The sequence below is a fragment of the Podarcis gaigeae genome (assembly GCF_964106915.1).
Source record: "Podarcis gaigeae genome assembly, chromosome: 1".
Classification (NCBI taxonomy): Eukaryota; Metazoa; Chordata; class Lepidosauria; order Squamata; family Lacertidae; genus Podarcis; species Podarcis gaigeae.
The window spans coordinates 36,822,405-37,110,762 of NC_139678.1; the positions used below are offsets into that span (position 1 = coordinate 36,822,405).

At 43.6% G+C, this 288,358-nt stretch overlaps 1 protein-coding gene and 2 long non-coding RNA genes across 7 annotated transcripts; 1 reads left to right on the top strand and 2 right to left on the bottom strand.

The window, feature by feature from the left end:
• Positions 1-19,669: 19,669 nt before the first annotated feature.
• On the bottom strand, positions 19,670-71,514 carry FOXG1 (forkhead box G1). 4 transcript variants are annotated; one of them, XR_014565408.1, is made up of 3 exons: positions 69,226-71,514; positions 62,612-62,851; positions 19,670-20,158 (listed from the first exon to the last, which is right to left on the bottom strand). XR_014565408.1 is itself a non-coding variant. In XM_083743583.1 (2 exons), the coding sequence occupies exon 1, from the start codon at positions 70,684-70,686 to the stop codon at positions 69,250-69,252; it is 1,437 nt and encodes a 478-aa protein (XP_083599709.1). In that variant the 5' UTR covers positions 70,687-71,514; the 3' UTR covers positions 19,670-20,158; positions 69,226-69,249. The 4 variants fall into 4 exon arrangements, 1 of the variants encoding a protein (XP_083599709.1); XR_014565409.1 differs by lacking the exon at positions 69,226-71,514 and adding an exon at positions 63,189-63,530; XR_014565410.1 differs by lacking the exons at positions 62,612-62,851; positions 69,226-71,514 and adding exons at positions 34,954-35,046; positions 37,676-39,897.
• Positions 71,515-77,090: 5,576 nt separating this feature from the next.
• On the top strand, positions 77,091-193,016 carry LOC310846729. Of its 2 annotated transcripts, XR_014565526.1 has the most exons (4): positions 77,091-77,971; positions 91,430-91,548; positions 127,632-127,740; positions 129,120-129,232. It is a non-coding gene; the product is annotated as an uncharacterized lncRNA (long non-coding RNA). The 2 variants fall into 2 exon arrangements; XR_014565525.1 differs by lacking the exons at positions 127,632-127,740; positions 129,120-129,232 and adding an exon at positions 192,910-193,016 and having other exon boundaries at positions 91,430-91,544.
• Positions 122,000-143,786, bottom strand: LOC310846743. Its single transcript, XR_014565531.1, has 8 exons — positions 143,563-143,786; positions 139,949-140,049; positions 135,420-135,564; positions 127,548-127,699; positions 126,134-127,438; positions 124,485-125,302; positions 123,002-124,148; positions 122,000-122,918 (listed from the first exon to the last, which is right to left on the bottom strand). It is a non-coding gene; the product is annotated as an uncharacterized lncRNA (long non-coding RNA).
• Positions 193,017-288,358: the final 95,342 nt, after the last annotated feature.

Here is a 288,358-nt window from a genome sequence, read left to right on the forward strand (position 1 = left end):
AAGCCTTCTTAGTAGTGGCACCCTCCCAATGGAATGCCCTCCCTTCAGATGTCAAGGAGATAAAGAACTACATAACCTTTAGAAGACATCTGAAGGCAGCCCTATATCGTGAAGTTTTTAATGTTTGATATTTTACTATGTTTTATATATGCTGTAAACCACATGAAGTGGCTGGGAAAATGCAGCCAGATGGGTGGGGAATAAATAATAAAAGTGTTGTTGTTGTTGTTGTCAGGACCAATAGTCAGGGATGATAGGAACTGTAGTTCATAAACAGCTGGAGACCCAAGCTTGGGAAACACTGCTGTAAAAAGACTTGTTAAATTGAGGATGAGCACCCTACTGGACTCAAGGACTTATTTCTCCTACTCACATCTACCATCAGGCAATCAATACTATATTAGCTTTAGCTGTTCTAGTAAAAAATTTGAAGGAAGGAAGGTTTCTGTGATCACAGCAGCACATATGAAACCCTCTTCTGCATAGCTTGTGGTTCTCTGAATCTGGACTTCTGACTGTTAGGGTATGTTTTCTTGCATGTCAAAAGAAAACTTTTGCTGAGCACAATAATTTTGAAAAGAAGGTGATAAGGGGGGGGGGAGACCCCCAGAGTATTCATCTTTTATGGTTTTCAAGGACAGCAGCTCCAAAATATTGCAGAATAATTGCACCGTGCCTGACACTTAGTTGCGCATCTGCCATGTTCATGGAAATGATATGCAAATTATGTTAATTAAAGGCAACTAAAATGCACACATTAGCTGTGGCATTCTGGCATAATATATTTTCATTGCAGCCCTTGCTTGGTGCTGAATGAGGTTTGTGCAAGGCTGATCTACAGCATATAGCTTAGCAGAACATTGTTTGCAGCTGGGAATATGTTGTCTCCCTCTTGCACCTCACCTCCCCCCCCCCCAAACGCAGCCAAACAGAAAGCTGCCAGTCAAAACAGACTTGCTCCTTTATTCACACTGTTGCTTTCTATCTCCACGCTCCATTTTTCCTCTAACAACAAATTTCACTTTTGAATGAGAAAGGTTAAAGGGGACAAAAATTGAGTTGCCAAAAATGGCAGATATTATAGGAAAGATCTGTTGCGGTTAATCACGGTATGTCTGTAGAAGACCCCAAAAAAATGTTAGAAAGCATGAGAGTTAAGAATTTGATGTCACAGGCAGCATGTGTGCTTTGCAATACATATGTTGTAATCATAGCAATGAATTTCACGTGAACAACAGCAAAATGTTTTTTTTTAAAGACGTATTCCAAAGAAGGCTTCCATGATGTCTTTTTTAAAATAAGCATTCAGATATTAAATATTCAAAATATACTATGCATATTTATCTTCTTCTGTTGCTTTTATTTTCCCTTTCTCCAATATATTTTTTCCTGGTTCTGAAAGTTTATAATCATAATGGTTTTCTGGAGTATAATCAGGCAGAAATGTTTCTTCTGTGGCAAGGTGTATGGAGCTGCACCTGGTATTAATTGGTTGCTTATCCATAATAAACAATTATAGAATAAACAAATGGAAGACCATTTTTAGGCCATCCATTCTATATGCTAGAATGGAACCTAGGAAGCTGCCTTGTACTGAGTCAGACCATCAATCCACCCAGCTCAGTATTGTCTGCCATAACTGGCCGTGGCTCTCCAGGATTTCAGCAGTGCCAAGTCTAGGGTGGTGTGGGCAGTGTCCCTGCACAGGGTGCTGAGCCAAGGGGGAGCAAAATTAAGATCCATTTGTGGGAGCCAAATTTTGGGCTTGCCCAGGGCACCATATTATGAAAGATAACCAAAGCCCATCCCTGGTTTTAGGCAGGGAGTCTCTCCCAGCCCTACCAGGAAAAGTCATGGATTGAACATGGGAGCTTCTGCATGTAAAGCAGATGCTCTACCACTGACCTATGGCTCTTCCAGCTACACATGGGTGGAGATAATACTCTAAATACTCTTTAGAGAATGCTCCTAATCTGTTTCAAATGAGAAATTTGGATAGTGGGGTTATGTTTGGTTGATAGTGTTAGAACTAGAGGAAAGGCAAACAGGAAGAACCGTGGTAGGTAGGCTGAACAGGGACCGTGCTGAGAATGTCAGGGACCGTACTGAGGAGGGCTGCACTGAGGAGGAATGGTGGGAGCCTCCCCGTCCCCGTCCCCCTGCTCCGGATCCAGATCCTGAATATTCCCAGGAGTAGGAGAACAGTATAGATTTTGAACAGTGGTTTGCAGAGGGACATAGTTCAGAAGGCAGAAGCTGGGAAATACTGGATGGGAAACAACTAGGAGAAGATACACTGGGAGAGAGAGGATTAACAGATTCACTGTCTCTGGAAAGCATTCATCCGCTCTCTGCAAGGTCAAGAAAAGCTGAGAAAGGGGCAGAACAGAAAACACACAAAGCACAAAGGGGACAAGACGGAGCAGTGACGTCGATTAATAGGATCATAAGGGGGTGGGATTCTTAATTAGGAACACCGACATTTCTAGGAGATGGGTTCTTTGTTCTCTCGCTGTGGTTATTAAAGTTTCTAACTGGTAAGAAGACTCCTTTTCCTTTATGCTGCTTATCTACTGCCACAGGTGGAGGAAGCCGATTCCCTAAAGCCTGACCATTGTTATGTTTTATAATTGTCTACTAAACTATGGTGGCCTTCAATCCACCAACTCATAGAGGATTCCAGTTGTAAGGAGCAACCCCTCCTCTTCAACAATTGATAAGGTGGGCAGAGCCAATTGTTTCAAGTACCCATATCTTAAATTGACTTTTTTAAGGGGTGAAGCACACCATGACTGCTCTCACAGTAGTCAGGAATCAGAAGGGGCAGAGCTAGCTCACTTTCCCTCAGTCATGTATGTGTCTACTTTTTTACAACACTGCATGGCCAAGAGGATCTGAATTCCTTTCCAAACTCCATTGCTACAAGTGCTTTCCTCCCCTCTGATAGCCTTTATAAAGGATTTTTTCCCCCTAAGCGTATAAATGGACCCTCTTACCAGCAAATAAATTATTTACAGTACATTTTTAAGGGTGCTTCTCTCTCATATTCAGGTGTACCTTTGTGGACTGTTAGCAACCCCAGTAACCTACTGTGACAAGAACTAATTGAATATTATGATAAAATGGAGGTGGTTGTCATTGGACACAGATTAGTGGTACCTACTTCTTGTGACCTCTTGTTGTCTAGGTTTGCCATTGCCTTGGGAGAAAGGCAATGGCAAACCTAGACAATATCTTAAAAAGCAGAGACATCACCTTGCCAACAAAGGTCCGTATAGTAAAAGCCATGGTTTTCCCCGTAGTGATGTATGGAAGTGAGAGCTGGACCATAAAGAAGGCTGATCACCGAAGAATTGATGCTTTTTGTTAAGTTGTGGGTTGACATAGCAGACGACACAGCGATTTCTCCAAGTAGCTCTTTATTTTGTAAGCTGGAATAGAACTGACTGCAAACAGCTCAGCCGGCCTGCTTTTATAGGCAGCCGGCTGTCAACATTGTAGCAACAACAGCCCAGAGTTTCCCGCCTAAAATAACTGACGTGGACCTGAGTGAAAACTTATCTACAGACCTGAGTGAAAACTATATACAGTATCCCCCTGCTGGCCCAGGGTGAAACTTCACTACATAACACCCCTCCCCACCGAGATAAGGCGTTAGTTACAATCGTAATGGTTTCCTTATATACAGCACTACGCGTAATGGTTCAATTAGGCACAAAAGCATATCGGTTACATTTCCCATACTTAGACCAACAGCGATACATGTCCAACAACATAGTCCTTAAAATAAGTTGGGCGCTTGGAAACTCTGCCATAGAGGTATTCATGGAACCTCTTCACTCCAGCCACAAGTGCCAGTGCCTCCTTGTCGAGCTGGCTGTAATTCCGTTCCGTCGGAGATAGCGTCCTGGAAAAGTAGGCGAGCGGTGCTTCTCTTCCGTCTGGAAAACGGTGACTAAGGACAGCACCGATGCCAAAAGGTGAGGCGTTGCAGGCAAGGATCAGCGGCCTGGATTCACTGTACTGTACCAGCACACTGTCTGATGAAAGGACAGCCTTGACCGCGTTGAAGGCCGCCGTCTCCCGATGACCCCAGGCCCAAGGCGTCTTTGTGCTAAGGAGTCGGTGAAGAGGCTCAGCCACTGTGGCTTTGTGGGGCAGGAACATGTTATAAAAGTTCAGCAGCCCCAGGAATGCCTGCAACTCCGTCTTGTTCTTTGGGGTGGGGGCCTGCTGGATAGCGCGGATCTTGGATGTGGTCGGGTGAAGGCCGGAGGCATCGATAAGATAGCCCAGGAACTCTACCTGTGGAACGGCGATCTGGCACTTTTCCCTCTTTACCTTGAGCCCAGCCTCTTGGAACCTGGTCAGCACGGCACGGAGGCGCTCGAACAGCTGCTGGTGTGAGTCTGCAGACACCAAGACGTCATCAAAATATGGTACCACGCCCGGAAGCCCTTGCAGGAGACGCTCCATAAGGCTTTGGAAGATGCCAGGAGCCACACTCACCCCGAACTGCAACCGGTGGCAACGGAATGCCCCCCGGTGGGTGACGATCGTCTGGGCTTCAGCAGTGGCATCATCGACGGGCAGTTGTTGATAGGCTTGGGCAAGGTCCAGCTTAGCGAAGACCTTACCCTCACCCAGGGAATGCAGCAGGTGTTGGACAACAGGAACCGGATAAGCGTGCTGCTGAAGTGCCTTGTTGATCGTGCACTTGTAGTCAGCGCAGATTCTCACTGACCCATCTGGCTTGACAGGCGTGACGATGGGGGTTTCCCACTTGGCGTGGTCAACTGGCTCCAAAACTCCTTGGGCGATCAGTTTGTCCAGTTGTTCGTCCACCTTAGCCTTGAGAGCAAAGGGAACCCGGCGTGGCTTTAGCTTGATGGGGGCGACTTGTGGATCAAGGCTAAAGGAGATGGGCGTACCTGTATATTGCCCCAAGGTGCCGTCGAAAACCTCGGCAAAGTCTTTGACCAGACCCTCAGTCTCTGCGTTAGAGATGCAGTTGATGCCGGTGACTTCCAGGCCGAGGGCATCAAACCAGTCTAGCACTAGGAGGCTTGGCCGCTGACCTTTGACCACCACCAACCGGAGCAGGCCCGAAAAATCCTTGAAGGCAATCCAGAACCGGCCAACGCCTACCACGGGAATGTCGTTTCCCTGGTAGTCTCTGAGGTGTACGCGGTGAGAGTCGAGTTGCCTTTTGGACACTCTGGGTACCAGTCTTTTGATGGTGCTCCATGACACGATGGACAGGGCAGACCCGGTGTCAATCTCCATGTCACATGGAGCTCCTTCAATGAGCACCGTGACGTTCAGCTTGTGTCGCGTAGGCGAGTCGGTTTGGCCAATCGTGGTTCCAGACAGGCAGCGGCAGTTGGTGAGAGCGAAACAACTTTCCTTGGCACACTGGAGTGAAGACTTGGACTTGCGAGTCGATGAAGGGGGGGTGTCAGACGGAGCCGATCGGCAGACCTTAGCGATGTGGCCCCTTCTGGAACACTTCCTACAGATGGCATCTCTGAATCGACACTTGGCACGGGAATGGTTGCCTCCGCAGCCGGCACATTCCGGTTGGCCCTTGGACTTCTGTTGGAACTTCCTGCGCTCCCGCTTTGTCTGGTGCACGATATCGTCTTCACTGGAGGATGCCTCATCACTGCTGGCCTCTTCATGATGCACCGGAACTGGCTTCCTAGCAAGACGCAGGCTGCTGGACTTGCGGATCTCCTGGGCGGAGCGTTCAGCAGCTTCTGAGGCCACAGCCTCCTCAATGGCTTTCTGTAGCGTGAGGTCTGGCTTGGCGAGGAGACGCCGTTGCAGATGGATGTCCCGGACCCCACAGACAATTCGATCCATCAGGGCATCGTCTAAGTCTCGGAACTCACAGTGCATTGCAGCCTGTCGCAGGGCGGTGGTGTAGTTGTTGATTGACTCCCCCTCTGCCTGGTTCCGGTGGTAGAACGCATGGCGGGCAGCAATCTTGGACGGCTTTGGTGCGTAGTGGTTGCGGAGCTTCTCTTGGATCGTGTCCCATGGTGTTGCCTGGACTGCTTCAGGCGCAACCAATGCTTGGGCCGTCTCAAACACCTCAGGCCCACAGAGGCTGAGGAATAGGCCCCACTTCCGATCCTTTGATACTGCTGTCAGCTCATTGGCTTGGAGGTAGCAGTCGAACCAAGCGAGGTAGGAGTCCCATGATTCAGAGGCTGGCGCAAACGGCGGTAGAGGCACAAGTGAAGCCATGATTCCGATGCCGGCGTGAAGGGCGATGGATGGAACACCGTGCTCTAGCCAGAACAGTCAGCTCTGAATTGGTTCTGTCCAGTGATTTCGCTCAGTGATTTTGCTCCGTGATTCAGCTCAGTGATTCAGCTCAGTTCAGAGGCTGGCCGCATCTGGCTGTGCTCTGATGTCCATCGATCCCACCTTCGTCGCCAGAGTTAAGTTGTGGGTTGACATAGCAGACGACACAGCGATTTCTCCAAGTAGCTCTTTATTTTGTAAGCTGGAATAGAACTGACTGCAAACAGCTCAGCCGGCCTGCTTTTATAGGCAGCCGGCTGTCAACATTGTAGCAACAACAGCCCAGAGTTTCCCGCCTAAAATAACTGACGTGGACCTGAGTGAAAACTTATCTACAGACCTGAGTGAAAACTATATACAGTATCCCCCTGCTGGCCCAGGGTGAAACTTCACTACATAACACCTTTGAACTGTGGTGCTGGAGGAGACTCTTGAGAGTCCTATGGACTGCAAGAAGATCAAACGTATCCATTCTTAAGGAAATTAGCCCTGAGTGCTCACTGGAAGGACAGATCGTGAAGCTGAGGCTCCAATACTTTGGCCACCTCATGAGAAGAGAAGACTCTCTGGAAAAGACCCTGATGTTGGGAAAGATTGAGGGCACAAGAAGAAGGGGACGACAGAGGACAAGATGGTTAGACAGTGTTCTCGAAGCTAAAAACATGAGTCTGACCAAACTGTGGGAGGCAGTGGAAGATAGGAGTGCCTGGCGCACTCTGGTCCATGGGGTCACGAAGAGTCGGACACGACTAAACGACTAAACAACAACAACAACACTTCTTGTGACACAAAATTAAACAAAACAAACCATATAGCATCTAGATCAAGGGAAGTAATAGTGCCACTGTATTCTGCTCTGGTCAGACCTCATCTGGAGTACTGTGTCCAGTTCTGGGCACCACAGTTCAAGAAGGACACTGACAAACTGGAACGTGTCCAGAGGAGGGCAACCAAAATGGTCAAAGGCCTGGAAACGATGCCTTATGAGGAACGGCTAAGGGAGCTGGGCATGTTTAGCCTGGAGAAGAGGAGGTTAAGGGGTTATATGATAGCCATGTTCAAATATATAAAAGGATGTCACATAGAGGAGGGAGAAAGGTTGTTTTCTGCTGCTCCAGAGAAGCGGACACGGAGCAATGGATCCAAACTACAAGAAAGAAGATTCCACCTAAACATTAGGAAGAACTTCCTGACAGTAAGAGCTGTTCGACAGTGGAATTTGCTGCCAAGGAGTGTGGTGGAGTCTCCTTCTTTGGAGGTCTTTAAGCAGAGGCTTGACAACCATATGTCAGGAGTGCTCTGATGGTGTTTCCTGCTTGGCAGGGGGTTGGACTCGATGGCCCTTGTGGTCTCTTCCAACTCTATGATTCTATGATTCTATGATTCATTTTTCAAGGAATGCTAATAACTGGTGAGTGTGTGGGGACTTCTTAATGATGCAACACCAGGGATCAAGCAATCAGATCTTAGGTTTTACTGGACCTGATGGGTAAACAGATGTTGTTGCCCCCCACCAACAGTTCTAAAAATCCTTGCATTCAAACTGTATTGTCAAATTCGCTGTGGACAGAGATGGGGGGCTACAATGGATCTACTCACTTTGATTTTTTTTCTTTCAGAATATAATATTGGAGACTATAGTAGGCATTCCAGAGCTACATCTGCTTTATTTTTCCCTTTGTTCCTCTCCAATTATCAAGCTAAATTATGATGTATTTCAGAGGAAAACTTAATGAAACTTGATCAAATTACCGTAAATTTCGCTCTATAACACGCAGATTTTTTCTCCTAAAAAGGAAGGGGAAATGTCTGTGCGTGTTATAGAGCGAATGTGTGGTCCCTGGAGCCGAAAAATCAAGCAAAAATCAAATCGCGGGGCTGCACGCTGCACGGAGAAGCGAAACTTGAAAAGAGGAAGCGGCTGCTTTCCTGCATTCTGCCTCAGGGTCTTACTGCCCACTCTCCTCTGTTTCCTTGCTGTGTTTGCTGAAACGGAACAAAGAGCAGGGAAAGCCCCTCCCCTCCAGGCAAGCTCCGGTGCTGCTGGGGGAGAGGGAGAGAGAGGGGGGAAGGGAGAGAGAGAGGGGGGGAGGGAGCGAGGGAGGGAGGGAGGGAGAGAGAGAGAGAGAGAGAGAGAGAGAGAGAAAGAGAGAGAGATGGCTGGCTGGCTGGCTGGCTTGGGTGGGGGAAAACTTTTGCCTTCCTTTCCTCACTACTCCTCTCCTGCATTCTTAGCCAGCTGCTTCTCTGCACACCCCTCTCCTGCTCCTTGTCCCTTCTGTGTTTTTCCTTCCCTCCCCACTTAAAATGTGGTTACAAAGCATAGATCCTCAGGATCTTTGCATTGGGTCACCCCAAATTCACCATCAGATCACATAGCATGTCCATGGCTACAGCCTGCCCCCCCAAAATCACGCACCCACTGTTGCCTGGGGCTGCAATGGTGCAAAAATGTGGTTAAAAAGCATGGATCCACATGGATCCTCAGGATCTTTGCATTGGGTCACCCCAAATTCACCATCAGATCACATAGCATGTCCATGGCTACAGCCTGCACCAAAAAAATCATGCACCCACTGTTGCCTGGGGCTGCAATGGTGCAAAAATGTGGTTAAAAAGCATGGATCCACAGGGATTCTCAGGATCCTTGCATTGGGTCACCCCAAATTCACCATCAGATCACATAGCATGTCCATGGCTACAGCCTGCCCCCCCAAAATCACGCACCCACTGTTGCATGGGGCTGCAATGGTGCAAAAACGTGGTTAAAAAGCATAGATCCACAGGGATTCTCAGGATCTTTGCATTGGGTCACCCCAAATTCAACATCAGATCACATGTCTGTGGCCACAGCATGAAGCCCAAAAATGATACATCCACTGTTTCATTCAGAATGTTTTTTCCCTTGTTTTCCTCCTCTAAAAACAATGTGCGTGTTATGGTCAGGTGCGTGTTATAGAGCGAAAAATACGGTAACTGGTTTCAGAAATTTGTGCAAACATTTTTCTGTATATTTGTGTTTGTGGATTATTTTTCCAGACCCAGAATGGTTCTTGTAAAGTTGAAATTCGAAAACAGATTGCAAAAAGTATACATGTGGCAAGATTTCTCTGCTTTGGCAAATGCTAGGGTGGTCCCTTGTTCTGCATTGGTACAACAGCATGGCCTTCAAAACCACATTATTAGTGGTTGTCTGCAATCAGAAGGTTCATTTTCCTGAGGAATATGTCTCCATACTTTTCTAAGAAACTCACAGGTTCCCTGTGGAAGATCACCATCCCATTGTATTTCATTCTGAGATCTCTGTTTGTGCTTAAGCTCCTGCTTTGTTGATTTTTCCTTACAAATACCACTCAGGAACAATAAAGCTTCTGTTAAATGGTTTCACAGTTGGTGAATTAAGGTAATCTGTAGATGCTGGTGATGATGTATTTTTCTCCAAAAAAAAGAGCTGCATTTCCTTGTATAGATTTTAGGGTGGACAAGTACTTTGGAAAGTGGGGGCCTGTATCTGTACCCATATACATTCTATTCAAAGCAGCTGTAGGCTATATAACTCTATCAGAAGACTAATATATCCCAATCAGATGGGATTTATTTATAGGCAACGCTCTTTTTTGCAGTGTTAGATGCCTCATTAACTTGATTCAGCTCACATACAGCAAAAAATATCCCCTCCCTGTTCAGATTTTTTGATAGAGGGAATTATAATTTCTTGTTTCGTTTTTTTAAACCCTTTAGCAGTGGGGACATGCTTCTGAAATACGTTAAACATGTGACTTCCTTGAATGGCAAAAGTCTCTCCAGTTCTTAATTTCTCTTTAAAAGAGGTGCTAAAGAGGGTTAGCATATTCTTCTCACATCTCTTGCCTCCTCCAGTAAGTCATTAGTACCACCATTTGTTCCTAGACAAAAGCTTCTGATATCAAGTTTGGAGCAGAGGAACATAAACTAAGTTGTGTGGTGCTGATGCTTGTCAATGAAATTGCACTGGGTATCCATCAGTTACTAATTTAAGTTTTTGTAAATATATTGTTTCTCCATTTGACTATGATAAACTGTATCAATCATTGGAATCTCTAGCAAATGATAAATAGAGGCCACCTGAGATGTGGGTAATCACCTGTATGCAGTCCGTTATATATTTTTGATAGGAGATACCCATAGAACCGAAAGCAGAGCCAGTGTGGTGTAGTGGTTAAGAGCGGTAGGAACTGGGTTCACGTCTCCGCTCCTTCACATGCAGCTGCTGGGTGACCTTGGATTAGTCACACTTCTCTGAAGTCTCTCAGCCCCACTCACCTCACAGAGTGTTTGTTGTGGGGGAGGAAGGGAAAGGAGAATGTTAGCCGCTTTGAGACTCCTTAAAGGGAGTGAAAGGCGGGATATCAAATCCAAACTCTTCTTCTTCTTCAGCAGAACCTCTGCACTCACCCAGGCACAAGCCATGTTACATCATGAAATGTACAAATTCTCACCTAGTAAATGTTATGATTGCACCATGTACAAATGATGCATAGATAACAAAATAAATGATGCAAGGAAGAAGCTGCTGCCCAAGATAGGAAAATAGGTGGTAAGGGAAGGCCTAGCTACTTTAAATGAATTCAAATCTCCAGGGCCCAATGAACTGCACCCAAGGGCACTAAAGGGTTTTGTGGATGTAGTCTCAGAGCCTCTGTCTATAATCTTTAAGAATTATTGGAGAACAAGCGAAGTCCCTGTGGACTGGCGGCAGGCAAATGTTCCCTTCATCTTCAAAAGAGTGAAAAAACAAAACCCATGCTGTGGGCATAGTGTATCTTGATTTCAATAATTCTTTCATCAAAGTCCCCCATGATATTCTTATGGAGAGGCTGGCAAAATGTGGGCTGGATGAGGTAACTGTTAGGTGGATTTGTAGCTGGTTGACTTACCAAACCCAAAGAGTGCTCATGAATGGTTGCTAATCTTCCTAGAAAATACAAACAAGTAGGTGCCACAGTGTTCTGTCCTGGGCCTGTTGCTGTTCAGTGTCTTTATAAATGACTTGGATGAAGGAATTGACAGGATGCTCATCAAATTTGCAGATGAAAGAAAACTGGGAGGGGTAGCTAATGCTGCAGAAGACAAAATGGGCTTCAATATGACGTTAACAGATTGGAGAACTGGGCCAAAGCTAACAAAATGAATTTCAATAGGGAGAAATGTAAGGTTCTATACTCACGCAGGAATAACCATCTGCACAAATAGAAGATGGAAGACACCTGGCTTCCTAGTAATACATGTGAAAAGCATCTAGGGATCTTAGTAGACCATAACATGAGTCAACAGTGTGATGCAGCAGCAGCAAAAAAGCTAGTGCTATCCTAGGCTCCATCAACAGAAATATAGTGTCCAGGTCAAGGGAAGTAATAGTACTGCTCTATTCTGCCTTGGTCAAACCACAGCTGGAGTATTATGACCAGTACTGGGTGCCACAATTTAAGAAGAATATTGACAAGTTGGAAAATGTACAGAGGAGGGCGACCAAGATTATCAAGGGTCTTGAAACTAAGCCTTATAATTCTATGATGTGGAAATGTGGCACTCAAACCATCAATGTGGCACTTGAGCCAGCAATAATGAACTTGTAAAGTACACTGGAAGACTTCAATGATTTAAAGTGCTTACTGTTGACAAAATGCAAAGTTGACAAAGTGTCACAATTCATCATCAAAAACAACAAAATCAATATCCTCTGAGTCATTTTTTATGCTGTCTGTCTTTGCATCATCAGTGTTCTTTATTTTTTAAAAAAGTACACGGAATAAGTCCAAATTTGAGTTTGTAGAATATTTTCTTTTTTTCCAGTTGTAAAAGTTATTCATCAGAAATTGTGTTAGCAGTTTCCACAACTAATTTCTGTTTCCCTTCTGGGACAGTTTTGTTGTCTTCAACTTCATTAAAAAAAACAACTTCCTTTTCCTTAAACATTTCTCATCCCAATCTTCACTGGGGTTGATTACATATTCCAATTCAGATATTCCTTCCATTTCATTATAAACTTCTCTCAAAGCCAGAATGGCATTGGCTCTTGCAGACCATCTTGTTTTCAATGCGAGTACTACCCATCAAGATTAATGAATATGAGTAACTTGAGTCAATTACTTTCAAGGAGCCTACTTTGAGTAGGACTAGCATTGGATATAACTCTTCATTGACAGTCAGCCACATGATACATGGAATCTCTGCTATTCTTTATCAAAATGCCAAGGGGAGAAGCAAATGGCTCTAGCACCAAGTGATAGTAATCACTGTGATGTTAAGGAAATCCAGTCAGTGGAGAGAAGGCCCTTATGAGGAGCAGTATCAGACCACATGGGATGTGCCGCCACCCTTACGGAACTATCTCTATGTTACTGAGCCTTCCAAAAAACAGGTTTAGCCTGGACCAAGATCTGCAAACTGTATCAATCATGTGTTTCAGTCCTAACCTGAAGGAATGCATCTCAGCAAACGACAGTAATTCAATCTCCATACATATTCAGTCTTTGGCCTCTTTGTTGAGACTACTTACAAGGATTGCAATTAGTGCCATAAAAAGCATATATTTCATTGTGATAGCTATGCTCAGAATTACAGATGTACAATACAAAATCATAATTAAATGGAAACGAGACAAAACAGACTCTGAAATAAGATCTGGCTACAAGGAAGTGTTGTTCTATTTACATGTCATTTTCTGTTAATGTTTCAATAAATTCTGTCGTCGCAATTGGGTTGAAGTTATAAAACATCCTGTCTGCATTCATATGGGTGAATCTCGCCTTCCCACATTAAATACATTGAATTTTTAGCCAAGTCCAAAAAGTAAGAAAAAGTACCATGCATTTCTGTTATCATTATGAAATGGTTTTTATAGTTTTATTGACAGGTTTTATTCTGTGTTTTTAGATTTTTATCTGAATTTGACCTGCCCTGAGATTGCTTGTGATGAAGGGAAGAATATCAATTTTATAAATTCTTTTTTAAAAATTCTTTCATTTTTCAAAATACCGTCATACCTTGGTTCTCGAACGCCTTGGTATTTAGACATTTTGGCTCCCGAACACTACAAACCCAGAAGCGAATGTTCCGGTTTGCAAACATTTTTTGGAAGCCAAACGTCCGATGTGGCTTCTGCGGCTTCCAATTCAGTACAGGAAGCTCCTGCGGCCAATCAGAAGCCGCACCTTGGTTTTTGAACAGTTCTGGGAGTCAAATGGACTCTCGGAATGGATTAAGTTCGACTACCAAGGTACGACTGTATAGAGATAAAACTCTACATTGTGTTTAGGAAATGTTTGTTCTTTGCATAATCCTCACTTCCTTGCAATTTACATATGACATGTTTTCAAACTCAGAGTTGCAAAGAAAAAAATGAGACCACCAATATATTAATAAGATTACAATCTATGTTTCAAAACAAACCAAATGTATATGTGCTACTGGTAATAGATTTAATTCAGCTAGCAGCCTGATACCTGACGTATGAACTCTAAGAAAACAAAAAAATCACTGTAGTTTTGAAAGCAGTGGTTAAAATCAGTGCAGTTCTGAAAGGTTCAGTCTGCCATCTTGATTCAAAATGGTGTCCAATTGTATCCAAACACAGATAAAAAGTGGCTTCTTCCACTGAGACTGCTATCTATAGAATTGGGAAAGAATTGATTTTTGCTGATCCCTCTGCAACTTCCTATGCTCCTCCGCAAATCTGCTTCAGCAAATGCTTTGGAGCAGCATGTCAGGTGGACATCGTCCTCTTTCTATGCTCCTGCTGATGGAAACATGCAGATGGGGACAGATATAACCCTGCTTTAAGTCATTTACATACTGCCCACACTTGTATATTATTTACTACAAAGCTCGATGACTAAGTTCTTTAGCGACGAAACATTGGATTACTGGAACAACATCCAAGCAATGAACCACTGGTATATCACAAGTAGACTCTTTATTACTGTATTTGCAATTGTTCAAGATATAATTGATTTTGGAAAGAGAAGAAATGAGCACTGAACCACTGATATATTACAAGTGATCTCTTTATTTACTGTGTTTGCTATTGTTTAAGAAAAAACCTATTTGGGAAAGAAATTACTTTTGCCTTTTTTATGGATGTTTATTTTATTTTTTTACAGATAGTTGCCTTGGTGATATTATCTTGTGTCGATTGCAGTAGCCATTGTTTCACCACCCTGTTCATTGTTTTATTGTTATACCAGGTGGGAAACTAGGCTGTTTCTGTATTAGCAATGCAGCATATTAATTTTAGGAGGCAAAAATGGGACATATTTATTAGACTCCTATCATGCGACATCCTGAAATTTCCTACTTCTCAAGTCTTCAAATATTCTGCATCACATAAGATACAGGCTGAATGAGGCTGCCTTCAAAGAGTGTCAGTATCAATTCTGCACTTTGGCCAAGATGCCTGCTAACGGTGCTGTGCCCTTTTGCCTTCTAGGCGACCTTTGTCCTTTCAGTTTTGATGAAACTGGCATCCAAATGTGCATCCTGTGGTGAAACAGGCTGTATGCTTTCTTTAGGCCACCAGTTCATTCATAAGATTTATTTTTTAAAAAACCCTTATTATGATGACCCGGTCCCAGACAGAATCAATGATGATTCCATGGAAACTGAACATGGCATTTCAAGTTGAATGTATGAAATGAAATGAAATGAAATGAAATGAAATGATGATACCTCCCAAACTCATCCACAAAATACTGGAGTTTTGAGACATTATAATAAATTGGTCTATTATTATTATTATTATTATTATTATTATTATTATTATATCGCCCTATACTTGGGGGTCTCAGGGCGGTTCACATAATAAAATCAAGACATAAAACAAAAAACACCCCCCAAAAATAAAACAACAACCCAATATGCCCCCCCCAAAAAAACCACGTTTAAAAACGGCATAGGAGGTCTAAATGAGGGGTGGGCAGAAGGTAGGCTGAGATATAGGTAAAGCTATTGATGATTTGCAGCCAATCAGCGAGGGTTTCTGATTCTCAGTTGTTTAACGATATATATTTAGTTAATGGCAATGGCAACAATTGAAAAGCTTTCCCTGTCTCAGTTAGGCTGCTCAGAAAGAATGCTCAGCCGGGTTAGCAAGAAGAGGATCCTTGTATGAAAGAACTTGCAAGCTTCACTTTGGTACTGAATACAAATTCGTGGGCTGTGAATATGCTCAGAGGCACCCTGTTCTTTACTTGTTAACATATGTCCACCCTTATTTTGCAGTTGGCGCTGGCTGGTACACCTCACTCAACATTCTAGCAAGAAAAGGAGGTAAATTCTGCAAAGGTAAAGTCTGCCCAAATCTCTAAATTTAAGGAAGTTTTTAATATTTAATGCTGTATTGTTTTTAACGCTTGATTGGAAGCCACCCAGAGTGGCTGGGGAAACTCAGCCAGATGGGTGGGGTATAAATAAATTATTATTATTATTATTATTATTATTATTATTATTATTAATGGCTTAACTTCAAGTTGATGGAGCTAAACATGGATGTAGCTCTTGCTCCCCCCCCCCCGTCTCTCTCTCTCTCTCTCTCTTTGCTTTTGCAAATCACACACTACCCTCCCTTCATATAACGTACATCACATATTGTCTGCACAGTTCTGGGAGCAGGGATAGAGAGCCCCAGTGTATTACTGCTTGCCTTTCCATATCTGAACATAGGAAAGAGCTTCATTCTGCATTCCAAGCATTCAGCCCAGAACAGTCCTGGGAGCAGCTCACAAACATTCCAGGCACAGACTCCAGGGTAGGGAGCTGGATTTGGACGGCATGCCACATCCAGAAATTCCCCCATCCCATGGGAAACTTTGACACTTTCAGGCCACACCCACAAAAGAAGAAAGGAAGAACCAGCAGTGCTTCTGAGCGTGCCCTCAATTCTTCCTTTCCAGGCAAGCAAAAAGCATGATCACAAGTCAAGCACACATGACAGCCAAGGAGGTTGCAGAGCAGGACCAGTGAGTGGCGTGGCCTGGGCACGGATATGGACAGGGAAGGTTGTAGGGGCAGGATAAAGATGCCTGGAGGTCTGCATTTGGCCTCCAGGCTGAGCTTCCCCATCGCTGTATTGATGTATTCAAAACCAGCAATATGAATAGCACCAACATCAAATGTTAAAGAAGGATTCTGCAGTCTAACAGGCTAAACCTGTTTCAGTGTATCTGAAGACGTGTGCATTGCACACGAAAGCTCATACCAATAACAAACTTAGTTGGTCTCTAAGGTGCTACTAAAAGGAATTTTTTAATTTTTTAATTTATTTTGTTTCAAGTACGGCAGATGAACACAGCTACCTACCTGTAACTACATCAGTTTTCAAGCCACCTCCTTCCATATTTATAAAATCCATATTTATATACTGTGTGTGTGTGTGTGTGTGTGTGTGTGTGTGTGTGTATAAAAGCAGAATCAAGTGGTAAATATTTTCCTGCTGTATGCTACACCAAAATGCAGGTGGAGTTTGCATGTTTGGAAAGGTTGCGTGTCGAGGTCCCCAAGCCACCTGCCAAATAACTCACAACCCACACTTTAGTCCCATTCCAGGGATTGGACGAAAAGATGGCAAGCCCCAGGATTCCTTTAACGGAATTCCCTTTCCGCAGCAACATGGAGGGGCAGGTCCAGCCTATCCTAACCCCTCCTCCACCAATTTATAACCAAAGCCTAACCGCAACTTTACAAGTTGTGACGATTTGCTACGCAGTAGGCAAAAACCAAATGGCCCAGCCAATCAGCCAGATGGACAAAATTCCTACCAGGCCCCTGCCCCAACGGCAGACAACCCCATGACAGGCATAGCAAGGTCAACGCAACAACCCCTTATTCTAGGGAGGGTGGGCGGGTGATCCGTTGCACGCAGCAAAAGAGAAAGTACAAGGCTGCGTGCAGAGTATTTAAACATTTTACCCCTCCCACCAAAATTGCAACATAACTTTTACCCCAGCAACCCAGTGAACCAATCACTGCCCAGGCCATCTTTAGAGACCTGCCTGGTAACAGAGGGGTGGCTCAGCAGACCCCACCGCAACACGTGCTCTCCATGAAGGAGAACACGCTTTCCTGCAAAAAGGAAATTCTCCTTGCACTCAAGGAGAAGACTATGTCAATTCTTACTCCTTGGCATGTTAGTGTTCTAAGTGCAGAAAGCTGTCAAACATCGAATCCCCACCTGCTGCCTAAAGACCAGGAAGTGATATACTAATTTATTCTGCTGATGGTACAAACCAACCTGATGTGGTATGTGGACGAGGTTCACTGGAAGTGCTCTGAAAATATGTTTGGCCTTTAAAGGAAAGAGAATGTGCATTGTGATTCTTCATTGACTCAGTTCTTTGAACTGAGATTTCCCAGTTGTGATGCTGATTCCTAGACTCATAATGAATGTGTGACAGATCATGGCGGCCTTGAAAAAAAATTGGAGTCAGAAAAAGAAATGCAATTTTAAAATACACCCTTTAAAATATTTAAATAAGCAATACAATTAGCCAAGCACTTAGGGTTTATTAGCTACAGCAAGTAAAATTAATAAGTAAATTCAGCTAAAAATGATTATGTGTCACAGTATATGGTTTTTACATTGACATTTCACATAATCTGACTTTGCTGGAGGAGAAATCACTCATCTGTTAAAATTACTTTTAAAAACCTGTCAAAATTGGAAAACCTGCTGTCAAAAATATGATGAGAAAAGTTAAAAATGGTAAAGTATGTTGTCTTAAAGGGGAAAAAACACATTACCTTTAGAATGGAAAACCTTGATATGGCCTCATTATACTCTAAAAAGTATATTTTTCTACACCTAGAAAATGGTGGGTGCATGCACCATTTAAAAAAAGGAACATAACAATGTAATACTCTCAGATCTAAGAGAGGTCAAACTAGATATCTCAGCTCTTGTTGAATGTCAGTATTTCATGGATGGAGACTTAATTCACTAGCAGTCTTTGGGCAGCTGCTTTAAAGACCTTGCAATGGGCTTTCTCGATATCTTCCAAATAAATGATTGTTACTGTTATTTATTCATCGCCTTCCAGATATATCCCCATGTGATGTACAAAATGTAACAAAAACTGCTCATAAAACAGTTATAAACAGCACACAAAAACAGAAAATGAATTTGTAAACAATACACACCCATGACAGACACCTATTAATCCAACTGAAGAAGCTTGACTGAACAAAAATATCTTCAATTGTTTCTAGAAATGAGAAATAGTCGTAGCCTGTTGTATCTCAACAGAAATACCATTCAACAGAACAGGAGCAGCCACACTGAAAGAAAGCACTGCTCTGAGTTACCATAGAGTGAGTTTCTGATATCTTTGGAACTTGAAGGAGAAGCTCTTATATACAAAGTATATAAGGCAAGGGTGGGGAATCTTTTTGATCCAGTGGACTAAATCTTTATTTCCTCCCTCCCCTCCCCACTTACACATACACCCTGTGGGCCAGCTTTGACAGTGGATTACTGCAATAAACTAACACAAGGGTAGCCCCACATAGAGTGCATAGCAGTAGTCCATCTTGGAGGTTACCCGTGCATGGACAACTGAGGTCAAGCTAACCCAGTCTAGGAACACCATAATTATCTTCACAATAGTGGTAGAACTGGATAGGAAGATAGGAAGCTGCCTTACACCAAGTCAGACTAATGGTCCATTTAGCTCAGTATTGTCTACATTGACTGGCTGGAGCTGTGCAGAATTTCTGACACAGGTCTCTCCCATTCCTACCTGGAATGGGACTGAACCTGGGACCTTCTGTATGCAATGCAACTGCGCTATGTCACTTCCCAATCCAGGTGCACCCCCAAACCATGCACCTGCATAACTAGGGAGAGTTATCTTTCTATAATTTTTATTTATTTCTAAGTCTTCTTTCAACCTACCATTCCTTCATGTAGTTCAGGAGGGTCTTTGTATCCCCTCCCATTTTATCTTGACAATAACCCCCTGGTGATTGTTAGGCTGTGCATCGTGGCTGAGCTCCAGATCAGCTCAAATCACTACAAATAGTTTTGACTCTGTGGTGATTTGTAACTACCTCAACCTGATCCAGATTCAGTACAAAATGAAGAAAAATGGGGACAATACAGCCTGATTCAGTTCAGGATTCAAACAAATCGGTTGTGAAGGCCCACTAACTCCATCTGTTTTCACAAGGCAATAGCAAACACTCTGGTAAATTGGAAAGAAACTCGTCTGATTTCATGAAGCTCCACTAAGTATCATAACTAAATCACTTAGCCTGGTTACTTTTTACAAACACCCCTTAATGATTTGCAGCAATCTGAAATGAAATGAAACAAATGAAGAGCACAGAAGAGCTGAGAATAGTTTTCATTTCCCAAGTCATCCCATTAGCCTCATTAAAGGCGATTTTATGTTTCTCTAGATGGTTCTCTTGATTTTGATAGCAACATATCCAGGATGTAAAGATTTGCTTGCATGCCTGTCAGGAGTGTAGGAAGTGTGAGGCAGAACCCCACCTCATAAGACTCCATTCACTAAATGATGCTTCCCATATGTGCAAACTATTAATAGTCCATAATCTTGGAGAGAAAAAACTGATCTGAAGTAAAGACTGGAACAGAATAGTATTCAGGGACCTCATTCAAGGGATCATCATACAACTCCCATTGTCAGTTATGGAAGACAAAGATCCACAAATAGACATGATCTCACAGTTCACAATAAAAAAAAGCTGAGCTGAAATCTTCTGTCCCTCCGCAGATTTAGTTTTTACTAGTGCTTCCAGGGCTCACAGATCATTGCTTCATTGCTTGCAGATGAGATTCAGCCTGTGTGTTCTGCAAAAGAGACAATTGACAACATTATTTACTGACAACAGGAAAGTGCTGCCTTTGAAAGACTCCTTTCTTAAACAAGCCTCTTTAACGGCTTTCAAAACAATACAATTGATTCAGAAATAAATACGTCTGGATCTTTATGTTGACCAGTTCTCTGAAGCCAGAGATGGATGACACAAAGCCAATCTCCTATGCTACAGAAAAGTGGGATCTATGCCCATGAGATCCTGAACACTAAGCAGCCACTGTGTTAGATCATCCTGTGATGAACATGTGTCCAGAAGATGAACTAGTCATCTGACTGGCAGCTATGTGTGCTGCATTCGGCTCAGATTGGCTTATTCTAAATCTGATTGCAGACTCCAGCTGCTCAAGAAATTGTGGTTGCCAAAGTCTATTCATACAGAGTTCAGCACATCTGGTTGGCAGTGAAGCATCTTTCTCAGCCTGTGGCATGGTAATATGGCAGAAAATCAACATGTGTTCACCAAAAAAAAACATAGCTCAGAGGACAAAGACTCTCCTCCTGGAAGAGAGGGGAGTGGTTGTGGGGGGGGGACCCCGAGCTCCACCTCTAGCAGGGGGCATTAGCCCCCTGCCTTCCACTCACCTGGCTGGCGCCCATCAGCAGGCACCCAACCAGGTGCCTCCAAGGGGGCGTGTACAGCAACCTAAACGCTGCGGCGCCAGCCCCTCCTCAGCCTCACTCTTTGTCGTCCCGTCGCGAGTCACCCACCCTCCACTCCCTTTGAGCTCAGGGTCTTAGTTTTCCTTGGCCTTGCTATGGACCTTAGGTTGGTCGCCCTGGTTGTCTGGGGGGCCTGGTAGGAATTTTTCCATTTGGCATTAGGCTTTTTGGTTTTTTTGCCTACCTCATAGCAATCGTCACAACTTTCGTGGTATTGGTGGGTAGGTTAGGTATTGGAATAATGTGTTGTGGTGTCAAAGAGCTAGGTGTGGCCATTGCCTATGCCTTCAATTTTGGGGTATTTCGTTAAAGGAATCTGGCGGTCGTGTATTCTGTCCGATGCCTACTTGGCGGGAGGCCATGGCACGACCCTCGGTGACATCATGGGAGAGCCTATAGTTGGATGAGCATCAACAGGCTCCACCTACTGGTGAATAAACCCCCCTTGTTTCAGACTCACCCCTCTCTGAGGGGGTGGAGTCAGCTGACGTAATCCAATGCCTAAGCCAATACCTTTTCACTTGCTGTAATCAATAAAGTTGTGGCCTTTTCTTGCCCATTAACCTTATATCACGTGTCCTTGTGTATTCATTCCACTTTGGGGGGATCGGGTCCTCGAACCACAAAGACTAGTATCTTCAATTGTGTGATTAGAGCTTTCCTACACCCTCCTCTGCGCTCCCTGAAAATGTAATGTTGCAGTTTGGGGAACCCTTCATAACAGCATAGGTTCAGATGTGAGGATCTGAAGCTAGAGGAGGAAAGTGTGGAACAGTTGCACATGCAGAATTGTGGTGTGTGCAGGATCATGCCTCAGTTCAAATTGATGTCAAAATTTTTGCTATGGAGCCCTTCAATCTTCATCTGCTTTCTGGGTAGTAGGCTTCTCTGATGCCTCCTAAATCCTGTATTTCAGTTTCCAGGTGATGGAAATGGCATGCCTAGGATGAGATTAGGTGTTACTTTTGGAACGGTGGTGATCTGGACTCAAACAATGTTCTCACATGACCAATTTGTTCACCGTGGACCAGATATGTGACAGAAATTTGTTTTCAGCATATTTAGGAGTTAGTTGGCCTGATCTGTACCTCCTGCACCACTGTGCAGATAAGAACATAGTTTCCCAGCTTACTCTGCATTTCTCTGAATTTTCGTATTGCAGTCCTTGGGTTTTACAAGGTTGTCCAAGGGCTGCCTTTGAAGTCTGAAGGCTTTCTTTCCACTGGTAAAAGCTGCTGCAAACCACTAGAAAGCCCAGCTGCTGCAGCAGCCAGCACACTGGCATTAAAAATGTGGCTGCAAGGGACTGGGATATGATTACATCAGGCATGTCCAAAGTCCGTTTTGGAGGCCTAATCCGGCCCACCAGTCGGTTTAATCTGGCCTCTGTGGCAGTTTATTTTCTGGGGTAAAATCCTATAAAAAACCTCAACAACTTCAATCCCAAAAACAGCTCAACGACTTTGGGGTAAAATCATTTTAAAAAAGCTCAACAACTTCAGTCCTAAAAAAAAAGGTTGGCCCTTTGGTCGGCCCTCACAGCCCTTCACTTCATCAAATCTGGCCCTCTTTGAAAAAAGTTTGGACACCACTGGATTACATAGTGTCTCCCAGAGACTTGGATATAAAAAGATGACTGAAAGATAGCTGTTATCTGTGTAAAGGAAGAGCAAATTTCAAAGGAATCCCTAGCACCACCTTATAAAATTGTGAATAATGGTGGGTGGGTGTCTGTGTAAAAAAAAGAGGAAGGTCTAAAAACGTAAGTGGCAAAGACAGGCAAAAAATGGAACAGCGTAGACTGAGGGGGAAATATAGTTGAAAGTGACACAGGTTGGAACCTGATTCATCCATCCATGCATCTCTACCATGAACAATCTATAGTCTGGGCTTGAACGGGTGTCAACTAGTGAATGAGATTTTCTCATGTCAATGCTCAGGATTAAAATTCATAGGGACCATTTGCTGTCCACTCGCTCAGACTGTTAGGGATTCTATTCACTGGAATAAGTGGTTTGTGAACTGCAGTCTTCCAAAGCTGCTTCAGATCTTTGTCTGTATGCAGCTCCCAAGTGAATGAATTTTTGAAACAGTGATCAATATTAGAGCTTTCTAATTACACTCTCCATTAACCTTCTATCAGTCATGCACTGGATCCATACACCACAATCCTAAAGAAGTATATGGACATTTCTTAAGGTCTTGATGGTTCAGATTCACTCTTCATGTCCAATGTGGTTATTTAATTATGCAAACAATAGAAAATGCATCCCCATTTTATTATAACATCTGATTAGATGGTTGTTTTAAATGTCCTCCATGACTTTAAGGTAAATTAGTTGCACTGTGTTCCAAATTAACTAGCTTAAATGAAGACTCACAGGATAATTTAGAGAATTCTGTACCCTTGTGCTTCCAAACTCCGCAGTTACATTTTCCTTGCAATGAATGTCACCTCTGTAACATTATGAAGAGTGGTGTAGTGAAAAAGACATTGAGGGGAGGGGGTGTAGCTTTTTTTTGAGCAGGAACAATGATGTCATCTGCCGGAGTTTCAGGGTAATGAATAAATCCTTCTTGCTGCGTCAAGTGAATGATCTGATCATGACACTTTCAAGTTTCACTATTATTTGCGACAGATTAGAACAGAGGAAGTCAGAGAATGAAGAAAATAATCAAGCAGAGGCTGGATACATCTTTCCATTTCTTTGATGGTGTTCCTTCTTCACACTAGCAGTCTAAATAGTAGCAGTTCTTTTCAGACTGTTTACATTTCCAGTTAAAAGCCAAATGTACTGCAGCTGGCTGAAGATCTTTTGTTCAAGCTTTTTAAATCTGAGCCTATGTAGTCAGAAGTAAGCACCAGTGAAACCAGTGGAGCTTCCTCAGAGGCAATTTATACACAGGACTGTAGCATTATGTCACAGGTCTTATAAACTATGTATTATGCTCTTTGACAAGGTAGCAGTGTGTGTGTGTGTGTGTGTGTGTGTGTGTGTGTGTGTGTGTGTGTTTTACACCCACCCCACATATAAAATAAATCAATATAGCTTCCTTGCTTTTTGGACTCTCCTTAGGGGTCAGTTGTGGCCCTGGGGACTACTCCATGAGTACCTGAATTCCAGATTTTACCACTAGACCTCTGATTACAAACGTGAATACTTCTTATTCATATGACAACATAAATGAAGAACCAGCCTCTTATATTTAACTGTATTTCAAATAACAGCCCAATTCAGGCCAATCCTTTGAGTCGCCAGAATATTTGCTTTCAGTCCTGCTTCATTCATCTCACAATTCATTACAGTCTCAGTGTTTTCCATTGATTTAAATTGATGAGCTTTGGCATGAAATAGAGACTGTTCCTTGTAACGCCAAAGTAAAACAGTTTAAAATCAAGTCATGTTAAATTACCCCTAAGAGTACAGATGATTTCGTTATTTGTTAACTTAATTGTTCTCCAGCCCAAGTGAAATGTGCTGTATGCAAATTAAATAATACCAAGTGTCAGCACTTTAGAGAAATGCTTGTTTAGTTTCCATTGAGGATGTGTATGTGTGTGTGTGTTTGCCTCCATTTTCTTCATTTGTTTTGCACGGATATTTGTCTCCACGCTTCCCAGCACAAATATAGTTACAAGGCACACACAACCCCCTCCGATTCCTGTTGGCAAAGCTGGACTAGCTATCAGCAAGCCAATAACGAACGGTGGTAAAATATTTATATTATACTTTACTGAGAAAGTGGACTGAGTTTTCTGTTTCATTCCTATGTGAAAGAGGCTGTACACAGCGACATACTTCTGTCTGGAAAATGAGTGGATAGAATTCTAAACGCTATAGTAACTTATCTCCTAGCTATCAGCCACTGGAAAATAATTAATAAAAATAGAAAGCCTTTTACTAGTTCCAGTGGAAGAAATTTTAACTGAGGGTACACAGTGCAGTAATTAGTAGAATCTCACATTCAATGTCATTGGACACTCGTCTGGTAGATCAAACACTGGCGTATGTGGCCTACTTATTTGGTCCTGGGCTCATAATTTTCAATAACAGTGCTGTTCTTGCTGAGGGGGTGGTGGTCTTAAGCCACCAGAGTACTCTGAAGTATGGTGATGTTCAAGTACAACACTGTGTTTATGTAGTCCCCAAAGTGTATCAAAGCTCAGATCCACAGAAATAAAAGAAAAGTCAAACAAAACAAGCATTAGACTGCGTAAAATAAGGTATGGACAAGGCAAACAGGTGAGGCATTGTTTAGGTGGCTAAGGTAGATCAGTATCTGTACTTGCAAGCCAGGAATTTTGCCCGCTTTCCTCTGGCACTATGCAGATCATCTTACAGCCTGCAGACAGACTGTCGCCTAAATCCAACTGACAGGCAACCTATTTCACCCCTGCAAAAGGGGGAAAATCATACCCATCTTCACTCCTGTTGTGCACAAGAAAATAAAGCATATGTGCCGATTTTAAATCGGTCCAAGGCAAATCTGTAAAATGACATCCTTGGAGAACCGCTTGGGTTTTATGAAGATAAATGCATGTTCAAATTAAACCAGGCTTTCTTTTCTCATTACTGCTGTGATGTATCTGTTTTGGAATAGACTGCTTTAGTGACAGACACACATTGTCAGGACTAGAAATTATTTCTAAGCCACGTGCTCTCCCCTCTACACACAATTCACTTGAATGTTGACAAATGAACTTATTGTGATAAGATTGCATTGAAGTCGTATGACCTCATTCGTCAGACAAAATATATCACTGAAATTCATTACAAACACACACACACTTTTTAAAGGTTCTTGGTCCACTTGGCTCTTCTTTCACTTTCAGATCATGGTAGAATTTCAACTAGTAAATCTACCTTTTTTCTCTATTTACAATAAAATTGTGAGAATGTCAGCATGCAGCCCCTATTGAAGGGCGTGTGGTACCCCATCCCAACCCTAAATTTACATGAAGTCAGGGTAGGGTAGGAGAGCAAAAGTGAAGGCAGCTTGCACAACAGCAGTGGACATGGCATGGGAGCAAGAAGAGAGGAACAGTGAAAGGAGGAAGTGGTGGTTTAAAACAATGACCATAGTACTTGAGTTAAGTACTATGGGATATTTTTATATCTCTCACATGAGGAATGGAAGAGGAAGAAGTTTGAGTACAACCGAATTGTACATGCATTCCAAGTGTGGTTGCATCACAGATTTGTATAAAGCCATTATGGCATTGGTAGGGTTACCAGACGTCCCCCTTTCCCTGGGGATAGTCCCCAGATTTGCGAATAAGTCACCGGTCAAATTCCGTCCCCGGAATGTCCCCGGATTTCATCTAATGTCCCCGGGAAATGCAGCCGCGGCAGTCTCAGCAGCCTGGAGCAGTTGGCTCTGGCTGGCTTCAGGAGCTGCTCGGAAGTCCCCATATGATGGTGGTGCAGGGGCTCTAAGATGCAGCTTTTGGGCTGCCTCCACCTTCCCTGACCCCAACAACTAAGCTATGAAGGGAGCTTCATGCTGCCTATCAGAGCAGCCTCCCAACTCCTACTTGCATAAAAACAGGATCGGGGTGGGGTTCTCTCAGCTGTGAAGGGAGGCTTCACGCTGCCTATCAGAGCTTGCGAGCAAGCAGGAGGGGGCAGGGATCTCTCAGTTAGGCAATGGGAAGCCTCCCTTCCCAGCTGAGGGATCCCCGCCCCCTCCTGCTTGCACTCAAGTAGGAATGGGATTGGGGCTGCTCCAATGGGAAGGGAGGCATTGCGCTGCCCGAGCCTCACCACCGCCTCTCTTGGCCCTCCTTCCCTGCCTTCCATGCCTGACCCACCATGCATCGCTTCCCCACCACCAGCACCGAAGAACCAACAACTCAGGGACTGAGCAGACTCATGGAGAAAGGAGATAGAAGCCTTGGAGGAAGGGGAAACGTGGCGATTGAGGTCAAGGCAGCGGCCGCTCCTCTGCCACCGCCATCGCTGCAGCATCAACGTCCTGAACGTATAGTATTTAATTAATTAATTAATTAATTAAAGTGTCCCTGGATTCATTGAAAAAAAATCTGGTAACCTTACATTAGTAGTTTTATTTTTGACTCTTTACCTATTAATTCCTAACTTGGAGGTTGCATTTCTTTTTCTCTCACTGGGTAAGTGATTTCATTGAACCATGTACCATGGCCTAAGAATTCTTATCTAGTCAGCCAACACCGGTTCAGGCTCCATCAGGATTTATGTGCCTGTACATGTGCAGTTGGGATGTTTTCCCCCAATGTGCATTACTTTACACTTATTTATAGTGAACCATATTTACCATTTTCGTGCCCATTCACTCAGTTTGGAGAGATTCTTTCTGAGCCCCTCACAATAACAACCCCCCTATCTTTTACCACCCATGATAATTTAATGTCCTCAGCAAACTTGGGCACCTTACTTGGTCACTCTTAACTCCAGGGGTGGTATTCAGTGCTGTAGCTGCATTGAATTCAACAAAACATCTGTGAAACTTCATCTCCTGTCTCCTTTACACAATGATAACTTAAAATATTTGCTAGCACAGTGTCACAAAACATGTTATTATGATGGCAATGGAAAAATAGGAGCTAGATCAATGGATTAGGATTGTGATCGAAAGTATTCTAATTTAGTTCCGTTATGAACAAATACAATATGTCAAATAAATGCTTGTCAAAAGGCAAAGCTCACTGCAGTAAACCAGTAAAATGTCTCCCACAGTTCTCAGTAATTCACAACGGGTGCATTGGATACCCATTTTATTTGAGTTGGAGTAAAGAGTCCTGCATACAGATACAGACATTCTAAGCAGCTCTAGTCCTAGTACAGTGGTACCTCGGGTTAAGAACTTAATTCGTTCTGGAGGTCTGTTCTTAACCTGAAACTGTTCTTAACCTGAAGCACCACTTTAGCTAATGGGGCCTCCTGCTGCCGCTGTGCCGCCGCTACACGATTTCTGTTCTCATCCTGAAGCAAAGTTCTTAACCTGAGATAATATTTCTGGGTTAGCGGAACCTGTAACCTGAAGCGTATGTAACCCGAGGTACCACTGTACTGTATATTTCAACCACAATTTCACATTTAGTGTGCTTTGTGTGAGGTTTTGGGGTTTTTTCCCCCTAAATGGGTATTTGAACCAGGGTCTCCTCAGTCTTGGGCCACATTTCCCCAAGGAATCCTAGGTTCTGGAGTTTGTTAAGGCTGCTGGGAATTGTGGCTCTGTTAGGTGTGAACTACTGTTCCCAGGATTCTTTGGGAGAAGCCAAATGCTTTAAACATGCTTTAAATATATGGTGTGGGTGTAACCCTAGTCCAATACTCTAACCAGTGTACCACACTGTCAGTGCTATACTGGTGATTTCTGTTTTAATAAATGTAAGTCCATTGACAAAAAATAAATCTTTTGGCATTTTTAATACAGTCATTTACTCATCTCTTTGTGTGTCTTCCCACCCCCTCCTCCTGAAATATTTCATTGGAAAGCAATGGTTATAAGTTGATGCAAAGAATTTGAAGATCAACCATGGAGCTCTATTTTAAAGGTGGAAAATCATGCTGCTTTAATCTCTAGAGTGTAAAGGTCACCTTTGTAGGCAAATGCATATCACATCTCTGAATAATGAGAACAAGTGCTCAGTTCCTCTGAGGAACAACGCAAGTTACAGATGTTGTAATCATTATTTTCTGCTTTACCTCTCGTTATGGCAGAGGAAATGTAATTTACTTGTCAGATTGAAATGTTTGATATAAATCTTTATCTTTCCTTTCAAACAAGTTTTTCTGAAACATTATATTATAAACAACTGGCATGTTTAATTAAACAACTATTTTATTCCCAGCAGAACAAAAGGCTATGATTATATTAATTTAGTACTAGGACCTGTGACCAAATCTGAAAGAAAACACGCTCAGCTCCACAAGGTATGATTAGCTTAATTCTGAAACAAGACATGTGACAGGAATTTTAACCAAATATTGCGAACCTGTTCCTTATTTTTATTATTATTTTAAAAATACAATTCAGGGTGCAGGGCAGTATTAAGATAGCTCAAACATAACTTTCTCTTTTAATTATCACTTCTAATATTTAATTGGTTGTCAATTAAAACAAAGGCTTATTGTGACAGGGAGAATGTATCTTAAGTAAGTTGATGCAACTTTAATAAATTATTGTAACCCATATGCACAATCCAGTCAGAATTTAGCACTTGGAATCACATTGAATTTTGTGAGAAAGTTCTGCCTTTTCTTAAATTGTTGCCTTTGGAATCAATGGGGGCTTCAGAGGGGCTTAACTTTGGCTAGACCAAGTGCACCACTACCATATTTTGCAGAAAGCATGGGATGACATACACGAGCCTCCCTCCAATCATCCTGCCTACTCTACCCTGGATCTTATTGTATTGAGCAGGAAGGTTTGAAGATGGAGTTTAAGTGCCTTCAACTTCCCAGCAATTAAGAACCCTGAATGATTGGGGTTTTCGAGCTATGGAGAGGCCCGTACATGCACTTAATCAAATGTATTTACAATCCCCCTTCAGACCTTTCTGCTCAGTGGGGGGGGGGGAGTTGATGGGCATTGCCATTCCAATGGTGTGTGTGTGTGTGTGTGCCATGTCATGTGATCGATTATGTGGGGTGGGGCTTGCTGCACCCCCCAAATATTTTATTCAAGTTGGCACACCTGTAGGCAGATATGTTGAAGGCTGGGCTTGGGGATGTGGCCCCACAGCCCTCTTCATGTGCTCACAGTAGATGCTTGATAAGACTAATGCTGGCTGACATGTTGCGTAAACAGCCATAAAATCAGCATAAAACCATTTCAATCAATAGTAAAAACAGGTCCAACAGACATTATTTTAAAAGTAGAGATTTCCAAATGTCTAGTGGTTGTTGTTGTTTTTGTAACTTTCACAGACCAATCTCAGAGCACACAGTCATCGCGATAGCCCACCATCTAAAAGTGATGAGAGGTTGGCCAATGAATCTCTTTGTGCAGGAAGCTCCACAAGGAGACGGTGGCTTCTTTGATTGGTATCACAGTCCTAGATAGATCCAGGGAACCCTGAGGAGCATCAGAGGCTACTCAACATGCTGCCATATGCAAGAACACATAGACCACAATTTTAGAAAGATGTCCATGAATCTGTGCACTGCTCTTTCACTGCTATGTACACATCCAGGCATCCAACTGATGACTGACACTTCTGCTCTGTATGAACTGATTGCCTTTTGGAAAGGATGGGTGACTAATTCCACTCTTTGGAACATGGTGCCCCGAGAGATACAAGTGTCACCCATCCCACTTACTTGAGACCCCACACAGTGCTGAGAAACACATAAATAATTCAATTCAAATCCCAAAATGATGGGAAAGAGCTGGAGTGAGTCCTTGCAGCTTGAAAGAAGACACTCCCTGGAGGCTGAAGTGGATGTCAGTGAGGGTGGAGGAAGCCCCGAAGAGACCAGAGGAACAGCAAGGCTTTATTTATGCTGCTTAGCTTCCCCACCTAACAGAAGCTGCTTTCCAGTTCATCCTCCAGCCTCCAACCAGCCTGAGAGCTTCGGTTCTAGTTGTGGATATCTTTGTGTACAGTATTTTTTTTGTAGGTATTAGAGAGAGATCGGCAGAGAGGGTGTTTAAAAGGTGTTTAGACGGTGTTCCCCACTTCACACAATATCACATATGTGTGTAGGGGCCAAGAACGTAACCCCCTGTAAATTAGGGGATGCTTTATAGTACACAACAGCAAAATAAATAGGAGTACCTTGATGGTTTATGTCACAATGTTGCTTGCATGAGGGTTTGGTTTCAGGTTTCTGTATTAGTTGAACTTGTAAATGGTTTTATTGAATTGCTGATTTATATTACGTGCTTCTTCTAGAGTCCCAGTGAGACTAGTTTACATAGGATATGGTGTGTGGTGTGTATGTGTTGTTGTTTTTTACAAAAAGTTAACAAAATTGAAAACCAGTATCAGGAGTAGCCAGTGGAACAGGGATGCACCACAGACTTGGCCTCCCAGTGTGAGTATTGCTGCAACTCCCACTCAACATTGCACATGATTAGCTTCTGTGGACCACCTTTATCAGTGGTCACCTTCCAAAGGCATACCAGTAACTCCTTTGCCAGAGAGAGTGTTTGGGAGGGAAAGGGAGGGAGACTGGCTTGCTCATGCGTCTAGAATGCTAAATCTGAGTCCCTTTATATCAGAGAACTTAATCATAAATTACCTGGTAAGAAAGCTACCAATCTGTCTTATCTGTTTTATGTTGCTCTTGTTTTTACACTATGCAAAGCAAACATTAAGAATTTAGGTCTTCATGTCCCATTCCAATAATTAATGAGAAACAAGAAGCTGTTAAAATAAACATTCATTGAGTTTTGATCCTAATTATCTCTGTTTATTTTTGTTTATTTAGGTGAGCAGATGAAATATTTTTGATCCAGATGTGACAATTTTAGAGCTGCCATTTACTTTGCAGAGATCATGGGATGCTGTTGTTGTTGCTGCTTTTATCACATTCCCCTGAGTATGTTCATGTTTGCAGTTTCATTATAAACCAGTAGTTGAGAAAACATGTCAGATGCTAAGCACTAAACCCACTATATAGCAGCATGGAGGAAAATTAGAATGATTTTTTTTTAAGGGAATGATCTTTAAACCAAGCTCCTGGAAATCTGAAATGATTCGCTAACAAAAGATGACATCATGACCAATGCAAGTGAAAAGAACTACCACAATTTAGCAGCAGAACAGGTGACAGAAGCAAAACAATTTCTACATCTCTTTCTTTCTCTCTCTCTCTCTCTCTCTCTCTCTGTGTGTGTGTGTGTGTGTGTTTGTGTAATACATATTTTATGGCTTTTATGCTCTGCTCCTAAATAAGTCCTACTGATCTCTATTAAGCCAACCTTAATGTAATGGCAGAGCTACATAATAATAATAATATATTATTTATACCCCGCCCATCTGGCTGGGCTTCCCCAGCCACTCTGGGCGGCTTCCAAAAAAATATTAAAATACTTTAATACATCAAACATTAAAAGCTTCCCTAAACAGGGCTGCCTTCAGATGTCTACTAAAAGTCTGGTACCGTAGTTGTTGTTCTCTTTGACATCTGGTGGAAGGGTGTTCCACTGGGAGGGCGCCACTACCGAGAAGGCCCTCTGCCTGGTTCCCTGTAACTACATGTTGCAAGGCAAACATAGAACTGCTTGACATGCAAAAGGTCCCACTTTCGATCCTGGCATCTCCAGGTAGGACTGGAAGATAACCCCATCTAAAATCCTAGGGAGCTGCTGCCAGTCAGTGTAGACAATACTGAGCTAGATGGTCTGATGGCAGAAGGCAATGGGGTCCTATGTTCCTGTGTTCCTATCTCTCTGTAGGAATGGGGTCCTTTGAAAGTAAGAGTTACCAGGCATGAAAGGGTTATTGCTAGTTTCCCATTTCTTTTTTCTCAGCATTCTGAACAGAGATCTAGGTAGTATTTCTTTATATATTGGTCTCCTCACAAATGTTATCCTCATAGCAACCTGGTGAGATAGGCTGAAAGTGGTCTGAGAGGAGATCAGCTTCCATCTGTTTCCTAGGTCCCCCCCCTCTAACTACTATACACCACTCCTTTTCCAACTGCATGTCAAGCCATCAAGCACAATTGTTTTTAAGATGTCTCAGACAGATTTATCATTGAATGGTCTATATTGTTAATCTCAAATATTGGAAGGCTTGTTACAGGGGGAAAATGCTTAAGGGGAGTGATTTGTTGAGATCAGGCATATATAAGGCATACAGAGGATGTGATACTGCCCAGAAGATCAAATTTGTGAAGATGGTTCCCACCACATAGAAAGCTGAATACCTATTCTGAGGGAAAATGGAGAGGTGGAGAGGAATATATGTCACTTTGAGCCCTTTGGAGAAAAGGTGGGATATAAATCTAATAATGAATAATGAATAAAATCTCTATATAAATGAGGCATATTTAGATTTCTAGCTCAAAACACATGATCAAAACACAAGCAGAGCGTGATGCAAATGATGTTATGTGCTGGATTGGATAAGTGTGAGACACACATGGCTCAACAGTGCCCAGATATGGATATCTGAAAAAGCAGACACTCTATATTGGCATTGCAGCATTCTATCCTTTCACGGGTTTTAATAGTCATTGGGTTGGGAACTGGAGGGTTCCAGTGCCAGCCTGTAATAGGTCTCTGTTAGCAGGAAGTGAGCTGTATCACAAATGCTCAAATAAATTGCATTGTTCCAGAGTGACAAATCAATAATCCCAACAAGTGGGATATGAACCCAAATGTTGGAGAGCATGCCAGATGAGAGGATGGAGAAATGTGGAAGAAAGTATGGCTGGCTGGAACATGACAGGACTATTCCTGTCATGTTCCAGCCAGCCATACTTTCTTCCACATTTCTCCATCCTCTCATCTGGCATACCATTCTCCCCTGCCCCAAACAAGGAGTCAGCATTCCATACCCACTGAGCACATGCCGTGCCCCACAAGTAATTTTTAGTCTCCCTCTGCTTTAGCATTGTTTTCATTCAGACTCCACAAAGATAGTTCCCTCCTGTGCTATGGTAGTGCTACTTTGACTACATAAGCAATGGCACACAAGCCTGAACATCAGAAATGGATGCTTTGTTTAATTAAATGTGTCCTCTCCAAATGCTTAGACAAGACTTCACGGCTCAGACATCTGTTTCAAGGTAGCCAAATATTTCTGAAGGAGTTTGTTGATGAATTATAGGGTTACGGCTCAGTGGCATCCATGTGGGTATGTGTGCTTAACTCTGTGTTGCCATAATACGTGTAAAGTAATGCATTTTTTGCATGCTTCATGATGGTGCCAAACCTCAAACTGATACAGTAGTACCTCGGGTTACAGACGCTTCAGATTACAGACTCCACGAACCCAGAAATAGTACCTCGGGTTAAGAACTTTGCTTCAGGAAGAGAAGAAAAATCATGCGACAGCAGCGGGAGGCCCCATTAGCTAAAGTGGTACCTCAGGTTACCACAGGCCTCCAGAACAAATTAAGTTCTTAACCCGAGGTACCACTGTACTTTATGCTCCAGCTTGATCACAGGATCCTCTGATGGGGTGCTTCTTGTGATTCCCCACACCTCTGAAGTTCAGTCGGTCTTTACTAGAGACTGAGCCTTTAGTGTGGCAGGCCCTGTAGGCAGGGGGAGGTCTAAGCCTGGCACTTCTCCACACAGCATATAGATCCCCACCAACTTGGATGGCTATAAAAGAGGATTCGACAAATTCATGGAGGAAAGAGCTGTTGAAAGCTTCTAGCCATGATGGCTATGCTCTGCCTCCACAAGCAATGCTTGTGAATACCAGTTGCTGAAAACCACAGAAGGAAAGAGTGTTCTTGTGCTTGAGTCCTGCTTGTGTGTTTCCCAACAGGCATCTGTGCAGCCACTTCGAGAACAGGATGCTGGACTAGATGGGCCATGGGCCTGATCCAACAGGCTCTTCTTATGATTTTATTTTCCCCATGCCCATTGGAGGGTTAAGGATGTGGAATGCAGGGGAGAGATAGGGCTCATCCTTGGGTATAGTCATGATGAACTTGGCATCCAGCCCTGATAAGACAGGCAACTCGTTCTTCATCTCTCACTGTGTACCTGACTCAGCTTCTATGCATATGTAAAACTAAGGAAAGGAAATATCTCTATATACCGGTAAGCCTGTGTCACCTTGATCGCTTCCCTAACAGCTGTTGCTCTTTGCCAAATAAACTTGCATCAACTCTCCTACATATGTTTCCTGGGGGGTGGGACCCTCTGCTAGTAGAGTTCAAGCAGGAATATTATTGCCTTTTGTTTTTGATATCTCTTAAAAACAGTGTTATTCAGGCAGGCCTTTGAAATCTGAATTTCTTTTTATTCAACTCATGTCTTCATTGATATTTTTAATTGCACTTATTGTAATGGTGTCTAATGCATACCACCTTGTTGTATTTTTATGCAAGCTTGGTTTATAAATATTCAACTGAATAAATAAAGTTTCCCATGATCTCTCTATTCAGAACTCAACATATTATTAACAAAAATAAGCTAAAATAACTGAACGTGCCCTTTCACGTTCCAGAATTGGTTGTTTGGTTTCTCTCTTTCTCCCTCTCCCTTCCTCTTGCTTTCCTTTCTCAGCAATGATTCCCACAGGATCCTTCAGGGGGCAGATACAAGCCACTATTAGCTGACCATTTGCCTAACTAGCTGGCTATGGGCACAGCTGAATCCATGGCATCCGAGGTTCATTTGGCTCTTTATAGGCAGTCAACGCTGCTGCCTAGTTCACCCGATGTACCTGGATACAAGCCAATGATGGCTTCAATCCAAATACTTCATCTTAAATGGGATGAGGATTGGGCTGTTGTGTTCTGTTGCTTTGCCATCTACAGGGACTTGACCACTTGCTGATTTCAACAAAAAGGAGTAAACTACTCTCAGAAGTACTATATTCTTAAATGTATCTAATCTATCTTCTTTTCAAAAGCCACTACAATACATTGTACAATGTTTCAAATAAAGCCAAGAGACTAAGTACAGTGACGTATGTCACAATGTTAGGTAAAGGGACCCCTGACCATTAGGTCCAGTCGTGTCCGACTCTGGGGTTGCGGTGCTCATCTCGCTTTATTGGCCGAGGGAGCCGGCGTACAGCTTCCGGGTCATGTGGCCAGCATGACTAAGCCGCTTCTGGCAAACCAGAGCAGCACACAGAAATGCCGTTTACCTTCCCGCCGGAGCGGTACCTATTTATCTACTTGCACTTTGATGTGCTTTCGAACTGCTAGGTTGGCAGGAGCAGGGACCGAGCAACGGGAGCTCACCCCATTACGGGGATTTGAACTGCTGACCAGCAAGTCCTAGGCTCTGTGGTTTAACCCACAGCACCACCCGTGTCCCAGTGTACCAAGGGATTAAAGAATAGAATACATCTACTATCATCATGTGGCAGAACTGATAATGACACTTATGGATCATCCCAAAGATCTTTGGGCTATGGTGTCCTCTAGATTTTTGAACTGCAACTCCCATCAGCCCCAGCCAGAATGAACAATGGTTAGGGATGTGGAGAGCTGCAGTCCAACACATGTGGAAGCCACCCAGCTGGGGAAGGCTGAGCATCATCTACACAACCGTCTATGCTTGATATATTGTGGTAAGCTGTTACATTGGAACTGCAATGGGAAAACAGCAGCACAACAGGGCTAAACTTAGCTTTCTAGGTGGTGTGGAAATACTTGCATAGCATTGTAAATAAACCCAAATCAGTTGCTTTCTGTGCTGCTGTAGCTTCATATATCAACAAGCTCAAGGTGCCAGAAACTCATCAGTGGGACTAAATTTGATTCCATTCAAGTCATTGACTTATTTGTGTTTTGAATCAGACTGTAGAGGAAGTCTTTGGGCTTCATTCCCAGGGAGACTGTTCCTACACTACCTTTAAGTGGCATATAGAGCATTCACAAGTCATATCTGTGTGAGAGAATTTTGCAAGAAGCAAGCAGAAACATTACTGCATGGTGTATGTAATTAGCCAGCACGGTGTATAACTGAAAGCATTGTAGAAGAACTTCACACACAGACACACACACAAACACACACACACTAGGGGCTGCACCCCTGCTCACATGGCTCACAAACCCCACCTACCTACTTGCTACCCCCCTTGCCAACCCTCTTTTATCTTGCAAACCTTTACACCTCACCAGCACTCCTCTCCACACTTCACCAAACTCTTTGCGCCTAGCCAGACCCACCCAAGCAACCATCTCTTCAACACCCTCTCTGACTTCACCTGGGCTTTCATCTCTCATTTCCAGCGGTGGTGTGGGGGAGAATCTTCACACTGACACACACAGCAGATATGGTAACTACAGGGAGAGCACAGTTGCTGCTGCAGAGAAAGAAACACCTTCATTTTAAAATAAGGAGTCCTGGCAGCAGCATTTGAGAGGGAAATGGGGAGACTCCACCAGTGGCAGTGGTTGCAGGCAGAATGTGACCGCATCAGCATTGGGCGTGGTGAAGGGGAGACTTTCTCCTTTCTGTTCCCCTCCTTCGCACCAGTGGAGGCATCAGAGGTCAAAGAGGTCAAAGTGGGGCCTGTCCTGCACTTTCCTCTGCAGTTTGCTTGCTCTGCCCACATGGGCATAGCTAGGGGGCAGGAAGGAGCAGTTATCCCCCTAAATCAAGTAAATCAATACAAAATCCTTAACTAACTGAGGTTCTCCCCACACACCCAACATAAAGCCTGCCCATGTCTGCCCGTCACTCCACCTGCTCTGCCTGCCTGCCTGCCTGGGCCACCCACCTGCATCATACTGCAGTTCACATGGCCACCTATTGGTGGCCACGCAAACTGCAGTATGACAGCAACCTTACTATACAAGCACACACATGCACAATATGTATATCTCTTGGTGCAAAAGCGATTCTGCAGTCTTTGAGAATGTATACACGGGCTTACAAGCAGCTCCTATCATGTTAAAAAGAGAAAGAAGAAAGAAAGAAAGAATGGTGATCAATTATTCAATCAGTTCTGGTTAACAAATGTTGGCGCTACAGTATTTTCCATGAATTTCTCAGCCCTATGAAGCATACACTTAGCGTGGGAATGAAAGAGGGCCATTTGCTAGCCAGTGCTCTGTGTCACCCCAACCCACCCCTCTTGCACACATGCAGAGAGCCAATGAATTACCCATGCTGTTTACTAGATGTCACATGAATTGCCAATCAAACATCTGTGAAGCACAATATCTGCTAAATGTTAGTCAAGGATCATTTACCTTCAAAGGAATTGTTGATCCACCATCGAAGCAGCTTATAAAATTAACTTCTTCTTGGGGGAAAGAACGCTACACAGTTCTCTTGTATTATCACTCACAGCATCTTGTTTAATAGATACAAAAAAAGGGAAAGCAGAAAAGAAGGAGGGAAAGGGGAAAGTGATCTTCAAACCAGAATCATCTCTTATTTCCTTTTTTAAGCATAAAATATTATTGGTACCAGTCGTGATTCTGAAATCAAGGATGATAATGTCCAGGACTGGCTTTTAAAACTGTTAATGAGCACTGGCAATGTGAAAAAAGATGGATTAGGTAGATGTAATGAGATATGATTAAAGGGTGTAAGCACTGAAGGGTGTTGGAGAATTCTTTTCAGAAAGAATATAATTAGTGTCTTGTAAAAGTACTTAGTAGATAAGATTTTTTAAAAAGAAAGGTTAAAATAAACACATACGATATGACAAACCTGCTTAATTATTTCTCCCCTCTGGTGCTTTTATGTAGTTAATAATCTGGATAATTTTTCGAGATAAATAATGTTTGTTGAATATTTGTTGAAACTTCAACATGCAATTCAAGTGATTTTAATTGCATAATGCAAAAAGGCCAAGGGTAGGAATGTCCTCTTCCCTTGCCAATATAGATTCCTTTGTTGATTTATGTAATGCAGCTAATAATATGCAACATACTCAGGATTTAAACAAACAAGTGAGCTTCTTGAAAGCAAACGTACTTTTAAGTTGCTTAGCAACTTTTAACACAATTCTTTATTAGGCTGAGGGGCCCTGCTTTTTGGAGGTAATGATTTCAAAATACAAATTAGCCAACCAACATTTGGGAGCGGAGGAATGTTAGTTTCAAACTCCAGAGCTCAGAAAAGCTCAATACAGAGTTTCCAAGAATTAGACTTGACACAAATCTTTTACAATATATTTGAAATTCAAATCACTGCTGCGCAAAACTCCACAAAACAATGGAGGTGTGTGTGTGTTACGGTATTTTGAGGCTTCAAGTTTTCAGACTTAGAATTCTGAGTTTCAGCATAAATTTTAACTTCCTGATATTGAAATTCATTTAAAGTAGTTTCAATAGCAAGCTTTCCCTTCCCCTCACATCCCAGAAAAATCTGGATTTCATTTGACATAACTGACACCTATGCTTCCTTTCATGGAAGAGAAGGCCTTCAATGGCTATTGGCTGTGATGGCTATGCTTTACCTATACAATCAGAAGCAGCAATGCTTCTTAGGTATCAGTTGCTGGAGACCACAGGGGCCAGGGAAGAGTTCTCTTGTGCTCAGACCATGCCTTTTGGTTTCCTACCAGGATCTGGTTGGCCACTGTGATAACAGGATGCTGAACTAGATGGGCCATTGGCCTGATCAAATAGGCACTTCCTATGTTCTTATATTTCTTCTGTTCTTATGCTTTGCATCTGCCTGTATCAAGATTTTAGCATTTAAAAATCCATACCTGTTTGAATAATCACAAGTACATGAACTTGAACAAACTGGGCAAAGATTAAATGTGCCTAAGAAATGGCTCTACCATAGCTCTCCTTTAGCTTATTCATTTAAAATATTCCTGCCTGTGTTTCCAAGGAAGGTATTTTCATTAATAAGAACCATTAACTCCATGAACGTATGTCCAGTCTCCTGGGAATAAGCCCCAGGAAACTAAAGGAGCTTTTCTTCTGAGTAAATATACACAGGGTTATGCTTTAAAAAGCTGAATAAGATGGGCTGGCTCCAGACTAACAGTTGAAGCCTATGCATGTGTCCTAAGAAGTAAGTCCCATTGATTTCAGTATGATGTGCAGTCAGGTATTCTGAATCCAACCCAGAACCATTAAAATTCAGCAAACAACAAATGTAAACAACCAGCAGTAAAGTGAAGGATTCAGCAGCATTCCTAGAAAAGCCAGGAAGAATAAAAAGTAGTGATGCCAATTGGACCTCTCTGGGAAAGGCAGTCATCTATAATCTTAAGGGTGGGGATAGCTGGAGCAGACATTGAGAATGGGCAGGTTTATATGGAAAAGACAGCCTATCAAATCCTACCATTTGAGACAAAGCTGATTTATTTTTTACTTTGATGTATCACCTTGCACACAGACCAATTCCTAGTTTAAAATCATTGCTTATAATATAAAAAGCAGTGAGATGTACTGAAAGGAGAAAGAAGGGGGAGGGGGAAAGACAGCCATGCAGGAGTTCTGGGAGAAGAAGAGACAAATTTCAGAAGAGACAAATATAAGAACTTGAGTCAGATCTTTGGTATGCTTAACTCAGTATTGTCTCCAATGTAGACTCCACAGTGTCTGGCAATAGCTCTGCAGGGTTTGGGGCAGGTGTCTTGTACCGCCAGGAATTAAGCCTAGGACCATGAGAGAAACTGTCACAGTCTCACCTCACCTTCTGAAAACAGCCACCTAGAACAGCTGAGGATGGAGACTATTCTGGAGGCAGGGGAACCAAGCTCTTCTTGGGAAAGAAGAGAAAGAATATATCTTTCTTTCTTTCTTTCCAACCAACCTTATCTCAGAAAAGGCATCTCTACTGAGGCTTGGATAATGTGCCCAAATTGATTAAATAGCAGATGATTAATCAATTATACTCTGTTTCTGGTCTGGGGAAATCTATTGACAGGTCAAGTGAGGAAGGACAAGCATTTGGTTGATGTTGCTTTTCTTTTTTTTTCTTTTTTTAGAACAACACAGCTGAACTGAAAGCAGGGACGTCAGTTGAGCTCTTTCCCAGCAATGACCCGCCATAGCCTGGATAAACGCAGAGGCCTTCGTGGTTTCTGGTGCCCCGGCTACAAATGCGCCGTTCCGCGGCCCCTTTCTCTCCAGCGCTTCGCTTAAGAAACCTTCTCCTCTCAGGACAAATGAAAATGGCGTGGGAGAATCAAAGTTCTGGCTCGGAATACATAGCGAATAAATCTTCACTGCCTATTTTTAAGGGCAGCTTCACCACCACCCCTCAAAAATAAAAACAATACACTGTTCTGAAATATTTGGAAAAGTGTCAGCAACTTCACACCTCATTCTTCTTTCAGAAAACCAACTTTTAATCAAAGCAACCCCCTTTCTCGATTTATTTTTGATTTCTTTGGCGTGGCCTTCCCTGTTCTTTCGGTTGGCAGTGACGGGGTGGGTAGATAAATGGAAGGTGAGGCGGTGGGAAAAGCTGTGGAAAAACAGAGCCCTGGTCGGAATGAAGCGACCTGTCCGGGTGACTTTAGCAGCTGTGACCTTCAAGCCAGTCAAGATGAAGCATGACTTGCTGCTGGAGTGAGGAGAGAGTTGGGGGTAACAGGCCCCTCTGAGAGCCTTTTTAGAGGACAACTACTAAACTAAGCAAGCTAGCAAGCGCGCTGGTCTAAACTAAATCGAATCAGCCCTGCGCTTCTACACTCGCAGTTGGAGGAAGTTAGGAAGGTTCAGTCTGGCGCCCCATCGGTTTAAATCAGAGCTCCTGCATTTAAACCTCGCTGATAATAAGCCCCATTAATTTCAGGGGACCATCCCTGTCAAGTCACAGCTCGATCCTCCGTAAAGTTAGGCGGTCCGGCCCTAAACCAATTGCTTTCTATTGGCTTCGTAGGATAGGACTGTAAGTATTGTTAGGGTTCGTGCAGGCGGAATTAATTCTACTGATTCTAAAGGAACGTACCGTGTTCCGCTGAAATTGCTGGTGTCACTCTGTTCAAAGAAATCTTGGTCGGTGATTGCATTTATCTGCATATGACACGTTCCTCAAGAAAACTAGACAGTTCTAGGCTTACTGGTTTGTGGTTTATGTTCCTTTCCGATTGTTCTTCAGGGCTTTGAAATCAGCTCAAAGCCTTATAGTACCTTTCAAAAGGTTTTAGAGCGAATTGCTCCTTTGGCCGAAGTGACTGTGGACAGTACCTGGAAATACCGGGGCCCTGATGAACCCCCGTGGGGGACTTGATCAAAACAATATTGAATCAACCCTTCCTGTTTTCCTTTGTTTTGTTTTTGATCTGCTATCCCTCCTTTCTAGGACGAATCAAATTGGACACACAGATCCAGTCCTCTTATTGCAAGCATTTTCTTTCTGAAGATATATTTCTTAACTCAACATGCTTCCGAGTAAACACTTGTTCTTATTCTTATTATCCCGCCTTTCACCCGAAGGTCCCAGGGCGGGTTACAACAATTAAAACACAACGTAGATAGGATCAGGATGGTGTATCTAGCCTTCGCTTTCTAGGGCAATAGCTCAGATTGTTCCGTCTCCAATCCTGAACAAACTTACTAGAGAAAGACAGTACAGTGGTACCTCGGGTTAAGAACTTAAGTCGTTCTGGAGGTCCATTCTTAACCTGAGGTACCACTTTAGCTAATGGGGCCTCCCGCTGCCTCCGCGCTGCCACTGCGTGATTTCTGTTCTCATCCTGAAGCAAAGTTCTTAACCTGAGGTACTATTTCTGGGTTAGCGGAGTCTATAACCTGAAGCGTCTGTAACCTGGAGCGTCTGTAACCAGAGGTACCACTGTACCATGTTCCCGTTCGTTTTAAGCGATCGTGAACACCACTATTTGGCAAGAAATCCCATCGAAATCCACACTCTTCTCCTAATAGCTGAGGGCAAGTCAAGGAGGTCCAGCCACGCCATTCCGACACATCTACCCAGACGTTTGGTGGCTGAAAAAAACCACTCAGAGCCAGTATGGTGTGATGTAGTGGTTAGAGTGACGGAATAGGACCGGGAAATCAAATCCCCACTGGGCCAGGAAGCGAATCACTGCCTTTCAGCCTAGCCTACCTCACATGGTTGTTGTGGGGATTAAATGAGGAGGGGGCGAACCAAGTACACTACCTTGAGCTCCTTGGAGAACATGATGAGATATAGATGCAATAAATAAATACATGCATGCATGCACACATACTGTTATTGGCAACCTCCAGATCACTGGGTGGAAGGATGTTTTTCATTGCAATTGCTGTTAGAACGCTTTTAACTGTAACTGCTTTTGGATGTTTCGAATCGTAATTGTTTCTGGAACGCTTTAATCCGTTTTAGAATGTTTTGTTTTGTTATCATTTTTTATTTTTTATTTTACATTGGCCGCCCTGGACTTTCTTGTGGAGGAAGGGCGAGGTATAAATCCAATAGACAGATAAATAAATAACTGCGGCTCGTGTAAAGACCTTTCCTTTCCTTTTGCCCCCAGAACCCTCGATACTGCTAGAGGAGCCGCCGGGGTCGTGCAAAGGAAGGTGACCGGGACCCCAGCGCGGATGAAATCAACAAAGCACAGCAGAGAACCAAAAAGAGCCGGCTGACCCTTCTCCGCACGCAACCCCGCTGCGCCGCCACCACCCTCAAACTAGGAAATCGATTTCATGTTGCTGTTTGCAGCCCGTATCTGTTTGTGAAGCCGGCCTCTCTATTGATGGCCAACGGGAAGGTGTGCGCCTCTTCTGTTGAAGTTCATTTATCTTTTCGTTTACACCGGCTGCTTCCACTAATTCCGGATTGCCGGGCAAACAGAGTAGCCTCTTCTGGCCTCACATCCCGACTCTCGCTCCTATTAGCAGGTTGATCCTTGTTTGTTTAGACGTCAGCCTGCAGAATGTGCGAACCGCGGGCAAAATAGCTCGGCGCGGTCAGTTTGCACCCACTGCCAGCAGGAAAGAAAAGGCCGAGGGAAAGATTTTCCTTTCCATGCCAAAATGAGGGCCCCGAAATCCTTTCCTTTCTCGACGCTTTCCCTTTGTTGCCAGGGACCGGAATAAATGACCAATTATAGCTCATTAATCGGATTTATTTATTTTTTAAATTTCTGTTTGGAGCAGAATTCTTCGCCGAGAGTTCTCCTCCTTAGCACCTGGTGCTCTAATAGTATATTTCCACATGGGTGCAGAGGTGGCACCCTCAAAATGAATCCTTTTGAAATCCAGGAGGGAGCTACTCCCATTCAGGTCTACTGAGGGTGGAGATGCAAGTGTTCACTGGTCCCATATCATAGGATGAAAGGGTTTTAGCATTGGAGAGGGGCGCAACCGCCCTGCTCCATGCAGGACATTCAGAGCTACAATATCCACAAACAGTCCAACTTCTGCTTTGAAGCCTTCCAGGAAGGGAGAGGTTCCCTCGCTCCACTGGGGATACAGGAGGAAATGCCCATTTTTACTGAGGAGGAAGTTCCACTGCTACCTGCATAGACTTCAAGCCGCCGCGCCTAATGATGTAAGTGTTCAGGTTTCCTTTGCACGCGCTGCGAGCTACAAGCACTGTAAAGCTGCGGTCCTGTGCGCACTTGTCTGAGAGGAAGCCGCAAGCACCATGGGACTGAGTTTACTTCTTAGTTTACTCAGAAGTAACATGCACCAGGGGCTGCCATGCTGGTGCCAGCATCTCTGTCTCAGTCAGCACCACACCAGCAATCCTGACGTGCTTGGCAGGTTGCTGTGGAGAAGGAATGAGATCGCGTCGGTGAATTCTTTTAGACGCTTTAAATAAACCTCTTTATTTTGCCAGCTATGACAAGTATTATTCTACTTTTGTGCTTTCGGGATTACATAATGTAGGCAGAAACCTGCTACTCTCATGAAAGAACACCTATATGTACAGAACCGTCAGAGAAGATGCCTCCAGTCCTCGCGTTGTCTGATCCGCTCCCCTTTCCTTGTGTTTACAACGCGGGATTTCTGACGCTTCTTTATTTCCTCGGCTCCTTTGGCTTTTGGAGCCCAGTAGATAAATACCTTAGAATAGAAATAGCCCCATCAATGAAAAAAAAATGTCAACAAAATATACAATGTAAGAGAAGTGAGCAGAACAACTCTACCTACTAATTCTCCAATTAGAAACCGTAATGGCCACCATCCAGTAAGTGCATCGTTCATGTTCCATACAGCACAAGCCTATTCGTGTCTACTGAGAAGTAAATTCCGTTGAGTTCAATGGTACTTGGTACCAAGTAAGTGTGTATCGAATTTCCAAATGCTTTGTTCGACTTTGGCCATTCCATTGAAATCATGCCACACTAAGCATAGTAACTCAGAAGCACTTCCCCCGACTTGAATGGGATTTGTTCTTTCGGAAGCTCTATTGGGGACCTGCAATCTCATATCCGTTGAAAATATGCTCAGATTACTTCAGAAGTGTAAGGAGGATACATTCGGGGGATCTTCAACACCAGGGCTGGGGGAGGGACTTTTTCAGCCCCAAGGGCAGCGTTTCCTCATGAGCAAACTGTCCCGGGGCAACGTGGCCCTTGTGGGCATTGTCAGAAGTACAGAGGAGCCACACGTGTGACTCTCACCTTTGTTTTCCACATACAGACACACATATCTCATCCAGGCAAGCTGCTTGGCTTCCTCGCACCTCAGGGTCACATTCCAGCCAGGCAAAAGCACCAGAAGGGATTGTGGATCGGAAAGAGGTGTGGCCTAGGAAAACTCGGAGGCCAAATAGGGAAGCCGGGAGGGCTCCATTTGGCCCTGACCCTGAGATTCCCCCACCACTGTTCCTCATACTCTCCCAGTTGTGTGTTAGGATGTAACTCAGGTTTCACTGTAGGCTTACATGGCTGCATGCGAAGGATAGGTAGAGAGGAACCTCCAATCTTTAGAGACTCTCCTCCTTGTGACGACCTATTGATCTTCCTTCCCAATACACTTGTGGTTGCTGGCCTCATGTCCTACTTTGTCTTCTTCTCTTCATCTCCACCTTGGGAGAGGAGACAGCTTTTTGTGTGTCTCCTGCTGAGAACAAAGGGCAAGCATGGCTCTTTGTCTCTCCACCTCAGTTAGATAAAACATAGCACCTTTCCTATAAAGCATGTGTTCCATTCAAACATTGGTGGTGGTGTGTTTTTTAACATGCTTGAGATACCAGACAAAAACAACCATCCTCGGCTACCAGTACTTCCAGTGCCATATCGAGAACTTGTTAATCTAGAGTTCTTTCGATGTGAGCAAAAATTACACTTCATCTCACAGTCTAATCTCTGGGTCTAGCTTTGGAACGATCTGCTTAGGAAATTGGGTTTCCTTTTTGTTGGTATCCATCTGTCTGCGGAAACAATGGAGGAGTGCGCCTTTGGGGGTGAGGTCAAACTGCTGGAAGGTTGCAGCGCCTGCTGTGGCTGTAGAGTCTGATAAGGGAGAGACATGTTTTGTTGCAGCTGGGGCAAATGAAGGCGTCCAGTTGTGCTGCTGCAGATGCAACATGGCGTTACTTATCTCTGTGCTTCTCCCAGCAGACATTTATCCTCTGGTCATTGCTATGGATACGCGACCTGTCTGTTTCCTTGCCTTTAACTAATTAGGTGGTGTGCCCTGCGCAAAATGTAAATAGTCCCTAGCCAAACGCTTAGCAAGTTTGGCTAAAAAGAAGTCCCCCTTGATTCAGTGGGGCCTACTCCCAGGACAGCGTGCACAGAATTGCAACCTCACAGTATAATCCTAGACATGTTAGAGTCCACGTAAGTCTTAGGAGTCGGTCCCATTTCCCCCCCCCCCTCAAGAGTAAAGCATGTATGCTGTATTGCAGCCTTAGAATGTGAAACGGACGCCCCTTGCCTAAATGAGACCCTCACTTGGCATTAAGATGCCAGAGAAAGGGGGGAGGGAATTGCGGGAATACAGTTTCACTTTAACATCACACACCTAGCGGGAGGTAAAGGAAATTTTAAAAGTGAGGTCAACAGAGAAAACAGAAGAGGACAAAACAGCTGCCTGCGACGATCTGCAGGAGCTGGCGGATTTGCTTTCCTCATCTCGTGTGTCCAGTTCCGAGAATCCACCACCAGGTTCCCAAATCATTAATTGCATTGAAAGAGGAATCATGGAATCATAGAATTGTAGAGTTGGAAGGGAATCCGAGGGTTATCTAGTCCAACTCCTTGCAATACAGCAATCTCAACTAAATCATGCATGGCAGATGGCCGTACAACCTCTCCCTAAACCACTCCTCTCTAACCTAAGAGTCCCGATGCCATTGGAGTCTAGAGCACATTTCACTAGTGGGTAAAGGATGACAGAGAGTTTTCTAAATGGGAGATCTGCTGAAGTTGAAAATACAGTTTTAAAGACTTCTTTTTATACTATTTATCAGCTTATAAATGGCCAGACATTTTTGGGGTGCTCCGAATATTCCTGAAACGTGCGGAGATGATGCCCGCATCTCTTAATAGCATCCTTGAGAAGCAAATGCAAAACCCACACCTCTCTTTTTCTGGCTGTCAATAGCTCGTAGCCACAGGGGCTATCTTTTACTTCTGCTGTCAGAGACAGTATGCCCCTAGAAGTAGTTGCTGGGATTCCCAAGTGGCCAGAGGGCTGCTGCGCTCAGGTCGGCTAGCTGGTTTCCCATAGGCACCAGGCTGGCAACTGTGAGAACGGGATGCTGGACAAAGTGGGCCATTGGCAACAGGGATTTTATTCTATTCTCTCTCGTTATCTGACACTGAAAGTTAATAGCAAGCGTCCTTACTCTTTCTTTGAGCGAAGCATTGGTCGTGGTCAATCCTACCCCGTTCTGGAAATAAGGAGAGGCTGCTGGGAGCTCGGTTGACTTGAGATTTTCCCCGCGGCAAAATGAAGGGGTAAAGTCTTGAGGTGTCTGAGAAATGTGTAGGTCACTTAAGGGGAAGGACAATGCCACATATCTATATATAAGCGAGCGAGTATCCAAACCTTACTTACAAACGGTGGAGAAAGGTTTTAGCCCATCCTTATTCTCAAGATTCACTTGCAGGGAGAGTATCACGTGGGAGAGCACTAACACTTGGTATCCCATCTGCAACCTGAAGTTAGACGCCCTCCGCCCTACTATCTCAGAAAGGCTCCACCTCCGACTTCCCCACCGCGTCCTCCTGCATTTATATGACCAGTATGGAGAGTCCTGAGGAAACACCACTCATCGCCATTTGAGAGCCTCCCCGCCAGAGCTGAGCCCCCCTAAAGTAACTTCCTGAAGTAAGTCCGAACTGATGGCGGAGGTGCAAGGGGCCCGGGCTCTGGAGCGTGAGTGCAGCACTCAGCCACTGGGTCTGAAATCAATGAGACCTACGGACTCTCCTGGAGCGTGTGTCTACCTAGTGTGGCCTGATCGTGGGCCCCTGACCGGTATAGACAGCCAGACCTTGCGGGAGAAGACCAGGTTTCAAATTCCTGGAGGGACTCGTGCACCAGGCACATCTGTGGTGCCGTCGGGACAGGGCTTTGGGGGCAGATGCCCAGGGCCTCGCTTCTCAGAAAGGGTGAATACAGCCTACTTCGAAGTAATACACCTTAACAATCTCAAGTGGGGGCCTCCCCAAGTACAGAGTCTAAAAGCCGCTTAATTGCAGCCCTCCTTGTCTAACCTTACAAAGCGGTTCCGAGATTAAAACGGGAGAGGTGTGGAGACCTTGCATGCTGGTCCTGAAAGACAAACGCAGATCAGGATAAAACAATAGGCCTGCCTCTGGGTCCTTCGCTTTGTTTTATGACTCTAGCTCGCTTTCCAGCCGTCCTTTTTTGCCTTTTACTCATTTGGCAATGGTGGGAGAGGACAAAGAGTCAGTGTACTGTGGTAGTTGCAGTGTTTCCCAAACTTGGGTCTCCAGCTGTTTTTTGAACTACAACTCCCATCATTCCTAGTTAGCAAGACCAGTGTCAGGGATGGTGGAAATTGTAGTCCGAGAACAGCTGGAGACCCAAGTTTGGGAAATATTGGAGAGCACTGTATTGGGTTAGGACCTGGGAGACCAGGGTTCCAATCCCTCACTTAGCCATGAAGCTCACTGGGAGACCTTGGGCCATGGGCAAAGCCAGGATTTATGGGGGAGCAGGCTTTATGTTGTGGGGAGCAGAACCGAGATATCTGCGACACAGTTGTTCAGTTAGTTAAGTATTTTCATTTATTTACTTGGTTTATTGGGGCAGCTGCCTCCCGTACCTCCCTGGCTACGCCTATGCCTTGGGCCAGTCACGTGCTCTCAGCCCGACCTACACCACAGGGGTGTTGTGAGGATTAAATGAAGAGGTGGAGAACCACGCAGGCCGCCTTGAGCTCCCGGGAGAAAAGGAGGGATAGAAATACAATAGACAAACAAACTAGGAATCAGTCCCCTTTAAGACTTTCATCTGAACACTTGACGGAGCTAAGAGAGAGAGAAACAAAAACTCCGCCCTAAAGAAGAGGGAAAACACTTGTCTGTTTGTATGTTTTCTTTTATATTCGCTCTCAAGATCCTTCTAACAGGAGAAATCTGTGTCCGTTGTGTTTGTTGCTTTTTGCCTTTCCCGCTCTTCGGAATAATTTTTTTCCCCTGCCTTCTCCTGCTAAATACATTTCTTTAGTCCCGTTTTTCCTGACGTCCCTCTGCTTTGGGCGTCATCATCAGTCTTTTTGCTCATCGACACCGTCGCTCCTTCCTCCGCGTACCTGAAAAGAGGAGAGAGGACATATCCCAATAACAGGCACCTCGCAATATTCCCTAGAGCAGGCGGGTGGAACTTTTGGTCTGCCAGATGTTACTGAACTACAACTCCCATCAGCCCTCAAAACTGGCTAATGCCCATGGATGATGGGAGTTGTAGTTCCGCAACTCCTGGAGGGGCCGAAAGTGCCGCACACGCCTACTCTGAGTCTAGTCTACTGAGCGCGCTGTTTCCTCTAAAGAAATGTGGATGCAGATCGTGGAATGAACCACAAAGTTTCAGTGTATCTGAAGAAGTGTGCATGCACACGAAAGCTCATACCAAGAACTAACTTAGTTGGTCTTTAAGGTGCTACTGGAAGGATTTTTTTTTTTGTTTTTGTTTTCACAAAGGAAAGGTACGAGCCGCTTCCCGGAAATCAGTCAATAAATTTCCAAGTAGAGACCGAGAAACAGAATATATGGAGATCCAAAGGGAAGGCGGCAGAAATGCACCCAGGCGCATGTGCGAACGTCCTCGCTAGGTTTTAGAAAGCCCCGGGCTTTTTAAGGGAGCTTTCACACCCGACACAAAAGTCCATTTGGTTGTTCTTCCACTCAAATCTATTTTTGCCTCACTAGTGTGAATTGTGTTAACGTAGGCTAAGGAAGCAATAGAGCCGTTTTAAAAACCGCTCTGAGTGGCTACGGTGGGGGCTTACGTTTGTTTTACAGACCAATTTAAGGTAAAAAGGATTTAAGACTCAGACATGGACGTGTCCATTGTGTCACAGGTGCGACTGATAAAGTCGGAAACAGATATTTGTCACCAGGTACACAAAAGGTGGGAACACTGGCCAATCCTGGCAGGCTCCCCTGGAATTGACATGCACATTGGCCAATGATGTAACTGGTGTGATTATTTATTACAAATACCTCAAAGCGGCTTACAAAAGATTCTCGCACTCAAACATCACATTCAAGTCTAGTATCGGGAACAAAAATAAACACGTTGCGAGGACACTTTACAAAAACAACAACTTGCGTACATACAGTGCACTGAGTGTACCGGTAAACTACAATCCGAGATAATGTTCCGAATGTTTTAATGAGAAATAAAGTTGTAAAAAAACAAAAAGCACAGGGGGTTTTTAGAATTGAAAATATATCCTGGCCATTTCAGAGTTTATACTGAAAACTGGGATTGGTGAATATTATTATTTAAAATATTTTCAGAAGGCTCAGCCATGATTCTTGCTACCTCTTCCGCTCATGAAAACAGTATAAAATTTCACCAAGTTCACTGAGATTGGCCCACCTTTACCTGGAAGACCTGACCAACGAATACTAGTACAAATATGTCTCTCAACGTTCCCCAAAGATGCTCAGGTTAGGACTTTGGCGAGCCTCCGAGTGGAAGTTTATAAGATGATGCCGCAGCCCTAAACACATTTACCTGTGGAATTCAGGCCTCCCCGTTGAATTCCACAGAATTTATTTCTGAGCGGACATACATAGCATTGTTCCGCAAGCAGCACTTTTCGGAAGCAGAATCAGACTAGCAAACTTTGGTTGATACCGGAACTCATTTTCCAAATGGTCCTCCTATTCTTTTCCAGTCCTATTTGAAGAATATTTCCCGGTGCGTATTAAAAAGCTTTCTGAAGCATCCCTTCTAAAAGCGCCCTCACCTAACCCATTGGACCCTTTTCATCCCATTCAAAGCAAAGGCTAAAAAAAAAAAGACCAATCTCCTCAAAAGAAAGTCCCACCGGAGTTCAATGGGGCTTGTTCCCAGGTAAATTCGAGGAGAATGGCAAACTTAAGCATTATTTGGAAAAATGGGAATGACGCTTTCGAAAGAGGCGCTCTTATTCTCACGTGTTGAACGACTCTCTCTCTCTCTCTCTCTCTCTCTCTCTCTCTCTCTCTCTCTCACACACACACACACACACACACACACACACACATATATGGCGAGAGAGCCAGTCAGATCGGCCGTCCCGTGCGGTGGAACATTTTAAGCTAATGATTATGGGAATCTATTACCCATCAACCACTTTAGACCGAATGAACTGATTTCAAGCCCAGCGAAGGCGCAGTTGACTTCAGTGCAACTCGAATCGCTCTAAAGGTCTCCTTCAGCCAAGTTTTGAATCCTGCTGCCCGTCCCACTTACGTCAAGAGGCTAAATACCGAAGAGCTAAGAAGGATCCGAGCCTCTGGGGTCTTTTTTGGTGTTTGCAGGAAAGAGGGGAGGGAGGGAGCGGGGTGCGGGAGACGTTGATGCTTTTGTTGTCAAGGGGCAAAGAGCTTATGTTCTTAACCTCTGAGGTTTTACACTCTTCTGCCGATTTGGACATTCCTTTAAGCACCGCCGTGCCTCAGATGTGTCTCAAAGGCCCCACGGGCTAATCTCCCACCTCCAACGCAGCTCCGTTTCCCGGCGTTTTCAGCGGACCTCGTTGAAGTTACACCTACAATTTTCACCCTCTTCGCTTTTTGCTTTTTTTTAGACGGGGGTTTCGCGGGGGGCTATCCATTGAAAACCCAAAAATAGCGGGGACACAACTTCTGCTCTTTTTTCTTTAAAACAAAAACAAAGATTTTTGCGGGAAGGGGAGGCTGTATCCAGTATCCTTGCCGAGACACCGGTCCAAGGGACCCTCACCCTCACAACCTCTTGCCTCAGAAGAAAGCACGGAGCCGGTACATCCGGCAGATGTTGCGAACTGAGATGCGGGTTTGCTGGCCAGTTACAGAACACGCATTTAGACGAGCTGAATTTAGACGGTTGCGATGACGGGATACAGGGGTGCCAACCTGAATAAAATATTGGGGGGGCAAGTAAGCCCCACCCCGCATAATCGATCACAAGACACGGCGGAAGCACACCATTTGAATGGCATTGACCATAAACTTTGGGGGGCATAGCCCCCTCAAACATTTTATTGGGGGAGGGGCGAAGGGACCTCGGCCTCTAGGAGTTGGCTCCTATGCTGGGATTTCAACTCTCACGTGCGAATCAGAGGACCGCCGAGTTCAGCCCAGGCGTACTTTCGTTTAAAGATGTGAAGCATTGACTTCTGGGGCAATTCTTGGAGGAACTCCTCGGGGCGTTAGAGGTGTTCGGGTTTTAAACATTTTTTAACATGGACTTAAGCTGGGACAAGATCGCCGCTTCCTGAAACATTTAAAAAAAACAACAACAACGGATCGCAGACAGACTCCTTTGTGATGAGGTAGAGTCATAATCGCGTATGGAAACAGGGAAGATGGTTACCCGCGTTGCCTTCCTTTCCTTAAATGGAAACAGGGAAGAGAGGGGGGGAGGGGGATCCAGATGCAATCTTGGAGTATTTACACTGTTCTATTAGGAAGCCGGGGCCCAGCCAGCACCCCTGTGGGGGGAAGTTCTCTTGAAATCCATAGGAGCTCAGTGGAAAGGCGCGCTATTGTTGCGAGAGGGAGGAAGGCAAAACAAAACAGAAATCTCGAGGGGGCTGCTGTTTGTTTGTTTAGGCGTTTCATGAGAGCAGCAGACAGAAATCAACTTTGGTTTTCCGGCGAACCAAACGACCTGCTTTCCCAATCGTAGACCCTAAGGCAAAATGCTGGCAGTGAAATAAAATTAATGCCCCTTTGAGAATTACGAACCTGGTGAATACTGAGGTTGAAATCCTATACCCCGTTACTTGGAAGTAAGCCCCACTGAATCATCATCATTATCATTATCCAGGGAGAGACTCGGATCCAAGGACTGCTCATCCTAGTGTGGATTTAGGGATCTATGCTGAATCCAGCACTGGCTTTCTCTCCTCCACGGCCCTCCTGCATACCTTTCAGCTTTACAGAGCAATCCCATGCACGTTTATTTAGAAGTAAGTCCCATTGAGGTCAATAGGGCTTATTCACAGGGAAGTGGATAGCTGCTTGCGACTTAGGCGGCTACCTAATAAACAGTCGCTCTTTGAGCGTTGCTTCTTTCCTTCCAAGATAATCTCCTTAGGCTGACACTTGGAAGTTCTGGAAGTTCTTGGGGGCGTGAAAATTGGAGGGATCCAGTTGTGCAGGATTTGTTCCCTCCTGCACCGTTCCGTAAGCAGCTCACGTATTGCCCACCCAGGTCTAAGTATATGGGCCCCGTTCCAGATAGTCTTGCGCGTCAGATTCACATCTGAAACCTATAAGACTTCCCATTGGTGCATCCATCCCGCCCCCCCCTCCATGCATGGGTCTTTAAAATTATTTTCTCTATAGCCAGTAAACACCCCCTCTGTCCCCCCAAAAGAAAAAAAAATCCACTTCAAACGGATTTATCTATTTTTTGTAATTTTAACTCGCCCTTTTCAAGGAAACTCGGGGGGGGGGGCGTGCATAGTCTTCCCCATTTTTTCCCGTTTAGACCGAAAGATGTTGATTGCTCTTCGATCGTGCAAAGATTCAGGGCTTAGGTCCGGTTCGAACTCAAGGCCGCCTAGTCTAGCAACCATAGGAGCCAACTCCTAGGGGCCGTGGAGGCTTCCGCTCCGCAATAAAATATTTGAGGGGACTGGACCCCCGCGAAGTTGAGGGGCATTGCCATGGGCGTAGCCAAGAGGGGACAAGGGGCAGCTGCCCCTCCATCAAGTAAAACAATAGAAATATTTAACTAACTGACCAATCTGCCACCCCCAACAAAAGTCCTCCCCCCCCCAACAAAAACTTATGGGCATTGGTCTTTAAGGTGCTACTGGAAGGAATTTTTTTTGTTTTGACTATGGCAGACCAACACGGCTACCTATCTGTACCTGGAACTATGGGCATTGCCATTCAAATGGTGTGTGTGCACCATGTCATGTGATCTATTATGCTGGGCGGGGCTTACCTGCCCTCCCCCACCCCCCATATTTCATTCAAGTTGGCACCCCTGCTAGCAACACTCTGGAAACTACCATGCTGGAATCATGCCCCAATTTGTTTCTATGAGACTTCAGCGCGCGCTCCTGAGCCGGATTCTTAACCTTATTGTGGATGCGGCTACTGCCGATTTCATTGGTATCTTGGCGTTTTGCAGAAGGCTTGGTGCGGAGGTGGGCTCACTACCTCGCCTCGCACACCCCGTACACGGAAGAAATGGAGTAACGGCAACTTTGGGATCAGAGGCCGTTTCTTTCCCACCCTGAATTGTATTCTTGGACGTAAGTGCCATTGAAATCAATGGTCCTTACTTCTGAGAAGACCTGCTTGGAACTGCATGCTAGGAAAACATTGTTACTCCCCTCCCCCATCATGTTTCAGCCCATTTCTAGACTTGCATCCGGCTGTTTTGATACGTGGCGGGGAGGGGGAGGGCCTCCATCTATTTTCTTTACCTACTACAAGCCTCACGTGATGCATTACAGGCCTCTTCCCAGCGAGTAAGAAGTGTCGTATCCGTCAGATGCTCGATGCCAACAGGAAATAGCTCTGGAATCAGAAGAAATCGAAGGACAACGCCTGATTCCCAAGCCATTTCCTTAAACACCTTTCAAGTTCTATTTTCTTTCAGTTGTGTTGTGGGCACACATTTTCTTCGTTGGGAAGAAAATGGTCTTTCTGACTGGCGCCTTCCATGCGCAGCGCACGAGAAATGGGACTCGATGCAACTTTGGATCGGGACGAAAACGAAGCACGCAGGCGCTACAGAGATCCATAGGAACTCGAGCTTTAAGGTGTCCCTCATTAACATTAAAAAAAAAAGATGGGAGGCGGATTACGCCATACTGTTTTGTGTGAAAATACACACAACTATTTCCAAAATGACTTTACTTACACAGGGCAACATCATTCCTATATATTCAAAAGGGAGTCCCCCTGTTCAGCTACAGTTCATTCCTATGTAAAGAAGCAGCCTGACAGAGGAATACTGGAAGTGTCTACTCAGAAGTAAGTCCCGTTGAGTCCAATGGGCCTTACTCCCAGGAAAGTGGCTAACGGATTGCAAACAAGCGCTTTGGGGAACACTGAGTCTGTGCTTTAAAATATAGCATGAACGTATTAAAAAAACAAGTCAACATATTTACGCATCCTAGCTCTAATTATTTCAGTGAAACTTACTTTCAATGATGTTTGTATTCCACGTAAATCTGTTTAAGATAAGGCTTCGGGTATTAAAAAAACAAAACCCTTCCACCTCGATTTCAAACACATTTACATTTGATGGGGAGTTAGTGTCCATAAAATTAATAGCACTTTCTTCCAACAAAATGTGTTCAGGGTCCACACCCTAAGAGAAGGAAACCCATTAAAAAATACTTAAGATACCTGTTTGGCTTGCAATTGATGCTTTCTTTTGGTCTTCAGTAACGTTCAAGAAGATCACACTTGCGCTCGGAAAATATTGTTATTTTTCTTTAATGGGGAAAATTTGGACTCCCGCGAGTTAGATCTGTGGTTTTTAGGGCTAGGATGAAAATTGGACTGACACCACTTTGCACTTTAACAATCGGATTTCGTCAGGGTACAAGTTGTTTGTTTAACCCGACAGCTCCGTGCACCCCGTCGCACGCTTTACACACTCATTAAAACGATTATTCACGACCTGTCGAGTGTTTTCTAGTTCATTCACAGGAAAGACTTAGCGCCGTAGGATCCAAGCATAGACCGTCCTCAAATCTGTGTCTGGTGCGCTGGTATCTAGCTTCTACAACTTGTAAAAGAACGGATGTTCTAATAACAACAATAACTATAATAATATTTCTGACACCTCAGTCCTAAACGCAGTTTATCTGGAAGTAAGATCCACAGGTTCCTTCCAAGAAACTGAAGTGCAGAGTTCACAGGCTTAACGTGAGACCAGGGGAAAATGATCCTTAACTCATTAGACTCTCAAAGTTGCATTCAAAAACAAGGGAATAACTTCCCAGGTAAATGTTTAAGGGTCGGGTGTCTAGCTCTCTGATGCCAAATAAATCCGCAGGCCAGTGCTGACGCGGTTTACTCAGAAGTAAGGCACATGGATGTCAGTGGGGTTTAACCTCAAGATGCCGTTGTTTGGGATTTCTTGGAAATCTGCCCCAGTGGCTCCAACAGAACTGACCTACGGACAAACAGTACCTTTTAAATATAGCTTTTGACAGCTCGGCAGGATCATAAACAAACGGCCCGGAATGACTCTATTTTCCAACAGTTGGGTTGGAGAGGCTGAAGTAGAAAAATGAGGAGGGGATTCCTTGGGTAAATAAATAAATGCACCGATCAACCGGCATTTCTATTCTACAGGAATTTTATCTGAAGCGGGAGCTGGACTCCGCTCCCCCCCCCAAAAAAATGGACGAATTTATGAAGAAAGCAATATTGATTTTAGAAAGTCAGAATTTCCTCTCGATTCTGGCACATGGGCAGAAAACTCAACAACCAGAAAAGTTGCCCCACTAATCAGTTGCAGCCAAAACTGCAAAGAATCTTGCCGGCAGCCTTCAAAACTTCACCAATTTATTGTGGCATAATAAATTTTAAGGTGCCTGCAAGACTCATCACACTTCTAGATCGATGAGAGTAGGATTGGGATGGCCGGCCTGCTAATGAAGGGTTCGGGGGTTTTAACGGACGAACTTCATACAAAAGCGCTTCCAACGATTCTCAAAAGCCCGGGGGAGTTTATAATTCTGGCCAAATGTGTCCTTTCACCTTCGTGGTTTAGCAGGGACAGGTCACATATCGCCCGTCACAGTGAGATAAAATATTGTGGTTTCAATTAAGAAAGGCAGATCGCCGTAAGGCCGCTATCCTGACGCCCATTTACTCAAACCAGCGGAAATGAAACGAATCCGCGGTGCGGTGCTACTATAGAGAATCATGCATTTCCGAAAGGTTCTTGCTGGCCAAAGCTTTTGGAAACCTTCGGGAGGGAGCGCTGAGAGGGATTTTATAAGGAACAAACGCGCAGTCAGATTCCGAGCCCAGTTAAAATTCGGGATGCAGGACGGAAATTTGAGCCACTGCTGTTCAGGAAGCGCTGGGCTCAAATCCCTTCCAATCAACCTCTGATATTATGTGTGTTTACTAAGGGTACTACTCGATTCTCCTATGTAATATCTCCCGCTCTCACTCTTTCTCTCGTGTGTGTGTGTGTGTGTGTGTGAGAGAGAGAGAGAGAGAGAGAGAGAGATAAAATGTGTATAATGTGTATGTATGTGTATAATTTCTCAAAGTTTTCAAACTTTTCGCAAAATAAAGTATATTATTATAACATAAAGAAAACGGAGAGCAAAAACGCGAAATCTAAACGATTTCTTAATTTATTGCAACGTGAAGAGAGCATGTATGAGTTGATTGTTAGATATATAATAATCCACAATCAGGTGCGCTGTTAAGAAGGACCTGCATCCCTTCCGCCTTTTGCTCAGCACCAAGCCGCTAAGATAAGATCAAGGCAAAAGAAAAAAGAAAAGAAGACCGAAAATCTGTACATAAATACTTAAAAACCGGGCGCAAATAAACACACCAATCGATAGCAGAGTAGCCAGCGCTTGTTCTATTCATGGGGACACAATCGATCCCACCCCCCTCTTCCTGCCAACCAAGACTCCGAACTACTCTGTAGGTAATTATTAGGATTTGAAAGCCACAGATTTTAATCGGCGAAAAATAAAATAATTTAAATGCTTCCATTTTAACCTGGATGGAATTTTCTTCTATTAGAAGAGGGAAAACGCCCGCCGTGGGAGTGTGGGTTTAGTTTTATTGCCACCACCCACCACTCCCAATTGCAAAACTTTTACAGTAGTAAAACAAATGGGGAGTATTTTTTTCCAACACGACGGCGAAAAAAATGCATCTTGGAAGAAGCATCAGCCTTAATAACACGGTTTCTTTCTCTCTGTCTCACTCTGTCTCACTCTCTCTCTCTCTCTCTTTAAAATGTAAACATTGGAATTGGGTGATAGCTTCTTGAAATGGACACCAACCTTGCAGTAAACTCGCTTCCTTATAATTATCATACAAATCCTCGCTGCCCCCACGTTTTTAGATATATTGAGCCTAAGGATGCCAAAAGGAGAAGAAATTCTCTTCTAGTATATATATACATTTTCCCTCTCTCCCAAAAGAACATTTAGGGGCCTTTATCGTGGTTCCCACCCTCACCCACTTTAAACAAGATTATCGCAGCCTCTTGTGGAATGCAAAACTCTTTCATTATATAGAGCTGCGATTTTTCAAAAGAAACAACACCCATATAAATAAGTACATTCCCCCCCTCGTTGCTTCTTATACTGCCTGTCTGAAAACCTTAGTGATTTCTGAAGGGTTCTCTCGGACTGTGACCCTCCTCCTCTCCGCTAGCCCTGCACGCCACTCTCCCATCCCATATGATCAATCCAACAATCTGAAATTATTTCTGCTCGATCAACCCTGAGAAGGGAAAGTGACTCCTCAAAGAAAGTCAGAAGTATAACCCTCCTTTCCCTCTGCCTACCTCTTGAGATTATAAGGGAAGCTAGAGAACCTCGAAAGTATCTGAACTAATCTATTTTTAAAACAACAACAACACTGAAATCCTAATTCGCAAAAAACTGAGAGAAATCGAGATTTCTGCCAAGAACAGATCCGAAACATTCAAGCGCTTCCCACGAGGTTGGAGAAGACGGGCCCTTCTCCCACACGTGTGCGCGCCCCACAGGCTCGCCTGCTTCCTTCTTCGCGCCGACCAAAATCGCCCTTGGCTTCAAGGAGTCAGCTTAGGTTGGCTAGAATCATATGGGTCAACCTGAGATGGTTCTGGCATAACAGAATAATATAGAAAATGCTTTTTGGCGTTTAACTCGTGGCTTTCTGTAGCCTACATAATATATATGAAGATAAAGCAAAGAACATAAAACTTTTAAATCCTCATACACCGCCATCTTTAAACGTCTGAATGAAAGCCAACTAAGGTCAGTTTGACTCGTGCCCAAGTCATCGGAAGGATCCGCAAAAAGTTAAGCAAGTTAAGGAAGCGATCCCTACCCTCTCTGAAATAAAGTGGACTTAAAAAAAGAAGAAGTTAACTTTGGCCTGGTGGTGCCCATGGCTTGCAACTGAAAGAAACTCGTTTATTGAGACTTCCTTCCAAGGAAATCTGTTCCAAACTGGGGTGGAATGCCAATTAAAAACCAGATTCGAGACAATCGAGAAACGCATCTAAGAGCTGTGGTAGAAATGTGCCTTATTTGAACACGTCCAGAAAACTACCGCTCTCTCTCTCTCGATATATATGTATAGGGAGGCAATCTTCTCCCATAATATTTGCAATAGGTTACTAGTGGTGATCGGTGCTTTGGAAAGCAGCTTAAACTAAAATTAGGGGATGTGAATTGATTTGCACCGTGCGATAAATTACAGTAACTTTTTTTTTTTAAAAAAATCATTATTGCTTTCCCTCCCCGCCTCTGGTTGGTTGCTCTTTGCTCCCCACCGGAAGGTGGTGGCGGCGGCGGCTGAGTTTGTGTAACCTGTTCTCACGTTGTTGTCATGGAAACGCCACACAAACCTCCCACAAAGCTTTAGATCGCCTTTGCTGTGGGAGGGCACAGAGGCCCAAACTGTCTTACAGGGTGATCCGCGGTGAAGCCGAAGTGGTTGGGGATAAACAAAAACAGCATCAACAAGCGGCGGCGGCGGCGGCGACAGTAGCAGGGTACCGGGCTTGCTTAGATGCCGGTGCTTCTCAGTGTAAGAGCCTCTGTCCGCTGCTGTCGACGTGCCCGATGGTGGTTTGCCACGAAGTGTCGCGCCTGAGCTCAGCGACACCCACACTGTACCTTTAAGGCACATCTGAAGCACGTCCTTGCCCTCGGAGAATCCTGGGAACTGTAGCTCCCCTCTCACAGACTTACAGTTCCCGACAACCTTCAAGAAACTACAGTGCCCAGAATTCTTTGAGGGGGAAAGGTGCTTCGAATGTGCTTTAAAAGTATAGCATGTAGGCAAGACTGTCAATTGAAGGTGAGAGGCGAATCTCCCCAGCTCTTGGCTTCAGTACATTCGGGTGGGGGAAGAGATTTCCATGGGCTTTAATGTTCTTTCCTTCCACACCATAAGCTATGGAGCCTGGGGCCGGGGCAGATGGCCTGAATTAGATTCCCCTTTGCAGTAATGACAAGGGAGGAAAGAATTTTTAAATTTACCACTAGAAGAGTAGCACTGAGAGATCCGAATCAGTGTCTACCTTTCTATCTATCTATCTATCCAGCCATCCACCCACCCATGCACTCACACACACAGAAGGTGAAGCTTATGTATCTATATGGCAGTCAAATTTTCTAGGCACCTGAAATTCGAACATGTGTGCCAGAGGAGGGAACACTGAGCTCTTGGTTTCTTGCGCTTGGCAAGAGCGCCCTCGCCCTGCAGTTTAAAGAACAGCAGAGGCATAAATCCTATTGCATAAACACACTTAATAAACCTTAACGTTGCCCATATGCCCACATTCCACGCGTTCCTCAAACCAGAGCAACCTCCAGTTCATCTCCCTAAACTTAGGGACTATTTCTGTCAATCAGCTGTAAGCAAGCATTGCACGACAGAGACGGAAGGTGAAACGGTGCCGTATCCATGGAGAAAAAATAAGTAACCAAAGCAGCATTTCAGACTCTCTTTCTTTCTTTCTTTCTTTCTTTCTTTCTTTCTTTCTTAGTCGCTTCAAAATCTAAATTGACCCATTTATCCCATAGGCAGGTTTCTTAAAAACTGTCACCGGTAGATCCATTCTCTCTCCTGACTACTAATTTCATTGTATATAAATTGCCTTTGGAGGGAGGGAGAATGAACTTCACCCCCTTTCCATTTCCTGCAAGGGGAGATAAACCTCTCAGTACTTCATTACCGTTGGCTCTGATTGCGTTCAGCAGGTGTTTTTATCTTCCCTGCGTTTGGGTAACTCAAATTGGTGTATTAACAATTAATTATTTTCTTGAGATTACAAATTACAGGAACAGGGGAATTAGGGGGGAAAGATAATTTACAGTGTGGCGCACGCTGCATTGTTCTTCTGTTCCCCCTTCCCAGCGGGTCAACTTTAACCATTAAGAAGATTTAAAAAGAAAAGAAAAACGCTTCCCCCCCCAAAAAAAGCCAGCACTGAACATAACAGTCCAGCATAGACGCATCACATCACTATTTTTAAAAAGATAAAACCTGGGAGGGGATCAAAAGTTAAGTGGATTTCACGATCCACACCCAGTTAAGGCTGAAATGTTGTACCAATTTATGTGGGAGTACGCCTCACTGAACGAAATGTAGGCAAATACAGATATCTCGCCCACTGCAATTCTTTAACATGGAAGCTTGAAATCTCCATCATGTCTAGCGGGACTTATGCCCAGGAAAGTGTGCGTAAGATTTCAGCCTTAGGCCCATTCCTAAATGGATCCTGTTCTTAAATAAGCATGCGTAGGAAAACTGCGTCTCAAGCGTTCCTTCGTTCCTTCCAGTACGAGAGACGCAGAAGTCTCATATCTGTTTCTAGGAGTTAAATACACAAGACTTGGAATGGCAGCCTTTACTGGACGTTCACTCCATCGACTTATGGGCGATCCAGCTAAAATTAAGCTTAAAGCTCAGTGATTTCGCTTGGGAAAGAATTGAAAACACGCGAACGAGTCTCCCGAACCGACAGCCAAACGATTTCGGGATGCTTCACTTTGGCTGGATTGGGCTCGTGTGGAAGACTGAAAAGTTTCTAGCACAAATAAGTCCTGAAACTGCATGGAAGCACTTAAAGAGGAGCACGCCGAAATCTGACACCAGAGCTGTTTCAAAAGTTTATCTTGTAGTACTCCAGTTAATTTCTCATCTCAGTACAATATCCAGGAATAATAATCCCCCTTTTTTTTTCAACCCTTACATAAATCGCTTTTCCTTTCTGTTGCTGGCGACACCTTTTTTTTTATCTTAAATATGAAATAGGGAGCCACTGGACAATTCTGAGCACGCTTCCTAAGGAGAGCGACTGTTGTAGTTCAATTTATTTATGAGTTAATCTGCATAGGATTGCACTGATAGTAAAGCGTTTTGCATAATGAAAGCGGTGCAGACAAGGAAGCCTCTTGAGAAAACCTCATTAAAATAATAATAATAAAATTATCTGCATAGATAGATACACACAGATATATATATATATATGTATACAGAGAGCGAGAAAGAGAGAGAGAGACCACAGGCGCTTTCAAACCAAATGTAGGAACTTAATATCTCATTGTTTTCAATGGGAGGCGGAAGCATTCATGCTGGAGCGATCAATGGGCCTTAAAGGGTTCTTAAGTTTGGCTGGGTCCTATCCATATGTATTTAGGAAACCCACAATTATTTAGGCACATGTGACACCTGAGCACGGTAGCGCATTAAAATTAAAGCAAAAAGGTGGGGGCGGGGAGATAGAAATTGCAAAAAACTCCTTTTAAAAAAACCCTATTCTTTCTAAATCGTGAATCTGTGTTTAGACAAATGAATGAAAGAAAGAGAAACTGGCAATTAAAACAACAAGCAACCCCAAAAGAAATATAAACAGCGCTCTGTGAAGTTTAGGAGAGAGCAAAGGTGCACTCACCAGTTCGAAAAGGGCCGAAGGAAGAAGGCGGCGGCGGCGGCGGCCAAGCAGGTCGAATTCCTTGGGCTCCTTCTTCCTTTCCGCCGCAGGTAATTCTTCCCACCCGCTTCAAAAGGCAAACAAAGGCTCTCTCAGCGGCGCAATCGTCTTGGCTTTTCGTCACCTTGGCTCTTTGTCGCTCGAGTCTCCCCCTTTGAAAAGCAGGCAAAGTCTTCCTTCTCATCGCCAGTTGTCAAAGGTCTACAGTGTTCAATGGAAGAAAGCAGGATACATTTTACCCAGGTCATGACTCTTAAAATAACAAATAAATAAAACCGAAGAAGAAAGAATAGAGAAGGGGGGTTGCTACTGTGGGGGATTGTGCGGTGTAGAAAAGACGATCCAATTCTTGGCCCGTCCAAATTTACAGATCGAAATGGAGGTAGATAGGGAGGGAGAATTCATAATATTTGATTTATTTATTTTTCCCGGGTGAAGGCCGAAGAATGGATATAGACAGAAGCTTTCCCATCTCTCTTTTCCTGAACCCCTCACCCCCCTTAGGGAGAAGGCGGAATGGGGGCTGGCTGGCTTGAACTTCACCTACCCTGCTGCTGCTGCTGCTGCTGCTGCCAGGATGGCTCGCTGAGATCCTTCGTCCAGCTGTTTTCCTTCCCAGAAGGTCCGGTCCTTCTGCCGTGGAGTCGAGAGGGCAGGTTCTCCGCTGAGAGGTAGGAAATCGCAGCAACTCCGCCCTCTGGGCACGATCACCCAAAGCCAGCCAAAAGAGCCACAGCCAGCCAACCCTAAAAAAACACCCTCTAATGATCTTCACCTTCACCTCTGGCTAACCCAAGAGCTCCGCCACTTTTTTTTTGACGCAGGGATCCCACCGCAGAGGCCTCCTGCACTAGACCCTCTCCCCCACCCCTATAACCACCACCACCTGAACCGAACGGGCCTCTGGCTGGAGAACATCTCGCTGGATCTTCCATGGCTTCCGCACCAAGTCGCCTTCACCATACGAGGACATCACAGCCTCCAATCTAGAGGAGCTGAGCTTAAGGCACGGGAACCTGCCCCAGGAACCACTGCAGAAATATACAGCGGGGGGGAATGCCTTCATTCACATGCAAATAGATCCACGAATATGAGAAGTTCATCATTTTAGAAAAAAATGAAGGGAACGAAAGGGGAATCCTAGTTATATTCCCGTCCTGGCGCAAACGACAGGGCTGGTGTGACATAGCGTGGAATTTCCTGTCCTAAGCTTCCTCCCTACTCAGATAGCTCCAGTGTAAACGCCAGGTGAGTTCTGTTTGACAAAGGAGTGGATTAAAGTTACCGAAGCTCAGTATTAACCAAAAAAAAAAAAAAAAGAGGGAGGAGGAAAGGGGGCACCTGAAGGTCAATTTCGGCAATTACAATCCCATAAAGGTTGAACAAGAGCACAGATTCTCAGACTAAAACAAAATGGGAGGGTTCCTCGAAAATCTATATCAATCTCTCATGGACAGCTTTGAGCTCCACCGTGTTTGATGCAGACGGTGCGATGCGATCAGCCCCAGGAAAAGCGTGCTTGCCTGAGTCCCAAGGCCTCGGAGCGCCGCTCTCCGGCACCCTTCTTTCTCTAGGGCCAAATCAGATCTCTTTCTGACAGGCCAAGCCTAATGTTTTATTCTGATTATTTTGATAGTGAGAAGAGAGCCTCTCTGTTTTCGGTGCCAACTTCTCGGCAAGTAAAAATGTCCGTAAAAGAACTTTCTAGGGAGAATTTTAGGTATGAACGGCATTTGACATATTATTATTTATTTATTTAATTAATTAATTATTATTATTATTATTTATATGCCGCCCATCTGACTGCGTTACCCCAGCCACTCTGGGCGGCTTCCAATAAATTAAGTATGTCCGTGGAATGCATTGTTACTGAGTTCTTTTACGATCCAATATTTCCTTTATAGGCCGGCATATTTGTTACCACCCCTAGTTCCCTTTCAGAGTTTAAACAGTCCCAAAATTTAAACCAAAGAACCACGGACGAATAAATGTTTTTTTTAATAAAAAAAACCCCCAAACATACAGCTGGGGTAAAAAAAGTGTATTTTCTACCAACATGCCTTGAAGGATATAGAAACGCTAAATTTAAAAGTTGCCTAGAGCGCCAGGATATTATCACTGGGTGATATCCAACGTTAGCTATACTCAATGTAACTTAAGTCGGTTGATTTCAGTGGGTCTACTCTAAGTATGACTTTGTTGGATATCTATTATTATTATTATTACTATTATTATTCGGACATGATGATGGAGTGATAGCAATCAATCCGTCAGGATTTCACAAGTGAAAACTTTAAGGAAGTAATGTCCAGACCTTGAAGTGGTGACCATCAAGCATTCAGTTCCTTGGCAAACCAGGAGAAGTGCATGAGAAAGCAAAATGGTGTGGCCCATCTGCTGAGAGACAGAAGTAAATGAAATGAAAAGTTGAGGGCCAGAGTATTGATGGCTTTGGGATACACACTAACATATGTACAGCAGGACCTCAATGGTCACTGTAGCGATTGATCCAGGGCGAAAAAACAAAACAAAAAGAAGCGCCGCCTTTCCAGGTAAATGTAAATAAATGCACGCCTGGATGATATAACTCCAAGAGAGCTATTTCTCTGCCTTGCTCTCTTTCCGATTTATATACAGCACGCACACATACACACACCCCAGGTCTCGCGATGGCACCCGAAGCGGTCTACAAGCCAGTAATCAAAACAAAAGGCAATCTCGGGAGTTGGCAGATCAGAGGAGACGCCTCTTCTCTTCTGCCGTGACCCTCCCTTCCTCCACCTGGAGTAAAAAAATTTAAAAAAAAGTGAGGAGGAATCACCTGAGCGCCTCAAGGTGCAGCCAGCCCGTGACAGAAACTCGGAGTTGCAAACGCCAAGTGCCTGTTTACACCTTCGAGGGGGAACTTACGCAGACACACACTTGCACACAGACACACACAACGTCTTTATCTTCAGGAATGACCATGCACCAAGTTTAGCTAGTTAAGGCTTATTGAGGGGGTGTGGGGAACCCCTATACCTTCTATTAGGCTTGCAAATCTCGAACCTACCATATGCCATCACCAAGCCCCCTGCTGTCCCCACTTCTACACACTTCCAATGCAGGATCAGGTCAGACTTTGGATTCCTCCCCCGCCCGTCTTTTTTGTTTTTTATTTTGTTTTGCCAGTGCCACTGCAAATAGCAGGTTTAATTCATGCTGCTGGATTCCCCACAATATGCAACCCATGGCAAGTGTTAAATAATACATCGGCCCCTTTGTCAGATGCACCACCAGACGCCTCTCCTCGTTTGCTCGGCTTTGGCAAAGGATACAGACTCCATGTTGGAATCGGCACAGATTATTATTATTATTATTATTATTATTATTATTATTATTATTATTACCGGAAGTCTACAGAATAACCTGTTCCTGCAACTCTCCCCCCCAAAAAACCCCCTCTTTTTTTGTTAACTTCAGGATATTTGTTTTTTTAATTGTCGCCCAATATTTCTGTGATTTCCGGCTTTGCAAACGATTCCCCATAACCCGAGGCTGGAGTTAGGCACGTCAATAGAACGTCCTTTGCGATTTCCACCCCAGCCAAGTCACTTTCTTTACAGAGTTGGGAGAACTTGGGGGTGGCTAGGTTTCCCCAGGTTTCCCCTACACTCACATACACCCCTAATTCTACTCCTTAATCATTCCATCCCTCTTTCCTTCGTGAAGAACATCAACTCTTCAGCAAACCCCTACCTCCCCCTTTTTCCCCAGCAATGTCAACATTTTCTCCTATCCGTCGCCTAAAGTATCCCCTGGTTCCTCTCTCTCTCTCCTTTTTCCTTCTGGGGGGGAGGAGAACTCCTTTTTTAAGAGAGAGAGAGAGAGAGAGAGAGAGAGAGAGAGAGAGAGAGAGAGAGAGAGATCCTCTTTAAAGCGTTTGGCGATAGCATCTCCAGCAAAGAGATTATTTTTCATCCCCCCATTGTGAGCAGGGAGCCGGCTTATTGCATTACTGCCGAACCCCTTGCCGACTACACAATTGTAACAAATGAACAACTTGTCCTCTAAGGACTCGCTGCGGGATCCAATTAGCCGAGAAACCCTCTGCACCGGGTTTTCTGAAGCGATTGGCAAGAATCGCTGCCCTCCTTCTCCCGAAATTCTTCCCCAAACCGGATGCCTTAAAAACACACACACAACCCCCCCCCCCCAACCTTCGCTGCCACGCCACCCCTTCAGCCCAAAGCGAAAAGCAAACGGAACGGCCAGGCAGGAAGAAAACTTATGCTCCTTACGTCAAGCAGACACTTGGGCTTCAGTGGAACTCTATATCTATCCTTCTATCATTCATATATATATATATATATATATATATATATATATATATCCCAGTGCAGTGCACTTCGTCAAAAGGCAAATTCTGCACATCACCTCAGAACCCATGACATCATTGCTGTATTCCTTCCCTACCCTTCATTTCCTCCAGCGATTCCTTCCATCAAAACTTGGGCGCACGCGAGTGCAGTTCATTTTTAAATGGAAGGGGGGGGACGACAAATATAATTTTTCCAGGACTTAGATATTATATATACCTATATAGAAGGCAAGCAGCCCCCCGCTTTTGAAAACACAAGAAAATGAAGCAGCGAGAGCTGTTTGTGGAGCTACGCACACGCAGAACACCCGTAACTTAGGCACACATTCGCAGGCACATAGAAAAGAAAGAGGGGAGGGAAGGCCGTCTTCCTACCCGCCATCCCACCCCTGAAACGCACAGCCCCATCCAAAACACGTTTACTCGGATGTAGGCCTGGCCGTTGCATTTACTTTCGGGCAAATACGTTGAGGAATGAGGCTCTTAAAAGTCAAGGGCTTCCAAGGCAGTGTGCTTTGGAGCGGCTTGTTGGACTCTTTGAAAGAGAAATGCAAACGGCCAGGAGTGGAATGCAAGCTTGCACGCATTCAAATGACCATGTAAAGGTTGTTGTTAAATAATAACCCAGCATTGCTACACCACTAGCCCTTCCAAGAATAAGTCAAACGCAAAAGAGCACAACACAAACTATCGAAAACCTTCCCTCGTAGAACAGTAATCAAGTATGTTTTCAAGGCAACATGTGCCAAATTTTCCATTTTTTAAAAAACACCACTCTCACACACCTACGAGTATTTTATTCTTATTGGGTCAGATTCTGAAAGCGGAACTAAAGGGGAAGTTCTTCAGTTCTCTTAAACATTAAACTCCAGATTTGCTCTCTGGTATTGTGGCAGATGGAGCAATTGAGAGGTGGGGCCTAACATTATGGGTCAGCTTCAGTTTCCTATTGTTTTAAAAGTCCTTTGGATGCTAAAACTTCTTGATTTAAAAAAGACAAAAAAACTATCGAGTATATATGAATTTAGCCTATTTTTTATTTCTGTGTGTTCATAGTAAACATTTTTTTTGTAAGTGACAAACACGGGCATATGACCACAGTATCACAATCAAGATTTTTTTTTAAGACGACATTAACAATCACTCAAATTTATGCGGCATTTGCGCAACACAGGTTACATATTTGCAAGGTTTACCTATAAGTACAATAGGTATTAACATTTCACTACATTTAAAAAAAAATAAAGGTGACCTGTTAGTGACCACATACATCAAAATATACACAACACAAACTGAAGGCAATTCATGAATTTTTGTCCCCTCGGATTCATTTGAACGGGCAGTGCTGCAAAACTGAAATGATATCCTTCTTGTTCTGATTTGCTGTATTTTATTTTATTTTTTTTTTAAAAAAAACATTTCGTACACTGAGTGCATTTTCTAAAAACCCAATCTTTGGTCTAAAAGTAAACAAAAGGAAAACAAAAAAGGGAGGGGGGAGAAAATTGGCTCTTTTTTTAAAAGGGGGAGGGAGTAGAGAACAAAAGAATCCAGGGCCAAAATGCAATTATTGAGTTTCTCTGCCTAATTGTTCTGCTTCCACCACGCAAATGACACTTTGCATCGTGGCGTTCATCAATTTATTATCATCATGATTAAATTTTAATTTTACTCTCATGGTCTGCACCCACCATCACATCCATGATAACTTATAATACTGCAAACATGGAAAATCTGGTGGGTCGGCGTGAGGAGGGAAAAAACAACAACCCCAACACACCGGTGTCAAAGCGGAGTCCAAACGGCCAAAAAAGCAGTCAATAGTTTAGATATACCTTCTACTATCTTATTATTAATATTATTTATTTATTTAAACCCTTCCCAAAACTGCATCGTCTACAATGTATCCTTCTGATTTTATTATCATTATTATTATTTTTGCACATTTGCTGACTCGCCTCGCTTGGTTGGAATAAGAAACGACCCTAAAGACTTGAACAAACGTACAGAAAATGGGGGTTAGAGGGTATGGGGGAAGAAACTTAATAAAAAATACCTGGACTTTTTTTTTTTCCTGGGTGAGTATTTTTTTTTCTCCTTTCTGTTTTGCTCATTTTTTAAGTCTCTCGCTCGCTCGCTCGTGCTCTCGCTCTCGCTCTCGCTCTCTCGCTCCATTAGCATTTACAAGGTAAAGGTGGTTAAAATGTTCACTTACAGTCTCTTGACTTCCCCTTGGAGGTTAATGTATTAACGGGTTGGAGGAAGAACCCTGATTTTGATGTGTGAAATAATCAGAAAGTCCACCCGACAGTCCCGTGGTAAAACTGGGCAAGGACGGTCTGAGGGACTCGCAGGGGAGAGTGGAGGGCGCCTGCGGCGAAGTGGACGACGAGGCGGCCCGCCCCGTCATCGAGGTGCTGCTCTGCGAAGTCATGGACGGGTGCGGGACGTGAGGGAAAAAGTAACTGGTCTGTCCCGCCGCCAGAAGGTTGACGGAGCAGGGGTTGAGGGAATAGGTGCCGGAGCAGGGCACCGACAAGCCGCAGGGCACCGAGGCGGCCAGCGCAGCGGCCGTGAGGTGGTGGGTGGCGTAGGGGATCTCGCCGTTGACGAGTCTATCCACGCTCAGGCCGTTGGACGTGGAAAAGGAGTGGTTGTTTCCCAAGGAGTTCTGAGTCAAGACGGAGCTGTAGGGCATGGGGTGGCTGGGGTAAGCCGACGTGGTCCCGTTGTAGCTCAAAGTGCTGCTGGCCCGCGGGTGGTGGAGGGACAGGAAAGGCGACATGGGCCAGTACAAGGAGCCCGCCCTGTCCATGAAGGTCAGGCCGGTGGAGGTGAGGCGGGCGCCCCGCTTGAAGGCCAGCTTGGCCCGCGAGGTGGTGGAGCGCCGCCGGAGCTTGCCCGTGGTGCCTCCGATGAAGACGTCGTCGCTGGAAGGATCCAACATCCAGTAGTTGCCTTTGCCAGGGTCGTCGTAGTGCCGGGGCACCTTGACGAAGCACTTATTGAGGGAGAGGTTGTGGCGGATGGAGTTCTGCCAGCCCTGTTTGTTCTCCCGGTAGTAAGGGAAGTTCTTCATGATGAACTCGTAGATGCCGTTGAGGGTCAGGCGCTTCTCGGGGCTCTGCCGGATGGCCATCATGATGAGCGCGTTATAGCTGAACGGCGGCTTCTCGTACTTGCCGTTCTTCTTCTCGCCTTCCTTGCCCCCGCCGTCGCTGCCGCCGTCCTTGGTCCCTTCCGACGGGCCCTTTTTCTCCTCGGACGCCGCTCCTTTCTCCTTGTTGTCGTCCAGCTCGCCTGCCGAGCCGGGCTCCCCTTTGCCGCCCAAGAGGTCCCCCTTGGACACCTCCATGGGGCCAGAGGTGGCGGCGGTGCCAGAGGCGGCGGCGGCGGCCGCCACGCCGACCCCCACCCCGGGGGGCTGCAGCAGGAGCTGGTTCTTCTCTTCCTCGTCGTCGTCCTCATCCGGGGTCGCCCTCTGGGGCGGCTGCTGCTGCTGCTGCTGGCCGTGATGGTGGTGGTGGTGGTGATGGTGGTGGTGCGGGTGGTGGTTGTTGTGGTGGTGGTGGCTGTGGTTGTTGTCGCTCTGGACGGCTTCGGGGACCAGGCTGTTGATGCTGAAGGACGACTTGGGCAGCATTTTCACTTCCTTCCTATCGCCCATGTCCAACATCACACTCTAGGCGGAGGGGGAAAGTTGCACAGCCGGCAGGAAGAGGTGGTGGTGGCCGCAGGCGCTGGTGATGATGATGGGGGGCGCTGCTCGGTCCGTCCAGGAAGGCTGGAGGCTGCTGAGGAGCAGCGATGGGCAGCAGCAGCAGCAGCAGGAGGAGCGAGGCAGCGGGAGTAGCAGCAGCAGCAGCAGCAGCCAGGCACTTGCACCACCAGCTCCCGAGCTTGGCAAGGCATGTAGCAAGGACGCAGGAGCAGCAAGGGAAAAGGAAGGGAAAAAAGAGATGAGGGACCCAGCAGCCAGGCAAGGAAAGCCAAGGCAACGGGCGGGTGGGGGAGGAAAGGGGGGCGCGGAAAGGTTTCCCCCCCCCCTCGAGGAAAAAGAAAGGGTAAAAGGGGGGCTTTCCAAAGGGGAGGAAAAGATGGTCGCCCCCCTTGAAAAAAGCGGAACCCCGAGTCCCCTCTGTCCAAAACTACTTCATGGTGCCTGGAGCCCCCCTAGTCCACCCGAGCAAGGGAGGGCGGGGGGGAAACCGGCAGCCGGGGCTGTGGATCAGAGCAGCCGAGACAGCTTTAGCTACAATTAATTTCAGAGCTACAGACACACACTAGGGCTGTAAAAAAATTTTTGGTTTAACCTTTCCCACCGGCCGCCCAATCAGAGCGCGCGGCGTACAGGAACGTCTCCCCTGCGGTCGGCCAATCGGCGGCGCGCTTTCTCCTCCTCTTCCCCTCGCGCTTTCTCTCCTTCGCCGCCTCCCTTTCACCCTTTCGCAGCCCTGACGGCAGCGCAGGGATACCAAAGGGGACAGGCGCATCACCGCGGCAGGTTACTTTTACCCCTCCTCTGAATCCCCCCTCTCCCTCCTTTTCCTTGGCAACACCCCACCCTCAAATCCACACACACCAGTTTCCTCATAAAAACCATTCTCTCCATATATGTGTGTATATGTATATATATATATGTCTGTCTATAGGTGTCCATGTATGGCTGGGTGTGATAGATATCTATTCTCACACGCTTTCTTTTTTAAAATATTTATTTATTTTTATTTCCTGTCAGGGGAGCAGAGAGGAGGGAAGAGGAAATGGTGGCTGAGGGGGAAAGAGGCACTACTTTGCGCAAACCCACCGCCGTGGTGCCTTGGCTGAGGCAGGATTTTGTAGGCCTCTCTCTCTGTTTCTCCGTCTCTGGCTTCTTCGTGGTATTTTCTTCCTCACGGGGGAGCCGATTTATGGGACGTTGGGATTGTGGAGGGAGGGGAGGGCGGCGGCAGAAGCGGGAAAGGCCTCCTGCTTCCAAGAGGGCTTCGTTCCGAGCTGGGTCTCCTTGGCTTGCTTTGCGCCTGAAATACCGGAAGAGGGAGGGCCGGCCAGGGCGGGCGAGGGCAAAGGCGGCTGTCCTGGAGGCGGTTCCGGAGGGAGAGTGGATTTGCGAGGGCGCGGGGAAGGCCCTGCGCTCCTCCTGGCGTCGGCCTGTCTCGGAAGCGGAACTGAGGACGGACGGACAGCCAGGGAAAGGGAGGATGAACGACGTCCAGAGAGAACGGCGGGCGCTTCGGGATTTCCTTGGGTTTTTGTGTGTCATTTCCGCAGTGATGGGGGTCAAAAGGCCATAAATAAAAATAATAATAGCAAATGCACCCAAGGTAATCGATCTTCGTTTCCCCCCCCCCCCATTCCTCCCGCAACCCTCTCTGCCCTCCTCCCCACCCGCGAATCTTGCCTCTGCTGCGCTGTGATTTCTCACCCGCGGATCCGCGCGCGCGCTCCCTCTCGCCCCCGGGTCCTGTGCATGTTTCCTCGCAGGGAAAGCGCCAGGTGGGGCGGGCGACCGGCTGGCTGACAAGGCTTTGCGGCCTCGGCTCTCGGGCCGCTTTCCAGGGACTCCCGGTCGCTTTCTGCTCACCGGGGGAATTGGACCGACTTAACCTTAGCCCCCGCCAGCGCGGACGGGTCCTGTGCAGGTTTACCCGGGACTGAGATCCGCTTTGGGCAACGGGGGCTTGCTTTTCGAGAAGTGAGCAGAACCTCAGGTGTTTCTTTTAAAATACAAGCTAGGAGCCAGTTTGGGACCCTCTCAGGAGGACAAAATGCGTTTTAATTTAAGCCAGAAAAAATAATTCTAACTATGTATGATCTGTCTTCCGCAGTGGAAACAGAAACGAATACATGCCAAATGCCGTGCATCGGTTTTTGTTTTTATTTTTCTGGGATCTTTCTGCTCTCTTTTTTATTTTGCATTTTATATGTGGGGTTTGCTGTTTTTATTCTTGGTGGGAATGGGTTTCTGGGGGGTGGGAGGGGAGGGAAAAAAAGAGACCAGTTAGGTGATGGGGGTGGGAGATAAACGGGCTACTTTTGTCCCGCGATTTGGTCCCATCCCCCCTTTTTTTTAGTTAATAGAAACGGAAAGAGGAGAGCTTTCGGCGAGGATTTCCTGGGGAGGATAATTCATTGTTACTCATCCATATTAAATCCTCTCCATTCTGCAGACGCGAGACATGCAGCCTTTTGCTGCATGAGTTGCGCGGGGGGACGACCAAAAATCAGAGAGCAAAATGTCACCAGGGGTGGGCGTTGCGGGGAATATCCGGATCAAATTTAAAGCAAAGTTGTGCCATTAGTTTGTATTTAATCCACATCACACCATCAGTACTTTCCACGTACATTGTTGCAAGTGCAGAGTGATTGCGATTTTTAAAAAGATATACATACCACGGAATATCTTAAAAGGGGTGGTTGTCGATCCCAACATTAAGAGGGAGGGGGAGGGGGAAACAACCCTATCAGTTGGGAGATGCCGTGACTTTTGTGGATTGGGGTAACCTCGAATGACCTTGCCTCACTGGCATTTATATACACTACCTCGCAAAAGGCAGTTGTTAGTGGGCTGGGGGAGGTGTGGGAAAGATGAAAGGGATTATAAGCAACCAAAACAACCCCCCAAAAGGAGTAAGGGATTGCATTTTCCAAAATATAATATATTATTTGCTCAATAACATACATCACTACAATGAAATCAACTATTTGTTGCAGGACTGTCTTAAAGTTAGATAATATATATTCTTATTCTTATTCTTATTATTACTACTACTACCAACTACTCTATGGTAGTTGGTGCACCATTTTTTATTTTTATTTTTTAAACCACGGTTTCCCCCTGAATCGCCTTTTCCCTTCTGAAATCGAATTCTGGAGAAAGGACAGCTTAGGTAAACATTTACTGATGTCGAGCAACTATACTATATGATATGCAGGAAGGAAAGTGTTGATTAACACAGAAGGGGGAAAAAAGCGAAATTAGCTGATTGCATGCTCATAAGTGCAAGCTGTCATTGAACTGCTTTTAAAATAGACACAGCTGGGTGTTTGTGTTGCAAAAATTCTTGTGTTTTTGCTAATACTGAAATAAGCATGATTTTGTATACCAAACATTTTCGGATCATTAAAATTTGTAATCTGCGCTGGTTGTGGAACACAAAGAGGAGCAACCGATTCCTTTGGCTGTCGAATTTGCTGATATGATATTAACTCAATCAGGTCTTGACAATCGGGGCCATTGTGCCTTATCAAAGCTCTTTGATCCATTTAATACACAAAGTGCCCGACGTGGGCATTGTTTGTTAACATGGAATGGTCCCCCCCTCCAACAAAGCCCCTGCTCTGCAACAGAACGGAAGGAGAAAGTTTGTTTATTGTAACACCAAATCGCCTGATGAAAATTTAATGCTCCGAGGTGTTCCTTAGGTCAGAGCTGCGTTTACACCGCCTTGGGATCCGGCGTGAAAATGAAGCAGGGAAAACACACAAAAGAAAAGCAAACAAAGACAGTAGCAGAACGCCCCCGCCGGCCCACAGTAGTTATGCCTTGGTCAATGTTTGACAAGTTAAATCCCTTTTCTTCCAAAATTATGGACATTAAATAGATGACCTATCAACTGTCCCCCACCTCTCCTGCACGAAAAAATGAAAGTCAAGAGGTCGGATTTCAATTCAGATCCAACGGCCCCCCCAAAAAAATTACACTATTTGTGCGCCATCCTTAACTGCCCTCTGGATCGGGCGCCGAATGGAGCAAAAGTCTATACAAGCAGGAATCTCGTCAGCTTAGCCTAGTGGCCAGCCTAGTGGATCTCTCTTTCCGGAAAGAGAGCAGGGGCCCTTTCCCAAAGGTCCCCTTCTCCAGCCACGACTCTGAGGTTGCGATGCTACAATGCCTGTTTTATTTCCCACTGATCACGCACGCCAGTCACAGGCGAATGGCTGTGACGCCAAGACTCACCCACCAACTAAATGGGAAAGCCTCGCGTCACAGGTGCAGGGGTTGATAAATCTGGGCGAAACCAAGGATCACTCCTCTGGCTGCTGCCCAGGCGCAAACACCAGGAAGGATCAGGACTCCTTTCCCCGCCCCAGTTTTGGTCTTGAATCGAAAAGGTACAAAGACACCCCTCCTCCTTTCATCACTCAGAGAGTTTGACATGCAGCAGGAATTATTAATTCGCATTATCTTGGGAGGCGATGGGAGCCAAAGTCAAGCACCCTGGCGCTACAATCCTGCAACTACTTAAGCATTGAACTCAAAGGGGCTCACTTCTTACATGACTGAGTCACATCGATTTCAATGAAGGACTCGAACCGGCCCTTTAAGTCTTTCTCATTTAAAAGCAATGGAGCCCTAAGATTGGTTGCTATGCTCCTTGCCTGTTATTTTGCGCGCCCTCTTTCATTGCAAAGACCTAAGAGGAACAACAACAAAATTCCCACCAAATACGGCATTTGTGTGTGTCCTCCTAACCCAACCAGAAGTGCATCTGTGTCCCACAGCCGATGGAAGGCTCTGGAGGTTTTGGTATCGGGTATTGGGGAAGCAACGGGCCTCCTGATGTTGCTGGACTCCATCTCCCATCAAGTCCTGGCCTCCGAGGCCAATGCTCAGGGATGGTGGGAGTTGTAGTCCAACAGCAACTGGAAGGCCACAGATTCATCCTTCCTGGTCTAAGACGTCTGGAGTTTGTATGGCTCTTCGCTCTAGACGAGAGATGCAGAGCGCAGCTCTTGAATCTGCAGACTCTTTGGGGTAGTCTAGAAAAGAGACTTTCCCGTCAAGTCTGAGAATGTGCCTGTGAAGAAGAACGACATAGCAGATGCTTGATCCGAAGCAAACGAACATGGCGGGTAGAAGAAAGCAACAGAAAAGGCAACAACTGCTCCCGCCCTTAACTCTTGGAGATGCGGATTCGCCCCTTCAGCTGCCCATATTGATTTTCTGGAACGGGAGACTACTCCGTGCGCCTGCTTATTATGGTCCAAAGGGAAGCAAAACCCACTTTGCAATTAGGAGGTTTTAGGTCACGGATTTTAATCCCCACACAGTTCTCCTAGCCTACTCTACTGACTTCCAGGGTTCTTCACACACGGTCTTGGTGAAATTAAAATGAATCTGGAAGGCCAGGTCTTCAGAAAACCCATCACCCTATCTACACTAAATTGATTCGAAAGTATGATGAGATAGCGCCATTGCTCTGCTTGACAGTGCGATCCTATACAGAACTCAGAAGCAAGTCCCATGGAATTCAGTGGGCCTCGTACGCCATGCTCCTAAAGTTCCTTGTTTCCCCTCAAGAATCCTGGGAACTGTAGCTTACCCATAACAGACTAACAAATGCCTAAACCAGTGTTATTTTTCTAGAAAAAAAGAGGTGCCGGAACTCACCATGAATGCCTCCCTTGTTCTCTTATAATGGCAATGGCGCCCAACTGAGAGGTGCCAAAAAGGAGTTCTGGCAAGTTCCCGCTGGAAAAAAGCCCTGCCCCAAACCCTTAACAAACTACAGTTCCCAAAATTCTTTGGGGACAACAGTGTTTTTAAAATGTACAATGTGTAAGCAGCCAACTTTGCAAACTGTTAGTGTGTGGAGGTCCCAAAGGGTGGCAGAGACTGCCCTGGGTCAAGATAGGCGTTAGACGATGGGATTCCATTGCACTTAACTTGGGAAGGCTTCTTAAATTCCTTGCTAAAGGCTTTGAGTAGCCTAAGCTGTGGTGTCACTGGGGTGATCCGAAGAACCAAGAAACTACAGTAAACATAGGAAACGTCCCTCTACAAAGTCTAGCTCAGTATCTCCAGTTTAGACACAGATCCTCTCCCAGTCCTACCTGGAGATGTCGGGGATTGAACCTGAGACCTTCTGGACGCAAAACAGATGCTTTCTAGTACTTAGACGTGGTCCTAGGTGGAGAGAAACCCTTGCTCTGCCCAGGCTAGCTCGCCTCCCAACTTACTCTTGACTACACCGAGAAACGTAGGAACTAGAGGGGATGAGGTGGACAAGGAAGGGTGGTTGCGCGCACGGAAATGAGAGAGGCAGATGCCAGCGAGGTAGAAAGAAAAAGGAAATTCAAAGGAGATAGTTGGATGATTGGAGCCACGAGTGTGGTGGGGGACGTTAGCTAGATATTAACCTAGACAGGGAAGAAAGAATGATTTCTCGACGGCAAGATGCACACATAGAGAAAGAGCTAGGACTGTGCAGCCACCCTCCAAAAAACGTCTCCCCCATCTCTGCTGTCAGAGAGGTCTCCTGCCTCCCTCGCCAACTCTGGTGTCACCCTTAGCAGCTGGGAACGGCGCGAACATCTAGTGATTAGAAGTTTCCCTCTTTAGCGTGTTGTAGGCTTCTTCTGCGGGTTTTGGTTACAGGTTCTACGATTAGGTTGGCGAGAACAGTAGTGAACTAAACTTCCCAGTAAGAGGTCTTCACACCAGGGAAGTGTTACTTTGCCGCCGCAGCCCTGCCTCGTCACTCATTAGGAAGCCGCAGGTTGTCAGCGGCTTCTCCTTTCGTGGCGCGCACACGGGTGCGCGCGTTCACACACACACACACACACACACACACACCCCAAAGCCCCGGCGCTGAAACTAAATTAAGAGAAGCACATGATTAAGAAGACAAGCGTCTACGGGGCCTGTCATTTCAGCATCCCTTCCATCATAACATTGTGGCACGAAGAAATTTGCTTGAAACCCTTAGCAAAAAAAAATTGTTTTAATGTATATATATATAATTTTAAAAAAAATCGGTGGAAGAGAGAGCCTAGGCTGAGATGGAAAGAAAGAAAGAAAGAAAGAAAGAAAGAAAGAAAGAAAGAAAGAGTGTGCTTGGAGCTTGAGAACTGTTTTCTCCGGATTGTCTTCTACAGAGGAGGGAGAGGAGACGCTGGCGAGATCCCAGGGGCCTCCAGAGACCGTGGAAACTCTTTGTACATCTCTCTCCAAGCAGGTACGTGGGCACTGGGAACCGGTGGCGGGTGGGGTGGGGGTTGAGAATGAATAGATTCTAAATCAATTCTAGGGTGTGTGGGTTTTTTTTTGGGGGGGGGGGTAGCCCACCAGACAGACTTTCCCTCCAGCAGGCTTCGGGGAAACTCCCCCTAATGCTAGCGCTGTATGGAACACCAAGTTCCCACCGGATGACTAATGCTCATTGGCATGGAGGAGGAGGTGGCGGCGGCGCACGCGGCGCCCAGGACCGCGCGAGCGGCCCTCTTGGGAGCGAAACTAGGGGAACGGATTCAGCGCCGCAGCCTTCCTTCTCCTGTCCCGACCACTTGACTTCACTGGCTACTAAGTACCCATCTCTGTCCCCCCCCCCCGCGCCCGCTTTTGGCTGTTAAACACTTAGTCCTGGCCGGGCGCAAATGCTAAGGTTTCTAGAGTCAGTTCTGGAGAAGCAATCCCGAACCAGGGGAATGGGGTCTGGGTCCTCCTGCGAGACCGGTCCTCTGCACGCTGCCTTGGAAGTAAGTCCCCCGCGACGCTACTCCTTGGCTTACTCCCAAGGAAGCGCGCAAATATTGCAGCCGTGGACTCCGGAAGGGCGGGGGCGGGCGGGTAGGATGCCTTTGGTTGGCGTCATCGCTTGGGTCTCTCGGATCCACTGGAACGTCGCAAGCTGCCGAGTCACGCAGAGCTCTCTCCCTCGCTCTCTCTTCCGAAAAGAGACGCGCGCCGGGATCGACCGTCCATCGGGTTGCTTCCATTCCAACCTCACAGGCGCAGAGTTCGAAGTGTCTGGATCGCTAGTAAAAGAGAACACCCCAACACTGGGGCAGTCAAAGTGCGTGTGTGTACGTTCAACACGCGTTTCTTGATGTTGTGAGGGTTAAGGGAAGGGGTGGGGGGAGAGGAGGCGGCGACAGAGACCGGGTGATCAAACTTTCCCACGGCGGGCGCGCTCCAGAACCTACGAGGGCATTCCGCAAACTCCCTTGCAATTCTAACGAGGCAGCGAGGGAATGTAAGGCTGTAGCTACTACCCACGAAGAACGGCGTCAACGCGCTAATTCTCTGCCTGGAGGGGCGCCACGGTGTCGCAACATTTACGTCGAAGGGTGTGAATATTAAAGCATTCGTTTTTCGGTCGAAGCTTCCTATTTGCTTATTTTTATTTTTTTTAGAAACCTAAAAAACAAGTAAATGGCGTGCCTGGTTGGGAAAGACCCTTCTAGATTTGTAGGAGAAACAGGAAATATTTACACACACACACACACACACACACACACACACACACACACACAAATGTACTGGTGTGTGTATTCCTGTGTGTGTATTTTACTTAATGCCAAGAGATCTAGCCAAATCTGCCCTCCAGGGTGAGCGTTCTTTTGGCAAATGTTTTGTGGGCATGGGAATCACGGATCTCTGGTGTACAGTTCTGCGTCTTCTTGAGGATTTCTAGGGAATGCGCGGCAAATCCTGTTTTGGAGCAGATGGCAGGATTAGGCGATCAACTGTATCCCTTTCATTTTAAGATTATTATTTTTTGTTCTGTGAACAGTAAAAGTAGATGGCAAACCCATGTGTGCGACTTATTGCTATGGGACTGGGCCCTCCATCTCCTAAGAGTCATATAGATCGTGTGAAATGTTTTCCATAAACGAATTCTATTGAGTATATTTCAGTCAAACTTTGGGTCGCTAGATATCACTATGAAAACCCTAAAAAAACCAAACCACAACGCCCCCCGCTCCAACTGATTCCGGAGGCAATATACATAACAAAGGAGAACTATTCCAAAGAAGAAGAAGAAGAAGTTGAAGTTCAGTCTGTACTTCAAACCGTGGCTAGTTAGCAAATGCACATCTACTCAGGGAAAAGTTTTTAAAGTTTCCTTTTAAATCTCTGGTATCCAAAATGACCAAAATATTAGATGACAGTGTCTCATGATAATAAACGATAACAATAATTTTAAGGCATCAAATCTGGAGGCATCTCTAACTGAGTTGCAGTCGCCCAATCTTTTTTAAAACCGTCTTTTCTGGAGCATGAGAAATACGAAGTTTTAATTTTCCATGTTGGCAAACACTAACGCCTCCCTTTAAACAACAACAACAACTCATAAGGTGTGGCTATTTTCTTCCCCCATCCAGAACCAAAACCGATTTAATTGTATGGAAATCATTGGGGCCCAGTTCTAAACATTTGTCTCTGGCGTCGGTTCTATTGCTCCGCAGAATTTCTGCTGTCAGGAGCTGAGGATGGTGACGACGCACTAGTACAGGAAAAGTTGTTGCGAAAATGGCGGGGCGGACGCACAGCTCCATTAGGGACCTCTCCTGTAGCGGGTTAAGCCTCTCCATGCCAAGTAGCGGAAGCTCGAGAGCGAAGCGTTCTTTCCCCACCTCTCCGGAGTGCAGCAACTCCGAATTAAAGAACCTGTTTTGATCTTGCTTTGAAAACTGGGCAGAGGAGATCCCATTTTCCTCGAGCTTGTGGCTGCTCGGGCTCCGAAGCAAGGGAGTGTCGCGATGCGTGCAGATAAACAAGACAACACAACACTCGTCCAGCTTTCCTTTCTTTCACTGAAGCCCTCTTTGGGCGCCCTAGGTTGGCGATGCCAAGAGAGGAAAGAGGCGATTTGCGCGCCTCGGGCGATGGACGGAGGGAGGCTGAAGCCGTCCAGGGGCGTCTGCTTGGGGGCCTGCCTCGGGGTGGCCTGGGCTGCCTTCGGGTGGGAACACCCTCGGGGAAGTGAGGATGCCAAAGAGTTAAACGAACTTGTCCAGGGCACTTTAGAACAAAGAGGGCGTTCAGGTAGTTTTTTGATGTGTGTGTGTTTTTTGTTGTCTTTCTTTTTTCCTTCCTTGGACGGTTCCAGCAAGACTTCCACACACAAAGCTTGATCTTTTCTGAATGTGACTTTAAAAATGGAATTTTTAAAAATCCCACTCTCGCGCCCTCTCAGTGGGAGAAATGCGATTTGTTTTGCTTTGGGATTTCCAAGGGAAAAAAAAATCTTAAAAAACAAGAACGGGAGGGAGGGAGGAAAGGAAAGGTCTGCCCTAGAAGTTCTTCTGCCCTCCTACGGATGAGAACGGAAAGTTTGCAGACTCCCCCGCCGCCTCCGCCACCCACGCTCCACTTTCTTTCCTCCCTCTTTTGCCACTCATTACGTCTAGTGGTGGATAAAGTCCCTGTAGTCTGCCCTTCCTTCTGGGCACTGACGCCTGGGAAGAGAGATCCAGAGTTCTCCAGAATCCTTTGTGTATTTGGATTTATTTAGCGTGCCAATTATACCAACAGTTTCTCTCACGCACATCAACACAAACACTGAGGGTGGGACATTATTGATTATTATTTTCGAGATCGTCCTACAAAGTGCAACTCCAGGACCACATTATCCTGTAACCCGGGAAACCCAAGTAAAACAAAGCGATCCTTGGGGGTATTGATATTTCTTCTCTCTCTCCCTCCCTTTTTCTCTTTCTGCGTTGTGTCTATAAATCATTTAAAACATCGTTTACATTTCGCTCATTTCTCACCCTTAAAACTTTTTTTTTTAAAGTAAGCCTCCCTGGTTCTAGCACAACTTTGGACTAAGAAAGGTTGGGCGGTGTATGACTGAAGACTTTAAAAAGGATTGCGCATTGCAATCCTGTGCATGTTTACTCGGAAGTAAGAACTGTTGTTTCCAGTGAGGCTGCTCGTACGTGCTTAGCTTTCCCTACTGAGATATATACTAATCTGTGTATGTGTGGCGGGCGGAGTACTCCTCGTTGACTCCCTTTGTTTTGAGAAATGGTGCGTTAGCTATAGATGTCAAAACTCTGAGACAGCCTGACTAGCTCTAAGTGTTGAAACCTCATCACGAGAATTTGCACCCGATCCTCAGCGTAACCAACTCCTAACTAACATGCTACCCTAAATTAAATTGGCTGAGGAGCAAAAGCATCGGGGATGGAATTGTGATCCAGACTGAAAGCGTCGCCGCTCCGCTTTGCAAAGCGCCGTGTTTTTATCCCCATTCGTTGGAACGCCGTTTAAGTCTGCATTTAGTCTTTATTAATTCAGAGGGACTGAATTCTGTATAGGAGCGTCTGGGACAGAGCAACAAGGGGGGAGATTATTCCAGCCACTTTCTGGCTCCACAGTTCATAAATGAGGACTTAGAACCTAATGGTTGGTAGGGAAGGAATTTATGGGTGGAAACCCGACGCGAAGGAGTCGTTCAGGGTTTTGACTCCACCTCACCCTTGCTCAGACGTTAACTTGGGGTTAAAGTAGTCCCTTCGTTTACATGCGTGTTTCTGTTTCCAATGCGGAAACCTCCGTCTCTTTCCCAGAAAGAGTTGCCAGAACACCGACGCAGGCAGAGTCGGTGCGCCGTCGAATTCGACGGCCGCCTCTCGGTTGGTACGAAATCGGTTTCGATCGCAGATCATCACTTCCCTGTTGGGTAAAGAAAGGCAAGAAACCTCACTCAGCATTAAGGCCCAGTGTGTCTAATGACGTCCACGTCAGTGTACATAGGGCTAGAGGCAGGGAAAAAAATTGTCTGTTATGCCTCTATCCTTCCGCAGTGGAAGAGGAGGAAGAAGAGAGGCTTTCCCACCTGCTGAGACTGATGGTTTAGTAGTAAAATACAAACTTTGCCAGGAAGACACCTCTCTCCCGCTGTCACCCCCTCCCCGCCTTAAAACGGTGGATGTTAGGGACCATCAGGGTAAAATGTCCACCCGCGTGTATAACAAAGATAAAGCGGCCAGAAGATTGGATGGCTTGAACAAAGGGTTGGAGAAATCTGTGGCGGAAGGGCCTAGCCATGGCTTATGGGTGCGGAATAGAACCTCTAGGTGCAGAGGAAGTCTACCTCTGAATCCCAGGTCCTGGGCACAAACAATAAAGAAATGCCCTCGGTGCCCTGGCCTTCTACTGGATGGTTTCTTCAAGAAGGCTGGAAGCTGTGAGTCTCAGAATCCAGGACCTAGAGAGTTCTCAGGGTAGTCCTACAAAGGCGGGTTTTGCATTCTCCTTTACCAGCCTTCGGGAAAACCCAGGAGCGCGTGTGTGTGTTGTTTGTAATACAAAGAGATCCAAACATGTGTCCTTTCAGAAGTAAGCCGTATAGCATCCAAAGGTGCTTACTCCCAGGTAAGTATGCATAGGATCGCAGCCTTAATGGTGCGTCTCGTCTTCCTAGGGCTGGGCAAAGCGGATGGACCCGGCACCAAATAAATCTGCTTTTTTTTTGCGCGCGCGCGGGGGGGTATAGTTAGCTCAATCCATGACATAAATAGTCCAAAGTTGCAAGCGGACCAAGCCAAAGGGGGCGGGCGCGCAAGTCCCATTGAAGCGCACAGAAGGCCACTTGGAACAATGCCCTAGTTGCCCATTGGATTGGTTTGCTGGCACGTCGGATGCCCACGACAAAGCCATAGGGCCGGGATCTCTGGATCGAGCCTTTGCGCCTCCAGAGAGTTAAGTCACTGTTGGTCGTTACCTGTGTAATCGACTCCAAAAAGAACATAGGAACAGTATGTAGATAATTAGCTTAATTGCTTCGAGGAACGTAATTGGCGTTATATTTTCCTGTAGCAGTGTGTGTGTATACCCCTTCTCCCTTGATAAATATATATTTAAAAAGAAGCCCTCAACTGCCTGTCTCGACATGTTCTTATGTTTTGAAGAATATGAGGAACAACAAACCCATTACAATAGTCACCCCATATGATTAGGCATGTAATATTTTCTGTTTGCGCCTTTTACTCGCTCTCCTTTTTTGAACCCAACAAAAACAAACCTGTTCGTGCGCTTCTCTTTCGGATTTCGAAATCTCAGTGTGTGAGGTGGAGAGGGGTTTTTTTTAAAGGGGGGACATTAACCCCCCATTCCCCCCCAAGGGCTGAATTCTATTTATAAATGTTAGGGACGTGTATGTTCCTTCCCCCCCCCCCCAAAGGAACGGAGCGGCAATTTCCCAGCGAATAGGATTAGAAAATATATATATTTTTAAAAAGCTACAAAGTATAATTCAAATCAAATTACAGAAAATTGCTTGAAAATCCAGAGCAGGAGCGATCCATTATGTCTGTTTTATTAGTGACAAGTACAATTACTCTAAACTAAGGAACACTGGTGAATATATAATTGGCCGTAATCATGTTAGTGTTTGAATAAAAATGACGGGAACATTTAACACTTTGACAACAAAATGTTCAGGATGAAGAAGGGGGTAAAAACCTTATTTATTCAAACAGTTTTTATTTGTAACCACGTGAGGGGGAAACATACTTTTGCTGGGGAGCGATCGATGACTTTCACCCACCCTTCCGCCCTTTCTGTAACAACTAAATCTCTGTCTCTCTCCCTCTCTCTGTCTCCCTCTCTCTCTGGTGTGTATTGGAAGGGAAATGATTTGACTACACCTCTGCGCCTTTCGTCTAGTCACTACCTAAAGGACGCCACCTACAGGGAAAGGTCCCTATCCTTTCCCCCTTACAGCCAATCACCGAGAAGGACCCCACATCCATGTTAATATTCCTCCTTAAATTGGGCTCCTAAATAACAATGATCACAATATTTGCTTTGGAGTTGCCTTGGTTTGTTAACACTTGACGTGATCTACAGATCTGATTGTACGAAGCCCCTCCCATTTCTGTGGCATGGATCTGCGAAGTTTAATAACAACAGCGACAGCAACAACACTTGCTTGGGTGGAAGGGGGAGAGAAAGATATTCTGGTCTTATTCAGGAGTTCTAACGACTCGTAGGACTGCTGGCTGGGAAGGGAGGTTAAACCCTGAGTGTCGATGCTTTAAATCACGCCATCACACTCTTTTGCGCGCATACAGGCACTTGACGTTCTTACCCATTTTTAAAAGGCGACCGAATACAGTACAGATTTCATAGGGCAGTTAAGCAAAGCCCTGTTACCCCTAGCATACAGGTGCACATGCACGTAAGCCGCATCCACGCTACCGCTTTGATGGGCACGATTCCGCTCAAGGAGCTCTGGGAATTATAGTTCGGTTGGTGAACTTGGGGAAAATTCTTAGGCAGGTCTGTCTTTTCTAGAGTCTTTGTAAAAACTACAATTCCCATAGTTCATTGTGTGAGATGTTTGACCGTAAAATTGCAACTCGGTTTAATTTCCCGCGATTCGGAAGCATAAGAACACAGAACTAAAACAGTATAGGAGTAGAATGTAACAAAAACAAAAACAAATGCAGCTTGAAAATTATTTTATTTCGCTTGGGGCCAGGTTGTTCTTATGAGGCTCCTTCAGTTCTATTTGCAATCTGGAAAGAAAAAGCACTAGGCAGTGTTTTAGCCACATTTTGCAAGATTTGGAAGTTGGTCTGAACTGAGGTTTTCTCAGCGAAAAGAAGAGGAGGGCTGGAACTCTGAAGGGTTTCCAAATAGTATTATTATTGTTGTTCTTTTTATTAAACGGTTTTATAGGTAAAGTACCTTCATGGGCTCTTTCAGCGTGATTCCCTCGAAGTTAACGAAATTCTGGGATGCAAACGTTTCTGGTGTTTTTAAAACACAAATTCCCATTTCTCTTCTGAAAAAAGAAGAAGATATTTAACATTTCCAAATAAAACACCTTAGGTTGGCCTAGCCCTAGAGGTTTCACTTCTTTTCATGTGGGTTGAGATCATGGGCTTATTGAAGTCACACGCGCAAAAGTCCCATTGATTTGCATGTCCTCTGAGGGTGCTAAGCTTCATTCGCGTGCGGGTGAATTTTTATTTGCGGGGGGGGGGGGAGTGGATTAACCTGTACAAAGAGGAACTGGGGCGGAGGAAGATAGAACATTTCTGTGCAAATCTGAAAGCGACCCCCAAAGTTTTAGACACTTTGTCCAAGACCTGTTTTAAAAGCCTCCCATGTCATCACAGTTTGCCTTTATCTGAAAACTTCGAGAGTTGAGTGTTCCAAATCGACCGAAATCAGGAAAAAGACCACGCGGTTGTTGCATTAAACTAACACATCTTCCTTTTATGTCTCTTCAAATCCTTGCATCCTTGTTAACAAGCATCCCCCCCCCAAACAACAACGACAACCTGCCTTTTTTTGTGTGCGTGTGCGTACTAGATGGCTCTGATCAGCCAAGCCCTTGTCTCTCGTTTACAACGAACAAGTCTATAATTTCTTGCCGGCATTTTATTAAACCGCAGATGTTAGCCCTTTTCTACGTGTTCGGGCTGCTAATGCCCGAGCACTTAACACCACAACAAAAAAATGTTCCTCGTCACTGGAGCCTTTCCCAGGACCGGCTCGCGGCTGTTTGCCTTTGGTCCCCAGGCACGCTAAACAACGTGGGGAGGTAAGGAGGGGCGGGGGAGCCAGAGCGGGCGTCGGTGGTGGTGGGAGCACACTTTGGGAGGGCGGGGGAGGGAGCCCTGGCTCTCCGAACCCCCCTCCTGCCCACGTGATTTCCCAGGCGCCCCCTCCCCACAACCCTCATTTCCTAGGACTAGAGGGAGCCCGAGTCCCCTACCCGCTGTCCCCACCCACCCACGAGCATCGGAAATTTGGGCAAAGAATCGAGCTTGCTGAGCTCTCGGTCTCCAGCTTCACTCCCCACGGTCCCAATTATTTATTCACATAGGGGAGAATTGCAGAAGGTCTTGTCTGTTTTGTTTCAATAGCTTTGGAGTCTTCGCCTTCTTCTTACGTTCACAGTAGCGCGCGTTTCTTTGGAAAGGACCTGGATGCACGGATCTTTCTTTTCTGCCTGCTAGGGGAGCGAATATTTCTAGAGACCACGAACGGTGGTTGGTGGTTTTTTAATTTTATTTTAAATTTACTCATTTGTGGCTGCAATCCTGTACCCACTTATCTGGCGGTAAGCGCCATTGAGGCTTATGCCGGACGTGTATTGGACGTGTATTAAGAGAGCGAAGCTGGAGATCAGACCCCGGATACCAACCAGAACCAAAGCTTCCATAGAAGCAGAGAGGAAACTATTTTAATTCTTTCAAAACACCCCAAAAGCATCCCTCCACACACACACAAACCTGAAATAAAAAAGTTTCTTTTCAGGAAATGATAATGCGATCTGTTACAAATCAAATGTTTATGTTCTGCAAAGCTTTGGAAAAACTCCCCCCCCCCCCAAGTGCTCGGCTAGCGCAGGTGAAGCACGGCTCATTTGAACTGCACCAGCGACATCTAGTGGCCGAAAAGCTTTCCGTCAGCTTGACGCTCTTCGGTATAACGAAGCCAAGAAAAACTGAGCAAGGGCTTCGATCCTATGCACGCTTACTTGAGAGTAGCACCATTGGACTTACTGTGTCTTTCTTCCGAGTAGAGCCTAAAGAGTTGCTCCCTCAGCGTATCTCTTTGTCTCGCAGTCCAAAATGATTTCATAAAACAGGCCAAAAAGTTTGGGAAAAGACACTGAGGCTATTCTAAAGTATTGCCTAATAGGCTTTTCTTGGATGTGTGTGTGTTTCTGTTGATGAGAAGACATCACATATCTGAAGGCAGCTCTGTATAGGGAAGGTTTTTTGTTTTCTTAATGTTTAATGTTCTTTTATGTTTTTATATTTGCTGGAAGCGCCCAGAGTGGCTGGGGCAACCCAGTCAGATGGACGGGGTACTATTATTATTATTATTATTATTATTATTATTATTATTGCCATTTTTAAAAAGAGGGAGGGTTATTTTTGCCCCTCACACAGCTCTCTAAAGGGGACACAGCCGCCCCCGTCCCAAGCTCAACACACAGGACCAACCAGAAGTTTTAAGGCAATTTTCAGGAGGAGGTACGAGGACGCAGCTGTCTGCAAACTTTGTTTTTGGGTTCCTCTGCGCTGCAACGGCGGCCTTTCACTTTGCCAGACATTTTTCTTTCTGGCTTGTCCGAAGTGGCGGCTTATCAATTGGGTGGGCTGAGAGGCGAGTGGGCCTCTGCCTTTCCATCGCCGAGCTCCTTGTTTTGCTTACGATGTCGGTTCCTAGATCGTTAGAAAATTGGCAGGGGGCTTCTGGCCCTGGCAACCTAGCGGCTCCCGGCTCTGGCCTTCCGTTCTTCCTTTTCCAGAAAGAAAAGAGGACCATCCAAGTTTTCTCCCTCGCAAGAGCAGAAAGGAAAGCTTCTCACTGTCCCAATGTGACTTGCTCTAGAGTAGGGCCACTGGCTCGACTAGGGATGGGAGAGACTGTGAACTGCAACCTGAATGGGATGTCAAGTCAAGATCGACCCACCAACCACGTGGGATCATCCCAAACACACCACATGAGATTGATCGAGGACAAAGTTCATATCCATTGAAGGCAATGCCCGCCCCCCGCCCGTTCGGATATTAGGTGCACATATTAGGGAAATCCGGCTTGTTTTGCCACAGGCTGCCCTCCAACACCCCGAGGTGGGCTCATTCACACATGCATATTCATCATGGGAGCAAGGACCCCGTCTCGAACTGCGTGTGTGGCCCAGGAACCTGCCACAAATCTAACTCCCGCAGAAAAGAACTTTTCTGTCACCTCAGAGACCCAAGGTTTTTCCCAAGTCATCAAGAACCGGCGCATTTTCATGCCAACCCGCATCGTCCTTTGATCACATTCGGCACGTGACGACTGGCGGGCTGAACGTGTGAATAGGCTTTCTTTGAAAAGGATTGTCTTTGTGGTGATGGCTGTGCGTGCCTGCCTGCGTCGGAAGGAAGGCATGAAAATCTGAACGCTGATGATGGGCAGACACTAGTTCCCTTGATGCTGTTGACCCCAAGGTTCTCTATGTGGAATTATGCTCACAAATAAGGAGAACTCGCCTGCAAGGCTGAGGCCAAGGGGAAATATTTACTTATTTATTCCATTTATCGCCCACCTTTTCTCCAAAGCGCGCGAGGTGGGTTACATAGCTCTCCTCTCTCCCGGTGAAACGGCCTCCCACCAGATGTCAAGGAGATAAACAATCACACAACTTTTAGAAGACATCTGAAGGCAGTCCTGTATCGGAAAGTTTTTTTAATGTTTGAAGGGTTTTTTTTTATATGTGTCGGAAGTCGCCCAAAGTGGCTGGGGAACCCAGCCAGATGGGTGGGGTATAAATAACAAAATTATATTATTATATCCTCACAACAACCCTGTGAGATAGGTTAGGCTGAGAGTAAGTGACGGGCCGAAGGTCACCCAATGACTTCAATGGCTGAGATGGGATCTGAACTCCAGTTCCTCAGGTGTCCAACACTCTGACCTCTAGACCACACTGCATATTCGCATATTCTTCTTAACTCAGGAGTAGGCAAGGTGATGTTCTCCAGACCTTGGACTATCCACAGTTCCCATCAGCCCCAACAAGCATGGCTGATGGTCAATGATAGTGGTACTTGAGGGCACTGCATTGGCATCCCTGCCTTAACATAACCATCTCTCTCTCTCTCTCTCTCTCTCTCTCTCTCTCTCTCTCTCTCTCTCTCTCTCTGTGTGTCAGCTTTGGGGCCAGGATTCATTCTCTCTCTCTCTCTCTCTCTCTCTCTCTCTCTCTCTCTCTGTGTGTGTGTGTGTGTGGCTCCAAAGCTGAGCAATCAAGGAGTGCGGTTACTTTAGTGCAAAATCCAGGGCCATACTGCTTAGCCTGCCAGAGAAATGTAAACCAAGCCTATCTTCTAAAGATGTTCAATTTCCCCCACAGAACTAGGTTTCCTGTCCTCTGTTGCATCAGCGCCCCCTAAAGAATGCATCGCTCCACGGCCCTCTCCCCACTAAAAAGTTACAGGGATAAAGGACTGCCGCGTAACCAAACGGAACTTCATTTGTCCGAAGGTCGACAAAGCCCGGACTTGCGCTTCGTGGTGAGAATAACAGCGACGGTCTTGGAATAATTCTCCTCTGGTCCTGGGTGGTTAACCCGATAGGGTGGAATGCGACTTTTAGTTTAGCTATAGGTTTTTTTTCTTCATATTTAGGCGTTTGACTTGCCCCGATTTCCCCCGTAGCGAAATACGACGTAAAGTGATAATATACCAATTGCAATAACTGAACAGCAGCAAAAGACGATGGTGTAATACACATCTGTTGGGGTCCAGAGCTAACACGCTAAACTTTGGTTTGTAAAGCGCTGTATGGAAGGCCCGGCAGGAACTTCCGGAGACCAGGGGATCGGAGCAGGAAGGTCAGATTGGCAGTGATGGCAGGGGCGTAGCCAAGGCGGGGAGGGGCAACTGCCCCTATCAATAAAAATCAATAAAAAATATGTAGCAAACTGAGGTTCTGCCCCCCTAACAAAAGGCCTGCCCCCCCAAAAATCCTGGCTACGCCCATGTGTGGTGGTAGTACAAATATTTGGCAAGACGCCCTCCTCCCAGTTTACTCTGATTGCTTATCTGCAAGGAGCAAGAGACAGTTGTTCTAATTCAAATTAGAATAAGAGGGCAAAGGAAGGAAAAGGATGGGCAAGGTTAAGGTACGCGGCTGCAACGTTTGGTCGATTTAGTTTAGTCCAGATTAATCGAAAGCTACTTTTGAAAATCTCAGGTACTTATAAAAATATGTAATTGGTAAGAGCACCTTCTATCTTAAACAGGGGGTATGTCTCTCCTAAGCCAATACCCGCTGCTCCACAAATCCACACCATCTAAAAACGAATAACAAGTTTGTCTTTAGAACGATTGTTCGTTCCCTTATATCCGATTTAAATTGATTAACGAACTCATCGTTCGATTCAAAGTCGCAGGATAATTCCAATAAGATTTCCTTGGTCGGGCGCCAGTACAACGAACGAGGAACCCGAGCAAAGGCAGCGAGTTAACTCCACTTCAGGGGCAATGCTAGGCGTGCCTAACCACAAGTGGCTTCAGTAAGACTTCATCCCAGTTAAATGTGGGCTGGATGGCAGCCTAAGGCTTTATTTACAATTGTGGCTGCCAAACCAGGTTCAATAATTGAGGTAATGGAAGAAAAAGGCCACCCTGGCAAGAGACATTTCCAAATCGAGGCACACAAAAGAGAGTAACAGCCTATGGCGGGGGGCTGAAGGAGGTTATTTCTTTCATCTTAATAAATAAATAAATAAATCGATTGTTGATATGCCGCCTTTCCTCCAGTCGAGTCGCAAGGCGGCTTACAACTGATTCCTTAAAAAAGAATGGAGAACAATAGCAAGCTAATTGAGAATCACAGGTAGAAACCAAGTAACAAGAAATAAAGCAGCAAAGTAAACCGCATAGGGCAAAACAAGGAAAAAACCCAGTAACTCTTCTGCAACAACTATCTCCCGTTTCGTTTTGTTTTTTGGTAAAGTTTTCAGCGAAAGTTTCAAGGCTGTGAAATGTGGGTGCACAGAGTTGTGGCGAGGATTGAATGATATGAGGAGGAGCACGAAACCCCTTGTAGATCTAAAAGACTGTCAGAAGGAGGGCTACCATCATTTCCCTGAGATCAAAAGACCTAAAGACGTGGTCTTTTGTCTTTTCTAAAATGAAAGCTGATGTGTTTGTCTCTCCAGCCCCCGAAGTCGAAATGTACCTCCAAAGGAGAACACCTCCTATCTTCTGTCCTGATCACCCACTCACTTCATGGGAACATGGTGTAAATGAAGCTACTGTGGTGAATCAGCCTAGGCGAGTCCATTTTCAACAACTTTCGTATGTGTCTCGTGTGTGCCTTGTTAGTGCTAGAATGCATTGGCTGGAAAAGTAAGAGGCTAGAATCAGTAGTCCGAGGCTTAATTTTAATTTTGAAACGGAAGAGGCTCGAGCCTGCCTAAATGTAGTGCATTTGCGTAAGGGCTCAGTGGAAGAAAAGCGTTTTACATTATATCATGAAGGCAGAAGTTTGTAGAAGAGCCCGGGTCCGCCCCCCCCTCAGGGAAAACTAGTGAAGAAATTGCATTCCATTCCTGTGCACATCCCAGTTCTCATCCGTGGAGCGGGGTTGGCTTCTAGTGGAGCCTAGAAACAGAACAACTTGTTCTCTTTTCGTTCCAAGATGCATTTAGAAAGTCTCGGAGCTCAGCCAATGCTCACATTCTCCTTTTAGTTAAGGCGGTGAGTTTACATTTGGCCAGCTCAAAGCAGCTGCAAGGTTAGGCCGGTCAACTTAAACACTTCCTAGAGAAAGACACTCCCACCCGCTTCGTTGGTCTCGCTTTAATGCAAAGCAAAATGCAGCTCTACCAGGCTGACGGACCGATCTACCAACTTTGCTTTGTAGGGAGGGGGAGTAAATTGCTCTCTCATGAGCCCAGTTCCCAACATGTGCTCTAAAACAGAAGGGCCTGTGGAAGTGTTGCCTTTCTGCCCTCGAAAGTTGGGCTTCACCCCAAAATGGAGACGGGGACTCTCCCCAAACCCAAGATGAAAATTCAGGGTGCGCGCGGGCGTCCCAACATCACTGACAGTGTAAACGCTTCCTCTGTAAGGGCAACCCGTTGACTCTGACAGTGTAAATGCCTCGGCCAGGATCCCCCACTCCGAATCCGGCTCCTGTTTGTTTGTGCCTTGCAGCAAACACAGCCATCACTTTCCCCTCCCCAATGCTGCCGGCCCCCACTCTGGAGGGAACCCTTAATTAAAGGGGTGGCGTATCTTCTCCCGCTCCCCTTTCCCTCCTGTCGCTCGTCGGTGTGTGTAGTCGGGGGGCGGCGGGAGAGCGAGCTGTAGAGAGAGAGAGAGAAGTTGGCGAGCTGCGACGGACGCGTCGACGGCAAACCAGAGCCGAGCGCGGAGCCCGAGAGCGAGAGCAGCGCCTCCTCCTTCTCCTCCCGCTTCCCGGCTGGGCAATTGACAGAGCTCATTATCATGCTGCGCTCACTCGTTGCCTGTCTAGGGCCGGAGGGAGGGAGAGCGAAACGCGCGCGCACACAAAAGCTGGTGTGTGTGTGTGTGTGTGTGTGTGTGTGTGTGTGGAGAGGAGGCAGCGAGCCCCAGACAAAGCCCGTGCAGCTGTATTTGAGCTGGGCCAGCGCTGGCAGACGTGCTGCCGTCTCGCAGGAGGCTCCTGATGGACGTTTGCCTAACGAGGCTTCGCTAAAACGCGGGCGAAGCGGGTGGGACAAGAGACGCAGAGCAAAAACATTCCCTCATATCCGAAGCCCAGAAGAGATGCGCCGCAGCAGCGCAAGGGAAGGGTTGGCTGGTGGCCCGGCAGCGCCGTCCAAGGGTCCCTCTAGAAGGGCGGAGGGGATCCACTGCTCTTGGGGGTCAGGATCCACCGGCTATTTCATCTTTTGCAAGCAGAGGTGGTGGTAGGACATAGGAACCAAGTCCAAGGTGCCGAGGAGTCTTCGCCCCCCCAATAAAATATTTGAAGGGGTGTCCCCTAAGTTGATGGGCATTACCATTCAAATGGTGTGTGTGCACCTCATGCGGTCGATTGTGCGGGGCGGGGTTTACCTGGCCCGTGCCTCCCCATCTTTTATTCAAGTTGGCACCCCTGGGTGGGATGTTCCTTGGTTCAGTCGCACGAGCGACTTGCTGGGGAACTTCCTCAGGATCAGAGAGCAAATTCAGGGAGTGGCACAGGCCAGGCCACGGTGGCCGGGCTCTGCCTCCACAGCTGGGGGTAGCAACGCTTCTGAAGCCGCGAGAGGGCGAGAGGTCCAGAATCCTGCTTGCGGGTTTCCTACAGGCAGCTGATTGGCCACGGCGAGGACACAGGGTGCTGGCCGGGTCGCTTGCCTGATCCAGCGGCCTGTTTTGACCTTCTTATGAGAAGTTCCAGACACACACGTGCTGGAAGCCCTTGATTTTCAATTGGTGCTGTCGGGGGAGGGCTTTCGGTCAGGCCCGATTCACTTGGCAGAATGAGCAGGAGAGTCCCCAAATCACACTTGGAAGTCAGTGAAGTAATACACATTACCGTGTAGAGAGCGGCCGCCTCCCCCCCCCCCACTTTAAGACCATTAAGTCTGGAGTCTAAGATTACCTAACTGTAATGACTGCACACAATTGCGCGCGTAGGGCAGCTCCCTCTCGCCGCTCTCATAGACACACCAGCCATTATCCCCGAGGGATGGCTGCCAAACGCAGAGACTGTCATCAGCTGGTATGCCAAGCATCTTTCAGCAGCCCACCTTGTGTGTGTGTGTGTGTGTGTGTGTGTGTGTTTGGCAAACTTCAGAATATTTCCCAAGCCCTGAAGGCTTGCGAGGGGTCCGGTTTGCCCCTTCTCCGCCTTTCCTCCCCCTTCATGGAGTGAAAGTGGACGGCAGTCAGTTCTGTTTCTGGCGACGGAACAAGCAATGCCCTGGGCTGGGTTTCACCGAAGACCGGCCTTTGTCCCAACAGAGCGCCATTTCCCTTGGATGCGAGAAGCGCCGGGAGGAGTGTATCAGGACCGTCCAGTTTCTAATCAGGAATCAGATGGGAGGCCAAAGCTTGTTCAATGGGGATTAGATCACAGTTTTCTCTGTTAAAAGAAAGAAAGAGAAAGAGAGCCCATTATGCTGATTGGAGCAATCCAAAGAGCCCAATTGCTTAGGGGTCTGCTGAATAAGGGTTTTGCCGACAGGAAGACTGCCCCATGGACTCATAAAACAAATACAGCACACTTAATCCTGACGCCCAATTCCACCATTTAAAATAACCAGGGTCGTGTGTGGGTAGACACCCGCAGGACCTTCACTAGCCGGAGCCCGCCTGTGTTAAAGACGAGGGTCCAAGGGAGTTTACTGCCAAGTAAGCGAGCGCTAGGACGCAGCCTTAGCTTTCCGATTTCTCTTTCCAACTGCTCTGAGCAGTTTATGTGCCCTGATCCATAGGTGTGCCTTCAGAAACCCGATCCTTATCTTCAGAAGAGCTGGTCAGACTATGCTAGGTAGCGCACTGAGAGCTGCCGACCCAAGCGCACATTCCGACGTGCATAGGAATGGGAGGACAAGCAATAGCTCTGATATTAGAAGCGACACGTGTGCGTTGCCGCGGAAGTAAGGGAGGCGCACCAGGGGCGGAATAATATATATGGACACAGAAATGGCGGGTGCAATTGTGTGACTCGCCCCGAGGAATTGTTTGTAGATGCGCTGCCTCTTTCTAGACGCGTCTTCCATTCTTTCCGACCTTCCGATTAAATTTCTGGATTTACTGGGGAAGGCCGGCAGCTTCGTGGTGGAGCACCAAGTGCCAGGTTCGACCCCCAGCATCCTGTCTGAAACTCTGGAGAGAAGACGCCGCAAGTCCGTGTAGACAATGGACGGAGCAAGGGGTCCTCCGAGTTGGTCGGATTAGCTTGGCCACGCACGAAGTAAGGCACAAGCATGTTTTTGCTGCAAAAGCCCATTCCGCGCTAAGAGAGAGGGAAGGTTTAAGTCACAACGAGACCATCCATGGGACGGTAACATTGTTTCTTCTCCCTTCACGACAAACCGGGTTGGGGAAAATTTAATTCCCAGTCCGTGAAATAGATTGCTAGAGGAACGCTACATATGTCTGTTTAAAATTCGACAAATCAATGGATAAAGGAAAGTACGTTTTCATTCAGCACATAGTTATCCTGTGGAACTGCCGTCCACAGGAGGCAGTGATGGCCACCAACTAAGATGGCTTTAAAAGAGGGCTATCGGTGGCTACCAGACATGATGGCTCTTGCTCTGCCTCCACAATCAGAGGCAGCAATGCTTCTGAATGCCAGTTGCTGGAAACCACCGGAGGGGAGAGAGTTCTTGTGCTCCGGTCCTGTTTGTGGATTTCCCACAGGCATCTGGTTGGCTACTGTGGGAACAGGGCGCTGGAGAAGATGGGCCTGACCCAACAAACTCTTCTTATGTTCTAGGTAGTAGTGGCAACTCACTCCCAGGTAAGTGGGTATAGGATTGCAAGCTGAATCTTCACCCAGTGAGCTTCTATCTCCCCACCATCTCCATCTTCCATTTGGCTGCTGCCAAGGAAAGTTCATCGCCGTCATCAGCCACTTGGCAGCGCTTGGTTTCTGACTCAGAGATGTCCTCGGGGCTCTCACCCCTAACTAGAATTCACCCCCCTTTCTGCTAATCTCAGACGCCTCGGGGCTGGTGGAGGTTACACAGTGGCGAGGCAAAGGTAATGTATCTGCTTGGATTCTCCCCTTTCGCATTTATGAGGGTTTCTGAGTCTCGCCTCTGTAAAAGTGTTCCCCCAAAGAATATAGCGCTCTCTCTCTGTATATAAATTGGGGAGAGCACAATGCATTTTGGGGTTAGCCCGAAGGTGTGAGAAATGCTCTTTCATCCAGTAAAGAGGCTTCCATCAATGGGGGCGAGTGAGCTGGTGGCTGTGGACAACATGGTTTTTTTTTTTTGGGGGGGGGGGGAGGCGTTGGTCCCTTTATCCCTCAACCCGCCCCACTACGCAAGTGAGCCCTGACTCAGATTTTACCTTCCTAGTCCGTCTCTTCATTTGATCTTCATTTAAAAAAATGTGTCCTGCGTTTGCAGAGGCGCTCGCCTCCCCGCCCCCCGTTCCAGGAAAACCTGCAAACAATGAGGTTTCCCCCCCTAATTAACCCCCCCCAAACCCGGAATCCCAAAGCAGGGGGCTTGAATAGCCATTCTCAGCGGTTCCTTTGGACTTAGGCAATATATTCTCCGGAGACTATCAATTTTCCAATCAGATTTGACGTCGGCCCATTTCCCCAGTCCAAATCCCTCGGGCAGAAGCACAAAGGAGCCATTATGGCGTGCCACTTACCAGTGCCTCTTTCCAAACCCACTCGCTTTCATTCTTTCGGTTTTAGGACTTTTGTCGCTGCTGCTCTTGGTTCCAATTCCAAAAGAGCCTGGATCGACTGGGAAACCGGCGTTGCCCTTAATGACAAGGAGGAACTCGATCAATGAGTGGATCAGGAACAATATTTGGAGGCCAGCGCCTTAATAATAGTGATTTGCTTAGTCAAAGCATGGTCCTCTCTTTTATTTTTACACATTGGGGTTGGGGGGGGGGGTTTGGATTGCTTCCTCGCTTCAACCCTTGCTACTATTTTTCCCTTAAAAAGAGAGAGACAGAAAGCCTGGGGAAGTAACTCAAGAGGGAAAGCAACCCCTCCCACAAGAATACATCCTTAAAATGGAAGCTGTCTTTGCCCAGCTCTTCTGTTTTATTTTTTAATTTTTTTTGGGGGGGGGAGAGTTGATCTGAAATCAAAGAAAAAAAGATTCATTGTCTTTTCCTTAGGAACATTTAGTCTGGGGAGAGAGGGGGTGTTATACAGATGATGGATCTGCTGCAGGGAGCCATTTGCAACTAAATGGACCCTCCATGTTCTGAAGCAGTCTACCTCTGTGCTGGAAATGAGCAACAGAGAAGGGCTGTTGCCTTATCTCCCCTTACAAGCTTCTCAAAAAGCACCTGATGGCCCACAGTCAGCAAAAGAATACTGGGCTAGATGGCTCCGTGGTCTGATCTCTTAAGTCCCCATGGTCTTAAATAACCTCCAAGTTCAGAATCTGTAGTTCTGTTGGAGGTAAATAATGGGGCAGAGCTGTGGTTTCCCCGATGTGCTGCTTGCCTTCTTCTGAAAGCATCTCGCTGGCCACTTGTGAACACAGAACCATGGCATAGTTCAGGGGTGCAGAACCTCCAACCCCGGGGTCCACAAAGATCCCAGTTTGGCCTGTGAGGTCAAACTATGGTTTTCCATAGGCTATGGCTATGCCTAAACCATAGTTACCTGCCCCACAACTGACATCATAAGGAGAGCCTGTGGGATCAGGAGAATGGCCCATCTAGTCCCAGATCCTGTTCTCAGTGGCAAGCCAGATGCCTGTGAACAATTGTGAGCATAACAGCATTCTCCAACCATGGAGGCAGAGCCTAGAAATCATGGCTAGAAGCCATTGAATGTCTTCTCCTCCACAATTTTGTCTAATCCTCTTTTAAAACCACCCAAGCTGGTGCCCATCACTGCCTTGTGTAATATGTGATGTCAGGAGTAAGGCAGGTACCAACTGGGGGGGGGGGTCGTCTATGTACATGTACACATAGCCATTTCCAGAAGGAGATAATGTCTTTATCAGAGGTGTGGTGGCAGACCTTGGCACCCTATGTGATGCCAAAATTAGGTGCCTCCACTTCTCGCCTTCCATTTTACCTCATAGTTGTGGCACCCCCTATAGTGCCCCTGAGGGTCCATGCTGTGCTGGGCCCGGGGGTTAACCCAAGCAACATGGTCCAGGTCCGGTCCTGAATCCAAGGATTCCGTGAGGAGTCAGTCCAACAGGGCCTAGGCAAGTCTTAAGGCAGGAAACCAGGCTAGGTTGGGCACAGGGTCTCAGGCAGGTTCCAGCAAGCAGCAATGTTGCTCCCACAACCTGGGGCGGGGCCCGATAGCCTTGTCTTGCCTGAAAGCGAGCACTCCTCCTGTGAGTACTTAGGTCTCTCCTTCTCTGAGACCTGAGTCTCTGCAGCTCGGGAGATGTTGGTGGGTTACTAGACCCAGAGGCTGCCTCAGCCTCTCCTGACCCAACTGGTAGTGGAGCAGCTGTAAGTGATTGCTCAGCTGAAGGCAATGAGGTAATCCCCACATCTGGAGCCAGGGCAGGCTCAGGCCCCTGACTCCGCCCAGCTGGTGCTTGTTGCAGGGGAACCTGTGCAGACTGGGACTCTTCAGAATCAGGCCCCAGACTCAGTTCAGATGCCCCCTGAGGCAGAGGATCCAGTGCGGACTGAGACTCCTCTGGTTCCAAGTCTGAGCCTGAGTCCCAGGCCATCACACGTGCCCACTGCAACTAAACAGGTCGTGCTCCCCTAAATCCATCTCTGAGAGGTGGGGAACCACAAGCTTGGATGCCAACTAAGGCCTTTGAGGTTTCTACATCCAGAGGAGAGGAATAGCATGGGGGAGGGCTAGGGAGACCATTGCCCTGGGCACAGTTTTAGGGGGAGGCATCCAGCTGGAGGGTGCTTGAGAAGGACACAGCAGCCCAGGCACCCTGAGAGCCCAGTGCTGCCACCACAAGCCAGGGATTGTTGCCGCAGAGAACGCTCCACTACTGTTATATCCAGCCTTTGGGACTCTGCTGAGGTCACACTGTCTCTCCAAGCCACACCTCTCAGTGGCTCCTGAAGTGCTGTTTCCTGGCTGGGTTGTGACCCTGACTTCTGATAATGTCTCTTTCTTATGTGGATGGAGAGATGCATAGGGTGTTGGGGTGTTTGTGTAGAAACCTCTGATTTCTGCACGGCTGGAATGTAGCCTACCTAAGAAAGGTAAGAGTAACATCCATTGCTCTACCCTTTTGCCTCTGGTCATCCCCACCATTGGCATGCAGCCTTCAGATGTTTGCCCACAAGGGGATGCAGCTTTTGGGCTAGAAAAGATTCCCCATCCCAGCATATATGATGGAAGCATGGCCAGAGGCACCCTTAATGTATGGCCAGGTAAGGTGGCTGCTGCTGCTCTAAATGGCACTCAAGGTCCACTACCTGAGCCCGAGGGAGCCATTAAGGGCAGCAAAGGGCCTGATAGATGATCTGAGCCATGCAGGCCACCTTGCCCCCTTGATTGAGGGGACTCGGGGCTGTGTGATGTCAGTGTGCCCCATGGTGTGTGCGCGCATGCATGACGTGTTGTGTGGGTAGCCTGTGGCGTGTGTGCATGGCTGCTGAATAAGTCAGGGGACGGCCTTCTGAGTTGGGATTTTTTTTTGGGAGGTGTTGGCCCCCAAGGCACCCATAATCTGAGCTGTGCATCACAATATTCTCCTGCAATAATAGTAGTAGCAGTAATACTATATTTCTTGTACTCCGCGTCTGACTGTTGCCTCAGCCACTCTGGGTGGCTTCCAGCAAAGAATAAAGGGACAAAACAAAACATTAAACATTAAAAGCCTCCTGAAACGGGGCTGCCTTCAGATGTCTATGAAAGGTCATATTATTAAATAATAATACAAACTCTGTTGGAATGAGGGGGAGCTGTGAAGAGAAATTCCCATTTATTTCAAAAGCTCCACAGTAGATTATGCCCTGTGTTAATTTAGTGTAAAGGTGAGGTGCTCTTCAGATTTTCTGCACTTTTAATTGTTTGTTTGTTTGTTTGTTTGTTTATTTATTTATTTATTTATTTATTATTCGTTTCATGTAATTTATGCACAGCTTGAATGTAAAAAACCTTAAAGAGGTTTGCAAAAAAAGGGATAAAGCTATAAAATTATCAGGAAGAAAAATTAACAATAATTTAAAACTTTCAAAATGTTAAAATAACAATAGACTAAAAACAGATCAAAACTCAAACCAACTTTCTAAAAAGCTGGGTAAAGGTAAAGGTAAAGGTAAAGGTACTCCTGATCATTAGGTCCAGTCGCAGACGACTTTGGGGTCGTGAGCACTCATCTCACTCTATAGGCCGAGGAAGCCGGAGTTTGTCCGCAGACAGCTTCCAGGTCATGTGGCCAGCATAACAAAGCCGCTTCTGGCGAACCAGAGCAGCGCACGGAAATGCTGTTTACCTTCCCACTGGAGCAGTACCTATCTATCTACTTGCACTTTGACGTGCTTTCGAACTGCTAGGTTGGCAAGAGCAGGGACTGAGCAACGGGAGCTCACCCCATTGCGGGGATTCGAACTGCTGACCTTCCGATCGGCAACCCGTGTCCCTTAAATACCTGGGTAGGTTTGCCTAAACCCAAAATGTTCTTAGTGGGTGCTGAAAAGAGTACAGTCAAGGCATTACCTGATATCAATAGGCAGGGAGTTTCAAAGTGTGGGTGCTGCCACACTAAAAGAGCGATTTCTTACAAATGTGGAACGGGTATTATGCGGCATTTGAAACAGTGCTAATTCTGTTGATGATGAATCACTTCTCCTAAAACACCTGAAGGCAATTGAGCAATGAAATAATCAATAATAAACCATATTTAAAGACAATTTCAATGCAGACTGGGAGAGAAACAACAACTCTACTTAAAAGGCTTGTTGGTGAAGGAAGGTCCTCAATAGGTGCTGAAAAGAAAATGGAGATGGTAGCTGCCACCACACTGGTCCATGTGACCAGCCACCAAAATGTCTTCGATCAGGGTGGTCCAACACAAGGCTTGAGAGCAGAATGTGGCCCTCAAGGACTTTTTTTGGTGGCCCTTGGCAACTTCTGGTGTCTTGAGTTACTGAGGTGCCGCCAGGTGCTTTCATTTGGAGTCCCTTTTACAGATTCCACTTCACCTTGGACAACCCCTGAATCCCTCAGAAGCAGCTTGTTTTTGGCTTGGGATTTGGGGTTCATCAGAATCCCTGAAACACTCCTAATGGAGAGTTCTGCACTCCCTTCTGCTTGCCTCTCTTTCCAATCCCTTATTGTCATTGGTAGGAATGTGCCCAAAAGAATCATAGAATTGTAGAGTTGGAAGGGACCCTGAGGATCATCAAAACCCTCTGTAATGCAGGAATATGTAGCGGCCCCATACAGGGATTGAACCTGTATAGCCTTGGCATCATTAGTACCATGCTCTAACAACTGAGCTATCTTCCTTGCACTCATGGAGCTGATTTCAGGAGAATGTGAAGGGACTGCTGCTTCCCTGAAAACGTTGCCTGGGCCACTCAGTATCATGGATGGTTTTGTCTCCACGACAGTGTTTTCCTCAAGTAAGGGGCATAATTTTACTTTCCCCCATTAGGAATCAATGGCGGCCGTTCACTTATAAGGGAGAAAATAAAACTGTGATCCACTTCACCACTAGGTGGGACTAAAGCCGCCCCTGATGTCCATGTTATCATTGCAAAAAGATTAAGTTTTGCTCCCTCTTAAGTTCAATTCCTATCACCAGCCTGTTTGCTTTGTCCTGCAGAACCTAACAGAAGCCTCTGAGAACCAAGCTGATCCCTATCTGTGTAGATCTACCCAGGACTCTGTTTCCTGGGACATTCTAGAGCAAGGGTGGTTAACCTGTGGCCATCCAAATGTTGCTGGACTATCATTCGCTTCAACCCTGACTATTGGTCATTGTGGCTGAGGCTGATGGGAGATAGAGTTCAAGAGTATCTTGAGGGCCACTTGTGTTCTAGAGTGTGATGATGGAATTAGAGTGTGTTGGAATGCTGGGGACTGACTTTTGCATGTAAATATTTTTATTTAACATCCCTAGGCTTTGCAACACAAACTGTTTGAAAAGCAGGCAGAGGTTTGGTCAATGTATGCTGGTACTGCTGGCCAGTTGTTTTTGAGATATTATGTTCAGTTATAAGAAACAACATGGTTTTCTCCATTTCCATTTTTAAAAATTCTATATGGCCTCACAACACTATTCATTAGCATCCTGATTTCCTATAGTGAGTACAGCATTAGCAAAATGCAGTATCTGGGACTCAGAATTCAGTTCCAATCCATGCTTGATTATTTACATTTCAAGATTTGTTTTTCCATCACAAACAAGGGTCAATCAACATTTCCAAATAACTCATAATGCTAACCATTTTCATTCAAACTTATCCGTCTAACATTTTTATGACTGTCCAAGAAAATATGCCCCAGATAATAGCAGGAATAAATTGTCCAAAGAATAGTAATTTCTTTAATCAAGGGAACATGATGATTAAATCAAAAGCTTTAGATAGGTCTTTGGATATCATCAATGCTCTTTTGTCTACTAATAATGACATATCGTTGGTGAATTTTAAAAAGGCATTTACTATGGTGCACAATGTCTAAATCTAGATTGGAGAAAGGTCAGAACTGTATTCGTTGTAATTAAATCCATTAACTGTAGCGCAGACAGATTTTTCAAGTGATTTGGATTAAAATATATTAGTGGAATGAGACAATACCTACACCAAAAGATACAATTTTCAGATAGAAAAATATAAAGATTGTACAATTTTTTTACATATGTCCCTCCCCACCCCGGATTCTGTTATCGTAAGTCTTTTAAATAACTGGAGATATCCATCCCGATCTGTACTGGATTTGAAATCACTTTTAGTTTTTTATATACATGGAATTGCTGTTAGTATTGATGTTTTATACCGTGAAATCACTCTGAGATATTTTAGGGGAAGTGATTCATAAATGGAATCAAATAAGTAAATGTGGTGAAATTATTTGATGGATGTACCTTCACAATACAACCTCACTATGGGAGAATGACGGAAAAGTCACTGCATGTTGACTTTTTCTTGTAAGAAATGATTTGGCAAATTCCTTGGTGTGCTTCACTACCTAGTCATGATGGCTGTATTCTACCTCCATTGTCAAAGTGGTATTACTCCTTACATACTTAATTCATTCCGGAGGTCCGTTCTTAACCTGAAACTGTTTTTAACCTGAAGCACCACTTTAGCTAATGGGGCCTCCCGCTGCTGCCACGCCGCCACCGCACGATTTCTGTTCTTATCCTGAAGCAAAGTTCTTAACCTGAGGTACTATTTCTGGGTTAGCGGAGTCTGTAACCTGAAGCATATGTAACCTGAAGTGTATGTAACCTGAGGTACCACTGTATCTCTTGCAGCGCCAGTAGCTGGGATTCCTAGTTGGGAAGTCGGGGAGAATGCTGCTGCCGCCATGCATGGATATTGGACTAGAGGGCTTTTGGCCTGATTTTGCAGGCTCATCTTAAATTCATGAGTTGAAACACAATGTGAAACATAGATTTATTATTTATTTGTATACTGTCCTTCATCTGAAGCTCTCAGGGCGGTTCATCGTATGGCTCTTTCCCCAGCAGTACAGTGATTCCTTGGCTGCTGTATGAAGAAGCCCTCACACAAGTCTTCCCTTTAAGGCACTTTCTTTCTATTATTATTTATTATTGATTAAATTTCTATACTGCCTTTCATTCAAAGATTCCTGGGTGGCTTACAATATAAAAAACACAAAAATACATACCGTAATAACAAAGTACTGTAAAACAATAACCTCCCTTTTCTAGTCAGTGAAATTTCTGTATTTTGCCAAGGCAGGCCCAAGAGCAGCAGTCAGGTCAGAAGAAAACTATGAACATTTGTAATTTATTTAGTACAGCCTTATACATCCTAAGTGGGACGCAGGTGGTGCTGTGGGTTAAAGCCTCAGCGCCTAGGACTTGCCGATCGAAAGGTCGGCGGTTCGAATCCCTGTGGCGGGGTGCGCTCCCGCTGCTCGGTCCCAGCGCCTGCCAACCTAGCAGTTCGAAAGCATCTCCGGGTGCAAGTAGATAAATAGGGACCGCTTACCAGCGGGAAGGTAAACGGCGTTTCCGTGTGCGGCTCTGGCTTGCCAGAGCAGCGATGTCACGCTGGCCACGTGACCCGGAAGTGTCTCCGGACAGCGCTGGCCCCTGGCCTCTTAAGTGAGATGGGCGCACAACCCCAGAGTCTGTCAAGACTGGCCCGTACGGGCAGGGGTACCTTTACCTTTACCTTTTATACATCCTAAGGTTAAAGAAGGTTTGTGCTTGGTTTCTGTGAAAAGTGACAATGGTGAAAAGTGTGTAGGGAAGTGATGGCTGATTATTAAAGACTTAAGGGTTTTTTTTTAAAATGATGATTTGCCTTATTAGTGATCTTCATGGTGAAGTGGCCACTTCCAAGGCCCCAGCACCATTTTTGGAGGTGACAGTGGCCTCAGTGCCATATTTTGTGGTGGCCGCTTCCCCCACCAGGCCACATCTTCGATAATGGACTAAGCAGGAAGCAGGCACAACAGCAGGACCTGCCACCTCTGGATCCTGATGGGATTCCACCTCCTGAGGAGCTTGCCTCAGTTTGCCTAAAGGTAAGGCCAGCCGTGCTGAGAGGCATAATACCTTTGACACTGGAGGTAGAACACAGCCATCATGGCTAGAGCTGCTAATAGCCTTGTCCTCCATGAATTGTCCTCTAATTCTCTTTTCAAGCCATCCCTGTTGGATCACTGCTTCCTGTGGCCCTTATGTCAACGCTGAGCTCACTAATAATACGCATACTTCAAGGTGGCACCAATGACTGTGAAAGTTCTCACTCTGATATCAGCTCTGGAGTGGCTCATTTGCATGTGCTATTCAGCACTTGAAGTTGCATTCATGAAGTGATGAACAAGAGACAGATAAGGTATCACTTCCCTCTTGAAATGGGAAGTCACACCCTGTATGTATTTTCTTTTTTCCTACCTGTGCTGCTTTCTCGAAGGCCCTGTGCTGGATTGAACCTCTGTGTTTCCAACAGCCATTATTACCAATACTCCAAGGGGAGCGGGGAATTATTTTAAAAGCCTTGTTCACTGTGTAGATATGGTTGTTAAGTTTCTATTGCAGGAATGAATAATTTCATGATCAGTGTATCAGGCCTCCCTAGTGATTTGCATGTATAATCAAATGAAAAGACCTCTGAAATATTGAAACTCTTTCGACAAGAAAAGTGAGTTTCAGATTAACAAGGTGGAAAATTCATTTATAGCCCACTCCAAGATCAGACTAAGATATATACATATTTGTTGGTATTATAGAAGTACAGGGTTGTTCATCTTACCTTAGATGTAATTATATAGAAACAGGGGCATTCAAAATATGTAAGTAGACAGCTGAAGGGTTTTTTTTTTTAACTCATGCAATGTATAATTAACAAACGTCTTTACATGTATTCACAAAAGAAAGCAATAAACCATTTGTAAATAATGGCAGACATGTATTCTTTACAACTAAATGCCAATAATCTGGAGGGCTTTTCTTCTCAAGTCAGTTACAAAAGTACTTTTTTTGACATGTTATGTAGAAACGGGTATCATTAGCGGCAGTACATTTCAATTTTCTAGCAACAGAATTATATTAATATACAGGCAGAACCAAAGACTTCTTCTATAGAAAGTTGGAGGACATGTAAATTAAAGTGCAGCATGATTTGCATAAAACATCAAGGCCCCAATTCAGAGATCCACTTTCAGAGCAGCGAATCAACCCATCTCTAGACCTCTGCCTCAAAAAACCAGGCAGTCACAATCTGCTAGTTTTAATCAGCTGTTCTATTTAGAAGGAGATAAATTAAACCTCTCCATCTCTTAAAAAGGTAATTCTTTCACCCTGGTTTCCAGATGTGGGGTCCAACCAGAAGATCCGTGACACATGTGAACAGAGAAAGCTGCTTTATGATGCAGGGGTTAAAACAATAGTGAAGTATTCTCAGCAGGTTTGGTTAACAAGAAGGTATTTTGGGTCAATTGGTATTCCTGAATGTTCTTCGAAGACAGAACATTGGAGTAATCTGACTTGGAAGCAACCAGGGCATGATTAGCTGTGGTAGTATGCATTAGCTGTGTTACGAGTTATGACGGCCATGCTTTTCCCAGGGCAAGTGACAGGCTATTTTGCTTCCCAGGCAAGGCTTGCACCCCCTTCCTTAAATTGCCAACTTCAATTTTCAAAAACAGAAGTCTTGTAGAAAAAAATAAAAAGCTAAATTTATCTTAAATTGCAAGAATAAGTAATACAACTATCTTTGATTCCTTTTCGAATACAAAAGAAAATGTTTCAGTACACAAATCATTTTAAATAATCTTGTGAATTGCAATGTTAAAATTTAAGACTCTTAAAAACGTTAGTTTTAAGCACATCAAAATCTCACTTTGCGTTCCTTTTGCTCAGCAAATTTTGTCACCAATTCCTTCAGGTCAGTTGCTGATCCTTAGGCTTGTTCAATGGATATAATTGCCAAGTCACTTTTGCAACATTGTTGAGTGTATGTATGCTTTTATAAGTTTGAGCTTTGAGAAACTGTTGTTTGCTACTTGCCACTGCCACTGGAAGTGTGCGGGGTACACACACACACACACACACACACACACACAACCTTCAATCAACTCTGCAGACTATTTCATATATACATAAAAACAATTCTAATGTATAAATTACTTCAAAAAGAATGAGTCTTCAAAATATAAATTAAAAGTAAAATATTTTCAGAAATGTATATGATTTAACAAAAACTGTGCTGTCAAAGGTCAGTAGTGCATCCCTCTGAGGTCTGTGCCCAGGGAGTCTGCCTAGCTGGCTTTTCCTCCATGGCTATAGACTGTAGGCTTCTGAATATGAGTTGCTGGAAACCACAGGTGGGGAGAGTGCTGTGGTGCTCCAGTCTGAGAGCCAGTGTGGTGTAGTGGTTAAGAGCGGTAAACTCGTAAGCTGGTGAACCAGGTTCGCTTCCCCACTCCTCCACATGCAGCTGCTGGGTGACCTTGGGCTAGTCACACTTCTCTGAAGTCTCTCAGCCCCACTCACCTCACATAGTGTTTGTTGTGGGGGAGGAAGGTAAAAGGAGATTGTTAGCTGCTTTGAGACTCCTTCGGGTAATGATAAAGCGGGATATCAAATCCAAACTCTTCTTCTTCTCTTGCTTGCAGACATGTGGTTGGCCATTGTGAGAACAGGGTGCTGAGAGAGATGGGCCATGGCCTGATGCAGAAAGCTATACTTATGTTCTCATGGAATAGCAATCTTAGGTAGCTCAGTTATGTGGCAAAGTACCGTACCAGATTCTGGCATCGGTATGAAGAGACAACTGCACCCTTGTGCCTTGTGCTGGTTCTAATGCTTTGTGCTGCTTTCATTAATATTATAGTTTAATTAATGTATGAGTCACCTTAACTTACAATAGCAATAGACTAAAAGCAAATGCAATTCATTCCTCAAGCGCAAGCCCAATTAGCATCAAATTAAACCAACTCTGCTAAATGATGTTGAAAGCAAGGAATGATGCAAGGGGTTAAAATTGTTCAAGGGCATAAGAGGAAAGAAAGGTCTTTGGCTGATGCAGGAAGATGTTGCAGTGGGCACGGGTGAACCTCTTTCAGGAGAGCATTCCGTAAGCAGCAACCACCACTGAAAAAGTCCTCTCTCCAAAGGCAGGAGACCACAACTGAAAAGGTCCTCTCTCATTGCCACCCATCATACCTCAGAAGCTCATGCCAGGTCCTACAAGTCATGGCATGTGAATACACTAGCTCTTTGAATCAGGCCACTAGGTGGGCATCGACCCACAACACAATGTATAATATGAGTGTTGGGCTGAGAAGACTTGCAACATATTTGATTTTGTTAAATGTTCCAAATCCACCTTTTAAATGTAGATCTCAACTGGCAGAGAGTAGTCAGAAATGAGCTCTGATTATTATTCATGCCAATACTGCAGTGACTGACATTACTGTAATGACTCAGACAAACCATAAGGTGTCTGACTGATGATGAGAGCTTCAAAATTATGTGGCGTGGCTGCATGAGGACTGTCGTTACTGTCCAATATTGTCTTTCTCTTAGATCTTCAGTTGCTTATAGAACTCATTCACACCAAGAATTGCCTGAGAAATGTCATTACCTGGTTGTTGGGGAAGCCTTTGCCCACTTTTGACAGGCCTTTTAGTGAAAGTTTCAATGCAGCAAAAGTCTTAAGAGAGTTCCTCTTGTCGGAGGGGGCGAATAGGTCTCTGAGGCACTTCTTGAAATACAATTTATCACTGTAGTTGAAGTGAACAGAATTCTTCCAAGCCAGTTGTAGAAAATGACCTTTCTTGTATGGCTGATAATAACTTTATGATAATGAGGCTAGAGAACCATTCCCTGTGCTGGTAATTTTATTCCTAATTGAATAGCTATATTTGATATAGGGCAGTTTAACATATTATGAAACAGCAGAAATATGATGTGCAAGGGAAACGATGGCATTATAGTATTTGGAATAAAACGAGGATGCACAGATGCACTTCCACTGTGATGCACAAAGGGAATTAAACCTGTTTCTTGCATATGAATTTATTTTTTCAAGTAGGGATAGGTTGAAGCTTCTGGCTGCTGTGGACAAGAGACCAGCAGTAGGCTACACACACATTCATGCGCGTGCGCACACACACTTTGAGCTGGGCTCTTAGATGTTAAATCCCTGCACGGGGTGCATCTTGGCTTTAGTGCACATGTGTCTAAATTCCTTCATTGCTGCCCTAGACTTAGACCTTTTAGGGTGTTAAAGGGCAAAAGCACTATGAACTACTACATCCAGAAACCAATTGATAGCCTCTGCTGCTGGAAGGGAACAATTAGGATGGTTTGACCTCAGAGACTTAGGGAATCCAATGATGTTCGTGACTACACTTAGGGAATTTCCAAGTGAAGGTGATAACTGGGAAAGACTTGGAAGAGACTGGGCATGTAGCAGGTCAAGGCCAGTGGGCAGTGTCAGCATCATAGTGTCAGCATGGTCGACAGGGATTAAGTCTCTTTTGCAAAGGACCTGGTGAGGCAATTATCTAGGTTGAATCCTGCCTGTTAGAGTTGCCTGAGGCAGTCTCAAAGACAGCACTGAGGTTTCTGAATCTGTTAGTATTGGTCGAATTCAGTATTCTGATGCTTCTTCTTGGTAGCCAGTGGGCTGTCTCGTATATGCCTGACACATGAAACACATGATGCACTTGGTGATTGTGAGGCTTTACCAACCCCCACAACCTACCCTAAGGGTCCAAGGTGCCTTGGTCAGTCCAGTGTCCTTTTCCTCCTTCAGAAACACTTGGTGAGCCTCCCACTCCATTTTGCTCAAGGCTCTTCTCATCTGTAGACACAGTCATCCTTATTAAAAGCTTGGGGTTTCAAAGCACATATGGAGCTCTGCACAATACAGGTCTTCCCTATTCACTTCATTGCTGGGGACAAACCTCAAAAACTGATTGCATGTATGGAGCTTTCTCTCCTAATGAAATGAATGGGGAAGGCTCTGCTAACTCAGAAAATCACTGTGTGCCTCAGAGCTCATGTCCATGGACAGCAGCTGTTGGATTGACTATTTTGCCTGGTAAAAAGACTCATTATAAATCTCCAGTATGTTTTCCCTTGATAAGAAAATTCCTTCAAACTCCAAAGTTTGACTATTTAATACTTGTATCTAGGCACATTCACTGTTAGATAATTCCCACCACATCTTTTTGTATTTTCTGAGTCGAACTGAATGTGCTTCTCTGAGGATAATAAATCTTTGGAAGCTTATTTTGAAGCTCCTTCCCCTTTGCTTCTTATGATTGCCTCATATTGCCTCATGATCTGATAAACTTTCTTAATCAGATTACACGACCCACTGATTCTGAATATTACCTGATTCACTTCTCTAAATAAGGGGACACAATGCTGTGCTTCACAATCTAATCTGGGAAAGAAGAGCTAGACTGACAGTAAATGAACCAATCTACACTTCTTGCTGAGGGAATTCCACTAATCTGCCAGTAATCTTATCCCCACTTGTCCCGCCACCCGGGCCTCACTATAAAAGTGTGAGAGAAAGCTGTCTTATTTAAGAAATTCTGAGCTACGGATAATTCTACCAAGCAGAATAACGTTCAGTAGTTTTACCCTAAAATGCTATACATTTTTTAAAAAGGGATGTTTTTAACTCTACACCAGCAGGACCTGCATAGAAACTCTTTAGAGAGCCTAACTGATGCCTGGGGGAAGTGTCAAGAAGGGAGACTCCCCATAGGCCAAACCTGGCCTACTTATTTATTTGTACCTTATTCTCCCTTCATCATAAGGTTCCAGAGACGATTATAGCTATATAATCACACAGTTAAAACAAGTAAAGGATAAAGAAAAGAAAAAAGCTTATGGTTGGCATTTGTCTGTCTTGACAGATAATGGAGTGCGTCTCTGGGGGGTGAAATCAAACTGTCGGAGAATCACAGCGCCTGCTGTGGCCGCAGAGACCGGCAACTTGTACCTGCTGCCTCCTGTATTGTTTTTGCTGTCTTAGCAGCACTGAAGTGACACCTATGGAGCACAAACCAGGGCTGCCCAGACGATAAGACCCCCCCTCTCAACCTCACTCATGTGGTCCAAAGGAAAGCAGAGCAATACATTTGGCACCAGCTTGGCTGCAGGAATTGCTGGAAGGAGGCATGCAAGACACCATCCAACCATCTTAGGGACTCCACTCTGGATTTGTGTAGGGTTTACCTGTTAGCCTTTTCTTCTCCCAAAAATGTCCCACAAGGCAGCTGGTACATAATTTTCCTTTACGGTATCTCAAATGAGTATAGCTGCAAGTAATCGCCTTCTTGACCTTTGGACTCACTATTGGTTTTGTCCTCTCAAACCACCAGATCCTGTCTTCACATGCAGGGGAAGTGCCCAACTCACCAAGAGTTTGATTCCCATCAGCTGCCCTTAACTGGTTTAGTCAGTCAGTTGAAGCCATTTCCTAGCGTCTGGCTACTGTTACCTGCTGGCAGCTTCTAGGAGCTACAGGTGAAATCTGAGTGCAGGGTGGGGACCAAAGGTGGGCAAACTACCCCAGGAAGAGCATGACCCCACTGGGGTACTACCCCTCCCCTAATACCCCACACACCTCCTGTAAGCTAATATACAGTTATAAAAACAAATTGCAACAAAAGCAGAACAATATAAATAAAAAATAAGTGGGTCCCGCAAAATTACCTTAACTGTCACAGCCAGGGTCTCCTGCATACATCAGGGAAGCAGTGTTGTGCAGTGGTTACGGTGGAACCCCTTCTGCTGATCTTAATACCTGAAAGGGTCTGTACAGATGGAGATTTTTTTCTTTTCAGATTTTGGGAGCTTAAGCGGTTTAGGGCTTCAAATACCAGTGGGAGCACATTGAATTGAGCCCAGAAACAAACTGGCAACCAGTATAGCTGTTTTAAAACAGAAGTGGGGAACCATGGGCCAGAGATTTCCCCCTGACTTCTATAATAGGTACCTGGAATGGTCTGTCTTTTCTAGGGGCAGTTTTCATATCATCAGCTTTGCACTTCTGAGCTAATCCAAGAATGAGGCAGCACCAATAAATCTCCCTTCCCCCCAGGATTGCAGTGCTGCTGCCATGCACAATTCTTCAAGACCAAGGTTCCAAATCCATTCCATAGTAGTTTATACAAGGTGTGCACTCTCTTCTCTTGCTGATTTCAGTTATTTCTAGTGTGGTTTATATACAGGAATCCAAATTTAAAATACAAAGCAGAATCTCAACGCCACACAGTTTCACCAGGTTTGGGGATGGTTGCCTGTAGGAAAATGTCTATATCTATCTATCATCTATCTATCTATCAATTATCTATCTATCTATCTATCTATCTATCTATCTATCTATCTATATCTATCTATCAATCTATCTATCTATCTATCTATCTATCTATCTATCTATCTATCTATCTATCATCTATCTATCTATCATCTATCTCTATCTATCTATCTATCTATATCTATCTATCTATCTATCTATCTATCTATCTATCTATCATCTCTCTCTCTCTCTCTCTCTCTCTCTCTCTATCATCTATCTATCTATCTATCTATCTATCTATCTATCTATCTATATCTATCATCTATCAATCAATCTATCTATCTATCATCTATATCTATCTATCTATATCTATCTATCTATCATCTATCTATCATCTATCTATCATCTATCTATCTATCTATCTATCTATCTATCTATCTATCTATCTATCATCTATCTATATCTATATCTATCTATCTATCTATCTATCTATCTATCTATCTATGTATCATCTATCATCTATCTATCTATCTATCTATCTATCTATCTATCTATCTATCTATCTATCATCTATATCTATCTATCTATCTATCTATCTATCTATCTATCTATCTATCTATATCTATCTATCTATCTATCTATCTATCTATCTATCTATCTATCTCTATCTATCTATCTATCTATCTATCTATCTATCTATCATCTATCTATCAATCTATCTATCTATCTATCTATCTATCTATCATCTATCATCTATCTATCTATCTATCTATCTATCTATCATCTATCTATCTCTCTCTATCTATCTATCTATCTATCTATCTATCTATCTATCTATCTATCATCTATCTATCTATCTATATCTATCTATCTATATCTATCTATCATCATCTATCTATCTATCATCTATCTATCTATCTATCTATCTATCTATCTATCATCTATCTATCTATCTATCTATCTATCTATCTATCTATCTATCTATCTATCTCTCATCTATCTATATCTATCTCTATCATCTTCTATCTATCTATCTATCTATCTATCTATCTATCTATCTATCTAATCTGTATCTATCTATCTAATCTATCTATATCTGTCTTTCTTTCTGTCCACCTTTCTGCTAGATACTTTTCATGAGCAAGTCTCATCGAGTTCAACCAATGAATAAACTGAACCTGATCATACTGGGTGCCCAATATATTATGGCTCAAGATGAAAAAAATAATAATTCTGCTATGCATTCCATTATATGGGCTCTGTGAACAATAGGCAATGCTTATTTTGCAAAACATAAAGTCATGTGCATCTCTATCCTAAGGTAAACAAGGCAATTGTCAGGGCCTGCCTTGAGTCTAGGAGCATCTAGAAAGACATATCTTACAGAGGGATAAGTGGGCATAGAATCGCAGCCACAAAAACTGTACTTGATGTGGCTCCCCCCCCTCCCAAAATGTATGCTCATGTCCTTATTTTGCTATGAAAAAACCCAGTATAGTTTACTGCTCTGGGCCTGGCAGGGAGAGGGGAAGTGATAGTTTCATAACATCACTGCTGTGAGCCAATTAGAGCTGTGCACAGCTAGCTTCTGCTGACAAAACTGTTTTCTACTGAGCTGGATCCTGGAAAGATAATTGTCTGATGAGAATGTTCTAACTGCATTTTCACCGCTGTCTCACCATTCAAATTATGTGCGTATACACACTCTAAGTTAAGTCTGAGGCTGACAACAAGTCTGCCTTAGGGGATGAGAAGGACAGGTTCCAACTCTCCTATTTTTATGAGAGCTCCTTGCATTGAGCCTATAACTGGGCAATGAAGGCATCCTCTCTCTCAATAACCACCTTTTTTAAAAAAAACACAAAACAAAACCCCAAACATTCTTAAGTAACGAACACTAGAGAAACATGATGGGAAACAAAAAGAAAAAGATACAAGTCATTGCTTATGAGGCTTACGTGGTGATATCTAAGAAGGAGGCAGTGATGGCCGCCAACTGGGATGGCTTTCAAAGAGGATGGGGAAACTGATGGAGGACGAGGCTATCAATGGTTGCAAGCCATGGTGGATACATATGTTCTGCCTCCACAGTCAGAGGCAGTTGCTGGAAACAGTTGCTGGGGGCGGGGGAGAGGGAGTGCTCTTGTGCCTGGGTCCTGTGTGTGGGTTTCTCAAAGGCATCTAGCTGGACACGGTGAGAACAAGATGCTGAACTAGATAGGCCATTCACCTGATCCAGACGCCTTTTCTCATCTCCAGTAATTTTGTGTCCCATTGTCAGGGGCTAGACTGAGCAAGAAGGCTAGGAAGTGTCCTCTCGGTCTCCTTGGCTCCTCTCGGAAGAGGAGTGGGAGTGGGAAGGTCCCTTGTCTCCAGCAGTTTCAAGGAGACAGGGCTAAATTACAACTGAATGAAGAGTTGCCAAGATACAAGATATTGGTGGTGGTGGAGGAGGAGGGAGTGAGAGAGCAGCCAGCAGAGACCTCCCTGGAGAACCTGGGAGAACCTCCTTACCCGAGGGCTTGTCGATCCCTTCGCATTTAAGAACAAAGACTGCAGAGGAATGTGAATCCTGGGACTTTCTGTAGGTACCTTTGATGTTGTTGGAGATGAAAGAGGATTGGCTCAGAGTAGGCAACATCTTCTTTGCATGGAGACATGGGTTCTTTGTCTTGCACCCAGATGACTGAATAAAACCCATAAATTCAAACTTGCTGGTCCTTCTTGCCTTTGATACTACTGGGGGAAAGGATCCTCCATGTCTGACACCCATTCTCCTTCCATCCACATGCAACTTGTACCATATTTTCCCCTCCAATTGTCAGTTTCTTTCATCCCTCTTTCACATTCACCTTTTTTTGCTGGAACAGCTTTATTCTCTTATCTCCCTTTCACCTTCTATTGCCTTTTCCTCTCAGAGGAGGGAGACCTTCTTTCTGTCCTCTCGGCTCCCTGAACCTCTCTGTCTCCTGACCACTTTTACTTGACATGCAAGGAGTTGTTTGTGCTGACATGGGTCCCGCCAAAAAGCTATAGCATGTCTGGGGAACTGGGCAGGCTGTGCCACTGAGGCCCACCTGAATGTGACCCAAGGCTCGCTGGTGAGAAACACTGGTTTAGAGTGCTGCTTTCAGACCAACCAGGAAGAATGACAGTGATGTGTGGTGATTTTTTTTGTAGGGAACAGACAGTGTCCCCCCCCCAACAAATAGGTGCCAGTACTCACCATGAAGTAGTTACAGTAAGTGCCACACGTTTTAACCAAAAAAAGAGGTGCTGGTACTGCATTCCCTTGAGTACCCCTTGAAAAAAGCACTGGGAACAGTTAGGGACAGAGTTACAGTAAGTGCCACACTTTTTAACCAAAAAAAGAGGTGCTGGTACTGCATTCCCTTGAGTACCCCTTGAAAAAAGCACTGGGAACAGTTAGGGACAGAGGCACCGGCTTGTGAGGGTGATGGGGGGGGGATGTCACACAAGAAGCATCTTGCCTACCTCCCTAAGCCTGGCAGAAGCTTCCCAGGCTTTGGGAAGAAGGTAGCAGGGCTCTGATAAGATGCTGGAGCCCTCTTGCCTCCTTCCCAAAGCTGGGTGGTCTTTGGGAAGAAGAAGAAGAAGAAGAAGAAGAAGAAGAAGAAGAAGAAGAAGAAGAAGAAGAAGAAGAAGAAGAGTTTGGATTTGATATCCCACTTTGTCACTCTCCGAAGGAGTCTCAAAGCAGCTAACAATCTCCTTTCCCTTCCTCCCCCACAACAAACACTCTGTGAGGTGAGTGGGGCTGAGAGACTTCAGAGAAGTGTGACTAGCCCAAGGTCACCCAGCAGCTGCATGTGGAGGAGTGGGGACGTGAACCCGGTTCACCAGATTACGAGTCTACCGCTCCTAACCACTACACCACACTGGGAAGGTGGCAGGAGGGCTCTTGGACCTGTTGGAGCCTCGAGCCACCCTCCCTAAGTTGTGCAGAAGTTTCCCGGGTTTGGGAATGGATGCACCAGGGGAACATCTAGGGGACTAGGCTAATCCCCCTAGACCACTGACTGCACACCACTGAAGAATGGGGTTCAAATTCTTATTCAGCAATGGAGCTCAATAGGTGATCCTGGACTAGTCATTTTTTCTCTGCCTCACAGGATTGTTGTGAAGGGAAAATGGAGAGGGGAAAATGTACACTATTGCCCTGAGTTCGTTGGAGAAGTTGCTGGCTACAAATGCAAGTGTATGTCTAAAGGCTTATTCCACTGTTTATATTAATTGCGCTCAGTAAAATGTGTTAACAAATAAATAAAAACAAAGCTATGTACCAAAAACAAAGAGAATCAGAAAGTCATTTTTATGTCAATCATGGGAATGTGTTTGCGCAAAAATGATACTGCAAAAGGTTTTAGGAGAACTGACAATCTTAAAAAAGAAAAAGAAAAAACCTTTGAGCTTGTGTGACTCAGAAGAGGAGCTGTCCTTGTGGAGTACTGTGTTCTTTCCAAATGCCGCACTTAAGTCTCTGTACCTACGATATGAGACAGAGATTTTGGCAGAACACAAATATTTGTGAAGTGTGCTCATTAACACCTCAAGGCCATCCGTCAAAGTGATTGACATCATGAAGACAAAGTACTGGTAATTCTTCCTAGGCCCCAGCATATGCTGGAGGTTTCTAGGGGCTTGTGTGGCACACCTGACAGATGTGTGAGTCATCTGACACAATGGGCAACATTCATGAGTATTCTATTGTCTCAATCATCACAATAGAGGTGTTAATCCTTTTCCCTCCAAACAATCTTCGTTTATGAAAATAGAAAGAACAGATTTTACAAGATGAGGAGATTCAAATTATAAAGCATGCCTATGGTCTATCAGTGAGCCACATTCTGCTAATAATGATGTTCGTGGCATTATGTGAAATGTTATTAAGCAAAATAATGGCTTTCTGAACTGTGCCTTGAGAGAGAAGCTTCACACACTCCCTGCCATGCACTTTGCAAAGCTCCATTAAATGTATCCAGCAAAAAACTAATTGGCACGGATGAGTAACATCAGTGCAAAAGAAGATAGCTTGTCACCTTTCTTTCATGCACCTTGAAGCACTAAGAGGCTTCATTAAACTATCCTGCATTACATTTGAGATTCAGATAAGCAACAAACCAAAAGAAACAATATTTTATTTCCCCATCATTAACTTGTGGGGCAAAAGGAACCTGATGGTCAGAAGACTATTTGAACTGCTCTTGCAGACTCAGAACAATGGCAGTCCATCTAACAGTCCATTCACCTGCATTTTTACTCAGGAGTAAACATGCACAAGATTGCCCTTGAACAGCCTATCCTACATATTCATTGGGTCTTACTCACAAGATAGTATGCATAGGATAAACAGCCTTAGTTTCATAAGCTGGCTGGTGACATCAATCCCTTGTCATTTGACCCAGCACCAGGTAGTAAAAAGTCTTCTTCTCTTCTTTGGCAATCGCTCATAGCCAAGTAAGATTGTCTTCCATAAACACGGTTTTAACAATGAGTCTGTAAGTGACTGTGGAGGCCAATTTTGGATCCACACGTCCTTCCACAGTAGGGACATTGGTTTCCGGGTGGCAGTTGGTGGATTTGCCAAGTGTGCCTTCCTCTTGGCATGTTTCTCCCTTGTGTCCTGAGTTCGAGTGTCTTCAAAGCCCATGATGTCTTTGGTAAAGGCTGTTCTCCAATTGGAGCGCTCTCAGGCAAGTGTTTGCCAGTTGCTGGTGTTTACACTATATTTTTTTATATTTGCCTTGAGACAGTCTTTAAACCTTTTTGGTTTCCCTGACAATAGAAGTGATGCTTTTGCCTATCATAGCTAGTGGCCACCGATAGGCCTTTCAATCCACATGCTCATCTAGTCTCCTTCAAAGGCATTTTTGCCAGTTGCCAAAGAGCACCCTGTGACAATGTGTTCTGCAGGTTGATTGTGGACTGTGTACAGCAGTGCTTGGTTTTATTTAAATTAAGCCTCTCCAGTGGATGAGCCTGAGTTTTTGCATTTTAAGAGAATTAATAGTTTTCACAATCTATTCTCTGCCCCATGATTCATGGGGCTCTATTTTAAGGCTCTATCACCAGCTCCACTGATCAGAGCTGTTTGGTGCATCACAGGAAGTGACAGAACAGGAAATGTCAGACATTTGTTCTTTTTTATGCTTCTACTGCAGTTCATGAAGGCAGAATGGCCACATCTGCTCTATAGGAAGAAGCGAGCAGTTTCCCTATTTGGAGCACATGTACTGAGATGCACCCTTGCTTCCTGTTTTGCCACTTCCTCCAACATGCAAAAGAGCTCCCACTCATGGGTTGGGTCACAGTAAACATCTAGACTAAAAATGCAATAGCACAACTAAAATGTTACTGAAAAACACAAAAAACCCAAGCCCAACCCAGAATGAAAAGAAAAGCACTTTTCAAACTTGCGACAACATCAGAACCAATTCATAGAATATAATGAATGAATATCTCAATTAGCCTGGTGCCTACAAAGCAACTAAGATGTAGTCATCCAGCTTGACAGTACATTTGTAAATACTGCCATTCTAAATAAATTGATTGTCTCCTATACCTTGTGATGATTCTAACAATTTGGGAGTGGGGTGGGGTAGGGGAACTAAACAAAAAGCAAATCATGACTTTATATATTTCACATATTCCCCTCCCCCCTAACATGTAATCTTAAAAACAGGCAAATGAAAATTAGATTTTGCTCAAGTTGTTACGGCTGCACAACCTAGAAGTGATTTGAAGGTGCATTTATGCTGTGGTGGACATTATTCATTTACCTATTGCAATAGTACATCTAACTTCATGAGGCAGGGCCAGTTATCCACAGGCCCCAACCAACCAACCAACCAACCAACCAACCAACCAACCAACCAACCCATGCAATCTCCATAAGAGTACACCACAAGAGGAGGACACATGGAAGGACCACATAAAATGTCTAGGATGAAAATAGACCCAGGAGTCTCCTGCCACATGCATGCCAGCAATATGTTCTTCTTAGTAAATAGTGTATAGGCAAGAAGGGGGTGGGTAATCCCATTCTTATAGTGGCCAACCCGTGGGAAATTGTGATGCACTGGCATGGACTGATTGGACTGGTGGGAGGACCCAGCTGAAGAACCACCAAGGGAAGAAGGCTCAGAACCAGGGAGTAGTGGTGGATAGAGGGAAAAGAGGAAGAAAACTGGGAAGAGAAGGTGTTGGAAGCTGAAGAGGTAACAGGGCTTAGTGAGCTGGGAGACTCTAAGGTAGAGAGAAGTCTAGAATCAGAGGCAGAAGCTGAAGCAGGAGAGGAAAGAGGCCAAGAAGCAGAGAGGATTCAGGCTGGTGAAGAGTTATGGGTGTGTCTCCCTCCTGCTGCAACAAACTCCCCTCCCCTCCCAGAAGCAGGAGAAGCATGAATCCCTGGTTTGCTGCATGCTGGGGAGTCTCCAATTGGCTGGAAAATATGTGGAGGGGATGTAGACGGCTGTGGGGAGGCATGGACTTTTGGTCTGCGTAACTGATACTCAGTCAAGTCTGTGGAGATTGTGTTTTTGCTAATAAAGAGTTAACTCCAACTTGCAACGGCATGATTTACTGTGGGCTCACTCTTTGGCAAACAATTCTTCAAACAAAACAGGAGCACAAAAAGCATATATTAGGGAAAGTGCTGTTCAAAACAAAATTGCATCAGGGAACATTGCTTGTAATAAATGAAATATTCTGAAAATAATAATACAAAATGGCCTTATTTATTTATGTAACACCCTTTACCCAAAGATCACATTTATTGGTATATTATGATAAATATGTTCACAAATGTATATGAATTTTTGCATGGAGCTTTTTTTTTAAAAAAAATAAAGCAAAATAGCTAATTGATATGAAAATAGGGTGAACTGAACTGAAAAATGGAAAAATGAGAAATTGAGAGAAACTGCACCATCTTGAAGGACTAAATGCTGTATTCTTTATTATTATTATTAACCTATGAACGTAATAAATTCCTAGCCAATAATTCATGCCCTGCCCCAGTGGTGTAGCGTGGGGGGTGCAGGGGGGCCCGGCCGCACCGGGCGCAACATCTGGGGGTTAGGGTTAGGGGGCGCAAATCCATGGGTTTGGGGGCACAAATTACTTGCCTTGCCCCGGGTGCTGACAACCCACGCTACACCACTGCCCTGCCCCAGCTTAACTGTGTAGAAAAGAAAAAAAGTTGAAAATATATGAGTTAAACTTTTCATATAAAAGCTCATCACTATTATGAAGGAGGGATTCGAGTGTATGCTGGAAATGTAGGCTTCACAGTTAAAGTAGGTCCAAATGCTCTGTTGTCCTAGTGCAACAAATCCACTTTCAAAAACCAACCACAGATGTTTTGCAGTTAGGAAAGTGACAGAATGCAATGAATGATTTAATGGGAAGATGTATAAACACCTCACAAGCAAATCAGGATGAATACTCAATAAAGAGCAGACTTTGGCCACATTCACAACATACATTTAAAGCACTATGATACCAGTACTAGCTTCCTGCAAAGAATTTTGGAAGCCGCAGTTTTTTAAAGGTGCTGAAAGTTGTTAGGGGACCCCTATTCTTCTCCCAGGGCTACACTTCCCAGAGTTCCCTGGGGAAAGGGATCAATTGTTAAGCCACTATGGGGATTGTAACCCTGTGAGGGGAATCTAACAACTCTCAGCACCCTTAACAAACAACAATTCCCACAATTTTGGGAGGAAGCCATGACTGCTTAAAGTAGTGTCATAGTGCTTTAAAGGAATAATGTGACTGTGGTCTAGGTCTAACTTCTGTGTAAGCAAATCAGAATAAACACTCAAAAAACCTATCACGTGGAGGAGCCCTAGGTGCCAGTGACCTGAGGTTTTCATGCAGCCCAATGAATTATAAACACTTTGCACCGGCTATGCGTTAAAGCCGTCAAACACATGTTTATTTCATGCTAAACTGTAACCTTGACTGCTCCGTCAAAGTCTCCAGCTCCTTATCTTTCACCACTTTCTCAAAGACAGCCAACATTTTTTCCCACTGACTGCCCTTGAATAGGCAGTTCTGTCGGATGGCGAGGGAGCTGTGGCGGCAATGCGCTAAGTGAGCTTTTTTGTACAGGTCATTAATAGGCCGAGTACCTTGCGCGGAAGCCGGAATCTATTGGTTGTGCTTTGTTGCTTCAGATAAGTGAGCATCATGATCTTGCTCCTTGTTCTCAGACTGTTTCGCATCATTTCCTGTGGAAAACAAGCCTGTTCCACTTCACAGCAACACAAAGTAAGATTACAGGATGCTTGAAAATACATTATGGGCTTGATTCATCCCTGCCGGCATGTTGCAGCTCCTGTGCCAGCTTGGGCAACTGTGCCTGAGGGAGGCTGCTCATTAAATGCACTGCTAGCTTCTCCAAGGAGTTTAGTGGAGGCAGATCAGCCTTGATTTGCAGACTGGTCTCGATAAGGACCTGTTCACCTGATCCTGTGCTCCTTAACCTGCATCCTGCATCTAAACCAGAAGTGCAGTAAGAGATCAAAGGGGACATCTTGCAAAATCAGAAACTCCATTGCAGGGCAATGGCATCCAGGAAGATGATGCAGCCAAAACAAGACCCATAACTTTAGGAAAGTTGTTCCCAAACTTTCCTCCCTGCAGATGACTTGAACATTGCTGAAGGTCTTGGCAGACCACTTAATGACTTTTCTGCCGGTGGTTGTGCTAGATGATTTTTAATTGTATTTTCACAGACACACCATGTTACAAGTGAATGAAACTTGACCCTCCGGTGGCACAATGGATCAGTGTGTCTGGTTGTTGACCAGAAGGTTGGTGGTTTGAGCCCACCCAGGCACAGCTGTGGACAGGATTCCTACATTGCGGGGGATTGGACAAGATGACACTTCTAGCTCTACAATTCTAAGTCATGACCACTGGTGGTTCTCCAACCATATCGTCTGGGAGCCCCAATTTTAGTTCATGAGAAGAGTCTGCTGGACTGGGCCAATGGCAATGTCCAGCATCCTGTTTTCACAGTGGCCAACCAGATGCCTATGGGAAGACTGCAAGCAGGACCTGAGCACAACACGAAGAGTTGCTAAGACCACTAGGCCTCAGCTGTGGTTTATTTTCTTGAATAAAGATTTAACTTCAGTAGCCTTGGGTGATTTATTTTTTGTTGTTGTTGCTGACCTACGCCTGACTCAAGCCCTGACAACATGCTACTAGGCTAGGTTCAAGATTTTGGTGTTAATTTGTAATACAGCTTTGGTCTACGATACCTGAATGGCAACCTGATACTTTATATTCCTGAGATGTGCAGGGGAGTCACTGTCCATGCCTTGCATGGTTCATAGTCACATGGAGCCACACATTCAGCACTGTGGGTCCATTTCTCAGATCAGACAGGCCTTCTTCCCTGTTGAACTTCCAGTGCTCGGTGAAGACATTAAAAAATTCCAGTAGGCATTTTAAGTAAGTTTTCTGATTTATTTGAACTGACCCCCTCCACTTTATTCCTGTTGTTTTTCTTTTTCTTGCAATTCTATTGTACACAGCTTAGATGCTACAGTGTTCAGCAGGATGCAAACTGTGGAAATAAATGACATGTGAAGGCACAATTCCAAGCAGAATTACTAGATGGTGTTAATGTAAATTAATGTGAGTCATATCCCCAGAGGCAGGGTGTATGTGTGCCTTTCTCATGATTCAGCAGCATTAGAGAGAATCAGGCTGAAACTGATGTGGCTTTGAGACTCCTTAAGGGGAGTGAAAGGTGGGATATCAAGTCCAAACTCTTCTTCTTCTTCTAATATCCTTATGTTGTCCACCTCCTCACTCCCTCTATGCAATTTCCCTGTATTAAGGCTTGGGCCAGATCAAGGGCAAATAGGACAGAAAGGGAAGGATGTTGTCTCAGTATAAGTCCATTTGGTCCACCTAAGCCAACAGTTGCTAACCTCTCTGGGTCTGTTTGCACAGGAGTGCCATGGGTGCACCACACATGGCCCGCAATCTCCCTGCCAGCAATTAAGCTTGGAAAAAGAGTTTTAGCTTTACAGTGGACGCTCGGGTTGTGAACGTTATCTGTGCGGGATGCATGTTCACAACCCGCAACGTTCGCAACCCACAGCGGTGCATCTGCGCAAGTGCGGGTTGCGATTCAGTGCTTCTGCGCATGCGCAAAGTGCAATTTAGTGCTTCTGCGCATGCATGACCCCCGAAACCCGGAAGTAACCTCTTCCAGTACTTCCGGGTTTTGGTGGGTCCGTAACCCGAAAAACGCAACCTGAAGCGTCCGTAACCTGAGGTATGACTGTATTTCAAGACTCTCCCCCTGCTCCCTGCTGCTTTTTGCTGGGTTATCTTCCCTCCTCAACTGTAAATATCAATAAAAAGGGGCTTGGAAAAAAGATAAGCTTGTGGCAAGTGGGAGGGTGGGGGATAACATACCACGAGTCACAGCTGGTGTTAGGGACTGGGCAGAGGAGGAATGCAGCTTGACCCTTCCAGGGAGGAGGAAGAAGAAGACAGTATAGATTTACAACAGGGCTTTGCGGGAGATCACAGCTCAGAGGCAGATGAGGGGAAAAGTTGGGAAATAATGGGAGGGGAGTAGGAGAAAGAGGAAGCGGAGCTACAGCTGATGGACACAATGTCATTGGAAAGACATTCTAGAACCAGGCGAGCCTTGAAAGTAGGAGAGCAAAGAGCTCAAAGACAGAGGGCACTCAGCAGCACCTGTAGAAGTGACGAATGAGGAAGTGGCAGAGATGGGCTCGGGACAGCGCCATTATCCAAGAGGCTGGGTCTATAGCCTCTCTCTGTAAATATTGAATAAAAAAGGACAGTAAGAAACCTTTCCTTGTCTTTATACTTTCCTGGGCAACCATCTAGGAGCCCCTGACAGCATCCTGACAGCTGGGGAGTGAAGGAGCATTACTTTCCAATTGCACCCACACAACACTTAGGTTAGGAAGAAAAACCCTTCTGTTAGCTGCAATAGGCTTCTTCCATTCCTAACTATCAACAGGGAACCTAAGAAGAGCCTACTGGATCAGGCCAATAGTCCATCTAGTGGAGCATTCTGCAATCACAGTGGCCACCACGAAACCCTCAAGTGGGACCTGAGCAGAAGATCACACTCCCCAGTGGTGTTTTTCAGCAACTGGTATTGAGAAGCATTACTGCCTCTGACTGTGAAGGCAGGGCATAGTCATCATGGCTACTAGCCTTCTCCTCCATGAATTTGTACAATCCTCTTTTCATTCATTCATTCATTCATTCATTCATTCATTCATTCATTTCAATTGTATGCTGTTTTTGGCACTGTGGGTTAAACCACAGAACCTAGGGCTTGCCGATCAGAAGGTCGGCAGTTCAAATCCCTGCGACGGGGTGAGCTCCCGTTGCTCGGTCTCTGCTCCTGCCAACCTAGCAGTTCGAAAGCATGAAGTGCAAGTAGATAAATAGGTACCGCTCTGGCGGGAAGGTAAACGGCGTTTCGTGCGCTGTTCTGGTTTGCCAGAAGCGGCTTAGTCATGCTGGTCACATGACCACCTGTACGGCGGCTCCCTCGGCCAATAAAGCGAGATGAGCACTGCAACCCCAGAGTCGGCCACAACTGGACCTAACATTCAGGGGTCCCTTTACCTTTTCCATACACAAAAGAAACATGCTCAAGACAGCTTGCAACAAAGAAAGAGGCATGCATTTCAAACAGACACGACTAAGGCATAATAATAATAATAATTTCATAATTTCATAATAACACAGCAAAACAACAGCAAATATAACATACCAACCCTCCCCCCCCCATTCCAATGCTATAAACATAACAAGATTTCTTAAACAACATGCAGCACCCAATAGAGAAAAAGAAGAAGGGAGCTTCACAGTTTCACCTTAGTCTTGGAAATATTCCTGCCATGATGTTCCTCGTAGCTCCTCGACTTCAGCAGCTTCTTTTCAGGCTTCCAAGGCCAAGGGGTAGAGCAACTGGCCCTCCCATCTGGTAGCCATCAGTGCCTCCTGTGGGGGTGAGTGCCATAGTTCAAGAATGTAAATGACAGGGAGGATGTGGCACTGTGGTTTCTAGGGAAAGCCTCTCCAAGTGCATGAGTGACCACGGGCACAGTGTGGGTTACCCATCATCTAGCCCTTATCATCTACTCTGAGTGGCAGCAGCCCTCCAAGGACTTTGGCAAAAGTTCTCTAGCATTGTTAGCTGAGTTCCTTTTAATTCAAACCCAGGGATTGAGCCAAGGAGCTGAAACGGCCATTACACATGCTATACAACTGAGCTTTGGTCCTGTCCTAAGATAAGGCCTTCTGGGTGGTGGCACCCCCTGTGAAACTCTCCCTTCAGATGTCAAGGAGATAAAGAGCTACATAACTTTTAGAAGACACCTGAAGGCAGCCCTGTATCAGGAAGTTTTTAATGTTTGATGTTTTACTATGTTTTATATATGCTGTAAGCAGCCCATAGTGGCTAGGGAAACCCAGCCAGATGGGCGGGGTATGAATAATAAGATTGTTGTTGTTATATGATGATGATGATGATGGTTAGCTTAACAAAGACAATGCAGCAACAGTAGCCTGATCTGAAGGGAAGGACACCAGCCAATTTTATTTAAGATTCATATTCCGCTTTTCCAAAACCATGTTGAGTTCGAAACAACTCCTATGAATAACAACGGCACTGACAATTCACAAATGTTGCAAGCACTATAATAATAAAGCAACACAATAGGATGTAAATAAGGCAAAAAGGTGCAAACAAATTAATCATTCCGGTAGCAGAAGCATTGGGGCAGGCAAGGTGCTGCCTCTTGCAGTTCTGCTGCCTGAGGTGGGTTGTTCCTCCCACCTCATTGGTGGGCCGGCTCTGCTGAGCTAGATGGGTGAATGGTTTGACTCGGTATACAGCAGCTGGTTTCCTATGAGTGGAATGGGTGATGCCTTCGGGCAGTTACCCACACCAAGATCCCCCTGGTGTCTAGGCTGAGTACACCAACACTATCCCCACCGCCCCAGCTTTCTAGCCTGCTAATACTCATGTTGTCCTCCATAAACTGGTGATGCTGGTGATTGACTGGTGTGGGAATCAAGTCATAGGAAGGCTGTTTCCATGCTGCTTAGGGAACCTATGAGCCAGCTGAATTTCAAAGGAGAGAGGCAAAATAGCCACATTGTCAGACGGTTCTATTGAGCACACCCGATGACACTGTATAGTTTCAGATGTTCAGCACACCTGCCTGTAAGCATGTGTGTAAATGGAGCCACCGTATCTTTCTGTTTACATGCTGTACATTTGAAGCCCAAAGCCTGGATGTGGAATTCTTTGAAAACAGCTGCCCCTTAAAATTAAGTGAAAACAAAATATACCTACTGGAAACAAACAAACACAGTTTGCCAAATACCCCCTCCCAAAAACAAAACAAAACAAAAGCTTTATAGTATGAACAAACAAACAAGGATGCCAGAAGAAATTCAGCTATAGACCTTTGTCTGGAAATGTGCAATAGAAAAAAGGCAAACAAAAGGATTTTTGCACCATATCAACCTCAATGCAACCTTTCAAATAACCACGAGATGGCGATATGTTTCTTTATTAACTCTCTATATGGGCTTATTTTCCACAACTGAAATCTTAAAACTTGGTACAGAAATAAACCACCAAGTCAATAAAACAATCCAATTGTAATACACTAATTCTATCAGTTAGTTTATTCTCGCCCATCTTTTCTGCTTCCCCAAAAGCCTTAAGCAAAGAAAGCTCTTGTGCCTTTGACATTCAGCATCTCAAATAAAAATGCAGATGTTTTCAACAGCCATCCAAAAGAAAAGAATAGGGGAGAAATGTGAATATGCTCTTTCTTTTTAATGCCACATGAGCAAACAATCCCTAACCCCTTTGAACGTTTACTCTATCACAAACATGTGTGACAAATGTAGGAACACAGAAAGCAAATCCCTGAGCCATATACAGTGGTACCTTCGTTTAGGAACAACTTGGATTAAGAATGCTGCAAACCCGGAAGTAGGTGTTTTGGTTTGTGAACTTTGCCTTGGAAGCAGAACATGTTCCCTTTCCTGTTGAGTGTGTTCCATTTGCAAACTGAGTCCCCCGCTGCTGTGGGAAAGCACGCCTTGGTTTAAGAACACTTTGGTTTAAGAACGGACTTCCGGGCGGGATTATGTTTGTAAACCAAGGTACCACTGTAGTGACATGCTGTCCCTTTTTACAGTCTATTATACTGTATGTAAGTCCCTGACTTTCTGCATAAACAGCACATGCCAACACAGGCATATGACCATTGGTCCTTTTAGACCAGTAGTATCTGAAGGATCATAATGCTATGCAGATCTGGGTCTGGTCAATGCCTGGATGGGTGACTGCCTAGGAACCACATGTGCATTCTATGATGGTAGAGATGTAAGAAGATTTTTTAAAAAGTCTCCTCTGATTGGCAGGAGGTTTTCTTGGGGTGGAGCCTGAGATAGTATGCAGGAAGAGCAGGAAAAGCCCTACCTCTGAGCTGCGACCTGCCCCTTCAATACTGGGTGCTCTCTTAGACATCCTCATAAACGAGGAAATGCATTACCTGAAAAGAGGAAGAAAGAGGGCTGAGATTTGCATAAAATGCATACATGCCGATGGCTATGTATACATTTAGAAATAATTAGTCTGATTTAAATCGAAATACACCTCACCAAAGTGACCAGTGTGCTTGCTTAATCTTCTGACAAGGGGTTGATGGACAGTTTTAAGGTCTCCTTTCTCTATCTTTTAGTCAGACTTGGACTGGAGTGAAGTTCATACAGAAGCCTTTCCCCTGACAACCCTTCAAACAGAAGACTGTTCTCTGCAAAGCAAAGTAGAAGCCTATTCGACAAACATGTAGAGGTAAAGATAAAACATTTACTAGAACTTCAGTACTGGCTGAGGAGAAGTGATGCTGTGGAAGGGTCCAGTCTAAGACAGGTGGTCTAGGATGACATTCAGTGGCTGCCGGAGAAGGCAGCAACGTGCAACAAATGAAATCCAAGCCCCATATCCAGAGATGAGCCAAGCCGGGACTGAAACTGTGGATTTGCTACGTGAGAGAGGAGACAAGGTGGTCACGGAGGGAGACAATGGGGGCCACAAGGGCAGAAAGAACTGGATCTAGCAAGACAAACAAATCTAAGGAGTAACGCACTGTGCAGAGAACAATCCCAAGGCAGGAAGCATATTTACAACCAGCAGGGAACGGGAACAACCCAGCAAAGAGTTTGTGGGGAAATCTGGTCTGGAAATATGTCTCCATGATGGGCGGTGAAGTCAAAGCCATACTTGCCTGTTCAGCAGACAGCAAGGTCTCTGAATTGTGACCTTAGGCTTATATGGAAATAAAGCTAACAATATTTTGTTGCGAGTTATCTCTCCCTAATGTTTGTTGCCCAGGGCTGTGTACAGGAGTCCCATTTGCTAGCTAAATGTTACGCATTCAGTGGGCTATTCTTCTATATGGTGGGGTGCTCCTACATGAACTACGGTAGAAAAATCTTAGAATCATAGAATTGTAGAGTTGGAAGGGACCCTGTGGGATCATCTAGTCCAACCCCTTGCGATGCAGAAATATGCAGCTGTCCCACACGGGGAATCGAACCTGCAGCCTTGGCGTTATCAGTACCGTGCTCTTACCAACTGAACTATCTTGGTATGCTTCATGGTGTCCTATGGATGCTTCTAGAGGCAGCCAGTGAGGCACTGTGGCAGGTTGCAAAGAGGCTACCACCACCAAGGCAATGATCCAAAGGGAAGGGGATTCCCAATCCCTTCACCAACAGAAGCTGTGAGGGTAGCTGTGTTCGAATTCTCTCCCTCACCATGTGTGTGAGGCTCCTGTGTGTAGGGAGTCCCATAACATGCAAAAGCAAGTGTGCAGAGCAGCTCCATGCCATGCAAATCCACCCCCCTTTTTCTTTAGCAAAGGAAAATGTGTTCAGGATTCAAGTGTTTGACCCTGCAAGTTTTCTCAAAAGTTGATCGCTTTTGGACTGGAGGGCTGGGGTGAAAACATCTCTCCAGAATAAGTATGCACAGAATGCATTCTGAATGGAATCACTTTAAGTGGAGCTGAAATTAATCTACTAAATAAAGGTTGCATCTGAAACTATTTAAGCTAGAGCTGAAATGTGACCATTTCAACTAGAGCTGAAATTAATCTAGCCAAAACAAAGTTTGCATCTGAAATTGTAAATTGAAGTCACTCTTGCATTATACTGACACATATTTTCCAGAGGCAGCAATGTCCCCAGAGAGCACATCCATGCCTTTAATATGTAACATCAGAAGTGGCATTCTATCTCATTTTAATTACTTCTGAAAATTTAGGGTAAGTCATTTTCTATTGAAAGCAGTCAAATAAAAAATTGTTTTGAGAGAGGAAGCTTTCAGAGAATCTTTATATTACTTTATCTAGCACTTTGACACCAAACATGAGGATGGCTTGATATCAATTATTTTTAAACATGTGCATTATCAAATATTTTACTTATTAAACTGCATCCACGAAAGCTAATGTGAGTGGAGAGGAAAAAAGTCCCTCACTGGGATTTTGAATGACATAATCCACTGTGATAAACTTTGCCACCATGCTCTGAGCTACTGCTGTACTATTATCACTGCTGCCTTATAGTGTTCTATGCAGGTAGCTGTTCTGAAAATCTATTTTTCATTCCTTATTTAGACCTCAGATGAGGAACCAATTGTATTTCACATGCTGTTGGGCTCCAACTCCTATCAGCCCCAGACAACATGGCTGATGCTCAGGGATCATGGGACCCATAGTTCAACAATATTTGGAGGGTCACAGGTTTGGCCTCTCTGATTTATACCACTGTTGTAAAGATCTTCACACACACAAAGCCAAGTTTGGTCCTCAGCTACATACAAAATATGCTTTGAAAAAGATAAATGCTTTAGCTGAGTCTCTGAAATCGCTGCTCTTTAAAACTGGCCTTCACAGACATTTATGGATCAGAGTAAAAGCTAAGATTAAAACTGGATTTTAACGAACAAATCCCAGGTCACCAAATGACCACAGGAAAAGCTGAAACCTGGAGGCGATTGAGCTCATATAAAACGCTGCCCATTTTCAGCTCAGCGAACTCTAGCATTAATGTTGAACAGCTATGCAGAACGGGAACTATCTCACTGCATGAATTTTGAGAGAGCTGTCAGCTAAATCAAAGATCCAAAGGTTAAATCTCACACTCTTGAGACATCCTGATGAATTGTGGGACTTGGTGGTAGAGTGTGCCATACATGTGATAAATGGATTCCCCCCTCCCTGTTACTTGCTGACTTTGACTTAATAATAAACTCTCCTATAACTATCTTAAAACTTTAGGTATTAGGGACCATAGGGCTATGATGTCTGAGAGCTAAATTATGCATATTGATGTTGTTGCTGTCATTTGTGCATGGCTTATTTTCACATGACAGGTGCTGCCACATCACAAGCCCTACTCTAGGTAGTCGCAAGATGAATTTCAGGGGCATGTGGTTCCGCTAGATCAGGGGTCAGCAAACTTTTACAGCAGGGGACCAGTCCACTGTCCCTCAGGCCTTGGGGGTGGATGGCGGACTATATTTTGAAAAAAAAAATGAACAAATTCCTAGGCCCCACAAATAACCCAGAGATGCATTTTAAATAACAGCACACATTCTACTCATGTGAAAACACCAGGCAGGCCCCACAAATAATCCAGAGATGCATTTTAAATAAAAGGACACATTCTACTCATGTAAAAACACACAGATTCCCGGACCATCCGCAGGCCGGATTTAGAAGGCGATTGGGCCTAATCTGGCCCCCAGGCCTTTGTTTGCCTACCCATGTGCTAGATGGCATCCTCAGATCATGACTTATCAGGTTGGTGAGCGTGAAGGTTGTCTCTCAGGGAACCTGATCCCAAGTTGCTGAGGGCTTTCTATACCAACAGTATAACCTTCAACTGTTCCTGCTAGAATATTGCTAGTGTTATGTATTCAGTTGTCTGTGTTTACCTGAGCTTGAGTTTGGAGCCCCTGGGTTCTGATTCTATACATGATATCCAATCACAGAACATTGCAGGATTTGAGGCTCTGCCATTGGCCCTTAAACTCTGAGTTATGATTTGCAGCTTGTGAGTTTAGACAGCCAATCACGTTGGGAGTGGCCCAGGTCTTCAGAAATATATATAAGCAGTTGCTTTGCCCCTGTTGTCCAGTTTTGTTAGTTCAATAAAGGTTTTTGCAGTTATCACTGTGTCTTGCCTTGCGGGAACCCACCTACACTTCACTTAGCCAATGCAAATGTAATTTTGCAAGGAGGTGAGGATGGTAATGAAACTGGGATTTACAAATTGGTCCTTCACCAGTCGAATCTAGGGCTTGCATCTGGGGTCAGCATGGCTGGGCATCTGCCAAAGGGGCCTATGGGGGGGGGAAGAGATGGGGTGCATTGTGGAAAACACAGGTGTGCTGCACGTTGGCAAAGATACTGCTTGAACTCTTCATATAGGTCACTGGCCTGGTCTCACCAGATGGGATAAACCTAATAATAATTTCACCGAAACTTCTTTCCAAGTAAGCATGTTTCGGATTGCAGCCACCACCAGATATATGGATGCTGAATTAATTCCACCTGCTGTTCAGCTGCTCACCTTGAGCTTCATGCTGAGAGCCGGTAGTCTAATTTTGCTATGCTTTGTTCACAAAGTACATTACATAACTGATGTTAAATCCATGAAAGAATGTAATCCACAGTTGTCAGAGGGATAATCAGCAAATATAAGGGGACTGCATATACTATATCATGAATAACTTATAGGTGAAACCTTTAACAAATGGGAGTAATTTTGACATGGGAATTTAAAGCGTGCATACACTTATCTGCTCCCAATTCAGTGGTCAATCACTTTTTACATTCAGAAAGACCCATTTCCAGGTAAGGAAGGAGACCCCTATTCCCCCGCTCTTGAGCAACAATTTCCTGAGTGGGTTAACAGTCCATCCTTCTTCCCTGGGAGCTCTGGGAATTGTAGCTGGGTGAGGGGAATAGGGGTCTCTTAACAGATTTCAGCACACTTAACCAACAACTGCTCCCATAGTTCTTTGGGCGAACCAGTGACAGTTTAAAGTATAAGCACATGGTGTGAATGTGGCTGGAACAAGGCAGCTCCCTATGTATGCGTGAGGAAGCAAGCTTCGGCATATTGATCCCCTTGCCAGTTAAATTGCAGTGCAGTCATATCTAGTGCCATACACATTGTGTCTCTCGCACACTATTTTTACAAATCCACTGACTGCATAAATCCTGTAGCTGCGTCAGGAACTTAAACAAACAGGAGCAATATTGTCACCACTGGGGGGACAGATAACATTCAGGTCAGGAGACTAGAGAGAACAGTGGGTCAAAAGAAAATCACACCAACATCACCAAAGTCCAGTTGTGTACAGGATCTGTAAACTAAATATAGAACCATCTTCCACCATGATCAGCTAAAAGCTGGTTTCTGATTCCAGACAGAAAAACAGGAAGAAAAACATTCTGAAACGTGCAACCCCTAAGGTTAAATGCCAGTACCCCCTTTACCTCTACACTGACCAATGGTAGGTAGGTCTCCAACCCTCTCTGATCTGAGATTTGCTTTCCATTTTAGAAGGGAATTACAATTTCAATTTTTCTATAATGAGACATTTTCATTTGATTTTAGGTGTGTGTGTGTGTTTCATTTCCAATGTGTGCTTACTACCAACTTGGACTAGTTTAAATAAGCTTGCTCCTGGGCAAAGAGAGAAAATCCTCCTTGCTAATCCTCTGAGCCATTGGCAGTAGCTTTGTGAAGATTTGAGGCTTAATGGTTCAGCCTGAAAGTGGTGTCCCTTCATTACTCCTATATGATTTATCAACTGCCTTTGACACTTTCGACCAAGAGATGGCCTTGAGTCTTTTGCAGAACTCAGATCCTGCTCTGACCAAGTGTCCGATGCATTTGATTGGAGTAGGCATTTTCCATTGTTCTCCGTGTCTTTCTAACCTCCTTTAGCACCCTCTTCCCCCTCAGTTCTGTAATATCCCCCAAAGCTTTTCAATTTCTACATCCTATCATTCCCCCCCAAGCTATTGCTTTTATACTGATGACACATGATTTTACCTCTTGCTGTTTGTTTAGGAGTTTGGGTGAAAATGCATCGCCTTTAGGAGGAACGCTCTATCTAACTCAGCATTTCCACCCCCCAGTCTAATATATTTTGTTAATTATCTCTCCATTTCTCTCCCTCGTAAAGAGCTTTTGATGGCCATCTCAATGTTTTTCTTTTTCGATTATGTGTTAAGAGTTTGGTAGTTGCTTTGCCATTCGTCAAGTCTCTGCTTTCAAACCCACTTTATTCAGACAATAAAATGTGATTTTATCATCTCTGAAATGTTGCAGAGAGGAGATAGGGAGAATAAAAACTCAGAGGGCAGGAGCCCTCTGATTCACATTAGGCCTGGGTTTATGATGAGTGTTGTGGGTGCGACTGGAGAACATAATGTGCTACTGCATAGGTGGGAGGAGATGAAACTGCTGCCTTTTCTATGGCATCACCCAGCAAGGTGCAAATGAAGTATGAAATAAAAACTCCCTGCCCACTCAGTGCACAGACAGAAAACAGATATTCTTTTAGCCTCACTGCTGAGAGATGTGATTTGCTGTAATATTAAGCTCACACAGAGCAAGAAAAAGCTCCCCAAGTTTTACAGATGGAGAACCGAGGAATACATTATGTCTTGTTGGGCCATCTCGGCTCCCTGCTTGCCCAGCAATCAAGGAAATGCCGCTGTGGTATTCAAGAGCAGATATTTAATCAGCCCAAACTAACCTGAAGGTGAGGTGATCACTGTGTTCAATAACTTGGCGTCAGAAACGATGCATTGAGTGCGATGAAATGTACACAAACGTAGCAGAGGACGAGGGTGGAAACCAGGGCAAAAGAGACAGAAGTCGTAACGGAGGGACAATGCTACACATCCACAACAACGGTTTGTTTCATTATGTCATTCACCAGGGCTGCTTGCAGACAGAGTGCCCTGGAGCTATCTGATTGGCCAGGATCTTTCTGCAGTGCACTTTGTCTCCAGTTGTGGAACACAATCTGGTTTAGGCAGACTGATGCGCAGGAAGAATGGATGAATGACCATGTCTTACGCCAAAGGCAAGGATGAATGACACGGATACTTTAACACTCAGAGTACTGTATTAGAATGCTCAGCAGTATCATAGTTCTGTCCAGAAGTACTACACATTTATGGCAAGGTATATTATTACCTTATTATGCTGCTTTATTACGCTTTATTATATCTTTATAATGAGCCTGGCTTTATTGTTCTCAGATGTAGCATATATTTTTTATTCTCTTCAGCCTCACACAGCAGGGCTGCAGACACTAGTATAGTATAGGGTTGTGAGCGAGAGGTATTCTAATTAGAGCAGACCAGCCATCATAATTATGAGTGGTTTTTGTGTGAAACTGCATGAATATTTGGAGGAATCTGTGTGTGATCTCTCTGGAACCAAGATCAGAGCACCCTTGATATCTCCTTGGTCACTGCATAGAAAGCCATCTATTCTTGCAATGGGGCAAGACCTGAAAGTAGTCAACATATTATTTTATCTAGTCTTTAGCAGGATACATGAATTCAGTTCTGGTAAGAGAGCAACAACAAATTGTCCATTTCCCCCAGTAAGGAAATTAAAACAGGTTTATAAAGCTGTGGGAGATAGAGCCTTAGGTACTTTTCATGCTATATTTGGGTTTTGCCAGGTTCTGGTCTGATGCTGGATCTCACAGAGATGGTAGGGCAAGGTTGTCTGACCACAGATAGCTTCAAGTGAGCAACTTTGTCCAACATAGGCTTAAAGCAGTCATAGGCAAACTCGGCCCTCCACATGTTTTGGGACTACAACTCCCATCACCCCTAGCTAACAGGACCAGTAGTCAGGGATAATGGGAATTGTAGAGTCTCAAAAGATTTGGAGGGCCGAGTTTGCCTATGCCTGGCTTAAAGTAAATGGAGGCATTTTAAACCTTCAGGTAACCTTCTCCAGGCTTCACCCCTTCAGAACCTTAAAGGGTCAATCCTGTGGCCTGAAGGAAGGTAGGCACTCCTCCATTCCATAGCCTCCTTCTTGGTGCTCTCACAGTGCAAATGGAGCAGTGACATTTGGTGGTAGATCCTCATAGTCTGGGAGGTTCTTCTGCCCAACAATCTCAGGTGCTATGGTCTCCTTATATCCAGCACTCAGCTCAGGGTCTGGAAGTTGACCTGGCTCCATATCTGATGCATTTGCAACCTTTGTGTGTCTAGCTTGCTGCTGCATTAAGGGGTCATGAGAGGCTTCGCATGTGAAGGCCCGACTGATACCTTCTCCAAGACACAATGGGAAACTCTGATTATTGGAAATGAATTGTGCTACATTGTTCTCTGCACATGCTATCAGTGATGTTAACTCTTTATTCAAAGAAACGAACAGTTCAGGAGGCCAGAGCTATTGAGCACAGCAACTTACCCCAATGAGGCAGTTGTGAAGCCTAAAGGTCTGCCACCTTCCCACAGCTCTCCAAGTCTCCTTCTTTCCTTGGTCCTTCCCAAGCAATCTGATGCTCCTTTGTCTTGCCTGTCTTTGCTCCTCCCTCTTCATTCCTCTTCTGCTCCTGGGAGACCAAGGGTAGGGGGAGGGAAGCCTGTCTCAGCAGGAGGGGGAGACACCCTGGATTCTTCACCACCCTGAACCCTCTCTGCTTCTTGGTTTCCCTCCTCTCCTGCTTCAGCTTCTGATTCTGGAATTCTCTCTGCCACAGGCTCTCCCTGCTCACTAAACCCTGTTACCTCTTCAGCTTCTGACACCTCCTCCTCCCAGTCTGCTTCCTCTTACCACTCTATCATCCCACCACCAATCCCCTGGCTCTGAGGCCTTCTTCCCTTGGGGGTTCCCCAGCTGGTGCCACCCACCACTCCTTTGCACCCAGCCAGTCCATGACATCATGGCAGGTCAACACCGACTTCATTATAGATCCTGTCTCTCCAGAAGAATCCTTGGTTGTGCAGTAAAACACACTTTCGGACCCTGGATCACATTCGAAAGCAGGCTTCCCCAGCCTAGTTTGCTTCAGATGTTTTGGACTTCAGCTCCCATCAACCTTGGCCATTGGTCATGCTGGTCATACTGATGGGAATAGCAGTTCAAAACACCTGGAAGGCACCAGATGGGTGAAGGCTAGGTGAATAAAGTGACTCCTGACAATAAGCAGTTGGTCCATTCCTAATGTATAACAATGGTCAAAGCATATAAGACTTACTTAGAGTCTCAAGTACAGTAATCACTTACCCATTGCAAGAACATCACTTAGAGTGATGTTAATCTCTGCTGAAATGTGAAACAACTTGGTAATTTTGAAGTCAATTTTTTATAGGCGTTCTGAAGTTGTGCCTGCTTTGTCTGGGGATGTGTGTGTTTTCTGGATGTGTGTGTGTTTTGCAATATAATTTATAATTCCAATTGCATGGAGACTGGCAGAGTGATAATTTTTTGTTTTGTTTCAGATAGTCCGTAAATTCTGAATATCAGAAAGCATCCTCATTGTCACAGTCAAAAGGGGGCATTGGAAACAGGCCATGAATTGTTGCAAATAAAAATAGGATACAGAAACAGTGTATTAAGCGGGTTAATAGAATCTCTCTAATCAGATAATAGAGAACCACACTATAAATTGCTTTCCTCTAGAATAAATATGGCTCCAAGGATTTGCTTAAATTTGGAATGTTCCACATCATGCTATGTAGGAAGATTATATAACTTTTAATTCATTCTTTTTGCTCTTGTCTGTTCCTAAAGGTATTTGGTCTAATATGCATGATTTTGTTGAATGTACATTTTCATATCAGTCCTACTCTGTTCTTGCTAGGAAGGCTAAGAACTATAAATCATTTTCATGTGGATAAGCTTTGGTATTTCAACTGTCTTTATTTATAGGTTGTACAAGCATGGACACAAAACTAATATATTCATATCCACCTGCTTTGAAATTATGGCCATCTTTATTATTAAAGACCTTGTATTTGGAAATCTTATAATCCAAATGGGTATTTTAATGGAAATCCAACTATATAATCAGCTATAGGAATTTATGGAACATATCTGAAATAAGTATGAAAGATCATGAATGGAACCATTTTTTTCTGACTGGATTTTTTTTTTTTTGAGCAGGGGAGATGTTGTTTTGTTTCAGCTCAATCTTTGATCTCTCATCTTTATTTCATTGCATTTGCAACATGGGTCTCCATCTTGCTCCCTCAAAAGAAACAGATAACATGAAGATTTATCCCATGGTAACTGACTCTTACTCTTACAATGCAGCATCACCTTAATGCAACTGCTTAAAGGCAAATTGCTGGTACTGGATAGCTAAAAATTGGGGCACAGAGCAGATACCACATGAAAGGTATTAGAATCACAACACAATGGTACACATTGCTGGAGAGGGGAGCAGTGTACAGGGCATGCACACTATGAAGAAGTGATTTACACAAGAGGTAGAGTGCTTGCAAATAGGGTGCAGCTGCAGCAAACACTGAAGACGGCTGTAATGTAGTCTTCTAATATAATTGATGTATAAGCACCAGTTGTGGCTCCATAAAGGTACTTGTAAAACATGTATAAAATATTATTCTTCCAGCTTCTTCAATAGGCAGTTTTTCTCCAAATTATGGGAAATGGTCACTTAAGTAAAAAGTAGACTTGTTTACTTTCGGTTATTCAGCTATTTATATTTGACAGATGCCAATGTCTTCAGGCCAATACACGCAATATGTTCTCCCCTCCCTGTGCACAAAGTCCCAAATATTCTTGGTTGTGTGCTCACATGGACAGATGTTATATATGAATGTGATCAAGATAGATATAAATCAGCAATTCCCTTAATCAGTGATTTCGAATTATTTTACTGTCTTTGCTCTCGGCAAGACAAGATGCATCGACTGGGGTTGTGGTAGAATGCTCTAATCCTTGTTGTACAGAAAGAAGCTCTGATTTTCCAGGAGCTCAGACTCAACTCGAATACACTGAAGTCTTGACATGGTTCCTCTGGGCAGATCCGCAGCAGACATTCAAAGCACATCCAATGCACATTTAAAGCACATGGCTTCTCCCTAAGAATCTGTAGTTGGGAGCTGTACTTTCTGCCTCACAGAGCAGCAATTGGACTTCAGCTCCCATCAGCCCCAGCCAGCATGGCCATTGGTCAGGGATAATGGGAGTTGTAGTCCAACACTTCAACAGGGTCACTGGTTCCCCAGTCTGTGTCACAGAAACACACAGTGGTTTTAACTTGCATGTGCATTTGGTGAAATGGGTCAGCGGGTGCTCATTGTGACAGTGTGAATCTAAGGTCCACACACTTTCCTGTGTGGGGAGAGCTATCCATGTAGGGGGTTTATCAGATGTGGAGCAGCATCCAGATTTCCTGCCAATCCACAAACTGAGTAATGAAATGATATCTAAAACACTGTTATGAATGTGTTCCTGAGGTTAAGAGCTCTCTGGCAACTGCCTACCAGTTGTGCTAGCAAGAACTGGAAGTAAGGAACTATGGGGTTTTCTGCATAAGGTACTATGTGTGATCAGATTCTAGGAGAGGATATATTTATTAGGTATTATCCTTCCTCACGTTTGTGAGTGCAGCAGAGTGCCATCCCTTTGCAGCCTAAAAGGGAAGCTTAGATAGGCTAGTTTAAGCCTTTTAGTTGAAGTAATCCAGGATGCTTTAAGGCAGACTGGATTCTCCTGGTATTTCCTCCTTTTCTCCCACAAACAGTCTTGTAAAAGGTAAAAAATAACATTTACTCACTCGGAACACTCGTTGAAGAGTAGCAGATACAGCAGCTTTGTTCAGGAAAGCTTAAAACAGTAATTAAGTTACGAAGACATACTTAAGTCTAGCTTAAAATGGTGTCAGAGCTTGGAGCTCAAGTTAGCAGATGTTCTCACATTGCTGGCAAAGTGGAAAGAGGAAGAGAAGAAAGAGGATGTGCCCAGGCAGGTAGGAGAATATACAGCTATGCCCTCCGCCTGTCAGGGCACAGTGGGAGTGTCTCTCACAAAGTCCTCTCCAAGTTTACAGGGAAACTCTGTGAGCTTCAGCTCCTATCACATGCTAATCTAGCAAAACATGAATTATTGGTTTGACTGCACTTTAAATAGCCCACAATGTGCGCCATAATGGCTTAAGCCAAGGCAGGGGCCTGAATTTGTAACAGAAACATTGGAATTCATATGCGCTGTTTCTGCACAACCTCAGTGACATTTGCTAAGACTGCTGGAATGGTTGTGTTCTCTTGCCTTCCCAAACTCCTAACATGGCACTATGCTTTGGTAAGAAGCTCAGTGGGCTGTACCTAAGTGGTAGAGCAGCTGCTTTGCATGCAGACGGTCCCAGGTTCAATCCCCAGCAAATCAAAGCAATACTGAGAATGTCCATTTGAAATCTTGGAGAGCTGCTGCTAGTCGGTGTATCAAGAATTCCTAGCTGGATAGACCAATGGTTTGATTTGGTATAAGGCAGCTTCCTATTTAAGTTCCACCTTTTTTCCAGAACCATGAGGACTGGTGTCTTTCTTTCTAAAAATAGTGGAAGGATGATTGTTTAGAGGCAGACACTTGCTTTACACACATAATATTTCAGATTCAATTGCTGGCATCTCTAGGTCAAAATAGGAGCGACCCTTGTCTGAAATCCTAATGTTTCAATCTCAACAAGTGTTTCTGACCTTGCTTTTCAGTATCCAAGTATGGCTTTACCAGTATCCCAAAGGCTGCCATATTGTGTGAAGGAAATAAAGTCGCACGGACGCTTGAAAACACCCACAACTTTATTCCATTATGCAAGTCCTGTGCATTTGACTAAAAGTGGGGTGGGGCGGGGTGACTAAAGCACACACATTCTCCTTGCTTTGTGACTGATCGTAACTCCGTCTTTCACTTTGGTAAACCAGCAAAAGACAAAGAGCCAAGGATATTTATAACGGAAGGAATTTACCTACCGGGTATATTGCCTGGCTTGTCCTTGCTGAATCACCTGTTCCAATGATACTTTGTGAATTTCACGCCTTTCATGAATACAGAGAGCAGGACAAAATGTTGCCTGAGGAGATGAAACAAAAGGTTCTGTCTGAGACTGTTCTGGAGAGCGTCTGCCTCGTTCGTGCATGTAAAGGCCGCAGCCCAGTAGATGGCAATCTACTCCTGCCACTGAGGCGCATTGTTTTAGCAATGGAGCTGTTGGCTCCCTTTTCTCTTTGCTTATTATAATTCATAGAAAGGTTAAAAAATAAGAAATACTCAGAATTCATGGGAAACCTTTGTTAGGTTTAGAAAGGCAGACTACGAGGGGTGGAGATGACTGCTCTTGTTTATTCAAATACTGGTTAGCCATGTCTTCAAGGGGGAGAAAAATGTAAGGCGAGCTTCCCCATCACTATGAACTTGCTTCAGTCCATTGGGTGTTTAAGTACAGGACACACACAAAGTCATTTCACCACATTATTGTTCTTCTCTCCTGTGTACAGCAGATCTTTTAATGAACTTCTCAGAAGAAAGAAAATGGCTGGCTCCCTCCCTCCCTCGCCCAGTCCCCTCCTCCTCAGTCTCGGGGTTTGCGGTCTCTGAAGAGGTGGGCTGGAAGCCTGAATCAAATGCAAATAAAAGGAGTGTGTATGTGTGTGTGAGAGAGAAGAACACTGTTTTCATATTAAGCTGACAAACTTGCCACATTAAAATAATCATTCCGGGGAGCAATGTAGGAGCCTGGCTTTCTATTTATGATTCCGAAAAGCATGGTGCCAGAATTTCAGCTCCCACCCCTCACAGAAAGCCTTTTATTGCTAAATAACAGATTTATGCAACTAATCTCTATGATGTTTTAAAAAGCGATACAGACGCAGCACTTTCTCCTTTTTCAGTGGCACATGGGGGGAGTGGGGTGGGGTGAATCTCATCTTCTGCTTCTGTACGAAACAGGGCTTAATTATTTGTTAAAGCTCTGAGCCATAGAATTGGTTTTCACTACCTAGTCTCTATCCTGGAATACAATGGGTAATGATAAACGAAACAGCACAATGCGTCTGAGAATAGTCAAAGTGTCTTTTCCTCCACAGCAAATACGGTAGCTTTGCCCATTCCCACATATTTGGGTATGAAGGACTACAGCATCCACAACAGATGACACGGCTTCCAGGCACCTTTGTTTTCAGAAACTGAGCAAAGGGATGGAATGAGAGGGAAGTGCATGATGATAAGTTTGCATGCAGAAGGCCCCAGCCTCAACCCACAGCATCTTCAGGTAGGGCTTGGAGAGAATGCCACCAGAAACCCTGGAAAGTCACTGCCAGTCAGTGTAAACAATACTGAACTAAATGGAGCAATGCTGCTTATGGGTGGGGATTTTTTGGGGAGAGGTGTTACATGGTTATTGCAAGTATTTATTTGAGAACACTTGCTTGACCACTGAGTCCTTTAAATAGATAATAGATGACTCTTGGGTACAGAACTTCTACTTAGCTCTTGTGGTATGATGGTTCTGTCATTTATATATATTGTCTATATCAGAGGTTTTCAACCTTTATGGGTCCATGGCTCCCTTGACCAACTACATTCCTTCTGTGGCACCCCTGTGGGATGAGCCGGCAGCCCCTCATCCCTTTTCGAACACCCTCCCTTGTGGAGTGTTCCCTCAGTCTCCTCCCCTCTCCCCTCTCCTTGGGAGTCCTCTGGGCAGCTGCAGCTGCCGCCCCTGCCCCAGAGAGAGGTGCCTTCTCACACTGCCCCACAGGGGCCTGGGAAGCACTCCCTGGCCAGCCCCAGAGGCACCATTCACCTGGGGAGCTTGTAGCCAGAGATGCTGCAACAAACAGCTGTGCAAGCTTTTGGGAGGCAGAGATGCAAGAGGGCATCAGAGGAGGGAGGGAAGGAAAGAGGGACAGAGGCCAGTGTTGCCCACAGCACCCCTGACCATCATTCAAGGCACCCCAGGGTGCCATGGCACACTGGTTGAAAACCACTGCTCTATATAGTTCTTGTAAGCATGGATCTCTTCTGGAATATTTCCTTTGCTATCTGGCCATCCTGCGAAAGAGCATTTAGGATTTGCAAAACTCTATCATTCACACATCTTTTTCATTTAAAGAATGGTTAGGCCTTTCTACTACATGACTTACAAACATATTACAGATAAAAACCTCACATTCCAAGAACCTTATATAATTTAAAACAAATTACACACAACAGCAACTGTGATTTGGAAGCAAATGCAACCGTGAGGATTGCAAGCCTTCTTGCAACAGTACAAAACCCTTCTAATCCTGAGAAACCAGCAAGTTACTGGTTTTTCCTTATTATTGTTGGTGATTCATGTATGTATGTGTGTGCGTATAAATAAATAGTCTGGTAAAAACCCCTGGTTGAAAGGATAAAGAAAGTGAAGGTTTATTACGCCTAGCTAGCAAAGCCATTCTGAGTACATATGGCCGTCATGGGCTCATGAGGGTAACAAAAGATCTAACACCAGCTGAGCGAAGAAGAAGTGGAAAGGACAGAAGTAAAGTCTGAGGAAACACAACCTACAGTGCAACAAATCGTGACTCAAGAAGGAATCAACAAAGGAAGAATAGATTCCTTTCTGTTTATCACCTCTGACAGGTTCAGGTAACATATTACACGTGTTGCTGCTTTACTTCCAACAATTATAATAGTTCAACCCAGGTGTTTTTGTTAATTACTCCTTTGGCTGCTTGAGTGCTGTTGCTACTGGGCTGGTGTCCAGTAATATTCAACATCTGGGGCTAGTAGGGTCTTAATGATATTCTCTCTGCTGCCATGTCTAGAATAAACTGTGCTAAGTATTCATTTTGGCTGTTGATCAGTTCTGTCCTTTGGAGTGACTACACATTTCAGCCAGAGCCCCAGTTTTGAGTGTAACAGTACATCTTCCTTGGATATGATACAGCATAGAGATTTTCTTCTGACTATAAGACAGGCTGTCTTTTTTAATAATATGCATCAGGTCCTGATATGCTATGAAAAATTATCATTCCAAATTTATGTTTTACTTACACTTTCAATCCTATAAAGTGTGTAAAACATTGCAACCTTAATCAATGATTTTCATTGATAATAATCAAATATCTCTGGTGTTTTTCACCTTTTGGTTGCAAAACTCACCTTTCCTCATACTAGGATAATCATCATCTGTCGTAACAAGTGACCCATCAAAACCCACACATCTTTCCTGGATTACCCTTTGGTGCATCTCTGGAACTGGAGAGATACAAATGGGAACGTCATAAAACTGCACCTGCCAAAAGGTTACTGAGTGCACATTTATTGGAACTTAAATTATCCAGCTGAATTTGCCCAAATCCATTGCTGGCATCAGTGGCTGAAACCAGTTGTGTTCCAGATCATTTCCTGTGCAGTTGGCAATTGAAAATGTTTCCTTAGTTTTGTTTTGCAGAAATATTTTGGATCCAAACCTATCATTAATTGTTATTATTGCATACGTAAGGTCCAAACATATTATTTGGTCTCAGTCACAATTATCCGTACAAACTGCAGGATCGACCCACTCTCTAGTTTTTCACCTCTTCCTCTAGCAGCAGACTTAGTTGCTGAGAGCAAACAGATTGTAGCCAAAACAGGGTCATTGAGAAACAAGAAGAGCTTATTAGCATGTTCAGTGGAACCTCCAGGTTTGCAGAAGTACAAAAATCATAATGGAGAATAAAATCAAGGGGGTAGTCCCCCCAAAAACAACCCAGTGAGGCTTGAGAATACTCAATAGCCGTGGCATGTTCAATGTCAATTGGCAAAGAAAATCTGAAAACTGGTGGTGGGAGGTGGGAACAGAATGGAATAGCCACTCTGGAGAAATGCAGGGCTGACTGAAACCTTGAACCTATGTCTAGTAGGAGCTGAGAATACATTGAAACATTGTGTTGAAGGTCTCAGTTGCCTTGACTATAACTTCCCCTTTTCTCTCTCTTCCAAATGATGCAGTTAAATGTGAATGTTATTCCTTAGTGCAATGGAACTTTCACAGCTGCATAAATTACAGTTGCTACCTTTGGATGTGTTTCTATGGAAGATTGTTCTCATAAGCAATATAGGCCTTGAAACACATCTTTGTAATTTGCATGCACATCCCAGTGTGCTTCTAGGTCTGCTTCTATTAAATTAACTCTTTATAGCAAATTTGAAATTAGTCATGGCTCTAAAGCCCAGCCTTTATTTACCGGCTTGTGCACTGAATGAGAGAAGTGTCCAAAGGAGAAGACATGCACACAGTGCCAGGCTCTTTTGCACCCTAGGCAAGCCTAACTTCTTGCACCCCCCCCCCCCATGGCTAACTTCAATTTTCAGAAACAGATGTATTGTAGAAAAAAAATGAAAAACTCAAAACTGCTAAATTTATCTTAAGTTGCAAGAATGAGTAATACAACAATCTTTGATTATCTTTCTCAAATATCAAATGAAATGTTTTAGCACACAACTCATTTTGAATAATTCTGTGAACTGTGATGTTAAAATTTAAGTGTCTTAAAAGTTCAAATTTTAGGCACATCAAAGTCTTATTTTGTATGCCTTTTGTTTTGCAGATTTTGTCACCAATTCCTACAGGTTAAGTGCTGATGCTTGGGCATGTTCAACTGCTATAGTTGCCAAGCCAACTAGTTTCTTTTGCAACAATGTTGAGTATATATAGATTTTTAATAAATTTAAGCTTTGAGTTTAAACTCCTTTCACCACTTGCCGCTGACATTGGGAGTGTGAGAAGGATCCTTAGAGCAACAGAAACATTAGGCACATTATGCAATAGTTTTTGTTGTAGTATGAAGTAGTACTCCTTGTGGCAGAAAAGATTTTGGAAGTCTTGGAGCTATTGTTGTAAGTTCACAGCACAGATATTCAGCATCAATGTATTTCTTTCCATTGTGAATCAATGATTCCCCCCACCCCAAATTCTTGTAAGCCTTAAGAACATATTCAGTAGATTTTTGTTGATATTGTATACAGTATACAGGAAGCCAAATAGAGAATTATATTGTTGTAGCTGTTGGAATCTCTCTTCAACAGATTTTATAGCTATGTCTAAGACAGCGTAGTAAAAACCTATTTTGAATTTCTGCTTTTGGATCTTTCTCATCTTAAGGTCTCATACTCAAATTGCAGTTTCTTTCTCCTTTTTCTAACTTGTTCTGTCTCAAAGTTTGGTGATATTTCTAGCTCCCTTGCAATCTCAGCAGCATCTATCAAAACTTGTTGAAAACCCTCATCACACCTATAGCCCACAAGGTAATTCTTGGTCACTTGCAATTGGTTTGTAGCTGAATTTAAATCAGCTTCCAACTTCAAAAAGGATGTTGTACCATGTAACAAGGAATACCACAAACTTGAACTTGAAAATTGTAGCAGCAAGGGCCATAGCTTTAATTCAGGAAATATTTCCAGATAAACTTGTTCATTAAAGGCTGGTTCAATAAAGATCTTTATTCAAGCAACATATATACTACCAAGATGGTATCACAAAGCATCAATTTGACTCTCCCATCTTGTTTTGCTAATGGCTTAACAGTTATGCCTGTGTCTGATGCATGACCAGGTAGAATTTGCCAGCACTGAGTTGATGCAGATAAATAATAGAACTGTTGAACCAAACCAAAGAAATTAGTTGCTTCCAGACAACACTTAGCAGCATCATTGACTACCAAGTTTAAAGACAAAAAGGCACATGGGTTTATGTCCAGGACAGTCTTCTGTAAGCCATTTTCTTTGCCTTTCATGTTGTTCCTATTATTATAACCTTGACCAGGCAAACGCTCAATTCACAGCACAGATCTTCAGCATCAATATATTTGTTTCCATTATGCATCAAATATATTCTGAAATTCTTACAGGCCTTAAGTACATATTTAGTAGCTGTTTTGTTGATACTATATATACCATACTGTTCTTCTTGTCTAATTTCCTGTTGGTTAATATTATCAAGTGTTTCCCTTTAGATAAGTGCAATTCAAGTTTTCTCCAGGGCTGATAGCTTTCTAAATGGTCATATTCCTCTAATGTGAAGACAGAATTGCTCCAATTGTTATCTAGTCTTTTGAACCTGTTTCTTTTCAGATTGGTGCACCCTTTATTTTTGCCGAACAATTTACGGGGGGTGGGGGGGAATCACCCATGTCTTTTGAAGTTGAATATATCAGCCATTGATGACACACTTCTTCACCAAATTCTTCAAAGTATAAAATAAAAGCAAATCCTTATCAGAAATTTATAAGATATAACAAAAAGTAATCCGTATAAAACTATGCCCCTCGGCTGCTGCCTAGTTGGCTTAGTGACAGCACTGGCCCTGCATACACAGCACTCAAAAATCCAAATTACCTGATGGACCTAAAAAGGTTGGGGACCCCTGCTGTAGTCTTTCCTTTGCTCTAAGGCTGGCTGCCTCTTAGTTTTTAGAAAGTACTTTTGAACAGCAGGGTATCTATTTGTTCTTCAGCTGCCCCACTGCTGTCTCAGTGTCTTTGTAGCAGCTATTTTTTCTGCCCTGAGTATATCCTCTGAGGTGGCATGCTCCAAGTTTAAATCAGTCTCTCTCAGCAATCTGCTCTCAGTTTATCTGAGCTTATGCTGTGCCCTATGCAATCTTTTACAAGTGATTCAAATCACTCCCCAAACTCACATATTTGTGCTGACAGCTTTAAGTCAGTCATGAGTAGACCTAGGCTTTCTCCTCCATTCTAAACCATGAAGATTTCGAGCCTTTCCTTTGAACCATTTCTTCTGGGCACTCCATATTTTTGCTTAATTGTTTTACTTTTCACTTCTCTCCCCCCCCCCCCCCAGATGCCACATAATACTGTATTTGTCTTGGTGCAATCTTAATAAAATGATGCCAGAGGTTATTGGAGTGCAGAGAAACAACCTGTACTTAACACTGTGCAGCATTTACACCAATGGCAGATCTTAAAATGGCTGCTGCCGTACAGAACGGTTTCCCTCAGTGAAACCACAAACAGAAGACTTTGGCTCCTATCAGTAGTGACTGGCATGGTGGGGCTCTGCCACTCACTTGGCTTCCCTCTAGCTATGTTGCTGCTGCATACTGGGACAGAGGGGGAGAGAGCGAGGCAGTCAGCCTAGCAAAAAAGTTTTAGTAAATGGTGGAAGCGCCCAAGAGTCAGCGTCTCGTGAACAATAAAGAGTGGACAACATTCAGGTGGTGGCTGCTACCATGGAGACGGACCACTTCTGTGCTGATTGCCAGTAGGCTGCAGCATTATTAGCAATGTTTCCTCCAACAATCTTTGTGATCTACCGGGCCTGTAATGGGGAAGGTGTCCTTTAGCATTCCCAGACAACAGGGACTGTGGAAAAAGTACTGTGTGTTCCTGGACTCCCTGTGCCTTGGACAGGCACACCAACTCAGGTGGGGGGCGGTCCAAAGGTAACTCAACCCCCTAAATCAGTGGGGGCCAGATTTGATGAAGTGGAGGGCCAACCAAAGGACCAAGCTTTTTTTTAGGATTGTTGTTGTTGAGGTTTGTTTAGGATTTTACCCCAGGAAATAAACTGCCACAGGGGCCAGATTAAACCGACCGGCAGGCCAGATTAGGCTCCTAAAACGGACTTTGGACATGCCTGCCCTAAATACCGTATTTGTTTTAAGGGGGCCAGGCCCTCTCAATCTTCAGGCAGCCCTGTGTATGTTGAGCACGCATGATGCCACGCCTGTGATGTGCTCCGCAGGCCTAGTGGCAGGCTCCTTCAGAGCGCTCGGCCTCCTGTGTTGTGTGTGCATGATGTCGCACCCATGAAACATGTTTTGGAAACCACCCCCCCCAATCTTGGGAGAAATCCAGCGCCTATGGCCTGGGATGCAAGTTGTGGCCCTATGCTAAGCACAAGGGAGTGAGGGTAGCCTCACATGGAAACATCCAGTTACAGATAGGTAGCCGTGTTGGTCTGCCATAGTCAAAACAAAAAAAATTCCTTCCAGTAGCACCTTAAAGACCAACTAAGTTAGTTCTTGGTATGAGCTTTCGTGTGCATGCACACTGAAGAAGTATATCTGAAGAAGTGTATCTGAAGAAGTGTGCATGCACACGAAAGCTCATACCAAGAACTAACTTAGTTGGTCTTTAAGGTGCTACTGGAAGGAATTTTTTTTGTTATGGAAACATCCAGTGAGACTTCCATGCCATTGCTTCCTCACCAGCAGGAAAGCTTCGGGGAATAAAAGCAGGGTGGGGTGGGGGTATAAGAGTTCAGAGCAAGTCTGTGGGGATCAGTGGGGTGGGTGGCAGATGCATAAAAGATGGCTCCATTTATAATGGAGACCACGCTGTCCATTTCATTGGGTTTCTTGCAAAAATCAAAGATTACAACTGAACAAGAACTGAAAATGGAACTTTGGACAGAGGGCAACCCACCCCTTAGAATGAGCTCCTTTCATAGATGGTATCCCTTCCTTCTTCTGTTATGGGGACTATTGAGAACCTTGAAGAAAAGGGAAAACATAACATGGACTGGCAGTAATGATCGTTTGTAGGCTGGTTTGTGTTTGCTGCAGATATAAAGAAGAGAGAGCTTTTGCTTTGAAAAAATGGCAGAAAATAGAGAAATAAGTCTTGGGGAAATACGAGCAGCTTCAGGGAAATGGCTCAATACCACCTTAGCACCGCTTTTCTAATCAAATGGCGAAAGATAGTATTGCCACTGCGACACTACACCCCTGTCTCTTGCTCAGGAGGAGCACCACCAAACCGATCTTCCCATCTATTTTGCTCCTACTCTGGGTAAGGGTCACGGGCCTGTCACATACAGTGCTTGGCCTACAAGTCTGTATTCTGACTGACTGGGTGGGGTTGCCCCTGCAGCTCTACAGAAGGGCAATCCCACCGCAAGTGACCACACCACAAACCCTATCATTATAGCAAGGCAGGCTCTGGACCACACCCGGTTCCCAGCTGCATCCACTCAGCCAGAAATCAAACAATACCCAACACTGCGATCAACCTCAAAACTCAGGCAGATATCCCACAGGATAAAGAAAATGATGTAGGCAAACACCTACTCCAGCACCACACTGTCTTGCTGGATTTGTGTTTTTTGTTCCTTACCTGCTTTGATTCAGTTTTGCTACAGCCTTATGATTTCTCATCACTTACTGGTTTAACAAGTAAATATCATCTATCACGATGCACCGTTAGCCATGTTGTTTGGTCTCCAAAACTGCCTTTTTGCAACAAATGAAAGAAAGCCAGCAAGGCGTTTCGGTGCCCATGTGGCCTGGTGTTTAAATGGCTGCCGTCAGTAACTGAATTATTGGTGCTAATGTATAATTAATTTTTAAATTAATAAATAATAAAATGAACAACTTGCTGGCTGCAGGGAAAATGCAATAGAACAATTAAGGAATGACACCGAGGGAATGAATTATTCATACGTTAACACAGAAAAGGGGAACTCTGGCCTTTTTATATTATTATTATTTTTTACCCAAGTTTCTTGCTTCAGATTGAAATGTCCAAGATAATCCAGTTTTAGAGTGATAAATATTATAATATCCTGCAATGCAAGAAACCTAGTAATCCTAAATAGAGTTTGTAGAATCTGATGTGCCTTTGTGAGAGATGGTGTTTTTTTTTACATGTAGTCAAACAAAATAGATAGATAGATGATAGATAGATGATAGATAGATAGATGATAGATGATAGAGCTATACTTGCCTGCCAGCTATTTTTCTTCTCCAATTCTGGTGGAGCTGCAGAAAGGAAAGGAATTAAACAGAGGGAAATGATGCTTTTTCTACTGTCGTGCCTAACTTCGTTCAAGCCACCAGGAATGTTGTGTAGCATGGTGTCAAGTGCACACATTCTGAACATAGTTCGGCTGCAGAATTTGCTCCCACAAGAAGCAGGGATGGCTTTTTAAAAAAAGGATTAGAGAAAATCATGGAGACTCCAGCTATCAATGACTACTAAGCTTGATGGGTGGGCTCTGCTTCCATTGTCAGAGGTGAGAATGTTTCTGAATAACAGTTGCTGGAAACTGCAAGTGAGGAGACTGTTGTTGACTCAGGTCCTGCTTTCTATGGGCTCCCCATAAGTATCTGGTTGGCCACTGTGAGAACAGGATGTTGGTCTAGATGGGCCACTGGCCTGACCTACCAGGTCCTTTCTAAGTTCTTATGTAGTGGCGTAATGGGTCGGTACATCTAGCTGCTAACCAGAAGGTTGGTGGTTTGAGCCCAGCCAGGAATGGCTGTGGGCATTGTAGGGGGTTAGACCAGATGGCCCTGGGGACCCCTTCCAATTCTACAGTTCTAATCAAATTATGTAAAACTATGTAAACCAGTATCATATTGCACTGCATATGGTCACCATGAAGAAATTATAATAAATCTCAATTATGGAACAAAGAATTTTGAATATAAGGAGTGAAACTGCTGGGCATTTATAGCAATCTGTAAAATCAATCAACTTTTTATTTGGGATCTACATCCTTTACAAGATTGTCCTTAACTAGGCAATGCCCCGCCTATCCATCTTATTTCTCCAAATCACTTTGACAGTTTAGGAAGGAAGAGCATACCAGGAAACCCGGAGGAACAAGAGGTGAACATCTTGGGTTCTCTGACTCATGAGAATCCATCCAAAAGCATATTTTCTTTTGTTGTTGTTGTTTACTCATTTAGTCGTGTCTGACTCTTCGTGACCCCATGGACCAGAGCATGCCAGGCACTCCTGTCTTCCACTGCCTCCCGCAATTTGGTCAAACTCATGCTGGTAGCTTCAAGAACACTATCCAACCATCTCGTCCTCTGTTGTCCCCTTCTCCTTGTGCCCTCAATCTTTCCCAACATCAGGTTCTTTTCCAGGGAGTCTTCTCTTCTCATGAGGTGGCCAAAGTATTGGCGCCTCAGCTTCAGGATCTGTCCTTCCAGTAGAACTCAGGGCTGATTTCCTGAAGAATGGATACGTTTGATCTTCTTGCAGTCCATGGGACTCTCAAGAGTCTCCTCCAGCACCATAATTCAAAAGCATCAATTCTTCGGCGATCAGCCTTCTTTATGGTCCAAAGACAATAGGCATATATTTTCTTTAGGAAACAGAGAAAAGAGAACAGAGGAGGGAAAGCTGCATGAACACAAATGCTATAGTGCCTGTGTGAAGCCAGAAACTGTTCTAAAAATCCTTGCCAACTTTTCATTTCAGTTTGGATAACAGGCCTATGTAGCTGTTCAAAGTTTGTTTGTTTTTTTATTAAAAAATAGCCAGTTATTTTTAATAGTGTTTTATGTTTTGTGGTATGCATTTTGTCATATGCTATGCTGGTATTTTATGAGATGGTGGTATATTTATAAATATATATATATTTTCCAAATATCACCCATAACTGGAGAAGGGGCAGAAGGAAAATTTCCTGACTGGTTGTGTAAAAAACTCACTACGTTTCTGTACTTTAAATCCAACTTCTATTCTTGGATACTGTGATGATTAAAATAAAAAGGTGCCCTTATTATCTCCAGTGCTGACTTATCTGATAATATAGGTGATAGAATTTCACCCTGGGTTTCTTGCAAATGGAAGTTATATTTTTTTCCCTTCTGTGACAAAAATGTTTCACTTGCCATCATTCATTTTGCTATGTAGAACGTATTTATAGGCTCTGATCATGCCCTCCTTTTGCCCTAAAGTCTTTGCTTTTCAGACCTTTATAAAAAATGTTGCTTTCTTTTTAAAATCTCATCCCACCAGATTAATTTGTCTCCCAGCCCTTATGTTATTGAACAGAGATTTAAATCCATGGCCAGAAACATTTATATTTTTCAAATGGCAATTTTACAAAAGAAAGAAAAAAACAGAAATAGAAATATTGATTATGCAGTTCATGTTAAAACAGCAAATGCTGTTTGCTTAGGAGTCCTTTGTTCTTTGTGTTCGGAGCCCACACACTGGTTTCAAACTCCATTGTGTTACATTGTCATTCCAGTAGCTAACCTTTCATTTAGGGTTTTCAGCTGTCAATCCTAATCCCAATCCTAATGCACTGTTGAAAGGATTTAGCAGATGTCCCCTTCTGCTGCTTCCACTGGTCTCTGGCAACAGGGATGTGGGGGGCAGTGGCTGTGCTGTTATGGAGGCCTGCACTGCCACGGCTTACGTTGGGCCCTGTAATGCAGACCCTCCAAGTGTCCTTATTTTCCAGGGAAAGTTCAGGATTTACAGAAGCCATCCCAGTTTCTGATTTTATCCCAGAATGTCCCACTTTTCCTTAGGACATCCCTATTTCCTTTGGAGAAATGTTGGAGGGTATGGAATAGGATGCTCCTATTTTCATTGGAGAAATGTTGGAGGGTATGGTAATGTGGTGGGGCAGGGCAATAATGAAGCTGGGTCAGATATAGATCTGTTGGATCCTATGCTGGTCCAGATCTCGGAGAGAGGCCCAATCCACTCTGTTGCAGCAACCTTGAGCTGGCATCAGGAACGCCCCCTCTGCTGAAAACCATTTTTCTGTAGCTGGCAGGAACAGCTTGGCGAAGGGATGGCTCCACTACTCTGCCCTGCAATGCTACTCCCTGGCTACAGTTTGGATTACTCTGCCCATCTGGCAAAGGAATTGTTAAAAATTAGGGCTCTCTTAGGAAAAAGAAATATGATGTTGGAAGAATTTGGGGCGTGTGCCAACCATAGCGAAGAGCTTTTGAGCCATGTTTATTTCAATAGGATATTTTAGCACAAACTTAAATTACTTCTGTTGACATTAATGGTGTTTAAAGGAACTGATGTTGGCCCGGTTTTCACCCTCAGTGAGATGCCAAAGATAAGAAAGATATGAAAAGGGCTATATGTTCTATCTTGGAAAAATGACCCTTGGTTCCAGTAAGTGCAGCACCGTGACGCTGAAAATGTCCTGAACTTTTGGGAAATTACGTAAATCGTGAAACCCTGCTGAGGAAAAGATCTGCACCAGTCAGTCACAATCTGGAACAGTGTGAAATAACACCTGCATATCCTGCCTCTTCGTTATTATGTCCCTCCCCCCATTTCTAGAAGTTTCTTCCTTTGCCTGTTAAATTTACTTTGATAAATTTAATTTTACTTTTTAATTATAATCGTGTGCCTTGTATCTTTTGTACTCCACTCAACCATGCCTGGTTGACACAAAAGTGTCCTGTTTGTGCCCAATATTTGGGTTCTTTCTTAAAAAATAATAATACAAGGATGTTTAATAAAGTAAACAGTATAGAGATAACAGTGTAGCAACCTAGGGCTTTTATAGGTTTGGGTTATTTGAGGGTCCTGTGAACAGGATGGTGGCAAGGCACAAAATTTAAAAATAACTCTCCTTTAATCTTATCCAGTCCAGTAGCACATGGCTGCCTAATTTGGACCAAAATGGAACTCAAAGCATTTGACTATGTTTCACAATCTTCTTGAACGGTCAAATGAGCATTTTTCAACCCACAAACTCATTTTGTAAATAAACTTCAACATCCCAAACAATACCACATCCATAGGTGCCAACTCCCTGGGTGAATGAACAACCACAAAATTCCCCATGAAGGGGCCAGGCACCTACAAATTTCAGTAGCAGGGCCACCATGCATGCTGCATGGCACCCTTGGCCCTGGGCACCCACGGTCGTGGGGTCAAGTTGGTATTCCTGACCAGATCTAGGTATTGTTGTAGTATCTATTCTTATAACATCTTGGAGGGACTTATTCAGCCTGCAATCTCTACCCTGAAACTGAGTCTACAAGCTGACCTCATAGCTTCAACATCCAGCCTAATTTTTGCAAAATAAAAATAAAAATAATCCTCCCCCACCCCCTGCTTTGTGTAGAATCTTACTGGATAGAGAGTTCTGTAGAACTCAAAAGCTTGCCACACTTTTATGATGTTTTGGTTGATCCTGATAATGGTATTAATGGGATGTGGGTGGCGCTGTGGTCTAAACCACAGAGCCTATGGCTTGCCGATCAGAAGGTCAGCAGTTTGAATCTCCGCGATGGGGTGAGCTCCTGTTGTTCAGTCCCTGCTCCTGCCCACCTAGCAGTTCGAAAGCACGTCAAAGTGCAAGCAGATAAATAGGTACCTCTCCAGCGTGAAGGTAAACGGCGTTTCCGTGTGCTGCTCTGGTTCGCCAGAAGCGGATTAGTCATGCTGACGACATGACCAGGAAGCCTCCTTTGCACAAATGCCGGCTCCCTCGGCCTATAGCGCGAGATGAACGCGCAACCCCAGAGTCGTCTGCGACTGGACCTAACGGTCAGGGGTACCTTTTGTAATAACGGCATTGCCCAACTGTAGACAGCCAGCATGGTGTAGTGGTGAGATTGCCAGACTATGACCTGGGGGACCAGGATTCAAGTCCCCCCTCAGCCATGAAGCTCCCTAGATGACCTTGGGTCACTCACTCACTCACTCACTCTCAGTCGAACCTACTTCACAGGGTTGTTGTGAGGATAAAATGGGGAGGAGGATAGCTATGTGACCACCTTGAGCTCCTTGGACCATCTCTTCTGCACATGTGTGCTTCTGTTCCCTCTTGATTCCACCATAAAAACAGCAAGAAAGACTAGTGTGCTGGTATGCCGCCCCAAATTTTGTCATTCTACTTCAGAGATTTCCCAGGTTAAGGGGGCTGCCAGTGGATTTTTTTCTGGAATCAAATAACATGGAAATGAGCAGTAAACACACACTATATGCCATATGTTTTCTGGAAGTTGCTGTTACGGCTCGAATATAATGTAGTAAATAATAGTTAGGGGAATGTCTGGGAAATTGAATAAACTGCCTTGTGAATACAGCCAAAATAGAGGGGAAAGTGTGTGGAGTGAGCAAGCAAATATTTAAAATTTCTTCACTAAACCAATTTTACATTTTTGGCTGGCACCCAGGCTAATAGCTACAAAAAAGACCAAAAAGAAGTTTAATATCTTTCCAATGTATAATGTAGTGGCAGACACAATGGTAGAACTTTATCCCACGTTTCTTCATAATGGTGTGATAATTCCTGTTGTTAAAAAATTGCTGTTGAGTTTAACTGTCATTATAAGAGAATTCTCCTGCAGACTACAATGGAAAGAAACATTGTTAACAACGTATTAATCACAGTGAATTAAATTAGCTGATCATTTCATGGATTCAGAGAAATTAGAACTAGGAAATTCTAGAGGCATAATGAGTTGATCAAATGCTGTCTCTTGTTGGAAGTATCATAATGGCTGCGGGGAGAGATTTTTTTGTCATGACGGTGACATGATCGGAGGCCCCTTACAGCTGATATTTAACACCCCCCACTGAAAACACCCCCACCAGAGAGACTGTATATTATGTAGCCTCAGGTGCAGCCAGGAATTCAAGGGTGGAGCCTGAATTTACTTGGTGATTTTTCAAAGGAGATTTTGAGAATGCCTCCAATTTGGGGTTACATTGTGGTACCCTCCAGGTATTGCTGGAATGCAGTTCCCATTAGCTCTAGCCAGCATAACCAATGCTCAGGGATACTGGGATATATTCAATGTGCATGCTGATTCTAGTGCTGTTGATGTGCTTAATGACACATTATGTATTTTATTTTATTCAGATTGCCATAGCTTACTGGTGGAAGTGAATGGAGCTGGGCATCTGGATCTTGCTGAACCCATTATGAAAACAATATTCTCTGAGGCAATGGGGTGGGGGCAGATCCAGACTTGTTTATCAAAGCAGACCATTTTGCTTTTAAGCACTTTCAAATGTGCCTTTAAGAACTTTTAAATAGCACTCGGTAGCAAATTCTGGCTGTGAGCAATGAGTTTCAATAGTTATTACTGAATATCCTCATGAAGCGGGTATTTGAAACAAGACAGTCAATTCTCATCCTTCACAGGCACCACTTCCTTTCACAATGGTCTCCGTCTTAGAGGGTTAAATAAGGTACGTCATACTTTGATGGGATGGAAGTAGGCTCTACCCTTTGACCCTTATCAAGACTGGCTCCAGGTTTTAGGGGACCCTGAGCAAAGTATCCTCTGGTGGACATTCTCTTCTATAAGTGAGCTCTGGATGGAGGTTTTCTGGTTGTGGCAGTAGTGATCAAAGCAACACTCAATGTACAGTCACCCTTTACATTCCCCCAAATGCCCCAGAATGACTCTAAAAATGGGGCATTGTGGGAAATTAAAAGCATGGCTAAATCCAACTAAATAAATAAGGCAGGGTAGCTCCTAGAAGCTATCCAGTTCCTGATGTCAGTGCTGGACTGGTGCTTGGAAAAGAGAGTGACATCCATTCCCTGGCTATCGGTCACCTGGTGTGACAGCTAGAGGTCTGCTGATTCCAGTAATAGATGGAGGTGGCCATTTCTACATACCAATTCATAGTCAAGATGTAGATACTTTTCTGGATTACATGACTTGGTCATTCTCAATCTCTCTCTATTAATTCCATCACAGCTGCAATGGATTTTATGCATTAGTTATACAACTGATGAAGAAGTCCTAATTTTTTTTGTTTGCTCTTGGATTGCCAGTTTATCAATGTAAGTTAATGGATCTAAGGTGCTTCAAACATTCAGAATCATATTTATTAATCACCCACATGCCTAGTTATTTTATAAACCCCTATAAACCATTTCATTTTCCAGAGTGGATGAGCTTTCTACCACTATCCTGTGATTGATTCCCTACATATGATCTGACTACTTTCTAAAACTTAAAGGACTCTTTTCCTTTTTTTGACTTTGCTTTGCTTTTCAGGGAGCAAACAAGTTATACTACCACTAAAAAGAATGAATTGACTAAAATGGACTGGGAATGAGTAGGAATGAACATGTCAACATCCTAGAATTGGTTGTGAAGTCAAACGTGTAATGGCTTGATCCCCCTACAATTTTAATCAATCTTTTAAAAATGCTTTTAGTGGCTGGTAAAAATGTCTGCTTTCTGGCCATTTATGTTGTTTACATCACATCATATAATTGCTTTTGGAGTGCTTCTTAATATATTTAAGGGTGCATATACTTTTATATATACACAAACAGAAATAACAATTAATGTGCATGTAAAACTTGCCTCCTATTTTTAAAAAGAAAGTGCTTGTTACATTTTATTACTGAGAGACCTCCTATTAGCTCCCTCCACCATTATTTTTGTGCAATGATTTCCATATTAACCACTTCAGTAGCTGCCTTCCAACATGTATAAACTGGCTTTCTCGTCAAGTCTGGCTCCTCTTGCATGCTGGAACTGTATTTCTGTAGTCTGAGAAAGGACTCCAGATTTATAACTGAAGGATTTCTCTCCCCCCCCAATTCACATCTTGGTAGCCCCATTATCAAGACCCATGTACTAACTGCTGTACCATGTAGCTACTGTGCAATTGAGATTTTCTTGGTCAGTTCACAGGACGGAACAGTTCTCATGCTCGCCTCTTTGTTCATGCACAGGTGCCCACTTTGTTTCAGAGGATAAGGAAACAACCATCAGAGTCTTAGACAAATCATAGGATCATGATGAGTTTTTAATATGTCATACTTTTCCATGTATAGGACGCCCCCATATATAAGATGCCCCCTACAGTGGTACCTCTGGTTACGTACTTAATTCGTTCCGGAGGTCCATTCTTAAACTGAAACTGTTCTTAACCTGAAGCACCACTTTAGCTAATGGGGCCTCCTGCTGCTGCCGCACCACCACCACATGATTTTGGTACTCATCCTGAAGCAAAGTTCTTAACCTGAGGTACTATTTCTGGGTTAGCAGCGTATGTAACTTGAAGCGTATGTAACCTGAGGTACCACTGTATTTTGTGGGACTCAGATTTAAGAAAATGGGGGGAGATGGCACAGAGTTGTGGAGGTGTTTTCGGGGGGATTGCCAAAAATCGCTCTCAGCCATATGCATCGCAAATTCCGCCTCCCATCTGTCCCATCACTGGCAGAAGCTGCCAATCGCCTGCCCAGCTGCCAGAGCGTCAGCCAATCAACACCACCCATTGACGCAGCAACTAATAACACGCACAATAGCCACTAACAGCCATGGCAGCAACCAATCAAGTGTCTACCCTATGCACTACCCATGTATAAGATGATCCCCACTATTTTGCATGATTTTTAAAAGAAAAAAACATAGTCTTATACACGGAAAAGTATGGTATCTTACGCACAGATCTCCCATAAATTATGCTAGACTGGCAGGAATGACAACAAGTTCTTTTTGGTCTTGAACATGATTTGTATTCGGGGCTAACTCTGCTGTAAATGGTTTTTTCCCATGTGACTGGCAACTCCTCTGGGCATCTACACTAGATTGCCCTACAATTTGGTTCCATCTTCTCAACTCGAGAATAGATTCAACATTTATGGGGACTTCCGGAGGCGGCACGAACGGTAATGGCTGCCCTCTTCTAACTAGGAGAGGGAAGCTCCGCTGAAAACGGGTCATCCGCTACGGCGAAGCGGAGACCCACATCGGAAAACCACAGGTGGCACAAGCCTGTGGTCTTGGGACCCGGCGGGCGCCAGGAGCTGCCCCCAAAACGTTGAGGGAACCCCGTAAGGGGCTTCGGATCGCGGAGGGGGTAGCGGCGCTGAGGGTCGTTCCGCAATCAACGGAGCGAAGCCGCGTAGCTGTTGCCGGTGAGCGCTGACCTTTCTTCCTGGAAATTCTGTTTCGGAAATGCAACAACCCGTGAGTAATAAGGACTTTTTAAAAATCTAAAGATTTTAAAGTTACTGAATTTGGCTGAAAGCGGAGTGACGAAAAAAAAGGAAGTCCGTCTTCCGCTGCTATTGAACTTCAAAGCAAAGAGCAGGAGGAGTGGAGGCAGAGAGTGAACTTTTAACCTAATGGATCTGAGCACCCACTGAACTTCTCTTGAAATAGAATAAGGACTGTAAGCATTGGATTTTATGTTTTTGATTTGGACTGTGATATCCTCTTCTATTGGAATTACAATTTAAGTAAGAAACCCAGGTGCTGGAACTGCCTGAGTAACTGTAGCAGTCAGTCTGCAGATCTGGATATTTTGAATATAAACTTGGAAACAATCTGAGGGGGTTTAGATTTGCTACTTTGAGGCACCATTTGGAATACCAGCAAGCACTGTTTGAGACATTGTGTTCTTTTAATACCAACTCTGCTAAAACTTATTATTTGAAGGCTCCTGGACATTAATTCTGATTTTATGAATTTTACTGGAATTGATCTCTTCCCGAAAGACATTTTAAGCTCCCCCTAGAGGTTCTGGAATTTACAGCAGTGGCATTGTTCTACTTTCTCTTTCCCGGCCTCCTGTCTGTCACCATCTGGGCCGTCTCTTTCTCATGGGAATAACTCAGCTTCACCTTGACTTTTAGATAACTTTGGAATGAGTGGTGCAAGAAAAAAGGAGCCTAAAGAAAAGGAACATAGAGTAAGAACTAGACAAACAACTTTAGCCTCAGCCTTACAGTCACGTAGATCGTCTGTGCCTATTTTGCTTTCTGAGGAAGAAGCTGTTTCTCTGCCACGGGCAGGGGAAGGAGAAACTGAGGAACTACAATTGGAAGATATGGCCTCAGAAACAACTGTTTCTATTTTAGAGAAAATTTATGAAAAATTGGAATCTTTGGACAAGAGAGTGGAATCTTTGGATAAAAAAGCCGATGAGCAAACATTCAAAATCGACCAAAACACAGAATGTTTAAATAGACTAACTGGACAAGTGGCACAGAATGCACAAGCAATTGGAGAATTGAAGGAGGCTACAGGTGAAAATCGTAAACTGGCTGAGGATACCAGCCAAAGAATTGGAAAGTTAGAGAAAGAGGTGAGACCACTCAGTAAACAAGTAGGTGAACACCAGACCTACCTTTCTATGATTGAATTGCGGAACAGGGAGACTAACTTAAGGATAAGGTCGGTACCAGAAGTGGAAGAAGACAACTTAGCTGAGTTCCTGACCAAAATATTTTCCAAGTCCTGGAACTTAGAGGAAAAAGACTTTAAAATTGTATCAGCTTTCAGGCTTGGAAGACTTATAAAGAAAGACAAACCCAGAGACTGTTTGATAAAATTGAGATCAAAGGAGGAAAGGGACAAGATTTTGGGCCTGCACTACGGAAAGTCACTGGACATCTTGGACAAAAAAATTGAAATTTACAAGGACATTCCTAAACAACTTTTGGATCTTAGATCTGAGTACTTGGAACTAGCAAGATTGTTGAGGAGTAACTCAATCATCTTCAGGTGGGACTTTCCTCAAGGATTATCCTTTACTTTTAGAGGGAAGAAGATTAAAATTAGAACATTGGAAGATAGAGACAAATTTCTGAACGCATACGGAGAGGACCTTCAAAAAGGACTCGGATTACCCTCGGGGCCTGGAGCACCAGAGGCACCCGCACCCTTGGATTCTGAAGACCCAGTGAGTAAGGTACCACCCCCAGAAAAATAACCAGATTTATTCAGGATGTCTCTGCAACTTTTGAGCTGGAATATAAATGGCTGTAACATTCTGGAAAAAAGGAGGAAAATTTTTCATATGTTAAAAAAGGAACAATTGGACATTATTTGCTTACAAGAAACACATGTGACTAGGCTCCATAGAAAAGTGTTAATAAACAAAAGACTTGGTCAGGAAGATATAAAGAAGAGAGGCGTGGTGATATATGCAAAAGAGAGCCTGTCACCTAAATTTTTATTCAAAGATGAACATGGAAGAACTTTGGCAATCGAAATACAACATCAAGGAGAGAAGATTTTGTTATTAGGAATTTACGCACCAAATGAAGGGAAATCCGAATTTTATAAGAAGTTGCACGAGACTATGCTGGAATATCTGGACTATGACAACATCATTATGATGGGAGATATGAATGGGGTCGTATCAACTAATATGGATAAGTCACAAAGTCAAAATGTCACGAAAGATGGCAGACTACCAAAGACCTTTTTTGAAATGACAGACAATATGGACTGGATTGACATCTGGAGAACGAAGAACCCCTTGGGAAAAGAAGGAACATTCTTCTCTGAAGCCCAGCTGACTTGGACAAGAATCGACCAAATTTGGATAACTAGAGGTCTGGCACCTAAGGTCAGGAAAGTGGAAATCTGCCCAAAGACCTGCTCCGACCATAATGCACTGAAAATGGACATGACATTATTACCAACCTTTAGATGGAAGATGAATGACAATTTGTTTAGAGATCAGGAGACCATTAAGAAGGCCCAAAAAGTTTTGAAGGACTACTTCGAGATAAACATGAACACTATGGTGGAAAAAAGAATTATCTGGGACGCAAGCAAAGCCGTGATGAGGGGGTTTTTGATACAACAGAATGCTGTAAAGAAAAGAATACAAAATGAGAGGAAAGATAAGATCTTGGAGAAAATTAAAGAGTTAGAGAAGTTAAGATCAAACCCGAAGTCACAGCCGATTCTGAGAGAAATTAAACTCCATCAGGCACAATATTCTAAACTGATGAACCAGGAAATAGAGTGGAAGATTAAATTAATGAAACAAAAAACTTTTGAATCGGCAAACAAATGTGGGAAACTGCTTGCCTGGCAGTTGAAGAAGAGACAAAAGTTAAATATAGTCACAAACCTGGAAATTGAAGGAAGAAACATTCAGAACCCCGTGGAGATTAGAAAGTGTTTTCAGAAATATTTCAAAAAATTATACTTTCAAGGGCCACAGGATGAGGTTGAGATTAAACAATTTTTGGAAAAAAATGGACTTAAAAAACTGTCACAAGAAAATAGATCACTCCTGAACAGCAAAATAACACGACAAGAGATTGAACAAGCCATTCAGAACATGAAATTGGGCAAATCTCCAGGGCCAGACGGCCTGACCTCCAAGTATTATAAGACACTAAGAGACTATTTGATACAACCATTGATGGAGGTCAGTAATGAAATTATGGAGGGAAAGAAGGCGCCGGAATCGTGGAAGGAAGCTTTTATCACATTGATACCAAAATTAGAAACTGAAAAGACACAACTCAAGAACTATCGTCCCATCTCCCTTTTAAATGTGGACTACAAAATATTTGCTGATGTTTTGGCAAGCAGACTTAAAAGAGTTTTAAATGAAGTAATTCATAAAGATCAGGCAGGCTTTCTCCCAGGTAGACACATGTTTGCTAACACAAGGAACATTATAGATATTTTAGAACTTTTGCAAACAGACATAAATACGAAAGCAGTGTTAATTTTTATAGACGCGGAGAAGGCCTTTGATAATATCTCTTGGAAATTTATGAAGGGAAATTTAAAAGAAATGGGAGTGGGACGGGGTTTTGAGAATGGGATTGATGCAATATACTCAGAACAGAAGGCAAAATTGATAGTTAACAATGTGGTTACAGAAGAGTTTAAAATTGAAAAAGGTACACGACAAGGCTGCCTGATTTCCCCTCTGTTATTTATTTCGGTTCTGGAGGTGCTCTTGAATATGATCAGAGGGGACCGGTTGGTGCAAGGGATTCAGGTCGGAGCGAAACAATATAAACTTAAAGCTTTTGCAGATGACCTAGTTTTGACTCTGCAGGAGCCAGAATCTAGTACAAAAAGAGTATTACAACTGATTCAAGACTTTGGTCGGGTGGCGGGATTTAAACTAAATAAACAGAAAACTAAGGTGTTGGGGAAAAACTTGACAGATACAGAGTCAGAACGGTTTCAGAGAGAAACAGAACTAACTGTGGTTAAAAAAGTAAAGTACCTAGGGGTAAATATAACAGCAAAAAATCTGAGTCTATTTAAGGATAACTATGAAAAATGTTGGTCTGAAATTAAAAGAGACTTGGACAGTTGGACAAAATTGAAGCTTTCTTTGTTAGGCCGAATTGCTGCTATTAAGATGAATGTATTGCCAAAGATGTTCTTTTTGTTTCAAACATTGCAAATTGTGGACAAGACGGAGTGCTTCCGGAAGTGGCAGAGAGATATTTCTAAATTTGTCTGGCAGGGCAAAAAGCCCAGAATTAAGTTTAAGATATTAACTGATGCGAAAGAAAGAGGGGGCTTTGCCCTGCCAGACTTGAAGCTGTACTATGAAGCCGCAGCTTTCTGCTGGCTAAAAGACTGGCTACTTCTCGAAGACACTGATGTGATCTGGAAGGTTTTAACAATGCTTTTGGTTGGCATGCATACTTATGGTATGACAAAGTTCAGATCAATAAGGCCTTTAAGAACCATATTGTCAGGAAAGCAGTATTTAATGTCTGGACAAAATACAAAGACTTATTGGAAAATAAAACTCTGAGGTGGCTTTCCCCTCTGGAAGCTAAGGCCCGAAAAAGACCCAATATGGAGGCCAAATGGCCAAAATATTGGGAAATATTAGAAAAAGATGGAGACAATTGGAAATTGCAGAGTTTGGAGAAAATGAAGGATAAAGTGCGAGACTGGTTACATTATGCTCAGATTAAAGAAGTTTTTAAAAATGACAAAAAGTTAGGGTTCCAGGTGGAGAAATCAAAGTTGGAAACAGAATTGTTAGAACCAAAGACTAAGGTACTATCAAGAATGTATAACTTGCTGTTAAAATGGAACACACAAGACGAAATGGTTAAATCTGCTATGATAAAGTGGGCACAGGATATTGGGCATAACATTATGTTTGAGGACTGGGAAAGGTTGTGGACCACTGGGCTGAACTTCACTGCATGTAATGCGTTGAAGGAAAATGTAATGAAAATGATATACAGATGGTACATGACCCCAGTTAAACTTGCCAAAATATACCATTTGTCTGATAATAAATGTTGGAAATGTAAAGGAAATGAAGGAACATTCTTTCACCTCTGGTGGACTTGCCCTAAAGTGAAGGCCTTCTGGGAAATGATATATAATGAGTTGAAAAAGGTATTTAAGTATACCTTCACTAAGAAACCAGAGGCTTTCCTCCTGGGTATTGTCGACCAGAAGGTGTTAAAGAAGGACCGAACATATTTTATGTATGCAACAACGGCAGCAAGGATACTCATCGCTAAGAATTGGAAAACACAAGATCTACCCACACTGGAAGAGTGGCAGATGCAGCTGATGGACTATATGCAATTGGCGGAGATGACTGGCAGAATCCGAGACCTGGGAGAAGAAAGGATTGAAGAAGATTGGAAGAAATTTAAGATTTATTTACAAAAATATTGTAATTTGGTTGAATGTTAAGAAGGATGCTTGATCATAAATAATTGGCCACCACTAAACTAGACTGGAACTTGATGATAAGTGAGATTAAGGAAAACATAAACCTTTTGGAGAATTGCTAGACTATACTTAAATGAGTGGATATAAGATTGTAAACAAGATGATAATTTGCTTGAAAAAAAAACTTTTTAACGATGTAAGTGGGAGCAGGAGACGTGAGGAAGTCCAAACAAGTTATGAAATTTTGTTATGATATAAGTAATGTTGTTTATTATCTATGTATTTTTTTATAAAAAAAACCTTAATAAATATTTATATATATATAAAAAAGATTCAACATTTATGGCATATCCATGTGTCAGCATAGTTGGGTGCAGGGTTTTCACCCACCAGACCAATCATCATCCTCAAACAGCAATATGCACCCTTCCCTTCTGTCAATATACAAGATTATCTTCATAATCTTTTTTTTTTAAAAATCTAGTCAGATTTCTAGAAAATGTTTATTTTCAAAGTATATTGGGAAATGAAAAAAACCTATACCGATCAAAACAAAATATGGGTTGCTAAATTTTATGCTTAATAGTCTAGCACCACCACCTTGGAAAATGGCCACAATTTCCCAGTAATTACTGTGGAAGGTAATAATAATTGTAGGGAGGGAGATTAGTGGAAATCATATAAAGAAAGGTTATAAAGAATATATTGACAAATGATGTGCTAACGTTTTGGCAAATGGCTGCAGTTTTCCAAGAATGGTATTTTGTAGAACAGAATAAGCTTTGGTACATTCCAAAGAATATACAAAACAACCAGCAGACTCTTGTTTTTGAGATGCCCCATCTTACTATCCATTCCGGTTTTTCATGTGGATGAAGAACAACACCATCAGAAGGAGCCCTGAAGAAAAACGGTTCTGAACAGATTGTCCTGCAACCATTTCAGAACCAAATTGATGTGCAGCAAATCAGAAGGAAGTGGCACAGGTCAGGGAGGAAAATTCTACATTCTGGGCCATGGTGGAAAAAAATGGCAATACAGTGGTACCTCGGGTTACAGATGCTTCAGGTTACAGACGCTTCAGGTTACAGACGCTTCAGGTTGCAGACTCCGCTAACCCAGAAATAGTACCTCGGGTTAAGAACTTTGCTTCAGGGGACTTCCGGGTCGGCGCCATCGCCGAATGGCGGGCTCCCTCCGAGCTCCGGAGGGAGCCGGCCTGGCAGGGGCTGGGTCCTACCGCACCGGCGATGCGGGGACCCTTAAAAACCACGGCCAGAGTGAGGCCGTGGACATGGAGACTCGGCTGGCACCGTTAGCGCTCTCCCGACTCGTGAAGGAGCCTTTTTAAAGGCTACGGATCGGGTGCCGGGGAGAAGCGTGGTGCTTTGAGTTCTCTGCTATCCCTGCCGAGCGCAGCCGCATGCCATCCGGCGGAGAGCGCTGACTTCTTCTATTGAAAATTCGGCTCTAAAGAAGAACCCGTGAGTAATTGGAATATGGACTAAAAAAAAGGGGATAAATTGTTAAAATTCGGAGCGAACGGGGGAGGCGGAAAAAAGGAAGTCAGCCCACCCCTAAATTGTAGAAGAGCCAAAACAAAGGACTGGACAACTAAGATCGAGTGTAACCTTATCTTGCCGAATTAGCAACTTCGCGAGGGAAAATTATAAGATTGAGCTGGAGGAGAAAAGTGGAATTGTTTTAAAAAAAGCAACCCCCCCGGAATCCCTGGAGCGATTCGTGAAACTGCCTGGAGAAAAGTGACGGAGGTTTTGACAGCTGTCAAAGAGCTGTCAAAAAGGAAGATTAAATAGAGACTTTGTTATGAGGACTTTGCCGGTTATATTTGTTATAAATTGAATACAAACTGTTTTAAATATCGGTCAACAAGCTACTTGGTCTGGTGGATGTGATTCTGGAAGGGAACTTTGTTACTGTAATCCACCTAGAGGAGCCGAGGGATATTGCATGTGTTTTTCACAGGAAATCTGAACAGTTGAATGGAACTTTTAATCTCCTGGGAAACTGCAGGAATGGAACATTATTTTGTCTACAGAGGTCCACACACTACAGGAAACAATGGAACTATTTGTTGGAAAATGAAAGGAACATGATGCAATGCTTTGCTCCATGAATAACAAGCCTCTGCAGAGACACTAGAAACTTTTGGAAAAAGAACATTTCTGTGGGAGAACAGAGAAATAAAAAGGAGGAGAATGATTGACAAGAACAAGGAAATAACAAGAACTGGACAGAACTGGGGGAACATTTGGGATATTCAGGTTTGACAAGCTTATGGATACAAAATTGGAGTTTTTACTCCTGGATATAAAAACCTGGATAGAAGAAATGGGCCCTTATTTGATAGACTCCTTCTACGATTGGACATCCGTAATTAAAGACTGGCAAAGAACCTGAGGGACATAGTGTAATGTGGGAACTCCAGGAAGATATTAGAAGTGGAGGGATAGGTGAAACGCAAAGGGGAAAGAGGGGAGGGAAAATTGGAATCCAAAGGCTGTAAAATTACTATTCATATTTATCTTACTTCCATCTGTACTATGTTTGAAAGGGGGAAACTCGTGGAAGGGTATAGATCGATCTTAGGGGATGAGAATTTGGATAAATTGGGTTATGGATGAAGAGTGTAATTTGGGGATAAGAACTTGTTGAATTTAATTGCTTATTTGGAAGATTTGGAACACAAGAGGGGGTAGGGAGGGGAAGTCCTAGTTATTGGCAAAAAGTTTATAGATTGGATTTAATTTGTTTTGATTTGTTTTAATTTGGAAAACCTTAATAAAAATTATTATAAAAAAAAAAGAACTTTGCTTCAGGATGAGAACAGAAATTGCACAGTGGTGGTGCGGTGGCAGCAGGAGGCACCATTAGCTAAAGTGGTGCTTCAGGTTAAGAACAGTTTCAGGTTAAGAACAGACCTCCAGAATGAATTAAGTTCTTAACCCGAGGTACCACTGTACCTGATAGCTGTCCATGGAAAATCAGGATTCTAAAATGTGCAGGGAGCCTCTGCAAGTTCATAAATCTGCTACACAAGTTGGAGGATGGTCAGAACAGTGATGGGGGGGGGACAGTGCTAGCCTCTACCTCACTTGTTCCCCTTCATGGATCACTGCCTTGCCGTGGTGAAGGGGCTTGAATAACTCAGAGAAGCTATGAGCTATGCCGTGCAGGGCCACCCAAGATGGACAGGTCATAGTGGAGAGTTTTGACCAAACGTGATCCACCTGGAGCAGGAACCGGCAAGCCACTCCAGTATCCCTGCCAAGAAAACTCCATGGACAAAGACAACAGGCATATAAAAGTTATGACGCTGGAAGATGAGCCCCTCAGGTCAGAAGGTGTCCAACATGCTACTGAGGAAGAGCAGAGGACAAGTACAAGTAGATTCAGAGCTGATGAAGCGGCTGGGCCAAAGCCGAAAGGACGCTCAGTTGCGGATATGCCTGGAAGCGAAAGGAAAGTCCAATGCTGTAAAGAAAAATATTGCATAGGAACCTGGAATGTAAGAACCATGAACCTTGGTAAGTTAGATGTGGTCAAAAATGAGATGGCAAGGATAAATATTGACATCCTGGGCATCAGTGAACTAAAATGGACGGGAATGGGCGAATTCAGTTTGGATGACCATCATATCTACTACTGTGGGCAAGAATCCTGTAAAAGAAATGGAGTGGCCCTCATAGTCAACAAAAGAGTGGTGAAAGTTGTATTGGGATGCAATCTCAAAAATGACAGAATGAACTCGATACGAATCCAAGGCAGACCTTTTAACATCACAGTAATCCAAGTTTATGCACCAACCACTGGTGCTGAAGAAATTGAAATTGACCAATTCTATGAAGACTTACAACACCTTATAGAAATGACACCAAAGAAGGATGTTCTTCTCATTATAGGGGATTGAAATGCTAAAGTAGGGAATCAAGAGATAAAAGGAACAACTGGGAAATTTGGCCTTGGAGTTCAAAACGAAGCAGGGCAAAGGCTAATAGAGTTCTGCCAAGAGAACAAGCTGGTCATCACAAACACTCTTTTCCAACAACACAAGAGACGACTCTACACGTAGACATCACCAGATGGGCAGCATCGAAATCAGATTGATTATATTCTCTGCAGCCAAAGATGGAGAAGCTCTATACAGTCAGCAAAAACAAGACCTGGAGCTGACTGTGGCTCAGATCATCAGCTTCTTATAGCAAAATTCAAGCTTAAACTGAAGAAAGTAGGAAAAACCACTGGGCCGGTAAGATACAATCTAAGTCAAATCCCTTATGAATACACAGTGGAAGTGAGGAACAGGTTTAAGGATTTAGATTTGGTGGACAGAATGCCTGAAGAACTATGGATGGAGGCTCGTAACATTATACATGAGACAGCAACTAAAACCATCCCAACGAAAAGGAAACGCAAGAAAGCAAAGTGGCTGTCCAATGAGGCCTTACAAATAGTGGGGGAGAGAAGGCAAGCAAAATGCGAGGGAGATAGTGAAAGATACAGGAAATTGAATGCAGATTTCCAAAGAATAGCAAGGAAAGACAAGAAGGCCTTCTTAAATGAGCAATGCAAAGAAATAGAGGAAAACAATAGAATGGGAAAAACCAGAGATCTGTTCAAGAAAATTGGAGATATGAAAGGAACATTTTGTACAAAGATTACCATAATAAAAGACAAAAGTGGAAAGGACCTAACAGAAGCAGAAGACATCAAGAAGAGGTGGCAAGAATACACAGAGGAACTATACCAGAAGAAATGGATGGCTCGTACACCCCAGGTAGTGTGGTTGCTGACCTTGAGCCAGACATCCTGGAGAGTGAAGTCAAATGGAAAGCACTGCTAATAACAAGGCCAGTGGAAGTGATGATATTCCGGCTGAACTATTTAAAATTTTAAACGATGATGCTGTTAAGGTGCTACACTCAATATGCCAGCAAGTTTGGAAAACTCAGCAGTGGCCAGAGGATTGGAGAAGATCAGTCTACATCCCAATCCCAAAGAAGGGCAGTGCGAAAGAATGCTCCAACTACCGCACAATTGCACTCATTTCACACACTAGCAAGTTTATGCTTAAAATTCTACAAGGCAGGCTTAAGCAGTATGTGGACCGAGAACTCCCAGAATTGCAAGCTGGATTTCGAAGGGGCAGAGGAACCAGAGACCAAATTGCAAACATGCGCTGGATTATGGAGAAAGATAGAGAGTTCCAGAAAGAAATCTACTTCTGCTTCATTGACTATGCAAAAGCCTTTGACTGTGTTGACCACAGCAAACTATGGCAAGTTCTTAAAGAAATGGGAGTGCCTGATCACCTCATCTGTCTCCTGAGAAATCTCTATGTGGGACAAGAAGCTACAGTTAGAACTGGATATGGAACAACTGATTGGTTCAAAATTGGGAAAGGAGTACGGCAAGGCTGTATATTGTCTCCCTGCTTATTTAACTTAAATGCAGAATTCATCATGCGAAAGGCTGAGCTGGATGAATTCCAAGGTGGAATTAAGATTGCTGGAAGAAATATCAACAACCTCAGATATGCAGATGACACAACCTTGATGGCAGAAAGTGAGGAGGAATTAAAGAACCTTTTAATGAGGGTGAAAGAGGGGAGAGCAAAATATGGTCTGAAGCTCAACATCAAAAAAACGAAGATCATGGCCACTGGGCCCATCACCTCCTGGCAAATACAAGGGGAAGAAATGGAGGCAGTGAGAGATTTTACTTTCTTGGGCTCCATGATCACTGCAAATGGTGACAGCAGTCACGAAATTAAAAGATGCCTGCTCCTTGGGAGAAAGGCGATGGCAAACCTAGACAGTATCATAAAAAGCAGAGACATCACCTTGCCAACAAAGGTCCGTATAGTTAAAGCCATGGTTTTCCCAGTAGTGATGTATGGAAGTGAGAGCTGGACCATAAAGAAGGCTGATCGCCGAAGAATTTATGCTTTTGAATTATGGTGCTGGAGGAGACTCTTGAGAGTCCCATGGTCTGCAAGAAGATCAAACATATCCATTCTTCAGGAAATCAGCCCTGAGTGCTCACTGGAAGGACAGATCCTGAAGCTGAGGCTCCAGTACTTTGGCCACCTCATGAGAAGAGAAAACTCCCTGGAAAAGACCCTGATGTTGGGAAAGATTGAGGGCACAAGGAGAAGGGGACGACAGAGGATGAGATGGTTGGACAGTGTCCTCGAAGCTACAAACATGAGTCTGACCAAACTGCGGGAGGCAGTGGAAGACAGGAGTGCCTGGCGTGCTCTAGTCCATGGGATCACGAAGAGTCGGACACGACTAAACGACTAAACAACAACAACAACAACCTCGCATGTTAACTCCATGCCCAACTGTGATGCCCAAAGAGGACTAGAATGTATTGTTCAAAGCAGAAAATCATACAGGGCATCTGCAAGTCTTTCAATGAGCCTGATGTTGGACCCCAACTTCTGGGGTGGAACGAGTGAAGGAACAGCAGTTGCATGTTCCCAGCTGGCTTGTGCAGTGTGCATGAAATGCATTCTAAAATAGTTCTCTTTATCCCCTCATCTCCGTTTGCTTCCAACAAACATCCTTAGCAAACTAAAAGATATAGTACACCTTGCCAGCTGGGGTAGCCCCATATCAGTAGTTGCCAGGCTCATTTTCCTGAAGTCTGTGAAGCCCACAGTGCACTGATAAATGGGGGGAAATAGCTTTTAATCTCATGCTTTATTTAATTATTGCACCAGTTCTGAATCAAGAATCCTATTTTAATAAGTAATCCATTTCTGTAGGAAGATAAGAGAACATGCAATGGCTATGGACAGCACAGTTCCTCGTGTTTCTTATAGCTAAATGCAGCTTAACAATAAAGTTCATCATTAATTCTAATGCGATGGTTAAGTAGTTACAGATTATTACTGTGATTGGTATGACAAAATTAAACTCTAAAGAAACATATTCCTAATTAGAAAAAATTTGCAAGAATCAAAGTTAGCTTTCATCTCATAATTAATCTCAACACTGTTAACTACGGAAATACTGTATCCTGGACAATTTCTAGAACATTATTATGACTCTAAATTGTTTTTCCAATAATAATGTAGGTTTCCAAACCCCCATTCTGTGATCCCTGTCAATTTCTTTCTTAAAGTACTTTCACTTATAATGAGATAAGCTAAATGACTCTATACTTTAATACCATATCATTTTAATTGTATCTGGAAGGAAATGTAAAACAAGAATTCCAGAGTGAGGCCCTATTTGTACTGCATGTTTAGCATCAGTCCAAAATTAATGTTTCTCCAGATGTTGTACAGCATACATTTCTACTGTTTTGTTTGGAGCAATTAGGTCATGAGGTCAGCCCACTTCACCAGTAAGTACTTTGCTATTTTTTATGCTTTAAACATCCTCCTGACTGTCACATTGAGCCTTTAAATTCACTTAAGCAGCTACAGAGCTGAAATGTCTTGTCTGGCTAAATTGGACCATCCTAGGAAACATGGTGCCCCATTGGCGAAACAAATCCTATGCTACCTTTCATACTGGTTTTTTGGATAGCACTGTGCTGTGCCAGCTGCCACAATTCCTTAATGACCTCTTTTAGGTTAGAGGCTCAGATAGCTACAAAAATAGCCATGTGCCCCATGAAAGTTATGGAGAGGAGTTCATCTGTAGCCTCTGATGATGTGGTTGAGCTTGAGCCTTGAGTTATCAGATTTCTAAATAAATATAGAAAGTTGCTATGGCCAATATGCTCAGAGGCTGTACATAAACTCCACCCCAGGTAGTCAGCTTTCAACCACTTACTGTGTAACGCCCCCTCATTTGGATGGGCCAAGGGAGCAGTCCCAATTCTAACCTAACATAGCAACATCTAAGTCCTCTTGTTTCTGGTACAGATTAACAGGTCAATAACAGGTAAATCAAAAGTAAATCAATAGGTAAATCTAGGGTTGCCATATGTTTCCTGGACATATCCAGAATACTGCAGTCAGAAGAAGTTCAACAACTTTGGCAAAAAAAAAAGCTCAAATGTTTGTGTCTGGAATTTCTCTTTTTGAATATGGCAGCCCTAGGTAAATCACTTTAAACCATAAACTTGTAGCCACTGGTTGTGCAAGCAGAAGGTAGATCACGCAACCAAACTTTATTTCCCACTGTGCACTCCCTGGAAAACCAATCCAGAGGGTTCAAAGGGCCTTCTGAGCAGTATAGACTGTGTAATATGGGGCTGCACGCAAATTGCCTGAAATCAGAAGTTTGCACCAGCAGATCTCCTCTTGCAGAAGGTTCCTCTGCCTGATTTTAGGCAACTCCGCCCCATTCCCATGCAACACACATCCCATGGCGTTCAGGAGATCCTTCCACCTTCTGGAATTATTTTCTAGGGCATGCAAAGGAGAAGCAAAATACTGTTTGCGTGCGACGCCTTCTGCTCATGCAACCGCTGGATGCAACCCATTATTCATAAATGTACCGTTACATGTTTGGGGCCACAGCAATTAAGAAAGATAACTTGTAGGAAAGTGGTTCACTAATACTGATTTCCAATGGAGGATTTCCTTTTCTGTTGTAAATAAATACACTGCTTTAAGCCTATTGTTAGAAAAAACAAAGCATCAGTAGAATGAATAAAACAGCTTTGTATAAACACAGCTGATGAAGATGGGATTGTAACAAATGATACTTTTGTTCCTGCTGAGCCAATACCAACACCTGCAGTTAAAATAATTATTTAAAACACTTCCCTTTTAAAAAGAACAAGTAGTTAGTGACATACTTGTCTTGTTATAGTAAATTAACATCTGCAGTTAATATGATTCCTCTTGGTAAACATTCCGAATTAAAGCTTGTTATCTCCTTCAGGAGGTATGTTTTGATGATTTCACCTGTTTCTTTCAAGATAATTGCACATTTCACTAAGGGACAGGGTGGACAATGATAATATTTCAGCGGCTGCATCCATTACGAGATGTTTCAGAGCAAACACTCTCATTAATTAAGTAGGAAAGGTTTTGAATTAAAGGTAGCACAGCATGCAAACTGAAGTCTGAGAAGAAGGGCAGCGCTTGAGAAATAGGAAGAGGATGCTGCAGAGAATGCAGATTTCAGACTTGAAATAATTTAATTATTCTTGCAGGCAATTATCCTGATGCACAGATTTGACCCTGTTTGCTGTTATAGGCTATGATTCTATGGTTAAATCTCTTTGGTGTCAATAGTTTTTATGCTGCTGAGTGGAGTGGGTGCTATAGGACTCCCCTCACTTAAAGAGATAGTTGATTAAGGTGATGATGCTGACCAGCTCCTAAGGCATTTGTAGGCAAGCCAAATTTTTAGCTGGCACAGGGATCTCAGTGCATAATGGAATCTTAGATGATAGATGAGACCACAATCTTGCAAGAAGAACCAAGCACCCGTCACTTTTGTAAGAATGCAGCTCTCAAGCTGGAAGAGGATTTCCACGTGGAAGCCTGCATCCACATTCAGGCCACATATATGGACCTGATGTCTTGGCTGTTTTAAGACCGGTACAGATTGATGGCGGTCTGCACTGAACACCCATGGAAAATGAGGCGGTCACAGCAGCTACATGTATAGTAGGTCACATATGGATACACTGATTCATGCAATCAGTACCTCCACATAATTCCTGCGGTGCTGAGAATATACTAGGCTGGCCACACCAGGATCCCACTGGTGGAGGAACAGGAGCAGGGGAGTGCACTGCCCCCAGCATCATCGGGGAGGGGGTGCCACCGCGGCCACCCCCCCGACACACGCCATGCACCCCCCACTGGGTACCATGGTGTTGGATTACAACTACTGGCTGTCAGGGACTGGAATCAAGAGGAATGGTGGAGGCCACCCCCCCAAAAAAAAACCTTCCTGAGAAGAGGACAGTATAGATTTACAATGGTGGTCATGACTCTGAGACAGAAGAAGGACAGAGCTGCGAGATAATGGAAGGAGAGGAGGGGGAAGCAGCAGAGCCAGAACAGCTGGCTGACATGTTATCATTAGAAAGAATTCCTGACCCCCCTTCTCCTAGAACCAGGAGGGCTGTGAAAGTGGAAGAGCAGAAAGCAAACAGGCAAAGGGCCTTACGCAGCCATCGTAGAAGGGGTGACACTGCAGATGACATCGAGTAAAAGGGGAGAGGAGATTATTCGGATCAACGCCACTAATTAATGGAGACTACATTCCTTTGTTCCTCTCTGTAAAGCCTGAATAAATGATGCGATAAGGACCCTTCTTGTTACTTGCTTTTTTGCCGCCACCAAGGGAGGGAAAGGATTCCCTAAACCTTGACACTGACTATGCTGCCTGGAGCTGTTGGGAATTGGAGTACAGCAACATTGGGAGGCCACAGTGTAAGAGAAGGCACAGCATCCCCATTCCTGCATTAGGGACATCAGTTTGCATGATTCAGTCCCCAAACACATTGGAGGGTGTGTGAACCCAACAATCTGATTCTGCTAAGCATTTTAGATGATGTAAGGATGGGGCTAGGCTTCTCTACTTGCCAATCTGTGCTGGACTTCACACTCACAGATGTGTTTGGGACATTTTGAGAATCCACAGTAGCAGACGTATTACTGACTTGACTCAGCTCCTTCTGATTTCTCTTCTATTCATTATAATTGGAACCACTGATGTATGCTGTATTCGTGTTTCATACTGCTTTGACATTATGGTATAAAGCCATATAGAAAATATTTAAGTAAACCAATCAATAAAAATGATATAACAACAAACACCAGTTTTTAATGCATCAGAGTAGTAAATTAAGAATGACAGCTCATCGGTTCTTCACTGGACAGGAATGGCATCTAAAAAGGACACCTTGTAATATCTTCATTTGGGAGATAAGTGTGTTGTTGTTTTTTGGTGAAAAATGTATTAAAACATTCCCCATGGCTTAAATATTAAATGTAATGCTTCAGAGGAATGCCTTAGAGAGCCACAGTTTGCCTTCAGTCCTCTTAAAATGGAGGAATGTAGTAAGCAGTTTTGTATTTGAAGTGCATCGCTTTTTATCTCTCTCTCTCTCATATATATATATATAAAATCTCACATGCACACACACCTACATTTCTTTAAAAACAGTTTCCCCACACTCAAAGCGCTCTGTTCAAGAACCAAAGAGCCTTCAAACAACTGTTTCACCTCTGAGCTGACATCCTTTCTGATTAAATTCCGCTTTTTGTGCCCGAAAACATTCCAGGCTCTGATTGTTCAATCCATTCTTGCCACAGAACTAGCACTTGGATGCTTTTGAGACTTTGAGATTCCCACTTTACACTTGCTCCATAGAGGGTGCCTGCGAAGGATGCAGTATAAACCCTTTCTGTTGGAGATTGAGGGCATCACCTCTATTATACTCCCTGCTCCTGCCAGAGTGCGAGGTTAGCAGCCTCCCTCACCTGCACCGGGATCTCCCACAATACACTCTGGCACATCATTGCTGAGGCACCAGGTGGAGTTCTTTCTGCTTTTCATGTCTTATTATTTCTCTCCTCCTTTGGTGAATTCTAACTCATCCTCCTTTGAATGCTAGGAGCCATAGAGCTATCCGTAACAACAAATAGCTAGCCCTTTTCAGCATTAGCCAGAAAAGAGGTCAACATATCCTTTAAAGTAAGTGAGGATGCTCATGGATGGCAATAATTAGACATCCCGAGTGTTCAGAGGCAGAATGAAAAACAGCTCCGCAGCCATTGTAGCACTGAGCTTGCCATTTCTAATTGAAGCACTGAGCTCGGCATTTTGGTCCTCTGCTCAGCGAAACAGGAATAGAGAATCGTAAAAAGAGGTTGTTAAAGTGGATAAGTTTGCCCTCTCTTTGCTGTCGTAAAATGATACATTTTCTTTCTTTCCAAGTCCTTCAGTGCTGGTTTGGCTAATTGTCAACCTCGAAACAGACTTCTGGGAGAAAAAAGGTCCCAGACAGCAGCACTACAGCAAAAGCAGGTAGATTCGATCTCCAGTCACCTTTCTCAAAGGACTGATGATCCCTTTAATTCACCTGCGATGCAGCTAAAGTGTGAAAAGACTTTTGGATCTTAAACTCCTGCTCAGAAATTGCTTGCGCATACAGTAAAACTCCTTTAAGTTTTTAAAAAATTGATTTTTGATGATACAACAAATATAACATCAACTCAAAGCAGAAGGAATGTAGATGCTCTAAGGAACTGCTTTTAGTTGATGCGTGCAAAAACTAACCTGGAACAGACAAGCATATAAATTACAAGCAAGGCCAGCGCTTGCATGAAGCTGGGTGAAACAACTTGCCTCAGGCGGCAGATCTGTCCCCGTTCCCATCTAAGCCATTGTGAAATTGACAGCCTTGCTGCCGCTTTGCCCATGCCACCACTGCTACCGCCACAGACCCTTGGCCCCACTGCAAATGCTGCACCCCCACTGCTGCTGCTCCATTGTGATGGCAGCATGGGTGCGGGTACAGAGCTGGTGGTGGGGCCAGCGGTAGTGTGGGTGTGTCAGCAGGGGCAGGCAGGGGGATTTTTTGAGAAGTGGCCTACATGTTTTGAACCTACTTGTGAGGAATAAAATATGGACATTCACTATTATAATTATCTCTACCGTATTTACTTGAATCTAATGCTCTCCTTTCTCGGCCAAATTACGTTGCGAAAATTAAGGTGCTTCTTAGATTCAATGGCACATTTACATTTGCCAGCAAATACTTTTTTTGGTGCATTACTTGAGTGAATACGGTTTATGTTTTCTTGCAACCTGTCTAGCAGAGCGATTTAATCTGAGCGATGATAATTAAAACGTAAGTACATAAGATACAGCTAAAATATTAAGGATTGTGCAATAATTGTGGTGCCATATATCTGAGCCCACACTTGCCCAATGTAAGGGGACTTACCCTACTCTGAAAGTCCAAACACTCCTGAGAAAACAATGTATGGGAAAGAGGTTGGACCTCCTCTCCCCATTGTTGCTTTTAACACAAGACAACTATGTCAGGAGCTGCATCCACACATCTCTTCTTACATATCCATGCACACAGGGCTGGCCTACCCATGAGACGGAGCAAAGCACCCACCTTGGGTGGCAGAAGTCCACAGGGCAGCCAGACTGCAGATGCCCCATCCATCCCTACCATTGCTGTTGGGGTTGCACAGTGGCTTCTAGAGAGATCTGGAGAGATCTTGCCAGAAAGCCTTTCCTCCTCCCAGGAGGGGAGGGGTTGTGATCGGGAGATGATTCCCACATCATGCAGGGGGCGCTCCGCCCCCTGCTTCAACTCCAGGGCTGGCACCACGCCACTCCCCAGTTGGGCACCCAGGCGGTTAGGCATTGGAATGTGTTGTTGGTGTTTCGGGGGGCAAGGTGTGGCCATCACCTTCCCCGACAATTTTGGGTATTCCACTAAAGGAAACCGGCGGTCGTGGATCCTGTCCGATGCCCGTGTGGCGGGGGGCCATGGCATGACCCTCGGTGACATCAGGAAGAGAGCCTATAGTTGGATTAGCATCAACAGGCTTCCCCTACTGGTTGTTAACCCCTCCTCAGACTCACCCCTCTATGAGTGGGTGGAGTCTAATGTTCCGAGACAGAATTAAATGTGGTTAAAAAAGTGAAATACCTAGGGGTATATCTGACCTCCAAAAATTTGAATTTATTTAAAGATAATTACGAGAAATGTTGGTCCGAAATTAAAAGAGATATGGAAATTTGGTCAAGATTGAAACTTTCCTTGTTAGGCCGAATAGCAGCTATAAAGATGAATGTATTGCCGAAAATGTTATTTTTGTTTCAGGCTCTACAGATCGTGGACAAGGTGGAATGTTTTGGAAAGTGGCAGAAGGATATTTCTAAGTTTGTTTGGCAGGGCAAAAAGCCCTGAATAAAGTTTAAAATATTAACTGATGCGAAAGAAAGAGGGGGATTTGCCCTGCCAGACTTGAGGTTATATTATGAATCTGCAGCCTTCTGCTGGATGAAAGATTGGCTTTTGCTGGAGAACACTGATGTCCTAGATCTGGAAGGGTTTGATAACGCGTTTGGGTGGCATGCATATTTGTGGTATGACAAGGTTAAAGTTCACAAACGGTTTAAAAACCATATTGTCAGAAGAGCAATTTTTATGGTCTGGATGAAATACAAAGACTTATTGGAGAGTAAGACCCCGAGGTGGCTTTCACCGGTGGAGGCCAAGGCACGTAAGAGACTTAACATGGAGGCCTATTGGCCAAAATACTGGGAGATAATTGAAAAAATTGGAGACAATTGGAGGTTGCAGAGCTTGGAAAAACTAAAATACAAGGTGCGAGATTGGTTGCATTATGCCCAAATTCAGGAAGTTTTTAAAGTGGACAAAAAGGTGGGATTCCAGGTGGAAAAATCGAAATTAGAGATAGAATTGTTAGAACCAAAAAATAAATTGCTTTCGAGAATGTATAACTTGCTGCTTAAATGGAACACACAGGATGAGACAGTCAAATCCGCCATGATAAAGTGGGCACAGGACATTGGGCACAACATTATGTTTGAAGACTGGGAAAAGTTATGGAACACCGGAATGAAATTCACGGCATGTAGTGCCTTGAAGGAAAATATTATGAAAATGATATACCGGTGGTACATGACCCCAGTCAAGCTTGCTAAGATATATCATCTGTCTGATAATAAATGTTGGAAGTGTAAGGAGGCGGAAGGGACATTCTTTCACCTCTGGTGGACATGTCCGAAAGTGAAGGCCTTCTGGGAGTTGATTTACAATGAACTAAAAAGGGTATTTAGATATACCTTACCAAAGAAACCGGAGGCCTTTCTTCTGGGCATGGTAGACCAGAATGTGTTAAAGAAGGATAGAACCTTTTTTATGTATGCTACTACAGCAGCAAGAATTCTCATCGCAAAGTATTGGAAGACACAAGATTTACCCACTCTGGAGGAATGGCAGACGCAGTTGATGGACTACATGGAACTGGCTGAAATGACTGGCAGAATCCGAGACTTGGGAGAAGAAGCAATGGAAGAGGACTGGAAAAAATTTAAGGACTATCTACAAAAACATTATAAGTTGTATGAATGTTAAGAAAATGCGCTTTATAGGAAATTTTAACCCCAGCAATAGCAATCAGGTGAAATGAAAACCAAGGTATAAGAAGTTTGAGGTGGAATCAGGAAATAATTTTTTTGTGTTTTGACTAAAATATATAAGAATTGGAGTACAACATTTTGAATTTGATAACATGATAAACTGAAAGATACAATAAGTTATGAAACAAGATGACAAATTGCTGAAGTTTGTATTTTAAATAATGCAGGGTCTGGAGGATGTGGGGAAGTCCAGTAGTTTCGACAAAAGGTCTATGGAAATTTGAAACCTTTATATTCTTTTTTCTTCTATCTGTTTTTCTTCTATAATTCTGTATTCTGTAAAATCAATAGAAATATTTAAAAATAAATAAATAAATAATGTTCCGAGGTCCAATGCCTAAGCCAATACCTTCTCACATGCTGTAATCAATAAAGTTGTGGCCTTTACCTTACCCATTAACCTTACATTCTGTGTCCACGTGTCTTTATTCCCCAAGCGGGGATCGGGTCCTCGAATCACAAGTTGCTGTTGCTGTGCAAACCCAGTAAGCGGGGCTTTGGCTGAGGGGGTCGGGCACAGGAGGCACCTTCCTGTCTTGCCTCAGGCAGTAAAAAGGGATGAGCTGCCTCTGCATGTACATATTCTATGAAACCTGTTGCAACCTGCACTGCAGTAGCACTTCTACGCATGATGATAGTTTTTCTCCCTGCATGACAGATGCGAATGGTGGCAGAATCCAAAGTATTGTGCTGGGGCAAAACAGTCCCAGGCAATGCTCTTCCTTTTTGGGGGTAAACATTATTTCACACTCCAGTCAATAGCTAGCAGACAACCTCTCTTGATTTACACTGTTCCAGCCTCCCAGCCACTTCTCTCCGCTCTTTATTTTGTCTTACATGAAAAAGGGCAGACTCGGGTGCTTCTCATGAACTGAGCAAAACCAAACACACCCACTATTTTTCAATCAATACAAAAATATTGCTGTAGATTGTGTATATTTTGAGGACATTTTCTCTCTCAAGATGATTAAGTAATTCCTTGGTTTGGGGTTTCCTTTAGCTTTTTTTTTTTGCTTTACAGATTGTGACATCTTTGTAACAGCAAGTACAAAAAAGTGTTTTTTCTCTCTAATTGGCAAGTGTGATATCAAAGCTTTGGCAAAACGCAAAAAGTGTGGTAATACATAATCAAACTGTATCACGTTCCCCAATAGATTCATTTCCTTAACAGCATCTTTTTAATAAGATCATATTAACAGCTTCAGAATTATTTAATTAGAGTGTTGACATGATCCTTCGATCAAGAGAAGGTTTAGAACAGAGGGGTCATGTTTATTTACAAACTCCTCTCTACTCATCATGATTTGGGACTGCACATTATGAGTTTCCTCCTTTTTTATTTACAAAAGTGCATTGTCTAAACAGGAACAACAGAGGCACTTTTCTTCCTCCCTCTTGTTAAAGGGTATGAAAGAAAAGATGAGCAGCCCTGGTATATTGCTTCTCCTCTTTCAGTAAGCAGGCTTCTTAATTAAAAAGACAATAAGACAACTAATAATTGCATGCAGATGATTTGTCTCCTTACTTATTGTCCCTTGAGAAGTTTTACAGATCATTTCAGTTCAGGCCAACTTACTGGCAATTGTTCAAATTTGTTATAGAAGGTATTAGATCCAGGCCTTCAATGCACTTAATTAAAGCCATGATGAGATCCTTCCTAGCTCCCAGGACAATGATACTTGGTTCAGCCAAGATGTATCACAAACAGCCAAGTATTCTCAAATATTGTGGCATTCCAAATGCAGATCTAAGAACCTATGCAGCACTGCCAATGTATTACAAGAGAACTGTCAACAAAATGGCAGGCATTGCCTCTTTGTTTATGTCATAAAACTAATTCATAGCTTTTGTAAACCTTAAAGTGGTTTACGAACAGGTAAAGATATTGTTAAAAACACTTTAAAACAACTACAGTTGTACCTTGGTTTTCGAATGGAATCCGTTCCGGAAGTCCATTCGACTTCCAGAAACATTCAAAACCCAAGGCGTGACTTCTGATTGGCTGCAGGAGCTTGTTGCACTGAATTGGAAGCTGTGGAAGCAGTGTTGGACATTCGGGTTCCAAAGAATGTTCGCAAACTGGAGCACTCACTTCTGGGTTTGCGGCATTCGGGAGTACCAAGGTGTTCGACAACCAAGGTATGACTGTAGTTGAATCATTTTTTTAAAAAAATGTCATTACAAATGGATTAAAACACGCATTAACATTTTTCATATCTGGGTAGGCTTATCTAAACAAAAATGTTTCTAGCAGGCACCAAAAAGCGTACAGTGAAAACACCCACTTGATATCAGTAGACCAGGAGTTCCAGAGTGGTTGCTACCCTAAAAGACAGATTTCTTACAAATGTAGATCTGATATTATGTGGCACCTGTAACAGGACCAGTTTGCAGATTAAAGTTGGCATATATGGGGAAAGGTGATCTCACTAGTAAACCAGTCACAAGTTGTTAAGGGCTTTATACTAATAGTAACAGCCTGAACATGGCCCAGTCTAGGAGTTATAGCAAATGTTGTACCAACTGCAGTTGGTAAAAGGCAACTCCAGCCACTGAGACTACCAGAGTCTCCAGTGACAGAGCCACATTCAGAAGCACCCCCAGACTGTGAATCTGCTTCTTTAGGGGAAGTACAACCCCATCTAAGGTAGGCAACTGACCAATTTCTCAGACATGGGAACTACTCACTGATGCAGCCTTCTTCTTGCCAGGGTTCAAGCTCTGCTTGTTTTTTTCCTCATCCATCTCACCACTGCATCCAAACACTGGCCCATAGCCTTTCCTAATTCAGAAGTTATGGAGAAATAGAGCTGAGTATCATCAGCATACTGTCAGGCTTCGGGGAATCAGAACGCTCCCCTGGGGGTAGCAAGAAGCAGAAAAAAGAGAAGAGTTCTTACCAATTAGTTTATTCAGTAATCACAGCGAGAGACAAAGGAATGCACGTGTCTCTCTAGAAATGGCATTGCTCCAAGTAAAGTCCCACCCCACTTCATCTGTCTCATCCTACAATACGTCATCCCTGCACTGGGTGGTCTGGGCTTTCTGTCTCTGAGATTTCTGTTTGGCTACTCTCACAGCACGCCTAGTTCTGGGGGAGGGGGGCTCAGGAATGCTCTCCAAAACTCTGAGTCTGTCAGCTGTCTCTCCCCTGGTGTTTCTCCTTTTTCCTGCTGGTCTACTCCCAGTATTTCCCAGCTTCTGTCCTCTACAGCCTCTGAACTATGCCCCTCTGCAAACTGTTCTAAATCTGTACTGTCCTCTTGTTCTTGGGAAGGTTCAGGAAAAGGGGGGTGGCCCCCACCATTCCTCCTCAGTCCAGCCCCTGACACATACTGGTAGCACCCAGCCCACCAACTCCTAATGATTGCTGCAGGCAGCTTCATATAGATATTAAATAACCCATAACATAGCAGCCAAGGGGCTGAAAGGCACTCTCCCAGTGCTATTCTCTGAACTTGGTCCAAAGGTAGGACCTTTTGGTCGAGGAGGATACCATGGTCAGTGGTATCCAAAGCTAATGAGAGATCAATAAGCAGGAGGTTGTACTCTTTCTTTTTCTACTATATAGAAAAGTCCTGCAGCCAGGCCTGAACCCAGATTGAAATGGCCTAATACTCGCAAAGCTTCCCATACTACTGTGGATAAAGAAAAAGGGAAGAGGTTAAATAACGCTGAAAAAATCATAGACTAAGCATACAGGTAGATAGGAGGTTGTTTTCACCCAACTCTACTAACATTCTACACATTATTTGCAAGTGGTGATATAAGGGGACACTTCATCAGTTATATTCAGGGGAGAGAGGTGAAATTCTCCAACAGTTTTGCCCAGAAAAATATATTCTGAGAAATTTTATTATTATTAGTCATGGGATTTCTTACCTGCCCTTCACTAGAGGTCTAAGGGTGGGTTATAACATACAAAAAAGGGGGAAAAAAACTGTTTACTCACTTAATGTTGAATGAAACTCTATTCCTGGCTTCTATTGGTAGATGAAGGAAAGAATAGGATGAAGGAAGGACCGGAAGGAATATGGGCCATTCATGGCACTTCCTTCAATGTTATTAAAGTAACGTTAAAACTGGATCTACACTATTGTGCCTGAAATTTTCAACTCTGGAGTCAGCCAAAAAGGTTCTCTGTACCATAATTGTATGGAAAGTCTTCATCTCCTATATGTCAACAAGTCACATCCCTTGACAAGTGAGAGGTGAACACTATATAAGGGTAGAGACAATAACCTAACAGATAAGTGAGTGGTGACCTAGGGTGTGCATCTGACATCCTGTTACTTTCACGATATGTGTACAGTTGCCACAAATAACAGAGGCACTAACCAATGGCTATTTTTTTAAAAAAATTCTGCCAGCTTCTGTCTGCTTGCATAAAAAAGCTACTTAATTCTGCCCCAAGCAGTCAGTATCATTGGATATTTGCCTGTAAATCTACAGCACAAAATGCTATGAGATACCATCATTCTCCTTGGATGAAAACCAATGCACATTTGAAAAGGCTTTATGAGTTCCTTGGCCTTATGCCAGCCAAGACACATGCATCATGCATTTCTTTCATTTATTCCTCAAGAAATCTTGGAGTCAACAAATAGTTGTTTTTCTTGTGGATATGTGCTTATGTGGTGAAAGAGAGCCTTGAAATTGAAAATGATTCCAACTATTACAATAGTCAGAGGTATCAGCTCTTTGAGAATGGAATCTTCCTTTAAATGGGGAAAACACATTCTTATTTACATGTGTACACCCCCCCCTACCTACCTCAAATTACTGTTGTTGTTGTTTAGTCATGTCCAACTCTTCATGACGCCATGGACCAGAGCACGCCAGGCACTCCTGTCTTCCACTGCCTCCCACAGTTTGGTCAGACTCATGCTGGTAGCTTCGATAACACTGTCCAACCATCTTGTCCATCTGTCGTCCCCTTCTCCTTGTGCCCTCAATCTTTCCCAGCATCAGGGTCTTTTCCAGGGAGTCTTCTCTTCTCATGAGGTGGCCAAAGTATTGGAGCCTCAGCTTCACGATCTGTCCTTCCAGTGAGCACTCAGGGCTGATTTCCTTCAGAATGGATAGGTTTGATCTTCTTGCAGTCCATGGGACTCTCAAGAGTCTCCTCCAGCACCATAATTCAAAAGCATCAATTATTCAGCGATCAGCCTTCTTTATGGTGCAGCTCTCACTTCCATACACCACTACTGGGAAAACCATAGCTTTAACTATGCGGACCTTTGTTGGCAAGGTGATGTCTCTGGTTTTTAAGATGCTGTCTAGGTTTGTCATTGCTTTTCTCCCAAAAAGCAGGCGTCTTTTAATTTTGTGACTGCTGTTACCATCTGCAGTGATCATGGAACCCAAGAAAGTAAAATCTCTCACTGCCTCCATTTCTTCCCCTTCTATTTGCCAGGAGGTAATGAGACCAGTGGCTATGATTTTAGTTTTTTTGATTTTGAGCTTCAGCCTTCTTTAAATAACTAAAATTACTAACCAAATTACTAACCACCAGCAGTTAGAGGAAATTGCATAGTTTAGGTAGCTACTAGGGGAAGGAATGCATTCTTTTCTGGTACCAGTCAAGGGAGGCTACTGTAGCATCTGCTTTAGTAACCTCCTGTCCACCAGGCCCCACCCTCACTCCTCATGCCACCTTATGCAGGAGACTTGGGTTGCTTCATCATTCCAGACTTCATCATTCAGAAAGCTATACTGAGAACGTGGATGAAGACTGAAAAATCTGAGAACAGATTTTAAAGACAAGTTGTAAGCCCTGCAGGAAAGAGAGTTAAGTTTTACACTCAAAGTGCTGACACAACATTAAGGCGAAGCTAATGCCAGAGTTGCTTTGTTCCCATATTGATTACTCAACTTACACTAATTGCTTCACTTGCTGTAGTCTAAGAGCCAGATCTTCCCTGGAGGGGTAAATCAACATAACTCAATCACTTTACCGAAGCCTCTACTGATTTACTCTAGTTTAGGATCTGTCCTTAAATTAAAAATGGAGAAGTGACTGGAAAGGACCCATATCCTGGACCACAAAAACTCATTATTTATTTGGCACTACAATAAAGAGGCTACAGGTAAGTCACTGCATGCCATCAGACAAATCAATTATTCCTCCATGGTTTCGCACCTTATCTATCTAGTATAATGTATGTCATCCTGGCGGGTAGCCCTAGTCTTCCCTCCCTCCCTCTCTTTTGTATACACCTATAATCATTCCATCATTTACCCTCAATGAACCTGCTGGATATATGGATTTCTGCTGCAAGGTTCAATCTAATAATATATATGGCTGTCAGACTTAAGTTACTATCTGTTTGGAACCTATTGATCAACATTCTTTGGGCAGGCTTCTCACACTTTGTGTAAACTTCCAAGTTGCTCAAGAACAACTTACTGAGAAAAGTTCTATGTGGAGTTTGAGGAGTTTGTTATAAGCCTTCTTTCCTGCAGTTTCCCTCAACCCCCTCACATGCATTTTCACACATTTGAATGGCTGTCACCTAGATAATGGAGCAAATTTGTTTCTATTGCTCCAGAAGACAGGTGTAGCAAGCGTGGCCCAACTCTTTAACAGACATGCTTATTATGTAATAAAAACTCCCCTTTGTTCTCTGAGTGTGGTTCCTCCATAGCTCTGTGGGAGCTTGTTGGAAGCTTAGGGAGGGAAGTTTCGAGGAGCCAGTGCAACAAGTCCCACTAGTGAAATGAGGCTTCCCCTCTTCTTGTCCCCCTAAATGACCCCCAGTTTGCTCTGGGGCAGTTTGAGAACCCCCAGAAAAGTACATGGGGGGAGAAGAGGAGAGATAATTTCATCTGGTGAACAGAAATGCTTGCAGTGACAGAACAAGTGTATTAATGTAACACTGAATTCCACCCTTGCCTATGTAATAAGTCCCTGCAGTTTCCTGGTATTAGGGCAGACCCGTTACAATGTTTCCTTGCACAGTGAGTACTCTTTTCAAACCCGTGGAATACTACAATAGGACCCAAACTAACAAGTTGAAATTACAAAGTGGGGTCAGGGTTGGGTGGGGTGCCTAAGCTTTGGAAGAACTTCCTGATTGCAGGAGCTGCTTGGCAGTGGAACAGATTGCCTTGGAAAGTGATGGTCACACCTTTATGAGAGTCTTTAAGCAAATGCTACATGGCCAGCTATCGGATGATGTAGCAGCAGATTTTCTGTATTTACAGGGAGGTGGACGATGACGTATGGGTTCCTCCCAACACTATGATGTTATTATTCTACTTGTAGAATGGGCTTTAGAGGCTGCTTTCTTGCTCGCCATAATGAACTTGAAAATTAATTGAGAGCATCCTCTTGATTGATGCAGCTTAGGAAAACATGGGAAGTTGCTTTATACTGAAACAGGCCAATGGTCCATCTAGCTCAGCGTTGCCTACAGTGGCAGAGGCTAACCAGGGTTTCAGGCAGGGGTCACTCTCAGCCCTACTTGGAGTTGCTGAAAATTGAACCTTGGACCTTCTGCATGTAATATGGATGCTTGACCCTAACTAAGTGTGCTCTGGCCTGTATGCACACCTTCCATATACGTATCTGAGCTACATTGCGTAACCCCTGCTTGTTAGCATTTCAGCATACTGGTTGAAGACAAAACTCATGGAGCATTGAGTTATTAATGGACAGAGTGACTCACTAAATATATTTCTGTCTCTCAGCTGCACTCTTTGTGGAAAGCATTGACCCAGAACTCTTCTGATCTTCCAAGAAATAGGAAGGAAGAGGTCAACTGATAGATAAGAGGAAACAGAAGAGCCAAGGTGTTTGTGCAGGCAGAATCAGGATGAATAAATACAATTAGCTTATAAATGAAATCCATGGCACAATTAGGTGAAATAGATTTATTGGTTTCAGTAGGCATTCATTAAAACACACTTTAGCCCTGAAAGCTGTGGATAAGTATATAAATTTATCAAGAGCATTAGCTGTGGCGGAATAGAAACTCACAGAACACTATCTAGTTAAGACTAATATGATTTGTCAGACTCACTCATCAACTACTTGAAGCAAGTCTGTCCCCTATTGATTATAGCTGTTTGAGGAATTAGTATTTTATTTGAATGAGGAATTCAAACTACTTTCATTTCATGAAGCCCAAATAAGTTTATTTAAAAAATGAATAATGAGGATTCACTGTTCCGTATCAGCTTGGTTCTTTTATTCCAATTAATCTGTATTTCTCAACTTGATGTTTTAGAAGTTAGGCAGCTGGCATTTACTCATCATTTATTTTATTTTTTTAAAGAAAATCATGAACAGTTTCTCAATTTTTAGAATCAATTTGGGGATAATTTGAGTGCAGACCCTCCAACCCACCCCATAGCCCTGATTTGTGGCTCCCAGATCAGCCTGATACCACCTGTGCTGAACAGGAAACCACCCATCCCACCTGGGATCTGTCCCTGAAACATTTCAGTACTCAGATGTTACACCTCTCTTAGCCCAATAGGATTAACTTCCAGGGAAGTGTGTCTAGGATTGTGGCCAGGGAGATGTGGGAGAAGTTAGATTCTGCTGTTAGATTCTGAGGAGATGTTAGGATATAGTTCCATTCCACCTTAAAAGGGTACAGGCATGACGTTTGTGTATCACATGCCTGTTTTACTCCCAGCACAGTCTGCTGGGAACTTCCGTTGTATGTTGCTTTTGTGTTACTGCTGTTTTTCCGGAGACGAAGGGATGCAGACATGTTTTCCTTTGTTCCTGGACTATGCTGAATAAATGTTGTAGATAATGCTTACATCTGCCTCTATCCACCTCATCTGCTGTGTGGAGATTCACACACTCTGCTGACAGAGCGTGCACGGGTCTCTAAGCGTATCTGAGGCTCGTGTCGCTAACTGACTGATGCTGTTCCATGGGAGACCGGTGATCGTCCAGAGCCAGCTGGGGGCCTGCCTGATGCCCCCGTCTCCCCGGCAGTATCCCAACAGGAACAAGCTAGTTCATACAGCTCAAACTGATATATGAATCAATGGGTCATATATACCAAGGACCATACAGAGAAGCCTAGAGGGCTGGCTTGAGGTTCCCCACCCCCTGGCAAGTCCCACTAAACTAGACGGACCAATGGTCTGACCTGACTGTGTTCTTGGGAAATAACTGGGGCTCAAGCATCTTGCGGTGATAGTCTGTGCATGGAAGAGATAGATCATAGTTAGCCAATCATGCCATTGGTTACTGCTGGTTTCTGTGTACACAACGCTCAAAGCACGAAAACAGGAAAAAAAAAATGCTTTCCCCCTGTCCCAAGGTGAAGGTCTTCAGTTCCACTGTGTCTTCAAAGCTTCCAAACAAATAGTGCTGCTAACACTGCACATAACTTGTTGGTATTGGTATGTGTGTGATGAGGACAAGCATTTTGGAAAGGAACTAGCTGAACAAGGAAGAATCAGCACCACAAAAACAAACCCAGAAGATAGCAGAATGACCTGACTAGAGTTCTGTGAGAAATAATAGAGCAATGGAACATAAGCGCTATGGATTTAAGACACAATTGGTGAATATATTGCATCCATCCCTGAAAACCTACTCTTAATCTCACATGAGGATGAGGAAAGGGCACTTGATAAAAGAACAGCCTGATCTCACGGTTGCAGATGCAGACTAAGGAGAGATATATTATGGAGCCACTGAAGTTTTCAGAAGTCCTAGTTTATAACATAATCTTCTTTCCTTTCACTCAGTTCTATGCATCCAAATAGACACCCCAGTTTTCTAGCCCTATGGTAAAGGATCCTACTGTCTTATCTCATTATCTGGGATTAGGCCCATAAATAGGCCTTGTGCACTTGTAAGGCCTGTAAGGCCTGTCTAAAATAAGAGGCAATTATTGCAAGTGTCCAAATTCTTCTTTGGCTCGAATTAAAATCTGAGCCAGAGAAGAATTCTGGGTTTATTCATCCAGCCCCTCCATTCCCTTTCAGCACAATCTTGCCTGTCTGGGTACTAGTGGTTGTGATGCTGCACATGTGTAAGAGGGAGATATGATTTCTCCCTCATCCTCCCCCACTCTGGCTTATTTATTGCAAACACCAGGATGAAAAGTTTTGATGGGGAAATGGGGCTAGAGTTTGAGGATCCAGGTGGTAGGCTGGTGAGGGATGCATGACTTACAAAGGTCAAATTAGCTCAGAAAACAAGCAGACCTGTTTTTGCTTGGAGTGGGCAATCTGACCGGTGTGGGCAGAAGCTTGCTCATCTCCATGGTTCAAAGCTGTGTCTAAGTACAAAAGAGACATAACATGAACCTAATGAACTACTATGTATGATGTGTGGGCTGCATTCAGTTTGGTGGCTCTCAGCTTGTGGAGGCCTGATGTAATTTTATCTGTGCATGTGGCTTATTAGTGGGCTTAGTGCACAGTGTACTTTAAACATTCAGCTTCAAAGTGATCTTTTATTCAGGTAGTGCATGAATGGTGCAATGAATACAGAAAAAAGATAGCCAAATCCTTGAAACATTAAATTCGATCTCCCACATTTTTAATTAGGACTTGCTTCAGATTAAGTATGCTTGGGATCACAATGTTTATTTTCAGTTTTAACGATCTTAGTCGTTAACCCATTTATATATAAAAAAGAAAATGTCTCCAAAGCAGCTCATTTTGTGCTTCTTTTATTTGCAGTTCCATACATTTTCAAAGAGGGACATGGTAACACGGAAATCCAGGTTATGCTGTGCTTCTCTTGCTCTCGATTCCAAGAAAATTATCAAAAATCCAACTGTCCTTTATCTTTTTAGCACAGGCTTCATTAATTAATCCTTTTTATCTCTGACACTAACAAGAAAATCTCAGCCTAGAATTCTGGTATCCACTTGAAATGAATTCTGATTATGCCCTTGCCTTGCATATTTTAACAAATCCTTTGTTGACTACATACTTGTTAACTGAAGGTACATTTTACAAATTTTCTACATTTGTTGCAATGAAATTGACAGAGGAGAGTTTGCTCTTTTATTATTTTTTTGGCTATTTAAAACAGAATAACATTTTAAGATACAAAAATAAAATAAGTAACCTATTTAAGCTTCCACCCGCCCAAACCATACAGAAAAGCATACACAGTAATGTGATGATGAGCAGAAAATTTAATTAGGGTCCATTTGTAAGATATCTTCCTTTATATTTTTTGGAGGCATATTATTTAAGTCTAGTTGTTCTTCAAATGAAATTAAGTTCTCACCTCAACATTTAAGACAGAATCCTGAAGAAAGGCTGATTCTACATAAGATTGAAGTCCTCAATCCATGAATCCCTTTGAATTATTGGGATTTAATTCAAAGTATAAGAAAGCCATCATATCAGAATTGGAAATACCCCCCCAATGGTGCCCAAATAGCTTATTTTGATTCCTATATACTTTTTAAAATTACACTTTGAATTCCAAAACGTTGTTGTTTAGTCATTTAGTCGTGTCTGACTCTTCGTGACCCCATGGACCAGAGCACACCAGGCACTCCTGTCTTCTACTTCCTCCCGCAGTTTGGTCAAACTTATGCTGGTAGCTTCGAGAACACTGTTCAATCATCTCGTCCTCTGTCATCCCCTTCTCCTTGTGCCCTCAATCTTTCCCAACATCAGGGTCTTTTCCAGGGAGTCTTCTCTTCTCATGAGGTGGCCAAAGTATTGGAGCCTCAACTTCAGGATCTGTCCTTCGAGTGAGCACTCAGGGCTGATTTCCTTAAGAATGGATAGGTTTGATCTTCTTGCAGTCCATGGGACTCTCAAGAGTCTCTGCCAGCTCCATAATTCAAAAGCATCAATTCTTCAGTGATCAGCCTTCTTTATGGTCCAGCTCTCACTTCCATACATCACTACTGGGAAAACCATAGCTTTAACTATATGGACCTTTGTCGGCAAGGTGATGTCTCTGCTTTTTAAGATGCTGTCTAGGTTTGTCATTGCTTTTTTCCCAAGAAGCAGGCGTCTTTTAATTTCGTGACTGCTGTCACCATCTGCAGTGATCATGGAACCCAAGAAAGTAAAATCTCTCACTGCCTCCATTTCTTCCCCTTCTATTTGCCAGGAGGTGATGGGCCCAGTGGCCTTGATCTTCGTTTTTTATATGTTGAGCTTCGGATCATATTTTGCACTCTCCTCTTTCACCCTCATTAAAAGGTTCTTTAATTCCTCCTCACTTTCTGCCATCAAGGTTGTGTCATCTGCAAATCTGAGGTTGTTGATATTTCTTCCGGCAATCTTAATTCCGGCTAGGGATTCATCCAGCCCCGCCTTTCACACGATGAATTCTGCATATAAGTTAAATAAGTAGGGAGACAATATACAGCCTTGCCATACTCCTTTCCCAATTTTGAACCAATCAGTTGTTCCATATCCAGTTCTAACTGTAGCTTCTTGTCCAAAATATTATACTCACCTTAACGTCCCCAATCCTTGAATGTGTTACTTAGTAAAAATAACCCATTGAACTGTTGGGATTTACTTCCAAGTAAAAGCACTCATTATAAAAAACGGTTATAGCTTTATATACTGTGAGTGTTAAAGTATAAAAAAAGAAGGAATCAAAGTTTAGAAGCAAATAAAAGTTGTTTTATTGAGTTTAGTTAATTGTATAACAGAAAAACTTGTTTTTCATAAGCAATACTTCAACAATAGGTGCACTTTGATATACATTACAAATGGGAACCTGTCATATCCCAATATAGGTCTCACAAACCATTTTTCATTTCCACTTGTTCACAAAGAGGATGCTTAGAGACCTGGCTTTGCTGACTGGATTCCTTAAGGCTGTGACTTCTTGAGGTGTTACTTCCAAACACTCCAGTGTGTATGTGTGTATTTTGGTATTTGGGAGTGTATATTTTGCTCCTGTTTAGATGAGCCTGCTCCTCTAACCACCTACTTTATAATGCCACCGAAGTGGGACCCCCCCCCCACCTATGTCTTCCAAGGGGCAGTTTTGTCTCTCTCACCTGAGCCTCACTCCCTTACCTAAATGCCTTATGCCACACAATAGGAAGGCATTTTGATTGTGCAAGAGATGGCTAGAGCTGCAAAGCAATCTATGGGATGCTTAGGTGCCCTGACAGTTGCACGGGATCCCAGCTCCTTGAAATAAAAAGGCAGAAAACATGAGACACAACTCTAAAAGAGAAACCGGAAGTGGGAACTAAAGGCTAGGATGGAGGAAGCAAAAGGTGGGAGGAGAAACTTAACACTGCCCCTCAAATACCATTGGACGGTGGTCAGCGTCTGAGTGCAAAAAAATGATAAAACGCTACAAAACAAAGCAATATAAAATAAAAGGTTATAACTCATTGCTAGTGTTATAGCTGAACATCGTTTGCCCTCTACATGTTGAAACCATTCCCAAATGCTCTCAAAGCGTAGTAAAACCATCAATGTAGATGAGTCCCAACAGGCAGAATTGGTTGTCAGTTTAGGACAGTTTGAGATTTAGCCCCTGAGATGCCTCTGGGTTTCTGCTTGTCTTAAAAAAACACCCCCCTTTTTCGATTTTAACAAGGCTGAGTAGATTGTCACGTGAAGATTGCCAATATGACTGTCATATTATCAGGTCGAACTAGGCAATATGACTCTTGTGATGTATGGCTATATTACGGAGGGAAATAGCCATGCTACATGGTGCTGTCTTGCTCTTTTTCAGCCTTCCACTGAAAACACATTCAAGAATTGATGGAGGCCTTGCAGTTGATCTCCATATTATGCAAACTGAAGATGTTAGATGGAGATGATGGAATTCTGAGTGACTAGTCTGGGGTATGTGTGAAAGATTTATATGCTGCTCACGTTATAAAATATCAGACCAATGTACAGAAAAACATAAAATAAGCACCAGAAATATAACAGTGAAAATAACAGAGCAACACCAGTGAACAATGATAAATGAAGAATAAGTAAAAATATCATTGAGGAAAGGCTTGAGTAAATTAATAGGACAAGCATGCATCTGAAAGAGAAGGCATGCTCCAACAATCTAACTGCCTCTTGGAGAATCCCACATTAAATAAGCCAAAATGGGGAAAGGCCATAGCTCAGTGGTAGAGTGTCTGCCTTCCTTGCAAGCAGAAGGTTCCACGTTCAATCCCTGTCCTCTCCAGGTAGGGTTGGGAAAGCCACCGTAAAGTGGAGTAGTGTTTTCAGCTTAGCGAGACGTTGCTCCTCACCCACCAAGAGGGAAGCAGGAGACAATAAAAGATTTACAAAGACCTTCGCAAGAGCATTGTTCCTAAACCAGGATATTCCCCCGCCCCCTTGGTGATGAGATAACTCCTGGTCTTCAACTGCTGTTGCTTCATTTAGGGATAGGTCATTTCTCTGAATACTTTGAAGCATCAATAATGTATAATACATCCAGACTTACATGGATATTTGTCCGTTCCTACTCACTTCTAACAAAAACCGACAAGAATGTCACATTTCATCAGGCCATCTCACATTTTACCAGGAGACAAGAGCAAATATCAGATAATTAAGTTCAATGCAACAGGTTGGGAGAAAAAATTGCAGCGATGCAATGCTTGACATGGCAAGGGAATGAAAGCTGACTATTTGGCCCAAATAGCATTTTCTCACCTTATTCCTATGCCTCTCCCATTCCCAATGTGATTGTGATGCAAATGTGTTGTGGACATTGTGCAGAAAAAGATAGCCAACAGCAGAAAAATAAACTATCTTCTTTGTTTCCCAGGATGAGTAACAAATGAGAGAGCTAGTTCAGGGCAAAATGTTTCTGCTTTGGACAAAAGACAAATGGTAACATGAGACAAACTAGGAAGCTATCTTAACCCAAATGAGACCATTGCTCCACTGAGCTCAGGATTTTCTGCTCTGGCTGGCAAGAACCCTCAGAAGTCCTTCCCATCCTTACCAAAGGATATCAAGGATTGGACCAGAGATTTTGTGTGAATGTGTAAAGCACAAGGTGTATATCCAAGCTGGAACTGCTCCCTGCAGGTCTGCCTCTTACACAGGGGTGCCATTTTGAATAAAATATTGTGGGGGCCCAGGTAAGCCTCGCCCAGCATAATTGATGATAACATGGTCCCTAGGAGTTGGCTCCTATGCTCTTACAGGAACTGAGTGCAATAGCCCTCTACACACTTGTTAAAGGTATGCTGTCTCTGACAGTGGAGGAAGACCATAAATTTTGTGGTTCCACTGGCAGCCTTATCCTTCCTGCATACTTTTAAAAAAGCCATTCAAGTTGGTGGTCATCACCACACAGCTCCACTTGACTGCTAAAGCAATTCTCACCTGCCCTAGCTGTACTGAACTCTGTGACCTCTGTCCTGCCCTTAGTCATCTTCTTCATTGCTGTCTTGGGCCCAGAAGATAAACAGGGAACTACAGCATAGGTTGGAGTATTGCAATAATATGCCCCAAAGAACTCATTTGGATTAGAAGGTGCGAGTCCACCTTTCATATCTGTTGAAGCTTCTTGAACTGGCAGTCATCACCTAGAACAAGTTATAGTAATTTAGCCATGGCTATGAAGATCTGTGTGATGGTTGCTAGCTTCGATCAGATGGAGAAGGAAAGTTTTGTATTTCTTCATTTTATAGAATTTTAATGTCACACTTCAAACATATTCCCAAGGCAGTTTACACACTGAAGGAAAGAAAAACAATTAAAATGTAAATACAGTTGAGCATGTCCTCAAACAGGTTAATACATTTCTTCATGTTGATTAGTGGTAGAAATTATACTGATATGTATGCAGAGAACTATGAATACTGATAATGGAACTATGACTGCTATCAGGGAAGGTCTGTTATTATGCAATTAGCCTTCTTTGCTGTTTAACTATACTTGAAGTAGACCTTGACAAACTTTATATTCTGTTCCAATTGTGGCATTGTTTCAGTTTAATCTTTTAAAATAATTTTTAGCTCAAATTCTCATTTACCAAGGTCAGAGGGGGTTTGAACCCAGTTCTGGGGGAAATATTCTATTGATAGTGACCATTTTATGCACCCCACCTTGAATGTGAATTCCTTAGAAAGATTCTGTTTCTTAATTTTCTGGTAGCTCTTTTCTCCATTACCCCATAGCTATTCATTACTTGATGTGCCAATGCCTGTCACAACTCCTCCTATGGGATAACCGTGTCTTAATATTTTAGCAACAGCGCTGCGGTGTAATTATCTTTAAATAATTCAGCATGTATTTCATCCATGTGGAAGCTATCCAATCAATCAAAGGAAGAAAACACATTTTCTGTCAAACTTTAAGCCCTGCACAATATCATTTTTGTTACGTTTGACTCCTCTGGACCTACACGTCACAACATTTTCTTTTCCATATCTCTGGTAAGACTGAGCTTTTGGTGGTGGTGGTAGTAACAGAAAATCACACAGTGCTTTAGGTAAAAAGTGAAACTTACGGGAAGTGGATTCAGTTCCACTGAAGAAATGTGATTGTTGCCTATTTACATCAAGTGTGATTTTAGCACTTGCCCTTGATACCAGTTCCCCGTGCTTTGGATACTGAATATAGAGTGAAGCTTTTTTTAGTTAGCTACTGATGATAAGACTGCATTAGTTGCCTTGGGCTGCATCTTTTCATTTCTTACTTTAATCAGGTCACCATGCAAAAATTATATATATATATAGATGTAAGGCATATTAACCCCTGCTAGAGAGGTAAGGTAGAATGGATGGTATGGAGAGCTCTGTACACAAAGAGAAAAAGAAAAAAGAAACCAGATTTTCTTAGTAAAGTACGTAAGTTCAGGCCAGATCTTAACTTTGGATTTGCATGATTGTATATTATTAATAATAATTACACTTGCTAGCCGCTTTTATTTTTTACAGAAAGTAAATTCAAAGCAACTTGCAATGTGACAAAAAAATCAAAATCAATATAAAACTAAAACAGAATAAAAGCTTAAAATGTCCACATTCATAAAAGGCAGTCAAACACATCCCACCCCCTAAGGATCTTAAACTTTACACATTAAAAGCCAAAAGCCTGGTTGAAAACAGACATTTTTGCCTGGTGCCTAAAAGTAGCCAGGCATAATGCTAGGCACGCCTCCCCTTTGAGCCTCAAGGAACAGTGATGGATCCAGAAGTACTTCCAAGTTATGCACCTTCAGAGGGAGTGTAACCCATGAAGAGCAGGGCACACCCCATTCACCTGGTCTATGGAACCACCCACTAACAATGCTCAGTTTTGTTTGGATTGAGCTTCATTTTATTTGCTCTCATCCAGTCCATTACCAAGGCAAGGCATTGGTCCAACACACCCATTGCTACATCTGCAGATGTAAAGGAGATGTAGAGTTCTGTGTCACCAACATATTGTTGCTAGTGCACTCCAAAATTCTGGATGACCTCACTCAGTGGTTTCAGGTAGTTGTCAAACAGCATGGAACCCCACATGGAAGGCTACATAGAGTCAAACAATACTCCCCAAGCCCTGCCCTCTGAAAATGACCATCCAAGTAGGATTGGAACCATGGCAGAGCAGTGCCACCCACTCCTAGCTCAGAGAATTGCTTGTATTTCACATCTCATAATCTTAAGCATGTGTAAAAAGGTAAAGGGACCACTGACCGTTAGGTACAGTCACGGAAGACTCTGGGATTGCGGCGCTCATCTCGCTTTACTGGCTGAGGAAGCCGGCATACAGCTTCCGAGTCATGTGGCCAGCATGACTAAGCAGCTTCTGGTGAACCAGAGCAGTGCACGGAAATGCCGTTTACCTTCCCGCCGGAGCGGTCCCTATTTATCTACTTGCACTTTGATGTGCTTTCAAACTGCTAGGTTCGCAGGAGCAGGGACTGAGCAAGGGGAGCTCACACCATTGCGGGGATTTGAACTGCCGACCTTCTGATCTGCAAGCCCTAGGCTCTGTGGTTTAGACCACAGCACCACCCACGTCCCATGTGTACTTTAAAGTATAACATCCATCCTGTAGTCCTCATATTCTATCATAACTAAGCTTGTGTGTCACTGAAATGAATGCATATCCCTCTGCTCCTTAGCTCTGCCTCATGTTCTCTCATCTCTGTGTTGTAATTCGAGGACCCAATCCCCGCTTGGGGAATAAAGACACATGGACACAGAATGTAAGGTAAGGTAAGGTAAAGGCCACAACTTTATTGATTACAGCATGTGAGAAGGTATTGGCTTAGGCATTGGACCATGGAACATTAGACTCCACCCACTTGTAGAGTGGGGAAGCCTGTTGATGCTAATCCAACTATAGGCTCTCTTCCTGATGTCACCGAGAGTCGTGCCATGGCCTCCTGCCACATGGGCATTGGACAGGATCCACGACCGCCGGATTCCTTTAGTGGAATACCCAAAATTGTCAGGGAAGGCGATGGCCACACCTTGCCCCCCGAAACACCAACAACACATTCCAATGCCTAACCACCAAATATCACGAAAGTTGTGACGGTTGCTACAAGGTAGGTGAAAAAAACCAAGAGGCCGGGCCAATTTAGCCAATTGGAAAAAACTCCTACCAGGCCCCCTGGTTAAACAGGGCGACCAACCAGAGGTCCATATCAAAGTCTCAGGAACAGCTAATCTAAAGGGAGTGGAGGGTGGGTGACTCAAAGAAAATGTGTGTGCAATGGTGGGGATGGCTGGCGCAGCTGCGTTTGAGCAGCAAGCCACGCCCCTGCCGAGCTTCCCTATTGGGTGCCCAACCGGGGAGGGGCGTGGCACGCCAGCCCTGGAGCCCTGGAGCGCCCCCTGCATGACGCAGGAATCGTCTCCCGATCTCAACCCCTTCCCTTCCTGGGAGGAGGAAAGGCTTTGTGGTTTAAACTGTACACCTCTCATGGTAGGGAACGGTGATCTTATACTTAGTAAAGTGCCATTCATAGTACGGTGCTACATACTTTGTAAAGAGTCACATATACCAACCTACATTGGTATATAAGGAAGTGATAAACTCATACAAAACAATACTACACTTACTGTGCTAGATATAAGATGTGGGAGAAAGCCAGATACCCTCTCTTCCCATATGATTCTCATACATGGACCTTTATGTATGATGCGGGAATCATCCCATAGCAAGAATTGCTGTGTTACAATGCAGTGGATGAACAGGCAATCGACTTTTGGTTCAATCCATGCCCAGCTGTGATAGTTGCAGGGTGGTGGTCTGACTTTGTGCACTCCACCACCTTTCCCCCTGATATCATTGTCCATTCAGGTTAGCACAGAAGCACAGACCATGCAACTGCATAAACAGCAGATTATAGAAAAACCCTGCTTCCAAAAACTCAAGCTGGGTGACTCTGCAGTTGTAAAGCACAGCACTGTTAAATCTTCAGCAAGCCGTCTCGGTACTATGGAGCAACAGTGCCAACAGCTACTGTAAGTTTGGGCCAGAAAGAAACTTATCTTTCTCTAGGTGCTGCATGCAAGTGCTGTGTAATAATCCTCTAATTGTGGGTTACAGCTCACCTACTTGCTGACAATCATATTGCAAAGGGGGAAATTTACAATTGCACAAAGCCGTATGTAATATGCGTCCCCTGCTGATATGATATTTCCAAGCAATCTTATATTTAGCTTTAAAATGATACCAGTGTTTTTGGGCAACCTAAAAATATTTTATGATGACCCATTTCTCTACTGAAATCTCTCTGGAACCACCTTGGCTTCACCTTCTTAGCCTCCCCACTGACATTCCCATCACATTCCCAGTTCCTCATTTCTCCCTCAATTGCACTTTTATTTGGTTTCACTGTAGGATTTAAGACATCTGGAAAGGGACTATACCACTTTTATGTCCAAAAGAGTTTCTGGAACTTGGCAGTCATAAAGTAAGTGCTGGATCATTGCAAGATGGTTGAACTGGTCTGGTCAAGCTTTCCTGGTCCATAGCTGTTGTACCAGTTACAGCTGGTCAAAGGTGCTTCTAGCCGCTGTGGTCTCCTAGGCACCCAGTGGCAAAGCTAGCTTCCAAAACACACAAGACTGCGTACCTGCTCCTTCAGAGGGAGTACGATGGACCAACTGACCCATCCAGGCAACTGACAAATTTCCTGGACACTGTCAGGGGGCTGTCAGCAGCTCCTGGTTGGTTGCCCAGGAAAGTATAAAGACAAGGAAAAGTTTCTTACCGTTCTTTTTTATTTCAGTCTTACACAGAGAGGCTGTAGAACCCAGCCTCTTGGATAATGGCATTGTCCCGAGTGAATCCCCATCCCTTGTCCCACTTCCTCATTCATCATTCTCATCGTCTCCACTATGGATGCCGCCAAGTGCCCTCTGTCTTTGAGCTCTTTGCTCTCCTACTTTTAAGGCTCCCTGGGTTCTGGGAGATGGAGGGTCTGGAATGCTTTCTAATGACAACTTGTCAGCTGGATGTTGTCCTGGCTCTCCCATGATTTCCCAACTTTTCTCCTCATCTGCTTTTGAGCTGCTACCTACCTCCAACCCCTGTTGTAAATCTATACTGTCTTCCTCTTCCTCCTCCCTGGAAGGGTCAGGATGGGGAGGTGGTCTCCACCATTTCTCCTCTGCCCAGTCCCTGACAACCATGGGAACTATCCATCCACAGTACCCCTGTCTTGCCAGGAATCAAGCTCAGGTACTTTCCTCTCACTCATTCCACCACTCAGTCCAGGGTCCACACAACCTCTCCTAATTCAGATGTAATGGTGAAACAGAGCTGAGTGCTACCAGAGATCTCACGGCAGCTTGCCCCCCCCAACTCCTGATGACTGTTCTCAGCAGCTTCATTTAGGTATTAAATAGCACTGGGGATGGAGTAGTGCCCTGTGGAACCCTGCAACACAATTGCCAGGGGGCCAAAAGACAATCATACAATGCTACTCTCTGGACTCAGTCCCATAGGCAGGAGTGGTACCACCATAGCACAGGGCCCACAATATTCATTCCACAGAGCCGTTCTGGGAAGATATCCTGGCCAATGGAATTGAAAGCCACAGAGAGATCCAGAAGCTAATAAGCTGATAAGGAAACATGCACCTGCACACACAGGAGAGGCTCATACATTGAAACAAGAGCTTTGCTTGTTTTTGCTGTAGCCATTTCCATTACTGAAGAACAAGCTTGTGGAACATCACTTGCTTGCATCAGTTCCCGCTACTGACCATAAGCAAGTCTCTTCAGTGGTGGGAACTGATGCAAGCAAGCAGGTGATGCGCCATTCATTCCATCCATTCCATTCCATACATGAGTGCTCCAATTTTAGACCCTGTCCTTTAGTATATTAAAACATCTCATTTTTCTTTCTTTCTTTCTTTACAGCACATCACTTACTAATACACTCCTGATGCCTAATAGAGATCTAGAGAATTAATGGAATGGTTGCATCCTTTGTCATTGAACTCTGCAGGTCATGGTCTCTACCTTTAGTCTGACACTAAAGTTCTTGTGTCCCTCTGTCTGTTTTGAGAGACAATGGAAGAGTGCATCATCGGAAGTAAAGTCAAACCATTGGAGAGTTACATTGCCTGCTGTGGCTCTAGAGACCAATGCAGTTGGGACAGATTAAGGCATCCTGCAGATGCACCATGGCATTTTTTCTCTCCGTGCTCCTCCCAGCGGTCAACATGCAAGCAAAGAAAAAGACCTGTGCCAAGTTGACCTGAGGTAGGGCAGATATTTTAAAACAATCTGGTAGACCCTCATCTTTTGAAGAGGTGAGCTGTTAAGACCATGTCTCCCTCTCCTATTTTAAAATGTTTGGTTTTCTGTTGAGTAAATTTTCTTTGCTTTTGCTTCTGCAGTTACACTGAGTCAGGTTATTATTTTCTGTAACTTGATCCCTCCTGACTAATCAAGATTCTATCTCCAGGAAAAATACTGTGACTTTAATAACGAGTGGAAGAAAAATGTGATTGGATATGGAGTTTTTAATATTCTTTCCCATTCTCTTTCTTAATTATGCCATGTTTCTTATTCATTATGTACAGCTTTTATCATAAAGTGGGCAATTATTGGTTTCTAATATCATGTAATATAGTATGGTGTTCCAGTTCTCACCAGGGCTCAGCCTCGGGAATTGTTATTAATGCCATACCTCAGTCCTGGAATATATAAAGCAAAACAGAGCCCTAAATATGCATAGAATATTTATTTATTTATTGTAAAATTTATTCTCTCTCATACCTGTGGCACGGGGGGAAGACCCGTGGTTTGGGGGGGATAGTGCAAATACTTTGCCGGTAGAATTTCTCAGATTCCTCACCATCTTCACCATCTGCTCTCCATCTGTGTAGACAACATGGTGCTAGATGGACCATGATCTGACTATGAGGCAGCTTCTAATGGCAGCTTTCAGGGTGGCTAACAAATACCACCATTTTTAAGAACAAATCAATAAATCACATGTAACAGGAAACACAGTGCCAGATGAGGCAGAAGAAGGATAATCATGTACAATGGTTTAGAACAGGGGTACTTAATCTGCCCCCGCCCCCATTTGTTGGTGGATTCCAGCTCTCATCAGGCACAGCAGGCATGGTTAATGAACTGGGGTGATAACTTGCATGAGCAGGGGGTGTGCCCAGGTGTACTCTATTTTAAAAGATCTGCCCTGCCTCTGGTCAACTTGACACAGGTCTTTTTCTTTGCAAGCAAAATCTCCTGTTTTGGCTTCTTGACCACTCTTTTGTAGCTAATTTGTTAGCTTTTTGCCTCCTTATCTCTTCCTGCACACTAGTTAAACATTACATGCGAGTCTGTGTGTGAGTGTACATTTTAACTATTTGTGTACATTTGTACACAGATCACACACTTATTGAATGTAACATGTGAACGCCCATGAAGTGTGTCTTCCCATTTGCAACCTATTGCATTTCAGAAGCAAGGTACAGGTATTTATAAGCACTTTTTTTTTTTGCCAACCACCTTCCATTGATGAATGATAAAGATCTCCTTCCTACATGGCAGAGTGGCTGGTGACCAAGAGAACCTGAAAGGGAGATAATTTGTTTGTTGGAGTCGTGCAGTCATCTGTATGGGTTATATGGGCCATCCTTGCTACAATCCATCCCTAGACACCCAAAATTAAAAGGAAACTTTCTCACCTCAAATACCGCTTTCAAGCAGCTCTGAGCTTCACTTAAAAATAAATAAATAAATAAATGGGTAGAAAAAGAGCAATATCTGTGTTACTGTCTGTGGCTGAAGCTTCTGCCCTTTAAAACACTAAGCCGCCCTAATAAACTGGGGCTTACTTAGGAAATTCTATTAGGCCATTTAACTGACGAGCAGATGAAGTCTGTCAATGATTATGACAAAAATTGCTGAAAGTCTGTCAAATCAAGAGGCCAGGAGTAGAGCAATTTTATCTCTATTACCCTACACCGTATTGATTTTAAAATGTATACAGATACAGAAAGGAAAGCTTAAGGCTGCTCAGCCTCAGTGGAAATCATTCTTCTGTTCATTACAAACTGTCTGAGTTTAAGTTGATTAGACCTCAAAGGAAAGAGAGGGGAGATTTTTATGGTAATACCTTTTCTGTAGGTTATCAAAACAGCTCGAAATCTGGTTATGCACACAACACAGTCTCTGCAAAAGGCTTATTGTGAACCAGATTAAAACCAGTATATAGAAGACTTAATGAATGAGGGTGTTACACTTTAGCAGTTGTTGTTGTTTCATTTTTTTAAAAAAAATCCTCAGCATATTAAATTCTCTTGGGGTCACCCTGTCAGTGTCAATTCTTTGGCCTGGATTTAGTTGAATCAATCCTAATTGAAATTCTGCACAGGTCCAGTATTCTGTGGAGATTGCAGATGAATGACAGTGCAGTGGCAGGAAAGATAAATATGCTGGCAAATGAGATCCAGGATCTCTACAGAGGATGGAATAAATTACTTTACCAATAGAGTGGAGGTAATATGTTGGAAGGAAGAAAGTGAAATCGAAGCGAGCTTAATACCTGTTTGTTAAAGGCAGGGGGTGGGTGGTGGGAGGGAGAACACATAGTTAAGATTTACTTAAAATAGAAATTGTTGTACATACAGCATTAAGGCCCTCTTTTTCATTGCTTTTATATGATGAAAAATGATTACTGCACACACTTTAATTTCATTTCATGCAAGAGGCAGCTTGCATGGATTGGAATTCATGTTGCATTCGACTTGTAGCTCAAGGCTCTCCAGAAACTGTGGTCTAGCATATTGATCAGTCATTTGATAAATATACCAAATGGCACACTGAGCTTAAGGTGCTTCATGCAAAATGTATTTAAATGACCTTGGCTAATTAGTGTGAATAGCTAGGAGGCACTCCTGTGTGAGTAAGAGTTGCACATTCTGAGTGCAAAGATTTAAGAGCTGGACAGAGTTAAAGTTAAACAATGGAAAGCAGCCAAATGGCTCACATAGAAATTCTGAGAGAGAGAGAGAAAAGGGCTGCTTTTCCATGTCCCCTACAGTGCGCCTGGAAATGTACCACAGAAAGGCAATTCTATCACTTCCCTCCAGAGATAATGTCATAAATCAGCTCCATCTCAGAAGCAGAATCTCCATATATTTGCTTTGATTTCCCTCTTTCAGGATGTCACCCTGTCACTCTTACAAGCAATCTCATCCTATCATACTACCCTAAATGCTTCTTCATTATTGTTTCTTATTTATACAGTATTTTCTTTCCCATCATTACCACAAGACAAATCGCTGCACAACGTCATTTAGCAAATTGGCACAAGGACATCCAAAACATTCAGCTAACTGGGAGAAATATTACCTAAGGTTACACTGGCATAGGGATGCGTATGTCGTACCCATGTCAAATTCATGCACCTTAGGAGCTTGAGATAACAAGACGTTTGAGTGTGGCTGTTACACTTTGCAGAAACGTGTTCCTAATTTCTGGTGAGTCTGATACCTGCTGAATGATTCCAAAAAATGCTGTGTCAAAATCTGTCAGCCACTTTCTTCGACTGTGTAAGAGGCTTCCTTTTTTTCTGTCTCATTCTCAGGGTGCTTGAGGTTACCCCCCATTTTTTTAGAATTTTAGTCACCTCAGGGTTTTGAGCTTACCTTCTCATTCTGATATGGCCAAGGGTGGTGTATATGTTTTTCTTTCCAATAAATATTTTTCCAGCACGCTGCAGCCTCCTTGGCTGCCCATACTGTCTGATCTGAAAAGGCCCCATCAGTGGAATTATCTCATGATGTCTTCCCCTGGGCTTTAATTGAAGCAGGAACACCCAGGTAGGCTGCAGAGTGAAGACCACTGTTGATTATTTGTAGAATGAAACAAAGGAGACACACACCCTGCACCCTCCCCAATATAATTTCACCTAACTTTTTTCTCCCCCTTGATAATTTTCAAATACAATTTGTTTTCATACTAACTTGATGGGGAAGGATAACTGAAACACAGGAGAGATGATTTGCAGCACAGTACTAATTCAAGAAATGCAAACCTTGGAGATATGTCTTGACCAGTATTTGCAGAATACTCTATTAGCAGCAGCTTGTAGGATCTGACCTGAAGGTAGGGTTGGATGAATCTATCAATTTTGGTTCCTCTCTGTTTCTCATTCAAATTTTAAGTTCAGTTCGCCCCATTTTCATATCAGTTTTTGATTTTTTAAAGGCTTCATGAAAATTCATTAGCATTTTAATGGAAATTTATCTTAATATACATATCTGTATGCAAATTTGTTTAATATATACCGTATTTTTCGCTCTGTAACACGCACCAGACCATAACATGAACGTAGTTTTTAGAGGAGGAAAACAAGAAAAAAAAATATTCTAAACGAAATAGTGGATATATGATTTTTGTGGTTCATGCTGTGGCCACAGACATGTGATCTGACAGTGAGTTTGGAGTAGCCCAATGCAAAAATCCTGAGGATCCATGTGGATCCATGCTTTGTAACCACGGAGGAGGGAAGGAAGGGGAACCATGGATCCTCTGCTCACGATTGCAGTAGATCCACCCCCTGCCACCCGCAGGCATTCGCTCCATAACACGCACAGACATTTCCCCTTACTTTCTAGGAGGAAAAAAGTGAGTGTTATGGTGCAAAAAATACGGTACATCTTTGCAATGCAGTGCTCCCCAATATAATGCATTTTTATTTTATTTTCACTAATATATATATTTTATGCACCTTTTACCCTAGTATATGCAATTTTTTGGGGTACACATTGAGAAATTTGGGGAAGCGTGAATCTTGGAGGATGCTATGTTTCACTTTTTGTATTTCCTTGGAAAGTGTGAATTAGGTAAATTAATCTTTGAATATGAACTGAATTGAATTTCTTCCCTCAGGCAGCAAAATGTCTGGGGCCAGCCCTGAGTGTAACCAATTTTAGTCCTGCTCAATAATTAATTCTGGGTTTAGGCGTACCAGCCAGACATCATTAAAGTACAGTACAGTAGCACAGTACCCATGGACTGCAAGAAGATCAAACCTCTCCATTCTTAAGGAAATCAGCCCTAAGTGCTCACTCGAAGGACAGATCCTGAAGCTGAGGCTCCAATACTTTGGCCACCTCATGAGAAGAGAAGACTCCCTGGAAAAGACCCTGATGTTGGGAAAGATGGAGGGCACAAGGAGAAGGGGACGACAGAGGACGAGATGGTTTGATAGTGTTCTTGAAGTTACAAACATGAGTCTGACCAAACTGCGGGAGGCAGTGGAAGACAGGAGTGCCTGGCGTGCTCTGGTCCATGGGGTCACAAAGAGTCAGACATGACTAAATGACTAAACAACAACACTGTAGAACAGCAGATGAATTTGGGAAACAACAGTTAAAAAGACCAAAAATAAAAATTTGGACAATCTAGTTTGTCCATAGTAGCATAGCATCCCCCTCAGCCCAGGCATAGACGGGTCAAGTCAGACAGCTGTTCCAGCTTTCACAGGTTGGGAATGATGGTGTCAATAAATACACACATCTGCTGCCCATGTAGACAAAATATATTTGGCTTGCTGTATGCATCCCCGTCTGTTGGAATGGCAACTTGCCTGCTCACAAGTTGTCAGGGCCTTGCCATATGGCAGAAATATCAGACGGCGAAATGTTTATTTGGCCAGCATGTACTCCTGTCAAAATGAACATTGCTTCCGCTTGAAGCCCGGTTGGTGTTCACGTTACCACTCTGTCACAATATACACTTCATATACACCTCTGCATAGTGCATGGTCACCAGCCCATTGCTTGATGAGGGGGGATGCTTGTCCTGGACCAATATATCACCTGTAATGAGGGTAATATATGGAATTTAGTTATATTGACATTTTAGAATACACTGTATCCTTAATTTTGATATTCACTTCAGAAATATCATATTTTCTAAAAGTAACTAAAAATACTGTATTAGTTCTAATGTTGTGTTCAGTGCTGCCTGCACTGCAAGCTGCTGCCTCTTCCCAGTGATGTTTTCTTACTTCTGTTTTTGCTGTCCCTGTTGCTCTGCTTGCATTATCTTAATTGCTGTCTGTATCTTCTGAGGCATCTTATCCCTACACCCACCATTTCTGGTCAACACTCTCACATGCCACAGAGGCTTCTGAAAGTACTGGCAAGATGGACCTTGGGTCACTGTTCTTACACAGAATGAAATGACTCCTTATGATACATACCTCAAGGTTGAGCCACTAACTACTTTTGCCTGAGAGGCAGCATGAGTGCAAGTTCAAACACTGATGTGGCATTCAAGGGGGAGACTTTGTTTCTTGACCCGGAAAATCGTCCTGAGAATGTAATTTTACTCATGCTGCTTCTTGTGGAGGTTGAAGTTTTGTTCAAGGGAGTCTTCAGCCACATACAGCCTTAATGAGAAGAAAGGTTAATAAAGCTCTATACTCAGTTCTGGGATTGACAGATGATCATGTCCTTCTGAGATCAGGCCTGGGAACAGGCTAGGCCTCTACATACATAGATATATTTATTTATCTATATGATGCCTTTCCATGGTTCAAACCACGCTCAAGGTGGCTTACAACATGAAAACAATACCTAAGTGCAATGCACAAAAGTAGTCATATACAATAAATAAAATATTAAAAAAGACACAACCATACTGAACAATTGCCACATAAATCACAAGATCTAAAATAAGTATACAAAAAATCAACAACACTCCCCTCCGCCTAACAACACCCCAGCACAAGAGTCTGTCCAGCAGCCGTAGCATTTGTAGCTGGAAGGTTTCTGCAGCTGTGCAGTTGCCATTCTAGAGTTCTGGGATAGCATGAGGAGTTGTAGGACTCACACTTCAGAAGGTATGATGTCCCCACTTTCCTATTACAAGGGCTGAACACAATGAATTGATGTTACTTTGTTACTTTCAGAAATGTGTAGGTGCTTTCATTGGTGATCCCAGATACACCAATGGCCAGCCACTTGAAAAAGGACTTCTTTTCTTGCATAGTTGTGTTTCTGAGATTTATCATTGTTAGAGTAATATAGCCTTAGATGCACCTATTCATCACATAATCTGATTGTAGGAATTTTCTAAATGCACCTAGAGCCATTTGTATTATTGAATTTCCATTAAAGTTTGCATCAATAAAGCATCACAATGTGTGTACATTGTATTTGTTTGGCTTAAGAATTTCCTTATCATCCTTTCCCATTCCCAAATCATTCCATGTGTTCTGTGGCATAGGACTGAAGATAATTTAATTGGGGGCAAGTAGAATAACTGATAACACTGACCAAAAGTTCATAACAAATGGAACACACCCCAAACATGCTACACTGAGCTCCTTAGGGATAGAAATGTTACTACAGAATCACCACCACCACCATCAACAACAACAACTTGAATCCAACATTGCATGACTGGATGACAAGCTTGTACAATCTGTCCTTTCCCTTCTTCCTTACAGCCCCTACCCCACCAAAAAAAGCCCTTTCAAGTCAGAATGACCTTTTACACATAGTTTGTCTTCTCCCATTCCTACCACCTCTGAGTTGGATTACCTGGATGCACCATGAAACAGGCATGGCTGGGGAGCTGTCCAACAGAACAGGGAGCAAGTCAATGACAAGCTTTAAAGAAGGAACAGGTGAGCAGAGCTGTCCAGCCAAGAAGTCACAATTGGAACACAAAGAGTTGAGCAGAAAGTGATCAGGGGCCCTGATGCCATTTCCTTTCTCAGAGCATTCTGATCTGCAGTTTGTTTAGGTACCTTCTTCCTTCTGAGAAGGGCTCAGACACAGAAGGCTTTGTGATGCTAGAAATGTATTGCATCTTCTGGCCTGCTTTTGTACTTGGACTTATATTGTCTCTCCTCCTAGGGTAATGGTGGAAAACCTGGAGCTGGGGCATGTGATTAGTCAGGTGGTATCAGACCTTCTGATTCTCCAGTGGGAAGTCTTCTATTGTAACCACTTTGGAGTGTCCATTAGGCAATGTCACTCCCATTTATTCCTAGTATTTTCTGGTATTGGTAATGGAGTCATCCTCTAAGGAAGACATCTTGTCCAATTCTGGGCATGGACTAGACTTAACACATTCTAAGGACCTTAAAGGGGTTCCCTTGTACTGCTCATGGCTGCTGGGTTTGGTTAATATTGAAGAAAATGGTAGTAGGTAGATGGGATTTTTGTTCGTAGGAAGCTCATTTTTGTGTGAGAAGCTCATGAGTGTGCCTTTCTCTTTTTGAATTAGCCTTCTGAAACCTATTCAGAATTTGTGTTGCATGCCTTCCCCCGAACCACTGGTGATCAGGTGCTGTCTATTTGCAATACAGGGACACCAGCTATCTATGACCCAATTAATTTGTATGCTAGGCATACAGTTAAGAACTGTTTATCGTTGCAACTCAAGTTTAAACCAGACTGGAAACATTCCATATCAGATACAGGTGTGCAAGAGTAAAACATTACTGACAAAAAAGCACTGCTGATTACATTAAAGGCCTCTCCATTATTTTCAGTTCCATTTTTTATCAAGATAAAGGATGTGTCTGCTATCTGTTGTTACAACAGTGGATGAAAACACCACTGCTGCAGTGCAGTCATTGATTGAAAGCATACTCTGTTTTGCATGTGTGGACATTACCTATTTCTATGAACATATGAAGCTGCCTTTTACTGAGTTAGACCATCAAGCCCAGTATTGTGTACACTGATTGGCAGCTGTCAGGCATGGGTCTTCTACTGCCTTGCAAGCTCAAGATGCTGGATATTGAACCCGGGACTTTTTGCATGCACCGTGTGTGCTCTACTGCTAAGCTATGGCCCCTTGTATTTCAGAAAGGTCCATTCATTTTGGAATGAATAGAATACTGGATTGGATTGTGCCTGTTTGGGTTCCATTCCAATTCATTCCTAAATGGATGCTTTGAGTGACAACTGTGCACAAATGAGGTTTGTTTTCATTACCCCTCCCCGTCATGCTCATTTGTTACTCATTCATACCCATTCATCACCTACCTTACTCCAGTGATAGAAGTGGAAGTCGAGTTTATTTCCTGGCAGTTGTCATTTTATTTCCCAAAATAACCCGGATATTGTGTTGTGTTGGAGGAACTTTGGGAGAAACTGGTGGCTGATTCCTTCCTCGCTTCCTCTGCCCCATTCTAAATGCTCCAGATTCAGACCAACATGATGGTCTGATCCGACAACATAAAATGGTGGGTGCTGAAAACAATCACAGGCAGCTGCAAAGACAAAAATGCAAAATTTAGTTTAGATGAAATGGTTGTGATAAAACAAATGTGTATTCCCAAACAAATTGACTTTACATGAATGACAGATGCAGTTTTTCCAAATAAGTCACAAAATGCATGAAAACAATGAAGTGATGAATCCCTCCAATATTTTCTGTTGTCTTATCACTCATTGGACTTCTCTTAGTTTGGCAGGCACAATAGCATTTTCCTAGCTTTCATTATTTATTTACTTATAAGATTTCTTACCTACCTTTTGCCCTAAGGTCCCAGGGTGGACTACAACAATAGAATATATACATTTATAAAAACTAATAAAAGAGCATTGCCATTATAACACATGTAAACACATTGCAAATTGAGCAGAACAATATAAATTCAACAAAAGAGGTGGGTCCCTGAAACAAAAAAACCTTAACTGTCAAAGGCCAGGGCAAAGTGGTATAACTTCAGAGTATGAAGATGTTTGATGCATTTCTGCAGGGAGGGAGCTCCACAATTTAGGGGCTGCAGCAGAGAATGTCCTCTCCTCTGAGGGTGGTGGAATGACTAAGAACCCCCCTGCAAATCTTAACACTCAAGAAGGTGAGCAAGGATGGAGATGTTTCATTATTGGACCAGGGTCTCATGACCTATCAACTTCACACATCTCGTTTGACCGAAAGCCTTCTGCATCTAAGAACTAGGCTGGGAGCTTTCTAGGGCAGAAACATCTCAAGATGTTTACTTACAGTCCTTACATTAAAAGGTTTGGGGGGGGAGGGGAAGAGAAAGGAGAACTTGAAACATCTCTGGGTTGCTGGAATATCATCTCAATTTCAATCCAGAGCCTAAGAAGAACTTTACCTGAACAAATACCACCTAGTCGTTTCACTTGCTTAAACATTCTACTTTAGGAAGAAGATGCCATTGTTAAGAACTTATACCAGTTGCGTGGAAGTTGACAAGTTAATATTTCCTGTGTTGCAAATCACTTTCCTACCCTAAGGCTATTTGAACTCATCCAACCTATGTCCCACAGAGGATCGAAACCTTCCGTCAACTCTGTACAGGTCATGGCAATTATAGCTGGTAGCCAAAGCACTGCACATTGTGGTATCCTGGCTGCTCGCTTATTATTCCACTCATCTTCGAAGAAGCAGCAGACACTGTTCTCCTCCTCCCCTTTTTGTCCTCACAACAATCCAACAAGGCAGGTTTGAGTGACAAGACATTGATTGGCCATTCACAAGGTCACCCAGGAACTTCATGCCTGAGCAGGAATTTGAACATGGGTCTTGCATTGGTTCCAGTGCAACACTCTCTGAGCATTACACTGCCCTGGGATTGTTCATGACCCTCTTCTAGAAGCAGCATCTGGTTCCCCTGTGTGTGTGTGTGTGCACGCGCACACACACACACACACACACACACACACACTGAAACTGGTGGGTGCGGAGGGCTAAGGAACAACAGCCTATGAAGTGCAAAGGCTGCTACTGGAAGAGTATTGGCAACACATCTGAAAAGTGCTGCACATGTCCACAGGCTTCTCTGGGCCTATGCTAGAATGAAATATGGTGATAAGAAGCTGCTGCTGCTGAAGTTTATCTCACTTCTCATTAAGAACAGAGTCGCATTGTCTTAGGCAATCTACATGATGTGCTTTCAAGTTGGATTGTCCTTTTGGTCAACACACACACACACACACACACACACACACACACACACACACACCTGTGAATAGGGCTGAATGTAAGCACAAGGGACCTTTACTGCATTGCGTATCACCTTTGCATAACGCTCTCCCAGCTTGCCCCCATGTAGCGGATGACTCATCTCCAGCAAGTCCTCTGCAAGATGGTGCTCATTTCATTTCCCCCCTTCCAGCAGCTGCTCGGTAATTTCACATGTCATAATGTAAATGTATTCTCTAGTCATGAGGTAAAGTGAGTCCCTTCAAGCTAGATTTGGCTGTGCTCACAGAGATGTTCACCATTCTGTCAAACATATTCCGCAGTCATTATCTTTTATAGCAGGCAGAGCGCAAAAGGAAAAATTTGAAGGGAGCATTTTGTCTGTCTCTGTATCTCTTTTCTCCCTCGCTCACAATAGGTCCATTCATTTTAATGGAAGCCATGTGGTTAAATCTCCTGTGCGGCTTTGAAAACCTTTGCTTATGATTTTCTCTCTCTCCTCCCTCACCATTAACACTAGCAGTCAGTCAGTGGGGTTAGCTGAATGTGCGGAGGCAGATATTAGATAAAGTTAAGAGGGCCTTTTATGATGAATGCCACACTGCAAAAAAATTACCATCGATGGCCAAGTCTTACATCAAAAGCAAAACTAATAATTTGGGAGTTTGAAGTACACTTTTGTTTATATAGTTCTTTAAAATAAGGATGGGAGAGGAGACCAGATGGGCGATTTGGCTGGAGCTCTTGTCTCTGAATGGATGGAAATGGAAATATCAGGAAAATGGCATTGCTACAAGTCCAGTTTAATTTAAGAACACGTAGATAACTGAATGGCACATTCACACTCATTCAGAACCAGAAGGCATACCAATTTATGGCATAAAGCATACAGATTGTGTCTTCTTTCCAACTGGCTCATAGTGAGGGGGAAAAGTGAATGGCTTTGGCTCATGTTTGACTTTTAAGAAAAAGTCGCCTTGTGTAGTTTTTAGAATGAAATGTCACAAGACCCAAGGAACATATCTCCCCCCCTCCTCAATTACATATGATACTGGAGACATACATGTTGCAGCAATCAGCATTGTTGATGCTCCGGTAAAGGCAATGTCTAGAGGCCATGGTTGAGAGAAAGGGCTTCGTTGTGTGAGGAAGGATGCAAAATGAAAGTCAGTCCCTGCTTAAAACTGCTAATCCTAGTGAACACAGTGAAGAGTCAGAGAAAGAATATTTTATTCCCTTTGTTAGGAATGGCTGACGGATCAAAGTTCCTGTTTTGAGTTGACATATGTATTCAGTTTGTTTCATTAGTATTACCAGTCCTGCTGAAATCTGAGGCTGCCTTTAACATATCGCAGGGTATAATTTGGATGCAACTTGAAGCTGGTAACCAGTACAGAGCTGTATTAATTCAGTCTTCCTCAAGCTGGAGCCCACAACATGTTTTGAACTGAAACTATTATTTTGACTGATGGGTTGTTATATTGATTGTTGGATGAACTACTTAGTGACTATAGGTCATGTATGGTGAAACACATAGAAAAAAAGAATAAAATAAACTCTCATCAGCCCCAGCCGGCATGGCTAATGTTGAGGGATGAATCACGGACTCATAGAATTGTAAGAGTCCAACCTCCTGCAATGCTGGAATATGCAGTTGTCCCATACACTGATTGAACCTGCAACCTTGGCGTTATCAGCACCACACTCTAACCAACCGAGCTATGTAGTCAAAACATATGGAGGGCACCAGGTTGGGAGTTTGTTATATCGATGCATAACATTCTTAATAACTATTTTTCAGTTCCATGGCACTGTTTCTGAGGGAAAAAATGGTAAAATAAAAACACCAACCCACCCACAGACACCAAGCATCAACAGTTGTTGGAGCAAGTGCTGTTTAGTGGGGAAACATATACTTTGCATGCAAATGGTTCCATGTTCAATCCCTGGCCGCTCCAGTTGGAAAGAAAACCCAGTTAGCACTCAAGCAATGTGAAAGGCCTTTGTTTGAAAGTCCTGGAGAGCTGTTACCAGTCAGAAGTAACATTTACACCATAGATTTAAGGTGTCATGACACCACTTCAAACTGTAATGGTTTTCCCCAAATAATTCTGGAAGCTGCAGTTGGTTATAGGTGCTGAGAGTTTAGGAAACCCTTATTCTTCTCCCAGAGCTATAATTTCCAGGGTTCCCTATGGAGAGGGACTCATAGTTAAACCGCTCTGAGAAATAGAGAAATAGGGATATCCTAGTAATTCTCAGCACCCTTAACAAACGAGAGTTCCCGGAATTCTTTGGGGAAAGCCATGGCTGTTTAAAGGCATATCATAGTGCTTTAAAAGTAGGGTGTGAATGTGTCCAGAGGAGGCTAGGTCTGACCTACTATAAGGTAGCTCCCTGTGTTGCTTATCAGAATTCAAAGTCCCTGAGCAGTTGCTACTGCATTGTTTGCTCAGTCCATATCACTAGCAGCACCCATACAAACACCTCTGAGAATGTTTGGAGGGCCAGGAAGTCAACCTTGGAATCTTGGGAGCTATTGAAAAGCTTGTAGCCTAGGCTGAGCTACATGGATATGGAGCCTTCACTTCATGTGTTATTTGTGTGAAAGGGGTTTGCCTACTGAAAGGAGGAGTAGGGTTGCCTAGCTGGTCCCACTCCCACAGTTGTGTGGCTCTCCATTCTCTATGCCCATTCTTTGAGGTGGGGAAGCCTATGCAGGCAGGCCTCAGTACTCACTGGCTTCCATGGTTCAGATGCTATAAAACCTCAAAGGTGGAGTCAATGATGTGACCCAGCTTCCCCTTTCACTGCAAAGATTATTGCATGAATGGGGCTATATAGGCTGAGGTACCAGTGTTCCCATGTGGGTTTTGTACTCATGGCTACTTTTATTTGTATAGCTGACACATTTTTTTAAAAGGTGCAAAGGTTTGAAAACGTATGTGAATAACATACATGTTGAAATGAGGGCCATGGATTTCAGTATTTTTTTTAACTCTGCAGAGCCTTCAGAGTGAATTGCTTTGAAAACATTCCAACTCTAACAGTGATGTGTGTGTGTGTGTGTGTGTATGAAAAATGGGAATGAATACATTTTAATTAATATGTGTTGCATGAAGAGATTTAGTATGCCCAAGTCTATATGATGAAAAGGCTGTGGTCTAATATCTTCTGGAATGATTGTTTTCATGGCATGCGTGTTTTGTTTTCAAGCTATTAGAAAAAGCTTCCTTACTTTTTCACACGATTTCACCTCTCAGTCAACTGACTAATATGATTTTATTTTTACAGATGATTCCTCCTCCATACTTTCTTCAAGGACATGCTATATGATTTGCTTAGGTGGGAGTAGTGAAAGGACAGCTATACAGCTACTGTCAATTGACTTCTTGTCATTCCTTATTAATTTTCCTGTAAGTTTCTTCTTCATACTCCAAGAAGGGATAGGCCAGTGAGTACTAAGCTTATCTGGGAGCTTGTGTAGTGGTTTGAGCATTGAACTAAGACCTAGGAGACCAGGGTTCAAGTCCCCACTCAGCCGTACAGCTCACTGGGGGGACCTAGGGCCAATCATTATCTCTCACCCTAAACTGCCTCACAGGGTAGGATAAAATGGGAAGAAGGAACACTATGTATGCCATCTTGGAGGAAAGGTGGGATAAACATGTAAAAGGCATGTGACACAGGATGTGTGTGTGTGTGTGTGTGTGTGTGTGTACAGAACTTTCACAGATCAATGCGTAGCCAAGAAATATCAATAAGACAACTCTAAAAACAACCGTTCCTGATTCACCCCAAACAACAGGAACACAGAATACCCGCTCACCCATCAGGTGGTGGGCGCAATTTGCGGGCCGGCACGTGGCACCCCCTGGCCCTCAGCGAGACACACCAGGTCCTGCGCTCCCAGCACCGCGGAGCTTCGGGGTTCCTGCCAAAGCCCTGTTTAAAGTGCGTCTATCTATGGCGTCATTGGGGGTGGGGCCAGAGGAGCAGATCGAGAGTGAGCCCTTTGGTCTGCTCTGGGGTCTTAAGAGGGAGGTAGAGCCAGCTTCATGCACGCATTCAGCTCCAGAGCTTTCCCCCACCTTACCCTCCCTTTGATATTAGGTGTTTATTGCAGGTTATTGTTCTCCTTTCCTGGTCCACAGGTGTTGCTACGGTTTTATGATGGTTGCTGTTGAAGAGCTGGGAAGGAATTTTCCCTGCTCGGCAGGTTTCCCCTTCCCCTTAGCAATTGTCACAACTTTGGCGGTTTTAGCCCTTGGGTGGAATCCTTTAGTCTATCATTCAAATAAAGAGGGCATGAAGTGGTGACCTACCCCCTTTGCAGCAGTGTTTTCAGGGTTCCCTGTTAAAGTGGGTTGTGCGAAGTGAAAGGTAGTCGGTGAACTCCTCTAAGCTATGTGGAGAAGGGGGGACTGAGATGTGTAGACATGCGTTTTGCAGCACCCCTCTGATCCAGTTAACCCTGCTGTGCCTCAATGCCCCAGCTGGGGGACTGAGAGGGATACACACCCAATGCCTAAGCCAAGGTTTCCTACATCTGAAACTATTAATAAAGTTGGGGCCATTTTAATCTCCAAAATACGTCATCGTGTGTAATTCATTACTCTCAGACTGTCTCTTGAAGGGGTGGGGATCTGTGCCTGGCCACGCAAACATCATTCCCAGTGCTGATCACCATTCCTAGTATGTTTGCAAAGTATCAGTTTGTGTCATATAAGGAGAGACAATTGCATACTTGCACCACATTCTTCCTACATTCACAAAAAGTGCAAGGTAACAGAGTCTACAGCTACTCTGTCAGCAACCTGAGATTGACTTGTACAGTGAAAAAGATATTTGGACCTGTCAGTTCAGATTGCAGACATCCCCATCTCTCTTTCCCTGTTAACAGGTTCACATATGATAGAAGCACTTCAGTCTTCTCCATCAGTGGAAGGTATTCTTGGAAGGTATACTTCAGACAGTCCAAGAGCACCATACAGCTGTATAGTAATAGCCTGTAATGACAATTGTCCTGCTTGCTATTGTTAGCTAAAGCTTGCCAAAGAGTCTGGTTGATCATTAAAAAGTGTCTTCAGGAAATTAATAAGGGCTGACTGGAAAAATGCCAGCTGTCAGTAGCCGTATAGCTATCGCATGCCAGTTGCTACTGATTGTGGGCAATTTGAGAAACAACAATACAACTCAATGCTCAACACTCACTGTCAGGTGACCTCTGGGTCCTGCAGTATAGATTTAGTAAGCACTAGCACTAATTTACCAGACTTTGCAGATGATAGTGCAAATGACATTGTGGATTACTTCTGTGAAGTGTTAAGAAAGCTCAGTGCTTGCTTGTCTTGGCACATCAAAATTAAGAAAACAATGGCAATTGCACTGTCAAATCATAAGACCATTGCAAAGAAATCACTGCCTTAAAGTGAAAGCACTTAAGTCCACTGATTATAAAATATTCAATTAACAAAAAAACCTATTGGCTGAATATGCTCTACAAAGGGCTTTCAGTGTTCACCCAAGATCCAAAAGGCTGAGAAAGGCCACAGCCTTAATAGGTAAAGTACTTAGGAGGCATTCATATCGTATGATATTCTACCTCATGGTTAGTTCTAGTTTCACAACTACCTTGGAGCTGGATGGCTAATAGTAGTAGTGTGGTGGACCAAAGCGCCAGGTTTCTTTTTAAAACTGGAATCCATGTAATGGAAGCTATCATGTAACTGAAGCGGCTATTTCACAGTCAAGGCTGGTGGAGTGGGGCAGTGGCACTGACCTGACCTCCTGCCAGCAGCTTTGCTATTGCTTACCAGGAGGGAGAGAGGAAGGGGCCATGATGTGGAGAGGCTGGCGCTGTGCAAACACACCAGCAGAGCGATTCCAGTGCTCCTGGCGGTGCATCTACACAATGGCAGTCTCGCTGCTGCCTCCCCATCCCCATAAACCACAGTGACACCAGAGACAGAAGATTAGGTGAGTGCCACCACCCAACCCCACTCCACTAAGTTCTATTGCAATTGCATGCTACAAGTACCCAACTGACAACCAATATAATTCACATAGAATAATAAAATGCATTAAGTTTCTTTGAGGAACCGTGGGATACAGATGGTAGGCAGGCAGGCAAACAAACCACCTAGCATGGATTGTTTTCACAGGGCTTTTTCTGAGAGTCTACTATGTTCTTGCTTCTTTTGTGGCAAATCTGCATGGAATTAATATTACTGGAGGAAAAAGAGTAGTTTTTACCCAGTAACCCTGCATAAATTGTACTCTGAGTGACTACAGAATAGGAAGGTACCAGAAGAGGAAGAATAGGAAAATGTGAGGTTAGGAAAGTGCTACTTCTCTCCCTTTCATCCCACCTTAAATCCCAACGTTTCTGTGTGGCTTCATCCCATTAATTTTCCCTCTCAGCTGGAATGTACAAGTGCATTTTCCCACATGTACCCCTCTCTGCTGTTTTTCCTGGTATCCATTTTATATTTGCAATCATCTATTTTTAAACTGTAAGGCACCATGTCAACTGATGGCGTGACATCAATACTACTGTAATGATCTCTGGCAGGCAAGCAAGCCCGATAAGAAGTAATGACTCTCTGACAGTTTTATGTACGTTTATTTACAAAAAGACACATCCTGAGCATGGCTTCTTGCATGCTCACATTTACGATAGTTGGTCAGTCTGAATCTTCGCCCTCCCACAGCAGGAAGGACACCAAACTGCCACCTTTCCCCTCTTGCCCTTCCATTGCCCTCTGATTTTATCCAGTTGCCTAGAATGGGCACTGAGAGGCTGACCTCCCCACTTTCACCTGACACAGACTCAGACCCCTGCTTATCTGCTGATTGTCTAGCAATGCTCTGGCTGCCTTCCAACTCTTCCTCTTCTTGAGGGCTAATAGAGTCTTCCCCACGAAGGGGGGGGGGGGTCAAACTGCCCTTTCTCGACTCTTTCAGCCAGATCTCATCTGCAGAGTCGGTCCCTCGTTCACTTAGTTCAGTTTCTGACTCTAACTCTTCCCCTGCACTCTGGGGGGCCATGTTCCTGACAATTATGATAGATAAGAAGTTTTGTAAAGCTTTTAAAACCTCTGTGCTGTTTTATGGAATTCTTTACATGTGATTTAGCAAAAGCTGAATAGTAGCTATAGTATTTAGTAGGGATATGCATTGGGTATATGTGCACCCTAAATAATGAGTCGAATTGGGGTGATCAGGGTTATCTCATATTCTGCAGTCAGTTGGCACCATAAACAAGGCAGGCCGAGGTGGATTAGGGAGTCCTCAACCTTCTGAGAGGCTCTGATGCTTTTATTTCCTCCAAAAGTTACATGTGCAATCTCTCCTACCCTCATCATGAAACTAATTGTTGCTGCTATAAAATATGAAGTTTGAATTGATGCATTTTTTAGTATTCTATGACATCATTTTGTCAACTTTGAAGCAAAAAATATAAAAGTAATCCATCCCATGTTTTCTACTGGGCTATTACAAGCATGATCCACAAAACAACGTTCTTGTCTTAAGCAAGGTGCAGTCCTGCTGTGCCCTCCACATAACATATGCTATAGGCATGGATGGGGTCTTAGTAACAACCCTGACTTGTTGAATTTTATGGGGCTTACTTCCAGGATTGCAGTTTACAGATTGCAGCTCCAAAACACTCTATCCTGCAAGTAATATTGGGAGGTTTATTTCCAGATAACTAGGCATAGGGCCAGGTTTCCAACTTCCTTAAATGCCAAGATTCTACTTTAACAGGACTGTGTGAATCAGGCTATTATAATCTGGAAGATATTGTATTCCTTCAGCAAATTATGTTTACTAGGTTTACAGTAATGTAACCAGGTCAGATGAATATTTATCACGGTTCTTCAAAACTGTAAAGTGGGCACAAAGAAGAAGTAATGCTATAAATGCTGAGGTAACTGCATTTGCTTTTCCTAGGCAAGTATGCCAATTTGTAAAGGGGGCGTTAAATCCAATAAACATTTTTTAAAATATAGGCTCTCAATACAGTCTGGGAAAACAAGGCTTTGATGACTTAAAAAACTGAAAAGCAAAGTAGAGTTAGATTTACTTGGCTGCCTGATAATTATATAAATTGCCCACTGCATCGGCTGCTTTTTGTTGCCAGAAATAATACAGGAGTTCTTTCTGTATTTGTGGGTGCAACAAAAAACAGTCCCAATCAAGTTGTGCTAGTTTTTAACAAATAAAGCATAAATAATGACACCAAAGGCAACAATACTTATCTGGTCCTGTGATGGTATGCAAAGGCCCCAAAAGGACTCAACATTAGTGTCTCTCTGGGCCTCCCATTAATTTTTTTGTCATACATTGAACAGTTTGGTCTGGGAGCTGCCATTTTAATTCCCACAATTATCCAAAGATAGCACTTCTACAGAGAGATTTTGGGAAATTAAAAAGGTACCCTTCAGCAGGCTCGCAGAGATCAGAGTGTTGCTTTGGCCCATCATTGCTCCTGTCACCGGATAAGCCTATCTGGTTGTTGTTGTTGTTGTTGTTGTTTAGTCGTTTAGTCGTGTCCGACTCTTCGTGACCCCATGGACCAGAGCATGCCAGGCACTCCTGTCTTCCACTGCCTCCCGCAGTTTGGTCAAACTCATGTTGGTAGCTTCGAGAACACTGTCCAACCATCTCGTCCTCTGTCGTCCCCTTCTCCTTGTGCCCTCAGTCTTTCCCAGCATCAGGGTCTTTTCCAGGGAGTCTTCTCTTCTCATGAGGTGGCCAAAGTATTGGAGCCTCAGCTTCAGGATCTGTCCTTCCAGTGAGCACTCGGGGCTGATTTCCTTCAGAATGGAGAGGTTTGATCTTCTTGCAGTCTATAGGACTCTCAAGAGTCTCCTCCAGCACCATAATTCAAAAGCATCAATTCTTCGGCACATAAAGGCAGAGTCTTGCTGATTTAAGAGTGTCTCGCTTTGCCAAGGTTTCAAACCTGGTTTCAGCCATGGTATTTATTCTTCTTTGAAAATATCAAAGTGGAAAATCATAATGCAGTTACTAGACTGGGATATTTAGAGGTGATAATTCTAGAGCTGTGGTTGAAAGCTCTACATACTAGGGACAACTCATATTTCCATTTCCCCCTGTTGATGGTAAATGACTGTTCCAACCCCATCTCTGCATTTACCTTTTGAGAATGTCCCATTATTTAAAGCTATAGCTGTAGGTTTCAGTGGCCTCTAGAACACAGGGATGAGAAGCTGCACAGTGTCTCTGCACCATTTGCTTTGATTTATTCCTTTTCTCTATGGGACGAAGCACAGACAAACCATGAGTTGGGCAGTCCATGTGGCAGTACCATACTCTGTAACTCTGAACCCTTTTGCCTGAAAGTAGTTCATTCTCCACTTCTAATTGTGAGTGAAAGCATGGGCCAGGAGCATAGGAAGTTCCTTAAATCTTAGGACCAGACTATAGGGCTATAAAAAAGAAGAAAAAGATCGCCCTGTTTTGAATTCCAAGTAATCTACTCCCATATAAAATAAGACTTTGCCATGGAAAAAGATGTAGAAGAAACAATCCACGCAAGCAAATATATTTCATCTTCAAAGAGAGATACATTTTGCCCTTCAAAGCAGTGCAACCTCAACAGTGTAGTTTGAGGGAACGATCATTTGTAAACGATGTGTAAAGTACTTGTCTGATGTGCATGGATTTAAATTCTCCTGATGCACAAATGTAACCTGGCAAAGGTTGTTGAATTCTGAAACCGATCTGGACAGATGACATGACAGCTCTAACAGCATGTGTGTTTATTATTAATATTTGTCTGCAAGAAGAATGATTCTGAACGTGCACAAATGTGATGTTCTGGTGATGTATCAGCCAACTCCTTCTGCTTCTTCAAGTTAAAACAGACAACTAGGTGAAATATGATACTTTGGGCTTTATGTTACTTAATGGGATGCTATAGGCATATTCATTTCTTGTATCGGTTGAGATTCCCCCCTGCAAATTAGTGCTGGAGAGAAAGTTAACCCTAGTGGACTTGTAAGAATTTTCCCTAATGGAGGATGATGTCTTATTTTAATGCACTGATCACTGATTGCCAAAGCTGATGTTTTAGATTAGGAACCAGAAAAAGAAGAGAAAGAAAGGTAATTAAATTATGACTGGAGGCACTGTAAACGTGGGGGAGGAAAAGCAGTCAACTATGCCACCTACCTGTCAAAAGGAAGGGAAAACTGTTCCAAGCCTAGGGATTAAGCAAGAGCAGTGCAAATTATACCAAAGACTTCACTTAGTATTTTCCTGGTGGGCAGATGAGAAGTGTTAAATCTGAAAGGGGTGACGCTGACCACAGAATCTGCTCAGGAACACGATAGTCTTAAAACTAGATGCTATGACCAAGATCTTACTTTGGCTGATTTTGTTAACCAGTTACAATAATAAAATGTAAAGTAACTAAAAAAAAAAACCCTAGTTAATGTGTGTGGTAATGATTTTAAAGTCACAGGTCTGTGTGGATAGTGTCATTGTACAGTGGTACCTTGGGTTACAGACGCTTCAGGCTACAGACTTCGCTAACCCAGAAATAGTACCTCGGGTTAAGAACTTTGCTTCAGGATGAAAACAGAAATCACGTGTTGGTGGTGCAGTGGCAGCAGGAGGCTCCATTAGCTAAAGTGGTACCTCAGGTTAAGAACAGTTTCAGGTTAAGAACGGACCTCCAGAACAAATTAAGTTCTTAACCCGAGGTACCACTGTATAGGTTAATCACTAGCTGGCACTGGGACTTAAGTTATGTCTGTGTGGGAGTCAGGCGTATTTTCTGTAGCTGTACTATCTTTGTTGGCAAGAAATAATAAGACTCTTATCTAGCTTACTGACTGTTGTGGCCCCAGACCTTCCATGAAGAGGTGCCTGCTCCAGTGTTTTGTAGGCTTTGGGACAAGAGAGCAGAGTGGGCTTCAGTACTGCCACCACTGAGGGCAAGCTGTCTCAGCATGTGCTGTTTGTGGGCACCACCCTGAGCCATCTCTCGCACCTGATGCATAAGGTGGATCTGTTGGTTGCAGTGGGCCCAGTGTTCATGATCCAAAATCTGGGACCATGCATGAGTTTGCTCCCATGTTGTTTTGGCAACATACCGTAGATACTGACAGTGCTACTAAGAATTTTCCTGGAGTGCTGATGCTAAGAATGGAGAAGTGATTCATCCCCTTTCAAAAGTGGCAGCAACATTCTGGAGAAACTCCTGTTGAGTCCTAGTTTCCAACATTCCAAGTTAAGATTTAATACTTTTTATTTTGACACCCTTTAAAAAAACAAACAAAAATCTCCTCTTAAAATTCTTAGTCCTAAATTCTCTGGGTTGCAGAGGGATTTCGTTCTTACAACAACATTGGCTGAGAGCTGAGAAGCTAAATCCAATGCAACTCTGTGAAAATTAACTGTGCTACGCTGATTTATCATCATCAGTGTCTATTAGTCAACTTTCTAACCCTAGACCTGAAGAATAAAGTATTCCAGTAAAGGCAGCTTTTTTTAAAAAATCCAGTTAAATTACATCGTGCTTTTAAAACTCAATTATCATGAAATCGATTCTAAAGTTTGCTCCTACCGGGTTGAAGAAATCATGTATTCCCTCTCCAGTGAATGCTGGATTTTTATGCTGTTTGGTGATTGATGACAGTAGCTATAGCACTGTACATAAACCAGGGGGAAAGGCTCTTGAGGTCAACTAATGTAATCTAAAAACAGTAGGGCTCTGTAGTGAAATGAGTAGACTTGGAAACAGCTATATTTTTTCCCAAAGTCTACAATTAGGCTAATGAGACATATGGAGCTCTGCAAGGTTTAGGAACTATAAAAAGAAACCTGGCATAAGAAATGGTGGCGAAGATTGTGCTGTAAGGGTCTCTGTGGTTAAACAGACAGAGTGAAGTTTCAAAGTGTGAAGAAAGATGTTTGATGAGAAAAGGAATGTTTGAATCCCAGGATATGGAACTCAATTACCAGCCAATTTTGCCATGTACTGTTTCATGGAAAACATGTGCAAGGCTCTTGTTATGCATTTCGTTCTCTTACTTGTTGGACGCAGTGCCCTAAAGTGTTATTGGCTAGTATAGATATGTTGTATTGATTTCACCTCTTTGCATTAAGAGTTAGGCTGATCTAAGAGCACTGCATTTTGTTCAGTCAGTACATAGTGTCTGTTTTTTTAATGGTAAGGATTGGACCAGATGGCCCTCAGGGTGCCTTCCAACTTTACAATTCTATGATGCTCTGCTTGTGAAGACATCTTCTGTCCCCATCATGCATTTATGCACATCTTCCATTGGTGCATAATATTTGTCATGGAACTCAATGTCAGTAAAAGCCATTGCTATAATGAAAATAAAATATATAACCAAGTTTGTTCATGTCTAACAAAACTTCTCCTTGATGTAGATAGAATATTTAGTTAAAAGGTTCAAATTGACACAGTGGTAGGAAGATCAATAGCCTCGGATTCTTTGGAACATGTGTGTGTGTGTGTGTGTGTTTCTAGGCCTTTAGCTCAATTATACCCTGCGAACTAATACTGGAAGAGACAAAGATTACCAGTGTTGAAGCAATGATACTTCAACATCAACTTTGTTGGACTGGTCATGTTGTGCTGATGCCTGATAATCGTCTTCCAAAGCAACTACTCTATTTCGAACTTAAAAATGGAAAGCACAGTGTCGGTGGTCAACAAAAGAGGTTTAAAGATTGTCTCAAGGCAAATCTGAAAAAATGTAGTATAAACACCAACAATTGGGAAACACTTGCCTGGGAGCACTCCAATTGGAGAACAGCCTTAACCAAAAGTGTCATGGAAGACACTCAAACTCAGGACGCAAGGGAGAAACTTGCTAAGAGAAAGGCATGCTTGGCCACACCATGATCAACTCCTGCCCGGAAACCAATGTCCCCACTGTGGAAGGATGTGTGGATCAAGACTTGGCCTCCATGGTCACTTACGGACTCATTGTTAAAACTGTGTCTATGGAAGACAATCTTACCGGCTACGAGTGATCGCCGAAGAAGAAGAAGAAGAAGAAGAAGAAGAAGAAGAAGAAGAAGAAGAAGAAGACTCTGCTCAGGGCTTTGTCACATTCCCATCCATGTTTTCAAGGTGATGCCAGGGAGACCCCTTTTCTTAGATGAACGGAGAAGCTGCAGAATAAAACTTTACTTGCCTTTCACACATGCTGTTTACTGTCAGTTTGCAGTCATATCACATCATCACCCAGCCAGCATGGTAGGAAGCATTGTCTCACACTTAACAGGCTTTAAAAAAATTGTGAGCCTGAGGACAAGAGGGACCATCTTATTATTGATCACTGTAACCCAGAGGTGGGGAAGCTCCAGCCCACGGACCTAATTAGGTCTAATTAGTCCAAAATTGGCCTGCATGGCCATTTTCCTCAAACCATGCCCACCTCCCCTTGGCATCATAGGTGACAACAGGTGTGGAGCTCCTGATTGATTCTTTGCAACAGGAAACACTGATCACCATTGTCAGTGGATCACAAACGGATTGACTTCACTAGGGCATTTCTCATCCAAAACTCCCTACTAGTCTAAGGGGCTTGCTGTCAGTGCTGATCAGCTGATCGGCACTGTCAGGGAGCTCTACGGGGGTACACTTTCAGTATCAACCAACTGGGCGATTGTCATTGACAGGCCACCTTCAAAGGGCTCACTGTAAGCACCACTTTGTCTATTGGCAGTATAAGCCGCCATGAGAGCCTTTAAAATAAAAATAAAAATGCATGCGTCTCCTGCATAGGTGCATGAACCGATTGAATAACACAACATTTCTCCGTTTACAGTGGTTTTTACACACTTCATTTGAATCAGGATATAAAGCTAAAGAAAATGTTGATACTATTTTAGTATCTGGTATTTTATGATGTAAAAATAAAATTGCTTGAGTGTATCAGTGATTCATTGATTATATTCTGGGAGCAGCTTTCTGTACACTTTTGTTAATGCCTTATTCTTGTATACCTTGATTCTACATGTTTAAGTATTGCAACCCATGAAAGAACAGAAATGTGTTTAATGTGTTTAAGTTAGCAAAGTTCCAACTTCCTTCTAACTTCTCTTATTTATAACCTTTGATCTGCGAGCTGACATATTTTGTAGTCAAACTCATTCATTTGGGCTTTAAACATGTGTCTGTCATAAATGAAGTGATCCTTAACAATCAAGAAGCTGTCAGAGTTCTTGAGTAATCTCCTAGGTTCCTTGGAGCAGCCCTTTGTCAAGATGTTGACATTAAAAATGTTTTTCCCCCCCTATAATTAAACCATTCATGGGAATGGATTCACTGGCTGTGCTATAGGATAAACAGGGCTAAAACAGCCACATCAATCCTGATGACAAAAAGGGAGAATGAAGCGTTACGGAATGATACAGTTACTTTTCATAGTATATGCTAGTTTTACAAAGTACAGGAAGTCAACATAAACTTGAAGTAAGCTTACCTTGTACAAAGACTAGGCAGTTGCACAGGGACAGAGAGAATGATGGGAACTGTAGTTCAGCAACTTCCTACAGTTCCCCACACCAGGGCAGAGAACATGCAAACCATCAGTTTCCAGAAGTCCATGATGAATTAGATGATGGATATGAAAAAGCAAAAAAACTTGATAGTGATAGCTGAGAAAAGGAGAGTGATTAAATTTCATGTAGTATTAATTGATTCTTGCCCCTGTCTTTTCCTCAGCTCTTTCTATGGAAACAAATGAGGAGACAAAATAATTATCCAAATACATGGAGCTGGAAGGGACCCTGAGGATCATCTAGTCCAACCCCTTGCAATGCAGGAATATGCAGCTGTCCCATATGAGGAGCGAACCTGCAACCTTGGCATTATTAGCATCATGCTCTAGCTAACTGAGCTATGATGATGATGGTTACTTCTGCTTTTATTGTTTTCCCCCTAATAAACCAGAAGAAACAAAGAGATCCTCTCTTATAGTACAGCATGCTGTAGCTCCACATGTAGCAAAGAATTAAATAAGTAAATTCAGTTTATAATTATTGCCTGAATAAACTGCACTTTTAATATACAAAACATTATAATTTTATGGAAAATACATGGTACAAAGTAACAAAGTGATTTTAAAAGATGGTTCAAAAAAGTATTAATTTACCTTAATTCCTATCCAAATTTCTGAGTTTCCCCCCATAAAAAAATACGGGGGGAAAAGCTTCAAAATTTCCAGAAATTTTACACCTGTAATTGGGTAACACACAGGGACGGGGCAGGAATTTTATTTTGTTTGCATTTTAATGAGAAACTACATAATTAACACTTTTCAAACCAATGTGCAAGCTGAAACACAATTATTCTTTGAAATTTGTCCTTATTGGAATTTTGCAATGCCAGTCTCCAAGAAACAATGTGTACAAAATGCATATATTAGGGGCAAGTTTTCATAGAAAGGCATTCATTTGTGAAACTGACAAACAAATGCATTATATCAGAGGAAATTGCCTTGAAAAACTGGATACAGTATATTAGTCAAAACTGCATATAAAAATGTGTGTATTAGAAATTCACATGAAAATGCTGATGGATTTTCTTCAGATTTTTTTTTAATTACACATTGCAGAAATGCAGAAAAGTGAATTGAGCACTTGAAAAATAAGAAATGGAGAGAAAATGAAATTGTCAGATTCATTCATCCCTAGACATATGATAAATGGTCATTTTATCAGTTAATAAAGCAGTTTTCTTAGGTGTTATTACCAATCTATAATAGACTGGATGATTACTTTTTTTAAAAAAATAATAATACATAAATTAGTCAGCATGAGAATGAAACTCTCTTCCTTCTCTCCCTCCTCACCGTTTTCATCCCCTAGGCCCACCCTCCTTACTGTTAGGGATATGAGCCATTTCAATTTTTGTATTCTAATGATTTATTTACTGGCTGTATATGCACCAACACAACTTTCCTGGTTCCAAAAGAGGAAAAAATAAAGGAAGAAAAAAAGCTGACTCTAGAGAATCTATACATCAACAAAACACCTCTGAAATCTATGAACATTTGCATATTTCGGTGCTTATTTCAGACAGCAACATCTGGTCTTGACCATGGGAGGCTGGGTGATTGTTTTCACACTTCAGCTTGCCTAGATGCAAGTGTAAGAAATTCTTTATTTTTTAATCAGAGGAGCTGAAACTTTATTCTATGTTAAGCCTCATTTTCTGATCTCCTTAAATCATTCTTTATATGAAAGGAGAAATGAGCCACACCGGAGACTGGTGGATGTCCAAAAAAGAAAAAGAAGAAGAAAAAAGTTATGCTGAGACTACTTTTTTAAAAAAATAAGTGCCACAAGAAAAATTATCCCTATATCAATAATGAATATTTACTATTGTATAATGATATAATGTAGTAAAATTGATGATGTGCAATGAAATTGAGGCATTTATACCATGCCTTAGCTTTTTAAGCTATGTGTGGGAAGCAAGCCTTTAATTTTGTCTTTGTTCTTTCCTTTTGGTATAGATAAGGAAATCACTGTGCCAAAGGTGAGAGGAGAAGATGGGCTATAAATGTACCATCTGTGACCAAAACTGCATCTGTTGATTGGCCACTGGGAAAGAGAGAGGCTTTGTTTTACTAGTCAGAAAGCTTTCGCAATTTTCTTGTCAGGAAATATCTTTACACACTGTAATACAGATACGACAGCTTGGATAACAGCTTTTAGCTCTACTCCAGCAGGTTTTAGATTTTACATGCTATATGCCTATGCCTGTCAAGGAGAGCTGTGCCAGACACAACACTTCTAAAAATGTTTCTCTATTGTGCCTCCTAAATGTGATGTTATCTAGACACTGCCACATGGGGTGGAGATTCTGCTTTATTCCTCTGTGGTGTCTGGAAATTGCCCTGTTGCATATGATTTTGCTAAAGAATAAGAACTTTACAAGCAACAATATAACCCCACAATCCAGCCCACACCACTTTCCATGTTTAGTATATTATAGAAGGGATGAGGAACCTGTGGCCTTCCAGAGGTACCGTATTTTCCGTGTATAACACGGCCCATGTATAAGACGCCCCCTATTTTTGGGGACGCCAAATTAAGAAAATGGGGGGAAATTGCCCCATGTATAAGACAATCCCCCTTTTCTTAACATAATTTTTAAAGAAAAAAACAGTTTTATTCATGGAAAAGTATGGTATATGTTGTCTAATCTTCTGTGATCACTGACTATGCTGGCTGGAGCTGATGGGAACTGGAGTCCAACAACATCTGGAAGGCCACATGTACCATAGCATAAGAAGGATGCAGGTGGCACTGTGGTCTAAACCACTGAGCCTCTGGGGCTTACCGATCAGAGGGTCAGTGGTTCGAATCCCCATGGCGGAGTGAGCTCCCGTTGCTCTGTCCCAGCTCTTGCCAACCTAGTAGTTCGAAAGCACGCCCATGCAAGTAGATAAATAGGTACCATTGCAGCAGGAAGGTAAACGGCGTTTCCATGCGTTCTGGTTTCCGTCATCGTGTTCCGTTGTGCCTGAAGCAGTTGTCATGCTGGCCACATAACCCAAAAAGCTGTCTGTGGACAAACACCTGTTCCCTTGGCCTGAAAGCGAGATGAGCGCCACAACCCCATAGTCACCTTTGAGTGGACTTAACCGTCCAGGGGTCCTTAATCTTTCACCTTTTACCATAGTAAGACTCCAGTCAATTTTTTTAAAAAAAATGGATTCATGTTCCACCCTTCCTCACAAAGAATGTGTCACACGCAACAAATTTGCTTGATCGAAGTGTTTCATTGTTATTTTGAATGCATTTCTCTTGCTTCCTTTCCTGTTTCCTGGCATCAGCAAGAGGTATTGGCTAATGGACTCCTCAAGGGAAGGCTGTACAGGTACAGCTGGTTTGGCTGTGGAATGGGTTGATGTATGGAACTGCTGAAGAATGTTCACTGGACAGACTAAGACTGTGGTTCACAAGGCACAGATTCACTCCACTTAAAAACACTACTTCCCCTCATACAGTGAGCAACTGTATTTACTCCTGTGGAGGAAAGGCTGTCATTCCCTACAGTGAGAAAAAGTAAAGTTGGAGAGAGGAAACCTTACTTTCCTTGTCATTGTGTACATGTGTTGGGGTGGAGGGTTGCTGGCCATCTCCACTACTCACTCAGGAAGGCCTCATGGCCTCTTAGGCCTATATTCTTTATTATGTTCAGCACACACACAAAATGGCTCTTGCTGCAAGCTCTCTTTTCTGAGCACCAACATTCCCTTCTCAGCTAAGAAGAAGGCCCTCTGTTGGAGATGAAGACTGCAATACAATTGTCCCCACAAGGCTGGGTGAAGGACCTTAGAAGGTGATGCACATGATGCTCTGATCGCAGAGAGGGAGGTTCACAGGTAAGATCACATTCATGGTGTTGAAATTCCCCAGCAGAAAGTTCTGATGTCATACTTGTTCTGGCGGCACTGTGCAGTAGAGGTTCAGGGGGAAACCAGGTATGTTGTGGGTGAACCTAGGATTTAGCAGGGCTCTTCTTAAGTTTTCTGTATGAGAAATGTTCCCTTTCATAGCCTGTTTCGCAAGAACAAACCAATGGTATTCCCAATTACTCCAATTATCTGGATAAGGTTTTAGATTTGGAAGCAGTGCCAAGGCAGGCCTTAGAACTTGTGAGTGGACGACTCATTATTATTTCAAGCACAAGGAGAATGGTATAGCTAATAAATAAAAAGCCATTCATACTGTTCACCAGCCAGAATAGAAAGGCTATTTCAACGTGCTCAGATTTAAGCCTATGCCTTAACGTGTCAAGGTCTTTTAATAAAATATGAAGATTTCAGAAATATTCATGGACATCAGCAGGCACTTTAAAATAATCCTAGCAACTGTACTGCACCCAAGGGCAAAAACTCAAACTCCTACTTAAAATTTCAATTTCTAATACAGATATATAATTCAACTATAAATTTAAAAACAGCAGCTTCTAGTGCTGAAGTTTCAAGGTTAAAAGTAACATGGTGTATAATGCAAATTCCCAAACAATCAGATTCAATGAATACCGTTGTCGAATACATTGTACACAGTAGACTAATAAAAACAAACTGATTGATCTGTCTCATTATGGGCTTGATGTCTTCTAAAGCACTAGCTATAAAATAAGCTAACTGGAAAATCAAAGCTTTAGTGACCTCAGAGGACTCTTCTTCTAGTAGTCTGGTCTAAATCGTGTTATTTTAAATTTAGATATCGCATTTCCAACATATTTAAAATGACAAAACACTAACATTTTCAAATAGCTGTTTCCTCAAGCTTAGCTCTTGTTCTTTGAAAAGGTCTGTTGAGTAACTGTGAGCAAATCATGCAGCTACCTAGATATTTCAGTGCTCAGGCAAGCTCAAGGATTGTGGTCAATTGACACTCGATTACACTCAATTGACACAAGGTCACTTTTCAAAGACCTTGAGGGCACATATGTAAGCAAATGTAATATTGTCATTGGGGTTTTTTTCTGAAGAAAATCTTGGGGGTAGAAACTATCTGTATAACGAGTATTGACATAATGGAAACACAGGAAGCTGTCTTAGTCTAACCTGCAACATCTGTCCATCCAGGCTATGCTTGATGGGATGGGAGTTGGAGTCAAACAGCATCTGAAGGACAACAAGTTCTCCATCTCTGCTCTAAGCTAAAATTCCTCTGTTGTCTACTAAGCTGCTGTGATCCCATGTTACTTGCGCAAGACAATTCAGCCTGTGTTGGCCTCCCACACAGGAGCAACCAGCCGGTGTCGGGGCAGGACATGGTGGCAGTGAGGCCAGGACTGCATGGGCGTAATGGCAGATTGGCTCAGCTAGGATGCCTGTGCCTCGCCAACCTTGTAGCTACTCTGCCTCACCCCTGGGGGCAGTAATGCCATTACCAGGAGGGCAGAGGCATGGCACTACCAATTGTGGACCACACAGTTCACACATAGATGTACATACTTTGATTGGTTTAAGGAAAAACCAGAAGACAATGTCAGTTTTTCTCTGCTAGTGTAACAAAAAGCGTAGCAAGAAAGGGTGTGATACAGCAATTGTGCTGAAGAAAACCAGGTCTGTGTCTGATCAGCACCTGGATGGGAATGCCCATGAACCACAAGTATGCCTCTAGTTTCCATGGAATATAATAAACATAATAAACATAATAAAATTGGAAGCTGAAGGCGAAGACCAAAAAGCCTAGATTCATCTTCCTAAAAGGGGCAACCCTTTCACCGTGGTGACTAACAAGACACTGGGTTCAAGTGTGCAACACCATGCAGAGTTCTTTGGATCTAAGTCCCAATATCCTTCATAGGTGATGGAAATCTTGTTGAGTTTGTTAGAATGAGACCAGCAATAAAGTCAGCATAGATAACACTTTCTAGGTGTCTGAAAATGTCACTGCTCTTACAGAAATACAGCTTGTTTAGGTTTTTCTTTCTACAGGAAGTCAATGGAATTTAATTAAATTTAGACCAGAGGATCATGTGTAATTAACAGTTCAGCACAAAATCAGTTCAAAACAGCCAACACCAGTGCTGTGCCTCTACCCATCAAAAAAGGATATTTTGGAAATGAAATATCCATTGCTTCTCATCAAAGGCAGAAAGGACACAATTTTCTATGGCTTCTTCAAGCCTTAATAAATTAATTTTTAACCTGTAAATAAACTTTTGACTAATTCTGATATTACAAGAAATAGAAATTCAGATCAGATAATAGTCTAAGGTCCTTAATTTCAACAGTACTATGTCACCTAAAAAATAAGTGAATAGGCAAAACAGATGACTTTGGACACTCCAAAATCCCTGGTTTACAACAATGACAACACCTTTTTTCAGCACCAGTGTGTTGCAGATGTCGAATAAAGTGTGCAAGTAATATTGCATCATGTTTCTATAGCCTTTGCACATGTGTGTCGAGTTGCAGCTCGGCATTCAAGGAAAAATCAGTCTCTTGTACATGAGAGCATAAGCAAGGTTCTTATTGTTACAGGGTGATTTCATAGCTAGAAGCATCCTTGGAGCATGAACAGTGCGTGGACAGCTCGTGCTGTCCTATATGATTGGCTAACGTGGCATGGCCTGATCTAGTGCGAAGGTCCTTATCTGCTTGCTAGAACAAATTGCTTGGCTTGTATTTTGTATCTTTCTGATTTCACACAATAAAAGCTGTGCTGCATGAGCCCTAGCGGCGGCCATATTTCGGAACCTACTATGGTGTGAGACTGATTTTTCCTTGAATGCCGAGCTGCAACTCGACAATTGGTGCCCCGTGTGAGGCAAGTGAAGCCACTCCACAATAGACACAGTCCCAGGCTTTTGGCCTGTGGTGTACAATATAGCTGTTGGAAGGAGCGGGGTGGCAAATACTGCAAGTGATAATTGCGCCATGGAAAGAGAAGGAATCCTGTCCACCATACATCTGCGGAGATGGTTGTTCACAGAGGTTAAAGCCTCTTCCATTGCAGAGGTGACTGTGATCTTGTCCGCTGGATCCTTATGTCCTTTAAGGGCAGAAAATAGTGGAGACAAAGTAGAGGTGGGCAGGTCCAAATAACTCTTTATCCAATTCAGCTGTCCAAGGAGTTGTTGTAAATCCACCAGTCTAAGGTGACCAGGAAACTGTAGTTGAGGTGTAACTGGGATGGCTGCAGATGCTGTCAGCTTGTGTCCCAGGTACGTAATAGGTAAGGTCCGCTGAATTTTTTCTCTAGCCACTGTCAATCCTGCTTGCATCAAAGTATGGATTAAGTCCTCGAGAAGAGCGTCAGGGATGTGTGATGAGGAAATCAAAATATCATCCATGTAATGACAACAGATGACCGCTAGGTGGCGCTCACGGAATGGTTGAAGCGCCTTATCCACAAAATACTGGCATAAGGTCGGAGAATTTTTCATACCTTGTGGGAGAACCGTCCATTGATAGCGCTTGGTTGGTTTGGAGTTGTTCAGGACCGGCAAGGTGAATGCAAAACGCTGTCTGTCTTGTGGTGCCAAAGGGATAGAAAAAAAACAGTCCTTGAGATCGATGACTGCAAGCTGATGGTCTTGTGGCAACATGTTGGGATTTAGGATGCCAGGTTGGAAGGTCCCCATAGGGCACAATTGGTTGTTAACCCTTCGTAAATCGTGCAAAAGACGGTATTGTCCAGATGCCTTTTTTCTGATGACAAAGATGGGTGTATTCCATGGGCTGGTGGAAGGTTCAATATGCCCCAGTTCAAGTTGTTCCGTAATTAACTGGGCTGCCACTGCAAGCTTCTGTCTAGGCAAGGGCCACTGATCCACCCATACGGGGGTGTCTGTGGTCCAGCAGAGAGAAAGCGCAGTCCGGGGCATGGCAGGGGCAGCCCTCAGCATAAATTTGTAGAAATTGTAGTTTCCGCTGCAGCAAGCAGATCTCGCCCCCAAAGGGAGACGGGAATGTCCAGAACCAGTGGTAAGATAGTCATCTCAAAGCCTTGTGAGCCTTGAATCAAAATAGGGTTCCTGCTGCGTCGGGCAGCTGCAGCGCCACCAACGCCAATAACAGAAGAAGCTGGCTCAAGTGGCCAGGCGGAGGGCCAATCCTTAATAGCAATCACAGAACAGTCTGCCCCCGTGTCCAAAACCCCTTCAATCGTGCGACCCCCAAGGGTCATCTGGATCTTTGGACGCTTCTCTGTGACTGGGAAGGTAGCAGCAACAAGGGGGTCATGGTCCTGGGTTGGCCCTGGGACGCATATGAGCTTTGCTATAGGAGAACCTGATTGCAAACGTGCCTGGCGATCAGAAAATACAGTCACATAGGGGTCATTTTGTTGTAATCCATGTAAAACATCTGGAACAAGGTGAATCCCATGCTGCAAAACCTCTGACAGTGGAAAAACAAGGCACTGTGCTGAAGAAGAAAAACCAGCCTCTAATGACACTCTGACTTGGTGTGGTACATAGGGGACTGGCAGGTATAAGTCCTGAATTAAAAGGAGGCGGGGCAAGGCCGGAGGTGAGATGGCTGGAGAATGCGCTGGATCCCCTATTGTTGAGCCTGGGCCCGGGGTGGGCCCGACTGCCGGTTTCCCGTCGGTTGATTTTGCTGGTTCTGTTGAGGCGTGGCGGAGCGACACTGATTGGCCCAGTGGAAACCTTTTTTGCAAATGGGGCATTTTGTGCTAGGACGACTTTGCTCTGTATTAGATCTGCACTGTGCACGAAAATGGCCCACTTTGCCACATCCATAGCAGGTTTTATCCTTTGCAGGATTTTTGGACACAGTGGAGGATAGAGCTGCGGCTAGCAAGCGAGCTTTATGTATCTCAGTCCCCACCGATTGGCAGGCTTTAAGCATATCTGCAATGGCTACATTGGGAGTTGCCAGCAAAGGGCGTAGTGCTTGCTTACAGTCCTCATTCGCATTATCAAACGCAAGCTGGCGGACAATCACTGCTTGGGCTGCTACGTCCTGAACTTGCCGTTTAAGGGTGTTATACAAGCGATCGACAAATTGTCCATAGGGCTCTGTAGGACCTTGTCTAACGCTCCCCCATCGGCCATCGCGCTCAGTTTTGTCATCAGGGACAGAAGCCAAGGCCTCCTGAGCAGCAGCCGTAGTGGCCTCCCAATATTGAGGATCGAGAGTTAGTTGTTGGGCAGCAGTAAGAAAATTGCCTCCTCCCGTTAATCCATCGAGGACATCAGCTTGGGTTAACATGACGGGGGGTTGCGGTGGTGCGGCACCAGCAGCGGCAGCAGCCAAAGCAGCCTGATGATTAGCCAATGCAACATTATTAAGATTATTCCTAATCCCATCTGCACGACGTTGGCAGGCCCAGTGCCAAGCTTGTATAAACAAAATCATTTGATGAGGCTGCATTACAGTGCGGGCCAACAGCTTAACATCCTCTGGTATCAAATTTTGTTGAAAAATAGTGGCAAACAAGCCCAAGGTGTAAGGAGATTGCAAGCCATTGTTCTGGACAGAGGAATACAGTTCTTTTATGAATCTCAAATCAAACTGTTCGTGCCGGGCTGGGCCTCCCCCTGGCGCGGCAGGAGCAATCACAGGAAAAAGATTAGGAGTTGTAGAATCAAAAGCTAGCAACGGAGCAGCGGCGCGAAGAGATTCTTGAAGTGGGGTGGAAGCGGTGCCAGATGCCTTGGGCGGAGGAGGTGGAAGAGCGGGGGGTGCTGCAGAATTTGAAGAATGCAGGGGAGTGACAGGAGGAGCCGAAGGGCAAATGTCCGGTGGTTTAGGAGGCAGGTTTGAGGCAGGCAAAGCGGGAGCTGGGAGGGCAGGCGAAGAAGCTGTTGCGGCAGCCAGAAGAATGTTTGAAGGAGTTAAGCACGACATAGCTTTGTAGACGTTAGACCAGGCATGCAAAACTTTGACATCAATCTGAGGATGATTTTGAAAGAAGTGTCCAATTTTTTTCCAATCGTCTAACGCATAATTTCCGTCCTGGGGGAACCAGGGACAGTGAGTGTCCAGGGCTATTATAAGGGACTTAAGGTCAGCTTTCTGAACAGCAAGGTTGTTACTGGCCAAAAGGAATTTAAGGTCTTTATAAAAATTTTTCTGTGGTGCAGAGAGAGACTTTCCCATGACTGCAAGAGTTGCAAAAAAGCAGGGAGCACTTACCGGAGGGATCCTTAGGAGGATGAGGGAGGCGCCTTTTGCCCTGTCCGGGCGGAGATAAGTGCTGATAAATCCGTAACGTAGTCCAGAATCACATTCACACGGGAGCTCTCACCGGGGATCCACAACGTGGATGAACGACGCGTCTGCAGTCCTGGCAGGCGAGGTGAGGCTGAACGTTGTAAAACAGCATGAAGTCCGAAAGAAATCACACGGGAGCACTCATCAGGGATCCACTACGTGGATGAACGACGTGTTGGTGAGCGCTGAATAAGACAACGTGAAGTCCGAAGGCAGTCACACGGGGCACCAATTGTCGAGTTGCAGCTCGGCATTCAAGGAAAAATCAGTCTCACACCATAGTAGGTTCCGAAATATGGCCGCCGCTAGGGCTCATGCAGCACAGCTTTTATTGTGTGAAATCAGAAAGATACAAAATACAAGCCAAGCAATTTGTTCTAGCAAGCAGATAAGGACCTTCGCACTAGATCAGGCCATGCCACGTTAGCCAATCATATAGGACAGCACGAGCTGTCCACGCACTGTTCATGCTCCAAGGATGCTTCTAGCTATGAAATCACCCTGTAACAATAAGAACCTTGCTTATGCTCTCATGTACAAGCAATCATTTTCCCACACATGTGCCCTGGATACAGCAGTCACTGACTTTCTGAACCTGTCACCCAGAGACAGAAAGCATGTGTCTCATTACAACTTATTTCAGGATTGATCAATCTTCTGGAGAGCAACACTACCAGCAAAGGCAACCTATGGCCCCTTAGGGATCACCACACTGGGCATGCATGTGAAATCGCACTAATATCAAAGCTGTCCATAAAACCCAGCCTTTCTGATTCAGCTTTTAATTTTTTTCAGTATGGGAAAAACTGTTGAATGCTGTACTTAGGGCAAAATTTACCGGTATTTCAGATACCTTTCACTACCCCCAGAGAACATGCTTCTTGGGCAACCTACAAATATCGTAAATAAATAACTTTTGCAAGGTTTGGGATGTAGGAAGCTGCCTTATACTGAGTCAGACCATTGGTTAATTTAGCTCAGTATTTCCTACACTGACAAGCAGGTGTGGCAGGCAGATGTTTTCAAGGATTTCAGTCAGTGAGCCGCTTTCAGCCATACCTGGAGATTGAGATTGAACCGAGAATATTCCATACGCAAAACAGATGCTGTACCACTGAACTACGACCCATCCCTAAAGATTGGGGATATGCAGGTTGTTTTTACTTGCCTGTGCTTTCGATAATTAGTTTTTTAAAAAAAACTTTTTGAGGCAGTACGGTTATTTCAGAAGAACTGAAGATAATCTTGTCTGGGTTTTTTTTTTAAAGTGAGGCAATTTCTCACTCGTTTTAATGTGATGAAACCAATCTCATCGATCTGCTAAAATTCAAGTGTATCGATCCTTTTAGGCGAGTCTTTTGGAGTTAGACTTTTACACTGGGTAATAACAGTTTCCAACCCTGCTAAGTTGTAAATGCTAGCCTCTGGTGAAATCAAGTCTATTAACGATGTAGAGGAGGTAATTTCACATAAACATTTTAACTAGCTGAGGCACTAGCTGAATTACCTTTTTTCCTTTTTCTTTTCCTTTTTGCCTCCCCTAAACACAAAACTGTCAGCTTTTCACTGAGACCATTAACCAAGGCTGGGTCCTCAATGTCGTTTTATTTGGAAATTAGATCCTTTGAATGAGGCACTGTTTTGAATTTGTTGGGAGAGGTGCATTTAAATATTAGCGGGATCTTCTCTCCAATAAAATGACTGACCAAAGTGGCAAGAGAAATGTCACAAAGCCCAGAATGGGCAGCCCTGAGACTGGTCTGCATATACCTTGCAAAGGGTTTGGCAATAGGAACCAAGCAAGTAGGAATGCATTTACTTCTAGCTAACCTTCAGCCTTGGCCAGCTGAGGACAGATGCTCTGTTTGCACAGACTTATCCCAGTCTTCAGCCTGAAGTCATGCAGTCTCACTCTGTTTATTTGAATGGAGGCCTGTACTTAACCTTGGTCCTGATTGAGCCTTCCTACCTTCCAACCCCATGTTAACACTTCTGATGGTTCTAAACGAACTGCAGAGGAGCAGCAGCAGGAGACTATTGTTAAATACACAGCCAAAGAGCATGACACTGTCAACTTGGGCATTGGGTAAGAAGCAACAACAATGAGCAGATTGATGCTTCCGGGGAACTAGAGATGCACACAGGCTCTTGCGAGTACAACTGCATAGATATTTCATACTTTTTTACAAGACTGGAAGCATTTGTAAAGAAATAGGGGAAAGCTGAAAAGATACCTAGCAAACCACTAATAGATATGTCATTTATATATTTGTTAAGTCAAACAGTTAATGTGCATAGTAACCAGCTGCTGTGTCCATTTACCAGTCTTTTTGAAGAATGTGTGCATAATCCTTCCAGGAAGAGGAAACTGTGCACATTTCCCAGTCAATATGCATACCCCCCTGCAGACCTTGGGGAATATGCCAGCTGAATTTTGTACATTTTGCTACCATTATGAATAATCCTCACCAGGCCTTTAGGAATTTGCCTATAGTGACTAAATTTTGTACATTCTCAAGCTATTATTAATAATCTCCCAAAGGCTTTGGGGAGTGTACATATCTCAACTGCATTTTGTACATTCTCCAGGCAATATGCACCTTCTCCAGTCAGTATGCATATTTTCCAAGAAACATGCGCTCCATTTTCTATTTATTGTCCAAAATTGTGCAATCTGCACTTACTCAGACTGCTTCTGGCACACTGCCTAAGTACAGGAGGCCCCTCTCCATGTCATGGAGGTCTACAAAAAGCCAGAGATGTTAATGTTCATCCCTCCTCATGTGTTGCAAAGAGGGTATGTATGTATGTATGTATGTATGTATGTATGCGCCCAGACCCAGCTTGATAGCACATGTATTCTAATCAACCATGTAGCCTAACTGGGAGATAATAGCAAAATTCTAAAAATTAAAAAAAAGAACTGTAGAAAGTAGGATACTATGCCATGGAGGAAGGGCATACATTCTCTGAAATGGAAAATACACTAATATTTTGACTAGTGATGAATAAATGAAAAAAAGGTTTAAACTGTGTGTATATCTTTTTATGATCAAGTTGGAAATACTGAATGACATATTTGTATATTTTACCACTAGCATTTTTATTATCAAGAAACAAGATTTCAATAAGAATTATTTATAAATATTATAACATATGTAGTATAATGATCTCTAGCAGAAAAGCAAGCTCTGATAAGAAGAAATTGACTCTCTGGAACTTTTTGTGCAGGTTTATTTACAAAAAGAGGGACGCGGGTGGCGCTGTGGGTAAAAGCCTCAGCGCCTAGGGCTTGCCGATCGAAAGGTCGGCGGTTCGAATCCCCGCGGCGGGGTGCGCTCCCGTTGCTCGGTCCCAGCGCCTGCCAACCTAGCAGTTCGAAAGCACCCTCGGGTGCAAGTAGATAAATAGGGACCGCTTACCAGCGGGAAGGTAAACAGCGTTTCCGTGTGCAGCTCTGGCTCGCCAGAGCAGCGATGTCACGCTGGCCACGTGACCCGGAAGTGTCTTCGGACAGCGCTGGCCCCTGGCCTCTTGAGTGAGATGGGCGCACCAACCCCAGAGTCTGGCAAGACTGGCCCGTACGGGCAGGGGTACCTTTACCTTTACCTATTTACAAAAAGACACATCCAGATCCTGGCATCTCGCCTGCTCGCAATTACGTTTGGTGGCCAGTCTGAAGTTTAGCTCCTCCCATAACAGGAAAGGTGCCTGACTCCAGCCTTTCCCCTCCTGTCCTTCCGTTGACTTTTGATTTTATCCAAATGCCTGGATTTGGGACTGAGAGGCTGACCTCCCCCCTCCTCGTCACTCTCACTCAACCCAGACTCAGACCACTGCTTATCTGCTGATTGCCTACCAATGCTTTGGCTGCCTTCTAATTCTTCCTCTCCTTGAGAGCTAATAGAATCCTCTCCAAAAAGTGGGGGGTCAAACTGCCCCTTCTCAATTCTGACAGGCAGTTCTCATCTGCAGAGTCAGTCCCTAGTTCAGTCTCTGAGTCTAACTCATCCCCTGCGCTCTGGGGGGCCACGTTCCTGACATATAGAAAAGGTCTCAATAATTCTAAAATGCCTATTTAAAGGATATGTGCTCTCTGGGGCATTCTAGAATCAGAGTTATGGAATGACTATACCTATCTTAATAAGAAAATATCGTCCCCCCTCAAATGAATTTATTAAATTGAGCTAATAAATAATTTTTCCAGAAGCACTGATGTTTCATCAGGGAAAAAAACAAATTAATTTAGCCAATATATTGAAAAACCAGCATGGCCTAGAAGTCTTTTAAAAGTAAATCCAACAAAATAAATCACCACGAAGACTGACCACGACATGTTAATTACTTAAGCTGAAATGGCTCCCATTACAAGAGTGAGTTCATCTCAAAAAATGTAAGATTACTGAGGAAACTGAAAAAAAAATTGGACTGGACAGACACTAAAGATTAGCACACGAGGCTGTAGTCCTGAAACTGCAGAGGATTTGAAGGAATGCCACTGATTTCAAAGGTGTTTCAATGACAGTACTAGAGGAGTAAGAGGCTGAGTTTTGTTGCTGGTACCCGATGGAGCTTACGTGAAAAGCAGCAATTCAAAAAGCAATCTCAAATTGTCTCTGTATCTCAAAGCAATTTCTTGATGCTGATTTTATCAGCCTCCCATCAAGATGAGCAACCAACACATTCATCATGGTTCAACCTTTCTCCATTGCCATATTTGTTTTCTGTATGCATTGAAGGTATAGATAATAGATATAAAAAGATAGATGATAGATAGATGATAGATAGATGATAGATAGATGATAGATAGCTTTTTTTCTGGAGGTACGCAGGGGTATGCATACCCCTAAATGTTTTGTGAATCTAAGTTTGGTCTCATTGAGGGGCAGTATTTCAATATGAGTAGGAAAATGAGATTACCCCTAAACATTCTTTTTAGGAAAAAAGCACTAGATGATAGATGATAGATAGATAGATGATAGATAGATAGATAGATAGATAGATAGATAGATAGATAGATAGATGATAGATATGGGGCATTCTCACCTGCAAGTAGTACAATCCAGCATGACCTGTACTGCATGATCCTACTGATATTGCAACTCAGCTGTACTTAATAATGTTTTTTCTGCTTTTGAAAGAGAGGCAGCAGCAGATGTAATGCCTCTTGCTAAGGACCTCAGAATGTGACCTGTGCAAAAGGGTGGGGCATGGAACGGTGAGAAAAAGAAGTCCATTAAGGAAGGACCAATAGTGGCTACATTCATATCATACATGTACCCTGCTCCCATAAGCTAACCTGTTGCTCACAGGTGATGTGGATGATGTTATCCCATCACCAGTGATGGAGTCAGAGTCAAATGCCAGACCATTAGACATGTGGAGGTGGAATGGGGCCATCTTGTCTTTGGCCTGAGGCAGCAAAACATCTTGGGTCACCCTTGCGTTCTCTGGCCTTCCTTGTCATTTGATCACTGCTCCTGGGGGTGACTGTGTGGGATTTCCTGTCATATGTAAACCAGACCTTAACCAGACCTTATGTGGCAAGATTAAGAAAGGGAGGGACAGATTTACATCCTTTCTACTGCTTCTTCTTCCCCATACTAGGTGATAGATATACTGTATTGGTGAATAAAAAGAAATCTGATATGAGGTTGTTTTCTTGTATTTCTGAATCACAACACATTGAGTATCATTCAAATAGGGTGGGCAAGGGTTTTATCCTTAGAAAACTAGTTGGATAAGGAAGCTCTGTGACACATTACGAAGGAGACTACTGTGTGTACAGCTGTATAGCTAATTACGAATGAGTCTTCTTTTTATGTGCTGCAAAATAATGTTTGCACACACAGCACCCGTTGCAAACAAACAACATCAATAAGTTTGGGGGGAGGGAGAAGAGAGGGAACATAAACAATTGGGCATAAAGAGTAATTACAGCTATGTTTGCACCAAATGCAAATCCAGAATATGATTATGTAAAAATGGAGAATTATAATAGAGTTTATATCCTCTGCTTTCAGAAAGACTTGCTTTAAAATCATGATTACAGTTTCAGCATCTAAGCATCTTTCTGATTCCTTGTGTGCTTTCATTGCCAGCCCATCAGAATGACATGTCTCAGTTGGTACAAATTCTGTACAAAAGAGATCAACAAACCATCAACAACTTATTTGGTAAATAAAATATCAGCAAAGAACAGGGCTACTGGAATATGATCTCATTTGCTAGCCTTTAGTAACTGAGGCATTAACTTACTATTTTTGAAAACACACACATAATGTAAAACACAAAATGGAGTGTAGCAGAATGGTAGGACATCTGCTGTGAATGCAGAAGGTCCCATTTTCAATTCTCAGCATCTCCAGGTAAGGCTGGGAGATATCTCCACCTGAAACATGAGAGAGGCACTGTCAGTCACTGTAAACAATAGTGAGCTAGATGTACCAATGATCCGATTCAGAAGAAGTCAGTTTCCTTTGTTCCTAAAACTTTTCTGGTGCTGGAGCTTTTCTATAATTCTTTTCAACTGCTGTTCAATGGACAACCACGAATGGGGCAGAGAAAGCAATAAAAATGCAGACAGTTTTAAACCTGTTGACAAATCACATCGTTTGTTAAATATTAAGCACTGAACTGTCTGCAAAATAGCCTCCAGTGTTGCAAGTTGTTGGGGTTTTTTCCTTCCAAATGAATGCTCTTTTCCGTTTCAAAATTAACATTGATTTAAGTTTCTTCAATCTTTTCATGTGGATGCTTTTAACTTTTACTACCTAATATTTTGTTATTTCTAGCAGTAAAAAATGGATAGTACAGAGGCTATGATTTATATTGTCGGCCTCAAGGTCATTTTCACTCCTGAGGCTGTATAACTTCAGCATCATTAAAAACAAAAGTGATCCTAATAAAAAAATATATTGTTGAAGCATATAATATGAGAGAGTGTAAGAAGGAGGTTTATTTCTCTGAAGTCAATTTTAAACACATTCCCAGCTTTTTATTCCATGCTTCTAAAGTAAATGAAGTCTTACAGGAATTGCCAGATGTTTAGAAATATTAATACTGCATCAGTCTGCTGTTCTCCTACTGAGGCAGAGAGACATAGTGGGAAAATAACAGATAATATTGCTAACAATCATAGGTTCAGTTAACCAAATGTATTCAGGTCCTGTGGTGTGCATGTTTATAAACAGGTAGAAATGATAATCATAATGGATGGATAAAAGCTTTGTGATTACTTACATGAAGGTTGATATTACAGTGACATCAAAAGGGGAGAGTGTTGCCAAAGAACACCAGCTTGCCTCCATTTCTTCTCCAGACCCTCCTTTTTCTTTTTCAGATTTCATCTTATATGTGATAGCTAGCTGGCAAGAGCTGGCTGTAAAGGATGGGGTGTACAAGCAGGATCAGTCACCAACCTTTGTTGGCATCATGGACAAGAGAGCATCCAAATCCTTTCTGGTTTAGGCTAAGGACGCTTGCTAAAATATCCCATATCCTAGGGCAATTAAGACAATGCCTCACCACACACTGGCCTCTTTTGTTCACTTAGGAATCCCCTTTACATTTGCCACTAGAGATGGGCGAATCTGTCATCTGCACTTCCCAGTAACTAGTGGCACATTGCCTCTAGCAATGGAGGCAGAACATAGCTATCCTTCGTGCCTAGTAGCCCTTGATAGCCTTACCTACTATGAATTTGTCAAATTGTCTTTTAACATCATCCAAGTTTGTTGCCATCACTATATTTTGTAGGAATGAATCCCACAGTTTAATTCTGCACTGTGTGACGAGGTATTGGAAATACATTTCCGGCATTGTGAGAACATAGGTATAAACTTGTCTGTGTGGCTTTGTAGAAGCTCTAATTTCTTTGTTTACACTGACCAAAGATGCTGGACAAATGCTCTTTGGAAACAGAGCTATAGAGGCAACAGTAGCTCTTTTCTGTTGTATGTATGGGAGGAATGAAAACAAAGAGATCCCGATTAATCTGTTTTAATCTATTTTGATTAATCAGGCTTTACTATGCTAGAATTAGCATTTATTACTTGAATAAAAATATGGTCTGATAGAACTAATCTTCTTAAAAAAGACGACACTCATTATGACAAGCTTTATTTTTTAACAATAGAGAATATTTGAATAGCTTAGGCTTTAGCTCTGCCAGAGCAAAAATGCTTAACAAAAGAAAGCTCAGTTCTTTCCCATAGTAACTGCCCAACAATTAATCCAGCATACTGTATTCCCACTCCCCACACATTAATGAATCTTGATGGGAAAGGTTGCTATGCAGTTGCAAAAAGTTTTGCATTATTTTCGAACTATGCTGTGACCAAAAAGTACAAGCCATCAGGAGAAGCACCATCTCCTCAGTGAAGGTCTAATGAGATGTGAAAAGGCAACGTTCTAAGTGTACATTTAAAGGATACAGTGAAATGTTGTTTTAATGAAAGAACAAGTAACAAGTCACTGGCTTCACATCACTGGCTTACTAAATATAGCAAGGTACATTCAGAGATCACCCTTTTGGTCCCTACCCATGGGCATGTGATCATTTGGAGTATGCAGGCCATTGGAAAAAAATGTTTCAGCATCACTTCAGTCATCCTGTATATTTACCTGTTTCACCATCAGGGATGCTTAAGAAGAGCATTTCATAGCCCACAAGTGATTCACTGCATATCCCACTTACTATCCAATGGCCTTTTTTATGTTCCTTGCTTAATAACTGGACCAAGTCAGGCAGAGAGTGGGTAACAAAGGTGTGGGTGACAAGAATGGCACAGCCAAGGAGGAATTAGCTCTTTGGCAGCTGAAGCCCTCATCCATCACCTGATAAGATGGCTGGAGGAGACTTGGAGACCCCTTTGGATTCAAAGGCAGCTTCAGTGCTCCATGCATTCAAACACAAAAAGATTTAAATAATAATAATAATAAACTTGTATTTATATTCCGCCCTCCCCGGCCGAGGTTGGGCTCAGGGTGGCTAAGATCAAATATATAACATTAGTCTAAAATCAAACAATAATTAAATTACCTCCTAAAAACAGGTCAAAATCAAATTAAAGTCTAATTAGATGGCTTTCTGCAGGGTAAAGGTTGGGATCTGAGTGGGAAGTGGCCTTCTTTCACATTCTCAGTAAGCCTTCAGGCAGCTCAGCAAAACAACTCTGTCTGAATTTTCATTTTTGGAAATATGGCATCCCTAACTTAGGACCGGCACCATATCTGAGGGGACTCTGGGGAAAGTGCTCTCTTACATTGATGCCCCCCCCCCATATTACCTAGTTGTGTTGGCAGCAGCACTCCAAGGTCCCAGAGTGCCTGATATAGTGTCAATCTGGGAAATTTAAAGAGAGGCTTGAAGATCAGTCACTTGACACACAGGGCCCAAGACTTGTATCAGAGCCAGTGGGCCCATACTGGGTGGTGGGGCCCCAGCAGCTGCCCTAGGTTGCCCGGAGCTGATGTCAGAACTGAAGCCTATATTACTGCTCTTTATACAAAATAGCAACCTGAGCAGATGTGACAATGGCTTTCCATTGTTTGAGCAGAGCATTTGGGAGTTGTTTTCCAGCTCCAGGGCTGCTCTTCTGCATGGCAAGGTGAAGATGTCAATGGGATAGATTTAAAATGTGCAGGGACCACGTCATTTATAATATTTGCCAATTCTTGATTAAACAGATCGACATGACTCAGCTTTCAAGGTCAGTTAAATTTGATAAGGGTGGGAACAAAGGTGAGGAAGCTGCTCTCAGAGATAATCTGTAAGTAGTTCAAAGATGATGGGCCCTGATATTTTAAAAGGACACATCTTTGAACTTGAGAAGAAGGAGCGGGGGGAGCTAGTCTAGCCAAATAAATATAAGAGGAATTCAGCAAGTGTTTAAAAAGAATAAAAACTCTGATCCTGTCAATGAGTGGAAACACTAGACGTTCCTTGCAGGCACAAGCGGTTGTAGCCACAAGCCCTGTTATTGCGATTGTCAGGGTGAGGCCAGGGCTATAGAAGCAAAACTATATATAACAAGTGTCCACACACACAATAATACAAATGACAATAAAACCCAGAACTTTATAAAACTGCATTTTAAATTCTCAAAGTTGCAATGTGCCATACAAACAATGAATAACTATACCAATTACTGCAGAATACCAGAAAGAATCTGTTTTAACTAGATGTAGTCTCTATTGGAGCTGTTTAACAAAGCTCTAATTCACTGGGGGAAATTCTTTTTATGTCGAGTTTGTATGGTACGAGTCGCAGGTTGTACTTTTGTTTGTGATTGTAACTTGTTTGTGATTAACTGGAAAAGTAGTAAACTAATACCTTTCAGTGGCGCCTAGTGCCCATTGGGACAGGTAGGTAGAAAAGAGGGAGACTAACAGAAGTTGGATCCAGCAGCAATCACAGGCACAGTCGACTAGTTCTAGCTTTGTCCCCTTCTTCCTCCCTGCTGAGTTGTGCAAAGGTACCACTGAGACTAAGGGTGGAGGAAGCTAACATTCAAGGCCCCCCCTGGGCTGGCTAGGAGTAAGAAGGCAGGCAAGTGGGGGCTGGTTGAGGGCAAAGCCACCATGTTTTCAGAGGTCTGTTTCACAAGAGGAGGGATTATCTTATCTCCATACAAGTGGGTGACTTACATCTTGCCAGTATCTCTTACTGGAGTTCAACATGAAAAGAATTACAGGATTCTAGAAAACCATAGGTAGAAAGGTAGATGTAAAAGACCCCAGGACAGTTAAGTCCAGTCAAAGGCGACTATGGGGTGCAGTGCTCATCTCGCTTTCAGGCCAAGGGAGCTGGCATTTGTCCTCAGACAGCTTTCCAGGTCATGTGGTCAGCATGACTCAACCACTTCTGGCACAATGGAACACCGTGACAAAAACCAGAGCGCACAGAAATGCTGCTTACCTTCCCACCGCAGCGGTACCTATTTATCTACTTGCACTGGCATGCTTTCAAACTGCTAGGTTGGCAGGAGCTGGGACAGGACAACAGGAGCTCACCCCATTGCGTGGATTTGAACTGCCAACCTGATCGACAAGCCCCAAATCTCAGTGGTTTAGACCACAGTGCTACCCACATCCCTTCCTAAATCTATAATACCATATAATAATATATAATACCATAGAGAGAGAGAAAGAATACCATACCAAAATCTAGAATAAGAGTGTGTGTTTTCCAGTAGCTGGGAACCAGAAGCAGCAAGCAAAAGGTCCTGCTCTGATGACCAGGCAAAGGCAGAAGTTGACATATTGGGCCTTGCCAATACTTGCCAATATTGGAAGTGAGAGCTGGACCATAAAGAAGGCTGATCGCCGAAGAATTGATGCTTTTGAATTATGGTGCTGGAGGAGACTCTTGAGAGTCCCATGGACTGCAAGAAGATCAAACCTATCCATTCTTAAGGAAATCAGCCCTGAGTGCTCACTGGAAGGACAGATTGTGAAGCTGAGGCTCCAATACTTCGGCCACCTCATGAGAAGAGAAGACTCCCTGGAAAAGACCCTGATGTTGGGAAAGATTGAGGGCACAAGAAGAAGGGGACGACAGAGGACGAGATGGTTGGACAGTGTTCTCGAAGCTACAAACATGAGTCTGACCAAACTGCGGGAGGCAGTGGAAGATAGGAGTGCCTGGCGTTCTCTGGTCCATGGGGTCACGAAGAGTCGGACACGACTAAACGACTAAACAACAACAACAATACTAAGGCTTCATGCCTACTGATCACAGGAGCCAATGCTGGATATCTTTACTCCCTCTTGTGTTCATTAATCTACACCCCAGACTGACTTTCCTTATTTAAGCTCAGTTGTTCACAACAATATTCATCATTCTTCCCCCTTTTCTTTTAACTATTGTTATTTTCAGTTTTTAAAAGGGTGCATTTCTGAAGGGGCAGGGAGAGCACTGTTCATGATGCATAGGTGACTGTGTCAGGAGTGTACCTGTCTGGCAGAAGTGATTTATGCCTGTGAATGTAGTACCTTAAATATCACAAATAAAGAAGCAGTGAGAGAGATGTTGGCATATTCTTGGCTCATGTGGGGCTACAAAACATGCTTTCCAATTTGCTGGCTGCTCGAAAACGCTTGGGTTCAGCTTGCTAGAGGCAAGAGTTTGCTGCTGCTGGGTTTTGGAGTACTGAAACAATCACAACATATTGAGACCGTTATGGGCAAACAGAGCGGAACCACCTAGACAACCTTTTAATAATTAAAATTTTCTGCTATTCTAAAAATCCTTCCAATCAGTACAATAAGGTCAGAACCTTATTCATGTCTCACATGTCGGAAATGGATTGGTAGTTTAAATGCCATTTGTAGAAAATCCTAATTAAAAACATTATGAAGATGACTTTCTACCCCTGTATGTCTGTGCTTAATGAAACATCTATGTCTGAATGTTTACTGGATAATCACATTTGTGTATGGACCATTTCATCAAACTGTTCTCTTAGTGTAAAACTTAGACATTAGAGCATTTACAATAGCTTCTTGCTGGCAACTTGGAGGTGCCAATGCTGGGCTTGAAGCAAAGCATGTGTTGGAGCCAGGCTTTGTGGGCTGGCGTGGATAGCTACCAGAAGAACTAGAATGTGACAACAACTGATATATATTTTAGCTGTAGACTATCTCTCCGCCTATCATCAGCAAGTATGGAAACACAGCCACAATGATGAACTGTAGCTGAGTGTGGGGGTGCCTGCTTTAACTTCGTTCCCCTTGTTCTCAGCTGGCTTTGCCCCACATTTTGCTGTTGATCCTGTTTCCACTTTGGCCTGCTGTTACCCCACTCCCTATTCCTTATGTTGTACTCAGTGCTGTTTAGTGCTGTTGCCAAAATTTGTAATTCCTTGGCTCAGAATATGAAACCCAGAGCTTATCATGCTGACTGCCAATCCAAGGCTTTAGGACTCAAGATTGCTGCCAGCTTGGATAAGAAATCCAAGCTGGAGAAGAACTCTTCTGTCCCTGCCAACTCAACTTATTCACTCACCCCTCATCCCTGTCCACCAGATTAGCACTTCACCCCTCCCCTTATGTGGCTGCTGTGGCAGCAGTGCACACAGCAGTGCACTGGCATGGCAGATCATGACTATAGCAGCAAAACAGCTTTTGGAGACCTTTGGAAATTTAATTTTCCCAGGGTGCCAGGTGGACTGATGGTTGGGGAAATCATTATTGTATTAGAGTGCTCAGCACCTGGGTCATCTGTGCAGCACACCATGGACAGAGGGAAGATGTAACTGCTGCTTCTGCCTCTGTCACCTTGACAACAGGCACTGGAATCAGGTAAGATGAAAAGGAGGGGAAAAGATGATGTCGTTATCACTCCGTCAACGTCAGGTAAAAAAGTTTGTTAAAGAGGGACTAGTGGCACATTGGAAGAGAGATGTGGATCCTTTCACGCTCCCAAGAAGATGAATAATGATGCAGGAAAATCTTGAGTATCAACTCAGAAATAAGATATTTTTGTATTTTAAGGGTATCGGTTACTTGAGCATAATTCCAAATCAAGCTCTCTCTGTGCGTGCCACTTATTACACCTTTGGTCTGTTGCCTTATATTACTTCTACCTTAGGCCCTTGCTGTTCCCTCTTCTTCTTTTTTCTAAATAATTTTTATAAAGTTTTAATTTTTTTCATTGATGTAGCCCTTCCTGGTGGCTAAAGATCCTGATAGGAATACATATATGGCCCAAACGGGGCTTCATTCTTGCATAATTCATTTTCTTTTTTCTTTTATTTCTTTTAGCCTAAATAATGTGTTCCTGCTTCTTTGAGTCCCATATGCTTGCTTTGTCTCTAACATGGACTTTGCAAATTTTCTTCTGCTTGTTATTGTTAGGTGAGATGTTGGTGTATGTTTTTCTCCCCCCACTTTCCCCTCTTAAAAATGCACTAGTGTTATCGTTCTTCATGTTTTAGGCCCCTTACGCAGGAGACACATGAAGTAAGTGCACCATCTATGAAATGTTGGATGGCATAAAATTCTACAGTTTCACTTAGTTGTGCATTCTGACAACAGATCAGCTCATTGTTGCTCACCCCTTCTGACCCATTGTGTCCAGTCCTGTTAAGTATGGAAGCTTTTCTCATTTTCCTTAATGTGGCATAGCAGTAGTTGATTGCTAGACAACCTTTTGATTTATTGGCACTAAACACACTGCAGCCACGTGCAGATAAGGATGCCAGAGGATATTTTTCTTGGCTAATTATGATCTGCGATGCTCAGACGAATATGGAGATTGGAATGTAATCAACCATTAGATTGCACACTTCTCTGGATTTTGAGATGCAGTTCTTGGTCCAGAAAATTATTAAAATGCATCAAGAAAAATGCGTTTGAAAATGCATAATTTGAGAGAAACTAATTAGGAAATGTGCAGTTTGTGAGAAAAAAATACATTTTTTAAAAAAAACCCAGCATTTATATAATATGAATTCTCATGCAGATTAAAAAAAAAAGCAGATTAGGGTGGAATGGGTTTGTGGAGAACCTCATGTGAAAGTGACATGAACTTGAAATCTGTGCATTTCTATGACTTACAAACAAAAGTAGGGACTAGTGGTAGTAATTGGTTATGTCATAAAGGTAGAGACTGGCATAATGATTGCTGATGTCATAAAAGTAGGGACTAGTGTAATGAGAGCTGAAATCATATAATGACAGACTTGTAGTGGTCTTCTCCAATGCTGTTCCTTGGAGAAAGAAGCATTTGTGGCTAGGCATTGGGTAGGCATAGTCTTGGACAGAGGGGAGCTTGTAGCTTCTGCCTGTCTCTCTGAAAATGGCGTATCTTGTTAAAGGGCTTTAGGGGAGATGCTTCTGTCTGGACACCTAGGTGGGGACAAGGGGCCAAAGGTGCAATCCAGCAGGGGAGTTACTCCTTGCTCTAGGTCTGGAACTTCCCCACTTCTGATTGACCCCACCGTAAGTCCTTCCGGCAGGTGAGCCGGAAGTGTTGGGTTCTATCCAATGCCTATGTCCAACCTCTTACATCCATAAACAATAACATTGTGGCCTGATTTTACCCAAAACTCAAGTTGTCGTGCCTTTTTCTTGGTGTTGGGGAGCTCCAGAGGTGGAGGGAAGGACTCCTTGCCACACAAAGAAGCATTTGTGGCCTTTGGTAAAAGGTCACAGCTCACCCAGAAGTAGCTGTTACCTTCCTCTGTGTCTCAACCTAGCAGTACATCTACCAGAGCAGTTCAAGAGGAAGGGAAGGTACACAGATGGACGGACTTGTTCATTCATAAACACGTGGAACAATGTTATAGAAGTTTTGTTTATCCCCAAACACAATGATGAAGGGAGGGTGAATTCACAATCATTTTTTCCTTCTAAAGTCAGCATAGTCCCAGCAGTTATGTATGAACACATTTACATATCCTGCTTTTCTTCAAGTATATCCAAGGTTCTGCTATCTTACCCTTGTAAAGTAGGATAGTACACACCTTTTCTTTACCAATAGTAGTTTCAGGGAGTGATTTTCTTTGGGACCATGCTGCGGCAGGAGAGTTAAACTCCCCGCTCTGTCTCCCCAAGGTGCAAATCATGATTGGCCTTTCAATCCTTTACAGTTCAACTTGCCCAATGTTAGCTGGGGGACTTATCAAACCCAACCCAATAACTAGCGCTATTCAGCATGCACAGACACCCTTGCAAAAAAAACCCCTCTTTTCATTTTTCTTTGAATTATATCCTGCTTTTCTACTCAAAGCCCATCCAAAGTGTCAGGAGTGCCAGCTTGGGCCCCACGACTGTGGGTGCCCGGGGCTGTGGGCCAGTGTGAGTGTAGTGGTTAAGAGCAGTGGACTCGTAATCTGGTGAACCGGGTTCTTGTCTCCACTCCTCCACATGCAGCTGCTTGACCTTGGGCTAGTCACACTTCTCTGAAGTCTCTCAGCCCCACTCACCTCACAGAGTGTTTGTTGTGGGGGAGGAAGGGTAAGGAGAATGTTAGCCGCTTTGAGACTCCTTCGGGTAGTGATAAAGTGGGATATCAAATCCAAACTCTTCTTCTCTTCTTCTTCTGCAGCGTGCATGGCCCTGGCACTGAAATATGTGGGTGCTCGGGCACCCAGGGCCCCAGGGAGTTGGCAGCTATGCAAAGTGTCATACAACACACACACATACACACCCTTACACTATAAAAATCTGTATCATTAAGACCAAACATGAAACAAGTTCAAAACTCCAGGAACATAAAAATATAATAGCTTCTAGCAATCAGGGTGAAAAATTACTCAAGGAGGACCAATAGAGACAAATGATTCTTTGAGGCTTTCTCAAAAGCCTGAAGTGCAGCTGCCTGCTGTAGCTGTATTGGGAGGGTGTTCCACAGGTAGATACAAAGCTCGAAAAATTCCAGAAACACTTTTTTGGGGGAGAGAGAGAGACGGAGGGGTGAAGCAAAGTGCTTTTAGCAGTCACGTCCTAACAGAAGACTTGAGACTTGAAATCATTTATCATTTATATGGCTGGATAAAAAGTCATTAAAACCATAAAGGGAAATTATTGTATCAGTTGCCTATTGAATGCCACTTAATTAGCAAAAGACAGCAGTGCCTTATTGTGTGGTATAGTAAATGATTTGCCCTTGAAGAGAATCTCTGCCAGTAAACAAAGCTTGGATTGTTCAGTGATTTCTGTCCCCTGGAAGCCCTGGCAACACATATAGCATTAGTAATGATGCTATATATTTTTGGTTGATTACAAACTGTATCACAAGGCCCTAGTTGCACTCAGGGCTCTTGTATTGATGCTCATTTTAGCCCATTTTTTTTAAAAAAAATTCCTATAACTATCACATAATTTGTGCTCCACTTTCTTCCTTTATAATCAACCACATTTTCTCTATGTATTGATCTGCCTTTATCTTCATGTTTATAATGATAGTGGTATCATTTTGAGAACCAGTTGAAGATTCTGTATTTTTCATTTTTATTTGCTCAAATTAGTTGATGTTTGATGTAAACAGTTCCTTTTGCAACTAAATTTACCCCTTTGGCTTTATATTGTTTTTAGTTCTGTATACATTTAGTTCTGTATGAGGAACAATGCCTTATGAGGAACGGCTAAGGGAGCTGGGCATGTTTAGCCTGGAGAAGAGGAGGTTAAGGGGTGATATAATAGCCATGCTCAAATATATAAAAGGATGTAACATAGAGGAGGGAGAAAGGTTGTTTTCTGCTGCTCCAGAGAAGCGGACACGGAGCAATGGATCCAAACTACAAGAAAGAAGATTCCACCTAAACATTAGGAAGAGCTTCCTGACAGTAAGAGCTGTTTGACAGTGGAATTTGCTGCCAAGGAGTGTGGTGGAGTCTCCTTCTTTGGAGGTCTTTAAGCTGAGGCTTGACAACCATATATCAGGAGTGCTCTGATGGTGTTTCCTGCTTGGCAGGGGGTTGGACTCGATGGCCCTTGTGGTCTCTTCCAACTCTATGATTCTATGATTCTATGATTCTACATGAAATCATCTGCAGTGTCTCATATACTACAGCTCATAGGTTTGGCCGATTCTGCTATATAACTGGCAGTTTTTAAAAACAAAAACTATAAGGAAATTGTAAAACAAAAAAGAAGCTCTTAGCATGCTTCAAATCAAGATATGTATGACCAAAGCTAATGGTAGCTACTGTGAACAAGGAAGCCACCAGTTAGACACACATATCTGCCACAATCTCACTAGGTAATTTTAGGCAAGCTGCTATCTCTAACCACAGTCTTCGCTGTAAAAGATTCGAACTATTGACCAACCTTCCAGAGGTGCTGTAAGGTTTACTGAGATATATGTGAAGTGCTTTGAACACAAAATAAGGAAATAAATACAGTGGTGGTACCTCGGGTTAAGAACTTAATTTGTTCTGGAAATCCATTCTTAACCTGAAACTGTTCTTAACCTGAAGCACCACTTTAGCTAATGGGGCCTTCCGTTGCTGCCATGCCGCCGCTGCGCGATTTCTGTTCTCATCCTGAAGCAAAGTTCTTAACCTGAGGTACTGTTTCTGGGTTAGCAGACTCTGTAACCTGAAGCGTCTGTAACCCGAGATACCACTGTACATGCTAAGCAATATTAAACATGAGCTATGGCCATTTTGTTTCTTCTTCTTCTTCTTCTTCTTCTTCTTCTTCTTCTTCTTCTTCTTCTTCTTCCTATTATGCAGCAGTAGTAATAGTAGTAGCAGCAGCAGTAGTTGTATTACAATTATTACAGTGGTACCTCGGGTTACAAACACTTCAGGTTACAAACTCAGCTAACCTGGAAGTAGTACCTCGGGTTGAGAACTTTGCCCCAGGATGAGAATGGAAATTGTGTGGCAGCAGGAGGCCCTATTAGCGAAAGCACGCCTCAGGTTAAGAATGGTTTCAGGTTTAAAACGGACCTCTGGAAGGAATTAAGTTCGTAACCCGAGGTACCACTGTATTTTGAATAGATAGGTCAAAAAATTAATGATCATTGGTCTATCTAGTCCAGTAATGTTTAACCTGGCTGGCAGCAGTTCTCCATAGTTTTCATTTTAACATTCTTTAACCAGAGATGCTGAGAATCAACACTTTTATAGTACTACCAGAGCTAAAGCCTTCCCCTCCTTCAAACTAAGGATGCACACAGCTTTAAACTAGGGGTTCAAAATCTTGAGCACCTGATCCAAGCAATCCTGAGCTAAGGCAGGATGACTAAAAGGGATTTGGGGCATGTCCAGTGTGAAGAAGTGAGATCTCTGGGGTCAAAGCAGCGAGCCCTGCAGCACTTTGTGGTGTCTCAGTGATCCAGCCATCCAAAAAATGCCACAAAGTGTCTAATAAAATCAAAACTTTTACCATATGAGCGAAAAGTGTGAGGGGACAAAGGAGTGAGGGAGAGAGTATATTTGCAAAATGAAAACTTAAAGCTCTAGTGCGAGGCAAATGTCAGGATCAGGAGGTGAGAGGGGGAGTTTATTGGACAGCAACAGGTCCAGCTTTTAATCAGAGGGAATCTTACCAGAATGTCAGTCAGTGTGGAGCTTACTTGATTGTTGAGAGGAGGCCAACTTTGTTTTTTCCAGTAAACATTTCTCCACCAATCTGCAGCCACCCCAGCTACCCACACTTCCTGTTATGAAAAAGTTCTGTGAATATGTGTGAAACAACTAATAGAAAAGTGAAAAGCTAGGGCTGTGAGATAAACTGGCAGAGAAGCTGTTCTAATGCCTTTAATCCATAAAATTAGAGGTATTTTTTGCAATTAATTATTTTTAATTTAGAGGAAACTTTGCGGGTATCTTACAAGTCCTGCTTTAAGAATCCCAGTTATCATGATTGCATTCTGGATGGCAAGAGCAGTCCCCTTGGTGGCAAGGCACAGAAGTTCAGAGGTTTGTTTTTTTAACAGAAAGTCAAGTGCCTGAATCCAATTACAGTTGCGTAGGGTTTATTTTTCGCAACATTTCACCTAAAGGTCTTAAAATGCAGGGATCTGATGAAAAGCATCAGGACAAAATTCTAAATTAGTGCTGCAAGAGGAAATAATTAGCGCTTTTCGATTTGCAGATCAAATTTAAGTAGCCATCTGCTTTGACAAACACACAAATTCAGATTTTTTCTCTGAACTAAATCTAGGACCTAAAATGACATTTTAAAATGTTGGTAGAGATTAAGCCAGTACCGTTTATTTTATTTTTTGTAAGGACTTATTATTGGCCATGAGACCTCAGTGGGAAAGTCTATTAAGATGTCTACATAAGAGGGTAAATCCAGTTTGCTGCAGTATCTGTTATCCATCTAACCTAAAAGATACACACACACACACACACACACACACACACATTAAAATGAAGATCAAAGTCAGAGTGTGATTGGAGATCTGATTGAACTGGTGTCAACAGGTTAAGTAACCATAACATTATTTTATTTATTTATCTGGGAAATTTCTTTGCTTGCTCTTTAGCCAAAGGGCGCACAGAGCAACCCACAAAGATTTAAAAGCAATAAAGGAACAATAAAATTGGATCAATAAAAATGAACAAAGCAGCCAGAGCATATCAGTGCCAGGCCAGGTTAAAAGAGTGGTTTACAAACATAAAGACCCGAAAAGGCCTAGACAGATAAAAAGGTATTTCCTGGCATCAAAAGGACATCACATTCATCACCTGGCAACCCTTCATGGGGAGAGCATTCCACGGTTGGGGATCTCACCTCAGCGTCTCAATTGAGTCTCAATTGAGTCCTTCCTTCCCTGTGTGACAACCTTTCAAAACCATGGTTGCTTGCAGATTTATACTGGCATGACCACAGGACTTGAACCCCTCTCTATATGGTGTATTTTTGTGGAGTGACTGCTGGCCATTCCACTGTTAAGACCATATTCATGGAGGACAATCTTACTCGGCTACAAGTGATCACCGAAGCAGCAGCACTTGTCTCAAAATCCAGTTTCTCAAAAGTTTTCTTCTTCTATGAAAGAGGTTTCTGTTTTTCTACCTCATTCTCAAGGGACATTAGAATTCCTGTAGAATTCTTTTAGGTTATTGAAGGGTGCAGGGTTTTGAACTTCTCACTGAGAGGTGGCTGAGGTGTTGTTGCTTTGCGTGTGTCCCATTGAGCCAATGTCAGGGTCACAGTGAGGGAGGCAGAGAAGGGAAAAAGAGAAGGGAAGACTTGTTCTCTGGTGCACCGATGGACAGAACTAATGTGTGGAAGTTGCAAGCAAGCAGATTTCAGCTAAACATTAGGCAATATTTCCTAAAGATGTTTGACTGTGGGACTGACTGCCAGTCATGTGGTAGGTTCCCCTTTGCTGGAAATATTTAAAGCAAAGGACAGATTTATGGGCATTTGTCAGGAATTCTGCAATTGTACCCTGCATTGAAGATCATGCACTCCTGAGCAGGGGCTAGACTAGATGTCCTTCACAAGGTCCCTTCCAGATCAGTGAGTCTTCTTCCTCACCTGTGCTGGTGTGTGTGATATTTTCACTTCTTGAGTCATGAGGCTTGGAGGGAGATAAGAGATGAGCTGCAATCAATGAGGATTAAGGAATGAGCCACTCTGAATAATAGAGGTTTACTTTGGTGCTATTTGGGCTAAAGTACATAAAGACAAGCAGTTAACGGAGACTGAATAAAGCGAAAATGTCAAATTGTCAATCAAACCCTGCTACAAGACATCCATCCACAAGTTCTCGGCCTCATTGAGCAAACTGTTCAAATTATTTAACCCAAACCTCAGCAGACTAAATCCTGTTTTGGAGAGCCTCATTTCCCTGTGTGCTAGCTAGCCAGCTCCTTTACATTGTAATGAATCTCAGAAAATTTTCATTTTTGTTGAGGGCTATTACCATGCATAATGCATGTTAAGCTTTATGAGCGCAGGGGTGGAAGAGAAAGTCTCCTGTTTAGTGCTAAAGACAAGCTAGGGAAGAAGGTGGCATCAGAAAGTACTGTTATGTTGATGCAGTGTGCAATAGGGCTTTGAAACAGACTCACCAAATCCTGGATCCTGAACTGAATTAGACCTGCAGGCCTCCTTCTCCCCCTCATGGCTGAATGTTTCATCAGAGTTTCATTAGGCTGGGTAAGCCCTGGATTGTCCTGGTTTGAATTCACACTGCTTGAATTGGATCAGGCCCTCAGTCTGACTGAAGGAGCCCAGCACAGCTCTAGCATGCAACACAAAGAAGTTAAAGTTGAATCCAAAATGTGCTTACTCATTGAATCACAAACCTGTTTTATATTTATTACTGACTGAACAATTCTCCATATTGTTGCTGGCACGCATGTACAAGCATGCTGCTCCCCCCCCACACACAAAGGGTCAAAAGAGGTCAAGTCTTTCTTTGAGAGAGTTCCAGTTGAACACTAGCAGAAACCCTATAAAGATTATCTTCCACTTGTTATATGATTGCTATTACCTTTTCTGCTGCAGCTCCAGTGCCCCATCCCATCCCAGCTCAGGAAGGTCCCTCAGTCCTCTGGAGATGCTTCCTGGGGCGGTATGAGGGAAGAGTTGATGGGAAAATGCACTTCTGAGAGCTTCCTTCAGCTTGCAGGTGTCAGGATCCAAGCCTATGGGATGAGGACCTCCGCTATCATTCATATTCCCTGTTGCCAAGTTGGATCTAGACGGACATATTTAGAGTAGACCATTGATACCAGTGGTACTTAAACCCAACTTGATTAATTTCATCAGGTCTACTCCAAGCATGTCCAAGTCTGGATCCAACTTATTTACTTTGCTTAGGAACACCAGTGGAAGAGAGTCCTGCTTGTGGGCTTCTCATAGGCATCTGGTCAGTTGCTGTGTACAGAATATTGGACAAGATAGGTCTTTGGTCTGAGAGCCAGTGTGGTGTTGTGGTTAAGAGTGGTGGACTGGTAATCTGGCAAACCGGGTTCAATTCCCCGCTCCTCCACATGCAGCGGCTAGTCATACTTCTCTGAAGTCTCTCAGCCTCACTCACCTCACAGAGTGTTTGTTGTGGGGGAGGAAGGGAAAGGAGAATGTTAGCCGCTTTGAGACTCCTTAGGGTAGTGATAAAGCGGGATATCAAATCCAAACTCTTCTTCTTCTTAGTCTTTTCTAGTAGGGCTTTTCATCTTTTCTTCTCACCTAACTAAAGCTTGTGGCTATCACTACTCTTACTGACAAGCTGAATCTAACTCTAAAACAATGCTGGACCAAGTGATCACTGGAAAACATTAGAAACTCAGGCTTGCCATATTTCCTGAATTCAAATTCTTCCTGATGTGACTGTGTCACAATCTCTCTCTCTCTCTGTGTACTATTATTTCAAAGTTCCAGACTTCTTTTTAAAACATGCTTGTGTTATATTTCTTTCCTGCACCATACCTCAAGCTGAATATGCAATGTGCTACTGAACTTTTGGATCTGAAAGTAATTCTCAAAACTTTAACGTACAGTTTTGGTTTTATTCTGAGTTAAGAGGAGCAAAGGATGGACAGGGTATAGTGAACTGAAATAACATTGGTGAAGACACTGGGGAAATTAGGAGAGAAGATGAAAAAACCCACTTTGCTTATATCAGTTTTGTTTTCAAATGAAATTTGGAAGTTACATATTTTGTTTTCTGATGGATCTTCTGAAGTGAAATGACAACACCATAAAGGTGGTAACGCTTGATCAAGAACGTGAGAGCTAATGGAAGTCTGTTCTTTCACATGCTATGGGAGGATCATTTTGTTGAATGTCATATTTTGAAAGACCATTTGTAATAGGATTTTGTATCAAATATATAAATTATAGCTGGAGACTCACAGCACACTCTATTCTTGTTCAGTAAAATGCATTGAAGTATCAGAGGGATTTAGTGTGAACTGTAATAAACATTATATGGATGATACATTTAAAATCCATTTAAGAGCTTCACGCTTGGATTTAATGTGGTCAGTGGACCATAGCATCTCTTTTAGCTGAGCCTTTGCAGTTTTTTGGAGGGTGATCAATTTTAAAAGGGTATTAAGAAAGTTTTGATTCACAAAGCACTGGCTGAAATAATAGGAACTTTAATAGTCTGGGGAAAGTTCAATTTTATTTTTAAACTGATGCTCATCTCATTACTGAGCATGCAAAATAGCAGTATAAAGAGAGAGAAAAAATCAGAATTCTATCTTTGATGTCTGCCCTGCCATTTTTTATTTTGCATCTGTTTTCAAGTTTAAGCATTGTGTGGCACTTTGTAAAAGGCATTCGGTGTCTGGAAAAGGAAGCAAACCATGGAGAATATGGATAAGTTAGTCAGAATGGGTTTTTACTGCTGGTTTATGGTTGAGCAGCCAAGTTTGGGATTCTCACACCAGCCCCTGCTTTGCTGTTGAAGCTACCCCATCTGCTGAATTGCTCAGCCCAGACTTTCACAACCATGTACCCTCTAGCTGTTTTGGACTCCGGCTCCTATCATCTCCAGCCAGTGTGGTAAATGGTCAGGAATGTGAGTATTGCAGTCCAAAACAGCTAGAGGGCATGAGGTTGGGGCAATCTGGGCCAGCCTTATAGATCCATAATGACCCTGCTAGATTCCAGGCATGGGAAAAGAGCCATAGGTAAGAATTCAATGTAGCACTTTGGCACTTGATCATTAGCGCAAGCATTTCAGCTTGCAGAAGTGGAATTACCCATCCTCTCCTCTCTCTCATCCACTGCTCTGAGGGTTCTTCTGGCCTCCCCTGAGCCAAATTGGGGGTGTGGGGGGAGCAGATGGATAAGAAGCCCAGTTGTACTAGCAGAATTTCTTACACAGGCTTCTGCTAATGGGACTTGTTAGTATTATTTGTTGCCATGTATGCTTCTTCTAAAGGGACGCAGGTGGCGCTGTGGGTTAAACCACAGAGCCTAGGATTTGCCGATCAGAAGGTCGGCGGTTCAAATCCCCATGACGGGGTGAGCTCCCGCTGCTCGGTCCCAGTTCCTGCCAACCTAGCAGTTCAAAAGCACAAGTAGATAAATAGGTACCGCTCCAGCGGGAAGGTAAACACCGTTTCCATGTGCTGCTCTGGTTCGCCATAAGCGGCTTAGTCATGCTGGCCACATGACCCAGAAAGCTGTCTGAGGACAAACGCCAGCTCCCTTGGCCTATAGAGCGAGATGAGCGCGCAACCCAGAGTCAGTCACGACTGGACCTAATGGTCAGGGGTCCCTTTACTTTTTAATGCTTCTTCTGCTTTTATTGGGTATATGTAGAGTAGAAGGCTGATCGCCAAAGAATTGATGCTTTTGAATTATGGTGCTGGAGGAGACTCTTGAGAGTCCCATGGACTACAAGAAGATCACATCTATCCATTCTTAAGGAAATCAGGCCTGAGTGCTCACTGGAAGGACAGATCCTGAAGCTGAGGCTCCAATGCTTTGACCACCTCATGAGAAGAGAAGACTCCCTGGAAAAGACCCTGATGTTGGGAAAGATTGAGGGCACAAGGAGAAGGGGACGACAGAGGACAAGATGGTTGGACAGTGTTCTCGAAGCTACCAACATGAGTTTGATCAAACTGCGGGAGGCAGTGGAAGACAGGAGTGCCTGGCATGCTCTGGTCCATGGGGTCACGATGAGTCGGACACGACTAAACGACTAAACAACAGAGTAGAAACCACTAAGCGGGGAGGTAGATAGAGATTTATAAAATTTATAAAAGTATGCATGATGCAAGGTAAGGACAGAGAGAGAGCAAGAGAGAGAGAGATTGAACTCTGGGTGATTCAATGAAATTGACTGGCAGTAGATTTGAGATAAACAATTCCCCCACCCCTCCCTTCACTGAATGGATATTTCATTTCTGAATTGGGTGATGGCCACTGGTTAGATGGCTTTAAAAGGAGATTAGACAACCCTCAAGTTTGATTCTTTGAATCCATGTGGGTGGAAGTGTGCATCCGTCCTCCAACATCCTTGCTCGCTCTGGGTCACTGCATCATCAGGGTACTTGACTGTGGTTTCAAAGTGTGTCCAGCCAAACACCTTCCTGCTCAGTTTGGGAAGGTTAGGGATGAAGTGGGCATATACAAGATGTGTAGAGATGTTGGGGCAGTGCCAGTGTGTACATACTTTATGCCCAAGCATCGTTAATTCTTTTTTTTTCTTTTTTACAAAAAAGGCTATGAGTAAGAATGAGGAACTTCTGCTCTCCCCCTCAGATGTTGTTCGACTTAATCTCCCATCAACCCTGGTCAGCACAGCCAATGGTCAAGGGAGATGGGAACTGGTGCCCAGTAACATCTAGAGGGCCATAGATTTTCCCATCATGGCTTTTTGTTTGTTTCATAAAATTTACACACCACTAGATCATAAAAAACCTCCAGGTGGTTTACAAAGAGAGTACAGTGGTACCTCAGGTTAAGTACTTAATTCATTCCGGAGGTCCGTACTTAACCTGAAACTGTTCTTAACCTGAAGCACCACTTTAGCTAATGGGGCCTCCTGCTGGTGCCGCACCACGGAGCACGATTTCTGTTCTCATCCTGAAGCAAAGTTCTTAACCTGAAGCACTATTTCTGGGTTAGCAGAGTCTGTAACCTGAAGCCTATGTAACCTGAAGCGTATGTAACCCGAGGTACCACTGTAAAGCAATAAAATTATTGGTGAAAACAGTTAAATGCAACTATTCAGAACATCCTCAAAAAAAAAATAAAACCAGTGATAAACTAAAAACAGATTAAAGCACATGTCAACATTCTACACATCTGGGTAAGTTTGTCTAATCAAAAATGTTTAGCAAGTCAATTAAAGAGTGATGGTTTGCTAGTGAATTCCAGCTGCTGGGGATCAACAGTGAAAGATGGCTATTGCCTTTATGTCCTGCCTGTGCGTTCCCAGAAGCCTCTGTCTGTCCATTAAGTGAAACAGGATGCTCACCAACTGGACCTTTAGTCTGTCCCACTAGGAATTGTGAAAGTGGTATCTGAATATTGTTTTTGGTGTGTTTGAGAGCCACACCAAATACCTCCCCCCCCATATTATTAGCAAAGAAGAGTAATGTCCATTTTGGTTTACTGTCAAAAGGCCCCCATATTGTGCATTCATTTGTTTGGGGATAATTAGTTTGGACTCACTCAGTTCATTCAATCAATTGCCTTGGGGGGAGGGGATGATAAAAAATAATATACAGGATCAGCTAACTATGCTTTCCAATAAAGTTACATTGTTCAGGTTCTCCTGAATTCCCTTGCCTTTCAAAAATGATTTTGCTATATATTCAGTCTAATATAGCCAGCAACAACAAAAATCTTAATTTAACTTAGCAAATGGGAGCAAGCAGAAATGAATCTGTTATTTCATGGTCTCTGCTTTGTTGCACATATATTAAATGCATGAACTGTGCACTGCTAGAAATGAAGAACAGAATTATTTTCTATACTTGGGAATTGATAACAGGTAAATTACCCTGGGTAATTTAAAGTTTTCTCCCTTCAGCTGGGTGGTTAGTACGTCATCATTTCAAAATAGATTTCTTTGGTAATAATTCTCTGAATGCAGGGAGCTGAACAGCTCATTATGTTACACAGCACAAGTTCTTGTGCCAAGGCTATATCTCTCCATCTAGCTACCTTGCAATTATTATTTGTTCCCTTTAATTTGCAATGTGCTCTACAATCTTTCATTGTGTCCACCCTCACAACATAAGAAGAACTACAATTAGTTCAGTTTAACTGGTGGGGAACTAAAACTAATAGATGACCTGCCCATGGCACAGAGGTAATGGTAGCCCTCGGGTTTGTATACCATTTCAAGTACACAATGTTATGTTGTGCACTGAATTGGGTGGGAGTATTTACCGTATTTTTTGCCCCATAGGGCGCACCTAGTTTTTTGGGGGCGAATAAAGAATTTTTTTTATTCCCCCCCCCCCCGTTGCGGGGCTGGGGCGGGGGAAGCCCGAGCTTCCCCCGACCCCAGCCCCCAGAACAGGCTGCTATCCGCAAGCCTAGGGAGCCTGGCGGGAAGTCGCGCCGGTCTCCCCAGGCTTGCGGAGAGCTGCCCGAAGCCCGGAGCGAGCTTCTCAGTGCGCCCCGTGCTTCGGGATGCAGGCAGGTCTCCGGAAGCCTTGGGAGACTGGCGCGACTCCACGGCTTGTGGAGAGCTGCCCGAGGCTTGCAGATAGCTTCCTGAACCCTGGAGAGCGAGAGGGGTCGGTGTGCAGCGACCCCTCTCGCTCTCCAGGCTTCAGCGAAAGCCTGCATTCGCCCCATAGGACGCACACACATTTCCCCTTCATTTTTGGAGGGGAAAAAGTGCGTCCTATAGGGCGAAAAATACAGTATATATCACAGTTTTATTCTGCCTGTCCTCCAAAGGGCTGAACATGGTCTGCCTTGGACTATCCTGTTTTATACCCATTAAACCTGGTAGGTTAAACACAAATACTATCATTATTATTAAATAACAATATAGCACGATTGAGTGCATAGCACTTTACAGAGTACAAGATGGTAGGTCCCTTCCCTGAGGAGCTGATGATCAAACAACAGAGGAAAGGCTGAATAGGAAGACTCGTGTCCTTGCCCATAGTTAAGGGTTAGTTGTAATGCAACTAAAATGAGAAGGTGGCAGCACGCAGGGGTGCTGTGAGGCAGATCCAATGGAAAGGGCAGAATCTTTGAAGGCAACAGGAAATATTTTGATGGTGGATGGTGATGAGGCAAACTCCACATGCAGGGTTGTGCTGGGCTGTGAAGGCAGAGAGAGCCTGGGGCAGGTTACAGAGGGCTTTGAAGGCAACAGCAAGAAGTTTGTACTGGATCCAGAAGTGAACAGAAGTGAAGCAAGTGTTAGGATTTAAGGAAGGGTGTCACATGATCAGAGCAATATGAGAGGTGAATGACTTTTGCAGCAGAGCTAAAGACTAATATTAGTGGAACCATAGAAAACCCAAGAAGACTTCAGTTGTCTAGATGAGTGAGGACCAAGTCACAGACATACTTGCAGAGTAGGCATAGAGGAGGAGACATATTTTTGCAATGCTGCAAAGAGAAAAATGGCATTACTTGATAGCAGGCTGAATATGGGAACAAATGAGAGAGCAAGAGCAAAAGAGTGAAAGCGCAATCAAAAATACAGTGGTACCTCAGGTTAAGTACTTAATTCGTTCCGGAGGTCCATACTTAACCTGAAACTGTTCTTAACCTGAAGCACCACTTTAGCTAATGGGGCCTCCTGCTGCTGCCGTGCCGCCGGAGCACGATTTCTGTTCTCATCTTGAAGCAAAGTTCTTAACCTGAAGCATATGTAACCTGAGGTTCCTCTGTAAAGCCAAGACTATGTGCCTGTTTAAGATGATGAATGGCAACAACGTCAATGGATCAGGAGAATGAACAAGGAAAGGAAGGCTTGACATGGAAAATAAGAAGTTGGGTCTTGGACATATTAAGATACTGACATTCTGTGGGGAGGCTGGTGCATGGATGATTTCACTTTGAAGCTGGAGATTGGCCTTTGGATTTATACACACCTAAAACTTTACAAAATGTTACGGTTTGTTTATCAAATTAATCTTTGCTTTCTGAATAAATGTCAGAATGCTCTTGTTTAACTTATGTGTATGCATCTCCAGGTCAATTCTAAAGAACAGATTTTTTTAAAAAAAAGCCTTCCAAAGTGCAGATTGTGGAGAAAACAGATTTAATGTTTATAAAAGAGGAAAGTTTCCAGCGGATCACAACACACACACACCTGCCTGCTTATTTCCCTTGATATACTTAACCTTGTAACGTATGTCCATCTGGATAATTGCTGTACGTAGTGTTCAAATATATATCCTGTTCAATTCTAAAGAAATAAATTAATGCAATTAAAAGGGAAAGCTGGTGAGAACGGGTGCTATTTAGCAGCACAGAAACAGATTTTTGTCCAACATTCATCTTGTAGTCCACTGATGCAGGTATATTAATTTGTATCTGGGGTGCAATAAAACAGACTGAGAGTTGATGGGAAAGTTAAGTTTTTAAAAAGACCACATGAGAATTGCACCAGCTACGTGTGTGTCTGAACCAAATCCCGTAACAAGTGCTTTTTTTCTGAGGGGATGCAGGGGTACACAAACCCCTAATTTTTTTGTGAATCTAAGTTTGGCCCCATTGAGGGGCAATATTTCAATATGAGTAAGAAAATGTGAGTACCTAAACATTCTTTTTAAAGAAAAAAAGCACTGCCTGTAACATTACATCATGATCTTGCAAGAGGCTTAATAACCCCGCAGAAGGGTTATTAAATGGTTTTCGGCAGCTGCATAAAATATTTTTGTTTATGCAAACCCATCCAGACACATAGAAGTTACATGTGTAACTTCTATATAGGTACGGTCGATTTTGATTATCCTCCTTTGAATATTTTTAAATACTTGTTTCAAACTGTCTTTTAATCAAGAATCTGAGTGTATATCTGTGTGAGCCACTCAGAAGCTTTCTTACAATCAAGCAGCATATAAATTTTGGTAAATCAATTGTTGACCTATAGGCATTCTGGGTAAATGAATATAGATGTGGCTTGAATTTCATTGGCTGCAGAGAATGCCAAGCTGCTCCTTTAATAGATGATGATAGATAGATAGATAGATAAATAGATAGATAGATAGATAGATAGATAGATAGATAGATAGATAGATAGATAGATAGATGATAGATGATAGATGATAGATGATAGATAGATAGATAGATAGATATAGATAGATAGATGATAGATATAGATAGATAGATAGATAGATAGATAGATAGATAGATAGATAGATAGATAGATAGATGATAGATAGATAGATGATATAGATAGATGATAGATAGATAGATATAGATAGATAGACAGATGATAGATGATTAGATATAGATAGATAGATAGATGATAGATGATAGATGATAGATGATAGATAGATAGATAGATAGATAGATGATAGATAGATGATAGATAGATATAGATAGATAGATAGATAGATGATAGATAGATAGATATAGATATAGATATAGATAGATAGATAGATAGATAGATAGATAGATAGATAGATAGAGATAGATATAGATAGATGATAGATAGATAGATGATAGATAGATGATAGACAGACAGATGATAGATAGAGGTTGCAGCAACTAGTGTCAGCTATAGTGTGCTCATGGCAGAGGCTAATGCTGGGTCTGTTGGTCACTTCCACCCCCACCCACGGCCATCTGCTTGTCTTTCTCAGTTGCTTGGGAGTGAGTGGTTTGCGAGGGCCCAGACATGCACAGCCCGAAGTCCAGCCCTAAGAGTGACACTGGTAGTATCATTATTTGATCATGCTAATTAGCTGATAGCTGAGTCATCGCTGCACATTATTTAAGGGGCTTATAACAAAGGTTTTCATTTTCTTTTGTGAAAGCTGCCGCCTATCACTTGGGGAAGGTCAGTTCTCTTCATCACATTTCAAGCAGCCAATCCTTCCAAATGAAGCACTCAAACAAGATAGTCACTTTAAAAGTATTCGCCCGTATAGTTTAACATTTACAGCTCTCCCTGCAATGACCTTCCTGGATCTTTTCAAGAGCAATGCCCCCCGCTCCACTCCACTAATTGCATCATAGAATGGAACAGTTTTGATTAGGCTGGCTTGGAACAGTTTCGGATAACTTATTTACTAATTTGAACATACTTCTTATTAATGTAATCTCAAAATTAATGCACAGAAGCTCGTATGGTTACTAGTAGGAAGCTAAAATGCATGATAATGTAATGCATATTTCTTTCTGGCCGTTGTGCTAAAAACACACTTATTTCACATACACATACACCCCCGCGAAAAAGTCTGCTTGCATTTAAGAGGACATTAGAAAAGCCTGTCTCCATCAACAGCAAATTAAGTTGGCTCACATACTTCAATCATTCCTGATGTTTCTCCCGACAATAGCTTGGATTGTCACTATGAAGCCTATACATTTGATTATTTGGATACCTGTCATGCATAACCGGAGGGCGGTTGTTAAAAAAAAAGGAAAGAAACCCACAACCCAACAGGATTAATCAAAGCAGGATTATAATTTTCTGCAACACCTGTTTCAACCAGCTGCCTCTGCTTCTACAGCCTGTTTCTCAGAGTCTTCCCAAATTACAAAATAAAGTAATCTGGAAATCAGCAGAGAATTCGGTGTCCTTTAATTTGTGTGGAAGAAAAGTCGTTGAAGATGGAAGCGACTGAAAAGTCTTTAGCTTTGCTCAGGTTTTGGTCTCTTCAGAAAAGAAAAACCACAATTCAACAAAATGAAGTATATAATATCTATTGGTTGCTTATTTAGTACTATTTAATGTAATCAGTACTTTCCACCCAGTCCTTCATTTTGCACTAATTCGTAAGCCTTTGGTTCTGTGCTCGGTTAATGCAGAATTAAAGACAACTGACTGAATCTTGGGAATATGCAATGGGACACTGGATTGCAGCCAAAGGTTTTGTTAGCATGTTGTGGTGAAGGATAAAGAATCACTAGAAATGAAATCTAGTGGGAACTACATTAATTTGTTCCCTCCATATGTGAATTATTGTGTAGGAGGGGCTATTTACTAGGTGCACAACAGCTCTGGACTGAATGTTGAGGTGAATTGGATTGATTCATGGTGATTTATCCTTCACTGAATTGGATTGATTCAAAATGCTCACTGCCAGATCAGTGCCCCTACAAAGCCTCATGCCATCCTGTCAGCACTCTTGAGGGCAGCCTCACCTCATAATGCCTATTGGATGATGTCTCTTCCCAACACAACGCTGGAAATCTAACCCAGCCAATGCGAAGTAGCCAATGTTTTTAAAAATGTACAAGCTAGAATTCACACCACTCCTATATGCATGAACTGTTACAAATTGTGCTAAGGTGGCACCAAAAAGATGATGAATAGTTGGCTGCAATGTATTAAACGTAACACATTCTGAACCAGATTCCTTATGAACACATATTCACTGTGTATCAAAAATACTCAACAAGAATAGTGCTTCCACTGTCTGTCCCTATTTCTTCTGCTGTGCTTTCCCAAGTGTCTTCTCCCTGTTCATGTGCATCTTCTTTTCCTTCAAGTCCTTCCTGAAGATACAACCTTGCCCATTAAGGCCTTTCTCTGTACTTGAGCATACAAATGCTGTAAGTGTGAATGTTTTGCTGGGATGCAACATGAGTGGGGGGTGGGTGCATGATGTGGGTGGCTGAAAAAAAAGCAGGCTTCTTGATAAGGTGAATAATTCCTTGGGCAAGAAAAAGCAACTAACAAATTTAATAAATAATAACAAATTAAAGGCTAAACTCACAGATGAAGCAGTTTCAATAGATAATGACAGTATTGACTCCAGTTTGTTGGTTGTGGGGGGAAAGGCCCTTCCTTGATTAGCCCCAGCTCCTCATTACTAAGGTTGCTGCCCATTTGCTTGTCCTGTTCCTTTGGGATCAATGTGCATCACCTTGCATGAGTTGAGGGCAAGGTGCATGGAGACTCCTTCTTCATTCCTGCTTTTAAAGGAAAAGGATAAGATTCTGATGAGTCAAATGTCATTTCTCTTTTATTAAGCCAGTTTCTATGTTTTCAATCACTACACAGTTTAAGGCACATAATATGATGGCTGCTTTGCTTTACATTGCCATGCAAGTAAGTTTACCGTTAAAGGTATTTCCCCTCCCACATTACGAGATGAGACATTTCATTTTTTGAAATGAATAAATGCTCTTTAAAAAGTTATTTCACTAAGAAAAAATGTCTTCCAGAAGAACAGAAACATTAGTCAGTGGCCGATTAAAAAAAAAAAAAAAGGAACGAGAGACACATGAATAAGCTTGTGTAAATGACAAATATCTACCCTTATGAAATCGAAAGGTACAGAGTAATCATTTCATGAATGTCACACAACAAATTTTCATTAGGGATTTTCTGAACTGCATCCCAAAGAATAATTTATCCTGAGCAGATTGTGAATCTCTTAAATGTGGGTATTTGTCCAGGATCCAAAACTCTGCAGTCCTAATATGTGAATGCCATTTGTTTTCTGCCCAAATTGCTCTCTAGTACAGCTACTTTCCAGAGAAGTTGGATGAACTGCAGGATGGACACAATCCAGAAGAAAAAGTTGAGTTTGCTTTGAAGTAAATTGGATTTCAGAGTTTCATGATATACTATTTGTTTCACTGACTCTCAGGCATGTCTAACTTTGCAATGGATTTAGTAGCAACAGTAAAAGGCAGTATCAATAATGGATTACAATAATGCACCAAAGATTGTTTGGAGCCAGTATGGTGTAACGGTTAGACTGCTGGACAACAACTGGGAAGACCCCAATTCAGATCTCATCTCAGCCACAATGCTCACTAGGTGACCTTGGACCAGCAATCCTTAGGCACACAAAGCTGCTGTGGGGGTAAAATTGGGGAAGAACAGAAGCATGTATTCTGGCTTTAGGTCCTTGGAGGAAATGTCTGTCTGCAGGAATTAATAAGTTTCAGCTGGTTCAAAATGCAGCAGAAAATTTATCTTTGGACCCATTTTTTAAAAGCCCATGATTTTTATACAAACAACACTGGGACCTGGGCTGCTTCCACCAGAATCAAAGTGCTGATAATGATTTTTTAACCCCTGTATGGGATAAGGATACATCAGAACAAGGAGATCATTGGTAGAATCCAACATGAATATTCATCCCACCAGGAAAAGATTTCTGCTTGCACTGTGGAATGTTCTTGTCCTCTCACCCCTCTGCACACTCCTTCCCTATCTCCAAATTTCTGGAGCAGATTTGTATAGGGGGCAGGGAAGATGGGGGCAGTCCCATTGCACAAGTGGGACATGGCATTTGAACACCCCGATTTTCATCTCATAGAATCCTTTGGGTCCATAGAATCTTATGAATAAGATTTTCAGCATGTCCCATGATAAGGAATAAGGGACCTTCTCTGTTGTGGCAATCAAATTGTGGAATTGCCTGCCCTGGGAGATCTGCTTAGTTCTGTCTTTGTTGTTCTTCCAGTCTCTTTTGAAGACTTTCCCTCTTTTGGCAGGTCTTTGGCCTGATTCTGTCTCTGAGTGCTGTGAGATACCGTGGGTTCCAGGAGCTTACACAGGATTTGGTTTCCTTGGAATAGGGGACAGCAGAGACTGTGGTGTCTTTATGATATATGGTTTCTTTACACATACATGCATCCTGATGGAGGGGCTCACAGCATCAAGAACCCAAGAGGGTCTTGCTTCTCCCTTAGCTGCAGCCTTGGATTCAAGCAGAAATCAAGCATCTCTCTCTCTCTCTCTGGCTTCTGCCTGCTTCTAGCATCTCCTTTACACACCCCTCAACTCTCAACTCTGGCCTTTGTCTTTGGAACGGACAGTTGAAGATTGGGGGGGGCACCCACTTGCCCTCTGGCACAGAGCCACTCCCCTTGTTACTTTAATGGCTCATACTTAGACCATTACCATTAAACTTGTTCAGCTATTCCAGCAATTCAATCCTGGTTGGATCCAGGAATTAGAAGCAACTTAGGCATACAGCCTACCACTCCTCCAACTCATAACAAGATAGTTTACATTTGATCCCAGAATGTTCTTTCCCTTCTCCTCCTATCATCCTCATGGCCAAAGTTTATAGGCTAGCCTGGTGTTTTTCTATCTATCTTCCTCCTTTCAATCACTCTACTTCTTGGACACTGCAGAATAGTTATTTGTAGCTGAAACCGTGAAACCTGTGACACTCTTTATAGCAGCATTACTGAGCACAATGATCAAGGTGCCACCAGATGCTATCGTGAATTTTCTTTGCAGGGCATTTGGGAAGTTTAGGGTCCTCATCATAATTCATCGCTTTATTTGTATGCCATAACATTGTGTCGCAAGCCGTTGCAGCTGATGGGCAGCCCCATTCAGAATCTCCTATGACTCCTAAATTATAAATATTAGCATTTCTGAGGAATTATCTTGCATCCAACAATATGCCACTTTTTTAAGGCATGCAGAATATTTACAGCAGTAACCTGGTTTGCTATGGTGTCTGGAAATATTGTTTTGTATGCTAAACATTTGCATGGCACTTTTAGGTAAAGACAGCAGTCAGAAGGGTAACTGATAAACAAGAAGCCACACAGATATTGTGTATTTTCTGACTGAGGGCCAGGATTTATAAGGGTGCAGATGTGGATTGTGAGAGAGCAGCGCTGAGCTGACTGCAGGGCTCCTGAACACGCTGCTTTGTTACTCATGTCACGATCTGTTCAGGTGAAGTAAACTGAGGGGAGCAGGTGCAGGAGGTTGATGGGCCAAGAAGGAATGCTGTGCCCAGAATACATTATGAGACACCGAGCAGCTGTTTATGAGAAACAGAGTTTTGTTTTTGTTTTTTTCCAGTGAGAACTTTCATAAGCATTCCTGTCAGGGCCGAGTCTGTGTGGCTATCCCAGCATTCGTTGTTCTCCTCAGCATAACTTCTTATATACAATAAAGAAAGCTGTATTTTCTAGCTGGGAGCACCACGAATGAGAACATCCTGAGAAGAGATGTGATACATTTGTATTCTGTACAGATCTCTGTGCTGCCGTCGAGACTCATGGCCTCCAATTTCCTCTCAGATTTGTGGAGCTTTTATGCGAGGATACTGAGCGCATGGGGTGGGATGTACAGCAGATAAAGGGCACTATTTAAAATGGCAGCCTGAGAGGTTTCTGGTCGTGTGTTAGAGGTTCAGAGCACTGGTTGAAACTCTGAGGCAATTGTGAAGTGTATATTTTAGCATACGATTCTACTGTGGAAATAAGACAAGTGTAAAGACTCTGAGCCACAGCGCTGCAAATCAAAATTCCAATAGCTGTCAAGGCAGTTTTGTGTATATCTATAGAGCTCTGAATAATGGATGCTCATTACTTCCTAATGAGATATCATGTTCTGAAAGAAGAAACATTCCTCTATGAAGAGGGCATCTGGTAGCTCTAACGTTGGAGGATTGGGAAATCATAGTTTAAGTCCTCCCAATTAAGGGCAGACATAGTAATCTACTGTCCCTTCTCTTTTGCTGTTCCATACACCACCATCAAACACTTTTGACTCTTGTCCTCGATGAAAAAGTACCTTCTCGCACTTTAAAAGAATTGCATGTGAATAAATTCAAGAAGCTGTATTGTGTTCTGGTTAAAGAGGAACTGAATATTCTCTGTCAATACCACTAGATTTGCCTTATTCAAATGGCTGGCTCCCAAAGATTTCTCTGCTTTTTCAGTCCCCTCTCACAATCTTTCCTCACCTGCCTCTATCCATGCAGGCATCAGGGCCAGTTCAAGACATTTTGCTGTCTGAGGCAAAGGACAAGATGGCGCTCTCTGCCTATTCCATGTGCTGACTGCACTGGCAGTTGAACCTTACTTCAGCACTGCCAATGGGACAGCATCTTCCACTGCCCCTGAGGGAATCAGGCTGCTTTTTGGAGTGTTTGACAAGCCTCTAGCACACAAAGCTCTGATTTCCTACATAAGACAATGGCCAGGAGGTTCAGCAGGAACAATGCAGTATGTTTGTGTGTGCTCCTGCCCTCCAACATCTGCTACTTGAGGCAGTTGCCTCCCTCTGCCTAATGATTAGGGCTAGCACTGCAGGGAACAAAGCGTTATTGGTGCATTTGCAGGGCATACTTTCCCCAGAGCTCTTTCCCATATCTATTGTTTTCTGCTAAGCTGAAGTTAACACACAAAGGGACATACATGAACTTGGTGATCCTTGGTAACAGTGTAACTTCATTTCAATCTGAAGCAGTTTTGGCTGAGAGTTGAAGCAGCAGCTGAAAGGCAACTTAAGCAACCTGGCAGAAAATGAAGCAAGATTCTTTAGTGGGTCAGATATGGTCTGGAATAATAAATTGTCATTTAAAAAGATGTGTGCACTGGAAAGTTTCTGTGTGTCTCACCTTGGTTTCTGAGACTGATATGAGCAGTGTACAACTTTGAGCCATTTCAACAGAGAAGGCAATTTCAAACTGTTTCATAACCAAATGGTTGTTTTGCAAATGAAAGATCTATGGTATCACCCAAAGGAGCTTTTAAATAGGATTCTGGTTCAGTCTGTCTCTATCACCATGTCAATCTTAGTTTGAAAATGAAATAAAAAATTGATTCTCAGCATCTGGATTGCATGTAGAAGTCCCCGTTCTATCATTCATAATATCGATATATCTAGTATTCACATCACATATCCTGTTAACTTTGTGCCCATTTTCATCTAGCTCTTTTTTTCTTTGATAGACAGAGTCATTGTCTTCATCAGTAAACAAAGTTTAATGGATATGACAAAATGTCAGTGTCTTATCATGCTCACCTGGTAAATCAGAAATGAGGGAGGGTAGAGGATGAACAAGTCTAATGGGTTCAACGAAAGTCTCTTGTAATTGTAAGTTTGGAAAAGTCAGCATAATTAAATAAGGTGATCTCAGAATTTCCATGTTAAAACCATTACTCTCTGAGTTTGCAAGATACTGAAGAAGCTGTTCAATTTCAATCTTACTTTCAAATCATGGGCTCTAATTCCAGAAAAAGAAGAGTTGGTGTTTAATGCAATACAAATTTTTTGATTACAAGATACACCGCCATAGGTTATAATGGTCAATTACTTCTTATAAATATATTGTTCAAATAGGGATTTTGAATCTGCATTTTCTCATGTCTACCTTTCAAATGTCCATTTTTAATTTTTGATATGCAATCAAGAAAGTCCTAATCAACAGGATTCTGGAAACAACAGCACAGCCACACAATTTTGCTCAAGCCACTCAATGCAGCAGCAATAGAGTAGGGGCTATGTAATGATTAGGAAGACCCCAGAGACAGGCAGGATACGATGGCAAATCCATTCTAGTGTTAGTGGATGTTGGCATAGGGTGAAGCCTACTGGGTTATTTATGCCCACATTGCTACCCTTTCCCCTGCTCATGTAGCCCCCCCCCCACCTTCTCCAATGTCACAGTTGTAAGGACAAATGAGTTTTGCTGTTATTGCTGCCAGCTGACCAATTGACACTGAGAGAAAGATCCCTTGCATTCGACACTGTTCACTATGGGATGCTGGTTAAACAACTGAGTTAGTTGTCAGGCAGATATAAGTAGGAGATTCCTGTGAATTCTTAGAGCTTTGTGACTTGGGGCAGGAGAGTAACTCTATCAGGGCTAGCATGGCTCACATATCTGGGCCATGGGGTTTGGGGGATCAGTTAGGTGTGCCTCCTTCATATGTGAAAAGGTGTGGCCAGGTAGGGAGGGGAGAGGGAGTATATTGCCTCCATTCCAGGACCAGGTTAGGTTTGTTTGAACTTAAAGCTGAAATGGTTGCAAGGTAGCAACTGCATCATTTTAATGTCCCACATGGTCATAGGATTCACTGAAGCACACTGTTATGTTCAAAGTTGTGACCCCAATTAACTCAATGACATGCCTTATCTCATTATTCTGGGTGTGGATGTGATTTGCAGTTCACATTCCTTAATTAAGATGAGTTGGGATTGTATTCTAAGTAGAAGCAGCTGTGGATATCAAACCTATCATGACCAAACCACAGGATTGGGTGCATAAAGTGCAATATTGATCAATAATGAGATGTAATGGCATGTATTTTTGTGATACAGTATAATCCCATGGTTCTCAGCATTAAACAGAGAAGCAATTTCCTCTTTTCATCATAGCCGCAGTGCATTTTATGCAAGATGGAGAGAAAGCTCTGGGAATAAGGGTTTCTCGTTTCTCTTTATTTTATTTTCTCATTTTAAAACTAATCGAACTTTAATAAAAATGTTGACAAATTCCCATTTCTAATTATTCAGTTATTCATTTCCTTGACTAGCAAGCTAGCTAACTGTAGCATATGTTTAAAGTATATTCAGTTTAGAACAGCTGCATGAAATTCTGTTTGTTTACTATGAAGGAAGCTGCTTTCAGAAAGTAAGCAGTTTGACCATGGATCCAGTTTCCTAGAGGGGTGGTAGGCACTCCTGCACCAGAAGTCTTAAAGCAGACATTTGACAGCCAGCAGATGTTCTGCATTAAGCAGGTGGCTGGACTAGGTGGCATACAAAGTCCCTTCCAACACATTGGGCTGGAACCAACATGATCTGCTGGCAGAAGCCAGCACAAGAACTCCAGCTAGCACTGTGGGGCTTTTCCCTCTCTTCCCCCTGTGTACCTCCCACAGATCTGATCTGGAGGGTCAAGAGAAACCCAAGAACAGTGCAACGTAGGAGGAAAGGAGAGTTCATTCTGTCAGCCAAGTGAAAATGCTTGTGCTGACACAACAATCTCCTCAGAGCCACGTTAAATTCCATGAGATCCCCTAAATACTTATCTAGGAGCTCCATAGCTGATGAACTGCCCTGTTCCAATGCCTGGGTTGTCCCCATTTAATGGCATATTTACTCTAATGGAGTACTGTAATTTGACTCCAGACTGAAATGCGGTCATTCTGGAAGATAAAGCCCTAACCACACTTTGCACCTAATGAGCTTTCAAAAAAGTAATACCCAGCTTTACTAATATAATGACTCAACATTCTGGAATATTTTTTGTTCTCTATCTGCTGTGCATACTGAATAGTGCTAGAGCAGATAAGCCATATGCCTGGGTTTTATATTCCCATAAGAGAATAGTTATATTCTGTGCCAGCAAACATCATGGACAATAGTATCAAAGGGGAAGGGAGCTTTACCGACCCACAAATTCTTACTGTTGCTTGGAGGAAAGGCACAGCAAGGCCTTCTCATGTGTCTTCACCAAGGTGCTGGTGAGGGCAGCAGAACTGAGAGAAGGGCTTGTTAAGTACAATTGTTTAATTGTACTGTACATTGAAATGGTAAACAACTCTGTATATGCATAGCATGGAAACTTCCGCTAAAGCTGAACAAAGGAGTTGCAGAGAGCCTAACAGGTTGATAACTAACTAGGAATGTATATCTGCTATGCTGACACCAAGTGTTTAACTTAGATCACATGGGGTATTCAGTTGTAAATCTCCATTTTGTGTGTTAGTTTCTTTGTTCTCAAACAACCCAAGAGGAAGGTGCGTTGATGATTCTTTCCAGGAACACAGCCTCAGGCTGTAATGGAGGCTGTGGGAGAGTCAGAGCTGTTTTCTCAGCCCCGTTTGACATAATTTTATGTTTCTAAGATTCTGTACCTGTGCTTGAACAAGCACATAATATTATGCAACTATTTGGATGTAACATTATTGTTTTGAGTGTCTGTTTTGGAACAAGTTCTGTTAGTAAAGCTTTAGGAACATATTTTTTGTCTTTAAAATTTTTATTTCAAGAGAAGTCATTTTTTATTCATCTTATTGCTTCCATATGCACAAAGCGTGTTCTCACTAAAAGGAGAGCACGGGTTGCGGATGGGGCTATACAAGGCACCCCATGATTGCTAGGCAAGTTAAAGCCAGGGCTTGTTTAGATGGGAGGATCTGGTTATCTGGGGAAAGTTGATGTTGCAAACTTAGGGGTGGGGTCAGTGGCTATTTAAGCAAGGTCCACAGCTTTCTCTTTCTCTTTTGCTGTGGACATCGGATCTTGTGGACATCGGATCTCATCGGATCTCTGAGTGACTACAGCAGAAGTTTGGGTCGTATACCCTTTCCCTTTGTTTTTCTTCCTCCATTTTCTCCTCTTTCTTTAATTTGTTGCTGAAAGATCCTTCCCCACTTTATTTAATTTTCCTGTTTGTTTTGATTCCCTTTAATTTAGTCGGGGGGGGGGGGTGCTCGGCCTGGGCCCAGGGGCCGTGTGGGGAGGGCTTCCCTCAATTCCCCTGCCCTCTTGCAGGGTCGATCCCCAGTCAAGGGAACATTTCTTCTCAGTTTGTCCTTGCTTCTCCCTTCCCCACAGGCTTCTGTTGGTAGCTTCCCTGCGGCTGGCTGCCTGGCTAGGGGTGGCTTACCTTGCCCTGTAGCAGGCCCTGGGAGGCCGGCCTGGTGTTGCTGGGGGGCTGGGTGCCGCTGGTTGTCCCCAGAGGTGCTTTGATTTGAGCGGAGAGCTGTGAGGCCTCCATTTTGCAGCCTCATTAGGCGGGAGCGCCATTTTGATTCCTCTCGGCCACGTGGCGGCCTCTAGCGTTCAGGCCTAGTAATTGCAGGGCCTGGTGGTTGCTTTATCCTAGGCTGAGTATAATTGGTACTACTGCGACCTCTTGTGGCAGTTGATATGTTTGCAGGCAATTAATTTCTTCAATTGCACGCAGCCTGGACGGCTAGTGTAGGTGTGTGTGCTGGTAAAGAGCACAAGGTTGTGGTTTGTTTCCGTATTGGACAGCTTCTGATTTGGTGGCTGGTGCTCTTCCCAGCTGCTCCTGGGTTACCGATCTGTTGCATAATCTGTAAGCAAGTGGTTGCCTCCTGTCTACTGGTGCATCATGTTATAGTCTAGGTCTTAGTTTTAATTAACTATTTAATTCATTCTGCTTCATTTTCTTGCAGATTCTAGCGTCTTAAAGAACTTAGTTGGTTTTTTTATTTTTTATTTTTTATTTTTTATTTATTTTTATTTTTCTCTTCTACTTAATTTTATTTTCTTTTCTTTTCTCACCAGTAGTAGGAATGGCTCCTAAGAAGGCAGCAGGAAGGCCTGTTCCAGCCCGCTCCTCGAAGCGGCCTATAAAAGGCCCATCCCAGGCCTTGCGATCTCCGCAGCCTGGTCAGTCCTTGAAACGCATCCAGGCTATGGTTTCAAGTTTGTCTGGCGACCCGGTGACACTGGCAAGGGTAGAGGCGGAGATGGATGGCCTGCTACACCGTTGCTCGACCCCGTCAACGTCATCAGCATTCCCGCCTCCCCCGGTGGATGTTTCCTCTCCTGCATCATCATCTAGTGAAGAAGGGGAGCCACTGTTAGCCGGAGTTGGCTTACCTGATGCTCCGCAGGTCCAACCTTCGGTGCTGCCTGTATCGCAGGATGCAGTGCCTAGGGGCCGTGGTCGTGCCAGGGTCGGCGCCAGAAGAAGCGCATCGACCCGGGGCCGCGCTGTACGGGGCTCACCTGTACGGCCCCCAGCGCTGGGGCATTCTAATCCAGTTCATTCACAAGTTGTCTCTGTTCAGTCAGCCCCAGGTGCAGTGCAACAGGGTGAAGCGTCAGATTCTTCGATTGAAGACAGTCTTCCTCTTCCTCCAAGGTCCTCTTCCGGTGGGCATCGTCGCCGAAAAAGGGGCTCCAGGAGGCACTCTAAGAAGAGACGGAGGGACACATCGTCCTCCACTTCAGGTACTTCCTCCATCAGCTCTAGCAGTGATGAGGGGGCCCCCCTTAAGCTTTACTGGGGCTACGGGGAGTCGTCGGGGCTGCCAAGTGGGTTTGGGAGCGTAGGGCAAATTCTCATAGGGCCAGGTATGGCGCCGTACAGGAGTGTCGAGAAGGGGTCCTGGTGCCTGACGTAAGAGTCTCCACCAATTCTGCTAGGGATATTATTCCTGGTGCCCACTTGTCTTCCAAATTGCGGTCTAGGATTCTGGATGGCCGCTACGTGGATATTTTCAGCTTGGCTCCTCCGCTTGATGGTCGGGAGCCGCTGGACAAGGGCCTTTCCGTTCCCAAAAGACGGACAATTGTAGCAAAGGCTGACAGGACTTTTGAACGTTGGATGGATAGTTTCCAGGTTTTTGCTGGTGTGATTTCTGCAGCGTATCCCAAGAGGTCTCTGCACCTCTGGGTTTATCTGTCTATTGTCCGTTCAGCTTTTACGATGGCTGGCGAGACTGCTGCATTATCATATGACCAGAACTTTAGGCGTAGGGCGGCCAAGATACCGACGGCCCGCTGGGACAGGAAGGACTTGGATGTGTGGACCACTTATGTGGCACCACGTATTGAGAAGAAGGCTTCTGAGTTGCAAAAATTCAAGCCTGCCACCCAAAAAGTTGGGCGCAAGTGGTTCTGCTGGGACTTTAATAAGGGCATTTGCCAACGTCAAGCCTGTAAATTCGCACACCTTTGTGACAAATGCTCTGGGAGCCACTCGGCTTCTGCTTGCTCCGCGGCCAGGCGGCCCTTTCGCAGGGGAGGGGGCTCCCAGCAGCCCCCCAAGGTCCCTGCCCAGCCTCCTGTTCCCGGAGCAGGAAAGTGATATCTTTTCTTTGGCCTATACTCCGGTTCGGCTACAGCCGTTACTGGCGTTACTGGAATCTTACCCAGACAGAGAGTCAGCGTCGTATTTGAGTAATGGTTTTTCGCTGGGATTTAGGATCCCAGTGGTCGTGGCCCCTGTAGCCCAGAATCCTAGGAACCAGAAATCCGTTAAGGACATGCCTGGTGTGGCGCGTAAGAAAATTGAAAAGGAGCTGGCTTTACGTCGTATGGCTGGTCCTTTCGCCACCCCCCCCTTTCCTAATTTGCACATTTCACCCTTGGGAATAGTTCCCAAGAAGGCCCCGGGGGAGTTTCGCCTAATTCATAACCTCTCTCATCCTAATGGTACGTCGGTTAACGACGTAATTCCCCCGGAGCTCTGTTCGGTGAAGTATGCCTCTCTTGATCATGCGATCAAGATGATAAGGAAGTTTGGGCCTGGTGCCCTATTGGCCAAGTGCGACATTGAGTCGGCTTTTCGTTTGTTGCCAATTCATCCTGAGGATTTCTGGCTGCTGGGTTTTCAGTTTGACGGGGGATTCTATTTTGATAAGGCTATGCCCATGGGCTGCTCGGTAGCTTGTGCGGCTTTTGAGTGTTTCAGCTCATTCCTGGAATGGGCCTTGCGCGACAGAACCGGTTTGGGCGGGGTTACGCATTATTTGGATGACTTTTTACTGGCCTCCGCGAGGGACACGGGGAATTGCGTGGTTCTGCTGCGTGCCTTTGCGTCCCTGGCTGAAGACCTGGGGGTTCCATTAGCGGCAGAGAAAACTGAGGGTCCCACTACGCAACTTACCTATTTGGGTATCTTGTTGGATACCGTGGCCCAAACCTCTAGTTTGCCGCCAGATAAGTTAGTTGCTTTAAGGAAGGTCATTGAAGAACTGCTCCCATTGAGGAAGGTTACCTTGCGACAGCTTCAGTCGTTGCTAGGTCATTTAAACTTTGCTTGCAGGGTGGTGGCGCCGGGGCGCCCGTTCTGCTCTCGCCTGGCCAAACTTACCTCGGGGCTGCAGGCACCGCATCATAGGGTTCGTTTGTCCGCCCAAGTGCAAGCCGACCTCCGTGTGTGGCTGGAATTCCTGGAAGAATTTAATGGCGTATCACTGTGGCAGGACACTTTGAACCTCCACAATGATTTTCAAGTGCATTCGGACGCGGCAGGGTCACTGGGGTTTGGTTTGTTTTGGGACGGCAGGTGGTGTGCTGAACCTTGGCCCCAGGCTTGGTGTGGGGAAGCGATAACTCGAGACCTGACATTTCTTGAGTTTTTCCCCATAGTTGTTGCGGTACACTTGTGGGTCGAGCATTTAAGGACCATCGGGTTTGTTTTTGGTCCGATAACCAGGCAGTAGTGACTGTTTTAGCTAAGCAGTCATCCCGGTCGTCTAGGGTTTCGGCCTTGCTTCGGGTGTTTGTTTTGCACTGTCTGCGTTTTAATATTGTATTTTCTGCTCGCTTCGTTCCGGGTATTTCTAACGAGATTGCTGATGCTCTGTCCCGTTTTCAGATGGAACGATTCAGGTCATTGGCGCCAGAGGCTCGAGACCGTCCGGAGATTTTCCCGGATCATCTCTGGAACCTTGGCAACACTTAGTTTCACAGGGAGTAGCAGCATCAGTCGCCCCTTCCACGCTAAGGTCCTATAAGAAGGCCTGGGCTGATTTTCTGTCCTTTAATGGCCAATCGGCGGGGGCGGTCATCACCCCTCATTCTACTGCCCAGGTGCTTAAGTATCTGGCACATTTGTTCCAGATGCGCCGGGCGGCTAGGACCCTGCGACTTCACTCGGCAGCAATTTCTTTCTTTAGCAGGGCCACTTTTGACAAGGACCCATGTAGGAAGTTTGTGGTGCGCCGGGCATTGGAGGGATGGGGACGGCTCACCCCATCGAGGACTGTTCCCAGAAGTCCCATCACTTTTGAGTTGCTGATACAGATGCGCAGTAAACTGCGGAGCATCTGTTGGTCCAAGTTTGAGGCCCGTCTATTTTCAGCAGCCTTTTCCTTGGCATTCTTTGGGGCACTGAGGGTAGGCGAGGTGGTCCTGGAGCAAAAACGGGATGGAGGTTCCAGGGGTTTGCTGTTGCAGGACGTGAGCATGTCACAGTCGGACCTGAGGGTGCATATCAGGAATTCGAAGACCGACCAGGTGGGTAGGGGAGCCGTCATTCGGCTCTCGGCAACGGGAGAGAAGGGTCCTTGCCCCGTAAAGGATCTTAAGAGATACTTGTCCTTGCGGCCGGCAGGCGAGGGGCCTTTGTTTATTCATGAAAATGGGCACCCTTTAGTCCGGCATCAGTTCACTAAGGTGATGCGCAAGGTGGTAGTGGCCTGCGGCCGCAAAGCATCGGAATTTGCTCCTCACTCCTTCCGTATTGGTGCCGCAACGACAGCTGCCCATTGGGGTTTGTCTGCAAGGAGGATAAAGGACCTGGGTCGTTGGAGATCGGATGCATTCAAAGTATATGTGAGGAAATAATGGTGGTGTGTGTACTGACATTTTTGTGTTTTAACCCTAGGTCTGGCCGCTATCCGTATTTGGATAGTGGGACACAGCATTGTGCACTGGGCCGCTGTCAGAGCTCGTCAATCTGGTCTGGGAGCTGGCTTGGGCCTTCCGCAGCACGTGCAGGTGTCCTGGATTTCCAGACGAGGGATGCAGTGGAGAGAATTATTGCCTCTCATGCACAGATGGGTCCTCCACGCTGGCCCCCCTACAGCGATAGTGGTGCAGCTGGGGGAGAATGATATGGTTTCCTCTTCCTGCTTTGGGCTGCGTGCTGCCATATTACTGGACTTGAGGGATTTGGCGGCCTTGGTGCCTTCAACCACACTAATTTGGTCGCAGCTGCTGAAACGCCGCATTTGGAGGGGTAGCCCTTGCCTGGCGGCCACCGAAAGAGTTAGGAAGCGGATTAATTCCGCGGCAAGCAAATTGGTGGTTGGTTTGGGCGGATTTGTGATTCCTCACCCTCTGATTTCGTTCAAGGCCTCTGAATTATTCAGGGATGATGGGGTGCATCTTTCCCCGTTGGGGAATGATGTCTGGTTGGATGCAGTGGTGTCCAAGTTGAGGGTGTGGTTTAGTCTGTGAGTGGTTGGCGGCGAGCGTAAAGGGCTCGGGTGGCGGTTAGGCATTGGTTAAAATTGGTTGGTGGAGGGGTATGGATAGGCTGGGCCTGCCCCTCCAATGCTGCACGGGTATTCCGTTAAAGGAATTCTGGAACTTACCATCCCCTTCGTCCAAACCCTTGGTGCAGGGTGCGGGCCGTGTAAGTTCCAAGGAGCATGCGGGGATTAGCTGAGGGTCTGTTTCGCAGCTCCAGTTGACCCTGATCTTGCTCTTCCGCACTGACTACGGAGTCAGGGCTGTCCCCAAGGCGGGGAGGACAGATAGTCTAACCAATGCCTAAGCAACCACTCACAATTTGTATTGATAATAAAGTTGTGGCCAAAATTATGCCAAAAACCTTAAACAAAAATAATGTGTGAAGTTTGAGTTATTGGGTTTGGGGTGTCTTGGGGACCTCAGCACGCAAAGCGTGTTCTCACTAAAAGGAGAGCACGGGTTGCGGATGGGGCTATACAAGGCACCCCATGATTGCTAGGCAAGTTAAAGCCAGGGCTTGTTTAGATGGGAGGATCTGGTTATCTGGGGAAAGTTGATGTTGCAAACTTAGGGGTGGGGTCAGTGGCTATTTAAGCAAGGTCCACAGCTTTCTCTTTCTCTTTTGCTGTGGACATCGGATCTCCCGCCCGCCCTCCCTTGTTGGGCTTCGCTTGACCTTGCTATGCCTGTCATGGGGTCGTTCGCCTTGGTGCGGGGGCCCAGTAGGAATTTACCTCTTGGCTGATTAGTGTGTGCCAATTGGGTTTTGCCTACTGCGTAGCAAATCGTCACAACTTGTAAGGTTGGCGGTTAGGCATTGGTTAAAATTGGTTGGTGGAGGGGTATGGATAGGCTGGGCCTGCCCCTCCAATGCTGCACGGGTATTCCGTTAAAGGAATTCTGGAACTTACCATCCCCTTCGTCCAAACCCTTGGTGCAGGGTGCGGGCCGTGTAAGTTCCAAGGAGCATGCGGGGATTAGCTGAGGGTCTGTTTCGCAGCTCCAGTTGACCCTGATCTTGCTCTTCCGCACTGACTACGGAGTCAGGGCTGTCCCCAAGGCGGGGAGGACAGATAGTCTAACCAATGCCTAAGCAACCACTCACAATTTGTATTGATAATAAAGTTGTGGCCAAAATTATGCCAAAAACCTTAAACAAAAATAATGTGTGAAGTTTGAGTTATTGGGTTTGGGGTGTCTTGGGGACCTCAGCACGCAATATTAATAACCACCAATAGGCCCTCCCCCAAACATTTCAGAGCCTGGACTGGTTTGTATGGAATAATACTTTCCTTCAGATAACCTTACGGAAAGGGGTTGGATGTGGCAAAGGTAAATAGGGAAGCTGGCAGAATGTGAGGAAAGAGACAATAAAAAAGGTCTAGAAAACAAACAAGCAGGATAGTTTCCTAATTTGCTACTTCTGGTAGTAATTTGGTGCCCGGTGCCTGTAGGTTTTGCAGCTGTAGAGAAGCCAGGACTTGGTGGAAGCTCAGCAACTCAAAAAACTACCCCACTTCTTAATGGTTGGATCATGTAAATTTTAAGACTAGAATAGATCAGACATGTCTATGCAGAAGCTCTTTCAAAACATTTGGAAAGATGGATAAGGGTCTCAGATTCCTTGCAACTAGTTTGAAGATTAAAATGATGGTGGTCAATGAACTGCGGGGTGGGCATTAAATGAATTGTTTGTTGGGCTGGCTGTTAGTCCAGAAGCTAAATGAAATCCATTTGTACTGTCCAATTCCCCCCCTCCGAAAATGTGGAAATGCTTTGTCTTATCTTTACTTGACCTTTATAATAACTGTAAGCAAGAATCAAAGAAAACATCAGGTCCAAGGCTTTGCATTAACATGTATATGAATCCCAATAAAAGGGAATCTAGAGGGAGAAAAATGTTGTTGAGACAAAAAAGGAAATAATAAATGCTAATTAGCAAAGTATCTATTTGATAAGATGATATTATTGGGCTTATAGAGTGATGTTATTAAGGAAATATATACTGTAAAAAAAGGAGAGGGAGGGAGAGAGAGAGATCCATAATGTTGTAAACAACAATATATCAAGGATATTAATACTTAAATGTAATCTCTCATCTCTGGAGAGCTGAGGCTTTATTTGTTATAAGGCTGACACAGCAAAAACAAAATCAACAACAAATAAAAACCTTATTCTCTCGTTCTCTCTCTGCCCATTTTCTCCTTCATCTTTTATTAATAAAAATTGGCTGGAAACAGGTTTTCTTACATAAGGAGAAGATTTAATAGCTTTGGCTTGCTCTTTTCAAATTGAACTCCCTTGCAGTGCTACCCATTCATCAGGACTGTCCTGGAAGCTCTGCAGAATGTAGATCTGAGCCAAAATTTCTCAGAAGACATTTCCCTGAGAAATAAATATATATTTTTTAGTCCCTCCTCCTTTCCCTTTGAAAAAAGAAGGCCGCTATGCAGAATATTATCCAAGTATTCTTCCTCCATCTTTTGTAGTTGCTGACACATCCCCACCCCTATACTCTTAGGCCTGGGGAAACATAGAGGAATTCAAAAGGGTAACCTGGTTGCCATTTGCAATGGGAGCAAACAAACACACTTTGGGAAAACAGAATGAAGCTGCGCTACTGCCACAACTTTTGGTGGACCCCCTACACTGAAAAACTGTGGAAGAATTTCTCTTCCTACTAGAAAAAAACCATTGACATGGCCATGCCAAATTCTCTGTCCACAAATAGTTACCAGTAATTTCTGAGAGGTCATTTGGACACATCTGAAGCCTAACACTTTCCTGTAGTTTGGAGGCGTCCCAGACTCCAACACTATTATGATTTTAAATGTCTTCTCAAAGTGAGAATAGTTCTCCTCTGCTTCTTTTCTCTGTAGGGGTGAGAAGTGATTCCTTAGCATAATCCTTAATCAAACCCTCATTTTCAGGAGTAGAAAACAACAACTCTGACAACAACCAACAAGTACAGTGGTACCTCGGGTTACATACGCTTCAGGTTATATAGGCTTCAGGTTACAGACTCTGTTAACCCAGAAATAGTGCTTCAGGTTAAGAACTTTGCTTCAGGATGAGAACAGAAATCGTGCTCCGGCGGCGTGGCGGCAGCGGGATGCCCCATTAGCTAAAGTGGTGCTTCAGGTTAAGAACAGTTTCAGGTTAAGTACGGACCTCTGGAACGAATTAAGTGCTTAACCTGAGGTACCACTGTATAGAAACTTAATAATTTAAAATATAAATAATAAATAATATATAAATATAAGATTAAATAAATTTTCAGCTATTCATAAGTAAATGAAAAAAGGCACATTGCTTAGTGGGAATTGATATTTAGTTACAGTATTCACAGACTGCTTTATTTATATAGACAGCTCAATAGCACAAGAATCTCTAAGCTGCTTACATCATCATCATCATCTTCATCTTCATCATCATCATTGGGCAACATCCAATAAGATTCCCTGGATCTATAGTGCATCTATAGTGCATCTATAATCACAGATAATGCTGAGCAAATGACAAAACAAAAGATTAAGACTGAGTCACAGGAAGCTTGGGCAAACATAAAAGATTTTTAGAGGCATTTAAAAGTCATTATTGTCTCTACCTCACAAGTTACCCAAGGGAGGGCAGGTGATCCTAGGAAGACCCTATGAATATAGGAGCTTACTTTATTCTCCTTATCATTCTGTTGTTGATCATTCTCCATACCTAAGCAACACCAACATTGCTGGACTAGTCATGTTGTGTAGATGCCTATTTATCATCTTCCAAAGCAACTACTCTATTCCAAACTTAAAAATGGAAAGTGTTATGTTGGTGGTCAACAAAACAGGTTTAAAGACTCTCTCAAGGGAAATCTTAAAAAAATGTAGTATAAACACCAACAATTGGGAAACACTTGCCTGTGAGCGCTCCAATTGGAAAACAGTCTTTACCAAAGGTGTCATGGGCTTTGAAGGCACTCAGACTCAGGATGAAAGGGAGAAACAAGCTAAGAGGAAGGCATGCTTGGCAAACCCTCACTGTGATCAACTCCTGCCTGGAAACCTATGTCCCCACTATGGAAGGACGTGTGGATCCAGCATTGGCCTCCACAGTCACTTACGGACTCACTGCTAAAACCCTGTTTTGGAAGACATCTTACTCGGCTATGAGTGATCGCCAAAGAAGAAGACGAAGAAGACTATAAGGTTGCTGGCAGAGAATGGCACCATCACTCCACGTTGGAGGCCAAGCAAGGATTGGTGGCTTCCCCCAGGCTGAAGCAACCCCCTCACATCTTCCTCAAGACAATGCCATCCTGATGCCAGTAGCAGATGCTTTGCTCCAGCCAAGGAATAAGGAAGAGCTCACTTGATTGTTCCCTTGTGGTCACACTGGTACCTGCTCACATGTGATGTCAGGTATTGGTCAGGGGTGTATGTTTTAGTGAAAACAAACTTGCTGGCCAAATTGGGGTGGGGGTGCTGATGGGCCTTACCCCCTTGGCCCAGAGGTTCCCCTTTCCTGATATACACAAAATCATCATTGGCTTTCAGGAGGAATTTTAAAACATTCCTTTTTACCCAGGCATTTGATGGATAAAAGTTACCGCTCCTGGAAAACTTGAAAGAGAATGTGATTGCTTTTATCTCCGTTTAAAACATTTAAAACTATTTATAGCAGAGGTCAGCAACCTTATCCGAGGATGGGCCGGTCGATGCTCCATCCGTCAGAGGAAGGGCTGGAGCGTGTGTGCACATGCGCTCTTCCGGGTCGGAGGAGTGCCCGTGTGTGTGCTCATACACTATTTCCAGTGCTCCTCTGACCCGGACGTGCACCGGAAATAGCCTATGCGCATGCACATGGGCACTTCTCTGTCCTGCACATGTACTCACACACTATTTCCGGCGCACATCCGGGTCAGAGGAGCACCCGTGCGCATGGACAGGGGCACCATCAACCCAGAAGTTGGTCGCCACGCCATGCAGGTAAGAGTGGGGGGCGGTGGCAGGGGTCGCCATGGGCCAGTTAGACAAGCCTCGTGGGCCACTACTGGCCCATGGGCCTTAGGTTGCTGACCCCAGGTTTATAGAATGTTTTTAACAATCTGATGTGTTTGCTGTCCTGGGCTCCTTAGGGAGGAAGGGCAGGGTACAAACTGAAGAAATAATCCATGAAGGAAATTTCTAAACTATCTAAATAGATTTTATGATCTGGATACAAACTATGTTTTTTCATACTATATTGTAACTACATAATCTACATTCCTCTGAATAAAAAATGTGGGCCAATTTGATATTGTAGTTTATCATTCCAATAAAAGACCAACATACTATTTGTTTCCTTTTCTCTTTCCCTTGCTGTCACAAAGTTTTTAAATTTCACCATGTATGCCATATCCCAGACTATAGATGCTAACAAAGCATCAAT

Bases quoted from the DNA above. Each gene is read 5' to 3' on its own strand.
- FOXG1 (XM_083743583.1), bottom strand. From the start codon at position 70,686: ATGTTGGACATGGGCGATAGGAAGGAAGTGAAAATGCTGCCCAAGTCG.